At 34.6% G+C, this 288,358-nt stretch overlaps 3 protein-coding genes across 15 annotated transcripts; 2 read left to right on the top strand and 1 right to left on the bottom strand.

Annotated features, from left to right (window-relative positions):
• The first annotated feature begins 33,011 nt into the window (after window positions 1-33,011).
• RCBTB2 (RCC1 and BTB domain containing protein 2) lies at window positions 33,012-82,550 on the top strand. 13 transcript variants are annotated; one of them, XR_004233281.1, is made up of 16 exons: window positions 33,521-34,063; window positions 46,872-46,980; window positions 49,069-49,111; window positions 49,652-49,716; window positions 56,348-56,506; window positions 56,975-57,125; window positions 60,031-60,197; window positions 60,963-61,121; window positions 61,769-61,876; window positions 65,254-65,396; window positions 68,352-68,542; window positions 69,590-69,716; window positions 70,752-70,891; window positions 71,332-71,462; window positions 76,220-76,352; window positions 81,113-81,199. XR_004233281.1 is itself a non-coding variant. In XM_031961935.1 (16 exons), exons 3-15 carry the CDS (start codon window positions 49,084-49,086, stop codon window positions 74,618-74,620), a joined length of 1,584 nt encoding a protein of 527 aa, XP_031817795.1. In that variant the 5' UTR covers window positions 33,522-34,063; window positions 46,872-46,980; window positions 49,069-49,083; the 3' UTR covers window positions 74,621-74,650; window positions 81,113-81,197. The 13 variants fall into 13 exon arrangements, 12 of the variants coding, with proteins under 12 accessions (XP_012400738.1, XP_031817793.1, XP_031817791.1 ...); XM_031961935.1 differs by lacking the exon at window positions 76,220-76,352 and adding an exon at window positions 74,606-74,650 and having other exon boundaries at window positions 33,522-34,063; window positions 81,113-81,197; XM_031961936.1 differs by lacking the exon at window positions 81,113-81,199 and adding an exon at window positions 74,606-74,650 and having other exon boundaries at window positions 33,522-34,063; window positions 76,220-76,300.
• Window positions 82,551-90,493: 7,943 nt separating this feature from the next.
• On the bottom strand, window positions 90,494-266,366 carry RB1 (RB transcriptional corepressor 1). The gene is made up of 27 exons (XM_031961928.1): window positions 266,005-266,366; window positions 262,578-262,704; window positions 227,955-228,070; window positions 227,475-227,594; window positions 224,973-225,011; window positions 221,462-221,529; window positions 217,754-217,864; window positions 213,808-213,956; window positions 209,439-209,516; window positions 205,325-205,434; window positions 204,031-204,108; window positions 203,027-203,114; window positions 201,534-201,650; window positions 200,501-200,557; window positions 197,437-197,468; window positions 197,256-197,332; window positions 194,534-194,730; window positions 130,941-131,062; window positions 120,718-120,863; window positions 118,708-118,853; window positions 117,251-117,355; window positions 111,398-111,511; window positions 111,151-111,314; window positions 108,268-108,298; window positions 97,630-97,772; window positions 96,761-96,810; window positions 90,494-93,829 (listed from the first exon to the last, which is right to left on the bottom strand). Exons 1-27 carry the CDS (start codon window positions 266,139-266,141, stop codon window positions 93,756-93,758), a joined length of 2,796 nt encoding a protein of 931 aa, XP_031817788.1. The 5' UTR covers window positions 266,142-266,366; the 3' UTR covers window positions 90,494-93,755.
• On the top strand, window positions 165,979-168,867 carry LPAR6 (lysophosphatidic acid receptor 6). Its single transcript, XM_012545283.3, has 2 exons — window positions 165,979-166,567; window positions 166,655-168,867. Exon 2 carries the CDS (start codon window positions 167,028-167,030, stop codon window positions 168,063-168,065), a length of 1,038 nt encoding a protein of 345 aa, XP_012400737.1. The 5' UTR covers window positions 165,979-166,567; window positions 166,655-167,027; the 3' UTR covers window positions 168,066-168,867.
• Window positions 266,367-288,358: the final 21,992 nt, after the last annotated feature.

Raw genomic sequence — 288,358 nt, 5'->3', positions numbered from 1 at the left:
GTAAGGTCTAATGTGCTAAAGCAACAGCATCCTGCTTTAATACCTGGCTGGGCCCTGTGGTGGGATTGCCCAGTAGGCTCCCACCCTGGCTCCACAGAACTTTTCTGCTAACCTTGCAAGGTCTCTTTGGTGTCTCTGGGCTGAGAGGTCTGGAAGCCACTGGTTCTGCAGCTGATTCAGAGATCTGGGCCAGGCCGCAGCTACACAGGCTCAACCTGCCCTGGGACTGCATGATGGACTCTTAGCCGGATGTCATAGACCTTTTCTGCTGACTTTCTAAGTTGCTTTCAGCTGGAAAAAGTTCAACTTCATCTTTTCTGGTGTTCGGACGCTCTAAAATTTGCTTAGAATCATTATTTTAAAAAATTTGAAGCAGTTTAGGGGAAAGGTTGGCAAGTTCCTATCTTTACTCCACCATCTCGGCTCTGCCCCATTTCCCCTAGTTTTATGCCAGTTCTTTAGTCCTTAGAGAGAGAGAGTTCACATTTAAAGTACCTACCATTTTATTAGTGTTTAGAGAAATTCTAAAAACTGTGTTATTTTTAAGTAATTCTATCCCCTCCCCAATTTTCCATCACCCCAATAACATCACTGTTGGAACCAAAGGGCAACACATGGGATTGAGGACTGTCTTTCATTTTCTTGGAGTCATGGGTTTCCATAACTATGGGACTGATAAATTAGAGGCCAACCATCCATGATTAGCCTTTCCTATTTTAGCTAGGTTGGTCCTCAGAAAGGAATTATAGCCTGTTCCTTGGATCATTATCAAAGCAGTTCCAGCACAGTGAGACCTACCCAGAATTAGTGATCTTCTGGTATCATCTTTAAGAACCCAGGTTCTTGGGGCAACTGGGTGGTGCAGTGGATAGAGCACCAGTACTAAAGTCAGGAAGACCTGAGTTCAAATCTGATCCCAGATACTTTAACACTTCCTAGCTGTGTGATCCTGGGCAAGTCATCCCAATTGCCCAAATCCCCCCAAAAAAAACAGGGTTCCCTTTATTACATGATCATCTTCTTTACTCCATACCTATCAGATTAGCTAAGATGACAGAAAAAGACAGTGATAAATGTTAGAAGGAATGTTGGGGAAATGGGAATTGTTGATGGAATTGTGAATTGATCCAACCATTCTGGAGAGCAATTTGGAACTCTGCTCAAAGGGTTATAAAACTTTGCATACTCTCTGATCCAGCAATCTCATTACTGAGTCTGTAACCCAAAGAGATCATAAAAGAAGGGAAAAGAACCCCATATGTTTAAAAATGTTTGTAGCAGCTTTTTTTTTTTTTTTTTTTTTTTTTTTTTTTTTTTTTTTTTTGGTGGTAGCAAGGAATTGGAAAATGCCCATCGGTAGTGGAATGGTTGAATAAGTTATGGTATGTGAATGTAATGGAATATTATTGGTCTTTTCTTCTTTTTTATTAAAGCTTTTTATTTACAAAACATATGCATGGGTAATTTTTCAACAATGATCCTTGCGAAGCCTTCTGTTCCAAATTATCCCCTTCTTCTCCTCCTACCCCCTCCCCTAAATGGCAGGTAGTTCAATGTTAAATATGTTAAAATATATGTTAAATGCAATATATATATATATATATATTGGATTGTATACATATTTATACAGTTATCTTGCTGCACAAGAAAAATAGGAACAAGAAAGATAAAAAAAACTGAGAAAGAAAACAAAATGCAAGCAAACAGAAAGAGTGAGAATGTTATGTTGTGGTCCACACTCCATTCCCACAGTCCTCTCTCTGGGTGTAGATAACTCTCTTCATCACTAAACGATTGAAACTGGTTTGAATCAACTCAGTGTTGAAGAGAGCCACGTCCATCAGAATTGATCGTCATATAGTCTTGTTGTTGCCGTGTATAATGATCTCCTGATTCTGCTCATTTCACTCAGCATCAGTTCCTTTAAGTCTCTCCAGGCCTTTCTGAAATCATCCTGCTGGTCATTTCTTACAGTACAATAAATATTGTTTTTTGAGAAATGATGAGCAGGCTGATTTCAGAAAAACCTGGAAAGACTTATATGAACTGATGCTTAGTGAAGGGGAGCAGAACCAGGAGAACATTGTACACAGCAACAGCAAGATTGTGTGATGAACAAATATGACAGATTTAACTTTTCTTGATGATGCAGTGATCCTAGACAATTTCAATAGACTTGGGATGGAAAATGCCATCTGCATCCAGAGGCATATATTTTCACTTTTTTTGTTTGTTTTTTCTTTCTCTTTCTTTTTTTTCCTTTTGTTCTGATTTTTCTTTTACAATATGACTAATATGGAAATATATTTAAAATGATTATACATATCTAACATATCAGATTGCTTGCTCTCTTGGGGAGGGGGAATATAAGAGAGGGAAGGAGAAAAAATTTTGGAATTCAAAATCTTACAAAAATAAATGTTGATAGTCACTCAACAGGACACAGGGAACAAAAAGACAACCTAAGGAATTTATCCAAAAGGAATCATCATTTCATATTTTTGCTTTGAATCATCTAAGAAGTCACCTTTAATCTCTATTTCATTTCAAAACACTGATATTGTTAGAATCTACATTTTTTTTTCTTAATGTTACAGAGATTTTGAGTAAATAGAACTAGAGTGGTTGAAAGAGATACTCACTTGACAATCTGTCTCAATAATTTGATCCAGACAATTGTCTTCTAAAATATTATAGAAACAAATGTTTGCATATACATTCAGAAACAGTCATGAGTCTTGGGTCTTTTGTCATTTGAAAACGAATTGTTTGCTGCTGCCACAAAGATGGTAACTGTGTCTACTTCACAATACTAATGTTTTGAGGATTTCTTTGTCATAATAAAAGCAATGTAATCCTGTTTAATCTGTATAAACAAAGCATGTAGAAAACTTTTTTAAAATGTTGAAGACTATCTTTACATGTAATTGGAAAAATAAAATGCTATTAAATTTTTAAAAAATAAAATAAAATTATCTTGTTCACTTCCCATAAAGCATGTCAGCAATAAAAGAGGAAGGAAAAAAAGAATACCCAGGAAGAATCACCTTTAACACTGTATAAACTCATTTCCCCCTTACATTTATCTTCTCCCTTACTTTTTAATTCCCAGATTTTGAACCCTTTTCTATGTAACATCCTTGCCAAATGCCCCTAGACTCCCTCCCTTCCCCTTTTGGATGGCATTTGTTTATTGTTCTTTCCATTTTTCTTTTTTTTTTTCCTTCAAATATGAAAAACAAATATATCCTATTCTGGCTGGTTTTTTTCCTACTTAGCTGTTTTTTAAATCTCTGTTGTGTAAGAGAAAGCAACTGTCTTTTATCTATTCCTTTGGGCTTTCTTCCTCATATAAACAACTTAACACATCAACATTATCCTCTTGATTTGTCTTCTTGGTGAGTCACACACCATATCAGAAGTAGAATGAGGCCAGTCATATCAGCTCAGATGATTTTGATAACAATTGCTAATTAAACCAAAACAGGAAATGCTTAAATTAAAGAAAAGCTAGTATGTCTACCACCTTGGCCCACATCTTTCCTCTCTGCTTGTTAAATCCCTCACTACTCAAATGTATATTTGGGTTTGAAATATATCCCAGCCATTGAAGGCATCTCTGGCTTAATGATGAAAGCTGGGAAATAGCTAAAACCATTCAAAGTACTTAAATGTTTTTTTTTTTAATTTCATGAAACATTTAGATGAAAATATTAAGATTTTTCAGCAGAGGGTATTAATAGTATTCTCTAGGAGCTGTAAACTTTTTAATGGAAGGACTTTAGAGATCATAGGAGAAAGAAGATTAGGATGTTGGAAAGAAGACTGGATTTGGAAACTGGACTCAAATTCTGGCTATCCTTTTTACTGCTTAGGAGAATCTGGGGAAAAGGCACTTAAATCTCTCAAGGCCTCAAGTTTCTCATCTATAAAGAGATCAGGTTAGACTAGATTATTTTTAAGATCATTTCCAACTCAAAATTTATTTTCTCATTTTCCACATGGAGAAACAGGATCAGAGAAATAAAATTGCTGTTGATTAGAGATTTAAGTGTCTGATGTTAGACCACAGAGTTAATTGCAGTGGTCCTCAAACTATGGCTAGCGGGCCTGATGCAGCAGCTGAGGACATTTATCCCCCTCACCCAGGGTTATAAAGTTTCTTTATTTAAAGGCCCACAAAACAAAGTTTTTGTTTTTACTATAGCCAGGCCCTCCAACAGTCTGAGGGACAGTGAACTGTCCCCCTATTTAAAAAGTTTGAGGACCTCTGGAATAGGATGTTCAGTCTAAATGAGTATTCAGGGCTCCTGTCTTCTAATCCAGTGTAGTTTCCATAATTTTATTATGTTTCTGCATGTGCTGTCAAAATTATCTTTTATATTGTTAAATTATATTATTAATAGAATGTTGAGAATTGCGAGTATTTTACAGGAACAAAAAATTACATAGTGGAGACTCCCTGACAAAGGAAAACCTTTGTTCTAGTTCTTGAAATTGGGCTTCTGTGGATAAATTGCTGTTGTGGGTGTTTATGTTGAATGAACATCACAAAGAGAGAGAATCAAATTCCACTTTTCCTAAGGTCACCGATTTCTGGTGTAGCTTTGAAAATAAGGAGAAAAATCATGGATTGTATTAGAAACTATATTAACAGACTAAAAAGACAGAAGATTAAGGACTTAAGGTATGTGAACATTTTGCTCTAGGAAGGAGGAAAAGAAAGAAAGAAGGAAGGAAAGAAAGGAGGGAGGAAGAAGAAATGAAGGAGGCAGAGAGGAAGGAGGAAAAGAATGAGGGTGGAAAGAAGGAAAGAAAAAAGGAAGAAAAGAGGAAGAAAGGGGGAGAGGGAAGTAAAGGCATTTTTAAACACTTAATATATAAATACAAAAATAAATATGGTTCCTGGACTCAAGGAGCTTACATTCCAATAAGGAAGAAAACATAGGGAAGGATTGTTGTTTGTCTTTCATCCTGGAAGAGGACCATTTCATCAGGGAGGTGAAGACATGACATGCAAATGAGTTAGATTTAAGTGAAGAAGAGCTGTGTAAAGTCACCAGCTTTACTTACTCCTCCAGAACCATCTGGGTCCAGTGACTAGTGCAGGTCAAAATGACTAATGATAGCCCTGGATGCATAAGGAAGAGTATTTTGATAAGCAAGGAAAGTTACAATAACTAGAAATATTACTAGAAATACAGTAGAGAGAAACATGACTTTTCCAGAAATAATCAGAGTTGAAGTGAAGGGTTGGGGGAAAGAAACAAAGTTTTTGCACCTGAAAGCATGGAAATTGGGGCAATATTGGCCCCAATAAGGTGAAATAAGGAGAAGCTAGGTCTAGATGTAGTGGACAACTGAGACAGGACTCCAGGAACTTAGGCTGTCTGCTGAGTCTTTTCTTTGACAATGTTAGGTAGAAATTATTAACCAAATACAGATCTGTGAGAGATGTATTATGAGGCTGTGTGTTGTTGTGGATAGTATAACCAGGTCTACAGTTAAGGCACTTCATTTTGAATCTTGGCTGTGCTACATCTTACATGGTACAAATAATTTTGCCTCTCTGGAACTCAGTTTTCCTATCTATGAAACAGGAGTGGGGAGAGCTGGGCCAGATGATCTCTTTTCTGTTTTTATTTTTGAAAGTAGATCTCCTTATCTTTCTTAGGCTGGAAGTGCAGCAGCTACTTAAGGATCAATCCCACAATTATCAGCATAAGTTTTGACCTGCTCCCTTTCCAACTTGAGCTGATTTGCCTCTCTGTAGGCAATCTAGGAACACTATATTAGTGTTAGACTTAATTGTGCATACTCAATTGGCTTAGATTACTAAAGTCCTGAGTTCAAGCAATCCACCAGTCTCAGCTGCCAGAGCAACAAGGTCTGTGGGAGGTAATCTAGGTGTTCTTTAAGGCCTTTCCTACCTCTAAACCCTATAATCCATTCTTAAAGGAAAGGCTGACTGCATCAACCTATTCCCTACTGCTGCTCCTAATTATCCCTCATCCTGCCATGTTAGGACCCACAAATTTGGGGGTGGCACTCCATCTGTTCAGCAAGGTCCTATCAGGATCAAGGAGATAAGGATATAAAGACTAAACTTTATGATCATACTAGGTGCTAAGGATATAAAGATTAAACAGGAAACAGTTCCTATACTGAAGCAACTTAAATTTTACTAGTCTCCCACTGTGTCTTACTCTAACAATGAATCTTGGGCCTGAGATGTCTTAGGGAAACTTCTAGTTTGAGAATGTTTTTCAAATATAATTTTCAGTCTGCTCAAGAAAATGCAGCTAGCATTCATAGAGAACTTTTATGTTTGCAAAACATTTTACAAACATTATCTCTTTTGATCCCTATAACAGTGTTGGCAAGTAAATGATATTATTATCCCCATTTTACAGATGAAGAAACTGAGGTTGAATGATCAAGTGACTTGCCCTAGTAAATGTCTGATGTCACATTTGAACTCAGGGTGTTCTTGAATGTAGATCCAGTGCTCAATCCATGGCAATACCTGACTGTCTCTCATTTATTTCATTTCAGTCATCTAATATGGGCAACCTTACCCTGGATCTTCCTCAGAAGCTTATGTTTTTAAAGGTGATATGCTCCTTTTCCCGATTATTTATTCCTTTTCTCTGACTCTTATCTTATTCAGATTGAAAAGGAGCTAGTCAAATTTCTTCCAGTCCTACTTTTCAGGCTGGCTGACCCCTTCTTATGCTTAGGTACTGCTTTTCAAGACTGTTGAACATTAATAATGTGCCATTGGAGTGACAGTACACTAGAAGCACTTAGAATGGTCCTGGATGGGACAAGTCTGGTAGAGAATTTCAAGGAAATACAAGGATAGTAATCTCCATTCAGAGAAATCAGTGTCCTCCTCACAACACATCTCCCCTGGATTTTTATGCCCTGGGACAAAATACCACTTTCCCCTATGTCTCATCCATCCCCCAATCCCCCATCCCCCAAGTCAGAGTCTCACATAGACCTAAGAAATCATGCCATAGCTGATTTCAGAAAGACCTGGAGAGACTTACATGAATAATGCTCACTGAAGAGAGCAGAACCAGGGGATAACTGTACACAGTAACAAGATTATATGATGATCAATTGTGATGCACTTACAATGAGGTGATTCAGAGCAATTCCAATAGATTTAGGATGGAAAGAGCCTTCTGCATCCAGAGAGAGAATTATGGAGATTGAATATGGAACAAAGCATAGTATTTTCACTTTGTTGTTGTTTGCTTGTTTTTTTTCCCCTTTCTTGTGTTTTTTTCTTTTGATTTTTTTTTTACACAGCATAATGAATATGAAAATATGTTTATAAGAATTGCACGTGTTTAAACTATAGGATTGTTTGCTGTGCTGGGGAAAGGGAGGAGAGGGAGAAAGAGGTTTTGCAAAGATAAATGTTGAAAACTATCTTTGCATGTTAACTATTAAAATATTTTTTAAAAACTGTTTCTAAGCTTAAAAAAAGGAAAGAAAAGAAAGAAAAAAATCATGCTATGGGAAGTTTAAAACTTTAATAAGATTTGAAATTTTAGTCCATAGGATTAGTTCTAGACTTTTATTCAAACTGCCATGAGATGCAATGTTGCTATGACACTTTAGAAACCTGTTCTTTCAGCTTCTGGAAGGACAAAGGGTCTCAGCACTGTGACAAAAGACATGATCCGATCAACAGAACTTGATTTCTAGACATTTAAGCAATTAGAATAATGTCTAGTGCATTCATCTCAGAGGTGGGGACTGTTTTCAGCCAGTGGAAGGAACAATCAGTCAAGTAATGGCATTTTCTGCTCATACATTTTAGTTATTGCTACATCTTTATGGAACTAACATCTTCTGATCAGGCTTCCACCATTTTAAAATGCATATACTCACACAAACGTGGGTTCATCCTTTAAATCACCACCAGCTGACATCTTAATTATCAGTTAACAGCTTTGTGGGGTTTCTCATCCTATTCCATCCCCCCTTCTTTTACAAATGAGTAGTTTCTATCTAGAGAAATTAAATGGTTTACCTAAGATCACACAATAAGAAGTCAAGTCAGGATCATTTGAATTTCTTTCCATGCTAGGTTAAATGCATACACGTGTGCATGTGTACACACACACACACACTTTTGCTCATTAATCTTCATAAATAGCCAGTTGCTAAACAGGTACAAGCATTGGAATATGCACTCCTCAAAGAGCCCTGGCAAAGCTGAGGCTCAAGAAACTGAAGGGGCTTAAAAAATAATTTTGGAAGTCATAGGGACCCCTATAAATGGAAAGTCTGGCTAACTCCACAATGGACTAGTGAAGAGATTATAAAGGTGATGCCAGGAACTGCAATTAATATGTAACACCTACTTCCATTGCTAGGTTCTCTGAAATGATAGATCTTACTTACGATCAAGATAGTAATCTTACTGAGGATCATTTACATCTGGTTTTCTCAGAAAAGTATGAAAGCCAGTGGAGAGGGGTGGAGCCAGGATGGATAAGTAAAAGCAGGGACTTACCCACGTTCTCATCCAGTATTTAACATCTACTGGTCATCCTGCCATCTAGGGGAGGGGGTGTGGGGGGGGGGGGGGGAAATTTGGAAAAAAAGGGTAGAAAAGGGTTAACACTTGAAAATTACCCAAGAATAAAACCTAAAAAAAAAAGGCTATTAAAAAAAAAAAAAAATACTTTGAAAAAAAAAACAAAAAACAAAAACAAAAAAAAAACTACTATGGTGACAAGGAAGATCAAAACACACACTCGGAACAAGAAAACAAAGTCATCCAAAACCTCTAAGAAAAATAAGAACGGGTCTCAGGCTATGAAAGGGTTTTGAAGATCAAGTAAGAGAGGTAGAGGAAAAATTGGGAAGAGAAATGAGTGATGCAAAAGAAAGTACAAAAAGTCAATGAGGAGAAGAATGCCTTAAAAAAGCAAAATTGGCCAAATGGAAAAGGAGATAGAGACACTCACTGAGGAAAATAATTCCTTAAAAATTAGAATTGAGCAAATGGAAGCTAATGACTTTATGAGAAATCAAAAAAGTCAATAGAAACCTATCAGAGCTCATTTAGGGTTTTTAAGCTTTTGTTGTGTCATGGGCCCTTTTGGAGTGAAAGAAATGTTAAATGTAAGTTAGAGTTAGTGAAAATAAATTTGCAATTTTCCCTTCATCCAAGTTCATGGACTCACTGAAATCTATCCACATTTCTTTTCTGGATCATAGACTATAATAAGAACTCCTGAATTAAAACAAGAGAGGCCCCAGCCCTCTTTAGCTTTTCTTTTTCAAAATTTTTGATCATACTCCGGATAAATCTAGTACATGCAGATACACCTGGTAAAATGTTGGCAGGAGCAAAGAACCATGCTCATTATAACTCTGCCCTTTGGCTGCTCTTTTGCTCCCTTAGTCAGCTTTTGTGTACCACAAACCTCAATTCACTCTGAGAATATATTTTCTATTTTTTGTGTGTTTCTCACAACACTTAGCACTGGATTTTCTTAGCCTTCAGTTGGACCTTAATAAATACCTTTGGTCTTAAAATTTGTTAGGCTTTTTTTTTTGTTTTGTTTTGTTTTTTGCTTTATTTTGTTAAGGTTTGAGTAAACTATTACCCCACTGTTTGAATCTGTCAATATGGGCTGGCAAACAAGGTAGAAACTCAGCTCTGGTTCTTCCTAACCTTCCATCATCTATCTATCCATGTGTGTCTTGTACTGACATATTAATTTACATGTTGTCTCTTCCTTTGGAATATAAGTTCTTCTAGGGCAGGCACTGATTTTTGCCTCAGTATCCCAAGTGTTTGACACAGAGAGCCTAGCACATAGTGGATAATAAGATCAGAATACCAATTTCTAATTCGAAAACAAACAAGTTGCAAATTTACAATGGCCATTCTCTTTGGCAAAAAGCAGATTTATTTAGAGGAACAGGTAACAAAGAAAAATAAGAGGTAAAACACTCACCAGGAGTGATAAGTATGAAATATAGTTGAGAGAGCATATAGTTAAACTACCTAGAATTCACCAGAGTCAGGAGAAAGGTGCCGGTAAAGGCAAAGCACAATGAAGAAGAGAAAGAGAGCACCTCATAGTGGGCTTAGTCCTGAAAAGAACTTAGCAAAGATCTTCATCATGAATCAGATCTTTTAAGGGGGAAATACAATCTTGGCGGGGGGGGGGGGGGGGGGGGTGGGGGGGGGGGGGCAAAGGGGGGGGGGATTCTCAAGGAGACCAGAGAAATAAAGGTGGAAACTCAGAAGGAGGAGTAAAGAAGCCAGGTGGAATATACCTGGCAGACCAGGTAACAGACCTGCCTAAATATATGCTAATTAGTATCTCAAAAGGTTGTTTAAAGATATCCAGAGGTTAGGAGATGAATAAGGGGGTTTAAAATCAGGATAGTTTGGGAATTATCTGATAATAGCTTCTTCCTAACAAGGGAAGAGAGAAAGTCACATCAATAAGGGCTTAATAAATGCTTCTTAATGATAATGACAATGAGAAAAAAGAGGAAAAAGATAGTTGTGACCATTCCTCTTCCTAGACAATCAAAGATTTTTTTCTCACTTTGCTAAGATTGGTTGTACCCAAAGAGATGATGCATTTACTCTCTAAGCTCTGCCACAACATGCAGTAAAGTTGAAACTTAATGCCTTAAATTAAAATTCCTTTGTTGATAGCTTTACAGCCTATAGCATGATTTTTGTCTGTTCTTGAACAGTGAAGCTTTGTGAATTGTTTGAAAGATCTGTCAACAGATTTCAGGAGATCCATGTATTTGGATGGGAAAAGAAAAATTACATCTTTATTTTAACTAACTTCATCCTGAAAATGATCATTTCCTTCACTTATTCAAAAACATTCTTCTGAGAGTCACAAATTGCTGAAGGAGTCCATGACACAAAGGTGAGGAATCCCTAATCTGACCCAACTTCCTCATTTTACCAGAAACTTAAGGCCAAAAAGGTTTAGTCATTTGATTAAAGTAACACAAGCAATACATTAAACAGCCAGAATTTGAATCCAGCTCCACTGATATAAAAATCCAGTGCCTGTACCCATTGCCTCAAATATTGTTCAGTTCTTAAATTTTTTTTTCCAAGTTTAGTATATCTGGTAGAGAACGAAGTTTTAAAGATGACTGACAATCATGGATAATATTTTTTAAATCTTAAAGGAATTAATGAGTTTGACTCATTGGTAATAATATTTCACAAATCAAGGTAACTGGAAAAGAGCCAGATTAATTGGATCCTGAGGCAAAAGAATCAAGCTAATCCTGATTTCTAAAACCACTGTCCTGACTTGTTGAGAAGCAAGCAACCTGTCTCCCTCTGTAGATGGAACACAAAGAGGCTTAGCGTTTGCCAAGTATCAACAATGCTTCAGGCACTGACTACAAAACTGAGCTAAATGGAGCCTCACCCAAGTGAGTTTCCAATTACCGGGAAGTATTGTTTAAGCTGTTTTTTTTTTTTTTTTTTTGGGGGGGGGGGGAGAGAAATAGCTAGAAGTAAGGTAGGAAAATTGAGCAAGGGTAAAGTATAGGATGAGCTCAGGAAAAATAATTCCTATCAAATCATCATCACTAGGTCATTAAACTATGTTATAATTTTTTATGGTTATTAGTATTAATCATGGTAATCATTGTCATTATCAAGAATACCATGCAGAGAACAATTCTGCAATGCAAAAAGATAGAATTGATAGACTTGAATGTGTCCTTGATTCCAAATGCAATTAAAAGACTTACTTTTAAGCCTATAAAGCCTTGTTTGATAGCTAATAATTCTCCTTTCACAAAGATATTTCTACTGATAATGTAATATCCTTGCCAAACATCTGCAAAACCTTACTCCTTTATTCAAAGAGAACTGTTCTGAAAAAACCCGATTCAAGCCAAAATAAGCAGCCAAAAGCTTGTTTTTTAATTGCAAGCTTATCTTCTTCATATGAGTGCAGTCAACTGTTCGCCTTACTATTTCCTCTCTGGGAAGAAAAGCACAAAATTAATCTGTTTCCTGTTGCCTTTAGGAAGGCAAGCAAAGAAAATAGATAGTAAACTCCCTAAAGGTAGGGACCTTCTCTTCTTCCCTATTCTTGCATTGTTGTCTTGCATGGCCTTAGTATGTTCTTGTGGAGAAGAAAAACCTAATTTGACTTACCTTGGAAAACCTCAGATTTAACTTTGAACCTGGAAATCCATTTAGAACAAAAGTTGGTTGTTATTTACATAATTTACTGGCTCCCATTTTCCCTTCTTAGAAATAGACCTCAAAAAGCCTAAAATAAAGATAGCCTGAGTCTTCTGAGAAGCAGTGTAGTAGGAAGAGCAGATTCAGAGACAGGGAAACATGAGTTATAATCCTACATAGTTATTTTATTTCCATGAGTCATGGATTTTCTCATTTGCAATATGAGGGGAATGGATGTAGATCCATTATGGTAAGGATGGAGAGAATAATATGTGTATGTCAAAGTGCTTTTTAAGCTGTAAAATTCTATACAAATGTAAAACATTGTTTTGGGGAGGAGTATAGAGGGATACTGTATATTTTGATGTTTAAGATACATGTGTGTGGGCTGTGTAATTAAAAGACTGCTATGTGTGTAGTATGGATAGATATCTGATCTGGAATATGGCCCATCCTTCTAGAGAGACTGGAATTTCTGCCTTTGTGGGGAGAAGGGGAGGCTGGCTATTTGTTCCTTCCCTCTCCTGTCTCCAAATAGGAATTGGTCTAGAATTTTATCTATCCATCACACTCCAATATCTCTAGTCTAGAGATACTAGATTCAAAATAAAAAACATTGTTATCTGAGCACTTTCAAAAGGAGGGTAATCGCTTAATAATACAAGATTAGCTTCCTCCCACCAATCCTCTGAATAGATAAATACCCGTACTGAATATCAAGAAAATTTAGCCAAGCAAAACAGTATAAAGAAGCCAAGAAAGTCATATGGTTTAGAAGAGACCAAAAAATACACAACAGTAAAGGAGTCATAAGTTGTTTTTTGTCCTTCATTTTCAAAGCAGACTGATGAAATCACAAGATAATGTCTCCACTCCTGTGTGGATTGGGTTTAAGTGAGTCAAATTTGCACAGAATCATCAGCTTCACTTTCTCTTCTAGAGTCAAATGAAGGCCAGAGACAAGACAAAAGCCTAGGCAACAGGTGATGAACTGGGATGATCTTTAATATCTGACCAAGCTTTAAGTGTTCCATAGCTCCTTCTTCAGTATCCTTTATGGCCATTGAAACAAATTATTCTCCTCCATCCATTTGGAAAGGGGAAATCTTCACTGCTTATAGTAAACATCCCCTTAAAATTCATTGATGGATTTGAGAGACCTGTTGGCTATCTGGTTTAGCCCGTATGTTGAAAAGATTTCACTAGGGTTTGTCTCCTACACATTATACATCTTTGGGGAGCCACAGGTAAGAGTGATTAAATATGTGTAGAAGAATTGCACATGTTTAGTATATATTGGATTACTTACCATTTAAGGGAGGGGTTGGGGAAAAGGGAGAGAGAAAAAAAAATTAGAACTCAAGGTTTTGCAAGGGTGTGTGTTGAAAACTTTCTATGCACATGTTTTGAAAATAAAAAACTTTTTTTTAAAAAGCGTGATTTAAAATACCTAAGGCTCAACCAAGATAGGAAAGGAACTCTTGTCACCCTTTTGTAGTCTGATCTCAGTATTTCTACAATAGCAAGCACTACCAGTCAAAGGATATATTGAAAATACAGCTTTCTCTATACATTAGCAGCTCTGAGGGTCCGAGTACTCATTCAAAAGTTCATATTTGCCTTCTCAAAGTCCTTCTTCATCTCTAATAACCTCCTTTTTGAAAAGTACGCAGTATCATGCTCAGCATTTTCTCAGATAATCAGGAGTCATACAGACTATAGGGCTGCTCCTCAGAAAAACTGACCAAACTGCCTGGGCAAGAGTGAATGTTAAAAGATGAATGAACTGAGCTGTTCAGTCAACACATTTATCGAGTCCAAGTTCTCCTCACTTGTTTTTTTTTTTTTTTTTTTTTTCCATTTTAAAAAAGAAGTCCACATCATTTGCCACTTTTCTCTCCTTTTGTGAATTCCAGAGCTAAGCTTTTAAAACTATTGATTCAATAGAAGCTCCTACATATTAATCTAAGCTCTACGAGTTACTAAATTAACTATTTGAGGACCTAAGGAAGGTCTTGCAGACTACTAGTAAATTAATGCTTGTTTAATAATTGTGTAAAGGAAAGTAGGTAAAAGAAACAGAAAGTGGGTTCCTTTGTGTCCCTAGGAGAGATAGAATGGCATTGTGGAAAGAGCTGATTTTGGAGCTGCGCATGCTGACTATTTCATCATGGATAAGTCATTGAATTATTCAGTAATATTAGTGGCTCTAATAGACTAGAAGCTTTCAGGAGGCATTGACCTTTTTTAGCAGAGGGAGTTTCCCCACTGGGAGTTCCCTATGCCAATAAAATTACAGGTCCATTCTATTTTCCTCGTATTCGCTAGTGCTCTAATTTATTAAATACTAACTTAAATGCCCAGAAGAATTCATATGCCGTCCCATTTACCAAGAGCTAGTCACTTAATCACCTGGTAATCCTGGAGCCAATACGCCATTCAAAATGACATGCTGTGGTCATTTCAAATAATTAACTGCTATCAAACAATGTCATAAAGAAAAGGATTTGTGAAGATGGAAAAACTGCCTCCTTAAGGGAAAATTTTCAGCTGTCTCCAAGCTCAGAAATACTTCAGTATATCCTTATCAAGTCTGATCTTGCTTAAAAGGAAGATTAAAAATGACAACTTTACTTCTTGTTTTTATCCCTTCATCTGCTAATGGAATTTTCACTAATGAAGCTTAGATTATTACTCACACAGAAAACTCTGCACATAGATCTTTCTCCCCCTACCAAAAAATGTACTTTAACCCGTATAGTATATAGTATAATGCAACATTTAGTAGAATGCTGCATAAATAATCAGAGCTTAGAGTCGGAAGACTATCAATAACACTGATAACTAATCAAGGTAAAACTGATTCAAGTACCATCTATGGGTTTCTGCCATGTTTTACTGTCACAGGTATTAGCTGAAGATCCTCAGATGATCATAGATCTAGAGTTAGAAGAAATATTAGAGACCATATAGTCCATCCCCTTCATTTTACAAACAAGGAAACTGAGGTCCACAAAGGTTAAACATATTGCTTAATAAGGCAATACTATGTTGGAAGCAGGATTTGAATCCCAGTCTTTTGACTCCAGAGTTAGGGATCTTTGCACTGAGATAGCTAGCTATGCAGCAGATAAGAGTTTTAGACTTGGACTTAGGAACACCCAAATTAAAATAGATATTTAATGGCTGTGTGACTTTCTATACCTTCTTTTCCTCATCTGTAAAATGAGGAGAATAATAGCACCTACTTCCCAGGATTGTTGTGAGAAGAAAATGAGATAATGCAAATGAGATAATTTGCAAATCTTACAGCATTGTATGAATGCTATTATTATTATCATACTAGATTAGCTCCTACTCAAACCAAAATCCCAGTCCAGAACATTCCTGACAAGAGGTCATTCAGCCTTTGTTTGAAATCCCCTCCCTCCTAGGCAGGTCCATTTCATGGCAATTCTATCTACTATTAATCAAGATGAATGAATTAGTTTTGTTTGTTTGTTTGTTTTTACTTCTAGTTGTATCAAGAATTATTATCTTTTCAAATGAAGAAATTAAAACCACTTATAGTTATATGAAAAAAATGCTCTAAATCATTATTGATCAGAGAAATTCAAATTGTTGGGCCAGAGCTCTGTACTTGAAACAAGGATTCTTACAAAGTGTTAACCCAGTGGAATTGATAATACAATGGTTATCTAGTTTAGCACAGTGATTAATAATTCTCTAGTTTAGTATGATTGAATTAATGTTACAATAAATAATTGTTTCCTAATGATATAATGATTTGCTTACACTCAGTATGATGAATGGATTTAATTGTAATAAGAGGTCAGAATCAGACCTAGAGGGAGGACTTAAACAGACTGGGGGAAAACAGAGGACTGGAGGCTGGAGCACAAGCTTTCAGACTGAGACAAACTTCAAGACAGAGACCGTCGTGGTGGTCCTCCTGCTTCCTCCACAGAAACCAAGACACATTCCTGAGGACCTCTAGAAAGCTAGTCCAGGGCCCCAGGCAAGGAGACAAACTGTGAAGGAGACAATAAAGACTTTTGGACTTTATCACCTGGCTCTTCTCATGGTGATTACTCAGCTGAAACAGCTGAGTCCAAAGGCTGGTCCAAAGACCTTCAGAAAGCTAACCAGAGCATTACATCAAATTAAGACAACTCTAAGATACCACTACACACCTCTCAGATTGGCTAAGACTACAGGAAAAGATAAATGATGAATGTTGGAGGGGATGTGGAAAAAAACTGGGATACTAATATTTTGTTGGTGGAGTTGTGAACTGATCCAATCATTCTGGAGAGCAATTTGGAACTATGCCCAAAAGGTTATTATGTGCATATCCTTTGACCCAGCAGTGTTTCCACTGGGTTTATATCCCAAAGAGATCATAAAGAAGGGAAAGGGACCCACATGTGCAAAAATGTTTATGGCAACCCTTTTTGTAGTAGCAAGAAACTGGAAACTAAGGAACTGTCTGTCAGTTGGAGATCGGCTGATTAAGTTATGGTAAATTAATATTATGGAATATTATTGTTCTATGAGAAACAAGCAATAGGATGAAAAGCCTGGAGAGACTTACAGAAACTGATGCTAAGTGAGTAGAACCAGAAGACAGAACCAGTACACAGAAACAACAAGCTTATATGATGATCAGTTTTGATAGACGGACTCTTTTCAACATCGAGGTGATTCAGGCCAGTTCCAATGCTCTTGTGAGAGAGAGAGTCATTTGTACCCAGAGAGAGAAATATGGGAACTGAGTGTGGATCATAACATAGTATTTTCACCTTTTTTTATTGTTTATTTGCATTTTGTTTTCTTTTTCATTTTTTTGATCTGATTTTTCTTGTGCACCATGACAATTATAGAAATATGTATAGAAGAATTGCACATGTTTAATATATTGGATTACTTACTGTCTAGGGGAAGGAGTGAGGAGAAGGGAAGAAAAAAAATTTGGAACACAAGGTTTTGCAAAGGTGAATGTTGAAAATTATCTATGCATATGTTTTGAAAATAACTTCAGTCACAAAAAATAATTTTATTGTGTTTTAAAGTTTTTTTCTTTTTCTTTTTTTACTTTGGTAGGCTTGAATATATTTTGCTATTTATACCCTATATTTAGAGTCTGTTAAAATTCAAGCCTTTTCCATTTCTTTATTTTTATTATGTTATAATATTTAAATTGCTGCAAAAAGAAGGATAGGAGCAAGTTTGTATTTTGTTCTTGTTTTTTTTTTTTATTTTTGTATATATTCTGCATTTCCCTGTTTGACTTTTTTATGTGCTACAAATAAATTTAAAATTTTTTTCAGTTTTTAAATTGAGTCACTGATAAGGTAGAAAAGAGCAGTAAAAGCATTGGCTTAATAGAAGAAAATATGGAAAACTAAACTTATTATGGTCAAGGCTTGACTTGAGTTAGTACTCTAGCCATTTTACCATCTTGTGATGAACTTAAGTTGAGGAATGAAATATACATTTTTTTCAGACATGGACAAAATGGGAATTTGTTTTCCTTGACTATGTATATTTGATATAAGGATTTTGTGTTTCTTACATCTTTTATGATTGTGGGGTATGGAGAAAACAATGCTGGTCTTCTTATTCTTAGGTAAGGGAAAGGAAAGGACAAAGTAGTATTTTTCTAGTATGTGACAGCTCTAGGCCCTGGAGATAATCAACAAATTTTCTACTTTTTTGTTAGAAAAGCCTTTAATAAATCCAAAAGACTGGGGAAAATGCAGTTGTCAAGACCATCCCTATCCAAGAAAGGTCTCCCAGTCCTCTCTCTCATGGTTGGGAGAGGGTTGATAGGTTCCTTCCATCTTTTCTTTATCCCACTGTTTGGGCTATTTGCCCTCCAAAAGGTCAGCAAATCCCAATAAGTCCTTATGAGATTTGGGATAAATAGAAGCATTCCTTCTTATTAATTCCTTCAACTCTTGTCAGGCATCCCTAAGGCCATGGAAATTGCCTAGAGGACTCAGAGAGTTTCCAGGAGGCAATTAGTAAATCAAGGTGGGTAGGAGGGAGAGGAAGTTTGAAGCTGATGATCTTTATCTTACATTCCTAACATAAAGACAAAAAGCTCCAGTTTTATATACACACACACACACACACACACACACACACACACACATATACGTATATATACACATATTTGTGTATATATATATATATATATATATATATATATATATATAATTAACTAATTAATTAACATAATACAACAAAATGCAATACAATAAAATGACACAGATCTAACTATGTTACTCCCTACCCAGTGGCTCTCTATCACCTCTAGGATCAAATAGATTATTCTGTTTGGCATTCAAAACCCTTTATCTCTTAATCCTCCCAATTTTTCCAGTTTCCTTATACCATATTCCCCTCTCCACACTTCACTCTAGTGAAAGTAAATCAGACATACCTCAAGTCTAGGCTCCAGGCATTTTGGGGGCTCTCCAAGGCCTGGAATGCTCTCCATCTTCATCTATCTATTGTATTCCCTGGCTTCCTTTAAGTCCCAAATAAAATTTCATCTTCTATAAGAAGTCTTTCTCAACCCCTTTCAATTCTATCTTTTATCTCTTAATTATTTCCTATTTATTCTCTCTAAAGCTTGTTGGTATTGTGCAGTCCGCCTCTGGGATAGAATTTATCATTCTTCACAATACCATGAGTAACTGGAACCTGGCCAAGCTGAGCCCTCATCCGTGTGCCCAGAAGCTTGACTGATTGGATTCCCATTGGAACAATCTTGGGGAGCTACTTCAGGAAAGGCAAGATGATGTGTAACAGAAAGGGCCTGATCCCAGATGCAGGACATGGATAGGAACTGTGATTCTTATGGAAAGGGCCTTTCACTTGACTCCCAAGATGGGAATTTAGAATACATTCAAAAAGCTTTAATTGGCCACGGCATTTTTTCTCTTTCCTTTTTGGCTATGCTCAAATGAAAACAGCAATGAATATTGTAGGTGGAGCAATGTTTCAATCTTTTATCTCCCAACCCAGGCCATAAACATGTGGCTGGTGTTGCTCCTGTTCTTTCAGATGGAGTATTGGAGATGACTTTAGAAATAATTATCTGAACCCCAAAGAGGGGGATCAATGAATGAACAGACTCAGGATAAGTAAAGAAGTTTATACTTTTTAATACACTCCTGCAGGAGCCCATAGTTTACCCCACACCCTTATGGGTCACAATTATACCCTGTAATCACACCCTAATCCCACTCTAACCCTGATTCCTCCTCCTTCCCAGAGTTTCCATGGAAGAGATCTTTCAGAAGTCTTACATGTCATTCCAGTCCTGCCACATATACTCCTTAATATACATCCCATGTTCTATTAATTAATGAGTCACTAATTTTATGTGGGGTAATGTCAGATACTACATATGAGGTTTTCTAAGCAATGCACTTGCAAAAACTTTGTGTTCTGTCATTGTCTCCCATTGGTTTCAGTCAGTTTTAGGCCAAAGCCCCCTTATCAGAAACTATGTTCCTTTTAGTGTAGAAAATTATCTTTGCATATATTTGGAAAAACAAAAAGCTATTATCAAAAATAAATGTATCACCTGAGAAAGTGGGGGAAAAAAGATTGTAAGCCCCTTGATGGCAGGGACTGTCTTTTGTCCTTTTATATGCCCAGATATAAAATGTATAGCACAGTGCTTGGCACATAGTAGTAGGCACTTAATAAATGTTTATTCATCAAGTGGCTAGTTAGACCATCAAGTGAGATAGTATAGAGCAAAAAAAAAAAAAAAAAAGTATAGAGAAAAAGAGGGTCTTGGTGACCTAGTTACTGGGTATGACTTGGATAGAGGAGTAGCAAAGGGGAAGGAGAAGAAATTATCAGAGCACAGAAGGACTAGAGAAGAGAAATATGAAAATCCAGATAAAAGAGAAGATCCAAGAGGAACAGGGTGACCACAGTGTCAAATGCTACCAAAAAATAGAAAATTTATAAAGCACTTTCTCTGTAGTAGGTAGGGATACAAAAACAAACACAATAGTCTGTGCCCTAAAAGAGCTTACATTCGAATGGGGGTACACTACCCATAAAGGAAATCTGAAAAGGGGGAGGTAGGAGGTGCAGAGTATGAAGATGACTGCCTAGTGATATGGAGGCTGAATTTTGGCAAGATAGGGTGAAAGCTCACCTAGCAAAGCCTAGGGTCCCAGAAAAGGTTAGAAGAATGAAGACTGAGAAAAGGCCATTAGATATGCTATCTTTGGAGAAAGTAATTTGGAGAAAACCAGTTCAATGATGAGATTAGAAATCTCATCTGTAGAGAACTGAACAGAGAACGAGAGGAATGGGAGAGGAGACAGTAGAAATGGATTTCTCAAGGAATTAAGCTGTGAAGAGGAAGAAAGATATGGGAAGACAATTAAGGGATGGTAGAATAAAGTAAGGGCTTTTTTATTTTGTTTAGATGATGGTGACAAGATGAGGATATGTCTGAAGGCAGCAAGGAAAGATTCAGCAAACAGGGAGAGATTAAACCTAAGAGAAAGTAAGGGTGAAAATGAGGACAATCTGTGGGAGAAGATAGGAAGGAATGAGATCAAAGGTGCATAGAAACTGATTGGCTTTGTCAAGAAAAAGGGTCACTTCTGAAACAAAAGTGAAAGATAAGAAATAGAGGAAGATATCTGAAGAATGTGAGGAGGAGAGGAGAAGAGAGGTGAACAGGCTCAATTTCAGGGGATAAAGTATGAAATCCAAGGTCTTCAGATAGGACAAGAGGATCCCATTGGAGAATTAAAGAGAAATAAGAAGTTTTGGAACCACTGAAATGGAGAATGGGATAATCAATTGATCAGGGAAATGTTTAATAATAAGTCTTGTCTTGAACTTTTTTGTGGGGGGATGAATTCTGAACATCCTTGGACTTAGAATTTAAGCCAAAAGATGCTCATAGCTCAACAATGTTTCTCTGCAATATGTGGAGGTAGCTAATTTCCTCATAGTGTTTTTAAAGTGTAGCAGAGTAAGGAAGTAAAATATATAAATATAGCAGAAATAGTCAAATTATAGCACACCAGATAGTGTGAATGGCTCTCTGCATTTCATTTATACAACTTACCTAGATAATATTAGCTATTATTTGGTGATCTGAATGAATTGCTAATACTTTGGAACTAAATAGTTCAGACACACTGTACTTATCAAGCCTTACAAGTTATCCCTTTTATGATATTTTTTATTTCCATTTCTATTGTCCCAATTGTAACTAAGGTTTTTCTCATCTCATGAAATAGCCTCCTAACAGGTTTCCTGCTTCTAGATTCTTCTCCCTTCAATTCATTTGCATACTATAAGATTAATCATCTTAAAATACCCATTTCATTATGTCCCGCAAAAATCTATCCAGAAATCTTCAGGGATTTCCCATGATCCTTATATTACCCAAGATTGTCCATAATCTAGCTACAATCTAACTTTCTAGTCATACTTATTTTGAACTCTTATCCACCGAAAATGGTTGATAGACTGTTTCTTAAAACATACCATGTTTGTTGTCTCCCAGTAATCTGGAATAATTTATCTCTTCCTCTCTATCTACTCAAATCTTCATTACTCTCTTAAGCCTCAGCTCAAAATCACCTTCTCTATAAAGTTTCTGAGAACAATTTGAAGCTTGAAATGATCTCTCTTATCTCTAAATTAACTATAATCTGTGTAGTTACTTTAGCAACTAACTACACATTCCATTATCATATCTCTCCTATTGTCTTTAATTGCTCTTTAAAAAAATATTATTTTGTTCAATATATGCCATTGTGTCTAATGATAATCAATGTTCCAGAAGTATTTATTGAATTGACTCAAACTTTTCCTATGTTTATTTCCTGTTTCCCCTCTCAAAAGAAACTGTCCTTTTGGACCCAAATATCATTACATTTATTCTTTTGAATTTTGTTTTATATTGTAAATTTATTTACAGATGACTTTGTATATAGCATCAAACCTTAAAACACATGGAGAACCTCCTAAATTAGATTCAATCACTAACTACTTCCAGGAAACCCAAATGAATAAAAACTGTCTACTATTTAACTATGATATAATAGCTAAATGACTTGGATAGACACTCTAAATTTCTTTATTTTGAACATAAATACTGCCATGTGCACAGCAGAATGTAAGAAAGGATTAAAAATATAAAACAATAAATTTCCATTTCAAGAACATAATAAATACTATACATGGTGTTTGAAACTGTTCATATTTTCTTTCCTTCCTTGCAGGTTTTTTGTTTGTTTGTTTTCTGCTGTGTAATTTTGACTTGTTTTCCCCTTCCTTGCCTCCCACCAAGGCTACAATTAGGTTTAGATACATACAGGTATACATACATAGGTATGTACCTATACATGTGTCTATAATAACATACATATATAGATATACATGTATACATAAGACTGAATTATGCTTGTTTCTACTTGTCTGTTTCTATTAAGGCCTATAGCACCTTCCTTCATTAAGTCTAAACTTTTCCATATTTTTCTAAATCTACCAGCTCATCATTTCCTTCACTACATCAATATTTCAACCTTATACTACATAGTTAGTCTAAAATAATTATCCCCCTCACCCAGAGCTATGAAGTTTCTTTATTTAAAGGCCCACAAAACAAAGTTTTTGTTTTTACTATAGTCCAACCCTCCAACAGTCTGAGGGACAGTGAACTGGCCCCCTATTTAAAAAGTTTGAGGACCCCTGCTAGAGGTATAATCTTTGTCCTGGGATTTTTCTTTGCATTTTCTCCTATTGTCCCAGAAAGATTACTGTTCTCCAACTTTTGTTTATTTTTGTCACTCTAAGTTCATTCTGTAGCACTACTTTGTCTTGTTTGTGGAGTAAATCTGAAGAGTTTAGAATTTTCTGTCTTACTTCACATCTTCCCAGAATCCTCTGACCTTTCTAAACTTTTTGAAGGTAGGGAACATGTCTTATACTTCTCATTTCTCCTGGCACAACACCTTACCCATAATAGTTTCTCAGTAAATATTTGCTGATTTGAGTACAATTGTCTGGCTGACATTTAAGGTGTTTGTTGATAGAATCATACAATTTCAGAGTTGGAAGGAACCTTAGCAGCTATCTAGTCCAATTTATACATTAAAGAAATCCTCACTGTAATATATCCAATAAATAATCAATCTTTTTTTGAAGACTTCAAAGGAGGGAAGCTGCCACCTCTTGATGCAGCCCATCTAACTTCTAGACAGCCTGAATTGTTTGTTTTTACTGGCATCCAGCTTAAATATATTTCATTGCAACATTATTCCTGGTTTTGCCCTTTGATGCCAAAGAGAATATATCTAATTTCTATTCCACATGAAATCTCTCCAGATACTTAGAGATAGCTGTCATGCCCATTCTGAACCTTTTCTTCTCTAAGCTAAATATGTCCAGTATTTTTAACTGATCCTCATCTAACATGGACTTAAGGCTCTTTAATATCCTGATTGCTCTCTTTTAGAAACTCCTCTTTACCAATACCCTTTTAATATAGAGGAACTCAAATCTAAACAATTGTGCTCTAGATATGACCTGACAAAAACAGAGTTTTGCCTCCTTATTCCTGTCTAAATGCGAGAGCTTTTTTGACTGCCATATCACACTCACTGAGGGTAATATCAGTCACTTGAATTTATAATTCATTAAAAATCCAAGATCTTTCTCAGGTAGGCTATTGTCTAAACATTTATCTCCATACCATACTTGTGAAACTGTCTTTTTGGACCCAAATATCATTACATTTATACTTTTAAATTTTATTTTGTATTGTAAATTTATTTGCAGATTATTTTGTATATAGTATTAAACCTTACTTTAGAAAGCCTCTAAATTAGACAATCATTAATTACTTCCAGGAAACCCAAATGGATAAAAACTGCCTACTATTTAAACTATGATATAATAGCTAAATGTCTAGCCCATGGAACTAATCTAACAATACAGATATTCCTTGGATAGATACTGCAGGTGCACAATCAATCAAACCCAGAATTGAATAAGAGAAAGTGATCAGGTTGTATTGGATTTAGGAAACTATGCAGAGGTTTTAGTAATCTCCAATTTTTCCCTGAAATAAAGGAACACTATTTAAGATCAGTACTCTTTTGGCAATACTATATGATTGCAATAATGTAATATCACAATTCACAAGAAATCAAAATTGTAGGTTGCCTACAGAACAATGGAAAAATACATGGTGGATATAAAGACATAGCAGCATGTTAACAAAGAAGAATTAAAAATCTTTGCAAAAGATATCAATTATTTTTATAAAAATATTCACAAAAGATCTCTAAGAGAGGTATGATCAGAAAATGAAGTGGGGCAGTAATTTATGGATAACAAGGAATAACTGATGTTTAGCCTTTATGTTCATTTCTAGCTGTACAATGTCAAAGATTCTAGAGAAAAGTTTTCAGCATAAAGGATGGACCTGTCCTGGAGGAATTATGGAAGGCCATGAATAAGAGAAGCAGCAGAAGACATGGATAGCTTGTTACATGTACTTCTGGAGAGAGAACCTACATCACTGTGCTGAGATATATCAAAATATTCATGTGAGATCCTTGAAGGCAGAGACTATTTTATTCTTCACCTTGTAACCCAAGGATTGCATAAAGATTTGCACACCCTATGCCTGGACTCTTAATTTGAACAATATGCTAATTTAATTCAACTAAGTGAAACTATTTCTTTCATAAGGAATATGTTTTATGGGCACTTCTTTCCTGTCAGGAAGGACATTTAGTTGTGTTATATCCTAATATTAACTGTAGAAATAATGTCATACAAAGAAAATCATTATAAAATAACACATTTTAACAAGAGGAAACAGTCATCAGTTTCAAAATAAGTGTTTATCGGAAATTTTTTTTCTCAATTAAAAACATTTCCTGGCAGTTTTGTTGTACAAAAAAAAAACAGGTGATACTAATAATTGAGGCAGCACATAGAAAGTTCTGTATTGTTATTACCATACACTCTACTTACAGTTAAGACTTAAATCATATGGAATTGGGGGACGGGGGAGGGAGAAAAGATGTTATTGATGTTCTTATATTTGATCTTATCATTTATGACTGCAGTGTGGTATTGGGCTGATAGATAAAGAACCTGGGTTCAAATTCTACTCCTACACTTAAAGCCTGTAAGACATTGGGCAAGTCGCTCATTGTTTCTAGGCCTCAGTTGCTCTTGTGTAACATAAAGGGGTTGGATTAAATGCTCTTTAGATCTCTTTTACTTATAAATCTACAATCCTGTGAAATTTTCAAGCATGACTAATTACTTGTTGGTAGCACTATTAAAAATTTGGGGAGAAAAATAGTTCTAGAGTCTCTCATTTATCCATGAAATTCTTTAACATTATGAAAACAGATAAAAGATAGTTTTGTGTAATATGTTGTATAGACTAATTCACATTTTTATAGCCTTTTATAGTTTACAAAATGGTTTCCTCACTGAAGCTGGTAATACAAACATTATGCCTGTTTTACAAGTGAGAAAAGTTAAATGGTTTGACTATCATCATATTGTAAGTAAATGCTAGATCTGGGAGTCAAATTCAGATCTGTTGACTCCAGCACTTGTGTTCTTTCCATTATACCACACTGTTAATCACTATTTTTCTGAGTTAACTACTGAAATAAAAGAGTGGCTAGTTTGGGGATTGGACTAAATGATCTTTAAGGTCTCTTCCAGTTCTAAATCTATAAATTGGAGTTCAACAATTCTTTTTGGAAGGTTATTTCTCCATCTATGTTTTCACAATGTAAAATGGAGTAAATGAACACTATGGTTTAAAAAAATAATTTGTATTAGAAACATTTAGGAATATATGGAAAGTATTCTTTCAAGTGAAAATCATCATCAAAATATATGCTAATGCAAAAATTTTAAATGATGTGAGTACAGATAACAAAAAACAATGCTAATTATTAAAAAAGGGAAAACTGATAGAATTAAAGATAAATATGTGATTTCCCACTAATACCATATTTACATGTGGAAATTGCTTTGAAAATATTTTAAAACTATGAAACATGAGTTACCATTTATTAAACATTTTGAGAAGAAAATATCAAGAAAGTTCCCCATAAGAATTTATATATCAATTTTTTTCCTACTTCTAAATAGTAAGTTTGTTGCTAGTAGATGCTCCTCTATAAACATTTTAATTAATCTTTGTCAGGGAAAAAAAAAAAGTTAATTTAAGGAGTAACTAAGTCAAATAGTCAAGACAACTGCTTGCAGCTGGCATGGATATGGGCAGAACTACTCTTCAATGTGTATTCTGTTACTAACACCCAGCTGCTTTTCTCTTTATCTCTTTCTTTGTCTAAACTTGCCTAGATTACTGATGCAAGGTGATTGAATTCTCTAACAGACTTCTAAGCCAAATTAGGAGATGCCAACCCTGGGGGAGCTGGGGCTGAGTAACTGTTTAATCTTCATTCTCTTAGAATGAAAGAAGTTTACAGCCCAAATAAAAAACCTGATAAAAAATTAAATTCTAAGTTTGACCATTTTTAGATAATCTCAAAAATTATCTGTGGTGTAATGGATTGGGAGACAGAAAGCCTAGGTTTGAATCCCAGCTCTGCTATTTCACTTTTCTGGGACTTAACTTTCTCTTCTTTAAATAAAGGGATCTGGTTAGATTATCTTTAAGGTATCTGCTCTTAATTCCACTGCCTTCCCTCTGTTAATTATTTCCTATTTACTGTCTATATATTTTTGTTTACATTTTGTTTCCCGTTAGAGTGGAAGCTCTTTGAGGCCAGAGATTTTCTTTGGATTCTTTCTATATCTCCAGCGCTGATCATGTGCCTGGCATTCAATAGATCCTTAATCAATGTTGACTGGTTGACTTATTTTCCTTCAGAAATACAAAGAAAGCAGGCAAATCTGAAGAAAGATATTGTAGGAATTTAGATTCCAATTAACTCTGTCATGGACCAGTCACTTTTCTTTGGCAAAGAGTGGCAAGAATTTAATGGATTAATAAGGGTCGCTAATATTCACAAAAGGGTATGGTAAGGAAGAGAAGACAAACACACCAACTCATGATTCCTTCACTCTGTGAGTAAAAATATCAAAGGGGAAAAGGGAGTAAATCATGTAACTAAACAAAGTAATTACATGAAGTAGTTACAATTATTATAAATCATTAAATGGAATCTAAGAGATTGTCTTTAAAAATGTAATTTTTATCTGAGATAGAATTTATTACCTCTTCCTAGAATAATCCTCTCAAATGCTCCAGAAGACCTCTCACAAACTTTCTATTATTTTGTGCTCTCTCTCACATTGTAAAAATAGTAATAATAAACAATGATCATAGCTACAGGTACTGTACTAAGCACATTATAATTGTTATCTCTTTTGATCCTCACACCAATGCTGGAAGGTAAATGGCACTATAATCCCACTTAACAAGCTGAGGAAACTGAGACAAACAGGTCAACACAGCTAGTATCTGAAGTTGGATTTGAATGCAGATCTTCCTAAACTCCAATCATAACGCCCTATCTACTGAACCAACTGGCTGCTTCCTCCCAGTTCCTTTTGAACTTATTAAGTAATCTTCTTTAGTTATGTTTAAAAAGAGGCAGCTATAGTATAACTGAGAGCTGGCCTTGGATGGCTTCCAGTTCTACCTGACACATTTGTTATATGTGATTTAGGGCAAGTCATTTGTAACCCCTCAGGGCCCTGGGCATCTCTCTAAGACCACGATTTTTCCCCGACACTGTCATTTCCCCTTTTGGTCATTACCGCCAATCTGATGGTTTTAAAGTAGAGCCTTAAGAGTTATTTTAATTTGCATTTCTATTATTTTAGTGATTTAGAACTCTTTCATATGATTATTGATAACTAACATTTCTTCTTTTAAGAAATGCTTCTTTATATCTTTTGACCATTTACTTATTGGTAAATGGGTCTTATTTTTACATGTTTGAATTGGTTTCTTATATAGTTTAGAGAAATCTTACTGGGCTACCAGGAGCCACCTGCCAGTGGCTGCTGGAGATCCAACCCAGACCTGCAGAATGGATCTCCTCGCATGAGAAGATGATACAAGGAGACTGAGAGGTAGTTGCTGTTCTCTGACTTCTCTGAGTGAGAGGCCGTTGCATTGATTGACCTTTCTCCTCTTCCCTCTGCTTCCAATTTATCTCATTCCCAGGCCACAACACCTGTGTCAGCAAAGGTTGCCTTGCAACTCCTTCAGATGTTATGATTCATAGCTGTGGAGGCTCTAGGAGAATTGACCTGTCCCTTAACAAAATCTGTTACAATTATCTTCTCCTCACCCACCAGTTTGTACTTTTCCTCCTAATTCTGCATTTTGTTTGTACAAAAACTTCAATTCTGTGGAATCAAAAGGATTATTTTTAGCTAGAGTCTGAGGCTGGGTTTAAACTCAGGTTTTCCTGACTTCAACACAAATCTAACACTCTATCCACTGTACCAACTAACTACTTATAATTAAATCATATATCTGTTTGCAGATTCTCACTGTATACGGTGCAAGATGTTGGTCTAAGTCTGAAGCTTCCAAGACTGCTTTCCAACTTTGCTATTTCTAACCAACTATATCAAAATTGTTTTGACAACTTATTTGTCTACCTGATTAACTGGGAAGATGGTGGTGCTCTTAATAACAATAGAGAAGTTTAAAAGAGAAACAAAATTTTGGGTGCCTGAGTTCCATTACAGATTTGATTTTGAGATACTATTGGATATCCAGTTTAAGATATGCAAGAGGCAGTTGATACAAGAATAGCTCAAAAAACCAAGGCTAAATCTAAAGATAGAGCCTATCCCTGATGTTTTTGATTTGGAGGGTGTTAAACATCCTTGGATTAGGAATTCTGCCAGTGGTCCTTTGGAACTGGTGAACTTCCAAGTTTCTTATTCACTCAAGTCTTGATTCTTTCAAATGAGATAGAACATTCAGTGACAGAAAATTCATTCCATTTAAAGTAGCCCACTCCATTTATGGGTTATACTAATTGAAAGAAGACTCTTCTTTAGACTGAACCAACATCTTCCTCTCTGTTGTCCATGGTCCTAATTCCACTGTATATAGTTACACTGAATGATTCTACTCTTAAATCAGTTACTACAAAGAGGGAACCTCAAAAAAAAAAAAAAAAAAAAAAAAAAAAGTCTAGAAATATCCTTAGGCAACAAAGACCGGAAAAGTTATGTTTTTCCATACCAGAAAGTTATGTCAGCCAACATTAATTTAGATCATAGAAAATCATGAGCAGTATGACTTTATAAGATGGTAAGAATCAGTATCAGGAAAACAATTGCATAGAAAGTTTAGAAAGACAATTTAAGTTTGCCACTAGAAAAACAAAAGGCAAAAACACAACAGAAAAGAGCTATAAAGATTTACATAGTAAAATTTCCTCCTTTAAAAATAGTAGGGCCAATATATTTGATTCTAATATTACTATGCTCAAAGGAGATGAGGAAACTAAAACAAAATGAAACAAACAAGTAAACTAGGTAAAAATTTGTTTCAAAACTTGTGCTGGAAGTGACAATTTTAAGAGCATTCCTTAAGCTAATTGAAGGAAGGAGGATACCAAATACTGAGGAAAAGGCTAATATTATTACCTCACCTCCCCAAGATAAAAACAAAACCATAACCAGACCACTAAAAATATAAAGATCAATTCCTGAGTCCACTTCTCCATTTTAAAATGTAAGTTTAACCTACACACAGAATAAAAGGCACTATTGATAAACACAGAATTAGCTAAAAGTTGTAATAAATAGAATATATCATTATTCTTATTGTTGGTTGAGTATTAAAAACTGATTTGCTAGACATAAGCTTTTTTCAAAGTGTTTTCCATGAATATGTCAATTCATACAATCTTCCTTGAAATAGCAAGTGATCACTTTAATGACTTTTTGATTAACAAGCAAGGACTAAAATGGTGTGTGTGTTTATTCAGCAACTATCAAGTGTGTTCTGGATACAAATCACTCTTAGGCATTTCTGAATATACACATTAGATAATCAACAGAAATGTATTAAATTTGTTCAAGGATCTATGTTATGCACTGAGAATACAAGGAGAAAAATGAAAGTTTCTGCCCTTTAGGAGCTTAGTCTATTGACAGAAGATATGTGAGTATACATATACATACATACCTACACAAATACAAGATACATTTTTGGGAAGGAATGTCTTAGATAGCTCTGGGAGTGAAGAAGTCTCAGACAGAAGAGGGTACTTGAGCAGAGTTCTGAAGGAAACAAGAAATTCTAAGAGGGATAAGTGAGGAAGGAATGCATTTTAGGTAAAGGACATGACCAGTGTAAAGGCTCAGGGCTGCAGATGACAAGATTAAGGTCTTAGGTGATAGACATATCAGAAGTATTCAAGGAAGAGTTTATATTTGAGCTGGAATTTTAAGGGTCTCTAGGAATTCAATATATGAAAAAGGAAGAGGGCAAGATATTTACTTACAGGACTCTAGTATTTAGAACCAGAAAGAATCTCATCTAGTCCATCATTTTATAAAGAAATTTAAGAACCAGAAAGGGGAAAGAAAGCTTACTTGCCAATACCCTACTCAGCTAGAATGAAAACGTAGGTTTTGACCCCAAACCCAGTGCTCCAACGTGCCATACTTCCTTTCCAGGTATAGGAAGCAATACAAAAGTATGGAGATAGGAGGCAGCAAATATTTTCCAGGAACCAAGTAGTCTAGTAATTCACAGAGCTTGTAAATAAGGGATATTTTGAGATAAGGACTGAAAGGGTAAAGAAGTCAAAATTTAAAGGGTCTTAAATATCAGGCAAATAAGTTTGGACTAAATTCTTAAAGATGAAGTGTAAACCTCTTTAAACAAAAGATCATCCAAATCAGGCAAGAAGCCATGCATTTTAACCCTAACTACATCCTCAATGAGGCCTACAATGGTTATTATGTTTAAAAAAGAAAAAAAAAAAAAGAAAGAAATATTTAATGATAAAACATTTAGGGACATCAATACTCTTTCATAGATGGTCAGGAAGAAAAGCCGGATGAGACTTTATGTTGATCTCTATGGGAGTGAAAAGTTGATTGAAACTAGTTTGAGGGATTTACTTATGAGAGGTATAAATGCAAAAAAAAAAAGGGAAGTGGGCTTGGAATTAAAGTACCTGGGTTTGATTTCCAACCAGTTATTTACTTCTGAGAAATTTTGGGGAAGTCAGAGTTCTCTGGGATGGCCTAGATGACTTCTAAAGTCCTTAGCAATTATAGATTTTATATCTAAACCTAATTTATCCAGATAATTAAATCTTGGGTCAAGTAGTTTATAATCCAAATTCACAGGAGCTAATTTGTTCTACAGAGCCAATTAATTAACCATGATAACTCCTGTGTGGGGTAATGGGTTGGACTGGGCCCTAATGAAGCTTTTTTATCTCTTGGAGCCTCAGGAAACTCTAAAACAATTTGTACAAGTGCTCTACAAATATATGTGTATATAGCTACTATGAGGGACAGGGAAAGGCGAATGCATTTATATACTAGGACACAACAAATTTTTTTTTTAAGATGAGACTCACTCTTTTAATGTAGTTTTGAAAGTTGTTACAGGCCTGTTGAGTGTACAGTAAGCAGAGGTACATCTAAAGTACTAGAAACAATTGGAGGACTCCAGAAGAACAAGAAAAGTTTGAAAGCCCAGAAACTTTGACACTTTATCTTCATATTCTGCTCTGGTAGAAGGAATTCCTAATTTATGCTCCAGGAGGAAAGTGAGTTATGGCAAATTTCAGTGGAGGGACCTAGCAATTGAAATCAAGGATACAAAATACCAAGTACAAATGAACTAAATCTCCAGTTACTCCTCAGAGTAACTTCAAAAGTAAATTTGCCCAAACTTGACTACCATTGTCTGCAATATTAACTAGCCACTGTTGGGGATACAGTATCAAAAATTTTTGAGCTTTCCTTCTTCAACGTTTTTTAGTTTCTTCCAATTCTCTAGCTGCTTCAAGTATTTTGGATGTGCCTCTTTTATTACACACCTAACAGTAATGCCCAAACAACTTCCAAAATACACTCAAAGTTTAAGTGAGGACCTCTATTTTTTTGGGAGTGGAAACACATAAAATGCATTCCTCCTTTACCCCTATGATAATAATACAAGTATTCATAAAAACCCAAGTAGGCAATTTGGAGGGTTACAAAAACTATCTTCAATTATAGAGCCAACACCACCAAGCTTATCCGTCTACTGGTTTTTCAGTTCCGTCTGACTCTGAGACCCCATTTGGCATTTTCTTGGAGTTAATGGAGGGGTTTGCTATTTCCTTCTCCAAATGATTTTCCACAGATCAAACTGAGGCAGATAGGGTCCCATAGAAGAGTCTCCCTGGCTCCAGACCTAGAGGACTGCAGTCTCAATTCTCGTTTGTCTTCTGACCTTGGGCTATAGTCCTTTAAGAAACCTAAAAGCACCAGCAGCAATGAACAAATGTTCATTTTCATTAAGTCCGGGGACTGAGAGCGCTGGGGCAGTGGAAGAAGGGTGACCTTACTCGAGTTAAAAGCACAGCCCGCAGCAGCCGCCGTCCCCACGCCGCTGGGGCCACGGAGCGCCCCGAGGCGGGCGCCCTCCCGCGTGCTTTTCCCTAGGCCCAGGGCGGACGCGGGCCGGCCGGCCGCTCCAGCACCCGAGCGATGGACTACAAGCAGGAGCAGAGTCCGGCGGGAATGACCTCGGCTCCCGGAGAAAGGGGGCGCCACCGATCCCGGAGCGGGAAGGTGCGTGTGCTTTCGGGAGGAGAGGGGGGAGAAGAGGCGGGAAGGAGTCTGGAGAAAAGTCCTCCACTTCCACTCCGCCTTCGCCCTCCTTTCCTGCACGGGACAGCCGATGCTGGGTTCAGCTCTTCGAGGACCAGCAGCGGGAGCCCACGGCCCCAGTTTTCTAAAGGTGGGGGGGAGACTCGGGGTACCCGGGACGAGAGCGCGACCCCCGCCCAACAGGCGCCTTTCTTTCCGGGCTGAGAAGTAACCGAGGGGGAAGGGGAAGGGGAGGAGGGGGCGGGGAGGCTCCTGTGCCATCATAGCGGGCGGCCCGTTTCCCCTCCCCTCCTTGGGAATCTGAGGCGCCCTCCCGCCGAGAGCCGGGGAAGAACAAGGGGAGGCGCCAACTCCAGGACGCGTCCCGGGAAGGTAAGAGGCGCGGGGCCGGGCCGGGCCGGGCCGGGGGTGGGGCGGCCGGCGTGGACGCTGCTCAGGGTTCCCTTATTGGGGCGGGAGAAGAGGGTGCCGGCCCTGCCCTCCCCCCTTTTTTCAGGGGCGCGAGCCCAGCTCCCGCCGAGCTGAGGGGCGGCGGCGACGTAGAAGACAAGACAAGAGCCACTCCGCCGCGCTGGCCCGCGCTACCCGACCGCTCCCCACTAAAGGCCAGCAGGCAGGGAAACGTCGCCGCCGGCGTGCGCGAGCCCGCTCCGCGGGAGGGGACGCGCGCGCACGCGCGCCACTGCGGTGCCAATCGCCATAAAACTCCGGGGACCGGGATGGGGGCGGGGCGGGACGCGGGTGCGGACGCCGGGAATCTCCTTGATCTCCCACTGCTTCCCAGAGGGGCGGAGTCTGGGCTGATCTGGGACGGGATTGGCTATGGGGCTTTTTTAACGTCTAAGAATAGGGAGATTGACGTGGGGTTCCGCCCCTCCCCCGCCTACTTCCTACCCCCCGGCATGTCCCTATGTTTTCCTTTCGCCAACCTCGCTCTCTGTTCAAGTTCAGGTCAGTGCCTCCGTCCCCTCCACGTTCTTTTCTCTCTGCCCCCCCCCCCCGCTCCCGCCTTCCCTCCTTGTTTACACGTCTTCTCTTAAGAACTGTCCCCGCGTGCCGTCTTTGCTCTTTGCTGTGCTTTTTAAGTACTTCTTCCATTGGCTCTGGCATCCAGTGACATTAGGGGAATAGTGAGAACAAGCTACGAAAGACTGATTGGAAACTGTGCAGAGATCAAACCTAATTTCTATTTCTTCCAGAAAAAGGATGTCAGATGTTTTCTGAGATCCCCCTCGGCCCTGGAAGTGCAGAACTTCAAATCTGCAAACTTTCCAGCGGCCTGTACCTTGCTTGCCTAGCCAGTTTTGGGGATGGGTTCAGTACATGAACGGTGGCTTTCGTTGTTTGCAAAATTTTCTTAACTTTGAGTTAGAATGATATTCCAATTGGAGTGCAATTTTGTAATCTTGAACTGCTACATTGTAATGCAAATCTTATTCACTTTAGTAATACAGAAGGCTTTTCTTTTTCTTAACACTTCAATGTTATTATTTTACAATTTCATAACGTGTAATTTTATTGTGTGTCTTTGTAACTGAGCTATCCTTTGAGCTGAATAATTTATGTAAATCTTAATTTAATTTGTTGTAAAAAGTACCTCTTGTGTTAGGGCAGCAATACCCTGGAGCACTGTTTGTAATCTAGAGCTACTTCTTTACTTTATTCTCAGTAGGGAAGGTATAGAATGGTGTGTAGTGGAATAGTATAGTTTAATTCTACTCTATATAGTACAATGTAATATATCCTACTCAGAAATCATATTTCTTGATAAAGAATAAAAGTTAAACATCTCTGATTCTAAAGTCTTGAGTTTCAGCTATGTGATGTCAGTTCTCATGCTTTTGAAGGTGGCAAAGCAAGCCCCCTCCAAACATTTGTGAAAAAATTTGAAGTAAAAATGTTTTGTGAAACATTTGAAGTGAAAATATTTGAAAGAATAGTTTAGGCTCAATACCCTAAGGAAAAAAAAGAAAAGATTTTGCACATTAGAAAGAAGATACCTGAGCATCATGGGAAGTGGTTTTTTAAAACTAAATGCCCTGCTCTGTAATTCATGGAAAATGTTCTCATGCTTCAGTAATTTTTTCCTGGAGGAGGATAGAAGCTAGAGAAGGGCTTAACAGGCCTACTATAGCAACTGTCACTGCTGTCCATAGCATGGATTTTTAGATACTAGAGCTTCAGTCATTCAGGGTTTAATAATTCAGCTTTGGTTCATACAATGAAGTGGAAAGGGCCAGGTAACTAGCTGACTAATAGGTAACTACAGAGAACAGGGATAGCATATTTGAAATGAAAAACCATACTAGATCTGGAGTCGAATGGACTTGGAATCAGCTCTCAGACTTTTACTGCTTAAGCCCATCTGACTTTGAAAGTCACTTAACTTCCCATAAACTCAGTTTCCTCATTTAAAAAAAATGAATGGGTCAGACTAGATTATCTCCAAAGTCTCTTGTAGTTCTACACCTGCAGTCCTCTATAAATTCTCAGGATAAACTATTGGAAACAAAATGCTGCACTTTAAATTCTAATTTGAATAATGATAGAGATTATTTCCTTCTCTTTCGGATTACTTTTAAATGTATATTTTGGACATTACAAATATTTGGGTGACTAGTGAAGTTTATATATAGAAGAAGAAAAAACTTCACTAGATTTGAAATTCAATAGGGGAAGAACTGATCATTACTTGTCTTGATATTGGTGTTTTATTGATATTTGTAAATTTCATTTAACAAGTTCTTTTACAAGTGTCACCCATAGATAGAACGAGAGGAGCTATGTACCAAGCCATAATTCAATTCATAATTAAGGATTGCTTAGATTGAAACATACTAACAGAACGAAAAATTTTGGCAGTGAATTGTATTTGTCACATCAGTTGGGTTTCTCAGATATAAAAAAACTATTGGTCTGCAGCAATCAGATTAGAGGACATATAGACTCTTTTGTTCACATCCCTCAGAAGAATATGATCTGTTTTTTATTTCATCACCTCTCTAAAATTAAAATGGCCCCAGATATATTGATATATATATATTTAAACTCACTAAGTTTTAGTGGAGTTTCATGACTACAAATCATAAAAGGATCCAGGAAAGGGGAGATTTGATATCAGGAAGGGAGTTAGCAAAGTTGCTGACAACAAGGGTTAGTTTTAGAGGCTGAAAATAGACTGCCACATGAGACTGCCTTCAGAAGAGTAGTTATCTTGCCATTTCTGCAAGGGAGAGTCAATTTCCTTCGCTGTAAGACCGCTATGATCCTGTTAGCATTCATTAGTCAGAGCAGGTGTCTAGTTCACCTGGCTAAACCTATTCCATTAATGTGAAAATCTGTGTCCAGGAATTTGAAAGTATAATAATATTTTTCCATGTTAATTCAGTATTGGAACGTATCTTTAACATGTCTTTAATCTTAGATAAAGGGTCATCTAATAAGTACATGTTGTCCAGGATTTTTAGTGGGGAAAAAGTACTAGTACTTAGTGTTTGAAAAAGAAGGCTAGGTTATGATTATATCACTGCACACATATAAAGGCAACTGCCTCTCAGTCTCCTTGTATCATCATCATCCTCACATGAAGAGATCCATTCTATAGGTCTGAGTTAGACCTCCAGCAGCTACTGGCAGGTGGCTCCCATATCACAACATATATACATATATGTATATCATATTGAAATAGATATATATTTCACTAATCTAGTAAATACAACCAAAGGCTACCTAACAAATAGGAGATAGTCAATATTTAGAAAAGGAACGAATATGCAAATTATTCAGTAAAGATCTTGTTGCATTTGGGCACCTTACTAATGTTGTAAATTTTAATTCTGTTCTGGCTGAAGTTAGGTAGTAAACTTCTTCCAGTGGTCAATATTCCCTAAAATACAAAGGAGATTTGAAAAAGGGAAGCCCTCCAAGCCTGGAGCACCTGATCACATTAAGAGAATCTCAGTCTGAGGAAGGTCAGATAAGTTGTTTGGTGAACTAAAAAAAATCCCAGCACCCTGGAGAGGTACTGAAATTCCATGAAGCCCTTGTTCTACTATGACTGACAGGCTGGAAGCCAATTATGCCAGCCTTCCTCAGGGAATATAACAGTGTGTTGCTGCCATTTGGCAAGTTTGGTGCCTGAGTTATCCCATCAAAGCCCCAACTATCCCAGAAAGACAGGAGAACCCCTTCCAACCTTAGTTTCTCTGTTATTTCTCGACCTAAAGTTATATATACCCAGGTACTGCTGTGAGTTAGAGGTGAGCTGGTGACTTTGTTCTGGCTGTTTATTGTCTGGGGCTTAATGAGATGCATTCCCTGGAGAGAGAATCAGCCCTACCCATCTAGCTTTCAGTAACTGGAGATTCCAAACCCCATTAAATGTTTTGGCTGTGCCCTGTCATTCAAGTGAAGAGGAACTCTTACTGTTGTGGTTAAAATCTTAACCCTTCCCCCTTTGCTTGGGAAAAGAAGGAGTTGGAGGCTTGCTCAAGGCTACTAATGGCTTTCCTCCTACCTTATCACAATTTTGAGCTCTTCTGGTTATCTTCCATTTATAGCTTATCTTTCAAGGCTAACTTTGACTTTCTCATTTCATTGAAGGCTGCCACAAAGTTTATTCTGTCTGTTTCTCTCACAGTATTCAAATTTTCTCTCAAATAAAGTACCCTGTTATAGATTGCCCCTCTTTTTTTTGTAGGGGGTCTCTTCTGATATTAGGTCATTGTTGCATATTTTCCTTGAATCCCACAGTATCTCTGTTTTCCTTATATTTAGAGCTTCTCTCCATGTTCTATACTTTCTGTGAAGACCGAGTTATCACCCTGAATACCCCAGAATCAACCAGAGTCAGGATAAACAAAAGTCCTTGGTCTTTTTTCTTGATCTTTAGGGGTAGAAGTGAATCGGATGGATGCAGGATCTCCACGACCTTCCTTCTCTTCATCTATTGCCAAAGTAACTCTGGCTTGTCTTACTCCACCTCCAAATCCTTCCCACAATTCTTTGTATACACCAAAAGATTGAACTAGCACAGAATAGTGGGAAGGGCTATTTTCCAAGCATATGATAATAGAGTATTGTCCAATCGATAATTAGCCTTAAGTGCTTGGTTGTCCGACCTCAATGCATCAACTCAGAGTTTCAGCTCTTTACACTTTCCAAAAAGAATTGGGAGATTTTTTTAAATGGAACCCACATTCTAGGTTCTTTTAGGCTGGTTGAAAGTTTGGTTGCATATCATCTTATTTTCTTGCAAGGATAGGAATAGATCTGTGATTTCATTGCTGTAGGGAACTTAAAAGTGAAGAAATCCCTTCAATCAGTGAGTGGACACTTTCTGTGCAACTTTATAGTCTTATAGAATTGCCACAAACAATGAGAAGTCATTAATTTGCCCAGAGTCACATAGTCAGAAGCAGAACTTTATGGCTTCAAGTATTGCTCTCTCCACTACAACATGCTTGCTCTATTTTCTTTTACCTTTATAATTTGAGGATGGTATTGCTGATGGTTTTATGTCAGTGTCAGAAAAGACTATGTAATTAATTAGTTATCTTGTTCATACTACGTACCAGTGTGATGTAATACATTGGGGTCAAACTTAAGTAGAAATAGGAGCCATTAAACCATAAATAAGGATCTCTGCAGGCTGCATATTGAATTAGTTTTGAAACGTAAATGTTTATTGCATTTTTATCTATTTTAGTAAATATTTCCCAATAACATTTTAATCTAGCTTATCCCTCATTTAGGAACATTGTGGGCAGCCTATTATTGGCTGTGTGTTTCCCCCTTTTGGTATTAATAGAGTGCTACATTTGTAGTGGGAAAAAATCTGCATTCAAAACCTGGCTCAATCCACTCACTGATTACTAAGTCACTTACTTCTCTGAGTCTTAGCTTCTTTATCTGCAAAGTGGGCATAATAATAGCATCTCCTCCTACATTTGAGTTCTTGCCTCTGTGAAGTTGATCTAAAGCCAGGTAGACCTTGCTTCCACCATTAGGCAAGTCATTTAACCTTGCTGATCACTATGCTAAGTACCAGGGATACAAAAGAAAGCAAAAATGTGGTTTCAGGAACCTTGAATTGTAATCGAGAGACTTTATGCCATCTTGTGTACAGAAGATATATATGGAAGATAATCTTAGAGGGAAAGGGCTAACAGTGGAAGAGAATGAGAATCCTGCACATGATGGGACTTAAGTTGAATCTTGAAGGAAGCCAGGAAGCTGGAAATTAGCTAAGGAGGGAGGCACAAGGGCAAATGAATTGTCCGGAAATGGAATATTAAAGAGCAGCTGGATCCACTTGCTCTGCTTCTCCCTCCTCTCAAATGATAACCTGGTCTCCACCCCTCTTTGGTTCCCTCTGCTCTGATAGAGCAGCTCTTGTCTTATCCTTTAGGGACCCAGACCTCCCTTCCATTGCCCTGCCTGCTCCTTAGTTAGGCTACTTCACAACTCTCCTCACTTTTCTGCTTTTGGGTGGCCTTCCCTCCAGGACCTTACTGGAATTTAGAATTCTTGAGGGCCAACGAGTGTATCTTTCCCTAACCCTTTCTGCTGAGCCTAGTTTATGGCAAGCATTTAATAAATGATCTATCAGCCTCTCTGTCTACCTGCCTACTAACCTATCAATCACAGAATATTTGAAGGGGAATAAAACCACAAAATCAGAAAGGAACCAGATTGTAAAAGGCTTGAATTGCCAAACAATTTTTAATATTTCACTTGGAGGTAATAGAGCACCTCTGCTATTAATTTTGTTTGGGAGACAGGGGAAGATGGTGGAGTTAGACCTCTGTTTTAGGAAATCTTTGATACTTGAATCAATAGTAGATTAATGTGTGGAGAGGCTTGAGGCAATGAGAGCAATTCTTTTAGGTGAGAGGTGATGAGAGCCTATATGTACTAGGGTGATGACTCTGAGAAAAGGGACTAGGATCTATACAAGAGGTGTTGTGGAGGTAAAACTGACAAGAACTGACAACAGATTGAATATACGGGGTGAGTGCAAGTGGGGATTACACTGAGGTTATGATCCTGAGTGGCTTCAAGGATGATAGTGCCATCAAGTAATAATTGGAAAATTGGGAAGGACAGTTTTAGGGGAAAGAGAATGACTTCTGTTTGGATTTGTTTGGAGTTTGAAATGCCTGAGGGACCTCCAGTTTGAAATCTCCTAGAGGATTTTAGTGACCCTGGGAGGAAAACTCAGTAGGGAGATTAATTCTGGATATATAGATCTGGGAATCATTTGCATAAAAATGTTAGTTGAAGTCCGAAGAGCCAGTGAGATCACCAAGAGAGATAATCCTGAAGTGAATGAGAAAGCCTAGTATTGAGGCTTGAGGAATACCCATTCTTAGTGCTTATGAATTGAAATAATAACTTGCAAAGAAGATTGAGAAAGGAGTTGTTTGACAGGTGAGAGGAGAACCAAGAAAGAATAAGATCATGAAAGCCTGAAAAGAGAGAGTATCTGGGAGAGAAGATGATTGACAGTGAGATAGTCTGCTGAGAAGTCAATAAGGATGAAGTTCAAGAAAGGACATTAAATTTGGCAATTATGAGATCACTGATTACTTGGGAAAGAGAAGTTTCAGTGGAATGATGAGGTGGAAGACATCACAAAGGATTTAGAGGTAGATATAGAATAATAAGTGGGAGCACCTGTTGTAGAAGATTTTTCTCAAGAGGTTTTAGACTTGAAGAAAAGAGATAGAGAATGACAGTGTGATTGACTAATCAAGTGAGGTTTTTTGTTTTAAGGGTTTTTTAGGATAAAGGAGAATGGGGATATTGGTAGGCAGATGGGAAGGATCCAATTGGTAGAGAAAGATTAAAGGTATATAAGACGTGGGGAGGGAGAGGGAAGGGAGAAAGAGGGAAGAAATGGAGCAAGGGGGAGGGAGAAAGAAGGAGGGAAAGAGATAGGGACAGGAAATAAGAAGAAAAAAGGGAAGGAGCAATAAAAGGAGAGAGATGGGAAGGGGGGAAGGAGAGAGAAGTGGGAGAGAGAGGGAGGCAGGGAGGGAGGGAGAAAGAGAGAGACAGACAGACAGATAGACACACACACACACAGATGATAGGGTATCGAGAGTGCACGTGATGATTTTTACCTTGGAAAAGGGAATGGTTGTCCTTTTATGCAAGACAAGGGATCTGAGGTCTTATTATCACCTAGTTCCAATCTATATTTGTCATTACAATCTCTCACTATGCATACTGTACTTTCTAGATTCCAGCTGAACTGGACTCTGCTCTCCTCAATTTTTGTTTTGCTTTCTTTCTCCCTATTTCTTTGCAGTATAGCATAGAAGTATAAGCCTAGGGTTTAGAGTTATAAAGATCAGGGTTTTTACCTTGTGACCAGCCACAATTCCCTTAACCTTTCAGAGCCTTACTTCCTTTCTTTAAAACAAGGCTTATAATACCCCTGTTCTTTCCAGACAGGGTTGTTGGGGTTGGGGGAGATTGATTAGAAGGTCTCTTAAGTTTCCTTCTAGTTCTAGTAGATTGTCACTTTATGTTTCTTTTTAAGTTCCTTTTGCTCTTCAGAACATATTATTCCATTGCTTTTGTAGTTTTTGGAGGGTATAGAATAGTTTTGTGTTATTTGCACTTCCTTTATATTGAAGAATTTTCTACTGATTGCTGATAAAATTTGTCATTTGTCATTGAAATTGTTCAGTTTAATCCCTTTGTGTCTTAATTTGCAGCATATGTTTTTATTTTGTTTTTGAGAGGTGATCTTTGAATTCTTTTGATTAAGTTTCATTTCTGAATTCAAAAGACCTGATCAATTTTCTCTTGTATCATGGATTTTTGACTTCTTACATTCTTCTGGGAAACCTTTGATCCTTAAGTTGTTTCTGCCCATTCTGTCTTTGAGATCAATGTTTTGCTTGTTAAGAGGTAATAATATTTTTATTTTTTGCTTTTTTTCTTGCATCATCCTTCACTTAAGCATATTTGAGTTGTTCTCTCTCTCTTTCTCTCTCTCTCTCTCTCTTTTTTTTTTTTTTAAAGATTCATCACCTTGGATTAAAAATTTTCTGTACTGGTAATTATTTCTGCCAAGCAGGCCACAAATTATGTCTTCATGATTCTTATTTTTCTCTTGAACTATTCAGGAAAATCTTGGTGCTGTTCCATGCTCTCTTGGAAATGCACAAAATTTTCTCCCTCCTCCTATTTGATTCATTTTTCTTTAATTGAAATATTTATTCAGAAATATTTGGACTTGTTTAGGTGCCCTGGATTTTGTCTTCCTTTATATTATTAATTTCTTACCTGTTGATCTATCTGCTTGTGCTCAGAGTATTTGATTGAGTTTTCTTCTTCCTGAAAGCTGTAATAATTTCAGTCTTTTTTTCCCTTTAATTCCCCTATTACTTATGTTCTGACTCATTTCCTTTTGATGGTAGATCTACTAGGGGCTGAACTTTAAAGCTGTCTGTTTCTTCCCTTGCAAGGGAATTCTGTTTTGTTTTGTTTTTACCAGTCTCTGTCCCTATTCCCCAGGGAACTTTTGGGGGGACAAAACTGGCCTTTAATAGATGCCAGTCCCCCTTCTTTCAGGCATATTGTCCTTATTCCCTTCTCCCTTCTGATGCCATAGCCCAAATTTCTCTCAGTTCTCAGGCTGAGCGCTGCTGCTCTAGGCAAAAGCAAGCTTCCACTTTCCATCTCCTATTACTGGGAGGGGAAAGAAGATAAGAGGAAGTTTGAACATCAGAATTAAATTCTGTTTTTGTTATCACAGAATGGTGGAGTGAGGGATTAGGCAGAGACTAGGAATTGTATCAAGGGAATTGCTGAATGGGAAGCTAGGTGATGCTGGGGATAGAGTGCCCTCCTAGAGTCAGGAAGACTCATCTTCCTGAGTTTAAATCCAGCTTCATTTACTAGCAGCATGACCCTGGGCAAGTCACTTAATGCTGTTTGCCTCAGTTTGTCATTTGTAAAATAAGCTGGAGAAGGAACTGACAAACTACTCTAGTATTTTTGCCAAGAAAACTCAAAGTGGGTCACTAAGAATTGGACAGAACCCAAATGACTAAACAGCAACAGTTGCTGAGTGAAACCCACACCACAAGCCTACAGTCCATCTTGTGCAGACCTACCATAATATAAGGACTAAGAAGAGAGAAGGTGCTGGAGTATGTTAGGGCTATGGAATAACCTTCATTGCTGCTGATTCATTAAGGTTATCTTGTTAAGAGTTCTTGGTGTTTTGAGTTATGGAGTCAACTTTAATTTCTTTACCTCTTATGCATAATTAATATTTTGGAGAGTTTTAAGAGGTTGTAAGGATCAGAGAAAAAATTTAGTTTTGTCTTGTTGATCCCATGGCGTAGAAGGTCCTGTCTCATAATTCTAATAGACGTGGGTGATCTCCTTTTTCCCACATTGAGACACAGCCTTAGCTACTCACAGCCAGTTTGATCCAGGTCAGAAGGATTATCAAAGAATTTAACCTGCTGTTTATTCAGTGTATTATTTACTTTAAAAAGGAAAGATTAGCTAGAGTGCTAGACTCAGATTCAGGAAGATCTGGCTTTAAGATCCTCCTCCTCTTCCTGTATATACAGGCTCTGTGACCCTAGGCATGTCCCCGTATCCTAGGCAACTCCTTTCAGACTAAAATTGCAGAGCAGGAGCCAGTCTTTATTGTTTTGTTTTGTTTTTAAACCAATGAAACCCTCGCTCTGGCCAAAAAGAAAAAGGAGAGATTATTTGGCAGCTTCCCTGTTGTGAGCTCCAGTGGCCTGGCTCTGTTGATTGCAGGACTTAAAGAGCAGCCTGTTTTATTTAGGGCTGTGATTCTCCTTGCCCACCCTCTCACACACCAGTGGGACAGGAGTGTATCTGAGAAAAGTATGTTAAGAAAAAGAAATATATGAGATTGGGGAGGGGGTTCTGTACCTCAAAGCAAAGGTAAATTGGATATTACACTATTGGAGCACAGCACTGCTGGGTTCAGGAATACAACAAAGTAGTAATTATCATTTAAAAGATTGTTCTAATTGGATGTTTGTATAATCCTAAATCCTTTTTGGTGGAAATCCAAGTAGTCTTTGAATCTTTTAAGTGGGACTTTTAGAACCAGGGATCAGATGCCTCTTCTCATACACAACAACCAGAGGCCCTGTTCAAAGAATAGATAGGCTCTGGCCAACATTTCTCATGGTTGGCTTTTGTGTTGCAATGCCCATATCAGGCCCACTTTCATCATTAATAATTTGTTATTATATAGATTTGGATCAGATGAGAAAGCAGATATGAAAATGCTTCATGAAGCATAATCACTCTACTGCTCTACCAGCTATGGGTCAAATCATGTCTCCCAGAACAAAATCACTTTTTGCAGTAAGCTCCTGATGTAATGTTTAGATGTTAAACTATAACTTGGATATATATAGAATGGCATGGCATTCTGTTTAGCAGATAACTGATTTAACAATTATAGATTACATTTAGGCTATCATGTTAGAGAGCTACTTCTATGGCATTAGCATATAGGGCATTTGTTAAGTATCCCTGGGAGTTAGAGGAATTTGTACTAGATTTGGTAGGATAAAGTGGTGGCACTTCCAATCTTGTTAATTAAAATGTCATTCTTCCCTTCCCGCCCTGTGTAAAAAAGTTTCTTTTGCTCTATTTGAAAACAGTAGTTATGCAAGCTCTCTATGAAACTGCAGTACTTCTGAATTATTTTTTCTTAAAATGAATCAGAGAAAGGGGTAATTTTGTGCTATTCTAATATGTCAAATTAATTGTTGCTTATTTCATATCATCTATCAAATTAGAATCATACATTCAGAACTAGATCAAACTTTAGAGGTCATCTAGCAACTAGGTGGTAAACTGGATCTAGAGTCAAAAAGACCTGAGCTTAAAAATGGCCTCTCTTTTTTACTCTCTCTGTCTTTGTCTTTGTCTCTGTCTCTGTCTCTGTCTCTCTCTCTCTCTCTCACACACACACACACACACACACACAAGCACTTAGCTTCTACCACCAAGTTAGTATAAATTACCAGTTAATACAATTCTTGGTATGTAAAATTAGTGTCCAGTTTTGAAATATTTAACTAGGAAATATTTAGAATAACCAAATTCTTTTTTTTCCTTTTCTCTGGCAGAAATGCTCTATGTATAGAATCATAGTGTCATTGAATTTTGGGAAGGGAAGGAATTAAAGAAGACTTTGTAAATATGTTTTGTAATTGTGATTGTTATTATTGTTATGAGAAGCACTATGTAAATTGAAAAAAGAAAAGTAACACCCTAACCCAATTTAACAAATGTTTATTATTATTCAACAAAAGCATTTATATCATGTTTTAATCATGTAATTTAAAAAAATATGATGAAATAGGAAGCATTTTTACTATAAAAATAAAATTATATATTATAAAATATAAATTATATTCAATAGATTATACAATAATAAACTATATTATAAATAAAATATTATAAAAATAAAAAACCCTCATGAGGTATACTACCCATGATTTTATGATTATTATTTCATTAGTGTAGGGCATGCTTGGTGAGAAACTTTCTCTATGGAAGTTCAGCAGCTTCTCTGCATCTCATAAGTCTCAGAAAGTTTCCTGGGACACGGTTAAAAGGGCCTTGCCAGGGTCATACAACTAGGATGTGCTGAGACAGTGCTTAGTCTCACAGCTTCCTGATTCCAAGACTATTCTCTATCTACTATGTCTGGTTGCCTCTTCCTGCACAATTAAAACAACCACTACCACAACAAAACAATTACTTATCTGACACCTTTTGGTTTTACATTGTTCACATTTCCCAATGTACCCCTTCCTCCCCCCTTCCCAAGAAGCAATCTTTTATAACAAAGAAAAAAGTAAACAACAATTTGGCAAAACTAAGTAACATTTCAAAAATCTGACTTGATATATAACAACATTCTGTATCATAATTCATGCCATTTTCTTTGTTAAAAAAAAAAAAACAACAACTTGAAAATGACTTGGAGCATAGCTTTTTATTTGCAGATATAGGAATCTTAAAAGCAGTATCAAATGAGATAATAAATAATTCAGAAACCCTGGTTTTATTAAACACTTTGAAAATCCAAGGATAGTTTAATAGCTAAATTTACATACTTTAAGAGTCTATGATTTCATCATTGGGGATGCAACCTTCATTGAGGTAAATGATAACCTTTCTATGTTTTATTCAGGAATTATAGCTGAGGTAATTTCTTCACCCTGTGACCAGAATAATAACTCCAAAGTTAACTACACTGAACTCCAGACAACAGAAGGAGGTTGGCATTTGCCTTTCCAGCCTAGTGGGACCTGCCAGATCTTGGCAAAGTTTTTGCGAACTGACACCCATGGAGGGGTCAGAATTGGATTTTAGCAGCAGCTAAAATGTAAATTCAAAATACATTGAATAAAACTTTTAAGCAAAACTTAGAATTTTTTTTGGTATTAAAATACTTAACTTCCTTCAAAATGTAATGTAATTTATACATATTTTTGACACTCATTTATTTTGAGACCTTCCCTGGAACTTTTGTTAAAGTGATGTAACTGTTTTGAGTTTTTTGTCTTTTGTGGAATTTTTAATTTTTTTGCTTGTGTAGGTTGGTAGTCCTGGCTAATGCTCTAATTTTAGTAAGTGCAGCTGCAATATGACCTTGTAACTATAGCTTTCCCCAATTAATGATGCTTTGTTGAAATTGTGAAACTGTTCTTTTCTACTCTAACAGTATTTTCAACCACATTAACCTTGATCAGGAAGACAACTTCCCAAGGGCAGAGAAGGAACAAGACTACAAATGGATAAAGAGTAGGCTCTAAGGTTTTAAAAGTATTCAGGTATGTACTTGGTTGTCAGTATTTACTATTAAATAATTTATTTGGAATCTATCTTTAAAACTTACTAGAATGTTGAAAGATGAGAAATTGATAGAATAACAAGCTGTCACCAATTCCTAAGGAAATTACCAACTTCCTAAGGAAATTTAAGGATTCTTGGGACAGCTAGGTGACCCAGGGGATAAAGTGTGAGGTCTGGAATCAGGAATTCAGCCTTAAACACTTACTAGCTAGATGATTCTGGGCAGTTCACTTATCCTGTTTGCCTCAGTTTCCTCATCTGTAAAGTAGAGATAATAATAGCCCCGCCTCTCAGAGTCGCTGTCAGGATCAAATAAAATAATAAATTGTAAAGCGCTGAGTGCAGTGCCTGGCATGTAGCTATTATTATTCATTTAAATCAGTGCCAAAACCAGGAGACCCAAAAGTGCTAAGAAATTGCCTTTGCCAATATATGTTGGATTTCTTTGCCAAAGAAGACATATGGCAACCTATGTAAATATCAGTTTAAAATTTAAACATGTTTGTAAAAATCTTACCAAGAAAGATGTTCAAGGATGACGAATGCTATCGTCTCATAAAAGAGTAAGAAGCAGGGAGGAAAAAACAAAATTTCAAAAATCTTGGAGAGAAAACCAGTTAAGCCAGAAAAATGGAAAATATCTGCCACTATTTATATTAACAAAGTATTTTCTCCAATGATAAGATTGGAGCTGCTATGTCTGTTGTGCCAAATGAAGGAATAGGAGTGGATCTTAAAAGTACAAAAACAGGAAGAACAGCTGGACAAGACCAAGTATTTGCAGAGGAGGTATAGACCAAAGTAATAGGAATAGTTAAAAACCAGGATACTTAAACTTGAATATCAATACATTTGAAGTAGATTAGTGGATTCACATTAGGTGAATTAAACCTAGACAAATTTACTTGTTAGCAGGGGTATGTTTTAAGTATCAGTAGCATAAGTTTTATGTTTCCACTGAAGCCTCCTCCAGTGTAGTGGTGTAGAGGTGACCCTGTATTCTCAAAGTCTGTGTCGGGGAGCAGAAATTCTGACCCACCAACATGAAAAGCCTTGTGTGGACCTAGTGATAGATCATTTATCTATTACTTGAAAATCCATCCCACTAGGTACAGAATTCATTCCCAGAAGAGTGACTAAGGGTTTGAATTTAATTCTATTCTTAAGACTTAAGATGACAGATATTTATTACTTTCTCACTCTGTGTGAGTCTAAGTTCTTTATCCTTGTAACTTCACCATTTACCTACATTCTGGAGAAACTTGCCTAAAGGTCAAGCTTTTGTTTTGTAATTGTTACTGTTCAGTCACATTTGACTCTTCCTGACCCATGGACCATACCACGCCAATACTTTTCCATTTAGCTCAGTAATAGCAATCATGAGACTTCACCTGCAATTGCATCTTAATTTCTAAGTTTATACCTTTTTAGCTGAAAAAAGCAAATACTGTCAAGTAGGGTTCCATAGGTTACATACATAATTAGCTGAAATAATGCCATAATATGTATTTCTTTAGATTAATGGGTTTTTTCTGTGTATTATATTGCAAATAGAGGACTAATTATTATGAGATCTATCATATTGAATTTTCTGGCTTTGGTATTCAAAATTTGGACTATAACAACTTAGCATATTAGGAAACCAACATAATTGGCTTTACTTTGCCTTTTGAGAAATGAATAGTATTTCATGTAATTAATCTATAAATGTGGGAACTTACCTGTATAATCTCAAAATTCCAATAAAACTTTTTTGGTTTGCAATTATATTTGTTCTTTAATATGTAAATAGCAAGTATTTTTCTAAAGAACCCATTCTGATATTGCCCACAAAGTAGGGAAAAGGAATTTTGGAGATAGGACAAGGTGCTGTTTCAGATTACACTGCCTATTACAGTCATTGCTACTCATTCATTCTCTTCATTCATTCATTCCATCTTTATTTTCTGACTTGCAAAATTTGTCTCTTAAATGAGAACACATTTAGATTTTCCAGTTGCAAGGAACATAACAATAATGACAATAGTAGTTCATCAAATTGTAAAATTTATTTTCCTTGTCCATAGAAAGAAAATTCTGAAATGAAAAAATCTTTGTTCCAGTTTTTTGGTAAGACTGAAAAACTTCCTTTATCCCAAATGCTGTTTTTTTAAAAATTCTTTTAAAATATTTTGATAAACTTTTTCTTTAAAAAAAAAAATCACTCACTTTATAATGACTCCAACCCACCCATCCCACCAAATCCTCTTTTGTAACAAATAAATGCAGTCAAACATAGCAAATCAACACATTTCCTGGGTTTGAAAATAGGCCTGTTTGCACCTGTAGTTCAAGTCTCCTCTCAGAGACAAGAGGCACATTCCCTAAAGTTAAGATTGGAAGTGCTTTCTTTAGAGTATATAATGAGGATTTATTGGAGGGATAAAGAGTGGTTTCAGAATAGTTATAGTCCATATGTTTCAGACTTGAAGTACTATGTATTCCTTTGCTCAAATCTGAGATTTTTTTCTCCTAGCACTTTCCTCTTTTCTCCACTTTTGAGCTGAATTTGATCACTCTGCTGTTTTAGTTAAGAATGGCATGGTTTTACTCTGACTGGTTCCATGAAACATGAAGAGTGCTGATGTTTACTATGCATTTTTCCTTCAGGGATTGCACAGAAACAAAGCCACATGGAAGCCAAGCGTTCTCTTTCTTCTGGAGCACGTTCCCAGGTTAGATCAGAATATTCTGCTCCCTTGAGACATGTTTGCTATGTTGCTTGATTTCTTTTAATAAAGTTCAGTGTCCTTACTCTTTTTCATATGATAGTTATGAAATAACATAAATGGATTCATACATTGTTCTTTTAATACAATACAATAACATATCTCCTGAAACATAACAAATAAAAATGGTAAAAGTCTGATTGAACATGACTAGCCATCCCTCTTGATTTTTTATAAATCCTGTCTACATTAGTTATGTTTGAAAAGGCATACTCCTGCATAATTTCCTTTATCACGACATTTTGTTGAACTGTTATTAGGAACTCATTTAGTACTAAATTCTACAGTCTTCCATTGATTATCATTATTTACCTCTCACATATTTGTTATATTGTTCTTTGGCTTGTTGGGTTTTTTTACTTTCACTAGGATTTTATTTTTCTAATTACATGTAAAGATAGTTTTCAACATTCATTTTTATAAGATTTTGAGTTCCAAATTTTTTTTTACCTCCCTACCTTATGTTCCCTCTTCCCAAGACAGCAAGCAATATGATCTAGGTTATACACATATAGTCATTTTTAACATATTTACATGTGAGTCACGTGGGAAAAGAGAAATCAGAATAAAAGGGAAAAACCATGAGAAAAAAAAAAGCAAACAACAACAATAAAAGTTGAAAATAGTATCCTTTGATCTGCATTCAGTCTTCATAATTCTCCTTCTTGATGTAGATGGTATTTTCTGTCCCAAATCTATTGAAATTGTCTTAGATCACTGCATTACTAAGAAGAGCTAAGTCTATCATAATTGATTATCACACAGTCTTGCTGTTATTGTGTACAATGTTCTCCTGGTTCTGTTTCCTTCATTCAGCATCAGTTCATGTAAGTCTTTCCAGGCTTTTCTGAAATCAGCTTGATGATCATTTCTTATAGAACAATAGTATTTTATTTCATTTATGTACCATAACTTATTCAGCCATTCCCCAATTGATGGACATCTTCTCATTTTCCAGTTCTTTGCCACCACAAAAAGAGCTGCTGCAAACATTTTTGCACATGTGGGTCCTTTCTCCCCTTTTATGATCTCTTGGGATAAGGCCCAGTAGAGACACTGCTGGATCAAAGGGTACTTAGCCCCCAAGGTAGGGGATAGGAATTTTGGAGATAGGACAAGATGTTGTTTCAGATTACACTGGCCATTACAGCTGTTGCTATCCATTCATTCTCTTCATTAATTGCATCTTTATTTTCTGACTTGCAAAATTTATGTCTCTAAATGAAAACTCATTTGGACTTTCTTGTTCTAAGGAACATAACAATAATGTCAATAATAGCCCTTTGGGCATTGCTTCAAATTGCTCTCCAGAATGACTAGATCTGTTTACAACTCCACCAACAATGCATTAGTGTCTTTAGCTTATTTTTGTAAAAAAAAAAAAAAATCCACAAAACTTATATGATCTCATTTCCATATTACTCAAATACTCATTTGGTTCTATGATGCTAGTGACATGCATATTACCTCCAATGATGTATATTCCATTGCATCGTCCATTCAGTCATGCATTCCCATTCAGCACATCTTTGTGACTGCATTATCAGATCAAGTCAACAAGCATTTAATAAGGCCTTACTTTGTGCCAGTCGTTGTGCTAGGTCTTAGGGATGCTGACAAAACTGAAACAGTCCTTGTCCTTAAGAAGCTTAATTTCTATCAGGAGTATAGGAAACAAAATGAGCAAAGAGAAGTAAATACAAAATCTTGAGTTTTTTTTCTTGTGATTTCGTTGGCATCAGTACCTGGTCTGTAACATCAGAGTCTTGCAGAATTGCCTGAGGCACCAAGAGGCTGGTGAACTTGCCCTGGAAGGGTCACTGACACTGAGGCATCTCAGGAGGTCTTTTTGAATATGAGGCTGGTTCTCTGAGCACTCTATAAATACAAAATGCAGATACAGATTATGTACCCAGCAATTTCTGGTGGTGTGGAGAAGAGGATTCTAACAAGGGGGGAATTTGGAATAGATCTCCCCTCCAGGTCCCACTTCAGCCAGAAGATAAAATGAGGCAGCCTGTGCAAGGCACAGCAGATGGAATGACATAGACAGAGAATGGGAAGGAAGCCAATTTGGTTGGGCAGGTTGTAGAGTTCATGTAGGTGAGTAATATTTAATAAACTTGGAAAAGAAGGATAGAGTGAAGAGATTTAACTGCCAAACAAAGGAACTTGTATTTTGTCCTATAGGCATTTGGGAGCCACATCAGTTTCCCTCCCTTTCCTTCCCTTCCCTCCTTTTCTTCCTTCCCTTCCCTCCTTTCCTTCCTTTCCTTCTTCCTTTCCTTCCTTTCCTTCCTTTCCTTCTTTTCCTTCCTTTCCTTCCTTCTCTTCCTTCCCTTCCTTTCCTTCTTTTCTTCCTTTCCTTCCTTCCCTTCCTTTCCTTCCTTCCCTTCCTTTCCTTCTTTTCTTCCTTCCTTCCTTCCATCCATCCTTCCTTCCTGTCCAGGGTCACCCCACTAGTAATTTAAGTATCTAAGTCTGCATTTGAATTCAGATCCTCCTTATTCCACAGCCAGTGCTCTATCTACTGCCATATCTAACTGTCCTACCACTTCACTTTCTTGAGCAAGGAAAATGATAAAAGAGGAGAGAAGCGAGATAGAGATCATTTAAGGCTAAGTTCAGTCTCAGTATAATCAATCAATTGCCTACTATTTGCCAAGCACTCTGCTAAACACTTGAGATACAACAGGAGGCAAAAAACAGTTCCTGCTAATGGATTTTTTTGTTTTGTTTTGTTTTTTTTCCTTTTTTTTTATTTTTATTTTTATTTAATAGCCTTTAATTTACAGGATATATACATGGGTAACTTTACAGCATTAACAATTGCCAAACCTCTTGTTCCAATTTTTCACCTCTTACCCCCCCCCCCTCCCCTAAATGGCAGGATGACCAGTAGATGTTAAATATATTAAAATATAACTTAGATACACAATAAGTATACATGACCAAAACATTATTTTGCTGTACAAAAAGAATCAGACTCTGAATTATTGTACAATTAGCTTGTGAAGGAAATCAAAGATGCAGGTGTGCATAAATATAGGGACTGGGAATTCAATGTAATGGTTTTTAGTCGTCTCCCAGAGTTCTTTTTCTGGGTATAGCTAGTTCAGTTCATTACTGCTCCATTAGAAATGATTTGGTTGATTTCGTTGCTGAGGATGGCCTGATCCATCAGGACTGGTCATCATCTAGTATTGTTGTTGAAGTATATAATGATCTCCTGGTCCTGCTCATTTCACTTCCTGCTAATGGATTGTTATTTGCTCAGTTCTTATTGAAATTGTTGTCATTTGCATTTACTGAGCACGTGCCAGCTGAAGATAGTGGAGGTAACCTAGATGTGTTGGGAGTGCCAACTTAAAGCCAGCCTTAACAGTGGGGCCACGTGGCAATTGGCCATGGAAACCCACACACTGAAAACTGAGAGCTACCTCTGCTTATAGCTACACTGAACTGTTTTGACATAGATATGGCAATATTTAGTACTATGCTTAAAAGATATTAAACTGGAAGCTATCTGAGGTGGACCATGTTCCTTGGAGCTTTTTAGGAGAATGCTCTCTTGTGCCTTGTTCTTTTTTGGTCACACAGGCCCCTGTGGGCCTGGACAGATTGGTCTGTTTGGGCCATAATCTCTTTCCTCCAGAATGGCTGCATTCCATTCAAGAAGCTCAGCAGCAATTAGTGGACAAATATATATGTAATCACATGTTGGATCTTGACCACTAGTATGAATGTGTTTTCTTCTGTGCAGATGAAATTCCTTGAGACCAACTGACGGCAGCCAGAAGATCACATATACTTTGTTTAGCAGGAACTTATTCCAGAGAATTCTCAGCTTAAATGATTTCTGAATTTAGTGACATTCCCAGGAAGCAATGGGTATTCCACAGGCTTAGGATATTTGAAGGTTCAGTGCCTCTATATTGCCCCTGACTGTGCAGTCAGTTAGGGGGCTTAATTTTTTCTGCTAGGGCCTCTAATGACTAAATCTGAGCAGTCAACTAATGTCTAACAAATATCCACATGTTGCCAGACTCAAGAAATATTCCTTTGATTTACAATTGTCCCCTCATCTGGTACACTAGCTTTTCATTAGCAACCCATTATGTTGAGAGCAGAGTGGTTTATAGAGGTGTCAGAGCAGATAACTAATTACAGGGCTTGCCAAATATATTTTTGAACAGGGAATCTTTAGGAGAAAGATTATTGGGGGGGGCATGCTGTGAATTGATTTTCTAGACAATTGAACAACCCTTTAAACACTCCTTTTTTTGGGGTGGGGTTAGAAAAAATTGTCAACTTGAAAATAGAAAGCCTAAATGTGCCATTTCTTCACTATAACTTTTGGGAAATCAGTGGACTTCTCAGAACTTTGTTTTTTTATTTCTAAAATGGAATTATAATCCATGCATGTGCCCACGCATATGTGTGTGTGTCTAAACACACGTGCATGCGCACATACATGAGTTCCAAAAGTCTTATTTGCAGTTTTAAACTACTAAAGCTTAAAATAAATTTATATGTGTGTTATCTTTGTAGCTGTAAAACATTGTTGTAAATTTAGTTAATAAAAATAATAATGTGTTATGGATCTCCCTGTCTTCATAAGCAAAGTGTACAAAATATAATTTAACTTTTTCTCTAGATGACTTATTGTGAATGTGTATTATTTTTCTGTGCTATAATATAATAATACTTTTAAAAACCATTTATATGTTTATGTATGTTAACTCTTATCCTAAATGTCTTAAGAATGCTGAGGATTTTCCTTCCCACTTTTTATACTCCTTTATCTCCTCCCTTTTCTGCAAATTGTTGCTTCTAATCCACTCCCTATTTTTATAAACTGTTTGGCTGTTAGCCAGAGGATAATTTGCTTTCACATATTGTTCATGGTCTTTGTGATGGCCACTTAACTCTCAAAGGCATTTTTGTCTATTTTTTTTTTTTCTTTCCATCTCTTCTGAGTTCAATGTTATATACTCCAGTGTAGAGTTTGTCAAAAGTCTTATGTGGCAGATGAGTGGGATGTTACTATAGCTGTAGTCTCAATAATGAACAATTTTGTGAGCATACAATGTCATGTATATAGCAGGATTGAATAAATACATGTTATTGAATTGGGTCATTTTCAACGTAATCCTCCTCCGACATGCATACTCCAGAAACAAATTGATAATATTCATATTCCAATTCTGTATATTTTTACTACTTGTATCTAATGCCTAGAATTTTCTCCTTCCTAATTTCCCATTTCCTGGCTTTCTTGACTCAAGTTTCAGCTAAAATCCCACCTTCTGTAAGAAGCCTTTTTACATCCTTCTTAATACTTGTGTCTTCCATTAAAGCACCTTTTCCCTTTTCTTCAATCTTTGGTTCTATTACTTAATAAATAGAATTAATGGAAGACAAAATAAGGACAAATAAATACAAGATAATTTTAGAAGAAAAGGGATGGGCAGTCATTCTTGGGCATTTGTCCTTATTTTGTAACTATTTAAAGTGTGTCCATATTACTTCCCCCAATAAAATGTAAGCTTCTTTGGTCCAAGGCCTGGGATTAGGAAGTCCTGAATTCAAATCTAACCTCTTACATTTACCAGCTGTGTGACTCTAGCCAAGTCATTTAACTTCAGCTTGCTTCAGTTTCTTCAACTGTAAAATGGGAATTATGATAGTGTCTGTGTCCTAGGCTTGTTGTGAGGATCAAATGAGATGATATTGGTAAAGCATTTAGCATATAGTACCTGGTATCTTATCTTATACATTTTCTTTTTTCTTATTCCTTCCATTAAATTGTGAACTTCTTGAAGTGAGGGACTGTGTTCTCCTTTCTTTGTCTTAGCACAGTGTTTGGTACCTGAGAGATGCTGACTCAGAAGGCATCCCTTGGCTTCTAATGCTTGTTACCTGATTACATGCAATCTTGGTGTCCTTTCAGTTCTTCCTTTAACCAGAAGAAAACAAAAACTCTGACCTTTCAAATAGAAGATCACACACAACTTACTTCAGAGGTTAGAACTTTGGGTGCCTGTTCTAGAATTGTCTTTGGGCCTGCACTCTAATTTTGGTTGTGACCTTCCTTCTTGTCATTGGTTTTATTATATGCACCAGTTCACAGCAGACAGTACCTGGGACAGTGCACTTTTTGCTATGCCTTTTTTCACAGCCAACCTGAAGAGCAGAGCTATGTTTAAAACCTTTTCAACATTTAAACTCATAGCCCAATAATTTATTTAATATTACCCAGTCTTGAATGATCTACCTATGTCCTTAAAAAAAAAAAAAGGAGACTTATTGGTCTGATTCTATCCCAAGGCCCTGATATTTTGTAGTTTCACTGGGCAATTAAGGTAGTTTTGTTCGCAGTGATCATTTCTTCTGTGTGAGAAATTAAAATCATTATGGTTCATTAAAATCATTAAAAAGTTCATTCTTCTTTAAAACAATATTAACTTTGGTGCTTTAGAAGCTACTGTAAAGCCAGTGTTATACAACTAAAAGGGCAAAGAAAAACCAGCTTTCCCACAAATATCCTTAATACTTTTTTGCTTTTTCCTCTCAGGTAACAGAGGATGGGTTTTTGTCTGCACTGAAGATGCTAGATGTGGGAAAGTGGCCAATTTTTGCCCTTTGCTCACCAGATGAACTGAAATTAATTCGTCAGGCCTGTGTCTTTGGCAGTGCTGGCAATGAAGTTTTGTATTCTACAGAAAATGATGAGGTAATTTGCAGAACAAACCAACATTATCTGTTTTCAGTCATTAATCTTAACCCTGTTTGCCTCAATTTCCTTATCTGTAAAATGAACTGGAGAAGCAAAGGGCCAACCACTCCAGGATCTTTGCCATGAAAATCTCAAATGGGGTCAGGGAGAGTTGGACATGACTGGAAAAAAATGACTAACAACTAATGTAACACTGTCTTTATTTTTGGGAGGTATTGCTCATCCTTTAACATGGGGTCATTCTATGGCATCTTAGATGTAGAAGTGGATCAGGATTTAGAAGTCCCCTTGTCCAACCCCATTTTATGGATGAGGAAACCAAGGCCGGGAGACTTGCCCAGGGTTACATGAGACATTGCTCTGGAGCCCTTGCTCTGATTCTCGCTCCATTTGGCTTCTCTGTGTTTCTTAGTTTGTGCTTCTCTCGCAGGGACTTGATGATGCTGAGAGCTTGCTTTCTCACAGGTTTTTGTGCTCGGCACCAACTGTAGTGGCTGCTTGGGAACAGGGGATATCTTGCATTCCATTGAACCGCGTCGTGTTGATCATTTATGTGGGAAAAAAATAGCCTGCCTGAGCTATGGAAGTGGTCCTCACGTCGTCATTGCAACGGACGGTAATGTAGGGGTACAGATCCCCCTTTTGTGCATAGCATGAGCCTAGACTCTGCCCCGTGGTGAGTGAGCCCCGTGTCATGGTTGAGACTCCATGACGAGCCCACTGTAATTCTGAATATGTAGTAAGTGTGGAACAGAAACTTCACATTCATAGGACGGGGTTGGCTCTGCCTCCAATGAGCTGTAGAGACAGGCACATGTGAATGTAATGGAGCTTTGAGGGTGCACCAAGGCAGTTTAGTTTGCTTTGGTGGGAAGAGGCCTTTTAAAATACAGTTAATTCCTTCATATGGTATTAATTAACTCTGATTTTATTGGAGAGGCTCTAGAACTGTTTATACATCCTGCACAAATGGTCCTAGCCTCAGTCTGAGAAGAATAGAAGTAGCATTTGATGAAATCTTTGTTTCATTTTCCAAAATGTGGGAAAGAACAGTCAAACTACACAAGTCAGTTCTTTAAGAGGATTGCATGATATATGGTAAGAATGACAAAATTACTTAGATCAGATGTAGAGTTTTAACTAATTCTTTTTTCAAAATGTAGTTGCCGTTAAAAATGCAATTACAATAACAAATATTATTACTGGTAACATAGCACATTGTTTTTTAAAATAAGTTTTATTGATTTTTTTTTTTTGTTTTTAACATCAGTCATTTCTAGATATCTCTTAATCCATCTGTAATGAGGCCTTTCTTGTAATAAAGAAAAAAGTTTTAGCAAAACCAACTAACAAAATATGTCTAAGAGTTTTATGCAGTAGTCTACACCCATAATCCCTCACCTCTCTCCTGAAAGGAGGAAAGTATTTCTTTATTTCTTCTCTGGGTATAGGATGAGTCATTACAAAAATTTAGAGGGGATTAAAAAAAAAGCAAAACATGATTAGAAATGAGAAAATCAGATGGGAGAGAGATGAAGGAATATAGATTGTGAGCTCCTTGAGGGCAGGGATAATTTCATTTTTGTCTTTGTATTTCCAGCACCTAGCATGTTGCCTTGTATGTTTTAAATGCCTAATAAATGTTTGCTGAATTGAATTGAATTGAGTTGAGTGCAAGACTTATTTAAGCTAGACAAATTGGGGAGAGTGGAAGAGCAACAGATATTAAATTTTGGATAGGATTCTAAAGATTAGTTATGTTTTCTGTTTCCACTAAATATAAATCAAGAAAGAGCAGACTTAATTTGCAGTGAGATTAGGGGGTGGGGAAGGAAAAGGAATTGAAATTAACGTTAGGCAGAGCTTCATGAATTTAAGGGTTGTTTAAACAAAGTATTATCAAATTAGGTTCCAGTGTTTCATATTTTGAATATTATTAAGAATAAGGTTGACAGTTATTTCATAAAACTGAAAAGGACCCTATCATTTTACAGCCAAGTTAATTGAATTCCAGAGAGTGGGAATTACTGAGCCAGGTTTAGAATTTACTAGGATCAGAGCCACTACCTCTATGCTTTCTCTCCTTTGATTAAGACCCTTTTTTCACATCCTCTCCTCCACTCCCCCTCCCCCCCAAAAAAAAGAAGTGAGAAGGGGACACAAAACAGTGTCAATGTAAAGATTGGTCTTTAGAGTTAACGGGACTTCTCTTTAAATCCCAGAATTTCTTTTATAGTAGGAGGTAATCCTCTGTTTCCTTCCCTGAGTAATCTTTTTAAGTGAATCATGTGGTCTGGTAACCAATTTGGTTTTTAAAAAAGAAAAGAAAAGAACTTTAAAATGCATCTATAAACCATTTAAGTTTCACACTAAAGTCCAAACTGAACAATGTCAGAATTAGCCACATAATCTTGAAATTATCCTCGTAAGATCTGTTTTAGGAAACAAAATCAGCATTCTAAGAATTGAGACACCACCATTAAAAACAGTAATCATTAGGCCTCCATGAATGTGAATAAATCTTTCTCTGCTCATCTTCTTTACATTCTTCACTAGATAGATTTCTGTAAAGGAATCATAGAATACTGAAAATAGCACCAGACAGACTCACCACAGCTAGGTTTTAGTTTCACTTCCTGTTTGACACTAAACAGTTCATTTAATCTGTCTGGCTTTTAGTTTCCTGATCATAAAATGTGTGAACTACATTAATTGCTTTCTGAGGTCCATCCAGCTCCAAAAGGCTATGAACAGAATAATTTTAGGAAAATTGGTTTAATAGATAACCATCTATTGCTTAGTATCAGATGTTAGGGATTACTTCAATATTGAATAAATATGCAAAGAAACAGATCCTCAATTTTCTCATATGTAAGATGGAAGTAATAATACTTGTATTATCTTCTTCATATTCCTTTTATGAGAAAAACACTATAAAATGTTATAGTTAAATTTGAATGTTATTGTGATTTCTTCTGGTAATTCTTGCCTAATGTTGGCATGAATATTGTTTGGAGTTCAGCATAACATATTGCTACTTACTTAGAGTCAGTATGTCACAGTGGGTAGAGGATTGGCCTTTGAGTCAAGAGGATCTGGATTCAGGTATTGTTTCTGACAAAAGAGCTATGAGATCATGGGTGGACTTTGTTCAACTTTTCAGTGCCCTAGGCAACTTTCTAAGATTATATAAAATATAGAAGTGTTACCTTGACAATTCCCCAATATAATGAAGTAGATCTGAACCTATTCCCTCTTTACACAAACAAAATAAGATCATTATTTATTAGAAATCAGTCTTCCAATTTTTAGGGCTTCCCATTGGCTTTCTGCTAAGAAGAGTCATCTTATTACCCAGGAGTGCAAAGTTTAGACTTTTCAGAAACTTTACAGTATGGGTTTGCTGGGTGAAGCTGGGGGAAATGACATTCTAACTCAGTTTCATTTATTGAATCATTATGGCACATAATTACTTAATAATTCCCATGCAAATTCTTTATATTGCTCTTTTTTATTTTCAGAAGGAGAAGTGTACACCTGGGGCCATAATGCTTATAACCAGTTGGGCAATGGGACAACTAATCATGGTTTAGTACCTACCCATATCTCTACCAATTTAGGAAACAGGAAAGTCATTGAAGTGGCCTGTGGGTCTCACCATTCCTTGGTGCTGACATCTGATGGTGAGGTAAGAGTACTCAACATAATATATGTCCTGTTCTCTCTCTGTAGGAAGAATATTAGAGAGATTCTTATGACCATTCTTCCCAAAATGGTCAAATGGCTGGAGTAACGATTTGGGAATTTAAAAGTTGGCACTTAAGTCTCTTAAACTTTTCTCCTTCCCCCTTCTCACCTTTATCATGACTTGATCTTATTCTCTTCTTCATTTATTAATGAGCTTGAATCCTACCTTTGTCAAAAAGGTAGATAATTTACCTGTAACATTTTGAGATTTCTCTGACATTGTTTTTATATTGTGACAGTGAAGTGCAAAAAACCACTAGGGATGAATGTCTTCTATTGAAATATAAGAGGGGTCTATGGAAAAAAAGTTTGGTCAAATGTGACATTGTCTGTTATTTTACAAAAAAAAATTTCTTAAGTGGAAAGTACTTATCAATGTTTTTTAAATTAATACACACACATACACAAAGACTCACACATATGTGAAAAGGCAGCAATTTGACCTAGTATGTATGTTAATTTAAAAAACACTATCAGATATCAGTGACAAAAAATGATGACTTCAGCAGCTCTCTTATTTGTGACCCTGGTCAGTCACTTGCTCCCTGCTAAGTTTTTCACATTTGTAAAAAATCTAGGCGCCATGATCCTAACAGGACTATAAACCTGTGATTTATTTACTGTAATTAGCAAGTGTTTCATTGTTCTTTTGAGATAATTCTAGAATTAAATGTGGATAAGAGATTCTTGCTTTCTCCTTTAATAGGTATTTGCCTGGGGTTATAATAACTCTGGACAGGTTGGATCTGGCTCCACAGCCAACCAACCTATCCCTCGAAAAGTCACTGGCTGCTTACAGAACAAAATTGCTACAACCATAGCTTGTGGCCAGATGTGCTCGATGGCTGTGGTGGAGAGTGGTGAGGTAAGTGGGAGCATTCTGCTAGGAATGATGGACATTTGGTAGTTTGAGATTTATTTTGAAAAGCAAATTCTCATGTCCTGCATCAGTGCTTTCAACAAACAGTGTGGTCTTTGTCATCTGGGTTTGTGGTTTTTGCTGCTTACAGAAATTTACATCCTGCATCCAAATCCTGCACCTGGTCCCCTCCTGCTGTTCTGGTCCTTTTACTCTTTACTCTCCCATGCCCCATGTATTCCATGCCTTAGTAATATTGGCCTCTGTGCTGTTCTTCACATAAATGACTCCCATCTCTTGACTCTGGACATTTTCTCTGGCTGTCCCCCATGCCTGGAATTTTCTCCCTTCCCATCTCTGCCTCCTGGGTTCCTTTCAGTTCCTTTGAGTCTCAGATAAAATCCCACCTTCTATAGACAAAGCCCCTTTAATGTGCCACTCTTCATTTCTTTCTGAGAGTATCTCTAATTGATTGTGTATATATATTGTGTGTCTACAAAATTGTTTGTCTATTGTCTTTTCCTTTACATTGTTAGTTTCTTAAATGCAGGGACTGTTTTTGCTTATATTTATATCTCTAGCACTTGGTATAGTACCTTAGTACATAGTGGGCACTTAATAAATGCTTATTGATTTTTTTGGTCTCTTTCAAGGTTTATGTGTGGGGGTACAATGGAAATGGGCAGCTTGGACTGGGCAGCAGTGGCAATCAGCCAACGCCCTGCAGAATAGCAGCTTTACAAGGCATTCGGGTACACAAGGTATGTTCATCAGGTCATATTTTTCAGTGATCTGTACAACAAAGAAACAATATATAGCCAATGTCGTTTTAATAGCATGAGTGTGACTTGAGCATCACAGATTATTTCAGCAGAAAATATGTCTCTTCCCCATTCCATCCCTCTCCTTTCTCCCCAGACACTGTCCTGTCCATCAAGTTTAGCTATCTTTCAGTAGATTTATACTTTTGTATTCAAGGCGTTCAGCTCTTTGGTCTCCATATTTCTGTTCATCTCAACCCCTGCCCTCATATTCAGGGATTTCAGTATGGAGGCTGACTTGCCAGATTAGCAGCCACCTCTGCTCCAACTACCTGTATCTTCCCAGAAATTATCAGAATAACTTTTCTGTCAGTATCACCTGTAACTAGGCTGCCTCCATGATTTTAAGTTCTGAATTTCTCTTTAACCATGATGTCCTCTCCATCCATTTCTTCCTCTGCCTCTTTTCTCCAGTCCTATCCTTTGTCCTTGAGGCCTTCTAGTACACCCTGTTCTCCCAGTTCATCTCTGCTGATATTTCTTGTCTTTACAGTTTTACAGTAAGCAATTCAGCTATCCACTATGCTCCACCTTTAAATCTCTTTTCTCTTTTGTTCTACTGCCATTCACATTTTCCCATTCTCCAGCTTCAAATTTTCATCTACTCCTACTTTGCAGATAAAAATCGTCCACCTCTGGGGTATAGGACAAATTTGTTTTCTGTGCTTAATTAGGTCCTCACTGCTGCACAACAATCCTTTTGTTCTTCCTTGATTGACTATGATATTCCCTACAGCAACTAGTGCACCCCTTTACTTCCCCCTTTCTCCTCATCAGGAGTATTGAACTGTAGGAGTTGGAACAGAAGTTTAATTCATGCAGCCTGGAGCCCTTGTCTGGAGCCTTCTGGCTAAATGACTGCTTCTGCTTTCTCTTTCTTTGTGCAACTCTAACAAAGCTATTTGTTTGAGCCCCTGCTAAGTCTTCCTCGCTTGCCAGATTCTTCAGTCTCTCAGCTATATCTAATGAGGACATTACCATCCTGCTAGTCACTGAAGTGTAAACTTCAGAGTAATCCTTACTACAATATTTGTATCCTTGAGATAGCCTGTGTAAAGTTCCATAGTCTTTCCCTCCTCTCCTCTCCCCCCCCCCCCCCCCCCAATAGTCTAAATAAAGAAATTCTTAGTACAGTGCTGGGAACATAGTAGGCACTTTCTAAATGCATATTCTTTTTCCTCCCCCTATCATCTCATTCTCCTTTTTTTCATATACCTATCTAATCAGCTGTCCACTCTAAATAATTCTACCACAATTACCACATCCTCTTTCCACTCATATGACCGTTACTCTAGTCTTTATCTTTCATAACAGGATCAGCACAATAGCTTTCTAATTGGTCTTTCTGTTTCCTGTTTCTTGTCTCCCTCATATAGTTGTCTAGTAAATATTCACAGTTTGGACCATGCTCAAAAACTTCAATGGCTCCCTTTTATCTTTGTCCAAAATACAAACTTCTCAGCCTAGCATTTAAAAACCTTACTTAAATTGTCTTCCTTCTACTTTTTTAGACTTACTTTACATTTATTGTTTATGCAGTAATTTATACAGTGTTCTAGCCAAATTGGAATATTAATTCTCCTTGTCACTCAGTCTTGATCTCTCCACCTGTATACCTTTGCACATGCTGTTCCCTATACCTGGACTGTATTTCCTCTATATTTCTGCTTTTGAGGATCCCTAACTTCCTTTAATAGTCAGTTAAGGTACTACTTTTTCTATGAAATCTTTCCTTAATCTCTGCCCTATACCCCTTTCCCTTCTTTCCCCCATTTGGTAATATTTTCTACTCTGTCAAATTATCTTTGGTATGGGAATCCAAGCAAAATGTAAGCTCTTTGAGGTCAGGTACAATCTTGATTTTGTTTTTATATCCTTGGCAACTAGCATAGTGACTTGCATATTTTTTAGTTCAGACATGTGATTGCATCAGTATGGTGAGCTAATTGATGTGGAAACTCCCTCCATCAGTGCAGATGGACAACTCATTTGTAACTTAGAGCCTTTAGAGAATCATTGGGATCATTGAGAGTTTAAATAGTTTGTCCCTGATTATACATCTAGCTATTTAAAAGAAGCAGAACTTGAACCCAAATTTTACTAACTCTAGGACTAACCTGCTATTTAATGTGTTTTCCATTGATTCTAGGAGTTTATTGCTTTATAATCTCTCTTGACTAGAGTTTCATCTGTAACAGTTAGGTATAAAATTGGGGCAACATTCTTTTCTTTTTTTGCTTTCTTAAAATTTCTTTTATATTTATTTTTTATTTTTCTCAGTTACATTCAAACAAACATTTTTTAACATTTAAAAAAATTATGAGTTTCATATTCTTTCCTTTCCTTTTCTCACTTCCCTCTCCTTGAAAAAGGAAGCAATTTGATTTAGATTATACACAGTCACGTAAAATAATTCCATATCAGCCATTTTGCAAAAGAATATGCAGACCAAAGAACACAATAGTAAAGTGAAAAAGTGTACTTCAATATACTTTTTAGCTATTTCTAAAGAGTTTCAGATTCAATCATATCTTTCTCTGGAAGGGGATAGAATTTTCCATTATAAGTCCTTCAAAATTGTCTTGGATCACCGTATTGTTAAGAATAGCTAAGTCATTTACAGTTGATCATCATACAATATCATAGTTACTTTGTACAATGTTTTCCTGGTTCTGCTCAATTCATTTTGCATCAGTTCAGATAAGTCCACATTTTTCTGAAACCATTCTGTTCATCATTTTTCATGACACAATAGTATTCTATCACAATCATATATTACACCTTTTCCAATCCCGCAGCTTTCAAAAGCAATGAAAGAAATCTTTCTAGAAAGAATACTGCTCATTGGACTAGATTAGGAAATCTGTTATTCTTTGGGGATGTCAGGGAGTCTGGTCTATTGTGCAAAATAGCTTAGTCCACTGTGCTAAACGGTCCTTGCAAGTGGACTGAAACAACGAATGTTTTTTTTTACTGCTATATAGAAGGAGAGGTTATTGCTAGCCCCTTAGCTTTTCTGAGGGGGCTGAGATCCTGTCAAGGGCAGATTCATGCTTTGTCAATAAATTGATAGTGCTTAGAACTTTGTATCTCAGTTTACCTTGATTTCAGTCTTAAGATGCAAATTAAATAGCTAAAGAATTTAAATGACCTTATTGCTTTTTCCTTTAGATTTGGAATTGACACTAGAGGGCTGCGCCCTAGAGAGTTGTGCTTAGTGGCTTGGGTGTGTTGCTACTTTTATTGATCCATCCCAAGGAGATATACTTATTTCTGTCAATTTGCAAGCATGAATGGATTTGTTTCTCTCTTTGCAGATTGTCTGCGGCTATGCACATACATTAGTGTTAACAGATGAAGGTCACCTCTATGCTTGGGGAGCCAACTCTTATGGCCAGTTGGGTACTGGCAATAAAAGTAACCAGTCTTACCCTACTCCAGTCTCTGTGGAAAAGGACAGGTAATACTTGCATTTTCAAGATGAACAAGGAGTAATGTGGCAGAGAAGTACAAAGTATTTACCTTTTTTAGTGCCGGGAGAGGTTGAGTGAGTAATGAACTCTGGATTTGTGACTATCAGCATAGGGAACTTCCAGCATGAAAACTGCCTTGACCAATGTAGATGTATATAGCTCATTGGTAACTTACAGACTTAGAGCATTGAGAGACCAGTTGCCTATGGACATGGGACAGCCAATACAAAAACATGGAGAGAGGAGATGAAGTGTCATGGGTGAGGAACATCAAGACCAATATTATATTGGGTGATAGAGTATGTGGAATTATGCAGAGGTAGAATGAAAGTGGTTTTATTCTTAAGATAATAGGGAGTCACTGGAATTTGTTGAGGCGGAGGGTGTGTGTGTGTGTGTGTGTATGTGTGTGTGTGTGTATTGGGGAGTTGACATGTTTAGATTTGCACTTTAGGAGAATCACTTTGGCAACTGTGTGGAGCATAAATTAAAGTAGGGAGAGAGCTGGGGGAAGCAATCCTGTTAGAAGACCATTGTTTAGTCAAGAAATAATAAAAGCCTGGATTAGTGTAGTTTGTGAATAGAAAACAGGAATTTTTATAAAAGATATATTGTGGAAGTAGAAATAGAAAGATTTGGTAACTGACTGGATAGATGAGGTGAGTAAGAGTGAGGAGCTGAGATTAAAGCCCAGGAACTTGGGTTCCTGGAGTTATGGTGATAGCCTCAAAGGAAATTGAAAAGCTCAGGAAAAGGATAGGTTTCAGAGAAAAGATAATAAATTCATTTTGGTATAAACATTTAGCAGTTTCCTATTATCACAGTTTCCTATGGGTAGCAATTAATATTGACAATGAAAACAGACTATTTGTTTTGAAGAATAGTAATAATCATTAGCCAACATCTTATAGGATAGCAATTTAATTTCACCATCCTAGGCACCAGAAAAGATTCAGAATTTAGCTAGAACAAAATCTTAGATCTCATGCAGCTTATGTTCTTTAATAGAGGTCATATATGTTAATATGGTCATATGTCTACATGAAAGACCAACTTCCATTCTAAATTTATGATCCCAGTATTATTCTATTTGCAGAATATTTTGGCCTACTTGATCACTTGATAAGTGTTCATGAAAAAATTTAAAAGTCCTTATTCATATAACATAGAATTTTAGATTTGGCAAGGATCTTTATGGCAATCTATTCCAACCCATTTCTGAAAAAGACTCATAATTAGGCTAGGTATCATTTAACCTAAGTATTGATATATGCCTTTTAGCTTTCTATATCCCAACCCTCTATATCCTAACCCCCTTACCTCTCATCCCTCATTCCCCCAGTGTTATCTCTTTAAAGGCAGAGACCATTTCATTTTCTTTGGATCCCCAGGACCTAGTACTGTGTTTTCAATGTTGTAGGCCATTAATAAATGGTTGTTGAATCAAATTATGAAAGCAGGGGTTTGAGAAGATTAACATGGCAGTGCGGGAGGATGAATTAGAAGGGTGACAGATTGGAGATCTTGAAAGCAATCGGAAAACTGTCATAGTTCAGCTATAAAGCGATAAAGAATTGAGCTAAGGGTACTGTAATCAAGAAGATTACAAAGGAGGTTTTGATAGAATTTGATAACTAGATTATGGAATGAGAGAAAATAACTAGAAATAATAAACTTTGGATTGCTAAAAGAATGGAGGCCAGTAGCTGAAAGTAAGAAGCCAGGAGGGTTGTTATAAGTGCTAGGGATACAAAGAAAGATAAAAACATGGAGGCTTGAATGGGAAGATGAAGAATTTCCTTTTCTGCTTTGGTGATGAACTATGAAAGATAGGTCACTGTAACTAAACGACCAAAGCACCATGTTATCCACAGGATTCTTCTGGAAATCACCTAAAGGCCAATCTCAGAGTCACCTAGATCTTTTGCATAATGACCTCAGAAGGCCTCATTCCTCTACATAAGAAACCAACAGGATCCTAGAAGGGAGAGTTAGGGGTTTTCAATATATTTTTGGGTCCACATACAAAACTCTTCATTTTTCCCTAGAAATGAAACAATAAAAAGACTTTTTTTTTTTACAGAATATTTTAAAGTAAGAGTTTGTGCAGCATCTTTTTCAGTTATTTAATTTTTGATTTAAAAAAATTTTCAATTAATGTGCAGTTATTTTCTTTCTCCTCCGGAATCTCTCCCCTCTGTTGGAAGAGGGGGGGAAATAAAAATAAAACCCTCATAACAAATGTGCACAGTGAAGCAAAACCGATTCTCACATTACTGCCTTTGCCCATGCCTTTCTCACCCCCACCCCATGTCTGGAACCCTCTGGGAATCTCTGGCTTTCTTCAGAGTACCACTTATGATCCCCCTCCCACACAAGGCCTCCCTTGACTCCCCCCAGTTGCTAGCGCCTTCTGTTCTTTGAAATTACATTGTATTACTTTATATTTTCTATTTTCTTTCCTGTGAACGTGGTGAAACTCTCCTAATAAAATAGCATATAAACTCCTTGAGGCCTGGGACAGCTTCATTTTTTGTACCTAGCACAGTGTCCTAGATGTAATAGACATTTGATATGCATTGAATTGGATTGAACAAGTGAAGTTTAAAAAAAAAAATTTAAATACTTCATTTTATTTCTTGGGTTTCTTGAGTTGTTGCAGTTTAACTGGAAAATGGAATTCATGGTAAGATGTTGTGCATGGGCACACCTGCCGGGAGGCCTGACTAAGAGCCATCAGCAGGATATTGTAGAAATCCTGTAGAATCTTGAGGAGACGAAGTAGGCGTCTCATTGTTGCAGAAGCTACAGGGTGTGGGGGCCCATCCCAGGACATTGTAAGTCAGGACTTAGTCCGGACAGGCTGGAAGTGAAAGATAGGCTAGGAGAAGGTTGCCCCTCTTGGCTGACCGCGGCGCCTTTGGGTTTGCTCCTGAACTTAGAGTGATCGAGATCGCAGCCTGCCACTCGGCGCACACCTCTGCGGCCAAGACCCAGAGTGGCCACATCTACATGTGGGGCCAGTGTCGGGGCCAGTCGGTGACCCTTCCTCACCTCACCCACTTCTCCTGCACGGACGATGTGTTTGCCTGCTTTGCCACCCCCGCGGTGTCCTGGCGCCTCCTCTCTGTTGGTGAGTCTGATTTGGGACGGCGCGTGAGCAGGCATGGGGGACGATGAGAGTGCGGTGGGAGTGGAAGGCATCCCATTTTCCTGGGATCATTCACATCAGGAAAAATGTCTTTTGTGCCTGAGGGGGAGAATGGGACTGGCTAGACTAGGAGCTATGCATCTGTGAATCAAAAACCTGCTTCTTCTAGGCTGTAGATTCTTAAAGGGTCCATCAACCTGTTTAAAAAATTTTTGCAACTCTATTTCAGTATAATAGAATTTCTTTGTAAGCCTGTGTATTTTATATTATACATTTGAAAACCTTCTGAAAAGAGGTCCTAAGACTTCAGCAAGACTCACATATACCATCTGTGATGCAAAAAAAGATTTAGACCTTCCCTGGAGCTAGGGGAGGTAGATGGTTCATTGACTTAAGGGATTATTATTAAAACTTTCATTTATATATTACCATGCAACTTGGTAGCTCAGAGAATAGAGCCCTGGGCCTGGGAAATGGAAGGCCTATACGTGACTCAGAGGATAGAGCCCTGGGCCTGCGGACTAGAAGACCTCAGAAACTTAATATCTGTGTGATCCCAAGCAAGTCACTTAACCTCTGTTTGCCTCTGATTCCTCTTCTGTTAAATAGGATCCACTTTAAATGCTAGCTAATATGATTACTTTAAGATTTATAAAGTACTTTCTTTGAAACACTCCTGTGGAATAGGTAGTATAAAAACTATCCCTCTGAGGAGCCTGAGACAAAGCTCATGACGTACAGCTTTCAGGCTTGGGTCTTGTAGGGAAGCTCTAGCCTTCTGACTCTAAGCCTGGGACTCTTGTCTCTTCATTTATATGAAGACCTTTTGTTCTGCAGACAGACATTTGAAGCTTCAGCACAAAAAGCTCCTTGGAATTGTGTTTAGGATCTTGGGAACTTGGGGAATAGATGAGGAAGATCTTGTCTACAGTACATAAATACTGAGGGGAATCAGTGTATCATTAATTGGGAACAGCACATTCTGATTATGTGTATTGCTAAAATCTGAAGCGTCTCTTGTTGCCCTAGAGCCGGATGACCACCTCACAGTAGCTCAGTCACTAAAGAAAGAGTTTGATAACCCTGAAACTGCGGACTTAAAATTTCTGGTGGATGGAAAATATATTTACGTGCATAAGGTCCTTCTCAAAATTAGGTAAGGAATAAATTTCTTCTTCTTGAATGGACACCACCAATTTGAGCAAGGCACAGTACTAGGTGCTATGGGAAATTCCAAGAAATACAGGGTGTCCCAAAAGTCTTAGTGTAGTTGTGAGTTGTGGGCATACTTTGTATAAGATACAGTCTCTATTATAGTGGAGAACTTGTAATGTGAGGGGGACGTCAAGATGTATATAATGTAGAACATGGAAAGAATAATGCAAAGCACTATAGGTTTAAGTGATCCAAATGAAAGCTTATATCTAGTAGGAACGGTTTTATTTCTTGTTGCTACTTGAAGGCCTGGTACATAATAGGTTAATAAGTCAGTACTTGTTGATTGATAATCATGGAGGAAAGAAAGTCAGTGGAAGTTGTAAATGTTTTCTGAACTATAGGTTGTACTGTGTTATCTTTTTTACATTGTTGTGAAAACTAAATTAGATATATTTAAGGTAAACTTCAAAAGCTATATATGTGTTGGTTATTATTATTGTATATATTATCCTCTTGGTATTGCTTATTTTATTCTATATCAGTTCAGGCTAATCTCATTTCTCTGAATTCTTCATATTCATAAATATTTGCTCCACAAGAATATTACATTGATCTAAGTTCAAGTCAGACACAAAATATCTGGGCAACTCATTAACCTTTATTTGCCTTAACTTTTTCATCTATAAAACAGAGATAATAGTAGCACATAACCTTTCATAATTATTGTATCAAGTGATATATTTGTTATAATATTTAGATGTTTTTAATATTTTAGGTACAAACCTTAAAATGCTACCTAAATAGTGGCTGTTACTAATACTATAATTATCATTATATCCCAAAAAATTTTCAGCCATTCCCCAATTGATGCTCACCCACTTAGTTTCCATTTCTCCCCTAGTAGAAAATAAGACAGCAGGTGCTGTCTCTTTTTTGTCTTTAATTCCCCAGTATCTACAACAGTTGCTAGAACTTAGCAGATATTTAATAAACATTTATTTGTCAGACTGCTGCTATGGGCTTCCTTTTTCAGGTGTGAACATTTTCGTTCAGTGTTGAATGGCAATGAGGATGACATAGTAGAAATGGATGAATTTTCATATCCTGTTTATCGAGCCTTTCTGGAATACTTGTACACAGACTGTATTAATCTCTCTCCAGAGGATGCAATAGGTAATTATCACAAGAGTCATATTATACCAATACTATAGTAAAATATTCTTTTTTATGGTAAAGAGCGTGGGGATATTCAGTGACTTGGGCCTTATTCCTCTTACCTTTCCTTTTCTTCTATTTTATTTCACCAAGGCAGCAGAAATAATTTGAAGTCCCAGATCATTATTACTGGTATTATTAATGTTTTTCTTGACCATTGCAGACATCCCTTACCATAACAGATAGCTGCCTTGGCGCTGCCCGTAAGATATTTGCATTCTAAAAGGGACAAGATTAATAGGAAATACCTTGGAAATTGACACAATTACACACACACACACACACACACACACACTTTTTTAAAAAAAGAACAAAGATAAATATCCTAGTAGTAGGTAGTTAAAGTGGGTTGATATTTGAAATTAGTTCTTCCTAATAAATACTCTTACTTTCACTAGGATTGCTAGATCTGGCAACATTTTACAGAGATAACAGATTGAAAAAGCTCTGTCAGCAAACCATTAAGCAAGGGATCTGTGAGGACAATGCCATTGCTCTGCTTTCAGCTGCTGTGAAATATGAAGCCCAGGTAAGAAGAAAGATTTGGAGGGAGGGTATTTGAGGGGGTAGTCACAGCTTTCTGGAATCACCACCTGACCTTGTACTTCATGGGACTGCTATGCACTGGTCACTTGAGACAGTGTATGTGAAGTGCTTTGTAACCATAGAGGTTTATATGAATATGAGCTATTTTTATTGCTGTATTTGGAACAATGACAAGTTAATCAATTGATAAGCACTTATTAAATGTTTATTCAATATAAAACACTGTGCTGGGCACTGTAGGTTCAAAAACTTTAATGAAATGGCCCCTGCACTTAACAATTTTATGTTATATAGGGGAAACAATAAATACAAAAATATATATATAGAAAACATATTTGTGTATATCTCTACAAAATGTATGTTTCATATATATATACACACACACACACACATACACACAGAGATATATTATACATGTATGTAGGTATAAACACACATATAAAGTAAATACAAGGGACTTTCCAAAGGAGATTTTCCCCAAAAATCTAGCTACATGAGGAATATGAAAAGTTGCTTTAAAGTTATGCAGAGTGTCAGCTGCAAAAAAACAGAATTTACCCATATTTCTTCATTGTGGACATCCTAGGCTTAAAAGTGAAGGAACAATGAATATAATATTTGTGGTCTTCTTTATAATTCCTGTTTTCTGCTCTAAGCAGTTTTTCATTTAAATTTTTTTTTTTTTTTGCAGCTATTATTATCAGAACTGCCCAAAAGTGCAGGCTGACATATTTGAATTTTTAAAAATTGCTTAAATTTAACTCTTGCTTAGAAAACTGATCAGTGTTTTCTATTATAATAATGGCACTAGGTTTTACTAGTTTAGTAACCTGTTTCCTTTCATAGTAATATTGCTAAATAATCTTAACTTTAACTGCTTTATTTTCTGATGGTGGGGCTCCAGTGTGTATAGTTGTATTGTTTTGTCTTTGACCATTGACCATCACCTGTATTACTTTGGTACAGTGTGAGTCTTGGACTTCACTATTTTACAGAATCTTACTGCAACTGATTTGATTCTGTTGTTTGTTGTTTGAACTCATCCTAGCAAATTTTGGACCAGATAATCCCACGTAATGATCCTTAAGCTATTCAAAAATGGCAGAACCTTCCTTTTTAAACAAAAATTTGACAGAATCCTTACATTAAAATCTCTTACAAGTTTTTTTTTTAAATCTTTTGCTATTGACATAAGCAAGTTACATGAGATTGATTTTCAAAGAGAAAAAAAGCATATTTTTAGATCAGTAGGTCAATTTTCTTACTGAGAGTTGGGTGTGTATGTATGTGAGATTCCTTGTTATCAGTGGGTTTTTTTTTTAAAATTTGGGAATGCTGTTGAAAGCAATATCTTAATTTATTTTATGATATTTATTTCCCCCTTAGCTTACGTAAACATGTTCATTTAGTTCATTTGAATTTGGCAAACACTTAGAGCAAGTGTAATCTGCTAGGTGCTAGGATAAAATGATTCTTAGTGCTCAAAGAGTTTACATTCATAGGATCATAGATTTAAAACTGAAATTTCAGGACCTTAAAGTTCATGAGGTTTAATCCCCTCTTTTTACAGCTGATGAACATGTGACCAAAAGAGAATGCCATTTTCCCAATGTCACAGATACAACATAAAAGTAACTCTGATACTAAATAGAATATAAGGGCAAAAGAGAATTCCAAAGCACTACAAAGAAAATCTGAGGAAAGAGGAAAGATCATAAAAATGTAGTGGATGACCCATAAATATTTTATGGAGAAGGTGGCCTAAGCTGTCTTAGGAAAGAAAAGAATTTCAACCAACAGAAATGCAGATGGGTGAATTCCAGGAAGGCAGCTTTTTTAGGTGCAGAGATGGATGATAACTGGAACATAACAAGTAATAATGAGTGAAGGAATACGAAATTATTAAGTGCTTACGTGTACCAGGCGTTGTGTTTAGTACTGAGAATAACAAAGTTAAGCAAAAAGAAAAGCATACTTTTACAATATTTACAGGGATAGTAGCCGTGAAAAGGATTTCAGATAGAAAAGGCAGAGGAAATGGTGATTAAGATCATAGAGAAATTAATTGAATGTGTCCTTTCCAGGAATGGTAGTGATAATTTGATGACTTTTCAGAACTGAAAACTGAAAAGTAATTGGGGGGAGGGGGATCTAAAATGATCCTGGAAAAATAGATTGGAAAGAGATTATAAAAGTCCTTAAGTACTAAGCTAAGGACTTTGTATTTTACTTTATAGGCAGTGAAAGTTTGAGCAGAGAAGTGATATTATTAGATAGATTATTTTGGGAATTGTATGAGGATAGATTTGTCAGGGGAGAAATTGGAGACAGAAAATATAAAAAAGTTGTTATAGAATAGTCCTGTTATAGAATAGACATGCTGAGGCAGGGCCTGAATTAGAGGGAGGTAACAGGTGATAGAGAAGAGAAAAGAAGCATGTGGTTTCTTAGAGATAGAATTGGCAAGACAGGATCCCTTAATAGAAAGATGTTTTTTCAGCGCTGACCTCCTCTTTAATTATGTGATCAGGTACAACAAAATATGCCATACCATTTCCTTCAGAAAATTCTGTTCTCCTTAGAGCAGTCCATAATAAATCTTAGCCACCTTTTCTACATTTTCAGGTCAAGATAAAACATATTTTAATGTAGAACTGGTTGGCTGTAGGAGCTCAGTTTGGGAAATGGTGAGTTTGTGGTGCTGGCAGGACATCCAGGTGAATTAAGTGGATCAGAGAATCTAATTGCAAAAGAATAATTAGGTAGAAAAAGTGGAGGTGTACAGTATCATGATATCAAGGGAAGAGGGATATAATGAGCAAAGATTGTCAAATGCTGTAGAAAATTCAGGGATGTTGAAGACTGAGAAAAAATTATTCAACTTGACAATTAAGAGGTCACTGTTGGTCTGGAGAGGAAAATTTGAGTTGTGGAGACAGATTACGAGAAGTTGGGGATTGAATGGGAGGTGAGGATGTAGAAACAGATGGGTAGAGAGATCTACATACATACATATATACATACATACATATATATAAACTTTTTTCTTTAACTTTAAGAGTAATAAGAAAAATATGAGACAATAGCTTTAGGGGTGGGAATAAAAAAGATAATTTTTTTTTTCAGGTTGGAGAGAGCTGAGCATGTTTCTGTATGGAGGGGAAAGAACTTGTAAGAAAGAAAGATGTTTTGTTTGTTTGTTTGTTTGTTTTTTCAATTAACAAGCATTTATTTTTTTTCCCTCTTACCTTTCCCCTTCCTGAGGGAAAAAAGCACACAAAACAAATATATATATATAATCAAATTTAAACAGATTTCCACATTGGCCATGTACAAACATATACATCCTATTCTTCTCGGGGAAAAAATTGAATATGAGAGAGATGGAGCAATCAGTGCAAAGGTACCAAAGGAGGTAACAGTAGCTGGGTTTGGGGCAAAACTGTAACATTAACATAGTACAGACAATTCCTCACTTTAAAAATTTTTTGAGAATTTTATTTTTATATTTGCTTTGTTTAGTCTTTATCTTAAAATTTACTAAATTAGAAAACAAAAGGTATTTTCAGCCAAAGAAGGATGGCTCCTAAGTTCTCCTTGAACAGGAAGGCTTTAATGGACTTCATTTTATCATGAGTCCAGAAGTAACAAAAAACATCATTTCATGGGACATTTGATCATTTCCTATTTCAGTGCTCATCATAAATACATAATACAAAAAACTGCTAGAAAAAACTTTCACTTTTGTGCACTAGTAGAAAATGATAGGGAAAGGGAAATTCTGTAAAAAAAACTTTTGAAAACTGTCCTTATTAATCCAGATACTCAGTAATTATGATGCAAAAGTGAGTATGGAGAAGAAAATATGGCTAAGAAATAAGAAACAAGAAAGTCCAAAATTTTGTTATCGCCCAATGAAATTCACTTATGTATATCATGAACTCTTTTTTGGAGAAAAGAGTTAAGAGATTCTGGATGTGGCAAAAACCAAATCTCATTACAAAAATTAAAACTGATTATTTAATCAGAAGTTATTATTCCTAATATTGGATTCATTTTGGAGTCAGCTGTGTACAATCAGACCACCCATTTGTTAGAGAAAACAGTATTAATGAAAAACCAGAAAATTAAAAATGAGAAAATAAATCTAGCATCCATTTAAAACAATTCTAACTGAACCAATTTAAAAAGCTTTCTGACACTCAGAAAAAGGGTATGAATACTAATTATATGCAGATATAAATTATAGTTATTTCCTAAATAAGCTTTCTCAATCAGTCAGTTTCCATAACGAGGAGAACAAAAGAGTCTAGAAACTGCTTCAGCAAAGCCTTTATTTTCTTGTGTAATGAAAAAAGAAAGTACAATAGCCAAAGGCAATAATTAAATTAGATATAAATTCATTTTTAAAATCATATGGAGGATGGTAGAAGATAAACATTATTACTTAATAAAATAGTGAGAATCAATGGAGAAAAACAAATTTAAAGAAAGTTTGGCAAAAGAACCATTTAAACAGAGTCAAACATATTTAAATTGAAACAGGAAGGAGGTGATAAAACATAATGCAACAAAAACAGTAACTAATGCAGACTATACAAACAAAATATGCATATTTTAGTGGAGATTTTTAATGACATCCATCAGTATTGAGTAAATCAGAGAAACTGGAAGGACAAAAATAGATAAAAGTAGAAAAACTCTATAAAGATTTATCTAATAAAATCTTTTCACCATCAGGGACAGTGGAGACACCACATTTGGACTCCGAACACTCCAGACCCAAAGGGACAATATGAAGATGTGGCAGTGACACTGTAGAAAATAAAGATGAGAAGAACTGCTTATCTAGATCCAGTAATCAATTTTGGAGGTGACATAATTTTGAGGGATAGAATTTCAAATTTTCCAAAAGGGAGGAGGATACAGAAGCATAGGAAAAAATCTTGGATCTCCGTATTATAAAAAGAACTTGAGAATATCTGTAATTACCAACTCATATGCTGACTTTTTCATCTCCAAAATTTTTTTGTGAGAGTAACATATACAAACTTTGAGGTCATCTTTGATGAAGGTATGCAAAGGGAACAGGAAATTTTTCATAATTTATATTCTATAACAGACCATTATTTTTACACTTATGTAGTTGACTGTAAGGCATAGAGAATCCCAGTTTCTTTAGAACTTATTTGTTAATTATGAAAAAAAAATTGATTTGGTAAAACAAAAAGCTGCCATAAAGGCTCTCCTCCAATTAGATGGTCATGTCAAAATCATGTAAGACTTCTTAAAATATATAAGAACATAGGTTCTATTAGATTATCCTCTGATTGTTGAGTAGCAAGCAAGGCATAAAATGGGGTTGTAGGCTTGCCCAAGGTATTTCCTGCTACGATGGAAGGTGATTAGTTCAGGGACTAAATTGAAAAAGGGAATCTCTATTGCGGTTGAGATCTTCCAAGTGCTCCTATTTGTAGATGACATTGTTCTAGTTGCATCCAGCCCCAAAACATTGTTGGGCCTCCTCAATGAAAAGAGATGACAGTAAGGAAATGTCCCTCCATTAAGCTTAATTATGTGTCAGGCACTGTGCTGAGTGCTTTTACAAATTAATCTCGCTGATCCTCACAACAACCCTGTGAAGCAGGCACTATTACTGCCCCCATTTTACAATGTGGAAACTGAGGCAAATAGGTTAAATGACTAGCTCAGGGTCACACAACCTCTGTGGCCAGATCCAGTTCTTCCTGGATCCAGAGCAAGCCCTCCGGGCCAGCCGGCTGCTCTCACAAGATGTACAAGCACTTAAGAGTTCAGCCTAATCAGCCACTGGGGAAAAAGCAAGGGAATAAAGCCTGGTGGTCAGTCCATGGAAGTGGCCCATCAGTACTTATACCTTAGACAGCCTCGGGATCCTGCAGCAGGAGAAGATCAAGAATTACTTTGGGAAATTTCACAGTTCTTTGAATGAACAAGCTTATTGCAGAAACATGTCTTTTTTCTTAATATCTGAATTCTTCTGATGATTTTGCATCACCATGATTTCTGGGATAGCATAGTCTTGAAAGAATCGAGGTTGAGAGTCCTCCATTGAATGGATGCTGTCAGAGAAACATTTGACTGAAAAAAGGGGACCAGTCACAAAGCAGAAATAAGAGAGAGAGAACCACTGGTATCCATGTAGGGGCCCTTCGTGTATTGGGTGGACCTTTGTAGCAGCTTAGGGGAGGACAGCAACGAGTTACCTAAGATGGGTAGGCCTGGTGTGTTCAGATTCCCAGAGTTTCCACATTGATGAGATCACAGGGGACCATAGAGTTTTGTTTCTAAATGGTCTCGTGATTTTGCCAGACTCTTAGAACTCATATTTTAAATTTATTAACAGCATAGTGTGTTTCAGGAACAATAGAAGTAAGCATTAAATGGAGTTGTCAGTTTATTCTATTTGAGATTTGGCACTTAGGCTTGGAAAATATTTGTGTTTTTTTTTTTTAATTAATTTGGGTCTGTAACACACTTGATTTCCCATCTCTTTAAACATCTAGATTTTGCTTAATTATCCGTAAAGGGAAAATGGTAGGATAGAAAAAAATAGTAAAAACAAACCCAAAACACTAAGAATAAGTATAGTTGCCAGTTGTTTATTTTTTTGAAGATACCAACACATATTTAATATTACTTAATAAGTTTATGATAAGAAAATTGCAAAATAAACCTTGTGAAATCTTCAATAATCAATGTAGTCTTCTTGGAGGTTTCACCAGACTGATTTGCTGCTCAAATATTTAGAAATGGCCAGAGTTGAAAGGAACCTTAGAGGTTATTTAGTCCAGAAGCGTCAAACTCTGAGTCAATATGCAAACCCACTGGAATACATTTCTCTTAAGAGTTTGTCACCATTAATCAGAGCTATCCTTCTAGCTTGATCTCTTGACTCAGATTTGATGTTGGTATTCCCAGAGACAGTGGACTTTCTGAATGTTTGAGTGAGTGAGCCATGCCATTTTTCCCGCTTCATTTCTCCCTGCCCCATTTTCATTATTAAAAGTTCAGCCTCTGATTCTGGTTATTTTATTTGCACTTTTCTGACATAGAATAATTGTGTCATATACATGACAGGACAAGTTCATCCATTGATTCTAGGCCAATTAGAAACGACCTTTTACTCATGTTATCAATTTTGACTGATCTGCAACAGTTTTTTGATTTTGTGATTTTCCATTTTTGTTGACTATATATCCTATATACAACCTGAGAGCAAAGTGGACAGGTTTGTGAGAATGGTTGTTCAGCATTTTTCTTCCTGGCACCCATTCAATTATTTGGTACCAAGGGGTTAAGTGCCAATCTAATAAAAGAATTAATGCACTTTTTGCTCTTTATAAAAACATTAAAATGTGGGTGGCATTTATAAGGAAAGAGAACTGGAAATGCAATGATTTCTAAGAGCATTTTCTAACAGCAATGACAATAATAATTGATATTTATATTGCATTTTCAGGTTTGCAAAACACTTCACCTACCTTATCTCATTTGATCCAATCTAAGTTGATGACTGTATGAAGCAGAATGTCCTCTGATCTAATCCTTTCCAAAGGTTACATTTGTTTTCTTTGTCCTCTGAAGGAAGAAAATTCAGTTGCTGTAAGCTGCTAAGAAGAAATCTAAATGACACAGTCATGTCTCAGTTTCTTCGTTTTTCTCTCTGCTACTTTCAGAAGCTGTTTACAGCCAAAAATGCTGAAAGCACTAAAGGAAATGGAACAGAGGGGATATCCCAATTGTAGCAAAACATGCTTCCTGCTTTCACAGGCTCCAAATATTGGGAAGGACCACAGAGGTCTAGATACTCAAGCATAACTTCTTTATAATGTTCTCTCTTCCACTTCCTCTTTTGGACAGATCTGATTGCTAGGGAGTTTTTCCTTAGTTCTGTTAAAATCTGTCTCTTGTAGTTTTTACTGATTGCTCCTGACTCTTCTTCTGTTTATAAAGAATAAGGCCATCTCTCCTTCACTGCACAGACCTTTCCATTCTTCAGAGTCCCCCATGATGGTTCTCTTCCAGGCTAATTATCCTTAGTTCTTTCAACAACTCCTTGAATCATAGGATTTCCAGTCCCCACATTGTCCAGATTGCCTTCCTTTGAGTGGATTTCAAGTATCCTTCCTAAAATGTGTCATCCAGAACTGAACAGATTCCAGTTTAATGATCATTAGCATTTAGCACTTAGTAAACATTTATTTATTCATTCAGTTCTCTAATGAAAATAGCAATTGCTATTCTTTGTGATAAGCTTTTTTTTCCCCTTGAGGCAATTGGGGTTAAGTGACTTGCCCAGGGTCACACAGCTAGGAAGTGTTAAGTGTCTGAGGCCATATTGAACTCAGGTCCTCCTGACTTCAGGGCTGATGCTCCAGCTGCACCACCTAGCTACCTCTGTGATAAGTTCTTTCATAGAAATCCAACTTTTAACCACTTCTTTCCTCTGCTATAAATATATGGGGACTTTCTTATCAATGGCCTCCTGCGGTCACAAGCCCTGGAATTTTATTGCAGCTTTTAAAAATGGAATGTTCACTTCCTCTGAAGGTGTCTGTCTTTTAAATTTTAATGACTGGGTCTTCCATGTTACTCCATTCTAGAATAGTAGTTACTTTCATTATGTCCTTCATCTTTTGAAGACTGCAATGATCATTAAAGTAAGTCAGGAATTTATTAATTGCTCTGCTTTTACTTGAGGACCCACTCCTGTGTACCTTAAGATAAGTTTTGGTCTTTGCATTCCCAGACAAGGCAGCGGGGTTTAGCAAGAACTTACTATAAATGAGGCACTATGCTAAAATCCTGGGGATATAAAGACAAACAAAAAGAGATAGTTTCTCAAGTAGCTTTTGTTGTTATGGGGGGGAAGACAACAACAAAAGAACTGAAAAGTGGAAGAGAAGGGGGAGAAAAATGTGCCGCCAGCATTATGGTGTTGAGGTTCAGAAAGTCAGGTGCACGCAAGGGAGGGGAATGAAGGCTGGCCACTATAGAAGGGAACTAGCTTGGCAGGTGAATGTTTGAGGGAGGGGGGCCTCAGGTGCTGAGGGAGGGTAGAACTGTAGCAGGGACAGGTGTTGAAGTCTACAGTGTCTAAAGCACATCCAGGAGGGGCATGAATGTTGGCTCACCTAGATCTCTCTGCAAAAGGGAAGCTCCAAGAGCCACTCCTCAGTGAGAAAAAGGCAGCACAGTGCCATGTACATTGTTGATCGGTTGTGCCCAACTTTTCAGGAATCCCATGAATCTCTGTCCATGGGGATTTCTTGGCAAAAATATTCCTCCTCTAGTGGCAGAGAAGCTGAAGGACTTGGTTGAAGTCACAAGCTAGGAAGTTTCTGACTCTGGATTTGAACTCAGGTCTTTCTGACTCCAAGCCCAGCATTCTATCCTTTATACCACCTAGATGCCATTGTACATCAGAGCAGTTAATAAATGATAGTTGAATTGAATGGAATATGTGAATGCCATGTCATGCTTCTGCTGCCAAATCTTATTGGTTCTACTTGTCCTTCTTTTTAGGAACAATAATATTGAATTTCCTTATGTTGCAAATGACTGATATGAAATCCTATTTTTCTCCCCTAGGACTTAGAGGAATTCTGCTTTCGATTTTGCATCAATCATTTGACTGTAGTCACACAAACTTCAGGCTTTGCAGAAATGGACCATGACCTTCTGAAGAGCTTCATCAGCAAGGCAAGCCGAGTTGGAGCCTTTAAAAATTGATCAACAGCTACAGCCAAGAAAGGGACTCTAGTCCTTTCTAATTCCCATACAAAAGCTTGAGAAGAACAGCTTTCACTTAATTAATGGCTTGATCAGTTACCCCTAGCAGAGTACACATCTTCTGAAGAAAGACATTCATTCAGTGGGAGTTGACTCTTCTCTATCAATGATCTGCCTGAGTCCAAAGTTTACATAGAAAGTTGAAAATGAGTAAATGCTGTCATTTCCTCCCCAGATTCAAGCACTTCATACACTACAAACCCTTTACAGCTTCTCAACTTTCCTTTTGAAATCACATCAGACAACACCTTTATATTGATTTTTGGCAACAACAGCCTCAGGTCATAGGATTTTGTGCAAGATGTTTCTCTTATTCTTCAAGTGGACATCATTCTGTTTGGCATAACAGGGACAGAGTGGCTATCTTTCTGTTCACTTTAGGCCCAAAGTTTGGGTCCTGAAGACAGTTACTTCTGGGTCACTCATGAGGAAGGAAAAAACAGTTCATAACAATTAGAAAACATGGTCTGTATTTGAACAATTATGGTCAAGAGTCAAGATCCTCTGATACAGTATTTTAGAGATAATGACTAATTCTCGAACATTCATTAGCCTTCATCAAGGCTTTGCCAATGAAAGAATCAAAGGCCCAAGGGCTAACTTTACTATGTTGTTTGTTTTTAATTTTTATTTTTTTTTTGGTAAACTGGGTCATGAATTCCTCATATGGGGAAGTTAAATATGAAGCCTTGATTCTGAATGAATGTTACTCTGAGCTCATCTGCCTTACATGCAAAAAAAAGTATCTTTGTTTCTTTTTGGGTTAACCAGGATGTTCTTCCCTGCACAGTGATGATTATTCTCATATATATTCCTTAAGGCTTTTGTGTTACTCTGAAATAAGTCAGTCATACTGGAACCAAAAATCGGACTGTAATTTTAATGGCTAAACAGGACCCAGTACTCTCTCTCTCTCTTTTTTTTTTTTTTTTAATAGAAATGACTGACAATATAGATTTTCAGATTCCAATTCAAATTAAGTTACCTAATTGTAGAAGTGAAATGTGAATGGAAACTAACAAGGAAATATAAAAAGTACAGATCCCAATACCATATTACGTAAAGGGGAACATTTTAGCGTTAGAAATCGCATCCTCTACTGATCTAATATTGGATAAGAAAGTGCTTCTCTACAGATAATAGTAGAATAAGTGTTTTTTGCCCAAGAAGGAAAAAAAAAAAGAAATACTAGCAGTTCCTTGCCTCTTATATGCAAATAAATTCATCTGGTATATGATTTTGGTGTTTTCTTTTTTAAAAGCATTCTAATAGGAGGGAGTTTCAGAGAAGCTGCACACAACAATATGCACATACAGGGTTTAACAAAAGAATTGTAAGCACCATTCATTTTAATGCTGATGATCTCTCACCTACTATGGGCAATTTTGACCTCTTAATTTCTTCTTGATCAATTTTTTCTATTCTGATAGTGAGCAAGATTGAGGATAATTCTTTAGTAAAGCAAGCCAGGCTTTTAAGCACAATATATGTATACATACATACCAAGTACATGTGTGCTGTGTCCTGTTTTCTAGAGCCCCAAGTTGGGGTGATTAAAATATTGCGTCCTGTTTTCTAGAGCCCCCAAGCCAGGGTGACAAAACATACCGTTGCTTTCTAGAGCCCCCATACCAGGGAGATTAAAATATACCTTCCGTGGAGAAGTGATGAGGTGGGACTCCTGAGGATGATGGGAAAATGGAGTCTGTTTATTTCAAGGGCTTTCCCCTTTTTGTAATGTAACAAAAATAACTGAGCACCTGGGACCACATAAACAACTTGCTATATGTAGTTTGCCACCTGCTATCTGCTTCAATCTCAACACAGGTTATCACCACCCCCTGACTTCTCAGGAAAGCCGAAAGCCCTTAGGGGAGATGGGAGCTGAACCAGACATTTTAGCAGGGTCCCTCTGGGCTGAAGAGTCTTATACCTCACCCAGTTTCCCCACTGACTGTGACCTTCTACACATGTGTATGAAACGTAACATGTACAAATTTAGACTTTCCACTCCAAATGTTCATATACATATCACACACACATATGAATATGGATTAGTATAGATTTAAGGTATTAAAGACTTGAGACTTTTGAGATGGCCTATATACATATACCCACATACACATGCCCATATGTGTAGATCTCATTCTTTCATTTTTTTGTCTTCAGATCTTTGGAAATTACCTTTTATTTCTACCTTTTATATAGCGGGTAGATAGGTCTCATAACTACTATAGCTCCCATTTGATGTCTCACTTTTCTTTGTTTTTTAAATCCAAAGAAGGTGAAGCCAATTAGAAGGTCCCCCAGATCTCTTCAAACCTTTGTTTAATCTGGATTATCAGTACCACCTTTTTAGAAGATTTGTTGTTATTCAGTTGTTTCAGTCATGTCTGAATCTTCATGACCCCATTTGGGATTTTCTTGGCAAAGATTCTGGAGTTGTTTGCTATTTCCTTCTCCAGCTCATTTTACAGATTAGGAAACTGAGGCAAATGGGCTGAAGTGACTTGCCCCTTGTCTGAGACCAGATTTGAATTCAGGTCTTCCTGACTGGCCCAGACCTCTACCTGCTGCAGTGCTGCCTAGCTGATCTATTAGAAGATAATGAATGCTTTCTTGTAACCTTTTATTGACAATTTATTTTAAGTCAAAACAGGGGCATTCAAAGGAGAACAAAGATGTTAACTTTGATTTGCTCTTTGTTGATGTTCCTCTTAAAAAAGGATATTATAGGGATGAGGGGATGAGAAGACTGGGCTAATCTACTCACTCTGTAGAAAATGCCACATGTCTACATTTGGAGCCACATGCTTTTGCTGGGACACTGAAATTACTGCTTATGGTATAGTTCGTGGTGCTAGCTTGCAACTATAAATTACACTGTTAACTCAGTGTGAAAGAGAATAGGTGCTTAATAAGTGCTTATTGGTTGATGGATAGAAAGGACTGGAAAGTAATATTTTCCTAGCAGTTTTTTGATAAAGATCCTGTTGATTTTGAAAACTAGCTGGCGTTAAAAGTCTCTTCCAGACTAATACTGCTTGATTTTAAGAAACTACATACATTTTTACAACTATGGAAAAGGAAAGATTCAAATTCATGAATTGAGGTGCCTAGAAAAAAAATCAGTGGATCTTTTTAACCCTCTTTTCCCTTGAATTTTCTACCTCTAAGTGTCTCTTTCCCCACAAAAAGGTCAGTGTTCAGTTGGACTAATCAGTTGGCCTGGGAAAGGGGAAAAAGTAGATTGTAGGCAAAAGATTTCTTGATTTTGCATGTTATCCTTTTTATCTATTCTACCTTGTATATAGAAATATTCTGTGTGTGAGAGGAATTGATTAAACTTGACATTTAAAACATTAAAAAGAAGAAAAAGTAGATCAAAAAAGGAGGATGGGCAGGGAAGTCATTTTGTTTCCTTGGTCCTCCGGGGAGTGATGCATTTATACCTTCATCTTTTCTATTTTCTTTCTTTTTTTGTCACAACTGCTTCATGGTTAAATTCAATTTTTTTTCCCAGTGGGGCAAGATACTGTAGAAGAAAGGAAAGGAAAGAAACATTAAATACCCATTATGTGCCAAGTATTGGTGCTGGCTTACCCAGGGGCACACAGCTAGTAAGTGTCTTGAGGTCACATTTGAACTCAGGTTTTTCTGATCTCAGGTCTAGCACTCTGTTCACTGTATCAGTAACAGCCCTTGGTGATAGTAAAGCTAAATTTTATTTCCCACTGACAAAAACATTAAGCTATATAAGGAAACCCTTTTTTTGAATCCATTGACCCTGTGGTTTGATTCTTTTTTGAACAACTGCATGCCAAAAATTGTTCCAACTCCTATTAGCTGCACTGGAAAGGTTGGGTTGCCGAGATAAGGAAAATAAAACTTAATTATCCTTTTATCTTAGGCAATTAGAGAAAGAGATAAATGAGATTTTAATCGTTATTAATCTTTAAACAATGTTCCTTGATCACAGAGGATCTTTATAATAGTTTTTTTTGACTAGGGTTAAATGCTAATGGATACAAGCACTAATAGTCTGCAGGTGGAAAGCATCTTGTTTTGGATAATGCCTTGAGCTCTGTAGAAATTAAGGCTTGAAATCATAAATAGGAATCGGAACAAATGGTTAAAAAATTCCTCAAGCCTACATTACTCTCCCCATTCTCCATACTACTTTCTGGGGAGAGGAATGACTTTCAGTAATGGGAAGTCAGAGAGCAGTAGGGCTTTTAAATCTTAACAAGCTTAGAGAGTTGCAAAAGATGCAAACAGCAAGCTAATGAATTCCTACAATAAGACCTCATGAGGATATGGTCTGACAGGAGTAACAGAATGAGTTGCGGAATTCCATCTCCTGGGAGAGGTTACAGATGATTTTGTTTTGCAAAATCAGCTGAATTTAAGACTTCTGGTAGGAATTTCCTTTGCCACTTTTCAGGTAAATAAAATGGGGAGTCCTGTATTCTCAAACCCCTAAAAAAGTGCCTACTATGTGTCAAGCACTGTGAAAGTGCTCATTACTACTCATCTGGTTGTAAAGAACCCTCTAAATTTTTGTGTTTAGATTGAGGGACCTCTAGGGTAAAAGCCAAGGTTTCCCTGAGGTTCAGGCTGTTTTTCATTAGAGCCATGGAGATAAGTCAAATTTAATGGGTCAGGGAGATAAGAGAATAAGAAGCCATTTGCCTAAGCCATAGTAGCTTGGAAAAGGGAGAAGGATAGGGTCGATGAAACATTCAAAGATACTCGATATTGGCATCAGTAACAGCCAGTGAAGTTACTATAATACAAAAGACCCTCAATAGCTTCATAGGGACATCCTAAATTGGGACAAACCGCTAAGGGAAGGAACATTTGTTGGCTCAGGAGGACCTCTTAGAGACCCCCTTGTGGTGACTGACTAGGAGGAATCTATTATAGTCGTAAAAGTCCTGGGGAGTTAGTACCTGCACAGACACTTGTAGGAGCTTCTTTACCTGGGTAGGGAGGGCTAAATGGAAGTTCCTGGAGATGCTAGAGCCTTCCTGTGTAATGCTAAATCCCAGAGTGGGATGAAAGATGTTTCCTACTTAGTAGGGGAGATTAATAAAGAGGCTGCAGTACTTTGTTTATATAGCCATCCCCAACCTTGTTAGCTTGATAGGCCAGAAAGCCAAAGTGCTACGTCTGTGGTGCAGGGTTATTGAGCTCCCTAATATCATTCATGTAGCTGACACTACTCAGAAACATTTTGCTTTTACTTGAGGAGTTCAGTATACTTTCACTATTTCAGTATTTCACCATACTATCACTATATTAAAATTGTGTGAATTCTCTCTCATATTGCTATAGTTTGATAGAGACCAGAAAGAGACCCCATTTACTAAGGATATTTATGGTTACCATGTATAGGACAGATGGAGCTATTGTGCCAGAAGACCTAAATTGGAGAGTGGCTCATATGAATGAAAGGGGAAGGATGAGAAATTAACTCTCAGAAAATTTAGGGTTCAACTGGCCTAGTTAAATTTTTATAAACCCATTGGGTAGTGAGAACCCAGAAGATAACAGATGTAGTCCATAAAAAAGTATTGATGCTTGCTCTCCCATAAACCAAAACCAAATCCAGAGATTTACTGATTTTTTAGGGATTATTCCTGATCTGGATGTTTTGATGGCCCCTATTTACTGAGTTAATTGTTAGGTTCATTTTTTCCAAATACATAAATAAGTACGATTCTCTCTCTTTTCTTTCCCCTGAGGTAATTGGGGTTAAATGACTTGCTCAAGGTCACATAGCAAGGAAGTGTTAAGTGTCTGAGGTCAGATTTGAACTCGGGTCCGTCTGACTTCAGGACTGGTGTTCTATCTACTACATCAACTAGCTGCCTCTAATATGTACAGTTCTAAGTTCATATTTTTTTTGGAGTGGGGACTAGAACAGGTTAACTAACTGTTAGAACTGAGGTGGGTTGTTTAGTAGTGTTTTCCCTTGGGCTCTTTCATAATCCTAGGGAGTTTATAACCCCATGGTCCTGAAGGTCTCTGTTCAAAAAGAAAGATCAGGCTAAAGATCAGGCTAAAAACCTTTGGCATAAAACAAGGGGTTCTGGGACTAAATGACCATTAGGTTTTGGGTGCTATAAGCTCCCTAAAGTGGTCTCAGTTGTTATACTATGTTTGAGAAACAGTGATTTGTATGTTATTGGGTCCTGGTTGTTGCTGGTTGATGTAGGATCATGGTAAATTGAGTAATACAAAATGGTACCTCTAACAAAATGGGCAGGGAATAGGCTTTACTGTTAAATATAAATAGTACCTCCCAGATAGTGCTCACCTGGGCGCTAGGGTGTAAGTGCCTTTATTAGGGGGTGAGAGAGACCTCCCATCCCAGACCAAATACTTTACCTCTCCTTCTAGCCAATGTCCTACCGCTTATGAGGATCCATCTGTTGGAGAGTGTTCTTTTGCTTGTTTCACTGCAAACCATGAGGAAGGTCTATGTAATTGCACTCCTAGCAGCTATTAATCCCGTAATCAGGACACCTTAATGAACAGGATCCTGACAAGGCCTCCCAGTGGGCCAAGGTGCATGCACTAAGAAAAGGACAGATAACATTTATACTAATCCCTGGGTAATGGCTATAGACTGGCCCGGATGGTCTGGGGCCTGGAGGGAACAGAATTCAGTAATTAGAGGTCAGGACTGATGATAGAATTTTTCCACTGCCTCCTACCATATGAGACTGTAGGGCTTCTGACTGTGTCCTCACAGCCATAATAATGGGAAAGTGCTTACTCTATTTCCAGTGAGTCTATGGTATATCAGTGTCTCTTAGACTCCTGTTCCTCCTTCCAGATCAATCCCTGCAGGCATTATCTGAAGAAGCAATGCTTGTGGAGAAGGAGCCATTTACCTCCACCTGACACCCATACAGTAGACAGCAAGACACCCCAAGGGAGAGATAGCAGGGAGTATGTACCAGGCAATTCATATTTAACTATATTTAGCTTGGCCATCATAATTCCTCAGATACTGGTAGAGAATAGCCAAGAGCCTGATCTCAAAGGCTTTGGGAATACCATTTCTCCTTTCTTCCTCCCTCCCCAAATTATCCCCCTCAGACTTCAGGTTCTATTTCTAGCTTGAGCAGCCATCATTATTATTGTTCCTCAATAGCATTTTATTTTTTCCAAATACACGTAAAGATAGTCAACAACATTCTGTGTTCCAATTTTCCCCCTCCTTCTTTTGCTTCTCCTGTCTTGGGAAGCCATTATTAAAGGAATCATGATAAGAGGTTCACCTTCGCCAGCTGCCACCAGTGCGCAGGGATGTCCAAGAACCCCAATAGTGGCGACATTCCTTCCCTTGTTCTCCCATAGACTGTTTGCCTCTACCCCAGGCTTTGCAGCTATCATGGAAAACAATTCCTCTGTAGATGGGGCCTGGCAATTGCTTCTATAGGTGGAGCCCAGTGGCTTCCTTGGCCGTCATGGCTATCAGTGGCCCAGAGAACAAGATCTTGCCTCCAAAGCCCTAAGCACCATCAAAATGCGTAATATCACAAATAGATATGATTTTGTCAGTGAAAGCAGCTTTGTCTGCCTTGCTGTAGCACTGTCAGATTTGTGAGACTTTACATTGGACCTATGCTAAGTACGCCCAACTCTTAGCACAATGCTGTGCACAGAGCAAGTACTTGGTACTTTTTCTTTATTCCTTCACTCATATTAAGGTCTATACAGGGCATGAGATAGCATTTGTGTGTGGGTCATGGACTCCTTTGGCAATCTAATAAGACCTCTCTCCCTCTCAGAATAATCTCTGTCTACATTCATAATTTTAAGTAAAAGCTCAATTTTGGTGAGAGGATAATGAAAATTAAGATGTAATTCTTTCCACAGGTAATTTCCCAGAGCCTCTAGAATCTATCCAATGATATTTGGAGGGGATAGTGGTCTGTGGACCTCAAATTAGGAAACCTGTTCCACATGCTCATCTCAAGCCACCTTTTTAGTAGGATCAAAGACTCATAGCTTCAGAATGGACCTCGGAGATGGTCAAGCCTAACCCCATCATTTGACATATGAGAAAATTGAGGCTTTGGAATATGAAGTCACTTGCTCAAAGTCACACTGATAGTGAATGGCAGTGGTGGGATCTGCTCCTGGATTCCTGAGTCCAAATCTGTCAGTATGCTGTGATTCATGTAATTCTTGATTTACCTCTTCCACCAACCTTTGTTCCTCATCATAGGGCAAGAGACTTTTCCTTTCTGCAAATGATCTCTATTCACAGTATAGAATGCCAGTTAGGTCTGCTACTGAAAAGAAAATGACACCCCCCCCCACTCCCCCAAAATCAAACTACTCTCAAGACTCTTACAGAACATAGCCTTCTTTGTTAGGCTCCCCTTGTACAATCACCAATAATCAGGGTATTCATTTTACTCTGAGGAACAGCTAGAATTGAGTTTGTTGATTTTCCTTGTATCATCCTTCTACAATTAATATCATACACCACTGAAACAGACTTTGAAAACAATACCTTTATGTTTACACTCCTTAGTATCCGGACTGCAGTTCCTATTCCCCAGAATCCTATATCTAATAAATCAGCACACTTACTCCCCACAGTATTTTGGATCCAAAAATTATTGGGAGGACTCTCTTGATCCAAAAAGATCTCTAATGGATATAATTCTGGTTGCCCCTTGCCAGTCTTTCTTCACTTTTATTTTCTGTGCAGGCATACCTGGGCCTTAAGGTTCCCACCCTTTCAAAGGGTTTTGTATAGCCATGGGAAACAGTATCTTTCCTTCTCGAATGGTTCAAACATTTTTTTTCCAGACGATATTTAGGAGACCAAAGGATGGAATTATTATGAGGGGTTTTACTTTTAAAATTATATTGAGAAGTTGAATTTTTTTTTTTACAACAATAATGAAAGGGAGTTTATTTGATAAAAGAGGTTCCTTAAGAGGTACCTTGATGAAGACATTCATGAATGAATGGAAAAAAGCAATGTACTAAGAAATAAGATAGTCCCTATTACTTGGCCACAATCTTGACACTTGGATAAAAAAAAAAGGAAGTCTTTATTTAACACTATCCCCTCCCCATCTCCAAAATAAGGCAGTCTTTCAGAACACCTTTAAGAGGGCCAACATTTGGTATTTTTTTTTTTTTTTTTTGATGGGAGTAGGAGGGTTTGGCTTATGTGCCAGAGAACACCAAATGGTGGCCACACAAAGTGGATCTGGATAACAGTTTAGGTCCTGGGATGAGCTGCATTCAAGAAGTTACTACTTTAATTCAGATATTCCAAACTTATGACAGGGGCCAGTGATAACAGATCTGCCATTTCATTCAGTGAACCTGATGGTTTTGCTCCTGCCCCCCCCCTTTTTTTATTTAAAACCCAGAACACTTTTATTAACTGCCTTCGACTTCCTTTTCAATTGTTTTAAGAAGACTTTTGTGCATTGTTCTTAAGTTTGTGTTAAAATTCTCCTCTTAGGTTTTATTTAGCAATATTTTAGTGGTAAAAGCCCTCTTAAAATTTTTTGGGACTTTAACAGCAAGGAGAAGGCTATAGGAGAATGAACTCTTATTTTCTGCAGGTGGGAGTAAGACTTTTAAGAGTTTAAGGAGACCATTTTATTTTCTTGTAGCATAAAAGATAAGTCCAGGGGAACTTAGAGTTAAAAATCTTTACCAAACCACTTGTCTACTGTCTTTTAACAATGCTAAAGCATTCTGTTAAAATTAATGTTTCAGTGTAGAAATGGAAAATAGTATGATAATGTTAAGATTGATCTTTACCACAATTAAAAGCTGTTCCATCAAAAATAACTACATAATGATATTGATGATGATGATAATAGCTGTACATAGTATTTTAGAATTTACAAAATACTTTAAAATATTATCTCATTTTATCTTCCCAGCAACTCTGGGAAGCAGAGTTTTAGAGCTGGGGAAACTAAAACAAGACAGAGGTTGAGTGACTTGCCCAAGATCACATAATTTTTGCTGGGTCTGAGATTTGAACTTAGATTTTCCTGATTGGGGAAACTAAAACAAGACAGTGGTTGAGTGACTTGCCCAAGATCATATAATTTTTCCTGTGTCTGAGATAGGATTTGAACTCAGATTTTCCTGATTCTAAGTTCAAGGCTCTATCAAGTATGCTACCTACCTGCATCTACCACACCTAGATCAGACTTCAAGCTTCTACAAATTTCTCTTCTTCACCCTTTTATCTCTTAATTCCAGAGACAAATGATTTTTTTTAAAAAGGAAAGATAATACCACTTATATTATCCAAGTGTACATCTCTACTTATATAAGTTCATGACAATACAAACTTAGAAATGGCCAAGGACGAAAAATCTTCAATTCAAATTATATGACTAAAGGAGCTATAAAAACAAGATACCTTCACATTCTTAAATGATGGCAAAAATTGGGTTAATAGTTTCAGAAAAACATTTAAAAATTAAAAATTCTAATTCTGAGAATTAATCATTCTCACTCATCTCATATAATAAAAAATGCTTCACTTTATCTGCATATTATAGATACACACACATACACTTATGGGACACTGAAGAAAATATTTTGAAGTCTCAATAGCTATTTTATTCTTAAAGTAGCTAGTAATTATAGAAAATAGCAACATACACTTTAAATGTACACTTTAAATCATATGAACAAAGTATCAAGCCATCAGTAAGAGAGATCTGCTGGCACATTTAGGAACTGTACAATGTATATCTCTTAAGTTCCTAAATCTTTAGCGTTTATCCTAATGTAAATATAGCAAAAGTATATGCAAGTCTTTGACTTACAGGCTAAAATGGTCTTCATGAAAGCCATGTAAAAATGAGGAAATCATTTATATTCTAATGCTTTTGTAAGTATATGTGCAACACGGTCAGATACAACATGAAAGTTTAAAATTTAACTGACCATGAAATAAAATTTCATTTCCTAACAAACAGTTCAAATCAGGGTAAGTGAATTTTTAAAAAGGCTCAGGGTATATATACTGATTAAAAGTGATTTCTTCCAAAACCTAGATGAAGCTAATCTTAAATATCATCTATTTTTAATTCTCCACTTTCTAAATAAGTTACCCACACAACATTTTAAATATACCTTTGGGTACCCCAAAAAAGCATTTTTCCACAAAATGTAGATGCTTTGAATTGGAGCAGCTGCATAAAAGTTCACCTCCATAAATGAATGTCTAAATTTTAAGAAGGCTATCCCCAAAAATATCTGTTGAGCTGTAATTTTAGGATGAAATAATGTTTTGTAAAATGCAAAAAAGTGTTAGGTTACCTGGTTTCAATAGTTGAATTAAGAGGAAAATCTAAAGCATAGATGACGTTTAATAGTCATTCTAGAGAATACTTAAGCTTTCCTTATTGGAATTCAATGGAAGAACAATTATCATATGATCCTTTTTTCAGTCAGAAGCATAAAGGTACAGCTTCCCGTGGCTAATAGTGTCGTTAGCATCTATTGTACAATTCATTTCTGTTTTAATTCTTTATGATCCAGAATAAGATTAAAAGTGCACATGGACTATATTTTATGAGGGGCACAGTGTTTACACACATGGCCCTTTTCAAGTACTCAGACCAGTACTTTATTCAGTAATTTAGTTGGTATATGTTGTCAAATGCCCAGCTTTCAAACATAAGTATGATGGAGGACAGAAACAACAAGAATGTTTCCTAGTGCTGAGGTGTGGAACCTGTTATCAGTAGTACGGCAGAATTAGGAATTTATACTTTGCTTTCTGCTTGTACTTATGTTACAAGATTTGCAAAATAAACAGTGTATCAGATTCTAAGAATAAAATAAAGTGTTAATGTATAAAAAAAAATCAGTATTTTTTTTTCAAGTAATTTCTCTAATTTTCAATATCTATTTTGGCTGAAGAGGCAAGATAATAAAAATGAATGAGCAATCAACCAATTTGCATTTGGAAGATGGGAAAATCTTCCCGAGTGTGCCCACATTAAATTAAAAAGAAATACATAAATTAATAAAAGTGGCAGATATCATACACATGCTATATCATAAGGCATAGTATTCAGAAGGATAATGATGGGTGTGTCTGCATTGGTTTTATACCCAATCTGCAAAACACAACATTTTCTTTAGAAATTGAAAAAAATCTCCTACAACTTTAAAGTGGCAATAGTTGCATAAGACACTACATCTTATACAAAACCACTGTTCATACTATGACAACACTGTAAGTAATTCAAGGATCTCACACAAAATGTCCCTAAAAGATTCTCCCCTCAAACTGAAACCTGTATTTATACTATATATGATAGTAAACAAACCAGATTGTATGCTGTTTGGTAAAGGAAAGTCAAATGAACAAAGACGAGAGGCATACACAGTGCTGAGCAAGATCCTGAGAAGATTTTCACTTTTCTTCCTTGCTTGAGGTATCCATGCTATTGTTCATTTTCTGTTTTTGCATTCTTGTACGAGTAGATGCTAAAGAAAAACACAACAAAATCCATTAAGAATGTTAACAGTCTATTTGCTACAGAATACAGATTTATATTGGACCAAACCCAATAAAATACAAAAGCTTAAAGATTTAGATAAACTTCTGGTTTCACACTCCCTAGCCCATCTAATAATTTTTAGATGAATCCAAGAAAGTTGCTTGAGACCCATATAAATTAGATGACCTATCCAAGGACATGGAGCTTTTAGGAGTTAGAAGTGAATTTTGAATCCAAGTTCTTCCTGACTTTGAGCCTTACTTTTAAATAGTGAGCTCTAAGAACTATACCACAGCTGTTTCTAAAAAATAAATACAAGAATAAATAGACTTAAAAAATAACCACCATGTGTTTGTCCCACAGTGAGGCAATGCTAGAACTGAGAATGCGCTACTGTCTCAAACTGTTACCACTCTATTTATAAAGTATGAAGTATAACGAAGTAATTGAGAATGCTAAAAATAAGAACAAGTTACTTTTTATACGTGTGTGTGTGTGTATGTAAGACAGAGAGAGAGAGAAAGAGAGAGAAGGAGAGAGAGAAAGAGGGAGGGAGGAAGGGAGGAAAGGAAAGAAGGAAGGAGGAAGGGAGGAACAGAAGTAGAGAGAAACAGACAGATAGAATCTCCTCTGCTAGAGAACCATATGCAAACTGGCCACTTGAGCCCCATGTCATAAACCAAAGATTTTGGCTTCCTTGGAACTACTGGGCTTGACCTGAAATCACCCCTGAGCAGTGTGCTCTCCTCAAGTTGGTCCTATCTCTGCCCTCCTAAAACCTAAGTTAATCTTACAAAGTTATGACTAGCTACTCCTTGGAGATAAAACTACCTGCCCAAGGATAGCAAAAATTGCTGTCACTTCACAAAGAGTTATTTAAATCCAATAATTGAAACAGTTAAAGAAAAAAACTGAAAATATCAACTGTTAAGAATTGTGCTTGGGGATGAGTTAGTTTTGGCTTTTCTGGAAAAGTACATAAAATGGACTGACTACAATTAGGTGGAGATTTTTTTTTTCCCCCAGAGACCTCAGCATCGTGTGATAACCTTTTTCAGAGTTCATAAGGTTTGAGAAGTATGAAGAATCACAGGAGTTTCTGAGCCACAGGAGTTAAGCCTACTTCTTGGGTAGAATTATTCAGCTGCTTAGTTAGGCTCAGAATACAAAGCCTTTTGACACTGTCCTAAAAAGAGAAGCTTGTTACTCATCTCTAAATGGGTCACCAGGAAATGAATTAACTATAGCAACTTAGTTGTACTTGCAGATCACAATACAGATTTTCACAGAGTATTTTTTGTTTTTAACTGTAACTATGTAACCTCCAAAATTCATTACATGTTAATAAATAGTATATTTATTAAATGGCTTCAAATCTTGCTGAGTTCAAATCTGGACTCAGATACTTAGTAGCTGTGTGAACTTGGCAAGTCACTTAATCTAATTTACCTCAGTTTTCTTATGTGTAAAATAAGCTGGAGAAGGAAATGACAAACCATTCCAGTATTTTTGCCAAGAAAACTTCAAATAACATCAACCAAAAGTCAGATACAATTGAAAAATAACTGAACAACAACATTTGAGAGTTAAAATTCTTAAGAGTACAAGTCAATGCAAAGTACCAAAAGAGATAAAAGTAGACGATTTGAAAAATTTCATTCTATAAAATAATGGAAAGAATAGTTTTGAAAATGATACATTTCAATTCAATGTGTAAAAAAGTTAATATTTTTGTCATTAAATTTTAGTTGATAAAGTTTAAAATTAATTTATTTGATATATGAATTTTAAAACTTAAAAGAATTATTCTAATATATGTTCTTCCAAGAGCTTTACACACTGCATTTCACATGATGATAGATTACTGCAGAATGAATGCTAGAATACCAGCTTACAGAATACCACTATTCTAAAAATGCTGAAAGGCAGCAAAAAAAGTAAATGTCTTCTATATAATAATGATAGCCACATGTTAGTTTTATGTACCTACAATACCATATAGCTAACCAATACTATACCGTATTAATATTCCTGCATAAAAAACTTTTAGAATAAATATAAAAGGGGACAGTTTCAGAAAAATAAAGGATGACTTCTGGTAAATAATACAGTGTAAAGTGACCAAAACCAGAACTAGATTTTATACAAAAACAATATTATAAAGACAAACCATTCTGATAAATTTAGGTACTTTGGTCAATGCAATGACCAACAAAATTTCTTAGGTTTTATGATGAAACATGCTACCCACATCCTGATAGAAAGGGGATGGATTCAGAGAGCATCTTGAGACATATATTTTTGGGTGTAGCCAAATAAAGCAATTTATTTTGTTTGTGTATGTTTCTAACTAGTTTTGGTTTTTTCAACTCAAATGAGAGTGGAGAGACTGTAAGGCAGAGAGAAAGGGGAGGAGTTTCATTGATTGGGGGGAAAAATTAAATAAAAAACATACAGAATAATGATCTTTTTTCTTCTACAAGTAGCATACCTCCCTTTTTACAATAGATATAATTCTAAAAAGTTATGTAAAAATTTATTTTAAAAAATTAGATATGATTTTAAGTATTATAGGGGAATTCCTTTGTATGAGGAATTTCTTAGTAAACATTTTCATAAAGAAAAAGGTCCTCCTTTTACAACTTAAGATTTCTTGGAACTCTCCTTTGCTATTATGACATGTACATGTCAAATATCCCTTGATCACTGAAGACCTATAGGCTCTTTGAGGACAAGTGAAATCTATCTTCCTTGAACCTAGCACAGTAAGTGCTTACTAGATGTTTGCTGAAACACTCTTTAGTTGTCATTCTTATACATATGAATTTTTGTAAGCCAAGTTTTCTAATCTCAATTTCTAAAATTACCATATAGTTGTTTCTCTTTGAGCATCTACAAAGAAATTACATATACTTACTCATTTCTGCAAGTTTTTGTTGAAATTTAGATTCCCCAGGGAGATGTTTGCTGTGAGAAAAAAAAAAAGCAGTATTATCCTATATATATGTATGTATGTACATTTGTAATAGATCATGTTTATATAGTATTTTCTAATTATAGAAAGTATTTTTAAAATATCAATTCATTTGATCCTTACAGTAACTCCATGGTATTTGTATTGTTATTTTATAGTTGAGGAAACTGAAGATTTGAAGATACAGTAATGTACCTAAGATCACAGAGAAAGTCAAAGGTAGATGGGATTCAAATTTCTAGATTTTTATTCTGACCCCAGGACTATCATAGTCCATTGTGTATAGTTTTAACTATACATTTATTGGGTGCTATTATTTTATTTAGTGCATGGATTAATTTTACAAGCTTATGAAAGTAAATCAAATATAAATCTTCCCCAAATCTTGGAGCTACATAATTTTTTTCTAGCAATTTTCATTAAAATATTAATTCAGCTTTTTTTTTTTAAGATTGAATGACTTTATTTTTTAGTGTTAATGAATTGTAAAACTGTAGTAGCATCACAATAGTTATTATTAAATATTCTATTTCTCAAATAAACCATAGTAAAAGGTGATGACACCATTTGTAATATTTCAATTTTTCAAATCTTCATCTATAATCCCATTTAATCTCAAAACAATCCTATGAAATAAGATTAGGGTTTTTTTTCCCCAATAGACAGATAAAGAAATTGAGGCACAGAAAAGGTAACTGTCTTTAAAATAAAACTAGTCAATAGCATATCTCAGAACAAAGGCTCCTCTGATTCTGAGTCCGGTAGCAGAAATTTAGAATGTAGCAGTGTAATTCTAATAGAAAAGTACATACCTTCCATCTGCTTCATCTGCTCCTTCAATATCAAAGCGTAGTTTTTTAAGTGGCTTAGGAGGATTGCTTCCTTCAGCACTTCTCTTGAGCAAACGGTCACTGCTACATACCATCTGGTTTATTTTCTGAAACTTCTCAGAAGTCTATAAATTACAAAATTACTAACAATTTAGTCATTTAAAACCAAAGTTATTCTGATTCTTTTAGCACTTCTCAAGGCAGCAAAGTGATATCTGTAGCAAAGCATGAAACTAGTTTAACTGTTCAGCTTGAAAAAATATGGAAGTATTTAATTATTTTGCCACCTGATCAACATGAAGAGCCTGTCAAAGTTAGGGCATATATTACATGTAACTGTAACTCATCGCCCTCACTTTTATTTCTTATCTCCTTACCCTCATGCCCCATGAAGCTCTTGCTTTTCTTTAGTTTAATGAGTTTTAAACACTTCCCAGAGATTCTCTGGCTCCACACATTTTTGGAATCTTTCCTCATAGTTGTCCTAAAAAACAAGGTGTGCTCCTAACCAAATGGTGTGTGGTATGGACTTAAAACTTAATAAGTTGGAATCATCTGTCTAGTTGTAAATGAAGGTCATAAAGTATATTTTGTCATTCATATCACACTTATCTAATCAATCAATCAATTTCTTATTAAGTTCCTACTTTGTGCCAGGGACTTTGTAAAGGAGCTGGGGATATAATAATATAAATTGCTAGATCTAATAACCTCTTTGCAATTCTTATCTTTTATGACCTCTCTGAGACATAAGACAGTAGTGACTAAATAATCTTATGGAGACAGAATTAATGGACTAGTTTCGAGAACTAAGGGAATGTGAATAGTCAAAGCTGATTTCAACTAGGAATCCTAGTAACTTGAGGATGATTGATGCTTTCAACAGAAATATTTAAGTTAGGAAAAGGGAGAGCTGGGGGTTATAAAAGGTGGGGGGAATAAGCTGTTGTTTTAGACAAATATAAGAAAGAAAAAAAAACAACTGGATAAAGATATGGAATTTTTCTACTCATACATAGCATTTATGTCTGTATCAACATCCCTTAAACACCTATTACGTATAACATTAGATGCAGCAATTAATGAATATCCCCTCATTTTCCAATTCCTTGCTACCACAAAAAAATGTAAATTTTTTTTGTACAAATAAATCCTTTTCTTTTTTCTTTCATCTTTTTGGGATTCAGACCTAGTTAGTGGTGTTGCTGTGTGAAAGATAATGTACACTTTTATGGCCCTGTGGACAGCTAGCTCCAAAATGTTCTCCAGCAACAATGTATTAGTATTTCTGCTTTTCCACCTCTCCTCCAGCATTTGACCATTAACCAACTGGAGAATGGCTCTTATATTTATAAATTTGACTCCATTTCCTACATAGTTGAAAAATGAGAACTTTATTAGAGAAACTTGCTATAATTCCCCCCCACCCAGTTTCCTGCTTTCCTTCTAATTTTAGCTGCATTGATTTTGTTTGTGCAAAATTATTTAATGTAACCAAAACTATTCATTTTACTTCCCATCAGCCTTTTTATATTGTTTGGTCTCCCCTCTTCTGTTATCCATAATTCTGACAGGTAAAATTTTCGATGCTCCTCTAATTTGCTTAGGATATTACCCTTTATATATCTTAATCATGTACCCATTTTGACCTTTTCTTGGGATAGAAAATGGGATAGGGATTTATTCCTAGTTTCTGCCAAACTGCTTTCCAACTATGGTTATTTACTACTATGTATCATGTACTTAATATATTCCATTGATGCAGTCCTCTATTTTTTGGCCAGTATCAGATTGCTTTGATACTTACCACTTAACAGTTTGAAATCTGGTACTGCCAGGCCACCTTTTTTTATCTTTTTTTTCCCCCATGGATTCCCTTTATATTCTTGATCTTTTTTTTCCCCTAGCTCCATAAAAATATTTCTTAGGTGGTATGATTGGCAAGGTACTGAATAAGTAAATTAATTTACAGAGTTTTGTCATTTTTATTATGTTGGTGTAGGATACTCACAAACAATGAATATTTTTCTAATTGTTTAGCTCTATCTTTATTTGTGTGAAAAGTATTTTATAATTGTGTTCAAATAGTTCTTGGGTTTGTCTTGGTAGGAAAAGTACTAAAATGTTACATTTTCTGCATTTATTTTAAGTGAAATTTTTATGTCCCTTAAGACTCATTTTCCTGACTTCAAATCTGACCTCATATGTACACTAACTGTATGACCCTGGGTAAGTCACTTCTGTTTGCCTTAGTTCCTCATCTGAAAAATGAGCTGGAGAAGGAATTGGCAAACCACTCCAGTTTTTGCTAAGAAAACTTCCAAAGGGGTACAAAGAGTCTGATAAGACTGAAAGAACTGAAAAACAACAAAGATAGGCCTGCTATCTCCCTATCACTTTAGTGATAGCAGTTATAGGCTATCTTCCTTTTATCTCTTTCCCCTGAATTGCTTTATCTATTTCAACTATTCAGAATTAAATGCAGACTATTTGATAAATTCTTAACTTGTCTCAATATTTAATTCTTCAAAAAGTAAAGAAAGCTGCAATAGAAAATTTTATTCTGAATCTGATTCTGATCAACAATGGAGAAATACTTGGTGAACTAAGAGCTCTGTTAAGAAAGGATCAGTATTCTTCAAGTTTATAGCAAATAAGAATATTATGTGCCAGGAATAGTCTGACTAGTATCTAGTATCCTGTATCTTAGAAGTACAGACTTCAAAGAGTTCAGAAAATCCTGAGACTCTAAAAAGGAGATCAACTTAAGAGATCTCTCTTCGAACAAAATTGTGGGGACAATTCTTCCCACAGTCTATATTTTAGACATTGACTTCATTGCATTCCCTCCTCCTGATAGGAATTCAGGACACATCTCTAGCCAGTTAAAACTTTCTTCTCATTTAAAGACCAACTCAGATACTGGCTCCTTTACAACAATTTCTCTTCCTCAAATTTTCATAGTCTTCTGTCTCCATTTTTCTTTTACATTTATATTCTATCTTATATCATATTTAAGCATAGCTTCTTTTCTCTATGAAATTACAAACTCTTTGGGGTCAGAGATTGCTTATATTGTTTGACACCAAAACACATTTTACATAATATAGTCTTAATAAACATTTGTTGAAGGAGAAAGAAATAGGAAAGATAAGACTAAAGAGCCTGATATGATTAAATCAGGAGCTCCTTGATGAATTTAAATTTTCAAAGAATTGAGAGAGATGTGCAAATGAAGGGGAAACTGAGGAACCAAAGAAAGTTGATTAATGAATCCATGTCATCCTGGAATATGTTCTGCAGTAGAGTGTGGCAGAAATCTAGCCTCAGCTCTGTTCTGTTCAACATTTTAAATAATATATAATATAAGTAATAACATAGGCTATAGTGAATATAAGAGTGGAAAATCCTCTAATAATTGTGTCAGAAGACTTAAAGTCCAATGTGAGCATTATGATGAATGCTAAGGACAACAAAATGGTCCTTTAAGCTATGCTGACATATATTTCTTTATGGAAAGGAAAGAATTCCTGCTTAGCGTGGATGGAAAGATAACTGGGAGAAGGTAGAACTAGTCATTTTCTTTTTTGCTTCTGTTTACTATGGAAAATTATATTCATGAAAGTAAAAATAAGGGAAAAAGTGATTAACAGAATTGAAAAGCTATGATCAATGGGAAGATGGTAAAATGTATTAGTAACCTTCAAGAAATTCAATAGGTCTCATATAAACTATATTCTAGCATATTATAAGTAGATGTGAGTGGAATCACTCTGATATTTTTGAAGAAATGTGGTGAAAGACAGAAACATAGTTTTACAATATTTGAAGTAGGTGAACACTATTCTCATTTTTAAAAAATAAAGCCAGTACTTTAGAATATTGAGTTTTAAGTTTGATTTCAATTCTGGTAAAAATATATTCTAGAATGAATTATATTAAAGGATCAATTTGTGAGTATGTAGAAAGATATATCTATGCTGGCTCCTAGTGATAAGCGATCACTAGGAGCCAGCATAGATATATTAAGAATAATCATGCTTCAGTAACCTACTTTGCTTTTTTGACAGAATTATGACTATTTTATTATTGACTATTATATTAAGGGAATGTGATGGACATAGTATATCTGCCCTGTAGGAAGGTATTAATAAAGTCTCTCCAATATCATTGTTTGCAATGATAGTTTGAACCAGTTGATCAATTAGAACCAAAGAATGTTGATTAATGAATACATGTCACCCTGGAAGGAATTCTGTAGTAGTGTTGCAGGGATTTATCCTTGGTCTTTTTCTTTTCAACATTTTTAATGATGACTTGAGTAGAATCATACATAGAATGCTTAATAAATTTACGAATTCAACAATTCAAGTGCTATTTCTGAAGCACAAGCTTCACCATATCATTTCTCTGCTCAACAAACTCAGTGACCTTCTAGAATCAAATATAAAATTGTGTCTGGAATCCAAGTGTTGTTGTTCAGTTGTATCTGATTTTTTGTGACCTACATTTGGCTGGATTTTTTGTTTGTTTGATTGTTTTGTGGCAAAGCTACTGGAGTGGTTAGCCATTTCCTTCTTCAGCTAATTTTACATATGAAGAAACTGAGGCAAAAAGAGTTAAGTATTGTGCACAGGGTCACCCAGCTGAGTGAGTGTCTGAGGCCACTTAAACTCAACAAGATGAGTTTCCCTGATTCCAAGCTGGTTGGCCCTTGACAGTGGTTCTAACCTACTTTTCTCAAGGTTATTATATGTGACTTCCTTTCCAGTCAAACTACCCCTCCCTACTGTTCTACCCAGGAAATTGCATCTTCTGCTCCCATACATACCTTTGCATAGGTTATCTCCTCTCCTTAATTTTCATTCTCTCTTTATCTTTGCTTCTTAAAATCTCTAGTTTCCTCCAAAGCCCAGCTCAAACACCATCTTCTCTTCTGGTTTCCCCAGTAGACCACATTTCCTTATTAAAATGACTTTTTTACTTATTTTGCATGTCTTTTGTATATAATTACACAAAAAATTTTTTTTCTCTATTAGAATGTAAATTCTGTGAGGGCAAGAACTGTTTAATTTTTGTTTTTGTGCCACAGGGAAACTGCTTACTGACAGATTGTTGGCTTAGATGAGAGCAAAACTTCTTATACGGTGGACTGTGAGAACTGAATGTGGAGAGTCACAAAAAATTTGGTACCAATAAAAGACTTCTGAACACGACCAAAAATTAATTCAAAATCAAACACATAATGAATCCAAGGTGTTTTTGGCAGTGCTTGCCTGTATTGCATTCTGCAACTTGATTGCAGCCTTGGCTCTAAACAGATATATGTACTTTGCACTACATATGCACGAACACTACCAGAAATATCCTGACTCAGATTTAAGACAGGGTCACTTAAAATTTTGTCATGAATGGGAAAAGTGTAAGAAGTCTTGGATTGCACAATAGAGAGATTGATTTGAAGTCATTTCATATGAGAAAGGTCTACAATTCTAATAATTGTGAATTTAAATATGTCCACAAGTGTGATATAGTGGATTAAAAAAAGGCAATATGAACTTAGGTCATATCAGCATAAATATTATGTCCAGAATCAAGGAAGTGATAATCTTATTGTATTATGGCCAGTCAAACCACTGGAGTACTGTGTCCAGTTGTGTCCAGTTCTGTAAAATGTATTTCCAAAAGGATAGTGACAAATTTGAGGCTAAGAAGAATTGGCTCAAGTTTTATGTCAAAGTTGCCTTTTAATGGGGTGACCAGCTCCTCCAATTGTCCTATTTCGTAATTCTGCCTTAGGTTATGACCATCTCCTCTTAATGGTTGAGATAAAGGTTTTATAGACATTCCTTAATGTCATTAGAATATCAGTAACCTCCTTCTATTAGGTTATCCCCACCTAGGTCCCTCCATTGTTGTTATTCCATAAAAGGCACCCTGCCCAGAGACTTGGGGCTAGACTCTTTGAGATGATAGTCTCCTCTAGCCCTGGGATCAACATGGATCCCAGTATTTCTCTCCATTTAATAAACTATTGAATTGGTCTCTAATCTCTGTCTTGCTCAGTTTCTTTTGACATTACATTTGGAGGCCCCAGCGAGATGATTAGAAAATAAGCAGGATTAGACATGAGACTTTCGGGTCTCTGTCTTGGGCGGGGTGGCTGTGAATCTGAATTCTTGGCCTGGAGAGGTTGGGCCCTCCTGGATTTCTTTACAGAGCCTCCGGGAAAGAGAGCAGTTTCCAGCAGCAAAAGCCTGATGGTAGACAACCCCATTTCGGTCACAAGAGAGTAAGTTTGTCTGGGTACCTTTTAGGGTACCATCTGGTTATGTTTTAAGACTTGTTTTGTTTGTTTGGTTTGGTTGATTAGTGAATAACCGGATTAACCGGACACGGTTGCACGGTTGTACGGTTGTCACTTGGGGTGCCCTTTTTGGGGGAGCCATTTGCTTGGTTGATGAGTGGCCTACTGGACGTGGGGGTCGCTACTGGAGTGTGATCTAGACACTCTGCCACCTCAAAACTCTTTTCCTGGAGCAGATGCTTTGCTTGAGGAAACTCTTTCTGTCCAACTCTCTTCCAGAGACAAAGGCCCATCCTTTGCATCTCAATGCATTTCTAAGAGAGGTCCTCCCACTTCTTCCATCGAGTAGGAAGTATATAAATTTGAAAATGGGACTCATTTTCCTTGCTTGGGTCATCCTGTGTTAGAGTAATGCCGGCCCCTTCCGTTTTTGCATGCTCAGAGGGCTATCTACAAAGACTGGGGGTTTTAAAAAACGCCATTTGGTTTGGCTTTAATGTTAGTGTCCTACTGAATGTCGTAATTGTGCAGTCTAAGTGTGACCAGTGTTCTGTATGTCTTGTATGTTATTAGACAGTCTAGTTGTGCTCTGTGTTCTATGTGATTTTTGTGAAATTGTTTGTAATTTGTTTGTCTGTTTCGGTAACTTAAGAGCTCAGTTAAATTTAAGAACAATGATCAAATTTGGGAATTGGTTATTTCAATACTGAACTCCAGCTGGTGAAAACATTTGATTAGGAATTTAAAGATGATTCTAAATTTGGGAAATGAATTGGTTATCCTTAAGTATAAGATCTTAAAGGAACAATAGCTTGTTAAAGAAGTTCTGTTAACCTGCCTGAAAGAGATCATGTGCCCCTAATTTTACCTAAAGTATGTAACAAGGACTTTTCTGAAAGCTTCATCCCTGGCCAAGCTGGGCTTAGGAGAAGTCCATTGGCAATAATGGCCACATGGGGCCAGAAGGAGAGAAAAAAACTATGTTGTTTTATTATTTGAAATGAGATAGAAATAGATTATATGCTTTAAATCCAGCTCTGCTGGACATGTAGGTTTTATGGGATTCCCCCACCCACCCAGTGATTTCTGCTACTTTAAATGTTGGGTGGGAGTAGGGATCTTTTGTAAAGATTTAAACTCTTCCCCCCACTGCTGCTACTTCAGCTATAGGAGCCATTTAGTTACCCTGGAGTGAAATTTAGTGCGACTTTGCTCCCCCCCCCCCCTTCCAATCTGGTTATGTGTAATCACTATATCCTAAATACTTGAGCAAATAAGTATTTAGTCTGGTCATCTATTGGTTACTAGATATTGTGTCTGGATATTCAAGTTTTTTTAAGGTTTTTAACTAATGAGAGGCCACATCTTGTAGCAGTCCTTGTGGACCGGTTTTTCTATCTCAGACTGTTCTAACTTTTCTTTGTTAGACTTGTTTTTATTTCTAGATTTGGTCAATTGCAGATATACTGACTTGCTTCTGGGACCCAGATCAAACCTTTGTTTGTCAGCTCCCCACACTACAGACCCATCCCCCTCGCAGACTGAACATGGTCCCTGTTCAGCTTGAAGAAGCAATTGACAGCATCGCCCACTTTTCCTGATGTAATTCGGACTGATGGGGGGAGTGGGAAAGTGGTCGACTTGTTAGAATTTTCACTGTATTACTGTGCTGTGTTTAAGACTTTGGATAGAAATTGTTAAACTTGTGTAACTATTGCTGTTATGTTTGAGGGACTTTTAGTCTGTTATGTATATGCTTATGTGTATGATTTATATGTGGGATGGTCATTTGATAATTCCTTTCCAAAAGAAAAAAAAGAGAGGAGAAGAAATAGGAAATTGGGAAAATTGGTACCTTGCTAGTTCAGATTTAATTGGAAGTTGGGAAAACTGGTATCTTGCTAGTTCAGATTTAATTGGAAGTCCTTTACTCCTTGCTTAAATTTACTAGACTACGATACTACGATTTGCTGGTTGTACTTTTTTAACTTGGAAATCCCTTATTCTGTTGGAATTGCCCTGGCAGACTCAGTTTTGGGGATTATTTTTTAGAAACAACCAGAAATTGGATACCTTCTTGGAACTGGCAGTCTCTCTAAGCTGTTTCTCCACTCCTTTTACCCCGGGTCTTTAATTAGTAGTTCAGCGTACTTAAAAGGACCTTGTTGATATCGAGGCCTCTAAAAGTTTGGGGTTTGCCTGCCTTGGTCTAACTGTGCATAATCTGCTCAGAAATCTGTTTTCTAGTGGCAGCCCTGTTTGTTCCTCTGGGCAGGACAGGTGGACCTGCTCCAAGCCTCACCTCCTCCCCTGGAGCCGGCCCTCTGAATGGGCAACACAACTGCCTTGAGCCTGCTGCTCTCTGTAAGCAGAGGCCAAGTCATGCACAAATGACCACAGCTGTCCATATGCTCCCCAACTGCAGAGGATCTGACAATTGATTGTCAGAAATAATTGAAATAAGGAACTTTGTGTATTGCTGATTAATTCTGGGGTTATCAGGGAGAGACTTGATCTTGCCATAAGTCCTTGCATTGGTCTAGCTTTATTTTGATTTTTATTTACTTCACATAGGGTTGTTCAAATTATAGTGCTAAGGCCTTCTAGAGGAAGGTAATTCAAAGATTTGAACAGTTCCAAGAGAAAAAGGAGGGAATGTAATGATAAATGTCACTTTTAATGGGGTGACCAGCTCCTCCAATTGTCCTATTTCGTAATTCTGCCTTAGGTTATGACCATCCCCTCTTAATGGTTGAGATAAAGGTTTTATAGACATTCCTTAATGTCATTAGAATATCAGTAACCTCCTTCTATTAGGTTATCCCCACCTAGGTCCCTCCATTGTTGTTATTCCATAAAAGGCTCCCTGCCCAGAGACCTGGGGCTAGACTCTTTGAGATGATAGTCTCTCCTCTAGCCCTGGGATCAACATAGACCCCATATTTCTCTCCATTTAATAAATTATTGAATTGGTCTCTAATCTCTGTCTTGCTCAGTTTCTTTGGCATTACACAAGAAACTATTGATATTTTACCTAGAAAAAAACTTAGAGCAGATAAAATAAATATTTTGAGCTACTGAAGGGATGTCATGTAGAAAAATAACTAAACTTATTTTACTAAGTTCCAGAAATCAAGACAAGGACCACTGGGTGGCAGTTAAGAGGAAAAGAGGAGGAAAACTTATTACCAATTAGAAATTATCTAAAAACAAAAGGTTTAGCAATTGTCAATGCTGAAAAATTACCCATTTACCTTGTAAATAAAAAGGTATAATTAAAAAAAAAAAAAAAGAAATTATCCAAAAATGGAATACGCTTTCATAAGGACTATAGGGATTTCTCTCACTAGAAGTCTAGACCATTAGTCTGGGGTGATCTAGACTAGAGTCATCCTTTTGGATAAAGATTGGAACTAGTTTAATTTTAAGACCCCTTCTAAATTTACAGTTTTCTTATTTTCTTAGCAAATCAATGTTCTAGAAGGGACAGGAAAAGCTGGAGAGTAACAAGCTCAGAAACTAAGATTTGGGAAATTGGTAAGAACTAGAATGAATTAGATGACACTGAAAAGACTTTTCAGAAGCTTAAATAGCATGGGAGAAAAATGTAAAGATAACTAAAAGCATACTATCAATTAGAGAATGGATGAACCAATAAATGGTCTATAAATATAATGGAATACCACTGCAATATAAGAAATGATGGAGGAGATAGTTTCCAAGAAACCTAGGAAGACTTATAAACTGATACATAGTGAAGTGAGTAGAAATAGGAGAGTAATTTATATATCAACAACATTGTTAAAGAGAGACAAAAACTTTGAAATAGTCAAGAATTCTGATTAGTATGATTTCAAAGGACCCCAGCTCAACCTTGTTACCCATCTCTTGAGAAAGATATGATGGCCCTATGGTACAGTTGTAAATAAGTTTTATGGATATGGCCAGTGTGAGAATTTGTTTTGTTTGATTATATATATTTGTGGGTTTTTTTTAAAGGAAAAAAAAATGAAGGAGGAATTTCATTTCTATTTATTGGAGAGAAAACAGAACATTAATTAAAAGAAAAGTGGTGCTATGTGGATTCGATATTTTGTTATATTAGTGTAAAATTTGAGAAATCAAAGTCTCTGGCAATTTGGACCACAAGTATAAGATAAATTACTTTTAGATTCAAAAAGATATAGCAAACTTTTCTGAATTTTTAATCTTGGGTTACAGAGAACTTTCAAATTTTATGTAATACATATGACAGGAATTTGAATTTATCATTTTCAAAGAAAACTATAATTTTATGCAAATAAAATACTTACACTAAATGATTCACCAATTGAAACCAAAATTCTGTTAAGATAAAATGAAACAGATTAATTAGCTTGAGACTATAAACACAATGACAATTTGATACAAACATATTGTTCTAAATATTAAGTTTATTAAAACCAAGATTTCTCTGAATCCTATATACTGAAAAGCTATTCTCATTATGAATAATAGCAATAAAGGTGCCTAATTTTCTCCCATATTATGAAAATGTGTTAGATTTTTCATGGTAGAGTGTTACTCTGAGCCATTAGTTTACAGGAACACTAATAATAATAGCGAACACATAGTGCTTTGAGTTTCCATAGCACTTTATATATATATATGATTTCATTTGATTCTCATAATTGATTTATGTGATTTTATAGATGATAAACAGACTCAGAAACTGAAAGACTTGCCTATAGTCACATGGCTAGTAAGATTCTGAGGCAAACTTTATACTTAGATATTTTCCTGACTCCAAGGCCTACACTCTATCTACTACACTAACTACTAACTGACTCTTGGAATCCTAAGATATTATTACAAAGAATATCTCATGATGAAAGAAAAGAATACTAAATTTTATATGAGCAAAGAGTCAAATGAACAAATAGAATTTCTTCTAATAAATCACCTATATTTCTATCATATAAAAAAACCAAGTCAAGTCTAACTGTAGCTTTTTGTCTTAAGAGATATATTCTGATTTTTCTAGCAGGTATTGCAACTATAATAAAAAGTGATGCATGGTAAAAGGCATCTGATACTTTACTATGTCTTTAGCAAATATTACTTTCCATTTTCACTTGTAAAAATGGTTCATGATCAGAATGACAAACTTAAGATAATACATTATTATGTAAATTGTTAAAGAAGGCCTGTATTATTTTCCATATAGGTTTTGAATTCAATGTATTTATTGGAATTTAATTCTTTGAAAACTGGTAACTCAGCAGAATATTGCATATGGTGCTGGGTAGGGTCAATGCATTTGATTTTAATAGGAAAATTAAAAAAAAAATCTTTGTTACCACAGAAGGCTTACTAAGGGAATGTTAGAGGAGAGGGAAGGAGTATCTCCCCTTCTCTCCACCAAAAAATCCTTTGAACAGACACTTGAGTTTACCAAGGAAAACAAAACATACCATTATTAGTGTAGAATGACTCATTACTATCATTTAAAAATCACTGACTTAGAACTAATTTGCATTAAGACTTTACAAGTTTATTAATGAGACATAGTTCCTGCCCTTTAGGAAGGCAGTATGATGGAGTAAAAAGGGCACTGGACTAGATTTCAGGAGGACAAGGCCAAAGCCTTGGTTCTAGGTTTTATGTTAATTAGTTTAGTGACCTTGGACAAGACATTTCTCCAGCTTCAATGGTTGGACCAAGTGATCTTGAAAATACTTTCTAGCTCTAATAGCCTATGATTTTATGAACTTACAATATAAGGGAGAAAATATCAATGCTACTACTTGTAGGGCAGCTGGCCAAATGAAAACTAAATAAATGATACATTGGACATAAAAATATTAGTTTAGAAAGAAGAAAAGAGTAATTCTATCACATTAATAATACCTTAAGTGTTAAACATACAATAAAATATTGATGATTGTATACTCTCCCTGCCTCTTGGAAATATACTTATATATTAAATATGACCTTTCAAAGATCAAATAATTAAATTAAATGACTTGCTTATGGTTACACAATATATAAGATTATCTTTGAAAACTGAGATTAGAAGGGACCTATGGTCCAACTCTCTCACTCTAGACTTAGGGAAACTGAGAACCAAGAAGAAAAATTACTTGCTCAAGTCACAAAATCAGTAGAAATCAGAACTGTGATTCAAAACCAGGTCTTCTTACTCTTCAACTGGAGAACTGCCCTGATACCTGTTGCTAAATATTTAAAGATCTGCCTGTATTTCTAGGTAATCAAAGATTATATATTTGCATGGCAAAAATTACTTTTTCTATATATAATAAGGTTACTGGCTAATGAGGGTTCCTTAAAACATACACAATACCTTGTGCTTGGTATCAAAAAATAAAAAAACAAAACAAGATATTAACAGATTTCTTCCTCCTTGGTTGTTTTCTTATACATTAAGTACAATTTGATTGGCCAATTACTTTTATCATGGTAATATATTATAACTCTCCTGGGTTAATCTTCCCACTTTGCACACAAGCACAACAAGTTTCAAATAGCCCATGATACCATGTAATAAGGCAAATGGAGCACATCAAAGCTAGGAAGCATATGTGGTTGATGTGGATGATAGCATAATAATTCAATGCTGTACCATACCTTTCATCTGAGCATCTAAAAGAGCTTCAAAAACACCAGCTCACTAATGCACAACAACCTTTTGAAGTAGAGACTTGCCCAAGGGAATATAAGAAGACCATGGGAAAACCAGAAATAACAGTTTCAAGTCTCAATTTGCAGTCATCTGTTCTAACAAGTTTGTACTCTCATCCTTAATGAGATATTGCTTTTCTACTATGCAAGAGTGGTCAAGGCCCACAAAAAAAGGGTTCATAAGACATTGCATGAAATACAGAATGGCTAATAAATGAAATTTAAAAATATGCTTCATTCAACAAATAAGTTCCAATAAAAATAAAAGTATTTCAAAGGCTTACAACTAAAGGGAGAGAAGTAACTGTGTATAATAGAAAGCAGGAATGAATAGAGAATTATTTGTAGGTTTATACTTTAACATATGATCTTTTTTATTTATCAGCCTAAAGATACCACATAAGTGAATAGTAAAGTTTAGACAAGAGGTTTTGGCTTTTTAAAAAAGACTTTTTAATCCTGGATCAAAATTTATTGTTCTTTAACAACAATTCAAAGAGAAAATGAGCACTAACCTTGATCTTGGAGTCATTTTTGTGGGAGTTGGAAGACCTTCTGAAAATTTGTATGGACTTTTCAAGGGTGATATATAAATATTCCCTCCAGGAACACGTAAAGGAGAACTAGAAAACTTATAAGGACTCCGAGGAATGTGAGGTATCGGTGATAAGGTTGGGGGCTATAACAACAAAAGTAAATAAAGGTTTTAACATTTTTAAATTGGAAATTCTGATGCAAACACACAACACATTCTCAACATACCCTGGTGGATGCATATTGTAGAATATTTGTTTTCAGTTTCTGCATGAAGACCAAATTGTAGAAGACTATGATGGAATCATATTGCCCTTCTCTGATCAAAACACGTTTGAAAGTCTGTGGAGAAAAAATTATGCTAAATGAATTTATTAATTCCTCTCAATATTTTTTTTCTTAATTCATACTTTTATTTAAATAGTTACATTGTAATGTGCTCTCTTCAACAGATTAAAAATAAAATACAAGCGATATTTAAGCAGGCCTTACTATGATTCAAAGAATTCCTTGTGGAGATGCAAAGATAAAAATGACCCAATCCCTATTATCAAGAGTTTTAAAATTTCATGGATTTGGGAGTGGAGATTGAAATAATAAAACATACACAAATAAATATGATACAAGGCAAAATGTGGTAAAGGCAAATGAAAAGTCCAGACAAAAATCCATTAAATTTTGAGGTGAGATCATGAACAACTGTGTGCATTAGGAGAGGTTTAGAAGGAGTTAGTGTCTCTGTGAGATTGTCTAAAACACAGAGACTATGAAAGACAATGATGTGAAATAAGGTTGGAAAGGTGGACTAGAAGTATAATGTGGGAAGTTTTAAAGGAACTTGCATTTGATCCTATAGGTAAAAATTTTTTGAGCATGGGAGTGACATGGTTAAATCTGTACCTAAGAAGACTATAGTAGTAGATATGTTAAGGATAGATTAGAGAAAAGAGAGGTTACATACAAGGAGACCAGTAAAGAAACTTTTAAAAATAGTTTGGTACTAAGATGTAGTAAGGCCATAAAATGGGAATGGTAATAAAAACAGTGGACAGAAGATCATAGTATAAAAGCTTTATGGAAGTAAACTTAGCAGGTCACAGGATTGCATATAGAGGCCCTGAGGAGACTTCAGAGGCCATCTAGTCCAACCCACTTGTTTTACAGATAAGGAAATTGAAGGCCAGGAAGATTAAGTGATTTACTCACACAGGTAGTAAATGGAAGCAGATTTAAGCTATCTAATGCTCTTATATAGTATGTGAAGTTGGAGAAGAGTCAAAATAATTCCAGAGTTTCAACCTAGGTAGTCAGAAAGATGATGGTACCATAAAAAGAAATAAAGAACACAGAAGAAGAGAGGATTGAAATGATTTAAGTTTAGGACATGCTAAATTTTAGATGTCAACAGAACATGCAGTTGGAGATATCCAGAAATCAAATAGAACTATGGTTTTAGGACTTGGCGAAAAAGTTAGATATACAAATTTGAGCACTGTTTACATAGAAGTTAAAATAGAGTCATGGGAGAAGATTAAGTAGATCAGGCAGTGTGGCTTTGCAGACAGAATACTGGACCAGAAACCCTGAGACAGATAAAAGTGGTGGTAATATGCCAGGTGAGTGAAACCACCATCACTACCACTCTGATAATTACTTCCCCTCAGATCCTAATGGAGAAGGATCAGGCCTGGGAACTCCAGAGCCCTGGAAAAGTATGGTCACTAAAAATAGCAGCCTGCTTCTAGTCTAAGCCCTACAGTTAACCATCAAGAAGAGTCACCCTGCGCAAAACAGACTCAACATTGTTGTCTATATCACCACCAATTATTTACTAACTGCCATTGATGGGCAAGTAAGCCCAAGAATACTAGGAATAGCAGCACACCTTCAGACTTCTAGCTCTGCTTTCAGTCCAGGCTCCCAAATGTCATCCAGAAAGCAGTCCCTTTTGGAAAGGGGAGAGACATTCCCATCAACTACCAAAAGTTGCTAAAGAAGCAACCACTACCCAACTGACCCTATTTATAACCCAGTCCCTGTTTATCTTCCAATGAATCAACTCTTGTGGAGATGTAATCTGGCAACTGTTTCTGAAGCTGCCAATTTAGCAGTCAGTAATTGAAGACCCAAAAAATAAATTTTCTTGTTACCAAAGTCTTTGGCACAATGAAATGATTCAACATCAGAAATTAATATTGCTTTATTAAGGGAAATAACATTAAAGAAGAAACTTTACCACCTTTACTGCAGTACCCTGGTGTCTTTCCAGATCAGCTGAATGTCTTGAAGGAAACCAGGGAAAGCAATAGGGACCAATTAGGAGGGAAAGCATTCCAGACATGGAAAACAGCCCATTCAAAGGTACAGAGAAAAGGACTGGAATGATACAGGAGGAACAAGATAATTCAGTGGCTATAAGGAAAGGATTAAACTATAAGGAGGTGCAAAGGTATGAAAGAACTAGCTTTTGAATAGCTTTAAGTGCTAACTAGCTGATTTCATAATTGATCCTGGGAGAAAAAAACCCAATACTCACAGCAAACAAACATTTTTAAATGATCTCTTTTGAGATAATTGGCTTGCTAGTTGAAATTTATTCAATAAAACTCAAAAAAAATCTTTTGGAATTCTGGTTTAAGAATGTTCATCCACTTTTCAATATTTTGAGACACTGGTATTGCTTTTGTCTTTCCTTTTGTTACTAGAGATAATTTTGGAGTTTGCATTGTGAATACCTTCAATGATCAAGATTTTTGACTTTTTCTTTTTCAGATTTTAGTAGCTCCCAGATGACATATCTGATTTTATCTAATCTATGCTTAAAGCAAAGGGTTTTTTTTCTTTTTTTTTAATTCCTTGCACTGATAGGCAAACACATTTTTGTGACTTGGAACTGAGGGTACCACTGACAAAAAATAGTACAAAGTCCTCAAATAGAATTGGTTACCAATTTTGTTATGATATAGTATTGGCATATTAAAAAGTCTATGTTTTTAGCCTATTCAGTTAACATTTGTGGTTTGCCTGCATTAGTGGTAAACAGCTCTCTGATTTCTTCATATTTATCTTGCCTTTTTATAAGACCAGAACACAAAGAAGCACTATATACTCCACTATCTTCTTTATCAATCTGATCTCAGTGCAGGACCTGCTGGCAACCCTATGCCATCATCTATATATTTATTTCTTAGATTCACCGGAAATTTCATTACACTAGCCAAGACAAAACAATTCAGTGGTATCTCCAAAGCCCAATTGGCCAGCTTTTTAGTGTTCCTTCTAGACTTTCACAGATATCTAGCATATAGTCTTAGGATACTTAGAATCGTCATTGTGTATAATCCTGGACAGCATTACCCTGTTTTGTAGTTGTTCCCTCCTTACCTCCTCTCTACCACATTGATAATGAGTTTGGTTTTGAGGGCTCTATTGTAGTTATTATAACCATCAGAGGAAACTAATCAGTACAGTGGATTGCACACAGGATTTGGAGTCAAAAAAAGGTGAGTTCAAATCCTCTCTTACATACTTGCTAGCTATGTGGTCCTACCTAAGTTACTACCATTGTTAGTCTCAATTTCCTCATGTGTAAAGTGAAGAAAATAATAACATTTTACCTCACAATATTATAATATATAAAATGATCTAAGAACATATTAAGCGTTAATTTAATATTTTAAAGCACAATATTAAATGTTAATTATAATGATTACTCATTTTGTTCTTGTCTTTTTAATGATTTCAAATAGTAACAAAAAGTATGAAGACTATCTTTAATATTTATTGTTGCACAAGTGAATAAAATACTACTTTTTATAATTAATAAAAGTACTGGGATATGAAAGCATTTGTTGTAGGATCACAGAAAAGTATCTTTGTGACAACCTCCATAGAATTAAGGATGGTAGGCACAATATGTATGTATCTTACATTTCTTCTGCTACATCCATATATTTCAAAAGTATTCTATTCCATGGGGCTTCGGGATTATAGACATTTAGGAAGTTATAATAAATCTATTAAAAAGTCATTCTTAAATTTATTTTGATCAATGTTATATCTGAGCAATTGTGGGCAACAATTTTGTCTTTGATAATGCTCTAGTTCCGGTAGTCTATTTGTTGAATTCTCAAAGATATTTTGGGTCTATATTTGTAATACAAAGACTTGTCATTTATTACTTTATTAAAGAAGTGGATTTTCTAATGTAAAATTATAGTCACCAAGTAATGTCTTTCTAGGTATTCAGTAGGTGCTAAAATGTTACAACATGTAGTGAAGTGTCACATAGTTTCTTCCATTTCTGTTGTAATTGTTAGAAGTAAGGCTGGGGGTGGATAAATGTCTCTTGCAATAGAGTCAGGAAGAGCTTAGTTTAAACCCTTATTCTGTCATATACTAGCTATGTGGTCCTGATAAAATTGTTTTAACTTTTCATGCTTTTGATTTCCTCATTCTAAATTTGCAGTATCAACTACAATGTTCTTGTGAGAATTAGCACCTTTCTTGATGTTCAGGGCTTTTAAAGTGTTCCTCCTCCTCAATTGATCATATATTTACTTACCTATATAGATGGTATACAATGGAATGTAAACCCCTTAATTATATAGGCTATTTCCGTGGATTATTATCTTACAAAAGCTTAGTATAATATCTTGCACCTAGAAATCAATACTAATATTAATAACATTTGCTTAACTGAATGGAATCAAATCAGCTTCAGGAAGAAGATCCAAGACTAGATGTATAAATTTGTATGTCACCTGAATAGAAGGGATAATTAATTGAACCTATGGAAATGGATGAAATTGTCAAGGAAGAAAGCATAAACTGAGAAGATTAAGGATGGAGTGTTGTGGAATAGGAGAAGGAAAATATATTAGTAAAGGAGACCAAGAAGGGCCAGTCACCCTTGACATGAAAGTTGAAATATTATCAAGAAAGACCAAGAGATCAGTCAATAAATAGAGAAAGGTAAAGGAAGATAAGACCTAAGAAAATGTTAATACACCCCAATTGTCAAATTCTCCTGGGCATAAACTATTGCTGTAATAGTTAAAATGAAGTGCTATGATACACAGACTAGGCAACAAGTCAGAAAAGTCAGCCAAATTTGTGTGGCCTGGAGGAGAAAAAGTTCACAGGCCAGAAAGAAGAACATTAGTATGGATATAAAAAGATTAGAATTATGCAAAAATCCTTATTTCTATTTCATTCTCAAACTTTATCCGTCCAAGTCCAAATGTCCACAAAAATATTTATTAAGTGGACAAAGACAGGTGCTTTAATTAGGTAAGTATTTTACTGGAGAACATTAAAAAGGTTTCCATTTTAAAAAGTTTCATTACTTTCAAAATTAAAAACTTTAAGAAGAAATTTTAAGTGAATTCTATAAACCAATTTCATGAATTTATTTACATAGGATATTTCTGATATGTCTAAATTAAAAAAAAATCAAAACAAAATAAAATTATATATTTAATTTTAAAAAACAAATGCTACCAATACTGAAAACATTTTCATCTTTTAAGTATTCTACTCTAATGTAACTAGGAAAATCATACAATTATATCAATACCAATTTTATTTGATTAGCAGGGTGTCTTTAAAAAAGAGGAGTGGAATTTTTATAACAAGATAGGCTTCACACAATAAGTTTTTGATATTTAATGACAGGATTTTGTTCATATAGAATTTTTAAAAATTCATTTAGGAAGAAAAATAACTGAATCATACTTCTTACTTTGTAAAGCAAATTTTATTTTGTTAAATAAAATTCAATATTTGTCTCTTTAAGGTATTATAACCAATCTTTGTAATTCTTAAACTTTAATTAAGATTTTTAAATGTCACAATTTTTTTCCATTTCTTGCTTTAGTTAAGTTTAATTACCATTTTGTAGATTTGTAAAAATGATAAAAATGAATATTCCAGATCATCAAATTGAAAGAAATTTGGGAATGTTTGGTTAAGAATCAATTTATAGTCAGATCTGTATGTCTTGGTTTCATCTAGTAAAATTATCTAAGAAATAATTAAAATAATTTGGATAAAATACAAACACTGAAATCATTTACATACCTCCTGGATGGCATGGGTAAGGTCCTTGTATGCTGTCACAATGATTTTGAATTTAAGATCTATATTTTTCACTTTGCATATGCCATACATGGAGCACATCATAATCTATTAAAACAAAGTAACAGCAATCAGAATTGTACTTTCATACCTAGAAAGTACCCATCATCTTTTCCACCTTGCTCAAAAAGCTAGAAACTTACTTCCTTGCAGCATAATCTATTTCAATAAACCGAATATAAAGAGTTCAATATATTATTATAATCAGCTTCATCTCAAAGTCTATAAATTCTAGATTCTCAATAAAAACACAGATATAGTCAACTCAATTATTTAAGGATTAATTATCAGGTTTGTTAAATTCACATAGCATTTGGTTCTTCTTAGCATATTTATGAAAGAAGAGGTCACATTTATTTTAGCTAGTTTTCCGATTATTTGAAATCTCTGGTTTAAAAACAAAAAGGTCAGGTGGGAAAGTGGTTAGAACTATGTAAAATAAAGCTATAGCTTGTTATTTAAATTACCCATGCTTTCTTAATTATGGGCTTCAGGCTTCTATAGTAATTATGAATCTTTCTTCCACCTAAATGCCTATAGTTTTTGTAATAAACTTGCTTTTGTCTTTCACTCTAGCCAAGAAAATAAATTTAAAGGGACTTTGAAACTGTTTTAAACAATGACAGCATGACTGAAATAAACATACAACCTTTCAGTATTAATTGGACATTTTGGAATGTTTTGTTAAAAATCAAAGTGTTTTGGTTTCACTTATTTGTGTTATAATATATTTTCATTTATCTTTTATCTCTTTTTGTTCATAATAGTAAAAACCTACTTATTTTACTTTGTGGGAAGTGAATGCCACAAAGTCTTTATAAGTGACTTGTCCTCTCACCTACAGATATTCTACAGAATCAACAATTTTTATTTACCACAGCAACTAATTTTATGGCAAAGTATATACTGAAGAGCTAATTATGTTTTCAAAGATTAAATAAAGTAACTGAATCTCTCCAGTTTAAATGTTTATTTCATGTACATTCCATTTTGAGAATGGAATAATGGTTTTATAACTGAGTGGTAACTACCTAAACAAATAAAAAGAAAATAAAACTCCATCATAAACTTATACGCTACACCACAGTGTGAGTTATATTATTCTATGTATAGAGTTTAGCGCATATTCTAGTATAATATAAGCAACCCTCAACAGTAGCATTACAAAAGGGTTCTACTATCACTTACATTTTAAAATAGAAATACTATTTCAATAATTATAGGGTAATTTTTGAACTATATAGTTGATATTTATTAATTATGGCAAAATAAAAGTATTAAGTACATAACTGAAGTTTGATTTTACTCCATTAATATAATTTTTCCTTTGAATCTAAAGTCTATGATTAGTGCCTGACAAATTATTCCTAGAAAAAAAAGAAAGTGATTTTTTTTTTTACCTGATCCAAATGCCTATCCCTCATGAGTTCATACTCATTTTGCAATGTATGTTGGAAAAGGGTCCAAATGATGTGCTCCAGTTCTGGGTGATCTGACAGAAGTCGTGAACATAAAGTATTCAGCCGGAGATATGCCAACCGATACACTGATGGTTACAGGAATAGAAAGGGAATTAGTAACTTTAAACTATTTATTTTTAATTTTAAACTATTTGACTTATTACTAATTTTCTTCCTTATACTAAATTCTTAATACTATAATGCTATCCAACAGGTTTTAATAACACAGCACTTCCTCTATTGTTACCTTTCTTATAAAGAAATTTCCCATTCTTAACAAACAGAGCTCAGTAATACTTGCTGAATCAAGCATTAATTGGCTTAAATTTCAAAAACAAATACATGCCATTTATCATGGGAGGTGGGAACATGTCAATAACTATCTACAAACAAGATAAAGACAAAATAAACTGGAGATAATCAATAAAAGTAAGGAACTACAATCTAAAGGTGATCAAAAAAGGTTTTGTAAGGAACAGATTTTAGTTGGCATATGAAGGAAGCTAGAAAGTAGAGGTGAGGAGACAGCATTCTAGATATAGGAGACAATCAGTAAAAATGCCTGGAATTGAGAAAAGTTGTATCTTATGTGAAGAACAATAAGAAGTTCAGAGTCAAAAATGTGTCTTAAAAAACACAAATAGTGGATGAGGATGGAGAGGGGCGAGGGGTATTCTATTCATTTTGGGAGTTAGTTGAGATATCCAGGTTAAGTGACTTACCAAAGTCACAAAAATACTAAGTTCAGAGGCAGGGCTTTATGATTTCCTGTCCCTAAGTCCAGCATTATTCTAAGCTGCCTCTTTTATTAACATAACTATGATAATAAATTTATTTAGTATATTTCTAAGAGAGAAATATAAGGAGAAATGAAGGTCTGGGAGAAGGGAACTTTAATTGGAGCAAGAGAAAAAAAGTACATTTTAAAAAATGAGTTTTGATGATTAAAAGTAAAAGATATACATAGTAAATTATCTAGAATCCAAATTCTTTTGGAAAGAAGCACATAACATATTAAATTTTCTTATACTAAGATAAATACACAATGTTTGTGGTCTTATTTAAAGATTAAATTTTTGTTATACTTTTCTGAAGTTTGTTTTTGTTTTTTAAAGCAGAAAATTCATTTGGGGTTTCCATTTTTTTCCCCAAAGAATTTAAAGCATCATGTAAAAATAACCTCTTGTTAAGTTATTATATTGTTGGAAACTGAATGGATGTCCATCAGTTGGAGAATGGCTGAATAAATTGTGGTATATGAATATTATGGAATATTACTGTTCTGTAAGAAATGACCAACAGGATAATTTCAGAAAGGCCTGGAGAGACTTACATGAACTGATGCTGAGTGAAATGAGCAGGACCAGGAGATCATTATATACTTCAACAACAATACTATATGATGACCAGTTCTGATGGACCAGGCCATCCTCAGCAACGAGATCAACCAAATCATTTCCAATGGAGCAGTAATGAACTGAACCAGCTATGCCCAGAAAAAGAACTCTGGGAGATGACTAAAAACCATTACATTGAATTCCCAACGCCTATATTTATGCACACCTGCATTCTTGATTTCCTTCACAAGCTAATTGTACAATATTTCAGAGTCTGATTCTTTTTGTACAGCAAAATAACGTTTTGGTCATGTATACTTATTGTGTATCTAATTTATATTTTAATATATTTAACATCTACTGGTCATCCTGCCATCTAGGGGAGGGGGTGGAGGGGTAAGAGGTGAAAAATTGGAACAAGAGGCTTGGCAATTGTTAATGCTGTAAAGTTACCCATGCATATATCCTGTAAATAAAAGGCTATTAAATAAAAAAAAAAAAGTTATTATATTGTTATACATCACATATATATGTATATATGTGTGTATGTATGAATATATATACACACACACAATAAATTTGAAATTGTGATGATAATGAGATATCTATGAACCTTTTTTATAAAAGAGTGAAAGGGAGGTAGATTTCGGTGGCTTCTGAGTTTGAGAGGCTGATGTTGTCTGTGGCTCTGCATTTGAAGCAGAATTTATTCGAGCTGTTGATCCTTTTTTCTTGGGGGATCTTACAGGAGAAAGATACCTAGATGTATCAAAAGAGAAACTGTTAACTCAAAACATAGTAATTGGCAAAAACATTTTAGCAGTGGTACACATGTAAATACAGCCACCATTTGCTAGCAGTTCAAGTGAATAGTTCATTTAAATATAATATCACAAAGATAATAATAAAAGGAGTACTAATCTAATCATATTCAAATGCTACATTTTTTTATCACAACATATGGTGAATTTTGCATATAAAATGCTACATTTTTTTATCACAATATATGGTGAATTTTGGATATCAACTTCTTATGGAAAAAACGTTATACACATATTATATTCAAGTTCTATTAATAATCACTGAAGGAAAACCCAGGAAGAAGTATGAACTTAAAAGAAAAACCAATTATTGGTCTCAAAATACAGTGCTGTCTAATTTCTCTAATAATAAAGTGTCTTTAAAAAATGGTATAAAAGCAACAAATCCTTAAATATAATTATGCTACAATTAATAGAGAAGATAAAAAAGTTAAATGTATATATATATGGACACATAGTCAACTTAATGTATAGTAGGAGAATTCTTTGGAGTCAAAATAAGGGATGTCAATAATTAATATTAAGCAACAGAATATTAATAGTATAATTTATTATACTTATGAATATGTCATATTCATTATATTACTATTCTCTAGGGAATATTTTATAAATTAGAGCCAGTCATATTTAATAAATAGAGCAGTTACATATCAGAATATCAATACTCTCTCTTAATAAACTTTGGCTAGTCCAATGCACTCTGTTGGCATTTTATTTAAATTAGGTAATGATGAGCCATCCCCAATTCCTGATTCTGGTCATCAACTGCAAAAAAAGAATTCTAAAGTAGAAATATGTGCTAAACGTTTATGTAGACTTCTGTATCATATTTAGCAATTCAAAAGGAAGTAAATTAGCAAAAAGTAAAAAAAAGGAATCATTGCCACAGTGACAGAAGTCTTCTCTCCTGTCTCCTCAGCTTTATCTTGTTTATAATTACTAGGTTGCTCCAATCAACCTAGAGTTTCTTCTCTATTCATGAACTGCCAAATACCTTAGAGGGTTAACTTGGGTAGTAGTTATGCTACAGATACATATTATCATAAAGAAACCTGATGTACATAAACACAAATAAACATAATAGAAGTAGAATTGCATATAGAACCAGATCCTCTTAGCTCTAACTAACAATGCTCAAGCTAACTTTCCCAAGAAACGATTAATTTTCTCTCCCTATTATTCAGTCCATCCAAACAACAATTCATTACACATTCTGGGATTAACATTTCAAGCAATTTTCCTTGCTCTATGTTACAGAAGACTTATGTGCCTAGTTTATTTTATTATCAATACCTGGATACAGTAATATAAATAATGTAAACAAGTAGATACTGAGGTTTCCTAGAGATTATTTCTAATTTCCACAAAACAGTTCTAAACCTATATTTAGTTGAATATTCCTTTTGCGGTTAAGAGGAAATGCTAATGGGGCTCAAATTACAAGTTCATAGAAGCTAATTACTTTCACTGTTAACTGGCTTGTTTTTTCAATTTCAATCCCTACCCTATACCACTGCATTGAACCTTTTTTCTTGAAGACACAAATATATAAGACAATGAACTAAAACATTTATGAATAAAGCCTCACAGAAAAACTCAGAATGGACACAAACCCAAAAAGAATTCCCAGAAGAGCTATAGAAGGGATAAAGGTTTTTTTGTTTTGTTTTGTTTTGTTTTAAGGGCAAAAACTCCTCCCCCCACATGCAAATAAGAGTAGAAAGGAAAAAATTGAAAAAGAAATGAAAAGAAATGAGAGCTATGCAGCAGAGTTATAAAGAGAATTTATATCTTGATAAAAGAGGTACAAAAAGTTACTGAAGAAAATAACTCCTAAACAATTAAAATTGGCCAAATGGAAGCTAATAACTCCAGGAAACCTCAAGAAATAATAAAAACAAGCCAAAACATTAAAAAAAAAAAAAAAGACAGAAGAAAATGTGAGATTTCTTATAGGAAAGACAATTGACCCAGAACACATATCGGGGAAAGATAACTTAATAATTATTAGACTAACTGAAAGCCATGGGAGGAAAAGACTAGATGTATTCAAGAAAACATAAAGAAAAATTATAACCAAATCTGGAGGGCTAATGAACGAGATGAGGTGAGATCTTTCAAGACAGTTGTGAAAATCGAGTAAGGCTTCATCTATTTCAAAGTTTGAGTAGGCCTGAAGGACTTTAAGCATCAAGTCAAGGGCATCCTTAAGTTCCCTCCCTGCTATCCCCTAAAAGCATACTTAAATCCCCTTGTTATCCTCCTATGACATCAGTGTCTTTCTGTTAGGTCAAATATGGGCAACTATGTACTTATTGGTCAAGTTCAATTTCTTGGTTAGTTCCCGCGTTTAGAATGTAAGATCCTCAGCCAATAAAGATGAGGGTCAGTGGTGGGAGAGGTATTTGCGTTAGGGATAAAAAGTGTTGACCCTGCCCCCTAAGGTGCTTCCTCCCTTCGATTGTCTGCTCCACAGGTGGGATGTCCGATTCTCACGAGATCGTATAATAAACTTTGCTTTGCTTCTAGATATCTCTCCAGCTTTTTTATTAAATGTTGTACCACACACTAAGTAGAAATAGAAAGAATCTACTGACCATTTCCTTAAAGAAACAGCAAAATGAAAACTCCCAGGAATATTATAACCAAAGTTCAGAGCTCCGAGGTCAAAGAGAAAAATAGGAGCAGTCAAAAAAAAATAATAATTCAAGAACTATGAAGTAATTACAATCAAGAATAACTTAGTAAAACTGAGTATTATTTATATATATATATATATATATATATATGTATATGAGAAAAATGTTTATTTAATGAAACTTTCCAATATATCTGATGAAAAGATCAGAGCTGAATAGAAAATGTGACTTTCAAAAACAAAATGCAAAAGTTACATGAAAATGTAAAGATAAGTGAGAAAATATAAAGTATTAAAAAGAAAAACTATTTACATTCTTATTTGGGGAGATGATACATATAACCCCTGAAAACTTATATTGACCAGTGGTTTTAGAAGGAGTTTAATTAGACAGAGACCCAAGTTTTGATTCTATTATGTTTATAATAATAATAAAACAAAGAAGAGGACAGAAGAGAAGAATGGAGAAAATTGATCTCACATAAATGGGGCATGTAAGGAAGAATATAAACAATAGAGGAGGCAGCAGGGGGAAGTGAAGCAACACTTGATTCTTACTGTCATCTGAACTAATTCAAGAAAGAAAGAAAGAATATACATACACATACACAGAAATTAATCTTACACAAAAGGGAAACAGAAGGGAAAGGGCTAAGGAGTGCCCTTATGTGGGAAAGATAAGAGAAATGGCAAATTAAGGAAGGCAATAGGCTAGATGCAAAATAGATTCTTAAAGATGGGTAGAGACAAATATAAGAGATTACTATGGAGGGAAATACATAACTACCAAGATAATGTAAATGTGAATCAAATAAACTCATCATAAAAGAGAAGTGGTTAGCAGACTAGATTAAAAATGAGAATACAACAACATGATGTTTACAAAAAATACATTTCAAATAGAAAGATAAAGAATTTTAAAAAGGAGGGAGAAAAGATAGATCAGAATCTATGCTGCTTCAGCAGTAATAAAAAAGGCAAGGATAGTTGTGATCTCAAACAAAGCAAAAGCAAAAAAAAAAAAAAAAAAAAGCTCTAATTGAAAGAGATAAATTTTACTAAAAGGCAACAATGAATAATAATACTGAATACATTTGCACCAAGTGGGATAGCATCTAAATTCTTAAAGGAAAAGTAAAATGAAATATAGGAGGAAATAGTAAAATTCTAATTATTAGGGTCCTCAATTTACCCTTCTCAACCTAGACAAATATAATCATAAAATAAACAAGAAAGAAATTAAGAGAAATGAATAGAATTTTAGAAAAATTAGGTGTGATAAATATCAGGAAAATACCAAATGACAAGAAAAAGGATGACATCTATTTCTGAGCTGTGAATTGCACTTTCACAGAAACTGACCATGAATCAGGGAATAAAAACCTCGCAAACAAATTCAGAAAAATTAAATTCTCCTTTTTCTGATTATAATACAATAATTGTGTTCAAAAGGATCTTTGAAGCATAGATTAAAATTAAATTATTCCTAAAGGAGTGGATCAAAGAACAAATAAATTAAAAAAACAATAATTTCATTACATACCATGAAAATAACAAGAAAACTTAGCAACCCTTGTGAGATGTACCCAAAACAGTACTTAGGAGAAAATGTATATGTCTAAATGCTTATATCAACAAGAGAAAGAATAAACTGATCATGCAAGTGTAAAAAAATGGAAAATCCACAAATTAAAAATTATCATTTAAATACCAAAATAAATTTTGAAAATCAAAGAGATTTTTAAAAGAAAAATAAAACCACTTAACTAATATAATAAGCTACTACTTTGATTTAGCCCCCCCAAATTACCAGTATCAAAAATAAAAACTGATTTAACAATCAATGAAGAAGAAATAAAAGGAATTATTAGGAGCTATTTTACTTAACTATATGCTAATAAAACTGATCTTTTAAATGAAATGGATGCATATTTACAAAAAATATAAATTTTCTAGGTTAACAGAACAGTAAACATTACTTAAATAATCCGATCTCAGAAAAAGAATTTGAACAGTCATAAAAGAACTCCCTAAGGTAGGGAAAAGCATTTAAAGAATAATTCTAATATTATGTAAATAATGTGAAAAAGTAGACAAAGAAGGAGTCCTACCAAATTCTTTTTATGACACAAATGTGGTCTTGATATCAAAAGCAGGGAGGATTCAAGATAGAGGAAGAAACTTATAGATCAATTTTCCTAATGAGTATTGATTCAAGAAAGCAAATAAAATACTCCCAAGGAAATTACAGCAATACATCAAAAAGATTATACAATATGATTAGGCTGGATTAATGTAAAAAATATAGGACTATTTCAACATTAGGGAAATTAAACATAATTGACCATAATAATAACAAAACAACAAAAATACAGAAAAAGCTTTTGACAAAATATAACACTTATTCCTCTTTTAAAAATACTTTAAAAGTACAGGAAATAAGTAATATCTAACTAATATCAAGTGCAGGCATTATCTATAATGAAGACAAAGTAGAAAGCTTCCCAGTAAGATGAGGGAGTGAAGCAAGGATTTTCATTAAAATCATTATTCAAGACTGCACTAAAAATGTTAACTATCGCAATTAAGACAAGAAAAAGAAATTGAAGGAATAAGAATAGGCAATGAGGAAACAATACTGGCCCTTTTTTCAGATGATAAGATTCTTAAAGAATCCTAAGAGTCAACTAAAAACTAATGGAAAAAATAAACTTCAGCAAAGTTTTAGGAGATAAACCTATCCAAATCATTACCATTTCTGCATAAAACCCAGCAGAAAGAGATAGGAAATAATTACAGAATTCATAAAATATTTGGGAGTCTACTTGCTAACACACATTATGAGAAAAGAAGACAGCAGTCTGGGAGAAATTAGGCATAGACTAACATCTCATACCAATAATATAAGCACATAATTTAGACATAAAAGATTATCTCTTAAGCATATAATAGTAAAGCATAAAAGAAATTACCTATCATATCAGATTATGCTATCAGGATGGGGAGGTGTTTCAGACTAAATAGTTGGAGCAGTTCAAAGAAATTAAAATGGAAAATTGTAATTATGTCAAATTTAAAAATTTTTATCTTAATATAAAACCAATACAATTAAATTAGAAGTCAAGATGTCAAGATCCTATTGCATATTAATACTGACACACCTGCTATAACTAGCCAGACAGGAAAGTTTCAGTTAAATGGAAGGATGGTTTGATCATTTAAAATAAGGATCATAATTTCATGAGACATTTGAAACGTTCACCTTGTGCTCCCAATGATGAAATAAACAAAAAGGCCACTCAAGATGATTGCAGTTTATGTGTTAGCATAATTGCAGAGTATAAGAAAGTAGAGAAATTCTATTAAAATTCTTCTAAACGTAAACACACATTTAGTAGCTTCAATGTGAAGGAGGGAATATGCTAGAAAATAAAATATGCAAGAACATAATGCTCAAAAATAAAATCAAAAGGAAATTAAGTGAGTAAAGTGGTCAAAGGCTAAGATATTAATCAAAATCTCACATTTATTTCATCAATCCAGTATTCAAGAAAAGAGTTAAATGGCATAGGAAAATGAAGGGATTGACCTATATCACAAAAAATAGTTAAGAAATTACTTATAATGAACCCAGGTCTGATCATGACATCATGTCATTGATGTCCTCTACTCCATAAAATCCAGTGGTTTCCTATTGACTCCAAGAGCAATACAAAATGATATTGGTTGGCATTTAAATCCCCTTTCTATCTTTCCAGTTTTATACTTTATTCTACAACAAAATAATCTTGAATCCAGTAACATTAGCCTCATGGTTATTCAACAAACAAGGCACTCTATCTCTTGGCATTTTCTCTGGCTGTCTTCCATACCTGGAAGACTATCATTCCTCAATTCTGACTATGGAGTTCCCTGGTTTTCTTCAAGTTCCAAATTACAGTTATCACTTCCATATCATGAGAATTAGAGGTGAGGAACTTCAGAGATCTGGAAAGTCTGAGTAAAATTTTTTGGTTTTCCCTTCATATCAGAGAAGAATTCTGAATTTTTTCTTTTTCTTTTATGGACTATCTATAATACATTATTATAAAATTTGGGATGCCATTATACAATGCTATAAATATCTTTTATGCATGTCTAAGTTCCAAAATTTTTTCTGTGTTATCTGATAGCCTTTGTATGTTGCTTATGGCTTCTGCAAAACTAAAAAATTTGCATTTAATTTCTTATGCCAACCTATAATATATCAAAACTACAATGAGGTGAAGTCAGGAGGACCTGAGTTCAAATTTGACCTCAGACACTTAACACCTTCTGGCTGTGTGACCCTGGTCAAGTCACTTATCCCCAAATGCCTCAGCAAAAAAACAAAAACTACAATGGTGAAAGTTGAGTTGTGGAAGGGATAATTGTCAAATGCCACCTTCTACAGGAAGCCTTCTCCAACACTTTTTAATTTCAATAACTTCCCTCTATTAATTTCCTATTTATCTTGTATATAGCTCACTTTATATAGATTTTGTTTGAATGTTGTCTCCTCCTTTAGAGAGTATACTCCTTGAAGGCAAGGGTTGTCATTTGTCTCTTTTTGTATTCCCAGCACTTAGCACAATGTCTGGCACACAGTAGGATCTTAATACATGTTTATTGATTGATTGATGTGAAATTTGTTTCTCAATCGTTTGTCCATGTGCAGTCAGATCTCTGGCAGAGGTCAAAACTGACACTAAATTAGAAGAGAGGAGAAAAAGAATGAAAAACAACATGGTATGCAATTATAATAACTCCAGTCTGACCTATTCAAACAAACTATTAATGATAGAAATGAATAAAGGAAAAGATATCATTTCTAATTATCTCCTTTCCCACAGAATTTAACTGATATAAAATAACCACCACAATGAAAGGATCAAAATAGGCTAGAAATTTTTTTAGCCAGAAAATATGATCTCTTTATCAGGAGGGCAAAAATGATTTAGAAAGTAAATCTGCATCTGCAGATTATCTGCAAAATGTTAAAAAGAAGAATGATGAAAAATTATGAGTAGCTTTTCTTCATTAAAGAGGGAAGAGAAAGCAGTAGAACAGAAAAAAAAAATGCTCAAGAAAACTCAGAGACTACAAAAAGACTGATCATTCCCCAAAGAGTTATAGATAAAATTGAGAGAATAGCAAATGAAAAAAAAATGAACAATTCTGAGAGCATTCTAAGAGATAATGATCAATTGAGATTACGTTATGTGTATGGAATTGCAAACTTTAAAGTGATATATATATATATATATATATATATATATATTATATCTGCCAGATATTATTGTTATTTTCATAACAAAAAAGTGATGAATGCTCCTATACAACCATCATTATGCAATATGTAGAAATGTCACTTAAGAAAAAGAGATCAGGAAGAATAGACCAGGATCACAGAGAAGACATCTGTTCTAGAGGCAAAGGAATTTTAGAAGAATTGGTTTTCAAAATATCTTAATATACATTTGATGTATATCTGATGAAAAGATAAGGTGAATTTAAAAAAATTATTTCCTATAATAAAACAAATATTTAGTCACACAATTGACTAAAAAGCATAAATGTGAAATCTACTGTTGGTTGACTGTAAATAAGCAATTGAATTGGCATAGTAAAATTCTTCTTTTTAAAAAATCTAACTTTTTAGTGATGCCTTATGTTTCTTATGTTTCTTACATCTCTGTGGTTATACCAAATACTTGGCATTCCCTCCCCCTCCTTGTCCCTCAGAGCCATCCCATATAATAAAATAGCATTTTTAAAGAGAAAAGAAAAATCAGCACAATTGTGTGACATATTAAGAAAGTCCAAAAACATGTAATATGCAATACTTGTAGATATCCCACCTCTACAAATGGGCACAGAGAGATAAGTAGAGAAAAATTCAACCTTAAAAACTCTCCTCTAACAAGATATCTCTTGTGCTTATGTTACTATTATCCAAGGATTCATTTATATATGTAAGCACAGAAATAAATTTGCCTATTGACTCTCTATCAATATTAAGTGAGATTTAAAATCTTACTTGCCAAAGGTATTCACTTCTGTCATATAATATGCCTTTCAGAGTCCAAATGCAAGGGGTTTTCATTAAATGTCAAAAGCATTTTGTGTGTGTGTGTTAAGGACCCCTTTGATAATCTTGTGAAGCCTATAAATCCTTTTTTCAGAATAAATTTTTTAAAAATTCATAATTGAAAGAAATGCTAAATTTCAGATAGAGATTAATGAAAATAAATATGTAATTTTTTATGTATACAAATTCATGGATTTCCTGAAAATTACTCATGGCAATTGTCCTTTGTGCTTAAAGAAGATCAAAATAACATCACTAAATCTTGGTCAAAGTGTAGTATATCTAACTGTGGTTGATCATTACTCCCTTGAGGAAAATCCCAAGTCAAGAAGGAAGTAAAAACACAATTATTAAGTACCTATTGCGTGCCACGCACTATACTGAGGATTTTACAAATATTATCTCATTTGATCTTTACGATATCCCTGGGAGGTAAGGAATATTAGAACATAGTTACCACTGGGAATAGATTCTATCCTCATTTTACAGTTAAGGAAATTGATCTAGACAGAGATAAATGTTTTCCCAGGGTCACACCCTAGGAGTCAAAAGTGAATGAAGATCTTGACTTAAGGACCATTGAGCTATCCATGGAGCCACCTGGACTACTCTGTTGTTCAAGATATAGAAAGTGAGTTTTTTTGGATTGAGAGCACTTGATGTGCCTAGTAACCAAGCTTAAGCTACTAAAGAACCTCCTCAACAAAAGCCAGAACCATTCCAAAGCTATCAACCTAGCAATACAACCAAATGAACAATAAATGCCTATTGTTTATACCATAGCATATAGTTGGAATGTCAAAGCTGTACATTAATCTATTATGAAATTCATATATATATATATAAAATGAGCCAGACCCAGTTTTTACAGCAGGAAGCTAACAGGCTAGACTGCATTTGAGAAATTATACTTTTAATAATCCTAAACTCATATGTGAGTTTCAAAAGATCATCACTTTTGAAAACTAATATTCTCCTAATAAGATCAATAGTTGTGGTAATGCTAATTAGCATGGAAGACTATACTATCAAAAGAATCAAACATGTAGGTGAGTGAAGAAGCAAATAGAATTATAAATCTACAGCTAGAAGGGATCTTAGATGCCATTTAGTCAAATCCCTAATTTTATATTATGGTTATGAGTAGGCTTCAGTATATTCCCAATAATGACAGCATGTAAGTAAGTGCATAAAAGACATGACCCCAAAAAAATATGATTAGAAAAGAAGGTGGGGCCCAACACAGAGTAAACTAATGATATACTTACAGATCTGCAGCAGTGTGATTATGTTGGAGAGGCAGATTAAGAGTAGAAGTTGGTTCAAGGAGGTGATCAACTGGTCCTTCTCGTTCCTTTGATTGTTTAATGAGATCAAATAAAGGTGAATCCTATATGAAAGAAAATGATATTATACAAACATATATTATTAATAGAAGTTTTTCCCTTCTTGAGCATCAAAACTATGCTTTGTTTACAGATTGAGAATTAGTAATTCTAGGAAGCAAGAACTGCTTACATCAACTTACATTACCAAATAGACTGAACACCAAGCCTCTTTAGTCTCCAGACAATACATAAATCATCATCTGTATAACAATTACCAAAGGTAGCAGCTGCAAATTTAGTCTTAATTCTAAATTCTGTAATCTCATTCTCTATAAGCAGCTAGACTCTTTATAACATTTACCCAACACTGTACCCATTTAATGGATACTATACATGTTACACATCAGAGACTGTGTTTAGGAGCTATTTTCCTGCGTTTGTACTAAAAAGGGTAAAGTTCAGATTAACAAAGGGACAGTGCTAATCACTGAGGAAAGGACAAAATGTAGTCATGAATACCTTGAGTTCAGCGGAACTTTTGTACCAATGAATGTGAATGACTGTTATTACTGCTTAATACCCTACTTCTTCATGTCTATTCCCAGTATACTAGTTTCTTGCTTGTTAATTCTCTGCGAAATACACATCAGCAAAACAAAGGAACACAGATTGCTTCTGACAGCACAGTCTTCATTCCATACCTGTAGTTTTCTCCCTCTTTCTCCTTTCTCTCCCCCACACCGTGGCACTTAAGTCTCTGTATGTCATCTAGACTGTAAGTACAACATTCTCAATACTGACTGGCACGGAAGCTTTTAACATTCTTTGTTTTTCTGACCTCCATAGGCAGCTTGGTGACCCTCCACTCTGCTCCAAGGGGCTAACTATACTGGTGTTCTGCCCTGGCTAATATTCCATAGATTGAACTGGATTCTGGAATTTTGATCCTGCTTTGCTCTTTGGGCCTGAGTCAAAGTGCTAACTGCTTGCTTCTGAACTTCCTCTTTTCTCTGTATCCCACCAAGGGCCTCTACCTAGGAATATTACCTGTCATCATTTTTTTTTTTTTCAATTAAAAGCTTATTTTTTTCCCTCTTATTTTCCCTGACAATGAGAAGAAAGAAAAACAAATTCTTTGTGAACAGGATGAGATGAGATCTCTCAGGACAGTTGTGAAAATTGAATAAGGCTTCATCTACTTCAGAGTTTGAGTAGGCCCGAAGGACTTTGAAGATTGAGTCAAGGGCATACTTAAGTCCCCTTCCTGCTATACTCCCATGACATCATGTTCTCCCCATTTCAATCAAATATGGGGTACTACGTACTTATTGGTCAAGTTCAACTTCTTGGGTAGTTCCCGTGTTAGAATGTAAGATCCTCAGCCAATGAGGATGAGGGTCAGTGGTGAGAGGGGGTATTTGCATTAGGGATTAAAAGTGTTAACCCTGCCCTCAGAAGATGCTTCCTCCCTTTTAATAAACTTTGCTTTGCTTCTAGAGATCTCTCCAGCTTTTTTTTTTAATTAAAGGTGACCCCTCACCATTTCTGAACCACACATTTGTAACAAATATGCACAGTTGAGCAAAACAAATTACAACATTGGACATGTTTAAAAATGAATGCCTCATTCTGCATGTAGTTTATCACCTCTATGATAAGGAAGTTGTTAGTATTCTTCATCTTTAGTTCTCTGGAATTGGGGCTGGTCACTGCATTGATCAAAATTCTAAGTCTTTCAAAGTTAATTCTTTCTTTTGTTACTATTGTGTAAATTGTTCTCCTGGTTCTATTCACTTCATTATACATCAGTTCATTCATGTCTTCTGAGACTATTATTATATTTCTTATGGAATAGCAGAATTCCAAAACATTTCTGTACAATAATATATTTATCCATTTCCCCAAATGATGAATACTTTCTTAGTTTCTAGGTCTCTGTCACTGCAAAAAGAGATGTATAAATATTTTTTGTACATGTAGGATCTTTTCCTGTTTCTTCAACCTCTTTAGGATATAGTTTGAATGGAGCTATTACTGGGTCAAAGGCTTTGTAACTTTAGTAGCTTTTTGGTTACAACTACAAATTACTTTTTGGAATGGCTGTACCAACTCACAACTCTAACAAAAGTGTATCAATGTGCCTTCTTTCTTGCTACCCCTCCAACATTTATCATTTCCTTTTTGTCAAACATACAAATCTGATAGGCATGAGGAAGAATCTCAGAGTTGTTTTAATTTCCATCTCTCTAATTATTAGCATTTTGGAGCATTTTTCCCCCCCTCAACTTAATAGTATTTTATTTGTTGCAATTATATGTAAAAGTTTTCAACATTAATTTTTGTAAGATTTTAAATTCCAAATTTTTTTCTCCTTCCCTCCTTTACCTCCTCCCTCTCAAAGACAGAAAGCAATCTGATCTAGGATATACAATCATTTAAAATATAATTCCATATTAGTCATTATAAAAGAAAAATCAGAAGAGGGAAAAACTTTAAAAAAGAAAAAAAAAATTTAAAAAGGTGAAAATAGTATATTTTAATCTGTATTCAATCTCCACAGTTCTTTCTCTGGGCGTGGATGGTATTTTACATTCCAAGTTTACTGAAATTATCTTGGATCACTGTACATAACCTACAAGAGTTAAGTCTATCAAAGTTAATCATCACAAAATTTTGCTATTACTCTGTACAATGTTCTCCTGGTTCTGTTCATTTCAATCAACATTAGTTCATGTAAATCTTTCCAGGCTTTTTCTGAAATCAACCTGCTCATCATTTCTTATAGAATAATAATATTTCAGAATTATTCTTTTGTCTCCTACTAGAAAACAGGTAAATCATACTTATTTGAGAGATTTAGTTTTAAATGGTTGGGTCAAAATACTAACTCCTTGAACTTGATAGTGCTGTAGGCTGTAGCTGTTGGCACTGTACAACAAAAAATAAGCAGAATTGTCCTCTTGAAGCTTATAACCCGAAATACTACATAAAAAGAATATTTCCTTTTTATATTTTACAAGGGACCTTTCTCCATGCTACTGGTAACCTTTAGAGCCCAAAGAGGAATATAAATCAGAATGATGGAAACTACAACAAAGGATACTTTTATTCCTTCAGATGGAAAATAAGGGCCTTGATTAATAAAAAAAATATATATATATACATTGTGGGAAGCCAAGACCTAAACAAATACTAGCTAATAATGTGTCAACCTTTTCCCAATTTAATTCTGTTCATTCAGCTAAATACTTTCATTTTGCTGGGGATAAAGGCATGGAGGGCTTTCCTTACATTCCTCACAACCTCATTCTTTTCATTATGTGGAAATTATTTTTTTCTAATTTCTATATTCATGCAGCTGTATTGATCCACAAACTATGCTGCTCACAAACTATTTAAAAAGTACCATATGAAATAGTATAAGGAATTACAAATGAAACATAATATGATTTTAAACTTCCTGGGTAGATGAAACAATATGCATAGAAACAGACATGAGATTGTACAGATAAAATATCAGTACAGACTAATAATGTAAAAAGGAACTAAATGCTACAAGAGGAACCAATACCATGAGAAACAAATATTGTATGAGGAAATGACTGGATGAAAGTATTTATAGGGAAGTTAGAGAGACTTCTTCCACACATGGAAGGGGGTGGTGGTAGATTTTTGCTAGTTTAAATTGAATTCAACAAACATTTATTAATTGTTATGTGATATGTACATGCATACATATATGTGTTGAAGAAAGAGAAATGGAGAAAGCACAGCTAGACATTGTTTTTCTTAAAAAGGTCTCAGTTTAGTGATCTGTAAGATAAATATGAATCAAACAAGTGATATGCCAACCCCTGAAGGTAATGTGATCCTGGATTGCCTTAAGAGACTTCCAAGAATAAGGAAGTGATAGTTCCACTATCTTCTGTCCTAGTCAAATATTTTAGGAAGGACTTTCAGAAGATGAAGAGCATCCAGAAATGGGCAATTAAAATGGTGAAGAGCTTTGAATCTGTGCCATATTAAAATTTGCTGAAGAAAGTGAGGATGGTTAGCTTGGAGAAAAGGAGACTAGGAGGAAATCATAATAGTCTTCAAGAATTTAAAGGGTTATGTGATATATAGATATAGATCTATATTGATAGATAGATAGATAGATAGATAGATAAACATGGGAGATAGGGTGGGACTAAAGGGCAGAATCCAGAGCAGTGGAGGGAAATTGCAAAGACAAAAATGTAGGTTTGAAGTCAGGAAAAACTTCCTAACAATTAGAGATATTCCAAGTGTGATGCCCTATTTGACAATTCTTAGATCTGGTATACTAAAAATAAGTTTAGATAGAAATGGAGATAAAGATTTGAACATATACAAGTACCAAAGGGGCTTCCATATATATATGAGTTCAAGGTTGCCTTCCTTTGAGACTTATCTTCAAGCAGAAAACATATAATCACTTATCAGGTTTGTTGTAATGGGGATTCCTATTTTGCAATGAGTTGATACAGTTGATGGCTTCTAAGCTCCCTTACATTTCTAAAATTCTGTCATTCAATGACTTAACCTGATAGAGAGAAATGGGAAAGTGAGATTAGCATTTGGAGGTCATAAGTTAGAAAGTGTATGTAGGGATCAGAAAGAACATTTATTTGATAAAGCAATAAATAAGTTGTGTGGATATCTGAGAAAACTACATTCCTTTCTTAAATGAGCAAAGCATAATTATTATTCCCCCAAATAATTTCCTTAAATTTTAACTTGTTATAATAAGGGGATTTTGTACCTAAGAATTATATTTCACCTCCTGATGTTTGTCTTGTGAAAGCTGAATCTAGTAACTTCTATAAAAGAAAATTTGTTTCATTATTTTAAGTAATGTTGTTACTATTAAATATTCTTAGTATCAAATGTTCTTAGTTATAAATCATAGTTTTCCATATTAGCAAACTGTCCAAAATAAATGAAATAAAATGGAAATCTCACCCAGAATTATTGCAGAACAACCATGGTTTTGTTGAACTGTGAATTGGTTTTGGATTAGTTTGGTGCTATCAAACTTGGATTGACCTACATTTGAGTGTGCAAAATGTCTTCTTAACCAGTTTTAATCCCAGAGGTCAGATTGGACAATGTTTAAATACTTAAGTGAATTGAAATACTAATGTAGAACATATTCTGCTTCTTGCTATAATTTTGCTAACCTTTATTTGACAATTCTTAGATCTGATATATTAAAAATAAGTTTGGATAGAAATGGATATAAAGATTTGAACATATGAAAGTACATCACTTTGGATTAAATTAATTATTCAATTTCAATCAGCAAATGTGCATTTAATCATGAAAAGAGACTCATTAAAAAAAATTTTTAAGCCAGAATTTATGTATCCAGATAAAGATTTTATGAACCCTAAAAAATGAACCTTAGGAAGATATTCATCTATTTTAGTGCTGCTGCCACAACTCAAAACACTTGGGAAATTCTCTTCTGGCAATGCCTTCTGGGCATAGTTCCCTTATCCAGTACTATAAGGGACCTTGGAGACTGGATTAGAAGGGAACTCAGAAGCTCCTGATCCAGGCCCTCATTTTACAGAGGAAGAAAAGGGCTCACAAAAGTTAAGTGATGATAGTAATAAGAGTGAGCTCTAAATCCAGATCTTGTCTCCAGGGCCAATGTTCTACCTATATAATTATTTTTGTTTCTTTCATTTCTTTTGTGGGGCTATTAGGGTTAAGTGACTTGCCAAGGATCACACAGCTAGGAAATGTTAAGTGTCTGAGGCCACATCTGAACTCCTGACTGCAGGGCCAGTGCTTTATCCACTGTGCCATTTAGGTACCCCACAAATCTTTATTTTTGGAAAGTGGATTTGACTGATTAAAAGTCATTTGGAACTAAAGTATGATCATTAAGGGAAGAAATCAATATTGTTTATTAAATGAGGTGTGGTTTAAGAAATAAGTATTTTTCTCTGGTTCAGTCTGTTTGTGATGAAAAGTCTAAAAATGTTTTAAGCCATGGCAGCATTATTAGAAATAATATTTAGCTTTCCAAATTAACTGCTATGAAAAGCAATACTAATGTTACATATGAGTTTCTTGAGACCAGGATTGTTTTGATTGTTGTCTTCCTATAGACCCTTAGTGTTTAGAATAGTAATTTGCAAATAGAAGGAAATAAGTACTGTTTTTAACTGTTTTCAACTTCTTCCTCCGACAAAAGTGCTTGATTAATTAAAAAAAACAACAACTGTGATTTAATAACAATAATAATAGCTAACATTTTTATTCCAAACATTGAACTAAGTGCTTTTACAAATATTATCTCAAATATTATCTCAATTGATCCTCACAGGGGTCAAATGATTTGTTCATGGTCACAATGCCAGTAAGCTTCTGATGCTGTATTTGAAGTCAAGTCTTCCTGACTCAAGAGCCCAGCTATCCATTGTACTACCTAGCTGTTCCAGGGACTATTTCATAAACTCAACACAAATCTAGCTCATTATAATCCCATTATGAAAATCTCATATGGAAATTTTTAGAAAAAGTTTCTAAATCTTGCGCATCATTTCTCATTGAGATAATTATATTTGTGCTTTATTTTCTTTCCTAATGTTCAGTTTTTCTCCAATAGCCACTGGTACAGAAACATATAGATTTTTAAAAATAGTAACAAAATTATAAATACACACAGTTTATGTTATACATACTCTTCTCTAATTAATTATCTGACTATACATTACACATCATTCAGTACTTTCAATAATCTAGTCTACAGTGAAACCTAGAAAGAGACTGGTCTCTCCAACATTACCAATGAACTTTAAGTAGGCCAATGTGAAGACTCTCAATTCTTATTCTTGTAGACCTCCCTAGAGAGGTCTTTCCTTGGTTTTTAGGATACTGCTCTTTCTTAGTCTCCTGACAGTTTCCTCTCTGTCTCTATCAATCATATTTCAATACTTAACTGGGCATGAACCTAAAAAGCATCCTGAGCTCTTTTCTTTTTTTTTTTCCTACACACTATTTCAGTGACTTCACTAGTTTTGTTTATATGTTTATGAATCACATCTCAACATATTCTCTTCCTGATGCAGGGATCTCTAACTGCCTAGTGGTCTCTTCCATTTAGACATCTTATAGCCATATCAAATGTAATATAGTTAAAAACAAAATCATCTTTCCTTCCAAACCTCTTTCATGAAATTCCTATTTCTGTTAAGCACACCAAATCCTTTCAGTTACCCAGACTCATAACTTTGGAATCAATCTCAACTCCTTACTTTCCTCATTTCACATTCCCAATCAGTTGGCAAATCTTATTTATTTCACCTTTACAACATCTTTTGTTTTCATTCCTTTGTGAAGAGTTTCCTTTATGCTTCCATGCTCTGTTACCTTACCTCTGCCTCAAGATTTCCTAGATTAGCTTCTCAAGGACAACTTTCTAAGCCTTTCCTAATTCCTCCCAGCTACTAGTGCCTTTCCATCAAAATCCTTGTGTTTCTTTTGTATATACTCTTTTACATACATATTATCTCCTCTGATGGATTGTAAGCCCCTTAAGTCCAGGAGGGGTCATGTTTGGGAGAGAGTATGAGAGGAATATTTTGTGATTTTATGACCTTAATAAAAGACAAGTCAACCTTTTGCAACACTATTTTCTTTTCTTTTTCTTCATTTCCTAACACAAGGCTTGAATTGTTCATTTTTATTGAAAGGCTTTGGAAGCAATCTTTTACCTAAATTTTGTGACAATTTATGCCATCTGAATGGGAGAAATGATTAGTTTTATGCATCTTATTTCTATTGTACTTACATAAAGGATAGCTGATTGGTTTGGGAGAAAAGGCCATTAACAACCATAGCTAATAATTCTTATGATGAAGTTGGAGAACTAGAAATTGGAATCTGATGCTGGATCACCAACTTATGATATCTAAACAAATTTTCTGGGAATTAAATTTCTTTATATTTAAGTTAATTTTCAAAGTTTTCATAAATCTTGCAAAAGAATACTAGAATAAACTAGAAAGTTTATGACCCTGTAATGCTGTCCAAATGAGCAACTACATTGGAAATTTACTTGTCCATGTACAATTAAAGGTAAATAGAGTTCTAAGAAAAACTGTTAAATTAGTAAAATACCCTAAGCAAAACTATTAAGTTACTAAAGTTTATTTTTATTGTTTCCAGCATCTATTTTCTATTCCGGTCATACCTCAAGTATTTAATGCCATCTGTTTAAATAGAACTCTCTTCCTAAAAATTAGAAAGGAAGTGTACATGAATAAACAAATATTTGTCCCATATAACTGCTAATTTGAAATAAATAGCCTAAAAAGTAAATCTGAGTCTTTTTTAACAGTGACTCTCACAGTCCCAGAGACAATATTACTGCAGAATAAACAAAGTTTATTTATTTTCAAGTTTTAATGTCTAGTACCTTTCATCACTCATCTTTTTAATCTTAAAAAGTCATAGTTTCTAAAATACCACTATAACTAAGACAGTTTTGTGGCTGGGCAGATTAAAGAATTAAAATAATATTAGTATTTTTTTTTTTATTAGAAAGATCAGGAAATATGCTGATCCTGAGCAATCTGATCTTTAAGGGAAGTCTTCCAGCAAGCACATCATAGCAGTTATCAAGAGAAGAATATAAAGATTAAAACATTAATTTAATTAAATCTAGGATTTAACTTTACATCAGAAACACTAAGTAAAAACTTGAGTACTACATTGTGTTGAAATGGAAGTGAGGACAAATTTTAAATAGTATTCATCATTTTTTTCCAATTGTTTTCAGACACATCTGACTTTTTGTCAGGGGTTTTCTTGGCAAAATACTGGAGGTGGCTGGCCATTTTGTTTATTAGCTCATTTGACAGATGAGGAACTGACAAATGGAAACAGTGATCTGCCCAGGGTCATGTAGCTAGTAAATTTCTAAGGTTGTATTTGAACTCAGGTTCTTCTAATTCCAGGATCAGCACTCTACCCAAAATACAAAGGTTGCATTTGATGAAAAGGTTAATTTGACAATGACTAACAATGAATCAAATTGCTGATTGAGTTTCAAACTTGATTTTTATTTCTCTTACTATTATGCCCAACCAAAATTTTGTAGTCCATCAATTTAGTTTCTTCTTCAGAAATCCCTTCCTTGAGTAACAAAGATTAGTGCTAATTTTTTCCTAATTAACATATACATTTACTCACTCCTGTCCTTAATTTTCTTTTTTTTTTTCCCTCTTTTTTTTAAAATAGCTTTTAATTTACAAGTTATATGCATGGATAATTTTACAGCATTGACAATTGCCAAACCTTTTGTTCCAATTTTTCCCTTCCTTCCCCCCATCCGCTCCCCTAGATGGCAGGATAACCAGTAGATGTTAAATATATTAAAATATCAATTAGATACACAATAAGTATACATGACCAAACCATTATTTTCTGTACAAAAAGAATCAGACTCTGAAATATTGTACAATTAACCTGTGTAGGAAATCCAAAATGCAGGTGGGCAAAAATATAGCGATTGGGAATTCAATGTAATGGTTCTTAGTCATCTCCCAGAGTTCTTTCCCTGGGCGTAGCTGGTTCAATTCATCACTGCTCCATTGGAACTGATTTGGTTGATCTCATTGCTGAGGATGGCCAGGTCTATCAGAATTGATCATCATATAGTATTGTTGTTGAAGTATATAATGATCTCCTGGTCCTGCTCATTTCACTCAGCATCAGTTCATGGAAGTCTCTCCATGCCTTTCTGAAATCATCCTGCTGGTCATTTCTTACAAAACAATAATATTCCATAACATTCATATACCACAATTTATTCAGCCATTCTCCAATTGATGGACATCCATTCATTTTCCAGTTTCTAGCCACTACAAACAGGGCTGCCACAAACATTCGTGCACATACAGGTCCCTTTCCCTTCCTTAGTATCACTTTGGGATACAAGCCCAGTAGTAGCACTGCTGGATCAAAGGGTATGCACAGTTTGATAACTTTTTGAGCATAGTTCCAAATTGCTCTCCAGAATGGCTGGATGTATTCACAATTCCACCAACAATGTATCAGTGTCCCTGTTTTCCCACATCCCCTCCAACATTCTGCATTGTCTTTCCTTGTCATTCTAGCCAGTCTGACAGGTGTGTAGTGGTATCAGAGTTGTCTTAATTTGATTTCTCTGATTAATAATGACTTGGAGCATCTTTTCATATGTCTAGAAATAGTTTCAATTTCTTCATCTGAGAATTGTCTGTTCATATCCTTTGACCATTTATCAATTGGAGAATGGCTTGATTTCTTATAAATTAGAGTCAATTCTCTATATGTTTTTGAAATGGGGCCTTTATCAGAACCTTTGACTGTAAAAATATTTTCCCAGTTTATTGTTTCCCTTCTAATCTTGTCTGCATTAGTTTTGTTTGTACAAAAACTTTTCAGTTTGATATAATCAAAGTTTGATATTTTGTGATCAGTAACGATCTCTAGTTCTTCTTTGATCATAAATTCCTTTCTCTTCCACAGGTCTGAGAGGTAAACTATCCTGTGTTCCTCTAATTTATTTATAATCTCATTCTTTATGTTTAGGTCATGAACCCATTTTGACCTTATCTTGGTGTACAGTGTTAAGTGTGGGTCGAGGCCTAGTTTCTGCCATACTAGTTTCCAATTTTCCTAGCAATTTTTGTCAAACAGTAAGTTCTTATCCTAAAAGCTGGGGTCTTTGGGTTTGTCAAACACTAGATTGCTATAGTTATTGACTATTTTGTCCTTTAAACCTAACCTATTCCACTGATCAACTAATCTATTCCTTAGCCAATACCTTATACATCTAGAATCCAGTGTAGCCTGACTCATACCATACAGCCAAGCCAAGGATTAAAAATAAAAAGGACAACAACAAGAAAAATCATTTCAAAAATGACTTTTTTTTAAGACCTTATTATAGTACATAAAATCCTAAAATAATGTTGCAAGAATCTTAAAAGACTTGTGATAGGCTCTTGTGCTCTCTTTAATACGTTGTTGGTGGAGTTGTGAACTGATCCAACCATTCTGGAGAGCAATTTGGAACTATGCCCAAAGGGCTATTAAAATGTGCATACTCTTTGACCAAGCAGTATTTCTCTGGGCCTGTATCCCAAAGAGATCATAAAGGAGGGAAAGGGACTCACATGTGCAAAAATGTTTGTAGCAGCCCTTTTTGTAGTGGCAAGAAACTGGAAACTGAATGAATGCCCATCAATTGGAGAATGGCTGAAAAAGTTATGATATATGAATGTTTTTTACATACTACAATGTACAAGAAATGATTAGCAGGATGATTTCAGAGAATCCTGGAGAGACTTACATGAATTGATGCTAAGTGAAGTAAGCAGAACCTGGACATCATTGTACATGGCAAGAACAAGATTATACAATGATCAATTCTGATGGATGTGGCTCTTTTCAACAATGAGATGATTCAGACTAGTTCCAATGATCTTGTGATGAAGAGAGCCATCTACAATCAGCAAGAGGTCTATGGGAACTGAGTGTGGATCACAATATAGCATTTTCACCCTTTTTGTTGTTATTTGCTTGCATTTTGTTTTCTTTCTCATTTTTTCTCTTTTTGATCTTTTTTTTGTGTGTGTAGCTAGATAATTATATAAATATATACATATATTGGATTTAACATATACTTTTAACATATTTAACATATTGGATTACTTGCCATATATGTGGGGGTGGGAGGAAAGGAGGAAGGTAAATTTGGAACACAAGGATTTTCAAGGGTCAATGTTGAAAAATTATCCATGAATATGCTTTGAAAATAAAAAAGCTTTAATAAAAAAAATACTGAGATATCAGTTGAAATGATTAAGCTGTGAAAGATGCTAAAAGATAGAAAAATTCATTGTTGTACAGAGATTATGAGGAAAAAGGTATGTTAATTCATTTCTAAAGGCAATGTAAATTGTTTCAACTAAGCTAGAACACAATTTAGAATTACCTAACAAGAGTACACTATATCACACTCTAATCTATTCTCCATTTAGTTACCAAAATGATTTTCCTAAAGCATAGACTGATCATTCCACACCTGCACTAACTAAACTTTAGAGGCTCCTTTTCACTTCTAGAATCAAATACAAAATCTTCTGGCATTCAAAGCCTTCCTAACCCCTCCTGCTTTACCAGTGTTCTTACATCTTATTCTCTGAGGCACAATCTTCTATCCAATGACACTGTTTTCCAAGCTGTTCCATGAACAAGATACACTCTCTCAACTCTTGGCAGTTTTTCTGGCTGTTCTTCATGCTTGGAATGCTCTCCATTTTCATTTCCAAAAAAAATTTACATCACATTATCTTCATATTCACTTTAACCTAGGAACATGCAATGATATTAAAATATGAGCTCATCCCAACCTACAAGTGGTCTACTTCCATGAACAAAAACCATGAATTCCGATTCTAACCTCTTATTCATTCTCTCCCCCTTCACTTCACTTCTAGTCTTAAACTACTCTACATCCTCTCTGTGATGACCAATCTTTTTATCCCTCAGTTCAATATGAAGTTTTCACCTCTTACTCTGACTTACCTTTCCTTTTTTCCCAATCCAATCTTATAATTAAGTAGCTTAAATAGAGAATTTCCTCTACTCTTAAATATTTTCCCTCCTTGATCTACCTTGTATCTTATGCTTGGCTTATATTTATATGTTGACAAAGGTTAACCTGATTTACACCTATACTATTCACATCCTCTGTTCCTACTTTCATGGTTCAACAGGACAAACTGGGCCACACTGTAGGAAAGCAATCTTTTTACTCTTTCCTAAGTATCACACCCTGCATAGCAAACCTCATCTTCTCTCTTTAAATCTTCTATATGTTACCCCTAATTTCACTGAATACATTAATCTTCAATAAACTCCTATGGCTCCCAATTTTCTCTAAGATCAAATATTAACCTCATCATTATTAATTTCTATTTTTATGTATTTTAAAATGTACACAATTATTAGCATCACAATAGCTAAAACTTTTGATATTTACTCAAACAACCTGCCAATTTTAACATAAATGAATACTTTCTCTTCCTGGATCCTCTCACTTTATCTGGATTTTTTATGACATTACTTTCTCCTGCTTCTCCCTCTATTTGTCTGATGACCCTAACAACATGTTGCTCTTTCTTAAACTTTGCTGGTTTATTATTCATATCTCTCTATCTAGCTGTATTTCTTTCTTTCCTCCAGCCCCAAGTTCAGTTTTAGGCCTTCTTTTCTTCTTTATCTATACTCTCACTATTGGCAATCTTGTTGACTCTCATGGCTTTATGCATGCAAATGGCCCATGAATATCTATCTCCAACCTTATCAATTGCTTACAGAATATTTCAAACTAGATGTCTCAAAGATATCTCAAACTCATTATGTCCCAGACTAAACTCATTATCTGTTTTGTAAATACTGCCCCCCTTTTAACTTCCCTTATTTCTGTTAAAAGCATCACCATCTGTTAGTCTCCTGGTTTTGTAAATTCAGCATTATATTCAACTCTACTTTTCCTTCTTTCACATATCCAATTAGTTACTAAATCTTGTCATTTCTACTTTAACAAATTTCTTTCCTTAGAACCATTCTTTCCACATCTTAGGGAGTGGAGCATCTTAGCATCTTAGTTTAGGATCTCATCAGCTAAATTATTATAATAGCCTCCTAACAAGTCTCCCTGCCTTGAGTCTTTCTCCACTTCAGTGTTTCTTCACCTAACTTGACAAAGTGATTTTCCTTAAGAGCAGTTCTGACCACATGACTCTTTTATTCAATAAACTGTAATAACTTCTCAATTCCCCTAAGATAAAATATGAACTATTTTTTAAGTTTTTAAAGCCCACTACAACCTGGACTCAGCCATTATTCATTAAACAGTATGTCTTCTCTAGCGTGCTCCAATTCTCCAAACTTGAATTTTTGCTGGCCCTCACACAACACTCCTGTTCCTGTTTTTTGTATCTCATATGCTTGTACATAGATCACACTCCCTTCACCTCACAGAATGCCTCTCTTTCCTTCATGTACAGATCAAGCATCACACTGTGCAAGCCTTCTTTGATTCCTTTAAGATCTCCCCATCTCAAAGTATATTTTATTTAACTATGCTATATTTATTTGGAGTAGTTCTCTTTAGATTTACTTTGTACATATTATTATAGACACTTATTTTATTCTCCATTAGAATGTAAGACTGAAAAAAAAATGTGAGAGTACATATGAGAGTAGACTTTTCTTCTTTGTGTTTGTATTCCCAACACTTAGCCCAGTATCATGTACATAGTAGGTATATAATAATCATTTTGTACATAATTATGTTATATATAGTACATTAAAATTATTATTGACTGATTAACTAACTTAGGACCTCAATTTTTACTTCACTGAGAAAACAGGCCAGTCACCAAAATTTCAATATGTTACCAACAATAAATCATGAGCATTTCTATAATTACCAATAAAGCACAGCAACAAGAGATAAAAAAAGAAATATTCCATTTAAAATAACTGTTGTAGACAATATAAAATACTTAGGAGTTGACTTCCCAAGACAAACTAAGGAATTATATAAATGAAATTACAAAATAATTTTCACATAAATAAAGACAGATCTAAACAACTGGGAAAATATCAATTACTCATGGCTAGGCTGAACTAATATAATAAAAATGAGATTTATTTATTGTCATATCAATCAAGCTACCAAAATTTTTATAGAGATAGAAAAATAATTACAAAATTCAATTGGAAGAACAAAAGGCCTAGAATATTGAGGAAATCAATGAAGAAAAATAGGAAGGAAGGCAGCCTAGCTGTACCAGACCTTAAGCTAAAAAAAAAAAAAATCTTTTAACCTACTAAAACTAATAAAGCAGCAATCATCACAACTATTTAGTACTGCATAAGAAACAGAATGGTGGATCAGTGGAATAGGTTAGGTACACAAGACACATAAATAATATGACAGAAACTAGACAGAGATCAACATCTTACAACCTATACCAAGATAAGGTCAAAATGATATAAATAATACACAATTTAGATAGAAGGGGTGATACCATAAGTAAATTAAGAAATCAAGGAATAGTTCACCTATTGGTTCTATGAAGAACGGCAGAATTTATAACTACACAAAAAGATAGAGAACATTATAAAATATAATGTGAATAATTTTGATTACATTAATTTTTTTAAAAGTTTTGCACAAATAAAGTCAATGCAAAATAAGATTAGAAAAGAAGCAGAAAGCTGGGAAACAATATAGCCAGTGTTTCTGATAAAAGTCCCATTTCTATCTTTTGAGCATTTATCATTTGGGGCATGTCTCATATATATATATATATATATATATATATATATATATATATATATAAATTTGATTCAGTTCCCTCTAAGTTTGAGAAATGAGGCATTATCAGAGAAACTTGCTTCAAAATTCTTTTTACAATTACTACTACTAATTGAATTTCTTCCCACTTATTCTCTCTTTCCTTTCCTCAAAATGTGCTACTGATCACTTCCTCAATATGCCCTCTCTGTTATCACCCTCCCTTTTTCTCATATCCCATTCCCCTCCTATATACCTGCAGGGTAAGTTAGATTTCTATAGCCATACTGAGTATATTATTTCCTCTTTGAATTAATTTTGATGACAGTAAGTTTCTCTCATTCTCTCCTTCTACTCTAAAAGCTCTCATATCTAAAATATATAGAGAATTGAGTCAAATTTATAAGAAATCATTCTACAGTTGACAAATGATCAAGAAACAAATAGATTTCAGATGAAGAAATTAAAGTATCTATAGTCATATAAAAAAATGTTCTAAATCACTACTCATTAGAGAAATGCAAATTAAACAACTCTGAAATATCACCTTCTACCTACCAGATTGACTAATATTACAGAAAAGGAAAATGATAAATATTGGAGATGTGGGAAAATTAGAACATTAATGCATTGTTGGTAGAGTAGTGAACTAATCTTACTATTCTGGAGAACAATTTGGAATTATGCTCCAAAAGGCAATAAAACTATGCCTACCCTCTGACCCAGCAATACCACTACTTTTGGTTGTTTATCAATTGGAGCATGGCTTTTAATTTTTTTATAAATTTGACTCAGTTCCCTGTATGTTTGAGAAGTGAGACCTTATCAGAAAAACTTGCTTCAAAACTCTTTCCACATTTATTATTTCCCCATTTATTCTGTTCTCTCCCTCTCCTTTCACCTTGTCTGTTCTCAAAAATTGTTTTGCTACTGATCACTTCCTCTCCTAATATGGCCTCTCTTTTATCACCCTCCCCCTTTCCCATATCCCATTCTCTTATTACTTTCCTGTAGAGTAAGATAGATTTCCATACCCATATTGTGTATGTCATTTCCAATCTGAGCCAATTCTGGTGAGAGTAAGATTCAGTCATCCACTCCCCTACCTCTTCCTGTCCACTATAAAAGCTTTTTCTTGATTCTTTTTACAGCATTTACTTTTATAAAATTTTGAAATGCATTTTTCCCTCTCTCCATTTCCCCCAAGATATTCAAATAATTTGATATGGTATATATGTACAATCATGTATTAAGCATATTTGCACATTAGTCATGTTGTGAAAGAAGAATAAGAACAAAAGGGAAAAACCTTAAGAAAAAAAAAACAAAAAAATTGAAAATAATATGCCTCAATCTGCACTCAGACTCTATAGTTCTTTCTCTAAATGTGGATAGCATTTTCCATTGCGAGTCTTTTGGAATTGTCTTGTGTTGTTGAAAAAAACTAAGTCTATCATAGTTGGTCATCAGTGTTCCTTGTTACTGTGTACAATATTCTTTTGATTTTGCTCACATAATTCAGCATCAGTTCATGTAAGTCTTTCCAGGTTTTCCTGAAAATTTCAAAATCATCATTTCTTAAAGCACAATAGTATTCTTTTACTTTCATGTACTACAACCTGTTCAGTCATTCCCTATTCATGGATATCCCCTCAATTTCCAATTTTTTGTCATTACAAAAAGAGCTGTTAAAATATTTTTGTACATGTGGGTCCTTTTCCCTTTTTTTATGATATCTTTGGGATACAGACGTACTAATGGTATTTTTTGGTTGCTTTTTACAAATACACTGAGAAGGAAAAAAACTGAACTAGCACATATTTCCTTGCATAAAGCATTAGATATGAAAGAATTTATATATTAAATAGTATAATGGAAGAAATGATAAAGAAACAATGTGACTAAGTATATTCTAAAGCAAAATTTGGGTCTTTTTTTTGATAGTTTTTTTTTTTAAACATCGCTTTTCTGGCAACGTTCTATGTCTTAGTTAGACAAGCTGTTTCTTGTCAGTACTTATCTATTCCAATTAACTGTCAGTATAATCTCTCAGTAAAACAATTCACTCTTACTATTTAATCATATGAAAGAAACCAGAGTTTTTACCTTCAGCAAGATCACTATTAATTCTATTAAGTGAAAATTTCTGTAAAAAAGCTAAAAAGTTGGCCTTGATGTAAATTCTTATCACTGATAACATATAAAACATATATATGGAGATTTTATATATCTATGTGTGTGCATCTCCCTAGCACTTAACTCAGTACATTGAATCTAGTAAGCAAAGAATGTTTGTTGTTGATTATCTCAATACAAAATAGATCTCTAGTTCTATTGAAAGTTAATAATAGAAAGGAGAGCAAATTAACTTTTGGATTAGGACAAAGACAGGAATTGCCATTGTTTTCTTGGTCTTTGGTCACAGGAAGTCTCTAAAATACTAAAATTGTACCAAGCAGCAATATCATTGTAAGGACATACTTGCTGTAAAAAAAAGAATCTCTAGGAAATGTAAACATCTTTTTTCCCCCTCCATTGCACTGTCTATGTCATCAATACTCAAAACACATTCACATGTTTCTATTGTCATATATATTAAAGTTGTGGTCTACTAAATGCCTGGGAAAGCTCCCCTCCTTTAATAGTTTTCAACATAATAGAAACAGAGCTATTCTTTTCTTTTTCAACTTTCCATTATTATCTTAAAAAGTTGCATTTGCCCAAAGTGTTCTCTGAACCAAAGATTTATCCAAATACATAATAGACCTCTTTTCAACAGAAGAAAAGGTAAGGCACAAAGTATGTGTGGGGGGTGGGGTTGGGATTGTTTTATCATGAACAGCCAAAGAGAAGCTGTCACAATGATCTTCTTTATATGATTAGCGAAGGAACTTGGAAAAAAAAAAAAAAAGAAAGAAAGAAAAACTGCATTAAAGGAGGACAAGAACAGATCAGGGACAGAAAAAGAAGGGATAATTTTTACATCAACAAATCTCACAGCTATCAGAAATGGAAAAGGCAAATATCACATAGGTTACTATATTTTACTACATTTACAAATTTGGCACCTATTTTTTTCCTCTTGATTCTTGGGTGTCACTTAATTAAATTTTCAAATATTTAATGATAAAACAAAAGGTACAGAACTACACTTTTTTTCCCCTCAACGTCAGTTGAAGGGAACATTTAGTCCCTGTAGGATGGTGTGATGAAACCACTAGAGGTATCTTCACTGAGAATGTTCCCTATCATTGGTTTATATTCCAAGGATACATTTTTCTTGAATACTTCAACCTTGACACTAGTCTTTCCTTTCATGCTTTCTCTTGTATATCTCCATAGTAGTTTGCATACTAAGTCAGCCATTAAGAATCATTTTATTACAATGTGAAGAATCCTTGGGGTACAAATCTTGGAGTACACAATCAATTTAGAGGAATTATAAAAAAATAACCTGTTTCTCAGGTCCAACAGGTTTTATTCTCAGGCCACTTTGGTTACTATTTGTAGTCTTCAGGAGAGGGAAGGAGGTCCTTTCTAACTAGTTACTGAAACTGTCACTGGAGCTGGAGCTGGTTGTCTTATTCTATGTTCTGTCACCTACAGTCTCTTGAAGTGATCTCTTTCTTTAGGCTCTTAAATCTGAGCTAAATATGAGATAATCTTTTTTTGGTGTCTTATTATTAGATAAGTCCATTTTCTTTATTTTCCCTTCCCCCACACTTCTAGTCACTTAGTATGGTTTATACTTCTTGTCTTCTAGTCCCAACATGCTTTCCTTCCTACTGTTCTTTTTTCCTGCCAGTTACTATCTGGCTTATTATAAATTAACCTTTTAAAGTATTTACTTATTGATGTCATAAGTTAGTTTTTGCCTTTCAAAAGAGCTACAATTATATTTGCAAATGGAAGATTAGTTACTCATATAATTGTAGAGAATCACATAATGTTTATATTAAAAAAATGATGATTTTGACATTGTATATTTACTACACCAACAAGTTATAACATATTTTGAGAAGGTTTTTTCAGGCAACGGGATGGTTCCCATTGGAAGAACTTTGAACAATACAATACACAATAAAACAAAATAATAAATGCCTATTGTGACATATATAACATTTACACGAAACAAGTTCCCTATTCCCAAGATACTTATTTTGTAATCTTAATTTGTAAAACTTACTTTTTCAGTTTTCCATTAGAAAGCTCCTTGAATGAATGTGGAACGAAGCATAGTACTTTCATCTTTCTTTTGTTTACTTTTTTTTTCCTGTATTTTTTCCCTTTTAGTCTGATTTTTCTTATACAACATGAAAATTATGGAAATCTGTTTAGAAGGACTGTACATGTTTAACTTATATTGGAGGAGGAAGTGGGAGAGAGAGAAAAAAATTGGAACACAAATTCTTACAGAAATAAATATTGAAAATTATCTTTACATATATTTGGAAAAAGTACTATTCAGGAAAAAAAAAAAAAAAAAAAGAATGTAAGCTCCTTGAAGGGAGGGATTATCTTTAGACTTGTATCTGAATTTCCAGTGCTTGAGGCATAGTGAGTTTTTTAAAAATTCTAAATGACTGCCTGGCTATCTAGTAGGACAGAAAGACATGAATACAAATAGCTGACCTGTACAATTACATAAAAATATTAAAGAGTAATAAAATAAAGTGGAATGTGTTATATTAAAGAAAAGGTCATTACCATTGGGGAAAGAAGTGGGATCAAGGAAGACTTCCTGGTGTAGTTGGCATGTAAACTGTCCTTTAAGAGATAGGTAAAAATTCAATATACAATTATGGAGGAGAACAGAATTACAGGAACAGGGAACACTGTTAGCAAAGATACACAGGCACAAGAACCCAATGTAAATTCAGTAGGCAAAGAATAATTTAGTTTGGCTAGAGATCAATTTTAAGCAAAAGAGTTGCATGAAATAAGGCTATAAAGACTGGCTGACACTGCACTGAAAATTTTTTAATGCTAAGTAGAGAACAATCTGTTTAAAAAGTAGCAAGGAATCTGAAGATTTTTGAGAGGAATATGACTACATGTCTTAATATGGACTAGTGTGGTAAAAATATGGGGAATAGAATTTAGAATACTTATAAAAAGACTAATTGCTATAGTTTAAATAGGTGGTAAGAAGAGTCTATAGTGGGATGGTAGCAATGTATAATAATAATACTATACAGATTACATAAATGTGGCAGAATTAGAATCAATAAATTCTAATAAAGGACTCATTATGAAACATAAAGAAAAATATTTATCAAATATAATACCTAGATTTTGAGGAAAAGTGAACTGAACTGTGGTATCAGAGAAGGAAATAGTAAAGTTAGAAGGAAGAAAAGATTTACTAGGAATAGGGAAAGGCAGAGGAGAGAAGAGTATGATTGGTTTTGGACCTTTTACATTTGAGGTGCTAGAACATCTAAATGGCAATGTTCCATAGATAATATGGAACATCTGTCCCTGTTCCCAAACATGGAAGAGCTCCCTAGTTCTCCAGTTTAGAATTTTCAGCTCTTTCAAGATATTTTCTTCATAAATAGAGCTTCTTAAGTCTTAGTTGGATGGATATCACTGAGAATTCTAGAATCAAATGGAGGCCTCCCACAGTTACACCATAGTTTTTTGGACTATGACTATCATTTTTCCCTTGTTGTACATATACAGTGACAACCAAGAATCAGCTCTCTGGGGGAAAAAAATTTCCCATTGCTCTCAAAAGCAATACAAAGTACAGGGTCAGAAGGGCTATTGCACACTAAGGGGAAAGGTGTGGTCTCCCTGACTATTGCCATTTATCATTTGTCAGACCTTATGTTAACAGAATACAGACATATCATAGGAACAAATTATTTGCAAATACTTTTTACTTTTAATATGAAATGGGGGTAGAGGTCCAATGATCTATTATTGTAGACATATAAGTGATGCATAAAATAGGCCAAAGTCATATCTTAAAAAACAGGTACCCATTACATGGGGTATGGTTGAACAAATTATGGCATATGAATGTAGTGGAATATTGCTTTTTCATAAATAATCAGGAAAATAAGTAATTCCAAAAAAACAAAGGAAGACAATTAAAATAATGCAAAGAAAAAATCAAACAAAAAATAGGAAAATATTACACACAAAGACTAAGCCAAATGCTACATAAGGTAAGGACCAATTTTGTACCTGGAAAAAAGATGGAAAAATGAACTTCCCTTCAACCCTTGGAAAGATGAAGGATCACAGGAATATACTGTTTTTCTCTATTTCAAAGGAAGGCTCCTAGGGATAAGGAAGAGAGGCTGCTGGTAGGGATGCTATAGGCATGAATTATTATGATGAATAAATAGAAAAATCAATAAAACATTAAAATAAAGCAAAATCAAATGTACAAATTGGAGTTCGAATTAATATGTAAATTTTCAACTTGAATTAGAAAATGTAATCCTTCTGGCCTTAGGATCACAGATGAGATGAGGAAGAAAAGTCAAGTGACTTGTCCAAGATAACATTAGTAGTACTTTAATCCAAGTCTTCTAACTTCAAATCTAGTCTACTTTCCCACAGAATTGTGCTATCTGTATCTCTTTAAAACAAACAAAACAAACAATACAGCACTAAAAGAACAAATTAAATTTATGGGGAAGAGGGGCAATCAAACATGTGACTCCACTAATCAATTATTTGACTCAAGTGACTATGTTTATTCAAAAAGACTGGTCTATTATTTTCACAGGATGACAGCTTATTTTGTTTCTTGGCTAACCAACTTTCACCTTTGAAACTAAAGGGCAAAATTCATTCTGAGCTCGGTGGATGGGGAGAGAGGAGGGTGGTAGTGGTGGGTGCAGGAGACAGAAGAAGTTGGAATCCATTCAACCTTCTGCAAAAACAACAGTAGCAACTAACTTTAACTGGTATTTCAGTTAGCACAAACCATTTTCTGGGTGAGATGACTACAAGATATAGTGGTAAGTCAGAGGATTCAATTTGGAATTGTAGTTTTGTTATTACTTGTGTAGTAATTTAGCTTCTCTGGGCTTCAGTTTCACTATAGATAAGATGAGAGGTTTGGACTAGATGACTTCTAACATACCTTCCAGTTCTAAATCTACAACCAGTCATTAAAGCAAATCAATATGATTTTTTTCATGTTTGTAATATGTTGGTATTGAATAACTTTGCTTAAAAGACACCAAAAAAGTTTCCTTTCAATGAGACAGGTGTTAGCAGTTTTAGAATATAGCCATTCATTAACTTAGTAAGCATCCTCCATTTAAGACATTATCATAACTATATTCAAAGGAATTTAAATGCAGTAGACAAAATGCATGCTCTTCACACCCACTTGTATAATTACAAGATAATAAATTGTGTCACTTGTCAGCACCTAGAGTAAGATGACTAGTCATTTCCAGACTTAGATGACAAAGCAATTGTGAAATGACCAGTTTATGATGAAGATTCCCTTATTCATTAGGATCACAGATTTTCAGAGTCCAAAAGTATCTGAGTGATAATGTGGTTCAACTTCTCATCTTAAAGATAAGGAAAATGAAGCCCAGAAAATTGAAGTGACTTGCCCAAGGTCATGAAGCTAATTAATGGCAGGGCCAGAACTAGATTTTCTGATTTTTAGTTGTTTTTTTCCACTGATGCTTCTCTTACATATCTGATTAAGCATCTGAGAATCAGAGAAATGAGACACATCTTAAACTTAACATGTCCAACTTTAGGGATTCCATGAAAAAAAATTTTGTCTTTAATGTGTAGCTGGGAGTAAATCCACTTTGAAAATTCATCTGTTAACCTATAACAATTTAGAATTGTATATTGAAGAACTGAAGACTTTAAAATGACTCTTCAATTACAGATAATTTCCAAAAGGGCAACTCAAGACATTAAAAGAATTTTGTTTTCAGTTTTGTTGAACTCAAAATAGAAGAATATAAATCTATAAATACACACATAGATGTTTACATATATGGTATGCATGTATATGCATTTCCATACATGTGTATATGACTGATATATGTTTGCCCATCTACTTTCTCCTCAGATGATTCACACTTCCCCTGACATTCACATCTTTTAACAAAATGGCAAAAATGGGAGAAGAAAAGCAATGGCTTCTATTTTGTCCATTGCTCGGGTTTATTTCTGTTGTCAAGACTGTCCAAAACAATATGATGTTTCATAGTTTCATGCTTTAAATATTAAATTTATTATATCCAAGTATTTGTATTTCTATTTCTGACATTGCCAAGGTGCCATGGGAAATTAAAGTAACAGAAAATTAAAAGAAGAAAAAACAAAGCTCATTTTAAAACTTTTCAAAACTGAATGCAATACTCATGGAGTAGAGATTCCACTGCTCAATGACAATGTGGAGGCCATAGGCTGAGATAAAGGTTCTATAGCACCCAGGGACAGCTACTCTGCATTTGCAATTAATATGGGGTTTCAAGTGCTTTTTAAAAAATTCCTCTATGGGGTGAAACAAGGATGCTCATCATCACCATTATTCCATATTTTACTAGAAATCTTGACTTTAACAATAAGAAAAGAAAAAGGAATTAAAGGAATTAAAAAGGCGAAGATGAGATAAAACTACCAGTCTTTATAGATGATATGATAATATGCTTAGAAAATCACAGAAAACCATTCAAAATCTACTTGAAACAATTAATGACTTTAGCAAAGTTGCAGGATATAAAATAAATCTACAGCATTTCATCAGCATTTCTATGTATTACTAACAATGTCCAGCAGCAAAAGATAAAAAAGAGAAATTCCATTTAAAATAACTGTAAACAAAATAAAATATTTCAGTGTCTACTTGCTAAGACAAATACAGGAACTATACAAACACAATTACAAAACAATTCTCATACAAATAAAATCAGATCTAAACAAGTGGAAAAATATCAGTTGCTCATGGATAGGCTGAGCTAACATAATGAAAATGTCAATTCTACCTAAATTGGTCTGTTCAGTACTATACCAATCAAATTGCCAAAAAATTATTTTATAGAACTAGAAAAAATATTAACAAAATTCACCTGGGAGAACAAAAGATAAAGAATATCAAGGGAATTAATGAAAAAAATTACAGAGATGGTGACCTAGCAGTACCAGACCTAAAACTCTATTATAAAGCAGCAATTATGTAAAACCATTTGGTACTAGCTAAGAAATAAGAGTGGTGGATGAGTAGAATAAGTTAGATATACATGACAGAATAATCAATGACTACAGTAGTCTAGTATTTGATAAACTTCCAAACACCAGCTTCTGGGATAAGAACTCACTATTTCACAAAAATTGCTGGAAAAACTGGAAAATAATGTTAGAAACTCGGCCTAGACCCACATCTCACATGCCACGCCAAAATAAGATCAAAATGGGTACATGATTTGGGTACTTCAGACTCCTTCAAAAACCTGCCTTTCCTCTCAATTTACCAATTTGAGTACTATAATTCCAGTAACTCATGCTCAAAATCTTCCTTCTCTCCTCTCTTAATCATTTGTCAATTCCTGTCTATTTTGCTTCCACTTCAACTTTCTGATTTATCCAATTGCTGCCACTCTTCTTCTGACCCTCATCACTGTTGACCTGAACTGTTATAAAAGCTTCCACAGGTCTCCCTATTCCTCTACCTCTTCAATCTGTTCTTTGAAATACTGCCAAACTCAGTGTTCCACCTTAAAAAGTCTTTAATAGTTTCCTCCTACCTAAGAGATAAAACAAAAAGACCTTAGGCTAGTACTTAAGGCTTTTTGCAATCTTTACCTTTCTAGTCTTATTTCTCAGTACACTCTTTGTGAACTCTATGCTCCAATTAAATTGCATTGCGTAATGATCTTAGAACTTATTCTAAATATTGTCTCTATGCCTTAGTAAATGCCATTTTCCAAGTTTATAGCAGCCTATTACTGACCCATATTTTACATATCTTTGCTTATTGATATCCTCCTCCTTCAAGTCCCAACTGAGGTGTCATATCTTCCAAAATGCCTTTTCTAACCTTCCCAGATGGAAGTTAAACTCAGAATTACAAAATATTGTAGCTGGATGGGCCTCAGAAACCATCTAGTTCTATCTCTCAATCTAAAGATGAGGAAACAGAGACCTAAAGGAGTGAAATGCCTTGACCAATGTCAAGTGCCTAATATCTGATAGGACCAGAACTTGAATTCAGATGTTCTGACTTTGAAGACCAGTGACAATTTCATCTTTGTGCTACTTCCAAAAGAAGTAGATGGTAGACACCCTACATAATAATACATTTCACATTTAAAGCTTTTTCCATCTCAAATTTGTTTTTTCTTTTCATGATGAAGACATCAGGCTTCTCCAATACAAAGATTTTAAAAATTAGGATATGGTCTAAGAGCCTGAATTTCTTTTGATTGAATGATTGATACGAATAACCTTTCTCTGCCCATGTCTAACTCACCTGTCTTAGAAGAAATATCTTTGAGGGAATAAGTTTAATTTTCTCTTGTAAGAGTGCATCCTCAAATTGTTTTATATATATTTAAATGTATACACCACTTTTCCCATCCATAATCTAAGAATATAAATTTCTTAAGGGTTAGGTATTTATTTGGTCTTCTATTTCTGGTATATAGCATAGTACCTGGAAAATATGGTCAATATGTTCATTTAGTTGATGTATAGCATTTGTGTTTGATAATTATGATGTCAGAAGTAGCACTTACATTAGAAATAAAAATGAGAGATCAAGATAAGGCTTACCAAACAACAGTGATTTTAAAAGCAGAATCAAATTGTGATCATTTAAAGATAGATACCAATTTCAAGATGCCATCTACTAGGTCAAAAGGTTTGTTTGTTAAATATTTATTTAATTAAATTGACTGTAGTATTTCTGTACTAGCTTTGACCCAAAGCTGATAAAAATGCAATGAATATATAATATATAAAGCAAAGTAGTAGTAGAATTATAATACACACACAGAACAAATTACTAAGAAATTCATTTTCAAAAAGGTGAAGTAAATTCTGTGTGATTATACCATAACTCTAGAGCCTCTATATTGTGTCTTATTTCTCTAGTGAAGCTAGCTTCAGAGATAAGCTCACAGAATGTGAATGTAGCTCATCCTGGACACTAGAGGGGCCAGAACTGTTCAGTTTCAAAATTGATAAGCTGGATATCAGCTTTTGACCAAAGGAGAAAAAAATTAATACAAATCTTCATAAAGGGATGTGTCCATGTAAATACAAGGTTTGCCTAGTGACTAAAAATTATTAACATAATATAAAAAATGTGTTAAATCTCTGCAAAACACTGAAAGATTCTTAAACTATCTGTAAACATGCTTGTGACCTTAAGATAAGTAAAGGACTAAAGAAAACTGAAAAAGTTTAGACAAAAAATATCAATAGAAAAAACCAATTTTTAAAAAAGTAATAAAAAATTGAATTTTTAGCTTGATTCATAAGATGAAAATGAAGATAGTTACATGAAAAATTAAATCTTAAAGTACAAAAGAAAATATAAATGAAAGTAGGGGTAAGAGTAGGATGATAAAACCGCTTAAAAGATAAAGGAAAAAATTCTGGAAAGTAAGGAAAATGGAGTTCTAGTCCAATTCTTTACTTAACAGACTATGACTTTTAACAAGTAACTTAAATTTTCTGGACTTCAGTTTTCTAAAACTATAAAACAAGGAGGTTAAATTAGATATCTACAGTATCTTTCAGTTCTGGCAATAAATTATTGTATAATTTTGTTTTGTACTATGCCACAGAAATCAAATCCATGTTTATTTAGGTTAAGTAAAATAGTTATTAGATGGAACCAAGCTGCTCTTCTATGGTTTTGGTTTCCTGTTCTAGTTCAATTTCCTACTTCATCAGCTGTTACTTCTTGGTATTTCACTCTTCATAAATCATTGCTCTACCATTTTAATGCTTAGAATCTGTTAAGACCTCGCAAAAATTAAGGACTGATAAATAATCCTATTTTACACAAAATTCTTAGTAAAAAGTGTCTAGGTAAAAGCATTTCTCTGTAATACTAACACAGTAAAATATTATAACTTAAAGGGGCTCAGAGATTATCTGCTCCAATCTATATCCAAAGCAAAAATATCTTTCTATAATATTTCTCAAAAAACCTTTAGTAACAGAGACCTTAGCATACTTTTCAATTCATCTTTTGTAAACCTCTCATTTGGGTAATTTTTCCCTTCAGTTGAGCTAACTGTAGTTTTTATTTTTTTTTTAATTTTGTTGTTGAGGGACAAGCAGAAGAAATCTAATCACACTTCTAAATTACTATTCTTCCAACATTTGAAGATGGCTAACAGGTCCCCATTAAATTTTCTCTTCTTTCCCCACAGTATTGAATAAAGTGAACTGTGAAAGCTGTGGCACAAGTTGGAGACAGTGTTGTAAAAATTGAGTGAAATTTGGCTGGGCCCCAGGGCTAGGTTTCTTTCTCCAGAGATCACCTGTAAACACAAGGAGCCACTTGGACCTTTTCTTTGTAAGACAAAGTTGGGGTCACCTGGACATTGAAACTCCCTGATAAGGTAATTTAGTCATCCTAAAGATGTGGTTGGGTTGAAAGTTTTTCCTCATTTATGACTTAGAATATGAGATCATTTGTCCTGGCTAATCAGAGCAAAGATCCAGCCTACAGGGAGTGTTAGCCCAGGCTCCTATATAATTCTTGTCTGTTAACTGGACCTCGCCCATCCTTACCTAATTGCTTGTTGGAAGGGAGACGCCCTTTCTTTAGAGATTGTAATAAAATTCCTTTCTGCTTTTATCTTGAGAATTCTCCTTAATCAATTTGATTTATTTGAGCCAGTGGTCTTTGTCCCACACATTACCCTTTTATTTCTTCTCCCAAGTGGAAGCTATTGGCAAATACATTTTGACATAAGAGTATGGAACTAGAAGCTATTTTATTAAAAGAAGTAGGGGTTAAACATGATGAATCAACAGCAATGACAAGAAAGGAATTAATTTTAGGGAAATGTGAAATGACAGATTCAAGTAGACTATATTTTGTGAACATGAGATAAAAGATATTTTGAATATAGAGATTTGGAGATAATATACAAGTTGCAAGCAATAGTTCAATAACAGTATATAAAGTTGGATAGCAAACAATATAGATAGCTTTAAATGCCAAGATTAAGAGTATGAATTTTACTTAAATTACACAAATAAAGTACAAATGTTATTTGAGGTAGCAAATCTTTTACCTCCATTAAAACCTCTATCCACATCTTTTTTTGCTTTTATCCACTTTGCTTGACCTTTCTTTACAACCTCTCCCACCCAATTCATTTTGCTATAGTTAGCACTAATTCTCCAAGTCACGTGTCCTCAACTCTTTGCTCAAATGAAAGTAAATACAATATAATTTATGCCTTTTTTGAATGGTAAATGACTCATGTTCTGTGAAGCCTAGTAAAGAGCTGTCATCCTTGAAGGGAGCCCAATCACTTTCAGGTGATACCAAGAAATAGTGTATGCTAAGCAAATAGAACAGACCAAGAAAGTTTAAGAAACAATAAGTCTTTTTCCTTCTTATGATAAATTTTTTTAATGAAATAAGCTGATTTAATTTATATCACTTAAGAAGTTAGCTTCTTAGGCTCTAAAGATTTTATTGTTGCTATTTCTTTTAAACAGAGATGAAATGTATTAACTAATTCAAAGAAATAATATTTGAGGGAAAATAAGCCTGCAACCCTTCTTTTCTACTAAAGTAAATCTATTATAAATTATAAATTGAAATAATTCATGAGGATTACATCATAGGATAAGGAGACTTTTTAAAAATCTTAAATGTTTCTAAATCTACAGATTAACTTAATGGTTAGTTTAATATAATGAGGGCCATTTGGAATAAGCCCAGAAATACCCTTGTTTATAGTCAAACCCATGGGAGTCATAGGGCCTATTTCTAGTCATGTTTGACTCAAGGTTCAAGGGTTTACACTTTGAGATGACTGCTGTTCAGTCATGTTCAACTCTTTGTGATCCCATTTAGGGTTTTTAGCAAAGATCAGAGTAGCTTGCCATTTTCTTCTCCAGCTAATTTTACAGAAGGGGAAATGAGGCAAACAGGGTTAAGTGACTTATACAGGGTTACACAATTGGTGAGTATCTGGGGCCACATTTGAACTCACAGAAAATTAATTTTCGTTCTTCAGCCTGGGAACTCTATCCGTTGTACTACCTACTTGCTTCCTTTGAGTGACCCACTTATTGGCCCAAAGTGATAACTTCTGGATATTTAAAATGGACCAATCCCATCCTCAATTTTCTTCCTTTCTGACCATGAGTCATGTCAAAATAGTCGTGAGGTAGAGAAAGAAAAGGGAGAACTTGTCTCATTATGTCATCCCAACTTCCATGAGGTTATTAGCATGTAGAATCTAAAGCACACATCCTGAATTGGCAAGCTTGCACATGGATTCTTGACTGTTTTTTGGTTTTGTTTCGTTTTATTTTGTATTATTTCTCCCCCTAATACCGGGTGCATGAATATCTATGCCAAGATCAATTTGTAGGTGACTGTAAGAGTTTGAGAGTTCCTGAATTCCCAGATCCAATAAGGAATTGGTTGGCAGTATGGGAAACTTCTGTATTAGAGAGGCTGGCCACCAACAAAAGGACAGGTCCAAGTCCTAATGTTTTACCAGCAGACATACGCTAGGATAGTTTAGATAATGCAGAGTTGTGAATTATAAAATAACTAATTAGAAATTGTTTTATGTTCTGATGAAGTTTTAAAAGTCAACCTATCAGCAGTACACTTTTGCATGTTCTCTGCTTAGTATTCTTGTCAAACATAGGAGATAAATTTATCTTTACCATATCTATTTCATATTACACGTTCACATTGTCCTAATTCTTGGGGAACCCCTAAATATAAACTATAATCTAAGAAACAAGTATGTTTTTATATATGATTCCAGGATTTGGGTGCAGGGTTAGTGACCTGAACAATGTGAGAAAAGTGAGCTTAAGTTCCACTCTCAGGCAAGTCCAGGTTTTCTGCTCTCCCCTCTGCTCCCTCCAGATGTTTTCCCCCATTCCTTCCTAGCACAGGTTCAGAACTAAAATCTGTCACATTGTATGGCTAGGTACAGAGCAGAGGGGCCCCTTAATAGAGAACTGTAAAGGGAAAGTATTCTAATCTTTGTGCGAATAGCAATGATTCCTCAAACTTAGATTTAAATTATATTAGTGTTACAGAAGAACCATGGTGACATCAAAGTTACTACTTTCATTCATGTAGATTACTACTTCTCTCAATTATGATTTTAATGAGTTACTATGGCAAAAAAAAAAATTTAAACATATGGTGGTGGTCAATCTTCTGGTGACCAATTTTGCTAACATAGATGGATAGATGTCTTAATTGTCTGTCATGAGACAGACCTTGGTAGAAATTTCCAAAACTAGTATTAAGCTACTATATTAAACTACTACGTTGCTATATCTGAATGAAGGATTGAAATGAAATAATACTGGAGAATTATAATGTATAGTATTGAATAGTTCATTTTGTGAAACTATTTTAAAAGTAGGTTTGACTGACTGAAATAAAGACAAGCATAATAATTAAACAATCTTGTTTCAGTCCCCTTCTACTAGATGATAATTCCACCAAAACATAATAATGTGATCTAATATTAGCTGCTTCTAATTTCTCTCTTCTTAACCCCTCACAATCTGGCTTCTGACTTCATCATTTCACTGAAACTGCTCTCTCCAAAATTATTAGTATTCCTTTTCTTGTTTGGGGTGAGGCCAGATTTGAATTCAGTTCCTCCTGACTCCAGAGCTTGTGCTCTGGCTCTATCCACTGTACATTTTACTTGCCCCTACTAATCCTTTTCTTAATCTTCATTCTCCTTGATCTCTGTGTACCCCATGACACTTAGTCACCCTCTCTTGCTAGGTACTCGCTTCTCTTCAGGCTTTTGACATACCCCTCTCTCTTGGTTCTCTTCCCATCTATCTCATTCTTTCTCCATTTCTTTGGCTTGATCTTCCTCCAGATCTTGCCCTCAAACCATGTGTCCCTCATGGTTCTGTTCTTCCCTTCTCTCTCTATTTCACTTGTTGACCTTGCTGATATTTCTTTGCTAAGGATTCTTCCCTCTTTCCCTCCACTCTTAATAGTATTTTTTCCCCAATCACATGTAAAGATAGTTTTCAACATTCATTTTTCTAAGATTTTAAATTTCAATTTTTTCTTCCTCCCTTCTTCACAGATTGCTTCACATCAGCAATCTGATAAAATTTATACACGTACAATCATGTTAAACATATTTCTACATTAGTCATGCTGTGAAAGAAGAATCAGAACAAAAGGGAAAAAACCACACACAAAAGAACAAACAAACAAGAAAATGAAAATGGTATGCTTTGATCTTCATTCAGACTCCATAGTTCTTCCTCTGAATGTGGATAGTATTTTCTATCAGGAATCTTTTGCACTTGTCTTGGATCATTGTACTGTTGAGAAATGCTAAGTCTACTATTGTTGATCAGCACACTGTGTTGCTATTAATGTGTATAATATTCTCCTGGTTCAACTCACTCCACTCTTCACTGATGATTCTAAAATGTCCCTAACCTGCTCCAAACTTTTTGCTGACCTCTAATATCCTATCTCAAACTGCCTTTCAGACATCTAGAACTGGATGTCAGGAAGATACCTTAAGCTCAATAAGTCCAAAACTAAATTCATTATCTTTCCCCAAAACTCTCCTGAAATTATCTTCCCTATTACTATAGACAGCAGTACCATCATCCTAGTTCCTCAGGTTTACAAACGATGAGTTATCCATGACTCCTCACTATCTCTTACTTCCTATATCCAATTAGTTGCCAAGATCTGTCAATTTCACCTTTATAACATTTCTCAAATACATCTTTCTCTCCTTATTCACCTCTACCATTAGAGAAGGCCTTCACACCTGGATTACTGAAGTAACCTGCTAGGGAGGCTGCCTCCCTCAAGTCTCTCCATACTTTAATATATCTTCTATTCAGCTACCAAAGTAGTTTTCAGAAAGTGCAGGTCCAATCATGTCACTTCTGAATCAACACATTCCAGTGGCTTCCTATTGTCTCCAGGAACTAATTTAAAATGCTCTATTTGTCATTCAAAGCCTTTCATAATCTAATCCCATATTATCATTCTATATGTTCTTCCCTACTATTCATTTTACTCTAGCTGTCTCATGAACAAGATAGTCTCTCTTGGTCTTGGAGTCCCCCATGCCTAGAATGCTCATCCTCTAGCATTCTCCCAAATACTGACCTCCCTGGTTTCCTTTAGAGTCCCAACCAAAATCCTACCTTCTAAATACAGGAAACCTTCCCCAAACCTTATTTTCAGTTAATTCCCTTTTTAAAATTATCTTCTCTTTATCCTGAATACAGCTTAATTTGTATATATTTGTTTATATATTGTTTCCTCCATTAAATTGTAAGCTCCTTAAGGGCAGGGACGATCTTTTGCCTCTTTTTCTATTTCCAGAGTTTAGCACAGTACTTGGCACACTTGTTGCTGTATAATCATTTTTTCAGTCCCATCCAACCCTTCATGACCCTATTTGGGGTTTTCTTGGTAGTAAAGATACTGGAGTGGTTTCCATTTCCTTCTCCAGCTTATTTTAGATATGAGGAAACTGAAGCAAACAGGATTAAGCAATTTGCCCAGGCTCACACAGTCCTGTCTAAAGCCAAATTTGAACTCAAGAAGAAAGGTCTTCTGACTCTAGACCTGGCTAGACACTATGCTACCTAGCTGCCCTTAAGCTGGCATACAGTATGAACTTGATAAATGTTCAATTGACCAACTGTTTTTGTTATGATACTCAAAAAAACTCAACTTATTATTTCAAAAATTATCATTTAATCTCCACTGAATAAGGAGGTTTTTAGGATGGTATAAAAAGTTTACAACTGGCACATTATATTTAATCAAAGTCACTATACAATCATGAACTTAGGTTTAAAAATTAACTGTAAAAAGATCCTAGAGATACATAGCCAGATAACATTTCATGCACATTTGAAATGACTTCTAGTTTTATATTATATTATATATATTATATTAAAGTAATTCACAATCTGTATTCTATCTATATCTCCAGGTTTATCCCACACAGCTTGCTCTCCCTACATGCACTTTCCATTCCAGCTAAACTGACCTACCTAAAATTCCTCCTAGAGTTCATCTCACATCTCCATGTCACTGCATAAGTCATTCAAATCCCATGCCTGGAATTCACTCCCTCCTCACTTTAGATTTGCATTTCTACTTTTCCTCAAGTCTAGGCTCAAGAATTACCTCCCAAAAAAGGACCAAGTCCAGACCCTCTCCACCTTCCCCCCCAGTTGCTTTGGTATTTACTTATCAGTGTTCACAGTTAACACTCTTTCCTATTTCCATAGTAAACTCCCCAAGGACTGGTTTTTTTTTTTTCTCTCTCTCTCTCTTGGTAATCCCAGTTTCTAGCACTCTGTGAGTACAAGGTAAATGATTGCTGCAAGAATAGGATATTTTAGTGATCAATTGCCAAAAGAGACCATTTTAAATAATATTTTGACCACATGGCAAAGAGGAACTATTAATATTTCAAAAATAAATGGTGCTCCTGAAAACAACCTTAATTGACTAATCTGAATAAAAAGAATTAGATCTTGATTATTCTAAATTTCCTTAAGTTGAAAAATGGGGAGTGGGAAGGAAATTTGTTGTTGTTCTAAAAGTGTTTTTTCTTTCTTTTTTTTAATTAAAGCTTTTTATTTACAAAACATATGCATGGGTAATTTTTCAACATTGACCCTTGCAAAACCTTCTGTTCCAAATTTTCCCCTCCTTCCCCCCACCTGATCCCCTAGATGGCAGGTAGTCTAATACATGTTAAATATGTTAAAATATATGTTAAATCCGATATATGTATGCATACTAATACAATTATTTGCTGCACAAGAAAAATAGGATCAAGAATGAAAAAAAAAAAAAAAAAAAACCTGAGAAAGAAAACAAAATGCAAGCCAACAACCATAGAAAAAGTGAAAATGCTATGTTGTGGTCCACACTCAGGAGTGGGAAGAAAATTATAAACGTGATGATTTAATAAACACCTTCCATTACCAACAAGCATTCAGTTCTATTTTGATGAAAGTATGTTAACCTCAAAATACTATAAAACTAAACATTAACTTTATTTAAAATGAGATAAAAAGTTACATTAGAATATTCTTTCCCAGCATTAAAATGATAAATTACATGAAATTACATCTATCTCAACAACAGCTACAGTGGGTTAATTTCATCTACAGTAAGAAAAACAGAGAAATCAAAGAAGGCATTAACTACAAATCACTTCTAACTCAAATTTTATTTATTCCTGAAACCTAAATTTTTAGTTATTAATGTTTCCACTCGTGGAACAAATCAAAAATCCTATGCCTTGCCATGAATTGATAAAATATATTTGAAGAAAAATGAAGTGGTTCACTGATCATTTTAATTCAAAAAACAGAAAACTACACAGTTAATGAAAACTAATAGAGAATTTAAAGGTAACTTATCAAATTTATGCTGGGATTGCAGCAACTACTTCAGAATTTAAAATGTTAACTCAAAGGAAGAAAACCTCGATAAAAAACATACAAAGGATAGATACATTGCCAACACCCCAGAAGGCGTTTCCAAGTAAAAATTTAAAAGAACTGTTTCTTAAAGGGAGACCAGACTGTTTACAAGCCTCCAAGGTATATTCCTATCAGACTCGTTATCTGGTTAAAGAAAAAGCAATCACAAGAGGTTGAAACCATTCTTTGTGCAAACCCAGCCTCTTCTTCCTGTGATGTCATACTACAAACCTAGCAAGCCTTCCTTTTCTTTTCTGAGAAAGCAAACCCTGCACACACAATGCTGCAGGCGACTGAAGAAAACTTCTCAATTCATCTGGAGCAAGGAACTTTAGGGAATTGTTTCTGAGCTCACTTTACTTTTCGCTTTAGGAGATCTGCTCGCCATAAAGGTAGCAAAGGAAAAACTTACTTTAAAGGAGTAAGAAGCTAAAGACCAAGTGGGAATATTTAAAGCCTTTCACGTTCTAAATCTTCTGTAAGTAACCTTTAAAGTTTAACTTTTCTTTTGCTAAATCAACTTTGAAATTTTGTTTCATTGAATTGTTTCATTCATGAAATACAGGATTTCAAACAGAGGCAAACCACGGCGGTTTACTTTACATTCATGCTCCTAAAGAATGATTTCACTCGCTATCTAAAACAAGGATTCTTTCAACCAACCAGTCCTGGAATCCCGGTTTTTGTAGGCACTCCTGGAAGAAAAGAATGCTTTTCTCTTGAGGAACCAGACTGCAACTTTACAGCCAAATTTCATGTTTCTTTTGGAGATTTCCAAGGGAAAGGAAATACTTATGAAGCCATCCAAAGATCCCAAACATTTGCAAATAAATAAGAGATCATAAAGTGATCACCATCTGAATACTGAAACCGAGGAAAAGGAGGCTGCCCCAGCTAGGATTTCTACATTGTAAATCACCTTATAAAGCACCTTTATAATGGTAAGCACTAACAATTCCAACTGTTCCTATGACGACTCCTTTAAGTATACTTTGTATGGGTGCATGTTCAGCATGGTGTTTGTACTGGGGTTAATCTCTAACTGTGTGGCCATGTACATTTTCTTATGCACACTCAAAGTGCGAAATGAGACGACTACATATATGATTAATTTGGCCCTATCAGATTTACTTTTCGTATTTACCTTGCCCTTCCGGATTTTTTACTTTGCCACACGAAACTGGCCTTTTGGAGATGTACTTTGCAAAATTTCGGTCATGCTGTTTTATACAAATATGTATGGAAGCATTCTTTTCCTAACTTGTATCAGTGTAGATCGTTTTTTGGCTATTCTCTATCCATTTCGATCTAAGACTCTCCGAACTAAGAAAAATGCAAAAATCGTTTGTTTTTCCGTGTGGCTGACTGTGATAGGTGGCAGTGCTCCAGCAGTCTTTTTTCCGTCTACTCACTCCCAGGGCAAAAACTCAACCGAAGAAGCGTGCTTTGAAAATTTCCCGGAAGCCACGTGGAAAACCTATCTTTCAAGGATTGTAATTTTCATTGAAACGGTGGGATTTTTTATTCCATTGATATTAAATGTGACCTGTTCCAGTATGGTGTTAAAGACTTTACATAAGCCAGTGACTCTAAGTAGAAGCAAACTAAACAAAACTAAAGTCCTGAAGATGATCTTTGTTCACTTGGTCATATTTTGCTTTTGTTTTGTACCATATAACATCACCTTGATACTATATTCTCTTATGAGAACACAAGCATTTGTTAACTGCTCAGTGGTGGCTGCAGTCAGGACTATGTATCCAATCACTCTCTGCATTGCTGTTTCAAACTGTTGTTTTGACCCTATCATTTACTACTTTACATCGGACACTATTCAAAATTCAATAAAAATGAAGAACTGGTCTGCCAGGAAGAGTGATTTCAGATTTTCTGAAATTCAAGGAACAGAGAATTTTATCCAGCACAATCTGCAGACATTGAAAAATAAAATATTTGATAATGAGTCTACAATATAAAATACAGGAACTATAGATTATTGGGACTTAACTGCCCAACACCACCACAACTGTGAAAAGTGTTTTTTTGTATGAACTATTTCTTCAATTCATAAAGACATTTAAAATATGAACAGTGCTTCAAATATCTAAAGTTCTTAGGATTAAAAATGGGAAAATAATCTATTAAGTATTAAAAGTATATTCTGTTCTTGGTAGCTACTGCATTTGATGATCTGTTTTTCTAATCTATCTTGGTTTCAGTACTTCCCTTTACAATTAAAATATTCTTAAAGAAGCTGTTATAGTTCATACAACAGAACAAAGTCCAAAGGAGTTTTGATTTAACAAATCCTAAATAATGGTCATCTGACTTAATTATCTTATCCAGTATCATATAACCTCCCATCATAATACGAGAACTAAAGACATAAAGACATGAGACTGAGGTCTGAAAAATAATGGCAAAAAAGCAGTATTAATAGTAATTACATTTCAGTTTGGAATTTGACCTGATTATACAGTTCCTTTAGGTATTAGTTTTTTTCACTGATTCAAAAGAATTGATTCTTTCATAAAATGGTTTTAAAAGGTTTTATATTTTTGACTAAAAAAATTTAACATTTTTTTTTTTAGTAGCATGAAGATAAAGCACCTTGCTTAAGTCTAATCTTGTTTAGGGCTGTAGAAACTAAAAACTGAAGTCAAGCAATATGGTTTTGTCTTCATTTCACAAACAAAAAAAAGTTCTATGTGGTCTTAAAAGATTCCCAGTCAAATGACACATTTTGTAATTTGTTAATAAATAGAAGCTTCAAACTTTTTCATGGGGGAAAAATACATCTATCTAACTACATAAAAAGAATAAGTAGTACCAAAAATGAGGGTGGAAGGAAGCAAAAAAAGAAAAATGTTTCTTTTTAAACTTAAAATCTTTATAAAATGCTTTTGTTAGTATCACAATTTATATTTTAAGTATTTTATAAAAAGGCATTATGACTCATGAAGATTGTTTATGATCCTCTTATAAAGAACATTTTGAAAATATTAAGAAACATTTTTTAAAATTTGAAATCTTATTGCTTTGAAGGTATATTAAGTATCTAATTCAAGGGCCAATATCACAATGAGACAAACGAAGTTTGTGCAACTATAAGTGCAACTATTTAAAATAAATCAAACAAAATAAAGTACTACTAAACAGATGTATACATTTTCATTTCCCTGAAAAGAAGAAACAAAGTATAGGATTTAGTTTTGTTTTAACTTGAAAATAAACCCAATCATAGTAGCAAAAACTTTGTTACTTCCCAGTTTTGTTCTGCCAGTGTTAAAAGTAGACAATTTGCTTGCAGTTCTGTTTTAGGTAACCGATAAAAATGTGAGTTTCTGTCAAAGATACATGCAATATAATGCCCTAACATTTTGTAAGATTTACCTTTCAAAGTGTTTTATTTTTTATTTAATAGTGGATCTAAATTCATCATATAGCAAATATAATTTTGTTTGAGCTTGCTGCTTATTAGTATGGGTTCCCTGGGTGTTTTTGATAACACAAGAAAACATCTGCCAGAAGAGCAGTATAGTGAGAAGGCTGGAGATTATATATTTTCCTATATTCATATGGTTATTGTATATCGGATAACATGGTAATCATTTCCTTAGTGCACAAATCCTAATTCCTATTTCATAAAAGGGAAAATATGATAAAGAATTGAAAACTTAAACCAGGTGAACAAAACAATTAAACCAAATTAATATATTTTCCCCAAACACAAGGTCACACTATGGAAAGAGCCCTAGATTTGGAGACAGAGGATCTCAGTTCAAAACTCTATATTATACTAAGATTCGCATGTCATTGCATAAAATATTTAGCTTTTGTAAGACCCAATTATAACTGAGCCTTAACTGTCAAATAAGGGAACTGAATTAAATAACTCTAATTTATATTTAAAAGATTCTTTTCAGCTCTAAATCTATGATTCTATGTTTATGCAAAGTTATACTTTTGTGTGTGTGTGTGTGTGCGTGCGCGCGTGTGCCTGTGTGCACGCGCAGGTAAATCTAGTAACACAGGTAAAGACCTATGTTACTGCACTTATAAAATGTGTTTCTATCCCTTTCAAAGTAGAATGAACTACATTATAGTTGATTTCCCCTTTCTATGAAGTCTTCGATTTCCCCTTTCTATGAAGTCTTCAAGTAAAGGCTAGAAACATTTGTCAGTAGTGTAGTAGTGAGGATTCTTCTTTCAAGGATTTCTTTTTCTGAGAGGTCAATTCTCAAATGAACTTTTAGAATATTGTGACAAAAACTAAATTTGAAACACTTACTTTTGCCTTTAAAAGGAACTTATAAACACCTGTGAAACTATAACAGTATATTTGTTTTAAAAGAACTTTCTTCTTTTAATTAACCAAAATATTTTGTCTAAGATTTACAAGTGCTTTCTATATTTTTTAAAGTTTTTATGGAAACTGACTTTGTTCTCTAGCAAAATAAAATTTAAAAAATTAATTATATGGCTTGCATATCTTAAACTGAATTGAGAAAATGTTATTTAATTTTTGTCTCTAAAGAAATAATTGGTTCAAAAGTCTTACATAGTTATTACCAAATAACAGATGAAATAGATTTCAAATCTGTAGCCTTTAAACACTGGGTAAATTTAATTTTCATAATATATTAGATATCAAGATGACATAAAAAAATAAAAAGTCAGTTTGACTTTTGGTAATTTTATATTATAAGTTACATATCCCAAATATTTTAATCCCTTTCACCTTTGGAGCTATATTAATTTCAGAACACTAGAAAAACTACATCCTGTATGTGTCAGAGATGAGACTTGAATCCAGTGTTTCCTTCACCAAGAGCCAATGAGGGAGAAGAACAGAGGGAGTGAGAAAGCTATAACCTCAGAAGCAATTACTTACAAGCCTTTACCTACCATCTTGAAAGGGAGGAAAGGATCTCTGGAATTGGCGTAGACACTGATTTGCCCCTCATTTGCTCAGAGGTTTAATTTTTCTCTTGGCCTCCCTATGTCCACAGAAAGAGATATGGGGGAAGATCTAGGAGCAGGTACAGAGGAAGCTGGGACTTTCCTGGCAAATATTCCTTTGCTAGATTATAAATTATCAGAACTTGAAAGGGAAAAGTATTCATTTGAGTCAGTGCATAGGGGTAAATTACGCCTAAAAATATTTCTAGCTCTTTTTCAGTTGGCCAAGAATAGGAATTAAAGAGGGTACCCATAAATTGGAGAATGGCTGAACAAGGTACAATATATAAATATGGAATGCTATTATGCCTTAAGAAATAATGAAAAGGTTAGTTTCAGAGAAATTTGGTAAGACTTGTGTGAACTAACGCAGAGTGAAATGAACAGAATCAGGACAATTTATTCAATTTCAACAATATGGTAAAGATAAACAACTTTGAAAGAAGAGGTTGATTCTGATGCTGAGTGAAATGAGCAGGACCAGGAGATCATTATATACTTCAACAACAATACTAGATGATGACCAGTTCTGATGGATCAGGCCATCCTCAGCAACAAGATCAACCAAATCATTTCTAATGGAGCAGTAATGAACTGAACCAGCTATACCCAGAAAAAGAACTCTGGGGGATGACTAAAAACCATTACATTGAATTCCCAATCCCTATATTTATGCCCACCTGCATTTTTGATTTCCTTCACAAGCTAATTGTACAATAATTCAGAGTCTGATTCTTTTTGTACAGCAAAATAATGTTTTGGTCATGTATAACTTATTGTGTATCTAAGTTATATTTTAATATATTTAACATCTACTGGTCATCCTGCCATTTAGGGGAGGGGGTGGGGGGGGTAAGAGGTGAAAAATTGGAACAAGAGGTTTGGCAATTGTTAATGCTGTAAAGTTACCCATGTATATATCCTGTAAATAAAAGGCTATTAAATTAAAAAAAAAAAAAAAAAAAAAAAAAAGAAAGAAGAGGTTGATTAGTGTAATGACCAATCATGATTCTACAGCAGAACTTCTTAAACCTTTTCCTTTAATACCCCTTTTCTGTCTGAAAAAATTTTATATGACCCCAGGTATGTAGGTATATAAATCAAACAATTACTGATAATAAATCATAATTTTGTGACTTCCACATTCAGTTATGAGATCCCATATGAGATCACGAACAAAGCTAGGTTCTTCATTAAACACAGTAACGAGATTATGTAATGATCAACTGTAATGGACTTGGTTTTTCTTAACAATGTAGTTTTTAAAGGCAATTTCAATAGACTTGGGATGGAAATGCCATCCGCATTCAGAGAGAAAACTATGAAGACTGAATATGGCTCAAAGCATAGTATTTTCACTTTATTTCTTTTCTTCCTTATTTTTTTTTCTCTTTTGGTTTGATTTTTCTTGCACAACATGACAGATATAAAAATATATTTAAAAGGATTGCACATGTTTAGCTTATATCAAATTACTTGCTTTGGGGGAAAGGGGGACATAAGGGAGAAAAAAATTTGGAACACAAAGTCTCACAAAAATGAATGTTGAAAACTATCTTTACATGCATTTGGAAAAATAAAATACCACTGAGAAAAAAAGGAAGAAGGTGGGTTCTAAAGAAGTAATGATGAATTCGATGGCATCTGAGTACAGAGAAAAAATTGGACACTTTTTTCCCTCTAGATGGCCAATATGGAAATATATCATTCACTAAAAATATTTGCTACAGGAGTTTTGTTTTTCTTTTATTCTCAGCTGGGGAGCAGGAGTAGAGTAGGAGGGAGAAAAGGCAGATTTCTGCTGTAGAAATATTTTTTTAAATGAATGTTTCTTAAGCTGCTTTTTCTGCATTATACACTGCCTACCCTGCTCTGTCTGCAGCAAACTGACTTCTCTCTTCTTTCTTTTAGTATAGGGTCTCCTGAGAACTCAAAAGATTCAGGAATTGTAGTTCAAACCTGGGTGGAACAGGTAAAGGGATGTTTATCAGTAAAGGAGCTATGCATACTGATGAAATCACATCTTCTTGAAATATACAAATAGTTCTTAGGTTTTTTCTTTCAAATGTTTCATTCCAAGACAATATAAAGGAAAACAGATGATTATGGAATATTAATCTTTAACTTAAATTCTAATTTATTTTAAATGTATAGGATTCACTTATCTGAAAGTCTAAATAAGTTTTATTCATCAAGAATATCACAATGCAAGAGTTCTAATTAGAACTCAAGGAGTTTGATAGCTTAATCCTTGCAAAGAAGATTACTCTCTAGTTATATATAATCTAGCAGGGGAGAATGGATGTAGGTAGGTTCAGAGAAAAAAGGATTAGTTGCTATGTATTATTTGTACATGAAAGCTAGAAAAGTATTTGTTGGATTCAACACTGAACACTCCAAGAAATTAAATGTTATAATGATATCAAATATCATTTAATAAACTAGCAAAATGAACCCTAAATTTTTTGAGCTATCAAAGCAAGGACTATTTTGTTGAAATGATATTAATGATACATTCCCTCCAATGCTACAAGTACCATCCCATCTCATCCCATTCCATCTTCTCATCCTGTTCATTTTATTGCATAAATCTTCCTCAGTGGGTCTGGAGGCTTTTCCCTAGGTTCTCTTGATGTTATATAGTATAGAAGTTGTCCACCTATTCGTCCTCTAGTTCACTGTATAGCTAGCTGGTCCTCCCTTCCTTTTGAGTCCTGAATCTAGATATTATGGATTTAGAGACCTTTAAAGTTACCTTGTTGAATTTACTCTGGTATTTTTTATGTTCCTTCCTGTGCAAAGTTCTTCATAATATTCTGCAGCTGACTTAGGGCCACTATGCATCTTTCCAATAACCTTTCAGAGATTCACAATTCTGATTTTCTGGAGATTATATTATGATTTGTTTGTGTTCAAATAACCAGACAACTACTAGTGTTAAAAAGATTTTTTTAAAAATCAGTAAGAATTTGGGGTCAGTTAAAAAACTATGCAGCTACTGAAATGCAATTCAGCCTGCTCTCCTTTTATTCAATTCTGAACCTCAACTATACATTTGCATTTCTTGTCCAAGATGTGTATCTCTTTGAGCTTTCCTTTTAACACCTTACCATATCCTGGATAAGAAGCATAGTTTTTCTTGTATGGTTAGTTGGGCTGAATTCTTCTGAGTGATTATGAATTATAAGACTCTCCAATGTTTCTGAACAAAAAGGTGATCATTCATAAACTGGAAGATCTGAGTACATATAGTACATATAGTCTCATCTGGACTCCACTAGACTGGACAGCCTCCAAAACTGAAGCAAATTTCTTTTGGCCAGCATTTATCTCCCTGTTTATGCTTCATTTGATATTGATCACAAGGTAGCTAAACAGTCTCTGTTATATCTTTCAAGGAATCTTGTATGATTCTGAAATATGCGTAGGAGATATTTTGTTGGAGGAAAACTGTTAAGGTGGTATTTTGTACTAACAAATTATATGCTTTTCTATAGACAATAAATGTAAGCAAAATGACTTAAGTATTGTATTTTTCCTATCTTAAAGTTAGTTGTGCAATGTAAAACTTTTATTTGCAAAACTCTTCATATTCACTTTTTTATATTTTCAAATATTTCTTTGACACATGTATATAGATTATTCTTATGAAGACTTCTTTTTTAACACACATTAAATTTGGTGCATAAACCTTTACTTATCTCAATTATCTTGTTTCAGTAATTATAATATATGTGGTCTTCTCTCCTTTTCTAAAGACTTGAGGAAGAATTCTTCAATTTCTTTAAAATTGTTTTGTCTCTAACACAGCCCTCCCCATATGGTTTTTGTTTGCTCAACCTACCTCTGTCCAGTCTTTATTTTCTTTAATGTAATTTTTACTTCTAGACAGTAACAATTTTTTATTTCATTGTATTAATCATGACTGAAGAGATTTTTTTAGGATGTTTAATAAAAAGGTGAACATTAGAACTAACTGTTAAAGCAATTTCTTAGTTTTTTGGTGGTTGTTGTTGCTGTTATTGAAAGAACATTAAGGTTTCATACTCAATTAAAATTTAGATTTAAGGAAAGACTGAAAAGTCAATTCACAAAAAGCTTTAAAGAAAAATCCCACATAGAATATCTGCAAATAAAGAAGTATTTTTAACTTGTTAATAGTCAAATTGTGTATTGTTAGAATTATGTAAAAAATGATATCACATTGACTCATGAAATCCAATAATTAATAACAGAAGTGATTGTTTACCAAATTATTAGATCAAAAAAGAAAGAAACCCTTTTATTTTTATTGAGTGGCCACGTAAGACTTCTGTGGGCAAACAAAAGCAACAAATGAATATTGTTCAACAGAGCCTTAACCTGAAAAGGAAAAAATATATATGTAGGTATGCTCACATAAATAATAATGCATTTGTGTAGTTTCTTAACTATCAGAAAAAAATAAGATTGATCTCTTATAAATAATTACTTATTGCTGGGATATTACATTTACACCTTTCTCATATTCTCTGTTATTCACATTTATCTATGATTGCCTCTATAATTATTTAATTCTGAACTGAACTTTATAAAATTTTACTCTGGGTTGGACCAGGCCTGGTTCAAAGTATGTAGGCCCTGATTCTGAACTGTGGTATCCAAATATGTTAAATATTTTTATTAGGAAGAAAAGTCACAAAATGTAATAAGATAACTTAAAGGCTACCTATTCTCAAGTAAATCAAATGGACAGACTATAGGATTAGATGCAGACATATATTCATTTCTATTCATTTCAATCAACCACTGATTAACCAAATAATAATGGATAAATTTTTTCATTTCTCTGCTTTTCCAATTTTTTAATCTAAGTAAACTGAGAAAATTAAATTTCCCTTTTCCTCAAGGATAGCTATGAAAATGATTTTAAATGGCAAACAGAAAAATACAGGTCTAGAAAACAAAAGTTATTAAAATGATAGAAAGTTAAACCTATGTATAAAGAAAGAAATATTATTTAATCAAAAGATAAACACTTTAGACAACTTTTCTTGATGTTTAGGAAGAATTATAAAAATGACAGGATTCTCTCTTTTCTCAAAGAAAATGAACTTAAAATGAAGTAAGATATGTTTGGGTTAGATTTAGAAAGGTAAAAATCACAGGAAAATAGTTCAAAAATGGTTCACCATTAGGGATTTTGATTAATCCATTTTTAAGGGAGTCAGAAATCCTGGAAAGGTAGCAGGATTAATACAGCCTGACCTCTTTTAGAAGGGCCAAGAAAAACACAGATACAGCTGTTTCCTATTTTACAATTCCTTATCTTGTACTAAAATCAGCACTGACAGGAAAGCCCTGAAATTGCCCTTTGGCATTTGGCCAGATATGAGAAATGTGAAAAATGGTAAAAAACAAATTAGTATATGAATAAATGTATACATTTAACTTGAACATACCTGTAGTTTTTGTAAGAAATAGAACTAGAGAAGTTGAGATTCAAAAAAGATTCAGCTTTATTCATTCCACTAAAAGTGTTTTGAAAAGAGATATACACACAAAACCTATTGCATTTTACCTAAAGGATAAATTGACTTAAACAGTTATGCCTCCAAAAGGTATTAAAATTGTTTGTCAGGTTTGTTAATATTCTCTTGTTCTACTAGATCAACAAGAAACCACACTAATTGGTGCAGTTGGATATTTCTTAGCTTTAATTTGCAACTGATATCTTTCTTGTCTGCACTTGAATGACAAATTAACACTCCTTTCTACTAGGTTGTGTTGAGACTTGTTGAAGACTGCAATATAAAATTCTATAAATGAAAAGTGAGCACCGACATTTTACAAACACCAACAGTTAAGAAAGGCTATCTTTTTTCCCTATGAAATTTTCTCATCTTTTAAGAAGCAAAGAATGAAAGTAAAACAATTAAAGTTCTATGAAAATGAATTGGTGGGGCAGCTAGGTGGCGCAGTAAAACCAGCCCTGAAGTCAGGAGGCCCTGAGTTCAAATCCGATCTCATACACTTAATACTGCCTTAGCTGCATGATCCTGCACAAGTCACTTAACCCCAGTTGCCTCAGGGAAAAAAAGAAAGAAACAAAAAGAAAATGAACTGGAATAGAAAGTTAAAATAAAAATTGAATAGGTTGAGTAATTGGGAAAAATACTGAAGCGTAAAATGATGTCTAGAATTTCTGTCTTCAAGAGGGTTACAAAGTAGTGAGAGAAACAGAAACATGAAAATAAAGAGATTGATTAGGACAATGCATACTAATACTTTTATAAGGCACCTATATACTAGCAATGATTAATAAATAGAACCATTTATTTAAGTGTCACATGAATGAAAAGGGCTTGTGATTTAAGTTTTTTATCCAGACCATTCTCAAACATAGCCCCTATAATGTCTGGTATAATGAATATCTTAATTTCCCTTCTGATAATTTGACTAAAAAGGCAGATACATAGGACAGAGTAGAGTTGTGTGTGGTAAGAGAATGGCAGGGTATATCTAATGTGAGTAGTAATATGTAATATAAATGAGCAGATGGCTGTTTAGCTCCACCAGTGTAATGTATTCTAACTTTACAAAGGTATATCACAAAGATGTGTCAAAAAATATTCTTAAGTATGGAAGATTGCAATTTGGGGAAAGAGGATTGATTTTGAAGGAGAAAGCATTAAAAATAGAGGTTCAAACATTAGAAATAGTTTGAGTAAAGGACTTGACATGTAAAAGAGAGAGGTATGTATGTTTTAAAGCAAATTCAAATATCTTGCATGGCCAGGCAAAAGTACTTTGGTTGAGATAAAATACATACACCAATTTTCACTAAAATCATTGTACAGTTCAATAAACTGAGGTAATATCACATCACAAAACACCCACAAGAAGCAGCACAACATAGTGGATATAAAAGCAACTTCTGAGACATGAAACTCTGGGTCCAAATTCTGTCTCTGATATCTGCTAATTGTATGACTCTAGTCAAGTCACATAACCTGTTGGTGTTTTAAAGTTGGTGATGTCAAAGGAACTTTGATTATGCACTCTGAAAAAATTTTGAGCTGTTTATAAATTTTATGTATGTATTATAATTATTATTACCACATTATAAAATTTATTAAAATACAAATTTAAAAAGAATGGAAAGAAAATGAAATAACCTTTGTTTCTAAAGACAGTGAGCCGTCACAAGGGTACACTGAGTAAGGTAACATGATCTGTTCTTTATGAAAATGACTGGCAGCTAGCTAGGTGGGGGCTGGATTAGAGAAAAGAAAAACTTAAGGCTGCTGAAAACACCTTTTGGTTGATCTGTCTGCTTCAAGTCTTTACCCACTAAAATTCATCTTCACTGCAGTAATCTTCCTAAAAAGTCTGATTGTGTCACCTCCCCTTTCCCATTCAATAAACTCCAGCGTTCCCTATTACCTCAAGGATCAAACATAAAATCCTCTGGTAATGAAAACCCTTCATAACCTGGCTCCCTCCTACTTTTCCAATTCCACAAGCATATTCTGCAAACCAAAACAACTCTTTCCCAATTCTGTGCATTTTTGCTGTTCTCTAGGCCTTGAATTCTCTTTTTCCTCATCTGTTTCCTGGCTTCTTCTAAAATAAGCCTTTCTTGATCTTTCTTAATGCTAGTCTTCCCTCTAAAATCATCTCCAATTTATCGTGTGTGTGTGTGTGTGTGTGTGTGTCTTGTCTGTACATAGTTTGCATATTGTCTCCTCCACTATATTGTGAGCTCTTGAAGGCAATAACCATTGCCTTTCCTTGTTTCCCTAGCACTTAGAACAGTGCTTTGCACATAGCAGGCATGTAACAAATGCTTGGTGTGAGGCAAGGAAATTAATTAGGAGGCTACTGCAATAATCCAGGCTAAAGATGCTAAGTGGATGAACTTGGAAGTTTGAGTAGAGAGAAGAGGAGAGATATATATGGTGCAAAGGAAGAAGTGACAAGATTTGGCAAATGATTGGATGTATAGTTATAGAATGTGGAAAGATAATAAGTCAAAGATGACAATGAGACTGAGAACCTTAATGATTAGGAGGATATTAACATCTTTAAAATTAATTAATTAATAAAATTTGGAAGTCAGGACGGATTTTGGCAGGAAAGCTAATGTAATATGAAGTTATAAATTATCCATTATTGTTTCTCTATTCACTCTCTTCCATTCAAAATGAAAAGGGAGGAGGTGGGTTCTTGTTACCTTCAGTCAGAGTCTACTATGAAGCATCTCATAAACCAATCAGGACCTGAAGAGCAGGGGGCAGTGGTGATATTTTCCCACTGGTAGCTACCCAGTTACTGCAGGTGCTTGTTGGTTTAGATTGTGACTTTCTTAAGACTAGCACAAATTTCAGAAGTGGGGAAGTTGGGAGGAGCACAGCAGAAGGAAAGGGACTCCGACAATCTTGGCTAGTATTTTACACCACTTTTCCCCTTCAAAGCTGAACTCCTTGAAAAAGCTGTCTATATTAGGTGCCTCCGACTCCTTTCCTCTCATCCTCTTCTTCTGCAATCTGTCATTCGGATGAAACTGTCCTCTTCAGTCACCAAACTGCCAAATGTAATGTCCTTTTCTCAAATCTCATCCATCTTTCTCTTCTTCAGAACTTTACACTGCTCATCATCTCTTCTTAAATATGCTCTGTTGATTTTTGTAACATCGTTCTTCCCTGTTTAATCACTCCTCAGTCTCTTTTACTGGATCTTCATTCATGCTATGCCCACTAATCAGTGTCTGTCCTCTGTCCAATGTCCTCTTTTCTTCTCCGTCTATTCTTGGGTTTTCAGTTTTAAATTTTTTTTTGATAATTCATGCCTCATATTAATATCATCGCTATGCAGATAGTTCCCAGATCTATTTATACAATCCAAGTTTCTCTGTCAAACTACCATTATGCATCACGAACTGCTTCTTAGACATTTCAGAGTGGAAGTTCCATGGGCATCTCAAACTCAGTATGTCTAAAATAGAACTCATTTGAACCCCACTCCTACCCATGAGATCCTCTACTCCTTCCCCACCTCCTGATCTCCTTTTCTTCTAAATTTCCCTATTACTGTTTAGGGCACCACCATCCTCCTAGCCATGAAGCCAAATAACTGCTGACTGTTTGCCTACCTGCCTGCCTGGCCATAATAGGGAGGGTAGGATTTTGACTGTCTTCCCTACTTTTTGAAAATCTGATGACACACACCTTTTTGGGGTGGGCTATACACCCCTAGAGTAACACTGACTTCAGTGTCATCTTTAATTGTGGGAAATAAGTGTTTATACAACTTCTACTATATGCCACTGTGCCAAGTGTTTTACAAATCTATCATATGATCTTCATAATAACCCTAACAGAGCATTATTATTTTTATCCCCATTCTACAACTGAGGAAACTGAGGCAGACAGAGGTTAACCAACTTGCTCAGGCTCACATAGATACTAAATGTTTGAGGCCACATTTGAATTCAGGTCTTCCTGACTCCAGGCCCAGGATTCTATCCACTGTACCACCAGTTGCCTAAATTACTCAATGTCACTTACCGTACATATTCAGTCTGTTAACAAATCATGTCATTTTTGCCTTCACAACATTTCTCTCATGTGTATATGTATGTGTGTGTGTGTGTGTGTGTATCTTCTCCATAATACAACTATCACCCTAACTCAGGCTTTCATTGCTTATCACCTGAACTATTTCAATACTTCTTAGTGTACTCGTGTAACTTTAATCCATCTTCCACTCAGCTATCAAAAATTTTTAAAGCATAGATGTGAATAGGTCACTTCTGCTCAGTGAACTCTCAGTGACTTCCTGTTACCTTCAGAATCAAACATAAACTCCTCTATTTGGTATTTGAAGCTATTTATAACATGTGTTTCTTATCTTTCTAGTTTTCTTATACATTACTCCCCTGCATAACACTGGTGTTTGTGTGTGTTTGTGAAACATTGGGCCTTCTTGCCTTTCTTTATACACAACATTCCACTTTCCATTTCCATGCCTTTGTAGTGCCTGCTTCCCATGCCTAGAGGGCTCTGACTCCTTACCTACATCTTTCAGTTTTCCTGGTTCTCTTCAAATTTCAGTTCAAAATCCATGTTCTACAAGAGCTCTTTCCAAGGCCCTTAGCTATATTACAATATATATTTACCTCCCAGATTTTATACTATAGATTAATCTTGTATGTAACTAGTTATTTAGATGTTTTTCTCCCCTTAAAATGCCCTTGGGGGCAGCTAGGTGGCGCAGTAGATAGAACACCAGCCCTTTAGTCAGGAGGACCTGAGTTCAAATTTGGTCTCAGACACTTAACACTTTCTAGCTTGTGACCTTGGGCAAGTCACTTAACCCCCAATTGCCTCAGCCAAAAAAAAAAAAAAAAAAAAAAAAGAAAAGAAAAGAAAAGAAAAAACCGATCTGGGAGATAAGATTAACAAAAGTGAAAATAAGGAATAATATTATTAAGTATTCAATAATATAATTAAGTATTCAATTAACATGAAAATCATACTACACATAATTTAAAGGTGATGACTCAGAAGTCATTTCAGAAGCTCCACATAAGCAGTGATTAATAGAATTTCAGGTAACAGAAATCTTCATAAAAGGATATCTATTTTTTGCCAATCCACATTTTTGGATAAATCACTTAACTTTTTCAAGCCTCAGTTTCCACATCTGCAAGATAAGGATGATTCAATTCAGTTCAAACTTCCCTGTTTAGAACTGGAATGAAAACTACCCTAGACCCTAGCCCTCAAGGCAATTACTTTCTCTTGGGGCAGAATATGTGGAATGTAATTTGAAGCAGATAAGGAAACTTTGCATATAGGAAGTTGCCACTGACCTAGAAATTAAAAGAAATACAAGAATCCATTTTTGCAGGCCTAACATCTTGTACACTCCCTGGCACAGAATAAGTACTCAAGAAATGCTTATAGAATTAAACTGAAGAGGTAGAAGTGAAGAAGGAAAGCATTACAAATATGGGATATAGCTTGTGTGAAGATATAGAGACAGGTTGGAGAAGGTCAGTTTCAGGGAACTTCTAAGTCAGTAAGGTAAATAACATGAAAGAAGCCTACAAAGACTGGTTGTAAGATTGTAGTATTCTTTAATTTCTAGGCTGACTAGTTTGTATTTTATTCCTGAGATAACAAAAAGTCACTGAAATTTTTTCAGCAGGAAAGTCATAATCATACATTAGGAAAATCATTTTGGAGACTGTATAGTATGGATTGGAGAAGAAAGAGTCTGGGAGAAAGAAGAACAATTAGGACATTTTTGATGAAGTTCATGTATTTTTGATATTATGCTTAAATTTCAAAGATATTCAAACACAATTCAAGTTATTATTCTTTCACCCTTTTGGGAGGGAGTATATTCATATTTCTCAAGTTTGTGCTATATCAATCCATTCAATACTAGAAATCTATGGACGTTACTGCAAACTTCTCTTTTCTTAATCGCCCTCTCATAGCTCTTTTTTTCCCCCACTAAACTTCTTTGGGTTCTAGGTACTCAAAGCCATGGCAGGTCTTGGCTCCTAAACTCTGTATCAACTGAAGAGGCCAAGAAATCCACACAGAGATGCATGGACATGGTTATATTTATAGGACTTGAATGGCAGACAAATATATACATACCACACATGCCAAATACATGATATATATAAAGGATTGTCATATAGAGGGTGGGTATTTGTTTGAATGGGCCCCAAAAGGAAATTGAGAATGATTAGTGGAATTTATAGAAAAGCATATTTAGGCTCTAGATAAGGAAAAACTTTCATACTCAGAGCTGTCCAGTAGTGGAATGAGCTCCCTTTAAAATAATGGCTTCCCCATCACTGGAAATCTAAAAGGGGTGGATTTGTTAGAATATGGAAAGGGAAAGATTCTTCTGGATGAACTACTTGTCCTCGTATTCTTGACATTTTCCTTCTTCATTCCTCACTCTCTAGTCTTTTCTATTCACATGGGAACCCAAACACCTAATCCTGTGCTGTTAGAGGAAATAAGCAATGTTGATTTTTGAAGACATTTTCACTTTATTAAATTCTTGCTCACACAAACTAAATGTGTAAAGAATGCAGCCACAGAATTACTGTCATTTAAGTTCTCTAGTGCTTACTTCCTTGTCTGAGAGAATGAAAATAAGAAGCCAGATTTCTAACATGCTTTCCAGATCTAAATTTTATAAAATCTTTGCAGGCTGTGGGTTACTACCAAACAAACAAAAAGATCAAAGGAAAGTCAACACTAATCAAAGACTAAGTAAAATGAAACTCGGCACAGGTGATTGAAAAGAGGAAAGACTGATCAATTAGGCTGTTTTCGGCACTAAGTTCTAGATTAGTTCTAGGATTTTACTTTTCTACTTTCTAGGGTTATTACACTCTTTTTCTTTATAGGTTGGGTAAATATTATTTTTTTTCCTAATTACATGTAAAGATAGTTTTCAACATTTATTTTTTATAACATTTTAAGTTTCAAATTTTTTCCTTCTCTCTCATCTTCCCTCCCCAAGACAACAAGAAATTTGATATAGGTTTTATATATACAATCATATAAATATTGTAAAATATTTTAAAACCACATTGTTTTATTATGAAAGAAGAAAAAGAACAAAAGGAAAATCACAAAAGTGAAAATAAGGAAAAAATACAAACAAAAAATTAAAATACCTATTTTCATAAATTTTTAAAAGTGATGTGCATCACTGCATTACCATTTATCTAATATAATATTATCTTAAAATATTTAAGAATAGAAGCAATGACACTAAAGTTAGATGCTTACTAATTAAAGAAAATGTGAATCTTCAAATTATATTATTAAAATAGAAGGAAAGGCTATGGTGAGTAAAAAGAGGGGAACTTTAAAATTTAATATAATCATTAAGAAATTTTTCATCCAGTTTTTCTCGTAAAGCGATCTGAAATTCTCAAAGTAATACCTCAATAAATAACTAATTACCACAAAGAATGAGCTTTAGGGTGTAGCTGTGATAGTAATTTAAAGAACAGGTAATTTTATGATATCATAGTTCTAGCCTCATATTAAAACATATATTTTCTATCTTATTCTATTATTTAGGAAATCAAAAAAAGTGTCCTTTTAAAAGAAAGTGGGGAGGGGAAAGCATTATTTATTGAACTTTTGTTAGTTACATACTATTAAAAAATACAAAGACTATATTCACTTCCTTTAAAGAAATGTCCTAAACCTGTATGTGCACGAATGTTTGTGGCAGCCCTTTTTGTAGTGGCTAAAAACTGGAAACTGAATGGATGTCCATCAGTTGGAGAATGGTTGAATAAATTGTGGTATATGAAAATTATGGAATATTTACTGTTCTGTAAGAAATGACCAACAGGATGATTTCAGAAAGGCCTGGAGAGACTTACATGAACTGATGCTGAGTGAAATGAGCAGGACCAGGAGATCATTATATACTTCAACAACAATACTATATGATGACCAGTTCTGATGGATCAGGCCATCCTCAGCAACGAGATCAACCAAATCATTTCTAATGGAGCAGTAATGAACTGAACTAGCTATGCCCAGAAAAAGAACTCTGGGAGATGACTAAAAACCATTACATTGAATTCCCAATCCCTATATTTATGCACACCTGCATTTTTGATTTCCTTCACAAGCTAATTGTACAATATTTCAGAGTCTGATTCTTTTTCTACAGCAAAATAACGTTTTGGTCAGGTATACTTATTGTGTATCTAATTTATATTTTAATATATTTAACATCTAATGGTCATCCTGCCATCTAGGGGAGGGGGTGGGGGGAGGTAAGAGGTGAAAAATTGGAACAAGAAGTTTGGCAATTGTTAATGCTGTAAAGTTACCCATGTATATATCCTATAAATAAAAGGCTATTAAATTTAAAAAATAAATAAATAAAGAAATGTCCTAAGTAAAAATGATTTAATATGTTCAAAACATATTTCATATATGAATGTGTACACATAGGCATATATACACATATGTGTATAATCTGTGAGATTAAATACATAGTCACTAGGATGGAACTAATTTACATCTAAGAATTATCATAAATATTAATTTAATTTACTAAACTGTTTTCTGTGCCAATTCTTACCTAACATTGTAGGATATGCAAAAAAGTCTAGGAGAAGGACCTCCCTCCCTCCCCTGCCCCCTACCTTTATCCCCAAAAAGATCACAATACTGTTAGGAGACAAGACTTACATATGCAACAATTAGAAAATGAACAAACAAGCATTTATGAAGTGCCTGTGCTAGATAATAAAATGCTAAATTTCATGGTGTCAATACATATACCTGACTATGCTATAAAAGGAAAGAATAATATTAGTTCAAATGATAAAGAAAAATTTCCCAATGACATCCATATCCACAGAGAACTATGCGACTGAATGTGGATTGAAACATTATTTTCACCTTTTTTTTTTTGTTTGCTTTTTCTTTCTTGTAGATTTTCCCCTTTTGGTCTGGTTTTTCTTGAACAACATGACAAATATAGAAATATATTTTAAAAGATTGTACATGGATAATCTATATCATATTACTCACTAACTTGAGGAGGAAGATGATAAAGGGCAAAAGGAGAAAAAAAATTGGAACACAAAATCTTACAAAAATAAATGTTGAAAACTTTAATTTTAGAAAAATAAAATATTATTCAGAAAAAAATTGAAAGGTTTTTAGTAGAAGGACTTTGAAGAAACAGTATATGATTCTATATATAGTAGAAATTTAGCATTTGTTCATTTTATAAAAGTTCATGTATCCATAAAAATTAGTTATAGTAAGATTTCATAACCTCACAGGATAAAGATAAAATACATTATCTTTTACAAAAGCATTATAAGAATTATAAAATGTTTTTCTTCAGATTCAAAGAAAGATACCATAGAGATATCTTGCCATGGTCATATTGCTAATTAATGGCAAAACTGACACCAGAACCTAGGTAGGTCTCATGACTTTGAAATATGTAGACAATCTCAACTTGCCATCATTTTATGTAATTCTTTATGTGGTTTAAAAAACTCAATATAATATTTCCTCTGTAAGACTGGTAATTATTTTAAAATAACATGGGGTGTTTTTATCATAAGAGTGCTTATGCATGTAAAAGACACTAATAACTATGGCTAAGTCATTGTCTTTCAAGTCATTTATTCTCTTGAGACCTTGACTGTTTTTGACATCTTTTTAAAGTTAAAAACTAACACTTTCGTGTAAAGTATGTAAGGTTAATGAAACATCAGGGCATGAACACACACCAGACATCCTTTTTGGAGCCAGAGGCTTTTCTCCCCTTTGTGTTCATTTCCTGTAAGTCTGATATTTCAAAAGAACACTAAAGAAGTTCAGATTTTTGTTTACAAGTTAGACATCAAGAAACCTAAAGAATTTTAAGTTGACTACTATAATTGGAAAATTGTTCCATGAATCTCATAAGTCAAAATATGAACTACTTTTAGCCTATTCTTTTCTCACACAAGTATACAGAAAAACTGAAGTCAAAGAATACAAGATCCAGGCAAGTATGCTGGGGGACACATGAGAGAAAGGCAAATATAAGATATAATTTTATTTCCTGGACTAGAGTCCATAGAATGCATAACATGTATTTATATGTCTATTTATCAGATAAATCCAATCTAAATCCAACAGATATATAAACCAAAAATAAATTATACAGCTGAGTTAACTGCTGGCAAGCTGATTTATGGTAACTTCTGGTTAAGAATATTAATGTTTATTTTTATGGACATAATTAGTCTAGTCCAATATCCTTTTTCATTCATAAAATATTATTGTATCATCTCCTTCCTTGTGTAGCATTTTGGACAGTGGAGTTCAAATGTGGTAGCCATGCTTTTGATGGAGAGAAGAATTTATTACACGAACTATGAGTTTTCTACTTTCCATCTTATTATTTTCTTCTTCAATTTTTCCTTAAAAATTTGGGAAAATCTGGTTTAACTGTCTCTTGCCCAACTTTCTCACCATTGCTAGTACCTTCCCTGAGAGATTACCTTCCAGATACTCTGTATGTACCTTGTATATACAGTTATATGTATGTTCTTTCCCATTAGTGTAAGCTCCTGCAAGGATTGCATGTCTTTGTTGTATCCTTAGCACTTATTATGTAGTGCTTAATACTTGTTAATTGACAAACTTATAACCTTTTCTCAATCCTAAACTTAAAACTCCTTTGTAGCATTTGATAGTATTAATCATTCTCTCGTCCTCACACATGTTCTCTTCTCTTTGAGTTTTCCTTTACTGCTTTCTCTTAGTACTCCTCCTATCTGTCTAATCACACTCTTGCATTATTTATAGCCTGTCATCTCAGTGTGGGTTAGATGGCATTATTGAAAATTACTTCCTTTTGAGTTATTTAATATGTTTATATATTTTTTCTAGTATTTTGCCTTGCTGATATCTCATGCGATCATAAGATCATCTGGCCAGTTCCAATTTTTAAGGAGTTATTGTTGAGGTTTAGATTTGGGGTACCTAAAAAACCTAAAAATTAGGGTTTAGTTGAGGTCTTGTGGCAGGTTTGGGGTACAGGGAGTCAAACAGAGCTCCCCTGCAACCCCCTTGGATTCGGTACAAGGATACGGCGGTAAATGAGGTCTAGTAGCGGCGCGAGTCCCCAATAAAAGCATTTATTGGACCAAGAGCTAGATTGATAAAAGAGGTTTATTATTGGTTTTGGAAGTAAGGAGATAGGGAAAGGTAGAGATAAGGAGGGCACTGGACAGAGGGTCCTCACATGGCTAGCATGTTTGGAATCTCTGCGAAGAGGGGTTCCCAGAGTGACCCTTTTACAATCGGAGACTTAGCTTGAGGGGTTTTTGGGTGTAGCCCCAAAGATGGCTCAGATCCGGATGGGGCTGGGGCAGGTCCTGATCTTCTATTGGAATTCAAAGGGACCAGGATTTGAGAGTCAAAGGGTAATTACATTAACTAGAGGGGTTTGGGAATCAAAGATAGGAATCTTTCCCACATCAGTTATTTTCTTCATAGGGTTCTGTACCTTTTTTTTTTTTTTTTTTAGCAAACTGTTAATTTTCTTTTCATAACTTGTTCAATTATCATCTTTATGCAAATGAATCATAGCTTTATAAATCTAGCCCTGGTCTTTTAAGACTACCTCTTGCTCTATGAATTGCCTATTTCCAATTGTACATCTCATAAAAATGTCAAACTTAACATATCCAAAGTAGAACTCATCTTTCCCTTAAAATTCATTCCTCTTCTGAAATTCTCTTTGTTGAAAATGTTGCCAACTTTTCAGTCATTTTATTTCAAAACTTGAAGTTATCCTTGATTTCTTAATCTCCTCAGGGCATATAACCAATCAGTTACTAAGCTTTGTCACTTGTACCTCCATGACATCTCTCATAACCATTTTTTTCTCTCTACTCATAGCCACCACTTTAGTTCAAACTTTCATTACCTTTTATCTATACTATTCTAATAGTCTCTCCCCTTAAGATTCTTCCCTCTCCAATCTCAACTGTGGCTTCATGATTCTTTTATTCTTTCTGAATACTTTAAATATTTTCAACTTGATTTGTGAGCTCTTGACTTTGGTTATAGTATTCATGGGAATTTTCATTTTGGAGTTTATCTTTTAGGAGGTGACCAGTGGATTCTTTTGATTTCTACTCTGTCCTTCAGTACTACAATATCTGAGCAATTATCCTTTATAACTGATGATAAGCCTAATCATACGAGCCTCTAAGAATTTATTAATTAGTTCTATTTTTTTTTTTGTTCATTAGTTCTATTCTAAAAGACTTTACAACATGACAGAATCTTCTAAGAGTTTACTATCCATCTTCACATTTTTGAGAATGCTAGTTCACCTCTATGTTAATGAGAAGGCTCAACACTGAGGCTGAGAACTAAGGACAAACCAAATTCTAGAAACTAAACTATATGACTCTGAGCATAAGAATGGAGCAGTGATTCAGTTCTAACTTTTAGCCCAGCATATAGACCTGTAATGAAAATATAGGGTAGTAGTCCAAGACCAAAGAAAGCCAATAGGTCAATTCACTAACATAAAATCTAAAGTCAAGGAGTAGGCTGGAGGAATTAGCAAACAAAAAAAGAAATCAATCACAGAGAGCTTCTATAGTGAGAGGAAAGCAAGACACAAACAGAAGACAATGATTTCAAAACATATAAAAGCAAAGCCTCAGGAAAAACAAATGCAGACTAAACACAAGCTCAATATGAATTCCCAGGAGAGCTAAAGAAAACATTTTAAAAAATTATTTAAAAAATAAAACTAAAAGAGGGAAAAATGGGAAAGGAAATGACAGCTATGTAACAAAGTTATGAAGAAAATTGATAGCTTGGTAAAAAGGGGTATAAACCTTACTGAAGAAAATAACTTCTTAAAAATTAGAATTGGTCAGATGAAAACTAATGACTCCATGAGATACTAAGGAATAATAAAAGCAGGTCAAAAGACTAGAAGTGAAAGAGAAGATATGAAATATCTCATTGAGGAGAAGTAATTTAAAAATCATTGTAATATCTGAAAGCCATGAACAAAAAACAGAGCCTAGAAATCATATTTCAAGAAATTATAAAGGAAAACTGTCCAGATAACTTAGAACTGAAAGGCAAAGTTGAAATTAAAAGAATCCACTGTTCACTTACTAAAAAAAACTCCAAAATGAAAACTCCTTTAAATACCATAGCCAAGCCCTGTTTGTAGTGGTCAGAAGCTGGAAAATGAATGGATGCCCATCAATTGGAGAATGGTTGAGTAAATTGTGGTATATGAATGTTATGGAATATTATTGTTCTGTAAGAAATGACCAGCAGGACGAATACAGAGAGGATTGGCGAGACTTACATGAACTGATGCTGAGCGAAATGAGCAGAACCAGGAGATCATTATATACCTCAACAACGATACTGTATGAGGATGTATTCTGAAGGAAGTGGATTTCTTCAACAAAGAGAAGATCTAACTTAGTTTCAATTCATCAAGGATGGACAGAAGCAGCTATACCCAAAGAAAGAACACTAGGAAATGAATGTAAACTGCTTGCATTTTTGTTCTTCTTCCCAGGTTATTTATACATTCTAAATCCAATTCTCCCTGAGCAACAAGAGAACTGTTCGGTTCTGCACACATATATTGTATCTAAGATCTACTGTAACCTATTTAACATGTATAGGACTGCTTGCCATCTGGGGGAGAGGGTGGAGGGAGAGAGGGGAAAAATCAGAACAGAAGTGAGTGCAAGGGATAATGTTGTAAAAAATTACCGTGGCATGGGTTCTGTCAATAAAAAGTTATCTAAATAAATAAATAAACAAATAAGTAAATAAATAAATACCATAGCCAAAATCAAGAGTTCACAGATCAAGGAAAACATACTGAAAGCAGCAAGCAAGAAAGAAAGAATTCAAGAACTATGGAGCCATAGGTAGGAATACATAGGATTTGGGGAAGATTATTTCACAAAAATGGGATATACAAGGAAGAGTTTATATTTTTGAGGGAGTAATACATTGGGGCATGGAGGAAAGGAAGAATAGGCAACACTTGAACCTCTCTCATCTGAACTAGTTCAAGGAGAAAAGACAACATGCATACACACGCACACATGTTCAGAAATTAATTTAACCTAACAGGAAAATAGGAGGGAAAAGGATTAAGGGAAAGATGAGGGTAAGAGGATGAGAATAACAAGGAGGGTAAATTAAAGGAAGCAGTGGTCAGAGACAAAACACACTCTTTATAAAGGGAACAGGATTAAAAAGAAGAGAAAAAGTAAGAGAGAGAATAGTCAGAAGTCAAACTGACTTCTCAAAGAGAAGACGGGGTTAAAAAGAAATAGATAAATATAAGAGAGTAGGATCAAGGGAAAATATACAGCTAATAATCATGGCTAGGCATGTGAATGGGATGAACTCACCCATAAAAAAGGAGAGGATAGCAGAATGGATTGGAAACCAGAATCCAGCAACATGCTATTTTCAAAAAACATACTTGAAAAAAATATATTTATAAAATAACAATAGGGACTGGTGCAGAATCAATTATGCTTTAACTAAAATAAAAAGGGCAGGGGATAGCAATGATGATCTCAGGCAAAGCAAAAGCAAAAACAGATCTAATTTAAAAAGGTAAACAAGGAAATTATATTTTGCTAAAAGATATCATAGACAATTAACTAATATCAATAGTAGATTATATATGTACCAAATAGCATGGCATCCAAACTACTAAAGGAAAGTTGAACAAGTTATACTAGGAATAATAAAACTACAATTGTGAGGGATGTCAATCTACTTCCCTCAGTTCTACATAAATCTAACTATAAAATGAACAAGAAAAAAGTTAAGGAAATGAACAGAGCTTTAGAAAAGTTATATGGTAAATGTCTAGGGAATAATGAATGGGAATAGAGAGAAGTATGCCTATTTTCAGCTATGGATGACACTTTTACAAAATCTGACCATATATTAAGGCATAAAAGTCTCACTTAAATGCAAAAAAAAAAAAAAAGTAGAAATATTAAAATTTTCTTTTCCTGACTAAAATGCAGTAGAAATTATGTTTAATAAAAGGCCTTTGAATAAAAATTAACTGTAAACTAAATAACAATCCAAAGGAACAGGTGAATCAAAGGAAAGAAATCATAGAAACAATCATTTTAATAATGATAAAACAACAATGGGACAACATACCAAAACTTATAAGATGCTGTCAAAACAGTATTTAGGGGAAAATTTCTATTTCTAAATATTTACATCAGTAAAAAAGAGAAAGAGCAGATCAATGATTGGATTATTCAACTACAAAAATAAGAAAACAAGCAATTATTAAAACCTCTTTAAATACCAATGTAGAAATCCTTAACATCAAAGGAGAGATTAACAAACTGAAAGTTTAAAAAATCATTACTAAATTAATATATAAACTAGGAGCTGTTTTTTAGAAATCAATAAAGTAGACAAATCATTAATTAACTTGATATTTTAAAAAAAGAAAAAAACCAAATTACCAGTATCAAAAATTATATAAAAAAGTGGACTTTACAACCAATGAGGATGAAACAGAAGCAATTATTAGGACCTATTTTACACAACAATATACCAATAAAACTAACAATTCTAATGGAATGGATGAATATTTACAAAAATATAAACTGGCCAAATTACCAGAAAAGAAAACAAAGTATTGAAATAACTATGTTAGAAAAGGAAACTGAAGAAGCTATAAATGAATTCTTTAAGAAAAACTCAGGACCACATGGATTTAAAGTGAATTCTACCAAATATTTAAAAAACAATTAATTCCAATATTACACAAACAAAAAGTAGTTAAGGGAAGCGTTCTACTTTATTCCTTTAAAAGCACAATAACTTTAATAACACAATAACATCTAAATCAGAGTGAGCCAAAAGAAAAGTATAAAATAATTTTTCTAATGAATATTGATGTAAAAATTTAAGTAAAATATAATAAGAAAATGCCTCTGTATGCCTCTGGAGCAAGTAATTTAATTCTGTTTGCCTCAGTTTCCTAATCTGTAAAATGAGATGGAAAATGAAATGGCAAACCACTCTAGTATCTTTGCCAAGAAAATCCCAAATGGGTTCTATTAAAATGACTAATTAACAACAGTAACAAATCTGCTCTTCTCTGGTTATTAGTGATTTGGAGCAGTCTTTCATTTATAATCTACAACTCTTTTTTTGTTTGTATTTCTTTTAACAGTGGATCCAGTAAGAAATGATGGTCTTATATCTTGGTGTTAATATTTTCCTATATATTTTTAAGGTATCAGTCTTTTATCAGAGATATATAAAGGAAAAGTTTTTCCCTTCAATTGCTTATTTCTCTTTTTTGTCCTAGTTAATTGATTTTATTTGTGTAAAAGTGCTTCAATTTCACATACTCGACACAATCCATTTAATACTTTCGCCTCTATTTCTAGTTTGGCTAAGAATTTTCCTCTCTAAACCATAGAGTTTTTTTTAATTGGCAAACATGAGATGTCATTATAATTTTATTCAGAAGAAAATAACGATGGACATAGGTCAAAAAGGAACATAGGTATCTAGTACACAAACATGGGACAAAGAAAAAGATGATTTCTCTTTAGGGTAGTAGAAGCTGAAAGGAGAAAACAGTATTGAGTAATTATGGAATCTAAACTTATCTTGGTGAGGCAATGCAATGATATTCAAAAGACAGAAACATTTAATGTAGCTAAGACAGAGAACCTTAGTTTTAGGAAGAGATACACTATCAGATTAAAGGAATCCTGAATTGGATCTAGTTGGACTTGGGGCCTGAACAGGGACATTGAGACAAAGGAAATTCAGTAAAATGTAGACTCTAAGTTGAATAGCCCCCAACTAGGTAACTGCAACTGTCCACCTTTAAAGCTTAAGAAGTAGTATATGATAATATTTAGAGTTGGCCTTAGAACCAAGAATATCTAAATTCAGCACTGTTCTGACATATACTGACTGTGTTAGCTGGGGACAACTCACAATCTCTCAGAGCTCAAGGTATCTTTCTAAGACTGTAAATTTCAGAGAAGATGCTGACTGGCAACTGGTACAAAGTTTCCTCACCCACAAATTTCTTTTATCACTGAAATTACAGTTTATTTCCTATTTTGTTAAATGTATACATAAATTCTCAACACTTGTGATTTGTTTTTCTATTTAATAAGACTAACTTTAGAGTATATATCAGGATAAGTAAGTAGGAGGAAGACAGAGGTAATAAAAAGAGTACCACTATTTCTACCAAGGTAATATCCACAGGAAAAGAATTATAAATAAACAAACTTACTTTTAAACTATCTTCAGTATTTAAGAAACCTGAAAACTACCAAATTCCAAAGTAATTTATACTATAATAATAATAATAATATAATAATTCCCAATTTGTAAGAAGTCATATATAAAAAGGTTGCCAGTGTCTATTCTAACTTTCCAAGTACTAGACAAAGCTCTTTTATAAATAGGTGGAATCTGAATCTGAAAATTTATGCCATTTTGCTGAAAATTTAAGAATAATTGTTTAAAATTTCAAAATAAACCATAATTTATTACAAATCAAATATATTGTCTTGTTATATAATCAAACATACTTGAACACTTTAAAATTTTCTTTTTCAATTCAGTGTAACACATTATATGACCTGGCTAAATACTAAAATACATAAAAAAATTTTTTTGAACCAAGGTGCCCTGAGAAACTCCAGTATGAAGCGATTCACTGTTTTCCTCTAAGATCTATTATAATACCAGATTATATGCTGAATTCATACTAATCAAGCAACTGTAGATTTATTCCTATGATAAAATGTATTAAAGTGTCCCAATTGTTTTCAGTTTCATTCATAAGTATTCATGCATTTAAACATTTTTAACTATTTAAACTGAGTACTTACTGATTGCCATGCTAATGATTCCATGATCCGATGTTCACAACGCTCTAAATGTTTTATCATTTCCCTTGTCAAACTAGCTTCTGCCTTGATAAAGCTTTCAATCACTTTATAAAAATCAAATGCTTTTAAATCAAGTACATTCAGAATCCATGGAAAAGACAAATCTGTTCCGGAATCATGATTCTGGTATGTATTCCCTAAAAGTAAAAAAAAAGAAACCAGATTTATTTGTGCATTGTTAAAGTATTAAACCTTAGGCTCAAGGTCTCATCTATATTAGATTACAGGAGATCAAATAGTAAATTTATATTAAAATAAAAATGTGAAATTTAGAAGTCCAGAGTTAGATTTAAAACAAAAAAGTTTTGGAGAATCACAAAATAGGTCCTTAAGTTATTTCTGGCAATATTACCAAAATACCCCAATCCATTCAAATAGTTCATTCAAAGAATCTTTATAAATATCTGCTATATTTAATATGTTATTCTAGCAATTAAGGTAAATTAGACACGTATGTAATTACAGATCACATTTGAACTAGACAGGATTTAAATGAGCAGAGGTGAAAGAAGGTCATTCCAGATACAGAGAGGTGTGAACAAAGACACAAATGCAGGAAATTATGGCCCAAGTATGAAAAAGTAACTCAATAGGCTGAAACTATATGTGGAAAAGTAAAATGAAATAAGGCTAGCTGAATAAATGAAACTAAAAACTGTCAAACCGATTCAATAACAATTTGTTGGATACCTACTATGTGTCATGCATTGTGTTATGTGGTGGTTAACAAAAAGACAGTCTCTGCCTTCAGGGCGCTTACAAGGGAGTAATAATATGCACAGAGCTAAGTATATAGAAAATTTATATAGTATAAATACAAAGTTATAGGATGATAGATTTAGAGTTAGAAGGGATTTTAGAAGTAATTTAGAACTCTAATTTGGAATGAGGAAATGAGGAAAATGAATCAATTCTCTAAAAATAAGTTACAAAACTGTTACTAAACTGTATCAACACAAGTACATTAATAATAATAATTATAGCTAGCATTTACTGAGCCCTTTACACATGTTATCTCAGTATTCACAAAAAATCTAAGGGGTAAATACTATTATTATCTCTATTTTACAAACGAGGAAACTGAGGTAAAGTGAAGTATGCTCAGGATCATAATATCTAAAGATATTTAGATTTGAACTCAAATATTCCTGACTCCAAGACCAGCTCTCTCTATACTGTGCTATCTGAATATCATTCTCTGAAAGCTTCTGAATCAAATAAAGGATTTAGACACCATCCTCCCAAAAGCAAAGTAATTTGGGGGTGAGAGGAAGAAGCAAGTGATCATGTGCACATAGAGGGAAGAGGATGGATACAGAGGAATGAATAAAGAGAGAATTGTAATAGCTCAAGAAAGAAGTGAAGACAGTCTAAATTGGATTGGTAGAGGGAAAGAAATTAATAGATTCAAGAAATTCTGTGAAAGAATAGTTAATAATAATACTTGGCAACTTATTAGAAAAGTATGGAAGGAGGGAAAGTTAAATGGTAAAAACAGAACCAAGGATGACTTTTGAGGTTATAAAATGATGAATGGAAGAATTTTGGTGTTTTCATCAAAAAAGAGTAGGATTTGGAGGGGTGGAGATGCAGGGTAGTGGGAGAGAGAATGGAGGAAGAAGGGTATAGAAAAGTTATGTTTTAAATAAACTGGATTCGAGATGACCAGGACATTTCGATAGAAAGGTCTAACAGGAGAGAAATAAAGGCAGAATATACAGATTTGGGAATCAGATGTATAAAGATAACTGAACTCTCAAGAGTTGATACAATCAAAAATGAAAGCATAAAAAGAGAATAGGGTTCAAGAGAAGAGTACCAAGGTACACCCTCAAAAAGAAAGATGCAAGGATATGAATTATGAAACTGCAAAGAAGACTGAGAAAAAGCAATCAAGCTAGTAAAAAGAGAACTGAGAGAAAACAGTGCTATAAAAACCCAGGAAAAATAATGTTTAGCATAGGGGTTCTTACCTTGGGTTCTGTGAACTTATTTTTTTTTTAATATTTTGATAACCATATTTCAATGTAATCAGTTTCCTCTATAATCCCATGTATTTTATTTAATGCATTTAAAAACATCATTTTGAGAAGAGAGTATGCTTCACTATACTATCAAAAGATTCTGTGACACACAGAAAAAAGATTAAGAATCCCTGATCTAAAAGGAAGAAGTTATCAACAGTATGAAGAACTGCAAAGAGATCAAGAAAGACAAAGAATGAGAAGCAGTCTTGGAAATGGCATGAATGAAATAGCAATTTGGTTAAACAATTATAATTTTTTTGATGACAGTGAAGAATTTTAACTCTTACAAAGTTGGGTTATTCCTTCATATAGAAATTATACAGCACTTCCAAAGTAAACAGACTGGCCTGACTTTAGTTTTCTTTAAGTCTTTATATTGTCAGAGTTCTTTCAAAGAGTTCAACAGCTATTATCTCATAAATTCAATATGCCTTGCCTTAGAGCCCTAGGTGTATTTAAGTAATTCAGACTACTAATCTCTTAAATAAATTTTATGTTTAGATGTTATTCACAAGAACAGATCCAACTTAAAATCTTAACTTGTTAATAAGAAATAACAATAAACAATAAATCACAGTCTCTTAAAAATAATTCTGAATCTGATAAATACAGTTTTAATTTCCAATTAGACTTACTCCCATATGTGGCCATAACAACCTCGACAGCACAAGCCAAAAGAGATGTATGGAAGATGTTATCATTCAGAAGTTTGCTGGAAAAAAAATGATGAAAATATTACTTTTTGTTTAACAACAACAACAACAAAAAAAAAAAAAAAAAAAAGGGAAAATTTCTACTAAAGTTAAGAACATTCACCTGAAGTTTTGAATAGATAAACGCTCTTCTTCCTAAAATAAAAAACAAAGCAATATAAATTGAAACTTTTTCCCTTATAGTATTAGATATCATTCAATTTAATAAATGTTTATTAATCACTTATTCCTAAGGCATTATGCTAGAGACAGGGAGATATAAAAATGAAATAAGATACAACATGTGGCTTGAGTTTAAAAAATTCAAATAACTAAGCAAGAAAGATTGTGATAGAGCAGAAAAGGAGTCCACATAAAGTACTATATGAATTTTAAAGATGAAACAACCACTTCTAGCTGAGTGAACAGAAGGAGGTAATATTTGAGTTGAGTCTCAACAGAAGGGGTACCATAATGCAAAGAAGGAGCAGAGGCAGGAAAAGAGAGTAAGGGGAACGAGGACATTTCAGAACTGAGGTATGCTATGAATAAAGACATAGGATTGGAAAGAATGGGACAAGAATGAGGGATTAATAAATATTACAATATGGCTGCAATGTATGACAGGGAATAGAGTTCAATAAAGCTAAAATTCCACATAAGTCTATGTGGAAGAAGAGGAAGAAGAAAGAAGAAAAATGAGTAGAAGATAACGACAACAAAGTAATAGTAGTAGTAGTAGTAGTAGCAGCAGCAGTAGTTAGTAATAGAGGTAGTAGTAGTTGTAGTAGAAATAGTAGCAGCAGCAGTAGTAGTAATAGTAGTAGTAGTAGAAGCAGTAGCAATAGAAGTAGTAGCAGTAGTAGTAGTAGTAGCAGCAGTAGTAGTACAAGTAATAGCAGTAGCAGTTAGTAGAAGAAATAGAGGTAGTAGTAGTAGCAGTAGTAGTAGTAGTAATAGTAGTAGTAGTAGTAGAAATAGAAGTGGTAGCGGTAGTAGTAGAAGTAATAGTAGTTAGTAGTAAAGGTAATAATAGTAGTAATAGTAATAGTAGTAGTTATAGTCAGGAGGCTTTTACAGAGAAGCTGAATGCCTGAACTAGGTTGTATGAAAGGAAGAGTAAAAAGAGATGAATTAGAGAATTATCTCAATAGGATAAAAGAATGGTTATGTGGGATAAAGGAAAAAGAACAATTAAAGTTAACTTCAAGTTAGAACTTGGTGGACAGTCCAAAAGTGATATTATTAAGAGAAGCCGAGAAGCCAAGGATAAAGCATCTTTTGGGCAGGGGAGGGAATGAGTTTACTTTTAGAAATACGTTTTACATATATTTTAACATATTTAACATGTATTGGTCTACCTGCCATCTAGGGGAGGGGATGGGGGGAAGGAGGGGAAAAATTGGAACAAAAGGTTTTGCAATTGTCAATGCTGAAAAATTACCCATGCATATGTCTTGTAAATAAAAAGCTATAATAATAATAATAAAAAAAGAAATATGTTTTAAGTTTCGGATAGATTTATAGACATATATATATATATATATATATATATATATATATATATGTATTTTTTTTCCCTTGGGAGGCAACTGGAGTTAGGCAACTTGCCTATGGTTACACAAACTAGTACGTATTAAGCATCTGAGGTTGGATTTGAACTGAAATCCTCTTATTCCAGGGCCAATGCATTATCCACAGTGCCAGTTAGCTACCCTCAAGGCAGATATATTTGGCAGCCACTGACATTTACCAAATATGAGTCAAGAAAACCAGAAATTTCAGTTTTTGTTTCATCCCCTTGGAAGAATTGGCTCAGGGAGCAGGATTAAAATATTTGCCTGCTTAGTGATTGATCCATATACAGAGGCAACCATGAGCAAGAAGAGCACCAAGAATACGAGAGTTACAGTAACTACTTTCCATGGTATCTAACTTCATTAAACACAGGCAGTTTTTCCCTCTCCTCCTTTTTTTCAGTTTAAAGCCCTGACACATAGCAGGCACTTAATAAATACTTAGTGATTGATTATATGCCTAGGAAAGCACTAGGAAGATATCTCAATTATTACGTTAACAGAGTTGCCTTGGTATCTCCTCAGCAAAAGTCATCAACTTTTCTATTCGTCTGATGGTCTCTTCACCTGCTAGTACATTATCTTTCTTTGAAAGACAAGTACCATCACCTTGTTCCTCAGAGGGTGCAGCTTCTACCTCTCAGGAAATGCTTCATATCTTTAACTCAATCCAAGGGGGTAACTCTTCTCTTGTTCTTGGAATACATTCTTCTACTTTACAACATAAAAGAGGTCATGTTCCTGTTCTGAGTCTTTAGATTTCTTTTTTACACTGAAGCTTTTTGTTTTGGGGACTTTTGTTGTTGTTGCTGTTGTTTTTTACCTACTAAGGAACACTTTATTCTCCCTATAAGCTGGAAAGTGTAGAGGTATTCTTTAAGCCCCATTAACTGTCTCTTAGAGAAGAGAGGTAAAGTCTTTGCTTTTATTATTGCTAAGTTATTAGACTGCTTCATAAATATCATTCTAATGCATTATAATCACTGCAAAATGTTTTTCTCTTTTCCACACTTTTCAAGAGTAAGATCTTCACAACTTTGTTATTCTTGTTGAATTTAACTGAATTTTTGCTAACAACTGTTAGAAATAACTTTCCTATAAAAATAAATTGTTTAACCTAATTTCTTACCACATTTCACTTTAAGAATCAGTGATGGTAGAACAGTGGTAGTAAGCTAGGGGGAAAGATTAAAGAGTAAAATATCACAGTAATGATGAAAAATGGATTTGGAAAAAGTCAGTGATATGGAGAGGCAAATGTACAAAGAGAAGAACTTCAGAATTCATAATCCTGAAAGAGGAACAGAATTAAATGTTGAGGTAAAAGTTGTGACTATCTTTCCAGTCTCTGAAGAAGAAGAGAGATGAAAGTTATGAAAGTTAAATAAATAGTTCAGAGAATTATGTGGACAGGGTCTTAACAGAGATATTATCAAAAATAACAAAATCTCTAAAAATGATGGTAGAAATAAAGAGAAAAAGCAGGTATAAAAGTTTTTGAGAAAGGTTGAAGAGTAGAATATTAGCTAATAGATTATGGACATTGATTAGGAAAGAATGATATGAGCAAAGAACATGGATTTCAATTTTAATGTGTTAGTTGTCACTTACTGATTTAAGCATAGATTCCATAACTCTGTAGTATAATCGCACTCCAAGTTTGTATCGCTTTAAAAAAAAAACACACACACAGAAACACAAAAAAGTTTAAGATACCATTGCTTTAAAAAAAACACAGAAAGGATTAGAGATCTTGAGATACACTGATGACCATTCAAAGAAATAAGGCTGACAATAATAATGGGTCATGAAAGTTAAAAGTAGAAAAACTAAGGAATAACACAGTGTTCTTTATATACAATAATGTTTCTAACCCACAATTGATAGGGCCTATCTTATGGTGCTGTCACTAGCAATAGTAAATTCATACTGACACTTCTGTTTTCTTACCTAATCCACCAGGTTGTCATTTGTAAAAAAGATGACTTTCATAAGGGGTACAGGCTTTGGTCATGAAATAGATCAGCATTTACCTGCATATATAAGGGTTTTTTTCCTTACTACTAATACTATGATTCAATTGGATGAACTGGTTAAGAGCAAGTTCATTTTGGGACAGAAATAGAAATAATATATATTATACATTTCCACCTCAGAGGATTTGCAGATATTATTTTGTAAAAGCAGTGATGTAAGAAAAATCAAACCTCCACCTTAGACGTCATGGCCTCTTATTGTCACCCTCATAAAAGAAGAAAATGAATCTCAGTGCAGTTAAATGCCCAGGACAACAAAATTAATTAATGTTAAAGCCATGCCTAGAACACAAATTTCCAAATTCCTAGCCTACCTATTATATTATACAGAACCAAAACAGACAAAAGAGTTAAGTGGATTCCAAATGTCTGATTTTCTGATTCATGCCCCAAAGTACGGTTTTTAGTCAACTGAGGTCATGAGAGAGGATAACCTGGAGTAGCTCTAAATTGCACCCTCTTTTGATAAAAGAATAATGACTTAATAAGCTTTACATGGTAGGGTTAATTAATCAATAAGCATTAAATACTTTCTGTAAGCCAGGTACTGTTAGATGATAAGGACAAAAAAAAAAAAAAAAAAAAAAAAAAAAAAACTGGCATGTTACCTGTGACCCAATTTCTGCACATCCCTGGCCAACAGCCTCTGCAAATTTCTCTTTAAAGATGCGTCCAATATTCTCTACTCTTTTCAGGATACTTTCCTTAGGATTGACTGTGCAATTCTTTAAAGGACAAAACAATATCTTCAGTTTTTTTCCAAGTTCAATGAAGATAAAGTTCTTTTAAAAAAAAATGTAATATTTCCAAGTATGTGCACAGAGTAAATTTAAACAATACTAATGACTAGGAAAACTACCTATTGAAAGAAAGCAGCATCAGATGAATCTATCATCACTTCAAAAAGATTTGGGACACTTTTAAAATACTTTTAATTATACTTTAAACTTTATACTACAAAACAGACATGAAAGTCGAATTAATTATCTTAGTAGCTTTTCCCAGTTTAAAATTTTGTCAGCTCAATGGGGAATGTCAGTTGGTGAAAAAATATTTATTAAGTTCCTCCTATGTGCCAGGCACTATATAAGTGCAGGTATACAAAGAAAGACAACATATAGTTCTTACCCATGGAGAAACAATATGCAAAAAAACTATGTATTTAAAAAAAACTCGCCATACAGGACAAATAGGAAATAATCAACAAAAGCAAGGTAACAGAATTAGGAGGGACTGGGAAAGGCTTCCTGGGTAAGTAAGGTGAAATTTTAAAAAGGACTTGAAAGAAGCTAGAGAAGTCAGGAGATAGATATGAGACAGGGCATTCTACGTATAAGGGATAGCCAATGAAAATTTCCTGTGGCCAGAGATGAAGCGTGTTCTAGTTCGAAAAGAAGTAAGAAGACTAGATCACTAAATTGGGGTTGTGTAAGAAGACTTCAATGAAAGGGAATTATAAATTATGAGAGAGACAGGTTACAAAGGGAAAGGACTCTTATCTTTTCTAAATGGTATATAAAGTAGGTACTTAATATTGGTTGAATGTATGAATCACTTAACCATTTAATCATTTGTCAAAACACAAAATGAGAGAGGGGGTTCACAACATTTATACTGCATTTTTATATAAATTATCTCAAAGGTCAAAATAGGGAAAAAAAAAAAAAAAAAAAAAAAAAGGAAAAGGCCAAAAGGCTCTTTTTTACTCTTTTGCAGAACAAAATGAATCATCTACATTTCACTTATTTTATTAAGAAAATAATTTTCAATACGCTTTTGAGGCACTTTAAGGAAAAATGTGAACCAAATGTCAAATGCTTTTTATAGTCAAGCAAATGAAAGAATAATTAGTATTTAAGGAATGTTCCTTACTAGTTAAGAAATTATTAGCTATGATTTGATTAATGCTACACAGTCATTTAAAGGCAGTCACAAATAAATCCTGAAAATCCTAGATACAGAATATTCTAACTTTCAGATTCAGATTTCTTCATAAAATATCTTAAATAATACTGATTCAAACATTGCCATAAAAATAGAATGAATGCATTTTCCATCATTTATTACATTTTGGCCCAAGGTAGAATGCATGCAATCTTACATTGAAATAAGAAATAAGATTTTCTGATGGCTGATCACTTGCTGAATTTAGTATCATCACCAACTGTTGGATAGTATTCATGACAGCCCTAAAAGAAAAAAAAAATACAAAGAAAAAATGCTATATCCTGAAGAAATAGTAAAAAGAAAAAGAAAAGTTACTTATCTGACAAATTTAAACCTGATCTTCAAACTCATTATCTCCATTTATCTTTCATCACCTTTCTAAAATATACTCCACAATTAACTGTATGAATAGTCACTGTTTAAGAGATAATTAATTTGGACAACTATCTCAATACATTAATCAGTATATTTATAAATATATAATTAGTTTATTAATAAAATTATATCAGTAAGAAATTTGACTTAAAATTTTAAAAACAGTGATATTTTGTCTTAGATGGAAGATATAAAGTAGAACATTTAGACACGAACAGTTTTCAATAAGGATTAGAAGTTATTCTATTAAAGTAGTATTGTGGTAGAGTCCCCCTTTTTAAGATACCTTCAAAAGGGATACATAAAGAAATATGCAAACATTAGTTCTAGATAATTTCAGTTTTCATCACTTGATATTGATCCCCTTAAATACTTCATGGCTTTGGTATTACTTCAAATAGTTTCATTTTTCAGATAATGTATATGGCAAGCACTTTAAGAATTCTAAAGTATTCTATAGATGTTTACACTACTTTGAAAATTGTGGATAGGAAAGCAGTTGAGTAAATGTATGTCTAATTATAAAGAACAAAGAAATGTTCAATCAGAAGATACATTAGAAAGTGTCAGTCAGTTTTTACAAAAGAAGAAACAGTACAGTAACAGTTAAGTGACCTATCCAGAGTTAGACAGCTAAGTATAATGAAAAGGCCCAATCTTGAAACCTGTTCTCTGGATTCTCAGGTAATTTTCTACCATGTCCCAAGTATTAAGTACCAACAAAATATTAAACACTATATAAAAAATAATAGTAAAAAGTTTTTAAAGATAGAAGGCCTATACCTCACAGGAGTCTGTGGAGGAATTAAAGGCATCTCTTCATCAGGATGATTTTTTCTTGGTGTTCTTTCCATTTCAAAACTACAAAAGGACAGAAATGATGCTATTTCACACAAAATCTTTGATCTTGAAAAGAAATGAAATGCCTAAACTTACAAGTTCTTCCATACAGATCAAAAGAACAAAATATATTCTCTTCAATCACCTCATTTATTGTTTACTTGAACTGTGCAAAGAAAACTTCGATGTTAAGAGATAGCATATAGTCCCATGAATAATCCCCCTGAATGCAACATCAGATATGTCTCCTTTTGATTAACTATTTCTTTTTGTTAGAAAAATTCTATTATGTGTGAGTGGAAGTTGAGGAAGAAACTATATTGAGAAATAATGTTTTTTAAATTAATAAAACAAAAAAATTGTCTGAAAAAGGATTATTATCTTTGATTTTAGCAGGATTATTTACATATGTATTTCAAGAAAATATTTTATTAGATAGCTAAAACATAGATATAATAATAATCTTCTAAGAACTTATGTGTCAGATTTATTTTCTCTCTAATAGTTCAGAAGATATAAAAACTCATTTTCTATTATGGTATCATTCTTACTTCAATTACAGGAGAAACCACATTTTGAAAAAAAATTGTTTTTACTTAAGTAATATTCTGAATTTAATTGCACTAAGACTTGTGGAGTACTTCATTTAAAACAATTTCATGCCAGGGGCTTGTTACAAATAGAATTTTACATGAAAATATAAGGTGCTAAACTGTAATATGATCACAAAGTTAAAATATTCTACAGTATTTTCAAGAATTTCAACCTTAGGATTCATTTATTTTTAAAAACTTGATTATATTTATGTAAGAATTTGAGATAAGGCTTTTCATTTTTAAAGTAAGGAAATAGGTGAAAGAATATTTTTTATAATATCTTTAAAAAAATCTTTAGATATTTGAAAAACATACAAGAGGAAAGTTGTAGATTTGTTTGGTTTATATAAACACAAGCAATTTCTCCCTATCACCATATAATCCTAGTTGTTAACACCAAATATAGCAATAACCTATTTTGGGAACATTTGTGAATGACCAAGGTTTTTGCAGTTTTGTTTTGTTTTTTTAAGTTACTCCAAATAACATCTCTGTCTAAATTGCCTTCTAAAATACATGCCAGTAAAACTAGTATATTGTCATCCTTTGAGAGCTGCTAGTTTCATCTTAAGATATCTAAAGAATATTAACAAATTAAAATAAAAATGTGCCTTTCACAAACAGAATTACAAATATACTACCTATCAACAGAATCATCTTGAAGAGTTTTATCATGGTCCAGAAAAAGTCTTGCATCTATATCTTTGTTTTTAAGGTAAATTTCTTCATATTGTTTAGAGAGATTTTCAACCTCAAAAAAAAAGGGGGGGGGGGAGAAAATTAATAATATTAAGTGAATTATATCAATCAACACATTGAAACACATTTTGATTCAAGAATTTTAACAACAATAAAATCTACACTTAATTTTTTATAAAACACCAGAAATCTATGAAGTACAAATATGGTTGATGACTTGCAAAAAATTATATTTAAAATATATAACTGAGGGTTTTTTAGGCTAATATATGTTGACACAGTGGCTAATTAACTTGGAGAGCAACCAATAATGGACATCACAATACATTTTGCTTTTTGTTTTTTTATTCAAAAAGATGCCAATATTGAGCAAACAAGACTCCCAAAATCAAGTAATCTAATTCCTGTAAGACACACTTTCTGTCTTTTTAATATGTAGTTGTTTTTCAAATCCTTAACAAGTCTGCATATCCCAATAGTATTCCCATAATCATTTGGCTTCAATTAACTTCCTTCAGTTAAACATTCCAAATATATATTCAGACACTACAAGTATCCTCAAAAGAATACGACTCACTCTACAAAATCTCAAATGTTGATACCATACTATTCAATAGCTTCAATCATAGTATTAATTACATTAACTCTGGTCATTATTTTTCTTCTTCTAAAATATACAATTGTTTTAATTATCCTTAAATCCAATGTTTGCTGATGAAGAGGCCTTAGAATCACTTCCATTGTTATTTATCAGACTAGTAGTAGAATAGGTGCTGTGAATAGGGAAAAATACAGAAATGTTCTAAAAGAGGTATTACAGAAAAAAATATTTAATCATTTAAATATATCTTATTTTAAATTGCATAGAGGAATAAACATCTAAGTCAGGACTTTTAAACTTTTTTTTCCATCATGGACTCCTTTGGTCTAGTGAAATCTATAGACACTTTCTCATATAATGGTTTTTAAACCATTGGTATGAAATTGGTATTTTAAACCAATGGTATGAAATAAATTACATAAAAAATAAAGAAATTACATTTAAAAATAAAAAAATGAAGGAAACAACTTAAAATGAATAAATTTAGAGTACCTAGATCATAATGATAATATCATTTGCCTCTCTTTAAAGGTAGTTCAGAAGTATAATGTAAAGAAACTATTTCTTTGAAAGGGAGGCTAAAGAATATGGGATTATGCCAAAGAATTTAAAAGCCTAAGAATTACCTGGGGTTATTAAGACCTCCAGTACCAAAAAAGCTCTGGGGAAAAATTTAATATTTGTTCTCAACAGCTTATACTTAGCTCCTGAAAACAATGAAATCATTATTAGGTTAAGAGAAGGATAGCAAGCCTGTAATTTAAAAGAGCTGGGAAGTTTACTACTGAAAGATTCTATATAGATTATGTGTGTCAATTTACTAAGAAAAAATATTTTCCTGAACTCTTATTATCAAATACAAACACTTTCTCTGCTCTGGTTTATGTACAGAAGTATTTGTGTTTATTTAGTCAGTAATTCAGTAATCATTTATTAAGCACTTACAACGTGTCAAGCATTTTACTAAGCACTAGAATACAAAGAAAAGCAAAAAATAGTCTTTTCCTCAAGAAGCTTACATTTTAATGATAGAAAGAACATAGAAATAACTAGGTACATCCCTAACATACAGCAAATAGATGGGAGATAGTCTTAAAGTAAAATATGAGGAACTAGAGAAGCCAGGAAATGCCTTCTATAGAAGATGAGATTTGAACTGAATCTTGAGGGAAGCTAGGGAAACTAGGAGTCAGAGGTAAGGGGGCAGAGCATTTCAGGATTGAGCACAGCCAGTGCAAAAATATAGAGACAGGTGACTGAGTGCTGTGTTCAAAGAACTACAAAGAGGCTAGCTCACAGAGTGTATAAAGAGGAATCAAATATAAGAAAACTGGAAAGGCAGGAAGAGATCAGGTTATAAAGAACTTTAAATACTAGAAGATCATATCTGATCCTAGAGATAATAAGAGGGTGGAAGGGAGTGTTAAAGTAATATGGTTAAACTTAGACTTTAAAAAATCACCTTGAACAGGGTTATGAGAGATCATGTAATTTCTCCCACTATGATCACACAGCTAGGAAGTATTGATCAAAGGTGATATTTGAACCCAAGTGTCCTCTCTCCATATTATCTTCCAGGATATAATTTGATACTTTTAAGAAATTTAAGAAATTCAGTCCATTTAATAAATGGTATTCCTTACTAGGTAGTTTTACTTGATTATCACACTAATCCTTCATTAAAAATAAGACAAACCTCAAATCTCTAGAGTACTTTTCAAAACTGGTTTGCTCACAACAGGCCTGTGTAAGGCAGGCAGTGCAGCTGTTATTTTCTCCCTATATACACATGAAGAAATTAGAGAGTTAAAATATCTCCCAGAGGTCACAAGGGTAGTAAAAGGTCAAAAGTCCAGGTCTTCTAACTCCAAATTCAGATCTTTCTCCACCAAACCACCATACACATTGCTCATTATAAATATTGTAAAACTTTTTAAAATGCAATATACAAATGTGTTTAAAGAATATATTTGATATACAGACATCAAATGATCTAGAATTTAGAATATCTTCCAAATGCCTAATTTGCTTTACATGTTATAAAATACCATGCCATTATAAAGTCAAATTATAATAGTCAAAAATTATAAAGTCAAAAAACATCACTCCACAACATTGGAATGATTTTAGCTATTGTTCTCAACATAGGTATGAATTACAAGTATCTTAATAAAGAAAATATTTAAATTTTAACATATAAAATTATTTACTAGAACCTTCCTTCTATCCATTCCCCATGCAATTCATGCAAAGTTATTCTAAAGTAAGCAGTAACAATATTACCACAAAAGACTCACTGTACCCCACAGCCTGACCCAAACCCTACCATCCTCCATTTTATCCTACCCCCTATTAGTCACAATAAGTGTTGGGCTTAATATTTCATCAATCAATACTTCTCTCTAAAACTTTTCTAGGTTATCCATTTGCCTCCTTCACATCCTAAAGCTACTTCCCAGGATTAATGTCACTACATCTCCTACTTATGCTACAAAATTCTGCTTGATATTTACCTCTATCCCAAAGTCCTGCCAAACCACCCATCCCAAAGGATGTTCCTGCTTCTGCTCAATAATCTCCCCATTCCGAGAGTATAAAGATAGATCCTTCAATCTTACTATCTCAGAAGAGCAATCAACAAGATTCAAATTGAAGTATGGGATCAGGAGGCAAGAAAATGACAGAAACCTCTTAAAGTTAGAATAAAAAGTTAGACTGCAAAAATGCCCAAAGTAGTGTTTGAGCTCAGGGGTTCATTTGGCAAATGCCTCTTCTATGTAAATTTACTAATGGGAAAAAAATAGAAATTACAAAGTAGAAGTTCTGGGCTGAGTTCCAGGGTCCTATTAGGACTAGAGTCAACATGATTCTTTCCTTCTCTGTATTTGCCTTTGTACTTCATATATGAAATATAATTTCAAATAAAATTTAAAACATCACTTTTTAAATCATATGTAGAAATTTTGGCAAAAAAAAATTAAAACATTATTTAAACATTTTAAAATGGAAACTAGAAATTTAGAAGCCTTAATTTGGTGCTTTAAAGAAAACCTTTGGGAGACTAATATATCCAAGCAATAAAGACAATACTTAGGAAATTTGGCCTAACTATGTTATAAATATGACATAATTCTTATTTATGCCAACTATATCTATCTATCTATCTATATATATATATAGATATATATAGATATGTGTGTGTGTATATATATGTGTGTGTGTATATATATATATATATATATATATATACACACATTATATATATATATATATATATATATATATATATATATATATATATATGTATTTGCACAACATATAGCATTCTTCCAGATAAAATTTCTTTACTTGGCTATAAGATATGACATGCTGCAAAGTATATTAAAGAATGTTAGAAAACTATAATAAATCATAGGGTACATTAATTTTTGGGGGGAAACAATCTTTTAGCTTACCTCTGGTAGTCCATTAGAAGATGCAATACCAAGAGACTTCAGGAATGGTAGAAAGTTTTTGAAATATACATTTTTTACCTGAAGGAAATCAAGTTAGAACATTACCACTAAGATTGTTTTTAAAATGTAATTATTCATTTCCTCTTTGCTTTAATTCAATCATCCAAATTAACTTTAAAAACAATAGAAATCAAAGGATGATTATTTACATATATGGTTACCAATTATACATTATAGCTAATACTTGATAGCAGAAATGTAGCCTGGCAAGTACTCCTGAAGATACTATAGCCACAGCTATTAAGGACTCAGAAAAGGAAGTTATTTTCACAAAAGTCCTTGGCACTAAAAGTGGTTCAGCATCAGAGAGTGAAATGATTTTATCAGTAAAATGACATTATGAGCTGTTTTACTGCCTTACTCTAAGGACCATTTGATTTTCCATTTGATTTGCAGCTAAAACCTTCCACATGTGTTGTCTCTCCCAGTAGAACATGAGTAGAACATTTCTTGAGAATAAGGACTATTTGACTTTTCTATTTGTAACCCCAGTGTTTAGCACAGCACTTTGAACACAGTAAGCACTTAATAAATGCTTTATTCATTCATTCAGGTAGACACTAAAGGTGGAAAGCAGCCATAAAAAGAGCTCAGGGAACTTGACTCCAGCGGTATTCGTCTTCCCTGAACACATCCTTCAGGAAACTTCCATTTCAATTGTTTTAGGAAGATTCTGAAGATCATATGGCAGGATAAGATACTAGACATTGAGATCCTTTCTTAAACTAAAATGTCAAGCATTCAAACTCCATTGCAGAGAGTGCAATTATGTTGGACTGGCCATGCTGTTTGAATGCCAAATGTATGCCTACCAAAAAAGACTACTTTATGAAGAATTTACATAGAGGAAGTACCCATGGCAGTGAGAAAAAATAATAAAAGGACATTCTCAAGGTCTCTTTTAAGAGCTCTTTTGAATAACATGGGAGACACTGTCATAGGATCCCTCTCCCCCACCATGGTGTGTCTTCATCAGAGAAGGTGTTATGTTCTGAAAGCAAAACAGAATTGAAGTAGCTCAGAAGAAATGCAAAATATGTAAAATTAAAGAATCCAACCCAAATGTTCATATGGATATTTATGCCTGACTGTGGCAGAGCATTCCAAGCTCATATTGGTCTGATCAACTATAGTCAGACACACTGTAATTTGACTCTAATATAGAGATGTCATTTTGGTCCTCTTCAAGAATGAAGGACATCAACCAAGAAACTTTTCATTATTCATTCGATGATACTCACTTTTTATGGATTCTCAACAATCAAATGTATGGATTTTATTTGGCAAATTTTGATTTTTAGACTAGTTTTCTCTCAGCAACCTCAATAACTTCTAGGCCACTTTCCTCACTGTTCATTTAATGTCTGTTCAATGAATAGATACATTAATGGTCTAAGTAAACAATATTTAAGGTACTCTAAAACAACTTATTGATTTTAAAACTAAGGATGTTCATTTTTAGGAAATCCTCTACTTCTTGCAAGATCAGTGAGTCTTGGTATTCACATCTCATCTCTGCCTCTCAGATTGATGAGTAAAGCCAGCAATTTTAAAACTTTCTTTTAAGAATGGAATCAGGGATAAGAACTCACTATTTAAAAAAACTTCTGGGAAAACTGGAAAACAATTTGGCAGAAACTAGGTATAGACTAACATCTTATACTATATACCAAGATAAGCTCAAAATTAAAAGGTAATACCATAAGCAAATTGGAAAAACAAAAATTTGCTTTACAGCAAATGTCTCTGATAAAGACCTTATTTCTCAAACATATGGAGAACTAAGAGTCAAATTTGTAAGAATACAATCGATTCCTCAATTGATAAATGGTCAAAGGATATGAACAGTTTTCAGATCAAGAAATCAAAGTCACATGAAAAAGTGTTCTAAATCACTTATAATTAGAGAAATAGTACCTCATAGCTATCAGAGTGCTAATATGACAAAAAAGAAAAATAATAAATGTTGGAGGTAATGTAGGAAAATTGGGACACATGCACTACTGGTGGAGTTGTGAACTAATCCAACCATTCTGGAGTGCAATTTGGAACTATGTCCAAAGAACAACAAACTGCATATCCTATGCTCTAGAAATACCACTAGGTCTGGAACCCAAAAAGAATATTAAAAAGGGGAAAAGACCTACATGTACAAAAATATTTATAGGAGCTCTTTTTATAATGGCGAAAAATCAGAGACTGAGAGGATGCTCATCATTGGGGAAGAGCTAAACAAGCTGTGGTATTTGAATATAATGGAATACTATTGTGCAATAAGAAATGATGAGCAGGCAGATTTCAGAAAAAACCTGGAAAAACATATGAACTGATGCAAGGTGAAATGAACAGAACCAAGAAAACATTGTACACAATAACAATAACACTGTGTGATGATCAACTATGAATGATTTAGCTCTTCTTAGCAACACAGTGATCCAAGACAATTAGAAAGGACTCATGATGGAAAATCTATACAAAGAACTTATGATGGATTCTGCAGATCAAAGCATTATTTTCATTTTTAAAATTTTTATGTGTTTTTTTTTCCTTTTGGTCTATTCATTCTTTCACAAATGTTGCTAAAACAGAAACGGTTTTTATATGATAGCACATAATGTATATCAAACTTCTTACCATTTTAGGAAGGGAGAAAAATTTGGAACCAAATTTTGTAAAAATGAATGCTAAAAAATTGTCTTCACACATAATTGAAAAAAAAAATACTATTTAAAAAAAAGGAAGGAACTCAAGCCATCCACTTCATTTCCCAGGGCTTTGCATTCATTTTGGACTTCTTTGGATTTCATTATGCCCCTTTTCTTCCTCCAGCCCCCCCAATTTTCAGTTTCCTTTTGTATACTGTCTTTCCCCAGTAGATTGTAAGCTCCTTGAGAGACAGGAACTGTCTCTTTTTTTTTTTTGTATTTTACACATATTAAATATTAATCAATATTTATAGACAAACTGACTGATCTTTTCTTCTCCTCAAAGCCTTTACCATCAATGACAACTGTTTATTGCAACTGGATCAATAATGAGAAGAGATATGCAATATTTGCTGTAGGATAATAATACCTATGAACTTCCCAGGAACAAGTCTGTGAGTCAATATGTGTGTCTCTGAGGGAGGATGGAGGTTAGCAGGGGAGAACTACCTAGAGATTCCCTGACTAGGTTGGCTAGTTGGCTGTTGCCCTTCGTTCCTGAAGAGAACCAAAATGACATCACTATGTTAGAGTCAAGTCACAGTGTATCCAACTAACTGATTAAACCAAAACCAACTCAGAATGCTCTATCACAGATGGAGCACAAATAATCATATAAACATTTGGCATGGATTCTGTAACTGCGCATGTTTCTTTTAAACTACTTCAATTCTGTTTTGTTCATAAAGCACAGTGCCTTCTCTGATGAGGGCACACATCTAAGGAGGCCCATATCAAAAAAAAAGGCTCTACACAGGACAAAATATTTATCAGAAAAGAACTAGAAACAAAATATATATAAATTGACAGTCCAAAAGAAAAACTATACATACAACAAAACAATCAAGACTGAATATTACAAAATTATAATGACTAAGTTTGGCCCCAAGAAGAAGAGAAGATAACACAACACCCTCTTCTCCTCCAGAGTTAGAAATCCACAGGTGTGGAACATTACATTTAACACTAAGGTTTTCTTTTGTTTTTTATGTTTGATGTGATTTTCCTGAAGTTTTCTTTTCCTTATATATTTTCCTTTCCTTCCTTTATAGAGAACAAAAACTGCACTCTCAATTCACTTCACTTTTCATTCTGCTGCTCTACATGGTTTCAACTCCAAGGAACAAATTCCCCATCCTCCATCCTCTAAGACATGCTCATCCTCATGCTGTATCTTCAAGCCTCAATTGTATCTTCAAGCCTCAATTGACACCACCTCCCCCAGCAACTTCTCCCCTCTGACTGGAGAACTAGAGGGCAGAAGACTGAACTCCTCCCAGAAACTGGACGCTACTCTGCTGGGTCTCATCTCTATAAAATAAAATGCAATAGCATGGTATTCCATTTTGTCTCTTCCCTACAACTCCTCTACCCCAGCTTTCCCATCTCCTTTTTCTATGTAGTCTCCTCCTATAAAATTTAAGTTCCTTTAGCAAAGAGACTTACTTTCTTTTTATTAATTGTATTTCCAATGTTTAGCACAGACTGAATTTAAAAATCAAAGATCATTAAAAAGTTTCATATGATTATTTGCATCTAATATTTAGAACAAAAAAACCTATGGTAAGGCAAAATTTGCATCTCAATACAATTGTAAAAATTACCTCATCTATATTACATTCATGCTCTTTACAAAGAATTTCAATGACCCTTGTGTCAGTTTCTGGTTGTCTAGTGATCCGTGCACTTCTGCTTTGACCTCGCCTTGGTGTTCTGGGTGAACCATTAATAGATAATGTACTCATTGCAGTTTCTGTAATAACAAAATAGACCATAAATGTTAATACATTCCTTGTTCTATGTAATGAAATATCTGACATAATAATAGAAGTTATCAAAAAGACAATAATCTACCTCCAACCCATTCTTGCTCATAAAATAAGATTTGCTATTTCACATTTTAAGTATACAAGCTAACACCCAGTGAAAGAACTCTGGGAGATGACTAAGAACCATTACATCGAATTCCCAATCCCTATATTTTTGCCGGCCTGCATTTTTGATTTCCTTCATAGGCTAACTGTACAATATTTTGGAGTCCAATTCTTTTTGTATAGCAAAATAATGGTTTGGACATGTATACTTATTTTGTATTTAATTTATCCTCTAATATATTTAACATGTATTGGTCATCCTGCCATCTAGGGGAGGGGATGGGGGGAAGGAGGGGAAAAATTGGAACAAAAGGTTTGGCAATTATCAATGCTATAAAATTACCCATGCATATAACTTATAAATAAAAAGCTATTAAAATAAAAAAAAATCAAGTATACAAGCTAAATGCTTACAATAGTTTTTATCAATATCCAGTCCTTACAATGACAGAGTTATGCAAATACAGTGCGCCACATTCAAGTCAGAGATTTAACAAAGGAGAAAAAGGAGAGATTTGGTATATAAACTTGATGCAGGTGATAAGTTTGTAGTGTGGCAGGGTACATATAAAAGATATTTTTCTATCTTGAACTGTGGGGAGCCTGCACTAATCTACTGGTGATAAGGCCACATTCCAAAAGACTGCCCTAACCTTAAATAGGAATATCCTAATCATATCATGGAGTTTCCTACATGACCAAAGACCACCTTAACCTTGAATAGGCAGATATCTAGGCATCTCCTAATCACATCCTGGAGCTTCCTAAGTGACCAAAGGCACCTGATCAGCTCATCCTTGGGCGGGAAACCAATCCTTTGTCTAGGACCCCCACCCTGTATTAAGTTCGCGCAACCCTGGTGCTATATATATCTGTACTATTTCACTAATTAAACGAGGCTTGATCAGATGGTTTTGTCTTGCCTCCATTCTTCTGCGTGTCCCCTCTCTCTTGCCCTTATATCTCTTTTCTTCTAGGGTCCACACACTCTGCCTCACGGGCCGAGGCATTGAACATTTTTTTAAATGATCTATACGAATCTGTCAAGAGTTCAAAACACAAGATCACCGGATCTTTAATTTGGAGCTCAAAAAACCCCGTTAAGCCATCAAGGCCAACATTTTACTGATAAGGAAACAAGTTGAGATAGGTACAGTGACTTGCCCAGAATCACTAAGTATTTAAGTGTCAGAGGCCACATTTGAACTGAAGTCTTCCTGACTAAATTCAAGGTTCAATCCATTACTAACATATAGCCTTCTAGTAACTGTTTAATAAAAACAAATACTTTCTTGCTCCAAAATGGACCACACTTCCTTACTATCCCCACCAAATACAGATTGTAAGATTGTAATGAGAACTTTAATTTATAAGTAAGTTCATTTCTTTGAAATATCTTTGAAAACTATTTCATTTTAGTGGTACAGCTTAAATTCAGGATAACATTTAGATAAATTACACTTGGTAGTCTTCAAAAACGTAACTGATTTCACCAGTGTGAGCACTCTCTCTAGAAACAACACAAGGCCTCCATATCTTAATAGAGTTGAATTAAATAGTCCCTCTCCCAAAATCACCACACTGTTTGCTAACCTCATGGTGAGAAATCAAGATATTCTTATAACACAGGCTTAAATATAATTTATGGAAGCTGAGACATTTTAATTGGCTACAGTCTGGCTTAATTGAGGCTTGGGCAAAACTAGCTCAGATCTAAGGACACAAAAGTTTGAAAAGTCACAGGTGGCTTTAGGGATGCTAAGAGGACTTCTATTTCTTTCCCAAATATTACTTTTCTGAAATTGTAGCTACAGAAGGACTAAAGAACAGCTATCTCAGAAATGGAATTAACTAAAGGAGAAAAGAGGTTAGTGATAGTAATAAGGAATTATTATATCCACTGTCAAGTGATAGAGATGGGACCTCAAGGAGTACCTAGAATAACCTAACACCCACATTAATGACTGTATAGTGAAAAACAATGGTAGGACAACCAAGATTGAGGATGAAGTGACATTTGGCTAGAAAGAAGAAAAAAGTGATGTTTTTGAGCACCATGAAGATCGAAGGAGAATGAAATGGAGCTTAATAAATATAATGTATATTCATATGCTAAAATAGAAACAAGCTCTGTTAATAGCCATCTATTAGAATAAGGAGGAATCCATTTATAATACTAAATTATAATAAATATATTAAGCATTATATTTTAATGTATACTTGTCCTAGGTTATTCTGCAACTCTGGCTCTCTATAGGATGGGACAAAGACAGTGAACTTATGAAAAAAAAAAAAGTACCAGAACTAACAATACTAATATAAAAAACTATGGCAAACAAAAGAGAATCCATTCAAGAAATAAAATCCTGGTGAAACTAAAAATAATTAAACTTTTGAAGTTAATATAATAATGCAAATTTATCTCATATGCATTTTTAGTATAAATTATATTACTTTGGAGTAGGAGAAATATCTTATCTAGTACCTTATGGGGTTAAATGTAATAATCTTCCAGCTTGGTCTTAGTAAGCAAGGCCTTCCATCTATTAATTAAGCAATTTATTAAGCATTTATTAAGTATCTATTATGTTCCAAGCACTGTACATCTAAATACAAAGAGTGAAGCAATTCTGTCTTTCAGAAGTTTATATCTTGATAGGGGAAACATTAAGTATGAAAGAATATGCTGGTAAGTATGGGCCAAACCTAAGCCCAAGTCCAGTTCATCAACACCCTCTGCCAGGGGAATAGGGAAAGTAACATTTGACTACTTACCACTCTTTCCCTACTATTCCCTCCCCTTTCCACCAGTCACTCTATACAGGGGTCCTCAAACTACGGCCAGCAGGCCAGATGCAGCAGCTGAGGATGGTTATCCCCCTCACCCAGGGCTATGAAGTTTCTTTATTTAAAGGCCCACAAAACAAAGTTTTTGTTTTTACTATAGTCCAGCCCTCCAACAGTCTGAGGGACAGTGAACTGGCCTCCTATTTAAGAAGTTTGAGGACCACTATGACATCTATAACATGAACAGAAGCAAGAGCAAACTGGCCAATCTCAGACCCAGTCCTAGCCAACAGAATCTCTATAGCTAACAGACCAGTACTGTGTAGCACTAAGGAGAAAAACTGGTCATGGAAGTTGAAGGGAAAGCTAATCTCTAGGGGTTAAAGGTATCCTAGATTATTCCCACCAGCCACTTCTATTCCTACTCATAAACTGCTAAACACAGATGGACCAAGTCTCATAATTTTGTTTATTATATACAAATTCATGTCCTCCAGTCTCAACCCCAATCCAATTTTTGGTTAAAATTTCTTTAATGTTTAAGAATAAGTATTATTTTTATTTAAATATTTTTTCATTACTGTAGTAACTGAAGCACAATTAGAGCTCATGCCCAGGAAAGTCAGTCACATACAATAAAATGCAATAAGAAAAAGCATATAAGATGTTATTCACATAATATATATATACTTGTATACCCCATGCCATCCCACTAATTTTAATATATGTATACATATATATTTATTAACATAAAATATGAAATTAAATTAAAATAGCTTTTTTATTTAATGTTAGAATCTCAGATTTCACAAAATAATATGAGCATAATCATTAAATAAATTACCTATTCAGTATTTAGAAATATTGAATAAGACCATGGGATACTTACTATATGGCTCTCTGAGCACTGCAGGAGGTGAGAGTTTGATACAATAATCAAGAACACACAACATTAACTGAAATGAAATCACCAGATCATCTTCCATCTGTAATATTTTACCTAGAAATAAAAAAGTTGGCTTTTTTAAACTGTCTAGTGATTAAGATCAATAAGTTGTAAAAAGTTTAGGAAACTAACCCTACTTGAGGAATGTTTACTATTTTGCAAAATGAAAAAATATATTTCAAGTTATCTCGATAAGATCAAAAATCTGGAGCTGGAAGAGACCTCGGAGGCTACCTAGTCCAATCTCCTCATTTAAAAGATGAGGAAACTAAAGCTCACAGAGATTTGTGCAAAGTCACATATGTAGAGAGCAGGTATTGAAATTAGGATTTGAACAAGACCTCTGATTCTGATTCCTTTGTACTATGTTGCACCCAGTAGCATATGTATGTATATATTTATATGATATATAAAAAACTACACAGAAAAGTATAAGCACTATAAAATATAAAACTTCTGTCCCCCAAAGCTTGTATTTTAAGGTAACAATAACAAATATTATAAGTATGTGCATTTATTATATATATTTCTATGGGAGGCATATGTATATATAAAGAGTTATTCACATACATATATCTGTATATGTAGATGTGTTTGGTATATTATTCCAAAAACCTTAATGCTGTTTTAACCTATTAAAGCTTAAAACTGCATATACTTTATATACAAATACACACTCATACATACTCTTCCTCTGGAAATAAAAGTTCAAATTTTTCATTCAGTCTAGATTAAGATCACCAAGTTATAATGCATTATACTGACCATTACCAGGAGGGCAAATTAGGTGGTGCAGTGGATAGACCTTTGCTGGGCTTGGGTCAGAAAGTCCTGAGTCTAATCCATCTTCATACACTAATTAACTGTATGATCCTAGGCAAGTCATTAATATATGTTTGCCTTTGTTTCTCAAACTATAAAATGGGGATAACAACACCTCTCATAGGCTTATTGTCAGAATCAAATGATATAATATTTGTAAAACGCTTAGCATAACTCTTGGCATAAAGTAGGAGCTGTATGGTGCTCATTCTCTTCCCTCTCCTAGAAGAATGTTTACTGTTTTCCAAAGAGGTAAAATATATTTCAAATACTAGCACAGGGCTATGCATATATACATACATGTATTACATTTACAGCACATACACATATACATTACCTTGAATGCATATCAGAAATTCATTTCAAGTGAGCCTTCATGAGAAGAGTGTGGAACCTTCAATACAATGCTAATGCACTCCAAATTTGGATATTAAAATGTACTATAGTTGGCTTTCAAGCATTATTGGTTAATATATGACATCTGGAAACTTACAATTAAATAATCCTTTAAGGTTTACAAAGAATTTTGTATACAATATTTCTATGAAACAGGGAATACAATATTATTTTTTTCTACTGAAGGGATTAGGAAATTAAGGCTCAAAGAAGTTAAATAAATTGTCCAAAGTTATGCTTCTAATTAGTCTTTATGATTAGCACTACACACAATAGGGTGTGCCTGATATTTATACCCTAGATAAGCCTCATAAATTGGTCAAAGGAAAATGAAACACTGTTAGAAAAGCAGTTTCCATGTGTGAACATACTACTCATTGAGACAGTACTGGGCTGTGGTTAGGGTAATGATAATACTGATAATGTAATAGGCAAGACTTAACTGAAACTTTGTTTCTATTGTTTCTTCCAAGTAAAATGAAATTAAAAATAAGGAGGAAAAGAGTAAGAAAATGCATACCTATCCTCACAAATTCACATCATTTGACCCCGATGAACTGCACCACAAGGTACTGAAAGAGTTAGCAGATAAGACTGTACAGCCATTGTCAGGCAACTTTTTAAAGATCAGGTAAAATGAGAAAGACACTGCAAATCTGGAGAATTATAAGTGTTGGCCCAATTAAAAAATAACAAAGAAAAAAGAAGGGAGTCTTTACAATACAGAGTATCAGTTTGATTAGCCTTTGATAGCAAGAAATAGCATTCCTGCAATATTAAAGAACATTATCAACAAAGTAGTTTGTGGATATTAGAAATTGAAGCAGAATTCACTGTTATTGAATCATAAAAATCAACTAACCCAACTCCTTCATTTTACAGAAAAAAAAAAAAAAAAAGCAGAGGTTTGAAGAGGGGAAATGAAAAATAGCCAGGTCCTACTTAGGAGACATGAATAATAAACTCAGGGAAGTAGTTGCATTATTCACTTTTCCACTACATATCTCTCTTCAACTAGAATCAACCACCATAGTTTATAAATAATTAAAACTTTGAATGGTATTATGTTTTAAATATGTTACCATTTCACAGGATTCACCATTTGCACTAATCAAGGCTTAGCTGTACCCAGTCATGAAGGTAATGAGTGGCAGAGCCAAAATGAAAACTCAAGAGGTCCTGACTTCAAATGCAGTGCTTTTTCTATTCTAATATATTGCCTCACCAAGGCAACATAAAGAAAGGGTCATGCTTCATCAATCTCATTTCCTTTTTCAAAGGACACTAGATTACTAGATTAGGGGAATCCACAGACAGTGTCTAGATTTCAGCAAACCATCTAACACAGTCTCAGATGTTATGATGGTGGACAAAGTGGAGAGAGGTCAAATAATAATCAAACTGTTAGCTATGTTACTGGCTGAATGTGATCCCAATAATCAGCTTTTAGAAGGTTTCAAGGTTAGTACTCAAAGCATCTATTAATCCTGGGCTATTCAAAAATTTCCTAAATGATTTCAAGGAATGCAGAGAAAGCATGCTTATCAAGTTTGCAGATGACACAAAGCTGTATTAGTCAAGATTAGTCAACTTTGACTAATTGGATGCCAGAGTTAGGTCCAAAAGATAAATGGCAACAGTGTTGAGATATATGGTTTAATATAATTAAGTTTAAAATTATGATTAAATTAAAAAGAGATAAACTTGAATCCCACACTTGCTTTCAAAAAATTTTAATTCTACAAGAATAATATGGGAGAAGTGTAGCTAGTCAATAGTTAATCTAATAGAGTTCTAGGGGTTCTAATGGATTTTAAGGTTAATATGAGTCAAAAATATGACAGTCCAAAGTTAATGCAACCTAAGGATACATTAAGAGAAGAAAAGAGTCCAAGAAAGAGGGAAGTGTTAGATTTGTACTCTAGTCTGATGAGATCACATTTAGAACTCTGGTTTAGTCCTGAGCACCACATTTTAGGAAGAACATTGACAAACTGAAGAATATCCACATAAAAGGCAATAAGTTGAAAGAATTGGGAATGTTTAATACAAAGAAGAGAATTAGACTTGAAACTATCTTTAAGTACTTAAATGACATAACTCAGAAGAAATTGGCAGAGAAAGAGGATGGTTTTTCAGAGACACGTATTTAAGTTTGCTATTAAAAAACCCCCAATAGCATTTCTTAGTGATTGAAGCCATTCACAAACGGAATAGAGGAGAATAATGAGTTCCTTTGAGGTCTTAAGAAAAAGCTGAATCCCTTTGTTGGGGATGTTTTAGAAGGAATTCTTGTTTGGCAGTAGGGTTAGATAACCTCAGAGATTTATAAGCAATAGAATCATTTGATAAACAATAATAGCTTACATTTATGTAATGGTTTAGGTGTTGCAAACTTTAAACAGATTAATTTGATAAATATAATAAATTTACCTTTAGCCAACAAAAATAAGTTCCAAGATACTTTTAGCTCCAACATAGAATTTATTTCAGAAGATATCCTAGTAAATAGATCACAAGGGGAAAAAATGAAAAATTTATAATGATAAAAGGTATCAATGATACTATAAAGCCAAATCTAGGGGTAGGAAGCATGCAATAGGGCATATTACTTTAAAAACCATTTCTTTTTAATTCCAGAAAATTCTGCCCTCCTTGGCAAACAGTACTTATTCTCTGATAAATCAAGTCACATTTATTATGGTGAAGGTTCAAAATCTTAGCAGACTATTACCAAGGTAGGGGAGGGGATCCAATGTTCAAATTTTGCCTTTGTTTTATGTATTTTAAAAAAATTAAATTTTATTGAAGCCTTCTGTCATCAATCATTTCTGAGGAGGAAATCCTCTTTCTACCACAGATCAAACTGAAAAGAAAATCCAAACACAAACATCTAATATAGTGATATGTAACAACATCTACAATAATATGAACCAGTAACCTTCTGTGGGAGATATATTTCATTATCTCTTTTCTAGAACCATATGTTTTTTCAATTACTCAAAACTCAGCTTTCTTAACCCTAACCCTGTTCATCATCACTGTAACCTCCAATCCCATTACCACTCAGGGTTTTTGTTATTTCTTCTTTATTTTGTTTCCTCCTCCCCCTGCTCCAACCCCTTCGGGACTATCCCCTATATCCTAAGTACACTTTCCTCCCTTTGCTATCTGGAACCCTTGGTGAACCATTTCAACTCTACACTATCTTCTACACTTGAGTGCCTAGCTCCTTATTCTACTGTCAGTTTTGACTATCCAAGCCCCAACTTTGTGTTTGACTATTCAAGTCCCACTGTGTGTTGCTTAACTCCTAGTCACAAGCTGCCAGAGAAAATTACAAAATCATGCTAACTAGTTCACTACAAAATTATGTTATATAATCTCAAATGAATCCTGATTGCAGCAAAGCAATTCTTTATGCATCCATAAAAGATTTACTGTTCCAATTAAAACAGAGTTCACGCTCTAATCATGGGACTACTACAATAACCTTCTGGTTGGCCTCCCTGTTTCTGCAAACTATGATTCAGCTGCCAGTTTGATCTTCCTTTAAAAAGTCTAGGTCTGACCACAATACTCCCATTTTTATAAATAGTGGCTCCCTATTACCTCCAGGATCAAACAGAAGACCCTTCGTTTGGCTTTTAAAGACTCACAACTTAGTCCTTTCCCAATTTTTAGTCTTATACTTTTTTCTCCTGCCAGTACTCTGTTACAGTTATATTGGCCTCCTTCCTATTCCTCACAAATGACATTTCATTTCCTGATTACATACCTTATGTTTTCATGCCTGGAATCTGCTCCCTCCTCACCCCTGACTCCTCAAATCTCTGACTTCCTAAAGGCTCAACTTAAATATCACTTTCTGAAAGAGGATTTTCCCAACTCCTTTCCTCCTACTGCTAGTTACATTACATTACCTCTAACATTTCCTCCTATTTATATTGTATAACTCTTGTATGTGAATGTTTGCAAATCTTATTGCCCATAAAAATTCTCAAAGACATGTACTACTATGTTTTGGTCTTTTTTTTTTTTTGTATCCAGCAATAAACAAAGTACCTAGTACATAGTAAGTGTTTAATTCTTTCTGATGATAATGGTTAACATGTTCTTTTCTATTCTAAATTCATTCTTCACACATTCATAAAAATATTTCCATATTTTTCTAAATACTTATTAATTCTTATTGAGCAATAAAATCTATTGGACTCTTCCAGTTTTTGTAACCATTCCTCAATCGATGATTAGTCACTTTGTTTCTCAATCTTTGCTATCACAAAGAAGAGTATTATAATGAACATTTTAGTACATTTTGAAAGTCTTTAACATCTTTGGGATACATACTCAATAGTGAGATCAGTGTGTTAAAGTCTACAGCCAATTTAGTTACTTTTATTGACTATTTCTAAACTGATATTTAAGATAGCTGGACCAATTCAAATATAGTTCATAAATGTTTATTAATTATCTACTATGTGCTAAGTACTATGGGTACAAATAAGAAAAAGAAAGACATTCCCTGCCCTCAAGAAGCTTACAATATAATGGAGAAAGACAATAAACAAAGAAATCTGAAGGAGGCAGGCTGCCATCAAGGGGTACCCAATGCAGGGACATGCTGCTCCATGGAGGGCAAATCAAGCAGAAGTGCTGATGGAAAAGGAAGAAAATGATGAAAATACAAAGCCCAGCCAAGAAGATATTAATAGACTTGACTCCTCAAAACCTATTCCCATTTTTTGTCATCTTTGCCCATTTGCAGCATGAGATGGCAAAAGGAAATGACTATGACATTAAAAACCAAAAGGCATCAATAAAACTTAAAAAAAAAAAAAAAAAACAAAACCCAGAAACAAAGACAAAACAAATCTCTCTCCAAAGATGATGACCCTGATGAAGCTTGAGTTTTTAAATTTCAGATTATAAAATAAGGTAATAAATTATGAAGATAAATATTTATTTGTTTTGGGATTCTTAAAAATTTTCTCTCTCCCACCATCTCCCCAATTTAACAATTTTTAAAAACCCTTATTACAAATACACGTAGTCCAACAAAACAAAATTCTCACTTTGGGTGTGTCCAAAAATGCATGTTATAGTTGGCAGTTAAGCCAATCAACTCTTTATCAGGAGGTAGTCATCAATCCCCTGAACTGGAGATTTACCATTGCATTAATCAAAATTCTAAGATATTTCAAAGTATTTTTTTTTTACAATGTTGATATTATGTATGGGAATACTTTTTACTTCAGCTCACTCTACTCTTCATGAGATCAGAGTCTCCTTAGTTTAGTCCCAAATTGTCCATTTAATCATTTCTTAAGACACAATAATATTTATATTCATATACCACAATGTGTTAGTCCAGTAATCCAGTCTTCTATTATAACACTGGTTCCAAGAGAAAATTAGGCTTTACATATTATTTTGATGTATAGCATCTTCTCAGGAACATCATCTATTATATATAGGAAAACTAACTTTGTGTGAGCTACTCTTCCATCTTCAATTTCTCACGCAAAAAACTACAGATGCCCATTAGGTGGCATGAAATGAACAACTTATTTAACTATCATTAGTTTGTTCTTGATAAGTGTGTGTTATCATTTGTGAAGTAGCTGTTGCTATCAATTGAACTTATGAAAGCACTTGATAAATATCTGTTAATTGAATTGAATTGTTTTTAAATAAGAATAGTAAGCAGCACTGTTGTCTGCTACATTCTGCTTAACACATCCAAGAAAAGATGGAAGCTTGATTATCAGAGTCCATAGCCATGGAATCTTTGTGATATAGTAATGACCTTTATCAGATCTGAATTTATGACCTTAGCTCCATCCTCTAAATCAATGAGATTATGATTATTATATACGTGTGTATGTGTGTGTGTTTAGTACAAGAAAAAAGAAAAATCAAAACAACATTCTGAATCACTTACAGACTACTAGGTTGAGCCATATATATAAGTCCACATGTCCTGAAAGGAAAAAAATATATCATTTAGGTTAAGTATTTTTTTATTTTTTGAGGGATAGTCTTTGATATTTCTTTAAAAGAAATTATGCATTTTTAGAAAGACAGAAGTTATAAAAGATTTTTTCAATTCAGAAAATTTTATATTGATATAAAAATTTTGATTCAGAGAATTTTTCCCATATCAGGAATTCTCTATGCTAATGAAATCACATATCTAGGCCAAAATAATAAATGATGATGATGATGATGATGATGATAATAATGTATAATAAAGATACTTTAAAAGTTTATAGAAAGGTCCTTAAAACTCAATGTACATTATTTTCCATAATTTTTAATACACAATAATGTTATTGTATTATACTCATTTACAAGCTACCATCATACACCACTTTGAAATAAAGAGGACTTTACATCATGGTTATTACTCCCAGTTTTTTTTAAGAAAATGTTAAATTAAAGGAAGCAGAATAATTCAATCTTGCAGAAAAGTAAACACTTTTTTCTAACCCAAAGTTTCCCAAGCAGTAATTCTTAATTGCTCTCAATCATATGGATATGTATTATTCACTAAAGATGCAGAATCCCAATGCCATTAAGCATATTTCTGGCCTACTTCTTTAAGTAATCATTTGAAATACCCTAAAATAATTCTATAGTTTTTAATGAAATATATTTTGGGGCACATATGAATATATACAAATACAGATAGATGACAGCTAGATAGCTAGATAACTAGACAGATAGATGGCTGCACAGAAGTCAAGCTACTAAGGATGGGGAAGCCAATATAATATATGCCAAATCTAAATGTATATTACTCTTGGATTAATTGAATAACTTCTCTCCATAATCAAAATTAGCTATGCATATACATAATCAACCAACATTTATTGCTCTTCCTATATTAACATCTTGTTCTTTCTGTTCTCTTAGTTATTCTTTTATCTTTATTTTTGAGAGGCAATTGAGGTTAAATATTTAAGTGACTTACGAGGGTCACAAAGCTAGTAAGTGGTAATTGGATCCTCCTAACTTTAGAGCTAGTGCTTTACCCACTGTGCCATCTAGCTGCTCCTGGGAGTTATTCTCTACAAGTTGCCTTTTTCTCCCCTCTAATTAAATGTGTTTCTTTTCTTTCCTAGAATTCTGAATTCCTTTTGGGACAACGCTAATTTTTATTGGGTAAAATGGTGGCAAATTTGGTTTATTTTTTTCTTTCCTTAAAAAATGAGGTATTAAAGACTTAAATTATAGACACGGTAAAACATTTGTCCTAGTACACAAAGTGTTTTTTAAAAAATAACTTTCTTATATGAATATTCCTTAATGCTCCCCAAGAGTATATTATAAAGGCCTCTTATGAAAGATAATAAGGGAAAGGAAATGAGGAAGAATAAAATAAGATATGTAAGTTGAAACAAGAAATTAGTAAGGTTCATAACACTTGGACAAAATGAACATAAGGGCAATATTAATTGCCCAATTAAACCCCAGTTCTTCCTCAAAATAAAAAATTTTGAAAATGGAAAACTTTTTATTTCTAGGAATAACATAATAATTGAGGATATTTAACTTTAATGCTGGCAGTACAGTATTTTTTGCTGTCATATTTTTCTACTCAGTTTCCCATGTGATGAACAACTTGAAAAATATTTTCATTTGGTGATCAAAATGATTAAGTGAAATCAAATATGTAACACTTAAGAAAAACTTCATTATTTGTTTTCCCAATAATTTAAGTAAAAACTTTCCTTCCTTGATGTTGTCATATATGAAGAAATGTTTTAAGGAGAATAGAAGGTAAAAGGAAGGGAAAAAACGGAAAATAAGAGTTAACCTCTGTTGGTAGAAATTGGGATAAAGTTTTTTAATGTCATAACTATCAAATCTATTCTCTCTAGGACATTTTAGGACCTTTCTTTTTCCTGGGTGCCCTCCCCATCCCATCAGAAAGGTGTCTATACATCTAGAATATAATATTCTGCTTTTGAGAGATAACTGGGGAATGACCCAATTATGGAAAAAGTTATCTTGCTTTCCTCATTTGTCTCTAATGTGAGAAGTAACGCAATATTACCTCCTCAATTTTATGTCAGAGGAAGGAACAAGGAGAGCAAAGAAAAGATAAAAACCTTTCTCCCTCAACCCTTCTCACTTCTGCTTTTGTTCTGATTGTTCACAGCACTAACAACACAACTAAAATGCTGTTTTACTTCTGTGATACCCCTCAATTTAGAAAAAAAAAAAGTTTGTTGGACAAAGGGAAGAAACTAGGATACTTGTTCACAACATATGAAAAGCAACAATGAACCATACATCAAAAGATCTTGTTGTACTAAAAAGAAAACAATATTCTATATAGTACATATTTAATATATGCTAAATAAACCAAATTGGAATTATTAAGATATCAAGAATAAAAGCAAAGATATATCTTTTAAAAATAAAAATTTCATTTTACCTTTCCAGTTTGTGGTAGAGGGCAAATAAAACTTCATATTTCTTCATTAGCCTGGATACAGTACAGTCAACTTTAGTACTGGTATCAATTTCTCTTATCAAATGATAAAATTTGCACACACTACATGGGGAAGAATTAAGAAAAAAAATTATTCTGGCAAGTATTTTCCTTGAATGCAGTTTATTTTTAAGTAAAAGCATCTCAATTTGAAATGAGTGCAATAATTTTACTAAATGACTCCACTATATTCCTCTGTAGAAGTTATCATTTAGACCTAAAGAGAAAAATTATAAAATGATTTTCTTTACATATTTAATAGGAAGAGGGAATAGTGAGAATGAGTTATCAATAAGATTTGAAAGAAATAAATGGTTTAAGTCCTAATTACAATATTTCCAGTATTTGCTGGATATCATAGAGATGTGGGCTAAACCACTCAAAACTTGATTGACAAAATAAATCAAATCTACTTGGATATACCTTATATCTATCCTTTTCTGAAGCTCAGTAAAGGTGAACGGCATCTCATCCAGGTCTATGGCTGCAGTGAATATACAGATTCCCCACAATTCCTTTTTCTTTTGAATATAACATTCCTATGGAATAAAAAAAAAATTTACTTATTAAATATAATCGCATGTACCATGATAGAAATTACAAATACAAGTGGTTATTTTTTTCAGTATATGTAAACAAAGTCTTAAGCATGCATTCTCATGATGCCTCAAAATGATTCACATACATGTGATGACTTGTTTTTTTGTTTTGCTACAGTAGTTAATTTTTTAAAAACAAGATTAGAAAGATACAAATGATGACAATTTGAAAAATTACATAAATCATACATCTGATGCAAATGTCTCATTTAAATGTTCTAATGTCATTCACAGTCAATCTCAGAATGTGAACATTCACAATTCATAGACTCTGCCTGAAACCAAGCCAATTTTCTCATCTGATTTTTGTATACTTTGGAATCTGAAAGAAAAAATAATGTTTAATCTTTAACATATTAAAAAATATAAAAGCAAACATTAACACATCATTTTAAATAGAAAGCTACATATTAATTTTGCAAAGAAAAATAAGAAAATGTATGCATTTTAAACATTTCACAATAATTAGATTTTAACTTTCAATTCTAATATAGAAAAGCATAAATTATCAAATTTAAGTATCATACACATAAACAATCAAATATGAAAAATACCTACAGTCTAGATAGGAAAAAAATTTTTTATAACTATTTATTATTGTTTTAAGGCCACAAAACAGCATGGTGTATTGGAAATCAGAAGACAACTTTAAATTTAAGCTAAAGCTTATTATACTTGGGCAAATCACTAATCTTAGTTTCCTTCTCAGTAAAATAATATTAATAATTGTTCTTCGTTGTTGCTCAGTCATTTCAATTATGTCTGACTCTTCATGATCCCATTTGGCAAAGGTACTGGAGTGGTTTGCTATTTCCGACTCTAGTTCATTTTACAGATGAGAAACTAAGGCAGAGTTAAGAGACTTGCATAAGGTTACATAGCTAATAATTGTCTGAGGCTGAATTTGAACTTACTATATTCTTGACTTCAAGTTTAAGGATCTAATCTACTGATCTAATCTAATCTAGGTAACACCTAGATGCTCCAATACTAATACTACTTAAGAAAAAACCAAGTAAAGTATGTAAAAAGCTTTGTAAAGTTGAAGTATTATATGTGTTAACAATTATTCAAACATCTCACTTGATATAATAATACTGTTAGGTAAACAGTACAAACATTATTATTATTCTTATTAAAACATAAGGAATTTAAGGCTCAGAAAAGTTGATGACTATATAAATGATCCCACAGTTTGTAAACTTGACTCAAATTCAAGTTTTCTAAGTCCAAATCCAGTTTTTTAGCACTAAATTACATTATCTCTTCCTCCAAACATGACAGCAAATGCTTCATCACTAGTTAAATGACTATCATTTGGTAAATATTAAAGGAAAATGACAACTCAGAGACAATGGATTTATTTTTTAAAAGACATAGTCATTGTTAGTCCTACTTAAAAAATTATTATATTCAGGTAAATATTATATTCAGGTAATATAGGTAAACAGTTGTTTTATCAGTTTTTTTTTTTTTTATCACCCTTTGGCAAGAATAACCATCCTTTTCCTTCCACCCATTCTCATTGCCCTAGTATCTAGTGATCATATGGTGCTTTCATTACCTAAAGATGTTTACAGCAGATTCATCTAAGACTGCCTTTCTTGAACAGTGTCCCATCCTCTGAACTTATTCCTTCACCAGAATCAGAACTTGTTTCACAGATGAAAATGAAGATGGTATAAAACAAGATAACTTTTTTTTTAAAGGAACTTATTTATTCTCTGCTTCATTACCTTAAAAAGACTATCAATTAGCAATGCTGTAGAAAGCAATGCAAAAAACTAATTTCCATGATGTGTTCTGGACTAATGAATGATTTAAAATATTTGGGACTTTTTCCTTCTGAATATAATTCTCCCTTCCTTAGGAAGAAAAAAGTCTGTAACAGAGCACAGGGATGGTTACAATACCTATAAACTTATACTATTTTAACTCATATTTATAAAACTGCCTCTCCCTATAAATACAGGCCTTGTGAGCAATACAAAAGTATATGAATAGAATTAAGAAGTTGTTTTTCATTAGCATACTCAATTTGATAATAAATTATCAAATGATTTAAAATATAATAATAGGTACAATTAATCTCACAAAATTCTGTTCCCAACCTGAAAAATCTGTCAATAGTCATGATTAAACTTCTCTTTTCCAATGCATTAAGAACACAAATAATAATAGGAGACAACATTGTGTGTGTGTGTGTGTGTGTGTGTGTGTGTTTGTACGTGTATATAATCTCATATAATCCTCATAACAATCTTGTAAGGTAGACAGGTCAGGAATTATCCTCTACTTCCTGGAGAGACTTACACGAACTGATGCTGAGTGAAATGAGCAGGACCATAAGATCATTATATACTTCAACAACAATACTATATGATGACCAGTTCTGATGGACCAGGTCATCCTCAGCAACGAGATCAACCAAATCATTTCCAATGGAGCAGTAATGAATTGAACCAACTACGCCCAGAGAAAGAACTTTGGGAGATGACATGCCCACCTGCATTTTTGATTTCCTTCACAAGCTAATTGTACAATATTTCAGAGTCTGATTCTTTTTATACAGCAAAATAATGTTTTGGTCATGTATACTTATTATGTATCTAATTTATATTTTAATGTATTTAACATCTACAGGTCATCCTGCCATCTAGGGGAGGGGGTGGGGGGGTAAGAGGTGAAAAATTGGAACAAGAGGTTTGGCAATTGTTAATGCTGTAAAGTTATTCATGCATATAACCTGTAAATAAAAGGCTATTAAATTAAAAAAAAAAAAAAAAAAGGAATTATCCTCTACTTCTACTAGGCTGAGAAATCAGGACCCTTGAAGATAAAGCAGACATCAGTTCTCAAGGAAAAATAGTGTGGCTTTTGTCATCCCCTGAGGGGCCGGGGTATAATGTTTGGGCTAACTTTCTGAAGGATCTCAGGAGCAGCCTTGATCTTAGTGGAGGAGTGCAGGGGGCAGGAGAGCCACTAGGAAGGTGGTCAAAAATGGAATGTCTCATTTCCAGTCCTTCTCAGCCCTTAAATACTCTATTACAATTACATCATTACAGCATACTGAATATATGCGAACTAGACCATACTAAGTAACTAAGTATATATGTAAACTAGAGAACCATCATTTCATCAATTCCACTGAGTTAACACCTTGTTTCAAGTATACTTCTCCAGAGTTCAGGCTCTCTACAAGAGGAAGTGGGGGTGGGTGGTGAAAAGTCCTTTCCCCACCTTTTTTGCATCTTTCCCCTTCCCAAACCATGCCCCTTTATTTCCTCATCTTCCATTTGTTGTAGTCATAAATATGTAAACTTCTATATGGATTGTGAACTCTTTGGGTTCCATCTACATGTTCATTTCTCTTGTAATAAATCTAGGTTTAACTAAGTTTTGTGAAGTTGTAGTTGCTTGCTGATACTCATGTGAAGTTGTGGAGAAACAAAATATTTTTAACAAGTTAAGAAATGGAATTTAGACTATTTAATCCATTATTATTCTTATTCTTATGAAACAAAACAATGGCTCATTTATGAAATGTCAAGCTAAATAGAACATTAGACAGACATCAAAATCAGACCTTGTACTGCTGATTTTTAGCCAGCAATTTCCCCCATAAAATTAAATGGTTATTTTGAAAGAAAAAGATTGTAATTGTTTTATTATTCTAAAATCCTCTAAAGCAACATGGCTATTCAAAGTTAGCAAATAAAGCTAAAAATAATTTCTTCCTGGGAGATACACCATTTAAAAAAATGTAGTTTGTGTATCAAAGATAAGTTAACTACCTCAGATAAGGAAAAGGAGAAGAAAAGTAAATAAAATATAGTAAATTATATGAACAGCTTTTCTATAAAACTAATAACTAATGTTACAAAGTTTACATATTTGTGGAATTTTCTTTCACATATTTATTTGCATATAAAGTTTAAGAAATGTTTATGTTCTGTAAAATTCTAGCTTCTTGCTCATTTATGCCACTTTCTAAATAAGCATAATTTTATCCAGATAAAACTTGTTGTATTTTACCATGTGACATAATATATGATTTTTAAAAAAATTTCCTAAATGCCTACTATCTGAAGAGGTACTGCATAACTTACTGGTTATAGAAAAATAAAAAATGATAACCTTTTCCCACAAATTCCACAGATTCTATTGGGAGAAAAATTATGTGTGTATACGTATACACACATAGATAAGTATAAAGCAAGCTACAAGAGTGAAGACAAAGAAAAGTTTCATACAAAATACTGTAGGAAAATTTGAAGAAGGAAAAGTGTTGTGCCACAGTTCTTTTTTACTCACAAATTAGTACAAAGTCCAAAGCATCCAGCAGCAAATGTGAGTTCTCAATGACATATTTATACACAGTAACTAAACAAAGGCAGGGGAAAGGGTAGGAGGTGGAGGGTGGGAGGTGGAATCCAAACTCTGGTAAGCAAGAATCTCCAGTAAGAAACCATTAATCCGGTTCTGACAAGTTCGGGGGGTAGGACCATAAATTCTAACAAACTGGGAGTTAAAGAGGTGTCCAGTTTAGAGCCAGAAAGTCTGAAACTTAAGAGTTATAAACAATCCTAATTAGGTATCTGAAATAGGACATCTGGAGTCTTATCTTCTGGAATGTCAGATCTCCACAGCCCTAATTATCTCAGTTCTAATGGACAGAAAAGGAGAGCTGCAACCAGAGAAACTGAGGCAAAACAATTAGGGAAACTGAGGTAGGACAATAAAAGGGAATTGTGGCAACAAAAGGACAATTTCAATGGGAGAGTGGGAAAGGGCTCAAGGAAGAATCCTTGATATGGATATATCCTTAATATGAAGATATGCAGAGTTTTAAAGAAATTTTGACATTCACAGATAAGAAGGAAGTAGTATGTAGGACATAAGGGAATCCCTGTTTAAAGACATGGAAGTATGATAAAACATATCTGGTTCAAGTAGCCCATCTGGAATACAATACAATGTGAGTAAAGGAAAATAATAATAAAAATATAAAATTGGCAAAGTAGACAAAAGCTATCTTTTCTCAAATGTCTTGCTACCTAATACTATCAGTATGTCTTGACAAACCTTAACCCTAACTATATCGCTCCAATTCATACATCAGTGAACAGAGCTAGAGGGAAAAAGGAAAGAAAAGAAAAGCACAACTAAAACATGTTGAATGGATTGAATACAAATTTTTGTTATATAATTTCAGCTGGGCCTTCACTGAAGCAAGGTAATCCTTCCATGATTTTCTAATCAACTAGATATCCCATTCTCCACAACAGCTGTTCCAAATCTTCTCATTTCTAGAGAAATCTATCACAGCATGTGTTCTTTCCTAAGAACCTTGCCTTGATACTTTGTTGAAAAAACTGGTCACTTGTGAGGAGCTCTCTCTTCTCTTCTCTGCCTTATCTCAAATTACTCAGATATCTTTCCCCACTATTTCCATTCTAGTCTCTGATGAAGAGATAGACCATATCTGTATCAAAGCCAAACTATGGACGTGAACTTTTTATTCTCATTCCATTCCTTTTTGGGGAATGATTTTCTTCATTTGGCAGATTGTCCCCATTATCATACCCATTTTCTCTTTTATCTTCAATTTCTCCTTGGTCTACAAACACACTCAAGTCTTCTCAATCTTAAAAAAAACCTCTTAATTGAAGAGGATTCTGGGAAGATGGCAGTATAAGACAGAAAATACCAGGCTTTCCAAATTTCTCTCACAAACAAGACAAAATATCACTTCAAGGTTATTTTTACGTGGCAGAAATAATTAAAAAACAACTTTGAAGGACCTTAAGAAAGACTCAACACCCCCAGGGGCAGGTTTAGCCAACTGAAGTACAAACGGGTCCAAAATAGACGGCAATGAATTAATAAACCCTGGGCATGTGGATTGGGGAAGGCAAGCTTGATTCAGGAACGTTCATCTTAGGGACTGTTTGAATAGCCAAAAGTGGAGCAGGGGAAGACTGAAACACCCTCTGCCAGTGGAGGAAAATCAGGTCCATCTCATGCAGTTCCCCAAGCTGTGCTTGCCAGCTAGGAGGAACAAGCACACACCCATTATATGCAATAGCAGAGGGGCAGGGACCTTATTGCCAGTGAGCACTTCCAAGGGAGAGGAATCCCTGGTTTCAGTTCCAGAATAAAGGAATTAGCTAAAGTTTGCAGCTATGGAAGGAACTGCAGGGAGCAAAAGTTTTTGCATTGACAGTGGAGTAGAGGCCCTAGCTGTGGCTCCACTAAGAAGAATGAATCTGCCAGAAAGAGTCAAAAAATAGCACTAAGAAAAACCTAGGGGACAGTTAGGTGGCGCAGTGAATAGAACACCAGCCCTGAAATCAAGAGGACCTGAGTTCAAATGTGACCTCAAGACGCTTAACACTTCCTAGCTATGTGACCCTGGGTAAGTCACTTAACACCAACTGCCTCAAGGAAAAAAGAAAAACCTGATACACCAACCCCCATAGCTCAGGATTAGAACCTGGTTATAATAATAAATTGCTTAGTAGTAGTAGTAGTAGTAGTAGTAGTAGTAGTAGTAGTAGTAGTAGTAGTAGTAGTAAAGTAGGAAGTAAGTAAACTTAAAAGAACATCACAGCCAAGTTTTTTTTTTTTAATTACAGCTTTTTATTTACAACACAGCCAAGTTTTAAAGCAATCAGGTTAAGAAGAAAGCATTATAAGAAACAAGAAAAAAACAATTTAAATACTGTGGAGCTTCAATCAGATTACACAAAATCTAGTGCTTCCACATTAAAAGATTTAAGAGCTTAAAACATATTTCAAAGAGCAAAAGGGCTAGGTTTGCAACAAATAACTTACTCAGCAAAGATGGGTATAATCCTGAATTGAAAAACGGGGTTGGGGGGAGGAAGGACAGAGGCAGGCTTTAATGAATTGGAAAACTTTCAGATATTTGTGACCAAAAGACCGGAATTTAATGGAAATTTTGACCTATTAGACATAGGAGAAGCATAAGGTAAACATTAAAGACCAATTATTAGGGACTCAATAAAATCAAACTGTTTACTTCCCATATGGGAAAATGTTATCTATACTCTTAAGAAGTTTCCATTAATTGGGTGGTTTGAAAGAACATATATATAAAGTTTTGGAATTGAACTGAGTATGAGGATTATTCTAAAAAATGAAACTGGAGAGGGAGAGATAAAATGGAACAATTATCTCTTACAAATGAGAGATGAATGGAAGAATTGTGACAGGGGGAAGCAGGTGGGGTAGAGGGCTGGTAAATACTAAGACCTTATTCTCATCACAATTGGATGAAAGAAGAAATAACAGATACACTTAAAAGGGTATAAAAGTCTCATAAATTTAGAAAGAAATAGGCAGAAAAAAGAAAAAGAAAAGAACTTATATGTACAAAAATATTTAGAGCAGTTCTTTTCTCAAGAAAAGAATTGGAAATTAAGGGGATACCCATCAATTGGGGATTGGCTAAATAGATCGTGATGGAATACCATTGTTCTATAAGAAATTATGAGTAGGATTCTCTCAGAAAAATCTGGAAAGTCCTTCATGAGCTCATGCAAAGAAAAGTATACTGTGTACAAAATAATAGCAATGTTGTGGGACAATCAGCTGTATGAATTACTTTGCTATTTATTCTCAGCAATACAAGGATCTAAGACTACCCTGAAAAATGCTATCCATACTCAGAGAAAGAACTAATTGTGTCTGAATACAGACTGAAGCATATTTTTTTAAACTATATTTTTCTTGAGAATGTTGGGTTTTGGGGGAAAAGAGGGAATATCTTTGGGTTTTTTTGTTTTTGTTTTTGTTTTTTTTGCAATATGACTTATATAAGAATGTTTTGCAAACTTTCACATGTGCTTTCTCAACGTGGGTGAGGGGGAAGGTAGCAAGGAAGGAAGGGAAAGAATCTAGAACTGAAAGTTTTAAAAACAAATGCAAAAAAAATTGCTTTACATGTAACTGGGAAAAGTAAAATATTAAAATAAAATAAAATTTTAAAAAACAACCATCAGCAACACCAAAGAAAGAAACAGGAGGATTAGGAGACAGGATAAAGCAGGGACTTTTAAAGTATGTGTAGATCAAGGTAAGGGTAGGTAGGAGAAGAAGATAAATGAGAGATGTTTAGAGGGATAGAAAGAGTAAAGAATAAAAGATTAAGGGGAGTGGATAAAGGAGGGTTCCTAAAAAGAGTGCAGTTTAGGAAGAAGTAATTTGACAAAAATCAGACATGTGAAGGATAAGATAAGAAAAAAGGGTGAGAAAGGTAACAATGAGAAAAAATAGGATGGAGAGAAACATACAACTAGTAAATGTAACTTTGAATGTTAATGTGAAGAATGCATTCATAAAACAAACATGGATAACAGAATGGATTAACAACAGTATGTTGTTTGTAAAAAAAAAAACAACACACATTTTTAAATGAGAGCTACATTGAGTTGAAATAAAAGCTTAAGCAGAATTTATTATGCTTTAGTAGAGGTTAAAAAAAGCAGGAGTAGTTAAATAACTTTTAGGTAGAAATAGATAGTAATATTATAATTGTGGGAGACTTTAAACTTCACCTCTCAGAATCAGATAAATCTAAAAAGAAGAAGAAAAAGAAGAAGAAAGTAGTTAAGGAGGTGAATAGACTTTGAGATAAGCTAGATATAAAAGATATCTGTAGAGAACTGGATGGGAATGAAACAGAATACTCTATTCTTTAGGTGGCATATGGTACCTTTACAAAAAATGACCACATATTAGGGCTTACTTAAGCCCTAATGATACTTAAATGCAGAAAAGCCAAAATATTAAATGCAGTCTTTTCATATTTCACTGCAATAAAAAATATATTCAATAAGGAAGTATGAAACACAATTAAAAACTAACAGGAGACTAAACAACTTAAGCTTAAAGAATGAGTGGGTTAAAGAACATATCATAGAATCAATAATTTGATTCAAGAGAATGACAATAATAAGATAATATATCAAAACCTATGGAATGCAGTAAAAGCAGTGATCAGAGGAAAATTTATATCTCTAAATGCTTATATCAATACAATATAGAAAGGGCAAACAATTTTTAAAAACTAGGAAAGGAACAAATTAAAAACCAATAATTAAATACCAAATTGAAAATCTTAAAAATTAAGGTTGAGATTAATAAAAATTGAGTGTAAGAAAACCATTGAATTAAAAAATAAAAGTAGGAGATGGATAAATGGGGAGAAATCCCAATAAAATAAACTATTGAAACAACCAGAATAGGCAATCTGATTTTTTAAAAAGAAGAAAACCAAATCAATACTATTAAAAATGAAAAGTGTAAATATACCACTAATGAAGATAAATCAAAATTATAAAGTTATTTTGCCCAGTTATATGTCAGTAAACTTAAAAATTTAAGTGAAATGGAAGAATATTTACAAAAACATAAACTTCCTAGATTAAGAGAAGAGGAAATAGATATTTAAATAAGTCTATTTTAGAAAAAGAAATTGAACAAGCCATAAATGAGCTGCCTAAGAAAAAAGCATCAGGACCAGATATATTTACAATTCTATCAAATTCTATGAATTCTATCAAAATTTAAAGATCAACTAATTCCAATATTAAACAAATTACTAGGAATGATAGGAAAAGAAGAACTCCTACCAAATTCCTTTTATGTTATTGACACCTAAATCTGGAAGAGCAAAAACAGAGAAAGAAAATTATAGATCAATTTCATTAATGGATATGTATGCAAAAAATCCTTATCCTAGCTAGGAAATTATAACAATATATTATAAAGATTATACATTTACATATACATATATATATAGACACAAACACAATTTACATACATTGTGACCAAGATAGATTTATACCAGGAATGCAAAGATTGTTTAACATAAGGAAAACTATTAACATAATCAATTATATCAATATAAAAAATCATATGATAATCTCAATAGATGAAGAAAAAGCTTTTGATAAAATACAACATTCATTCCTATTAAAAAAACTTGAAAATATAGGTATAAATGGATTTTTTTTTTAATTTTGAGAAGCCTCTATCTAAAACCATCAACAATCATTCCTTGTAATGATAAGCTAGAAGACTTCCCAAAAAGATCAGGAGTGAAATAAGGATTCCCATTATCACCACTACTATTCAAAATTGCATTAGAAATATTAGCAACAGCATAAGAGAAGAAAAAGAAATTGAAGTAATCAAAACAGGCAAAAAGGTAATAAAACTATCTTTTTGTAGATGACATAGTTGGAAAATCCTAAAGACAATTAAAAAGTCAGTAGGAACAATAATTTTAGTGAAGTAGCCAAGATTAGAAGGAAAACAGAAAATTGGGGGAACATTTTTACAGTTCCTCAGGTAAAGGTTTCATATCTCAAATACACAAAGAACTTTATCAAATTTGTAAAAATATGAGTCATTCCCCAATTGATAAAGGTCAAAATGAATAAACAGTTTTTTTTGTAAAGAAATCAAAACTATATATGATCAGGTAAAAAAATGCTCTAAATCACTAATGAAGAGAGAAATGCAAATTTAAGCAACTTTGAGATATAATTTTATATCTATTAGATTGGTTATAATTACAGAAGAGGAAAGAGAATGTTTGAGGGAGATGCTAATTCACCAGTGATAGAACTGCAAACTGATCCAACCAATCTGGAATTTTGCCCAAATTGTTATTAATTGCTGCCCAAATTGTTATTAAAATGTGTATACCCTTTGACCCAACAATATTATCACCAAGTCTGTTTTCCAAGCTGATTGGGGAAAAGAAAAAGAACGTATATACCCTCTTTGTAATGGCAAAGAACTGTAAATTGAGGGAATGTCTATCAATTAGGGAATGGCTAAACAAGTTGTGATATATAATAGAATACCATTGTATGATAAGAAACAACAACCTAATTGATTTTAGAAAAACAGAAAGACTTGCATGAAATAATGTAGGCAGAATAAAATGAGCAAAACCAAGAGAACATCAAATACAGTAAAGACTGTTCTAAGAACATGAACAACTAAACCACTTTGAGTATTCTCAATATTCAAAACTACAAAGAACCTATGAAAGAAGATGCTTGTAATATTGTGCACTACTGTACAAAGAGATACCAACTGGCAGCCCTAGATTAAGGACAGAGTGAAGAGGAGACTTATACCCAGAAGAGGCATTCTGTGGAGAAGAACAGTTGTAGGCCTTAGCCTGTGCACACAGCAAGGGGGAAACTAAGATACAAGTATCAGTGATGTGGCTCAGATCTCAGGAGTGGAACAGGATCTCTGCTCCAACTTGTAGCCTAAACTGAAGTCTGCAGAGGAATAGCTAGAACAAGAATATCAGACTAAAAGGAAGTCTGCAGTGCTGTTAACCTGAACCCCTTTTCCTAGTCGTGGCATTCATATAGCACAGTGATTCTTAAGCTTTTTTCCTCCATCAATTTTTCATATAAATTGCTTTTCTTATTTTTTCTATTTGTTAAGCCTTTTGACTTTGTTTTGATATTTTCTCATATGTCATTAACTTTTATTTGGTCCATCCTAATTTTCAGGGAGTTTGTTGCTTGGGCAAAGTTTTGTACCTCTTGTACCAAGCTATCTTTCTTCATACCTCTCACTTCTTTTTCAGTTTTTTTCCTCTTATGAACCCATTTCATTTATAAACATTTAAAATTTTTTAAAAACTCTTGCTTTATGCCTTCTAGGAAATCTAGTTGAATTTGTGCTTAAGCTATGATTTTCTTTGAGGTTTAGTCCATTGGTATTTTGGAGTTATTTTCTTCTGAGTTTGTCTTCTGAATGTCCCTGTCACTATAATAGCTTTTTATGGTGGGATTCTTTTTTCATTTCCTCATTCTTCCTGAGTGCTTTCTGACTTTGGACTTTAGGTTAGGCCTGAGCTCTTAACATCTCTGAAGAGAATATCTACTGATTTTTAATTTGCAGCATTATAATTGTGGAAATATGTACAGAAGAATTGTATATGTTTAACATATATGCTGTTTAGGAGAGGAGGGAGGGAGAAAAGTCTGGAACACAAGTATTTGCAAGAGTGAATGTTGAACAAGAGGTTTGGCAATTGTTAATGCTGTAAAGTTACCCATGTATAAATCCTGTAAATAAAAGGCTATTAAATTAAAAAAAAAATAATCTGTAAGAAAACTAGAAAGTTAGAAAAAAGGAGTTTGGGTCATAAAAGCTGTGATGAGAATTGCAATATAATATAGCCTATAATATGGCTAGAAAGGCAAATTCTTAAGTAGCGGCATTTCTATTTGATCCTTTGATTCTAGAAGCAATGTCGAAACACTGCTGAGAAAGACTTTAGGAAAAAATCATTTTGGGAGCCATGTCAAGGGGAGAGAGAGCAAGCAATCATGACCCAGTTGAATAATCCTTTCCAAAAATGTCAATCAATTTCTATATCATAAAAAAATTGGTCATCAATTTGATCTTATTCAATCATTAAAGCTAATAAAAACAAACTTATCCCAAATAAATTTTGTTCTGGAGATTATGACATTTATATACTACCAGCAGAGTTGTTTTCACTACTTCAAGCAAAAAGCTCAAATAATGTATATTAGGGTACCTATCTGGAAGGCTTAGTAACATTTCCTCAGACCCTACACCATGAGGGTTAAATGTGTCTTAAAAAGCTATTAGAACAATCTTCAAGAGCTCCTAGGTTTAGAGGAGTAAGATTCTTATTTTTAAACTGGATTTCTGGTCCGATAACTAGATTGTTAAAATTCAAGAAGTCACTGGCCCTTCCCCTAGCATTGTGACCAAAATTCTAGGAAGGCTAGTTCACAGGTAGGGAAGTTTTGCCTCCCTTAATGGATGCTGTAACATTGCCAAATATCCTTAAGATATGAACAATAAGAAAAGTTTTGTTCCTGTTTAAATACTACATATTATTTTGTTCCATTTCCAAATCTGAACCATTAAACTAGCTTGGAGATATATCAGAATAAAGTGATTATTATCAAAAAAAAAAAAAAAAAAAAAGAGTGAATGTTGAAAACTATCTTTGCATGTATTTTGAAAATAAAAGGCTATTATACACACACACACACACACACACACACACACACACACATATATGAGATCTAGGTTAATCTTGGACCCTCTTTCTTGAGCTAATGAGTGTTGTGTTAACCAACTTCACAGAAATGGCTCAGGTTGGGGACTCACAAGCTTTCAGTGCTCTCAAAGAGGTCTGATCCAGGGCAAAATTTGATCATTTTCCCTGTAGCATGAGTTCTGTAAGCTCCTAAATTGAATTTAAGTCTGAGCAATAAATTGGTTAGTTTTGCTAGACTGTTCTCTTTTTATTTTTATTGTTTGTTTTTTTTTGTTACAAATAAGGGATTGTTATCTGGAAAGGCAAAAGGGAAGAATATATATATATATATATACATATATGTGATATAAAAACAAAATCTATCAATAATTATGTTTAAAATGTTGGTTAAACTGACTACAAACATAATATTTTCTCAAATTACTGACAACTTACTACTTCTATTATACACTAATTTGTTATAGAGCACCACCAAGTGGTGAAATATCAGATTTACTTAAATTATCATCAGTTAAAAAAACATTCTTCACTAGAGAATAAGAAAACTATCAAAATATACTATAAGTATTTGTCATTTTTATAATATAGAAAAAGAAATTGGAATCCATTTCATGAAAAGGGAGAAATATTTTTTCAATCTAGTTTCATTCACAATATTTAAAAATTAATCATCAGTTGCCATTTCAATAGCATAAATGAATGAGTAGAAAAAATTCACTGAATACATTTAATACTACTATTGTCACTAGATTCACTAGAAAAATAACAGGTAATCATGTCAGAGTATACAATCAAAGTTATACCATCTCATAAGATGCATTAAAATTGTCGTGAGAAGCACCATGGCAATATTAGATAAAAGGTAAGTAGTGGAGGAAAACATCCTTTTAAGTCTTGTCTCTTACACACACTAGTGGGTTCCAAGTTTATGTCACTTTAACTTCTCAAAATATCCCAAGCAACTCCAATAGTATAAATTACAGTTTGAGTTGCTGATGTGCGTTGGTGTACAGAGTTTCTATGAAGGAAAGTCCCTATACAGATCAAATCACAAGACTGAATAAAAAAGAAAGATGAAGACTGAATTGTAAGCACTCCTTTATAGCCCAAGTTTTTTAGAGGATCTAATTCCTTCTTAACAGAAGATATATTTTTCACAGGTATAGAGGGATAAGAATGTCCTTTGGATCCCCAGATCTTCCTTTTCTAAGGAAAAAGGAGGATTTCTTATACATTCCCAGTATACATAAGTATACATACTTATTTCTATTTGCATGCTAACAAAAAACCAAAATATAGCATTTTTTTCTTCTCAGTTTTCTAGTTGCCAGAGGCAAACTAGGTAGTAGAAAAAAAGCACACTCCAAAAATGCAAAGGTTAATATCCTTTAACACTTTTTCTACCACACAAAACCTTTTTGTGTGTGTGTGTGTGTGTGTGCAATATGACGTAAATAGAATCAAAACATAAGGGGAGGGGGCAAATAAAGAAGATGAAGAATACAGTTTAGTTAGCATTTTAAAGCATGTGACAATTAATACTTTATAGAAATACTAGACCATAGATCATAGAACTAGAGCTTGAAAGGACTTCAGAGAAATCTAGTCTGACTTCCTAATTTTAGAGATGAAGATATTACCAAAGTCAGCATCCAGTGAACTGTGCTGTCTTAGACCAAGAATTCAGGTTTTTAATGTTCTGATTTTACTGACAAGCATTTCTAATTTCTCCCTTTAGTTTTTCATTAATTCAGAAATTCCATGTAAACATGCCACACTATTAAAGTATTCTCTCAAATTCAATGAAAATTGATTACATTGAAATTTGTGGCTATTGAAACATTTCAAATCTTATTTTCTAAGTGCTTGCAATATAGGTCATTAAAAATGTACTTAGCATGAGAATATCAGCAAGCAAAAACAAATGATAAAAGCTTCATTTTAGAACAAGAACTTTGAGCTGCTAAGATAAAAAGGTAGAGAAAGAGAAAGGGTTCTTTTATTAGATTATAAAACCTGAGTGAAAATAGAAATTCCTTTATTCTTTTGTGTTTCTATACCCAGAACCTAGGATAATGTCTAATACAGGGTAGGCACTTAACTGTTGATTGATACATAACTTGTCTTGCCATTCACAAGTATTCCATGTGGAAAAACAGCTGGCTTCATACAGGACTTAGATCCAGAGACTCAAGCGCTATGGAATAGCAATTATCTGGGTCACCTTGGCCAAGTCACTTAACTCCTCTAGGTCTAAGTTTCCTTTTCTCTAAGATGAAAGGATTAGACTTGAAAGGACTCGGATGGGACCCACAAGTGAATCCCTATGGTTTAAAGTCACATTGATGAAGATGGTTTCCTTCTAATATCAAAGGCAAGGATACGTTAGAAAAAAAGCAAGCAAGCAAAATAAGTAACTCCAAAAAAGTTAATGCAACAAAACAAAGATTTGATTCTGGTATATATTATATCTGCAATAGCTGATTGTAATCACATTCTCAAACTGATAATAGACTCTTCTATCAAGAATTTTTAATGGGTGATCAAACATAAGGCTATCATGGGGGTTACTATTAATATTCAGTGTCTAAAATATTAGATAAGTTTTTCTAGTGGCGTTGACTTTGAGTCTTAGTTAATAATCAATATGTACCTACAGGACTAACCGAAACTATACTGGATCTTTGCTTAAAATGCTAGAACTAGAAGGGAATTTAGGAGATCCATACCCTCATTCTACATATGAAGAACTTTCATTATTTAATTGTTGATGGCTTTCATATCTCATCAATCTAAAGTCCTATTGATGTTTCCTTTGAAAAATCTATTGTGTGCCTATCCTCTTTCCATTCTAATCACAACTGCCCTAGTTCAGACTATTACTATTATCTAACAACTTGCTTTTTCAGCTTTGTTTCCCATTACTACCTTGAGATTATGTTTTTCAATCTCTCTGCATATATCATGCATTTTCCCTGCCTGGAATGCCACCCTCCACATTTCTTCATCAAGGTTTGGTTTAAGTGCATTTTTTCTGTAAGCCTTCTCTGATCTCGCCTACACAAACTGATCTCTCCCTCATCTGATTTCATAGCATGGTTAACACACACAACCTTCAAGTAGATGTGATATTATTATTAAGATGTTTGAGTATTTATCTTTTATCTTCCCTAGTTATTATGGCACCTTATGCTTCTTTAAATTAATTTTAGAACCTAGTAAATAGGGAACAAAAGTTTATGTTCAGTTAATATATGTTCATTTTGTTTGATTTGTAATTTTTAACATACAAAGTTGGGTTTCAATGAGAACAAAGCATTGGTTCTGCAACCTATACTCATAACCTCTCAACTTTGGTCATTTTGGAACAACTAATTGGGAATTCAGCTGTCATTTTAGCATATACACCTGGGGTCCTTAAATAGGGGGCCCGTTCACTGTCCTTCAGACTGTTGGTGGGCCGGACTATAGTAAAAATAAAAACTTTGTTTTGTGGGCCTTTAAATAAAGAAACTTCCTAGCCCTGGGTGAGGGGAACAAATGTCCTCAGTTGCTGCATATGGCCCGTGGGCCATAGTTTAAGGACCCCTGATATATACCAAACACTGGGTTTTTGCTGTAGTAAATGAGCCAGTAAGAAGGTATGAATTCTGTTCTTGGTTTGATATTAATTATTACTAAAATGAAAATTATATTGATGAGAGGCTAGTGATGATGTTCTTCTCTAAACACTCTTTTTAATTTCTCATTTCACTTAATAGCATTAAGCCCTTATGGAGACAAGGGTTCATTTGTTCTTGAAGTTGGTTCCCAGAAAATAAAAAGTGATATTTTCCTTGAATGGAAAGAGTATACATTGAACAGTGTGGAAAAAGCTCTTATGTTCAAATCTCATCTCTCTCACTTATTATCTGGATGACTTTGGGCAATTCATTTAATCTCTGTGGGTTTCTGTCATCTGTAAAACAAAGGAGTTAGGACTTCCAAGGTTGGAGCCAAGATGGCAGAAAGGACACACCTTTCTTTCTGACCTTCTCTTAACAATTCTCAGACTAAATAGCAAATCCAGCCTCTTAATTAGCTCTGGACCAGCAGAATCCATGAATATTGGGAGTGCAATAAATTACTAGTAAAAGATAATTTCAAAGATCACCAGAAAAGGTCTGTTTCAATTGGAAACAGGAGGGAAGCAGCCAGCACAAGCAGTTGAGTACAAATGACAGTGCAGACAGAGCGGAGTCTTAGGGCAGTAGGGACTCCTCAGGGTAGTGCAGACTCCATGTGGTGGAGAATCTACAGGGAGGAATCTACAGAAATCTACAATAGTGTTGGCCATTCTCTGGTTGCAAGCCAGTAGATTAGCAGAGAAGTTAGAAAACATTCAACACAAACACAAAAAATCAATAGTGAACCCCGAAAAGTCTAGAATCTCATGTGGCCACACCCACTCAAGACCAGGAGTGAATCAGCACTGACCCAGCACAGCCATTGCTCCTTATAGAGGAAGCTTGGAAAACCTCCCCTGCCCTAAAAGCAGACCTTAGGCTTTTTTTTTTTTTTTTTTTTTAATGAGTAAAAAAATAAAGAACTCTGACCATAGACAGCTTTTATAGTGAAAGAGAAGAACAACTTCAAACCTTGAGGAAACTAAAAGCAGATCATCTCCAGATGAAGCCCCAAAAGGTGATATAACCTAGTCCCCATCACAGAAGGCTCTCCTAGAAGAAATTAAAAAGGATCTTAAAAAAGAGTTAAAGGAATATCATGGCTAGATTTCAGAACTATCAAACCAAGGAAAAAATATTACAAGCAACCAGAAAGAAACAATTCAAATACTGAGGAGCCACAACAAGGATTACTCAGGACCTAGCAGCTTCCACTCTAAAGGACTAAAGGGCCTGGAATCTGATATTCTGAAAGGTGAAAGAACTTGGAATGCAGCCAAGAATAAATTACCCTACCAAACTGAGCATTTTCTTTCAGGGAAGAAGATGGATCTTCAATGAAACTGGGGAGCTCCATTTATTTTTGATGAAAAGACCAGAGCTAAACAAAAAATCTGACCTCTAAATATAGAACTCAAGAGAATCATAAAAAGGAAAAAATTAAAGAAAAAAACTTTTGAGAACTGTATTTCTGTTATGGGTATACATAGAGAGTACATGTATAATCTGATTTTACTGTTATAAAAAAAAACTAGAGGTGGAAATGGGATTGTAACACAAAAAAAGGAGAAAGTGGAGGTAAAATGAGGGAAATTACATCTCAGGAAGAGGCAAAGAAAACCTATTATAATTGAGGGAAAAAAGGGAGGGTGATGAATATTGTGTGAATCTTACTCTCATCAGATTTGGCTCAAAGAAAGAATATTAGATATACTTGGTTTCAACAAGAAACTTCTTTCACCTTATGGAAAAGTGAGAGGGGAAAGGGAAAGGGTAGGCTAAATAGAAAGGAAAATAGAAATAGTAGGGGAAAGTTATAAGAATGCAGGAGGGTTTCTAAAGGGGGAGGACTGCTTGAGGCAAGTAGTGCTCATAAGTAAAATAGTAAGGAGGAGAGAAAGAGGAAAAGGAAAGAGAAAAGTATAATTTGGGGTTAATAAGATAGCAAGAAATACAGAATTAGTAGTTTTAACTGTAAATATGAATGAGGTAAAGTCTCCCATAAACGGGAGGCAGATAGCAGACTGGATCCAGAATCCTACAATATGTTGTTTACAAGAAACACATTTAAAGCAGAGCAATACATACAGAGTAAAGGTAAAAGGCTGGAGCAGAATATATTATGCTTCAGGGGAAGAACAAAAGCAGGGGTAGCCATCCTGATCTCAGATCAAGCAAAAACAAAAAACTGATCTAATTAAAAGAGATAAGGAAGGAAACGATATCTTGCTAAAGAGTACCATAGATAGGGAAGCAATAGCAATATTAAACATATATATGCACCAACTGGTATAGCATCTAAATTCCTAAAGGAGAAGTTAAGAGAGTTGCAAGAAGAAACAGACAGAAAAACTATAATAGTGGGAGATCTCCACCTTGCTCTCTCAGAATTAAATAAATCAAACTACAAAATAAATAAGAAAGAAGTTAAAGGCGTAACTAGAATACTAGAAAAGCAAGATATAGATCTTTGGAGAAAATTGAATGGAGACAGAAAGGAGTACACTTTCTTCTCAGCCGTTCATGGAATCTATACAAAAACTGACCATATATTAAGGCAGAAATAGTAAATGCACTTTTTTTTTCAGATCATGATACAATAAAAATTACATTCAATAAAAGGCCAGGGGAAAATAGACCAAAAAGTAATTGGAAACTAAATAATACCATGCTAAAGAATGAATGGGTGAAACAGCAAATCATAGACACAATAAATAATTTCATCCAAGAAAATGACAACAACGAAACAACATACCAAAATTTGTGGGATGCAGCCAAAGTAGTAAAAAGGGGAAATTTTATATCTCTAGATGCTTGCTTACTTGCATAAAACAGAGAAAGAGAAGATCAATGAATTAGGCTTGCAACTAAAAAAGCTAGAAGAAGAAGAAATTAAAAACCCCCAATCAAATACCAAACTTGTAATTCTAAAAATAAAAGGAGAGATCAATAAAAGTGAAAGTAAAAAAACTACTGGATTAATAAATAAAACTAAGAGTTTTATGAAAAACCCAACAAAAGAGATAAACTTTTAGTTAATTTGATTAGAAAGAGGAAAGAGGAAAATCAAAATGTTAGTCTCAAAAATGAAAAGGGAGAACTATGCACTAATGAAGAGGAAATTCGAGCAATAATTAGGAGTTACTTTGCCCAACTTTATGCCAATAAATTTGGCAACCTAAATGAAATGGAGGAATACCTAAAAAAAATATAGATTGCCCAGATTAACAGAAGAGGGAATAAATTACTTAAATAGTCCCATTTTAGAAAAAGAAATATAACAAGCTATTAATCAACTTCCTAAGAAAAAATCCCCAGGACCAGGTGGATTTATATGTGAATTCTACCAAACACTTAAAGAGCAATTAATTCTAAACATTTAAAGAGCAATTAATTAAAATACTATATAAACTATTTGAAAAAATAGGGAATGAAGGACTCCTACCAAATTCCTTTTATGACACAGACGTGGTACTGGTACCTAACCTAGGTAGGATGACAACAGAGAAGGAAATTTTAGATTCATCTCCCTAATGAATACTGATGCAAAAATCTTAAATAAAATATTAGCAAAGAGATTACAGAAAATCATCCCCAGAATAATATACCACAACCAAGTAGGATTTATACCAGGAATTCAGGGATAGTTCAATATTAGGAAAACTATTAGTATAATTGACTATACCAATAACCAAATTAACAAATACCATATGATTATTTCAATAGATGCAGAAAAAGCATTTGATAAAATCCAACACCCATTCCTATTAAAAAACACTAGAGAGTATAGGAATAAATGGACTTTTCCTTAAAACAGTCAGTAGCATCTATTTAAAACCATCAGCAAGCATTGTATGTAATGGGGATAAACTGGAACCATTCCCTATAAGATCAGGGGTGAAACAAGGTTGCCCACTATCACCGTTACTATTTAATATTGTTATTAGAAACACTAAAGTTGGCAATAAGAGAAGAAAAAGAGATCAAAGGAATTAGAGTAGGTAATGAGAAAACTAAATTATCACTCTTTGCAGATCATATGATGGTATAATTAGAGAACCCTAGAGAATCAACTAAAAAACTATTAGAAGTAATCCACAACTTTAGCAAAATGACAAGATAAAAAATAAATCCACATAAATGATCAGCATTCTTATACATCACTACAAAATCCAACAGCAAGAGATAAAGAGAAATTCCATTTAAAATAATTGCCTATAGTATAAAATATTTGGGAATCTATCTATCAAGGAAAAGTCAGGAGCTTTTTGAGCAAAATTACAAAATACTTCCCATACAAATAAAGTCAGATCTAAACAATTGGAAAAATATCAAGTGCTCTTGGATAGGTCGAGCAAATATAATAAAGATGACCTAAACTAATCTATTTATTTAATGTTCTACCAATCAAACTCCCAAGAAACTATTTTACGGACCTAGAAAAAAATAACAAAATTCATCTGGAAGAACAAAAGGTCAAGAATTTCAAGGGAATTAATGAAAAAAAAAAAAAAAAACCAAATGAAGATGGCCTAGCTGTATCAGATCTAAAATTATATTATAAAGCAGCGGTCATCAAAACCATTTGGTACTGGCTAAGAAATAGAGAAGCTGATCAGTGGAATAGGTTAAGTTCATAGAACAAAATAGTCAATGACTATAGCAATCTAGTATTTGACAAACCCAAAGACCCCAGCTTTTGAGATAAAAATTCACTATTTGACAAAAACTGCTAGGAAAATTGGAAACTTGTATGGCATAAAGTATGCATAGACCCACACCTAACACCATATACCAAGATAAGGTCAAAATAGGTTCATGATCTAGACATAAAGAATGATATTATAAACAAATTAGAAGAACATAGGATAGTTTACCTCTCAGATTTGTGGAAGAAGAAGGAATTTGTGACCAAAGAAGAACTAGAGATCATTACTGATCACAAAATAGATAATTTTGATTATATTAAGTTAAAAAGGTTTTGTACAAACAAATCTAATGCAGACAAGATTAGAAGGGAATAAATAAACTGGGAAAACATCTTTATATCCAAAGATTCTAATAAACGCCTCATTTCTAAACTATATAGAGACTTGACTCAAATTTATAATAGTTCAAGCCATTCTCCAATTGATAAATGGTCAAAGGATATGAACAAACAATTTTCAGATGAAGAAATTGAAATTATTTGTAGTCATATGAAAAGGTGCTCCAAATCACTATTGATCAGAGAAATGCAAATGAAGACAACTCTGAGATACCACTACACACCTGTCAAATTGACTAAGATGATAGGAAAAGATAATGACGAATGTTGGAGGGGATGTGGGAAAACTGGGACACTGATACATTGTTGGTGGAATTTTGAATAATCCAGCCATTCTGGAGAGCAATTTAGAACTATGCTCAAAAAGTTATCAAATTGTGCATACTCCTTGACCCTGCAGTGTTACTACTTGATTTATATCCCAAAGAGATATTAAAGGAGGGAAAGGGACCCACATGTACAAAAATGTTGTAGCAGCCCTCTTTGTAGTGGCAAGAAACTGGAAACTGAGTGGATGCTCATCAATTGGAGAATGGCTGAATAAGTTACGGTACATGAATGTTATAGAATATTATTGTTCTGTAAGAAATGACCAGCAGGATGATTTCAAAGAAGCTTGGAGAGAACTACATGAATTGATATTAAGTGAAATGAGCAGAACCAGGAGATCATTATACATGGCAACAACAAGATTATACGACAATCAATTCTGATGGACATGGCTCTCTTCAACAATGAGATGATTCAAACCAGTTCCACTTGTTCAGTGGTGAAGAGAGCCATCTATATCCAGGGAAAGGACAATGGGAACAGAGTGTGGACCACAACATAGATTTCTCATTTTCTCTATTGTTATTTGCTGGCATTTTGTTTTCTTTCTCAGTTTTTCTTTTTCTTCCTTCTTGATTTGATTTTTCTTGTGCAGCAATATAACTGTATAAATATGTATACGTATATTAAATTTAATATGTATTTTAACACATTTAACTATTGGACTGGATTAAGTATTGGACTACCTGCCAGCTAGGGGAGAGGGTGGTGTAAAGGAGGGGAAAATTTGGAACAAAAGGTTTTGCAAGGATCAATGTTGAAAAAATTACCCATGCATATGTTTTGAAAATAAAAAGCTTTAATAAACAAATAAATAATTGGGGATGGGAGGAGAAGTTAGAAGAAATGATCTCTAAGGTCTCTTCCAGCCTAAATTTGTGATCCTTAGATAGTATGTCCATGCTTGGATGTTTTTAGATAATATCTAATTATAGTGTTTTCTAATTATACTGGAATTAGTATATTCTACCTACAAAATGTAAAAATTTACTGTATAAAATCCTCTTAATTATCAGTGTTTTCTTTTTTCAAAACAAAGCTTATTTAATTTTGCTATTATTGGTTGTCTGCTTGGTAATTCCATAGCCAAAAGGAAATTCAATTGTTAAGAAGATATCTCCGTTAAAACAGTTATTTTCCCACAGAGATGAATATTTCCCAAGAATAGCTTGCTATAATAATGAGAAGGAAATGTAAACAGACAAACCTTATTAAATCCCATATGATATCACTTTCCTGATTACCTCCTTATACTTCCCCTGAGTGCTGTATATGAAAATCAAATTTTCTATTTAGCTCTGGTCTTTTCATCACAAATGCTTGAAAATTCTCTATCGCATTAAATTTCCACCTTTTTCTGTCTGAAGGATTATACTCAGTTTTGCTGGGGAGGTGATTCTTGGTTGTAATTCTAACTCTATTCCTCTTTGGTATATACTACTCCAATTCTTTCGTGTAGAAGCTGCTAAACCTTGTGTTTTCCTGACTGTGGCTCCACTATACTTGAATTGTTTCTTTCTGGTTGCTTGCAATATTTTCTTCTTGACCTGGTAGTTCCAGAATTTGGCTATAATATTCCTGGGAGTTTTGCTTTTAGGATCTCTTTCATGTGGTGATTGGTGGATTCTTTTAATTTCTATTTTACCTTCTTGTTCTAGAATATCTGGACACTTTTCCTTGATAACCATTTCTTAAAAAACGATGTCCTGGCTCTTTTTTTGACCATGACTTTCAGGTAGACCAATAGTTTTTAAATTCTCTCCTGGATCTATTTTTCTTTTCTTTTCTTTTCTTTTTTTTTTTTTTATTATAATAACTTTTTATTGACAGAACCCATGCCAGGGTAATTTTTTACAACATTATCCCTTGCACTCACTTCTGTTCCGATTTTTCTCTCTCCACCCCCTCCCCTAGATGGCAAGTAGTCCTATATATGTTAAATATGTCGCGTATATCCTAGATACAATATATGTGTGCAGAACCAAACAGATCTCTTGTTGCACAGGGAGAATTGGATTCAGAAGATAGAAATAACCCAGTAAGAAAAACAAAAATGCAAGCAGTTTACATTCATTTCTCAGTGTTCTTTCTTTAGGTGTAGCTACTTCTGTGTCCATCATTGATCAACTGAAACTTGAGTTAGATGTCTTTGTCAAAAAATCCACTTCCATCAGAATATATTCTCATACAGTATCGTTGCTGAAGTATATAATGATCTCCTGGTTCTGCTCATTTCACTTAGCATCAGTTCATGTAAGTCTCTCCAAGCTTCTCTGTATTCATCCTGCTGGTCATTTCTTTCAGAACAATAATATTCCATAACATTCATATACCACAATTTACCCAACCATTCTCCAATTGATGGGCACTGGATCTATTTTTCAATCAGTTGTTTTTTTCAATGAAATATTTCACATTTCCCCTACTTTTTCATTGGTTTTACTTTATTATATCTTGATTTCTCATAAAGTCATTAACTTCCGTTTTCTCAATTCTAATTTTTAAGGAATTATTTTCTTCAGTGAGCTTTTGTACCTCCTTTCCCATTTGGCCAATTTTGCTTTTTAAGGCATTTTCTCTTCATTAGCTTTTTGTATTTCCTTTTGGATCACTCTCAGTTCTTTTCCCAATTTTCCCTTAATTGATTTTCAAAATCCCTTTTGAGCTCTTCCATGGCCTGAGCCCAACTCTTATTTTTCTTGGAGGCTTTAGATGTAGGAGCTTTGACTTGATTCTCATCCTCTGAGTGTGTGCTTTAATATTCTGTTATCAAAGTCATGGTCAGAAATTTTTTCTGCTGTCTGCTCATTTTCCTAGTCTATTACTTGGCTTTTAATTCTTTGTTAAAGTTGAGCTGTTTCCAGAGAGGAGGATGCACTGTTCCATGATTCAAAAGTTTTATACAGCTGCTTTCAGAGATTCTTCTAGGGACCTGACCACAAGCCCCCTTTTCTGCCCTGGAACTGTTAGGAATATCCCTGCCCTACTGTAGCTTTAAGATCTAGTGTGCTAAAGCAACAGTGTCCTTTCTCAGAGTCAACAAAGAGAACTCATGTGAACTGAGGGCTCCAAAGGTGCCACTGCCACCACTGCCCATGCTCACTCCTAGCATTATGGTTTCCGAGGGCCTTCTCCCTCACTGACAAATTTTTCCCTCAACCTTCCAAGTCATTGTTGTTATCACTAGGCTGACAGGTCTGGAAACCACTAGTATTGCTACTGATTCACAGATCCCATTATGGCTTATGGCCAGGGCTGAGGCTGGGGTCGAGGTCAAGGCCATGGTGCCACAAACTCTTCTGCTGACCTTCTAAGCTGGCTTTGGTTAGTATATGTTCTATTCTACCTTTTGGGTTGTTCTGATGCTCTAAAATTTGTTTAGTCACTATTTAATGGAATTTGGAGTGGTCTGGGGGAGGGGTTGGCAGATTCCTACCTTTACTCTGCCATCTTGGCTCCAATTGCCCCTGGAAAGATTTGAACCTATTTTCTAAACATTTCAGATCAATTCAGTGAGCATTTATTGAGAGACTACTATGTTTCAGAACTACTATGTTTTAGAGACTCTTCTAGGAATACAAAGACCAATAACAACAACAACAACAACAATAATAATAAATTTCTGCTAAAAATCTTATATTCTCCTGCATGTATTATAAAATATCCACATATTAGTTCACAAAGAGATGGAAAGACAAACATATAGAATATTTATTAAGTACTTAGTACTTACTATATACCAGGCAGTGTGTTGTTTTATATTAATACAAAATATATGAAAATAAATGCAAAGTAATTTGAAGAAAGGGACCAAAGAAAGGTCTCTTGAAAGAGATTTCACTTGAACTGAGACTCAAAAGGGACTGATAATTCCAAGAACCATGGATAAGGAAGGATAAGAGATATGGAGTATAGTCTGTGCAAGGTCACAATGACCACTGTGATGTGAATGCAATATATAAAGAATAAGGTAGACCAGTTTCCATAGATAAGGGCATAAATAAATTGAAATTTTCCAACAGTAACAATTGTTTCAATTACCAAAAGGTTTTAACTAAATATTTTCTCTGTCTAGAGGAGGATGCTGCATAACACATTCAGTCTTAGTGAGTAATTTTAAAAGTCTTCATCTTCTAATTGCTTTTCTTCATTAATCTCTCCCCACCCCCCCGAAAAAATTACAAAGTACAAGAAAATCCATTAAGTGTTGAAAGGATGCACTTTTAAAAAGAAAAACTGTAACTTTAAGACTAAGTAGGGAAAGGGCAAGAAGAACATCTCCAATGGTCCTTTGTATGCCCTGCTAGGTACAAAGACAAGAAAAACTAAGTTTAAATCCTACCTTTGACATTTAAGAATTGTGTGAATCTAGGCAAGTTAAACCTCTAAGTCACAGGTAACAATCTGTTTTAGTGGAAGAAGTTCTATATATGCCATACATACATACATACATACATGTAATTTCTTTCATTCTCAAGAGCTAAAAATGGCAATTACTAAAAATTATTTAATCAAAACTGTAGTCCATAGTTAGTTCTACTGTGAAAACACCTTTGCTATTTGCTTCTTCTCCAGTAATGCAGCTATCAATGTAGTTAAAGCCATTTCATCCTAGCTCAAATTAAGGGGACGCCCATCAAGTGGGGAATGGCCAGATAAATTGTGGTGTGTGATAATGATGAAATACTATTGTGCTATAAGAAATGATGAGCAGGATAGTCTCAGAAAAAAATTTGTAAAGTCCTCTATGAGCACATGCAAAATGAAATGTAATGTATACAAAATAACAGCATTATTGTAAGGTGATCAGCGGTGAACGACTTTGCTATTCTTAGCAATGCAGTGATCCAACACAACTCTGAAAATCTTAGGATGAAAAATGCTATCCATGCCCAGAGAAATAACTGATTGTGTCTGAATACAGAAGGATCTTTAAAAAAAAAACAAAAACAAAAACAAAAAACAACTTTATTTTTCTTGAGGTTTTTTTGGGGGGAGGAAAGATGTTTTCCTCATATCATGACTTTTATGGAAATGTTTAACATAATTTCATATGTGCTTTCTTGATGGGGGGTAATGTGGGGAGGGAGGAAGGGAGAGAATCTAGAGCTCAAAATTTTAGAAACTAATGTTTAAAATTCTTTTACATGTAACTGGGGAAAAAAATAAAATGTTAAATAAACATAAAAGAAAATAAATTACTCTTTGTATTTATTTTCTGGGGTACATGTTGTTTCACTAGATTAAATGTAAACTCCTTGAGGGAAAGGATTGTTTTGTTTTTCTCTCTGTAGTGCTAAGGTTTAGCAAAGTGCCTGGTACATAGCAAGTGCTTAACAACTTTGATGATTGACTGGCATAAAATCATTTACAGTGTATTCTTAAAGTTTCTCCTCAATAGTATTTGCAAAGCAAATTTTTCAGGGACATTTCTAAATCCAATACTTGTCTACTAAAATGATTTAAAAACACAGGTGATCTCTCAATAAATAGTATTCATTTTTATACTAATAAAAGAAATAGACTATCCTGTGACTCTCTCTCTTAGTTATTGCTGGCAAGATTCTTGCAAAAGTTCTCCTTAATAGACCGATACTTTATCTGGATCATTATCATCTATCGGAAGCCAGTGTGGCTTCTGAAAGGATATTTGCTACCCAACAACTACAGAAGCGACAGGAGCAGAACAAAGTCATGAGGATTTAGGGAAAATTAAGTCAAAATTTGGTTGTCCAAATTGGTATTATTGCACATCAATTTCATGATAGCATGTTTGCCTGGATTCTGGATAATGGAAAATGCTCTTGTGCTTTCCCAGTCACTGTTGGAGTGAAACAAGACTGTGTGTTTGTTTCCCCACTTTTTAGCATATTTTCAGCAATATTGTCAGACACCTTCAATGAGGACAAATAATGACATCAATCAACTACTGCACTGATGGTAAATTATTTAACTTGAAAAGGCTACAAGCCAAGACTAAAGTGGAGAGAAAATTGGTGCATGATTTTTTGGTTTACAGATGACTGTGCGCTCAATGAAGCTTCTGAAGCTGAGATGCAACAAAGAATTGATTGATTCTCTGCTGCCTCTGCTAATTTTGTCCTATTAACACTAAGAAAACATAGGTTTTCCACCAGGCAGTACAACACCACACATAGATGAAATCACAGATTATAGCAAAAGGAAAGTTATGAATACTTTGGATAAATTCACTTACCTTGGCAGTATACGTTCCAGAGATGTACATATTAATAATGAGCTTGCTGCACACATTGCCAGAGCTAGCTCAGTTTTAGTAAGCTCAGAAGGAAAATGTGGGAGAGAAGAGGTTAGCCTATCAAACTGAAGGTTTACAGAGCTGCTGTGCTGACATTGCTGTGTATTTGTGAAACAGTATAGTGTAACAGTAGGATAGTATAACAGTACAATGCCAGGAAACTGAATTAATTCCACTTAAATCATCCTAGGAAAATTCTGAAGATCACCTGACAAGATAAGGTATTGGAGACTGAGGTCCTCTCTCAAGTTGAACTACCAAGCATTCAAAATCTACTGCGGAAAGCGCAACTCTGTTGGGCTGGCTACATCATTTGAATGCCAAACATACACTTGCTACAGAAATTCCCACAAATCAAGCATTCATATTCAGAAGAAGCAATACAAGGTCATTCTCAAGTTCTCTCTGAAGAACTTAGGAATTGATTGTATGACACAAAAGACAATAGCATAGAACCACCTAGAATGGCATTCCTTCATCAAAGAAGGTGCTTGTGCTCTATAAGCAAAGCAAAACTTGGTAGCTCAAAAGAAACACTGAGATCCTCAGATTTAGAGAATTTACCCCAAATATTCTCATGGCCTATTTGTGCCCAACCTTGGTAGAGTATTCCAAGCTCAGAATGGTTTCATCAGCTACAGTGCAACACAATGTAACTTGATTCTAACATAATGATGTCAGTTTGGTCTTCTTTGAGAGCAAAGAAAAACAACCAACTAGCCAACCAAGTATTATTATGTGCCTACTATGTGTTAAGGCATTGCACTGGGAATACAAAAAAAAAAAAGGCAAAAGGCATCTCCTGCCTTCAGGGGACTCACAATCTAATGGAAAAGACAACAAGCCAAAAATATGTATAAACAAGCTATATATAAGATAAACAGGAAATAATTAACAGAGGGAAAGCATTGGATTTAAGAGGAGTTGATAAAGGCGCGAATTTATATAATAGCTAGGATTTTAGTTGGAACTTGAAGGAAGGGAAGGAGTTGAGGAGGGAGAATAAACCAGGAATGAAGGATAGCCAGAGAAAATGCCCAGAGCTGAGAGATGAAGTGTCTTATTCATGAAATAGACTGAATCAAAGGATCAAAGAGTAGATGGCAAGGAATAAGGTAAAAGAAGATGGAAAGGTAAGGAGGAACCATGTTATGAAGGGCTTTGAATGCAAACAAAGGATTTTGTATTTGATCCTGGAGGTGAAAGGGAAACTATGGAAGGTGACGATGATCAGACCTGCTCATTAGGAAAATCACTTGCTGAATGTAGGATGGATAGGAATGGAGAGAGATTTGTGCAGGCAGACCCACCAGCACTTTTGCAATAGTCTAGGCATTAATTAATCAGGACCCATACCAAAGTGATAGAAAGTAGCAATGTCATGTTCCAAACATGAGGTATTCCTCAATTTATTCATACTATACTCTCAAACATACAATCCTACCAAAAACAAACTGAAATTCTATAGGTTATTATTGTCTTCTACTATAAAACATGTAAGACAAAAAGGGAACACAAGCCAAACAGTGATGTTTAAAATATTACTACATTCTGCTCTCACAAAGGAATATGTTTTACCATAAAATGTTATAAGTTAGTTGATTAGTTCCTCAGGCTATCCCATAAATACCAATTTAACTCACAATTTTAGTTTAGTACTTGGCATAACACAGAGGCCTTTAATAAATATTAATTGACTGAATGACGGTGAATCTATTCTATAGTACTATAGAACAAAACCACAATTTATAACATTGTTTCTATAGAAAATGCAGTACCAGTTGGAATTATAGACACCAAGAGTATATCTTTCTGGTCAGAGATCTAGTCAGAGGGTACTTTTACCTCTCAGCACATTATACACATCCTATAAAAGAACAGGAGCTCTCTTTCTCCCAATTACCAGAATAAGGTAAAAAATTTCCTTCATCAGAGCTCCTGGGAAGAAGGGTCTACAGGCAGTGACAATGACTTTAAAGGAAGCAGACGTGCCCAAGGCAAGAGTTCCCCCTATATCTCAGCACATCACAGTTCCTGCTAAATCCACCAGATGGCACGATTAGTAGTAAAAGTAGAAGAGCTATATATAGGAAAGGTTCTTTCAAAAATGAGGTGTGTTCATTCATAGGTAAGAAACTGCCATTATTGTTCAACTAACTTCAAGTTTAGCCAATTTAAACCTTAACTGACCTACATAACCTATATAAATCAAATTACCTCAAGGAAATCAAATGAACATAGAAACAGCATCAGCCAACAAATATATGAGCAAAAAGTAAAATATAACAAAAAAGTGGGAATGACAGAAACTGGTCTGAAAAGTCTTAAGCATCAGAGGATAATAGATTTTGAGTTGGAAAGGGCCTCATGGGTCATATTATCAAACAATTTCATTTTACAGATGATGAAACTGAGACATCAGAGAAATAAAATGATCAAAGATAGTAAGAGATTATGAATGACATCTTATAAAACAGTGAGAAGTTGCACATAGGAAAACAAAATTATAGAAGTCAGATGAGATGCCCGATTATATTAGGACACCTCAAGAGTATTAAAGGATGAAATCTAAAAAAGTAAACAGACAAAAAAATGGAAAAGATCTATCAGAATTTTTATAACAAACTATTTTCTCCTGTCAGTAATAGTTAAGTTATGATAAGCTAAAGTGGTGCTCATCTTTCTGAGTTCAAATCTGGCTCGGATACTGCCTAGCTGTGTGACCCCCGGCAATTCACTTCACCCTGTTGGCCTCAGCTCCTCACTATAAAATGAGTTGGAGAAGGAAACAGCAAACCTTTCCAGTATCTTTGTCAAGAAAATTCCAAATAAGGTCATAAAGAGTCAGACACAAGTGAAATAACTGGATAACAACAAATAGTGAAATTACAACATTTGGAGTCTAATATCATAATTCATGATATAATGTCTATAAAGAAAACAAAATAGAAAGAGCAGCTTGATTAGATCTAGCAAAACCAGAAGAAGTTAAAGAAAAAACAATTTTGATATATGAAATACAGGATGATACCAAACACATGGACAAAATTTAAAATATTATTGAATTGGAGGAAAAGAAATGATCAAGAAAATCTCTATCAATCACCCTCTTCTCTTGACACTCTCCTCTAGGTTTTAAGATACTATTCTCTCCTGGTTCTCCTCCTACTTCTCTGACTGTTCAATCTTCTTTGATGAATCTCTGTCTAGCTCAGGGGTCCTCAAACTATGGCCGCGGGCCAGATGCGGCAGCTGAGGACATTTATCCCCCTCATCCAGGGCTATGAAGTTTCTTTATTTAAAGGCCCACAAAATTAAGTTTTTGTTTTTACTATAATCTGGCCCTCTAACAGTCTGAGGGACAGTGAACTGGCCCCCTATTTAAAATGTTTGAGGACCCCTGGCCTAAGTCATGCCCAATAATGGTTGGTGTCCCTAAGATTCTAGGGCCTCTTCTCCCTTTACACACTATTTGTGATTTCATTTGGTGATTTTATCTGCTCCTATGAATATAATTATCACCAATACGGTAGCGATTCTCAGTTCAATTTATCCAATCCTAACCTCTCTACTGACTTCAAGTTTCCTATCTCCAATTGTTTTTTGGAAATCTAGAAGTAGATGTCCCACAGACATCTTATAATATCCATGTTCAAAACAGAACTCATCATTCCCTCTCACCCCTTCTCCATTCCAAATTTATTGTCTAAGGCAGAACCATCTTCCTAATCTCACAGCTTCAGTATCATACTTGACATTTTATTTATTATCTCTCACTCCCCATATCTAATCTGTTGTCAAGGTCCACTTAATTTTATCCCTGTAATCTCTGGCATATACCTCCTCTCTTCTGATACTGTCACCATTCTAGTGCAGACAGACTTTCATCATTTCATTCCTAGACAACTGCAATAGCCTACTAGAAGGTCTACTTGCTTCAAGTCTCTCTCTCTCTCTGGTCCATCCCCCACTCTGTTATCAAAGCCTAAAGCACAGGTTTGACCATGTTACTCCCCTACTCAGTCAACTCCAGTGGCCCCCTATCATCTACATGATCAAATATAAAATCCTTTGTAGAATTCATAACATCCCCCCTCTTGGCTGTTTCTTGAAAAAGACACTATTTCTCAATTTCAGGCATTTTCACTAGTAGTGTTCCTAATGCCTGGACAACTCTGACTTCTCATATCTACTTCTGGGTTTCCTTCAAGTCACTACTAAAATCCCACCTTCTACAGGAAGCCTTTCCTGAGCTTATTTAATTCTAGTGCTTTTTCTCTGTGGATTATTTGCAATTTATCCAGTAGCTTATATGTACATAAGTTATTTGCATGCTATCACTTCCAAAAGCAGGAACTGTCTTTTGAATACATTTGGATCCTTATGCTTTTTATTTTCAGAATAGTACCTAGCACATAGTAAGCACTTAATAAATATTTATTGATTGACCCTTGACAGAAACAGGGAAGGATTTTGGAAAAAAGGATATTGAGATCACAGTTTGGGATGTGTTGAATTGAAATTTCCTGCAAACAGATGGAAATATGGAACTGGAACTTAGCAGAGAGAGGAGAGGTTAATATGTAGATTTGGAAGTATATATATATATATATATATATATATATATACATACATACATACATACATACTGGAGTATATGGTATTATTCCTGGAGTATTGATGAGATCACAGTGATTTTTTTTTTGTCTGTTTGATTTGTTTTTTTTTTCATAGTGAGTATTAAGAAAGAAGTGAAGAGGACCCAGGACAGAGACCAAGGGGTAGACCCAGAGAGGGAAAAGATAGAGATGATGCTACTATAAGTGAGACTGAGAAGGAATAGTCAGAGTTAGTAGAAAATCGATAACAAAACAATTATACATCTAATAGTTCAAAAGAATATAAGATTCTATTATGCTTATTTTTTGTTGATAATTTTTTAAAAAGTTCGACCACAATATATTTTAAATGGGCTTTTGAAAAATATTCTGGAAATATAAACTAGGACACCCCGAGGGTTTACTATTTCCAAAGGCCTAGTGAACAAACAAGTATTTTTTTAAGGTAGGACTACTTATAACTTCTGAGTTACAAGTCCCTTTCTTCAGATATCCCAACATTAGATACCTACAATTTTCAGAAAAGAAAAATTGTAATTCCCTGCAGTTGCACATTCTAACTTGGTATATCTAATTTTAAACCAAGAAAAGGTTCAAAAATGTATATATACTCATTTTAAAGAAATTTTTATTCATGAATGTAAACTGCTTGCATTTTCGTTTTTCTTCCTGGGTTATTTATATCTTCTGAATCCAATTCTCCCTGAGCAACAAGAGAACTGTTCGGTTCTGCACACATATATTGTATCTAAGATATACTGTAACCCACTTAACATGTATAGGACTGCTTGCCATCTGGGGGAGGGAGTGGAGGGAGGAAAGGAGGGGGAAAATTAGAACAGAAGTGAGTGGAAGGGATAATGTTGTAAAAAATTACCCTGGCATGGGTTCTGTCAATAAAAAGTTATTTGAAAAAAAAAAAGAAAAAAAGAAATTTTTATTCATAATACTAAAATTACACTTCTTCAACTTCCTTTTATTCCTTACTTTGCACAAATATGCATGATATTCCAAAAGTCTAGACTTTGGGGGCATCTTGTATTCTACCACTTTTCTTTAAGCAATCAGTTTTCATACATGTTCAGTTCTTTGGAATGCTAGAGATTCATTTCTTTCTTTTTATAAAGGAATTGGAGAGATATGCAAACAAGTAACAAATTGTTTTAATTACTTTAAAAATAATATTTTCAAAAGCACCTAACACACAAACACTTCTTTGTGGTCTTACAGTCATATCAAAAGAATGGAAAATAGTGTCACATTATTATACATATTTTATGGACTTTCTCCACTATAAATCAGAATACAAGCTAGTAATATCTAATATCACTTTAACAAACACTGTATTTAAGAAATGTGAACAGAGATAACAAAAATTTTTAAAATTAAGAGAAATATGCTTACCAAAATTCCATCCATAGATGAAACTTTTTCCCAATTCTCCCAAGCCTTTTTCCTGACATGATTTGGTATCTTTAGTTTCTGACATAATGCAATAAAGTCAGGGTCTTCTGCTTCTTCAAATTCAAACCTACAGATAGGAAAAAGTTTATAAAAGGCATATAGAATTAAATCATAATGACACCTTAAACTACTATTGATAACCTGAAAAATGCCAAATATTAATTTCATTCTGACTGTCTAAAATATTGTGCCTTGTATAATAATAACAACATAGCACTTATATAATGCTTTACAGTTTGCAAAGACATTTTATTTGTATGTGTACGTGTATGTATCTATCTACAGATATATCTATATAGATAACTATACATATCTATAGATAAATAGATAGATCAATCAATCGATCGATCATCACCACAGTGGTGAAAAGCTACTGATATGGTTCATCTATATATATTCCAGGGTAACCAAATAGTTTTGTGAGAGAAAAAAATGAGCTAACTATTTTGAGAAACAGATATTATAATGAGAAAGAACTACAAATAATTTTACTATAATTAAGTATTGAGTTTTGTCAACACAGAATGAATTGCATTTTTAAATTTTCTTATAAGTATGTGTGCTTGAACATGAGCTATCTTCTGTTAAACCACTTTTCAGCTTTTACTTGCCCAATTAAAATGTTATTATAAAGCTAGGTTTGTCAATCTTTCCACCCCCCCCCCTCAATCTTTTGTATTACATTTATTTACTTTTGGAAGAAAAGGTGTTGTATATCATTGCAGGAGACTGTTCTCCCTCAAAAACTTGTCTTCTATTTCTTAATTGTTTTTCCCCCCAAAAAAAACTATTATAATTGCCACTTAAGTGTCTAGTGAGTAAGAGCAAAACTTAAGAGTTCAAGTCCTGCCTCAAATAATTATTAGCTATATAACTCAAGATAGCTTAACATTTCTCATCCTCCTTTCTTCATCTGCTGTTTTAATGACCAAATTAGATAAAATATGAAGTGTATCTTGAAAGCTTTAAAGTGTTAATACAAATCTTATCAACAGCTATTATTCATGTTGTTGTTGACTGATTCAAATACATTAAAACTCTGTTCCTTGACTATATAACAAGGAAGGGTAGTTTCTCTTCCACCTAACTTAGCTGAATCAAAATCCTAGTAGCAATGACCAAACCACACTGCTGGAAAAGAATAAGACAGTGACACCTAGTATAGCTGAGTCAAGACACAAAACTAGACCCCAAAGCAAATTTTCTTTCCATTTTCTTCCCTCTGCTGGGTAGATTCTTTACAGTAGGAATTTTGAACCTTTTTCTTTTGGTATGTCATAGAATCCCCTTTGACAGTCTAGTAAAATCTAACTGCTTTCTGGTTTTCTCAGGAGTTTTCTGTAGTGCCTTTGTATTGTATGTTGACTATCATGACAAATAAGAATTGCTAGTATCAGGACATTCAAGAGAATAACTTTACTAGCTGAATAAAGACAGTTTCAACTATATCACCATCCGAAATCTGACCTTTTTGTATTCTTTCTATCTACATATTTTAATTGTACATTTAAAATACTCAAAATGTTTTCAATGAGCCTATTAACAACAAACCAAATATTATATTATCTATTGTCATTTGGTTATATCCAAGTCTTTGTGACTCCATTTGGGGTGTTCTTGGCAAAGATCATGGAGCAGTTTTCCAGCTCATTTCACAGATGAGGAAACTGAGGCAAACAAAGTTAAGTGCCCAGGCTAATTTAGCTAGTAAATGTCGAAGGTCAGATTTGAACTCAGGAAGATGAGTACTGACTATCCACTGCTCCACCTAACTGCCCACTAGCATCCATTGACCTTCAAAAGAGCTGCAACTTCAAAATGGAAACAAATCCTGGCTTCCTTTAAGTCCCAACTAAAATCTCACTTCCTACGAAAAATCTTTTTTTTCCAAAGCTCATTATTGTTAATGCTTTTCCTTTGTTCAATATAGATCTTATTGTACCTAGTTATTTGCATGCTGTCTCCCCAGTTAGATGATGAGGATTGTCTTTTGCTTGAGTTCCCCAGTGCATAAGGACAATGCCTGGCAATTAAATGTTTATTGACTGGCTGGCTGGTTGAAGAATAAATATACTAAGTATATGCTTTTCAATCTCAAACATAAAGAATAACTACAAAGAAGAAAAACAACCAAGAAGTTGTAACATATCAACCTGTAGTATTCTACTGTATCCACTAGGATTGCTCACATAAAGATTTCACTAAGTAAACAATTCCATGTGATTTAGACACAGCTAAACATTCTAAAAACAATAATACAGACATCAGACATCAATGTCCCTATCCACCAGGAATTTAAAAATCAAAGTCAACTTTGACATGTTGATGCAGATCTACATCCAAGAATGAGTTTCATCTAAATTTGGGAAAGAAAAAAATAAAGATCAAATCAAAAGAGCAATCCTTGCCAGCTTTATTTTTTAAGTACTTATACCACAAATCACATTTTTCGGAAAGCATTGCACTAAAGGTTTTTAAACAATGAGCTATTTTACCAATCACTTCAAACAACTTTACATTTCTCATCGAAACATCTTAAAGCATTACAATACACAAAAGTCAGGGCTCAAATCTCACTAAATCTCTCAATAGTCTAGTAATTCTACGAAAGTTTCATTCTCGGCAGTCAATTAGATGATGGTGCTCTCATTTCCACCACCATTCTGACAGCAAAACCAATACTTTATTAGCTTTATTATACAGGAAATGGCAGCGAGCTATGCACAAGGAGGCATTCAGTATACGATTTATGGGGGTGGAGGGTTGTGTATTTTGTCGTTTTGCCTTTTTAACGAATCACACAGTGGCTTGCAATGCCTCGGATCTAAACAATCACCGAACTCCGACACAGAGAAAGAGAACGGGATCCTGAGCATCTACAGGGAGCAAACAATGCTGTAAAGTGCACTGGACTTTAACCCAGAAGAAACTTAGAAATCAAGCTCTGCTAACGACTCTCTCCCTTTCTCTCCCAGTGCCCCCTCTCTCCCCTCTAACAAGAAGACTTACTCGGGATCTCCAAGCACAGTCACCACCCCCACCCTCCCCGGCTGTCTTCCTCAACAACCCCAGAGGAAAGACACCACCTGTCACTTCTTCTCCCAAGGACCCAGGCCCGCCCCACCCACCTGTCAACCTGGGGCCAAGCCGGCCGCCGGGAAGCCCAGTCCGGGGAGCACGGCGGCCCGTCCCAGCTGTCAGCCCGGCCGGGGGCGGGCGAGGACGGCCGCCGTCTCCGGGGGTCCGTCCCCAGCTCGCGGCTCGGGGCCGGAGCGCCTCCCAGCCGCGGCAAGCGGCCCCTCCCTGCACGCCCCGGCGCCCGGCGGGCGCCCCGCTCCCCGAAGGGCTCCGGCCCCGGCTCTCTCACCTGACCGGCGGCAGGTCGTCCGCGCCGCTGTCCGGCTCCGGTTCCTGCTCCCGAGGGGGAGGGGAAGGCGGCGGCGGCGGCGGCGGCGGCGGCTCCGGAGCGGCACCAGCCGGTTTCCGAGGGGCTTTAGGCGGCATGACCGACGGACCGGCAGCAGTGATGAGGGGGTGGAAGGCGCGGAGGGAAAGGGGAGCACGCGTGCACGCGCTCTCTCCTCGGGAATGCGCCGCACCAGTCCCCCCTGGTCCCGTGTCGGCTCCCTTTAGAAAACTTTGTGTTCCCCCGAAAACAACCAAACAACCGGGAGAGCCCTGTCTCCACCCACCTCTCTACCCCTAGCCCGGCACCAAAAGCTCCGCGCTCAACCGCGGGAAAACGTCACTTCCGCTCCTGCGCGTTGAGTCCCGCCGAGTTATCGGGCCCGCCAGCTGAGCCCGGGAGGCCGGAGGCTGGAGGTCCCGGGGAGAAACCAGGGCGGGGCCGCATCTGCGGGCTGCTGCAAGTCGGGGCCCACAAGGATATTGCTTGTGCTGCGGCTGGTTTACGCGGGGGGGAGGGGGGATTAGGAGGCGCCCTAGCAGCTAATCCCGGGCTCATCCCCAGCGTGCCGGGGTGGTCCTTCCCAAGGTTACCTGAAATACCTTTGTGCTTCCCGGGATGCGGGGCCCCTCTTCCCTTCTCGCCACCATCATCAATCCCCGACACTTTTGCGGCCCGGGGCAAGCCATTGCATCTCTTTGCCTCAGTCTCCTCAGCTGTAAAATGGGGGTAAAACCGGACCTACCTTATAAAGTGGTTGTGAGAATCAAGTGAGACAATAATTGTCAAGCTAATAGCCCGTAGTAAGTGCTATGTAAGTATTATGATCGTCCTTCATTATAAATCCTTACCTCAGCGTGTGGCATATTTTTGCTTATTGTTCAGTCCTGTACAATTATTCGTGATCTCATTGGGGGTTTTCTTGGGAAAAATATTGGAAGGGTTTGCCCTTTCTTCTTCTGGGGCCCTTTGCAGATGAGGAAACTGAGGCAACCATTAAATGGCTTGCCCAGGGTCACACAAGTAGCAATTATGTGAGGCCGAATTGAAGTCAATTGTTGATGACTCTGTTTGCTTTTTCCATTGAGCCACCTAGCTGCTTCCTGTCTGCCACAGAGTAAACATTGTATACATGCATGAAATATACATATGTTTCGCTATTATTGTAAATCTTATTCATTGTAAAGCTCTTAGCACAGAAATCATTATTACTAAATTTTTGTTTGATATGATTGGGATTTATTAGAATGATGCAGTGGAAAGATGAGACTTTGGACTCAGCAGTCTTGGGTTCAAATCCCATGTATGATTCTTGCTTCCTCTGAGGCCTTAGACAAATAAATTAGTCTCTCTAAGTCAGTTTCTTTACCTGCATAATGAGATATTTGGAGCTAGATGGCCTTTTCATGTCCCACCCAGCCCTAAGTCTGTAAATCTATGATGCCATGATCTTTCAGCATTCACTTTTATTCCAACTGAACATGCACAGTTTGCACAGAAACCCAAAGGGGATCTAAGAGATAGAACTTTTAGACATGGAGTTTTCACAGGATTGGTAGTTTGAACAAATCCTGCCTTAGTTATACATTTCTAGAGACTAAAGCTTACTTTTTTTCTTTTTTTCCTTCTTCTCTTTCTCCCTTCCCTCCTTCCCTTCTTTCCTCCATTCTTTCTATCCTTCTTTTCCTCTTTCCTCTATTCCTCCTTTCCTTCTTCCCTTCCTTTCTTGCTTTCGTCCCTTCTCCCTATCTTTACTTTCCTTTCTTTCCTCTCTTCTTTCCTTCCCTCCCTCCTTCTTTTCCTTCCTTTCTCTCCCTCCTTCCTTCCTTCTTCTCTTTCTCCTTTCCCTCCTTCCCTTCTTTCCTCCATTCTTTCTATCCTTCTTTTCCTCTTTCCTCTATTCCTCCTTTCCTTCTTCCCTTCCTTTCTTGCTTTCGTCCCTTCTCCCTATCTTTACTTTCCTTTCTTTCCTCTCTTCTTTCCTTCCCTCCCTCCTTCTTTTCCTTCCTCTTTCTCTCCCTTCTTCCTTCCTCTCTCCCTCTTTCTTTTTTTGTAAAATGAGAGAATTGGATCACTTGATGTCTGTCCATTCCTGCTCAAAATGAATTAAGACAAATAAAAACTGTTGTAAGAGGTCCAAGAAGATGAGTTTCCTTTTGAAAGAATTGGATATTAGATGGTCCTAAAAGATAGGATTTGGTTAATTGGAAGAAAGAGAAAGAGGAATCCTTTATGGAGAGCTTTGGAATTCCTTGGGCAAAGGCTTGAAGTGGGAGTGTCTTGGTGAATTACAGGAATAGTGCATGGCTTGACAGAAATAGTCCATAAATGCTAGTTTAAGAACTTTGGACTTTCCTGGAATAAGCAGGGAACCCTTGAACAATTTAGAAGAGGCAGTATAGTATAGTGAAAAGAACTCTTCAGAGTGAAACCAATTTTCTGTGTGACCTTTGACAAGTCATTTAACCATTATTTACTGAATAGGTAGGGCCAGATGAATTTTGAGGGTTATGTAGTTGTGCCATTGCCTTGGCATCTCAATTTTTTACTCTCCAGAAACTAATAGCATGAGTTGTCAGACTGTTTATAATCTGCTTCCTCTTGTCTTTCCCTTCTACCTCTCCTACCCATTGCTCCCTTTGATATATCCCATTTGACCATTAAATAAAGGAAAAAATTCTACTTAATCTTATTGGAATTGTCACCAATAAATAGCTCTTGGTATTATAAGGTGGAAAAAGAGGGAAAGGAGAAGAGTAGAACCCTGAGCCTCGATATTAATCTTGATTTTATGGGCTCTCCCTATATCTTCTTTCCAGGAGGAGAGTCTCCTGAATTCCAGAGGGCATCCCAGCATCATTTCTGAATCAACTGATGGCAGTTTCTGCATCCAGGGCCAAAGACAGATTGGATGTGGTTTCATGACCCTTCAGAAGGCCAGCAGAAAAGATACCTGATATTTAGGGATATCATCATATCTCTAGTGGAAGGATTCCCAGGAGGAGTGAGTTACTCCACTTCAAGTCTTATCTTCTAAGCTTGAGCCTACTTTCTACTAGACTGTCTTTATACTCATAGAACAGTATATCATATTCTTTTTGTACAGCAAAATAACTATGGACATGTATACATATATTGTACTTAACATATATAACATGTATTGGTCAATCTGCCATCTGGGGAAGGACATGGGGGGAAGGACAGGAAAAATTGTAACAAAAGGTTCTGCAATTGGCAATGCTGAAAAATTACCCATGCATATATCTTGTAAATAAAAAGTTATAATAAAAATAGAAAGGTTTAATTAAAAAAAAGGAACAGTGTATCATAGACTTTTGGGGGTACTATATAAAATACTTCATTCTAAAAGCTAAGTTTGACTGATTAATTTATATCAATTGATAATAATGTCTGGGAAACACTCTGGTAGGGTAAGAAAGCAAACCTTTCCCTTCCCAGTCCCTTTCAAAGCGCTAAATATGGTCATATTCTGAGCACCCAACCTTGTTAATGTGAATGTGAATTGGGATATTTGCTCCAGAGTATAATCCTGTAGCTATAGCTTTAAGGTTTATGAACTTATCTTACACATCTAAATTGTGAGGTAGATATTGTATAAATAAGGAAACTACACATAACGGAACTGAGACTGTAACCTGGGACTTTCAAGAAAAATTCTCTTTTCATTTTACTCATGACTTGTCATTGGTAGCAACACTAAGCAAGTTTTGTTAAGATCTCAGTAAAATCCATAAGTACTTTCCCATAATTCTCTGAGCATTCTGACACCTTACATATTTCTGTTAACTAACGGCAATGGCAGTTCCCTACTAGTAGGGGCATGTGAGCTGTAGCTCTTGGGAAAACAACCCTTCAGTCCCTTAGGGCTGCCAGTGGAGTCCTGAGGAATGTAGTAGTCATGCTGTGAGCACCCAGCTGAGTCAGAAACACTGCTCCACATCTCTGGCTTGCTTCAAGCTAAAATCTCCCTTTCTCCAGGAGACCTTTCCTGATTTTATATATATATATATAATCAGTAGGTAAATGAATGAAAGACTTCATTAATGCTTATTGATCGACTGACCACCTCACAAGGTTATTATGAAGAACAACTTTAAAAAATTATCATACACCCACCCCCAAAGGACTTTTATTTTTATTAGTGTTCAGTTGTTTCAACATGTTCAACTCTTTGTGACCCCATTTAGGGTTTTCTGGGCAAAGATACTGGAGTGGTTTACCATTTCCTTTTCCAGTTCATATTACTGATGAGGAAACTGAAGCAAACAGGGTTTAGTGATTTGCCTTTATCCAAGATCACACAGCTAGGAAGTATCTAAGGCAGATTTAAACTCAAGATGAGTCTTCCTAACTTCAAGCTCAGCATTCTATTCACTGCATGCCCTATCTGCTGGCTTCTTTTGTTGTTTTGTTGTGTTTTTGGCCGAGTTAAGTGACTTGCCCAGGTCATACAGATGGTAAGAGTCTGAAGTTAAATTTGAACTCAGGTCTTCCTGACTCCAGGACCAGTGGTACTGCACTAGCTAGCTAACACTAACATATATACTAATACTAATGTACTTTGCAAACTTTTGCAAAAAATGCTAGTTATCAGCATTATTGTTGTATACCTTCAACATTCCTAGTACTGTGCTAAATAAATTGAAAGTTCAGAAGATTTCACCACAATGAATTTACAATCTAATTGAAATTTCACCTATAGAGTTAATGGAATCAAGTAACAGACATTGCCTTTTTAAGGTTTTACCCCTTTGGGACGCTACTTATATATTCCTAGCTTACAAAAACAATAGAAATATAAATATTTGCAGTTCTTTACTTCTTCAGAAAGTACAAAAAAGTTCTCTTCTTTAATACCATGGATTTAAGTCCACATTCGGTTAGTTATATTCAATATTAACTACCAGGCAATCAATAAACCTTTATTAATTGTGCATTGTGCACCAGGCATCTTGCTAAGTTCTGAGAATGCAAAAAAGAAGCTAATGCGTCCCTGCCTTCAAGGAGCTTACAATTTAATGGGGAAGAGAACATGAAAACAAATACATACAAAATAAGCCACATTCAGGATAAATAGGACATAATTAACAGAGGAAAGGCATTGAAATTAGAGGGTACCCCAGTCTCATTTAACCAATTAACACTAATTAATCCCCCACCTCCACCCGCCAATGTTTGGGGCACACATTCTTCTCTTCTGGTCAGCTACTGAGGAAAATGAGTTCAGACTTAAGGTTGTTTTTATATAGCATTCTTCCCCCCAAGCACACTTTCAAATGTATAATTAAATCTACATCTCTGATATAGGACTGGCAGAGGAGGTTGTTCTGAACTTCACGTTTAGATGTTTGTCTTCTGGTAAACCCTGACATGAACTCCAGCTTGTAGTGTCTTATTCTTTTGACCTTTCAAAGCACACAAAGTTGTAGCCATCTCTAATTGTAGTCATCTCTAATTATCTCCTGCTATAAGCAAAAAAAGTATGGACTTTATGTGTGTTTATGTACATATATTTAACACACATATAAATACATTTATGCACTGGAAATGGACTTCCAAATTAGAAAACTCTATACTGATTTGAACCTTCTTCACAACCTATAGTCTTACAAAGTTACTCAGAGGCCTGAGAATTTAAGTACCTTGCCCAGGCTCATATATCTGTCAGTTTATCTGTCAAAAGTGAACTCAGGACTTTCTAGCCCAAAGCTAACACTCTATTCATTATACCATGCTGCCTGTGTGTTTACATATATGTGCTATTATATATATATGCATATAATATATAACTATATATATGCATATATACATTTTTGGTACAGACTAGTGATTTCACGAATATGGGAAATTTGAGTCTGGAAAGTACCTCTACCAAAGTAGATAGGCAATTTTTTGGACACTAGTTTTAGAAAGTTATCTGGGTTCCAAAAGGGTGACTTGTCCATGATCACAAAACTAGTATTTGGCAAAGATAAGACTTGAATTCAGGTCTTCCTGACCCCAATGACAGCCTTCTATCTACTGTTCTACTGTACCGTGCTGTCTTTGTCATATACATACATCTATATATATATATATATGTGAGATATGTATATACATCTCTATATAATACGGCCATGTTTTAGTTTGGACCTATGATTTCACAGATAAAGATATCTGTTGTTGTGGAAATTTCCTTCACCCACACAGATTGTCTAAACATTTGTAACTTGGAGTCTTGTGTGCAAGTGTAAGGTACTGTCCCTTTCAGATTTGGCATTTGTATTTGTGGAAAGGGGAAGAAAGTTACACTAAATCCTTGAGAAAGCAACTACTCAGAGAAAAATATATGAGGGGAATTACAGTTATATAGAAGGAACTGGGAGAAAGGAGTTCTCAGATAAAAATTACTTACTGAAAGAAGTAAAAGGGTCTTATTTCCTAGCAGTGAATTTATGTATGTCTATTAGAACTTTGAGGTAGATATCTGGAAAATCCTGACAAATGGAACATTTTGGTGACTGGGACAACAATTTTTGGCCTGATAAAAATGTGAATTTTAATTTCTTATCCTAACGGAGACGGGAGTTGCTTCACCCAAAGAGCCCTTCTTTTAATGCAGAATAGAGAATGAAGAAATAGACCAAAGAGGCTAAGAAGAAAGTAGAAGCAGTGAAGTGGAGGTAGAAGGAGAATGGCGACTTGCCCCTGCTCCTTGAAAACTGCTGAGTTCAGCTGAGTCTGGCTAGGCAAATGGCTCATTAAAAAGAAAAGAAAAGAAAACAAAACAAAACAAAAACAAACAAAAAACGGAAAGCCACCGAAGTGAGAGCTAAGGGCTTAGAGCCTGCCTTGCCTCTGATGCGCTGATTGGAGGAAGCCAGGGTTTTCATTTTCTGGGAGTTGAGATGATTAGAGGAAAAGCTTTGCTTCTGAGAGCACTCTGGAGGAAGAAGAACCCTTGTTGCTAACAGAACTGGCAAGGGAAAAGGGAGGTTTGTTTTCCTTGCCCTTTATTGCCACCTACAGCTGGTCAGAGGGAACTCATGAAAGGTTGGCCATGAATTTACAATTCATTCTTTCAAAGTCTAAAGGTCACCCAAGGTGTAGTGAAGCTGTATATCTGCTATGCACAAGTGTAGATCCTACCATTTAAATCATCCAAGATGACCCAGTACTTGGCTAAAATTGAGGTATATCTGTGTTATTTCTGTGACCTTGTAACCCTGTCAAAAAAGAAAATTATATTTGATACAGAGCTATCTAGGTTTCTAAGACTGGAGTTATCTGATTCATCATTCTCCCTTATACCCCATCTTATCAAGTTCTATTCATTCTAACTCAATATTATTTCTTATATAATTTCTCTTTTCTAATCCCACTACACATATCCTAGTTTAGGCTCTATTTCTTCTAGCCTTGACAATTTTAATAACCCTAACTGATCTTTCTGGTAATCCCTTTTTAAATCTTTTTTTTGTTGCACTGACCAGTCTTAGTAAATTACCATCATCTGAATTCCGGCATCTCAACATTGTTTCCACTTCACTTTACTATGGATGTTGTATATATTGTTCTATCAGTTCAGCTTACTTCACATATCAATTCCTATCATTCTTTCCAAATTTTTCTGAATGTTTTATTTCTTGCAGTACTATTCCTTTATATATATATACACCAAAATTTGTCTAACCATTCTCCCAACAATAGTTATCTACTTTATTTCGAGCTTTTACTACCACAAAAAGTTCACCTGATCATATTTTTCTAAATATATAAATTTCCCCTTTGTCTTTGATCTTTTTGGGTTTATGTTCTCAGTGTTTTCACTGGGTTTTGTGGTAAAAGGAGTCATGGTTCACAAATTTGGGATATAGGCATGAGCAACTGTGTTGGGCCACAGTTTGTCAGTTAGTTGGTTGTTTTCCTTTCTAATCAAAGAACAGCAAAATGGCATCACTATGTCAGGGTCACTGCAGGGTGTTTTCAACTGTGACTGATCAGATCAGTATGAACTTGGAAGGCTGTACCACACATTGGGCACAATTAGGCCAGATGAGCAGTTGGGGTGGAGATATCTTTAAATGTTGATATCTCGTGTATTTTTTGAGCTACTGCAATTCTGCTTTGCTCATAGAGGACAGTGCCTTCCTTGGGGCATACCATGGGGAGCAGTTCTATGTTAGTGTCTTTCTTGTTTCACAGACAATTTAAGAATTCTTCAGAAAGACCTCACATGTTCTTATATTGCTTCTTCTGGCCTTTGTGAGAGCACTTCATTTGTATGAGTGCTTTGTAAAATAATCTTTTAGGCAAGTGTATGTTTGACATTCAAACCAAGTGGCCAGCCCATCAGAGTTGTGCTCTCAGCAGTACTTTGAATGCTTGGCAGTTCAGTTCAAGAAAGGACTTCATGGTCTGGAATCTTAACTTCTCAGATGATCTTCACAATTCAGATGGAAGTGGGTTAGTTTCTTGGCATGGTACTGGCTACTGTCCAGGTTTCATAAGCATACAACAACGTCAATACAACACATTTTTCTTTAAAATTTTATAATCTTTGCATAAATTATTCTCTGGGTTCTACGCATTTCATTCTACATAATTTAATATATATTCTCAAATTTCTCCAAATCTATTAATTTGATAATTTCTTCTTATGCAATAATATTCTATTATATTAAAATATCATAATTTGTTCAACCATTCTTTAATTGATGGACATCCCAGAAAAAACATTCTTGAGGGAGGAAAGGAGAGTGAGAGAGCAAGAGGGAGAGAGAGAACTATGGAGAGAGAAGGGGGGTAGAGAGAGAGAGAGAGAGAGAACATGATTTGATTATAATGAGACTGCTTTGTATACACGTTAGGTCAGCAAAACTTTGACTAACACAATGTATTTTATAATGTGTGAGTTATAGTTCTTATGCTATTTGTTATACTATTTATAAAGATATGTCTGTTATTTATGAAACTCTTGACACTGTTATCCTTTTGAAAAAAAAAAAAGATACTTTAACCAGAAAATGTATCAACAAAAGATAAAAACTTTTTGAGCAAAGCCTCTATTATCTTCTGCAACTGAGTATTTCTCTTGACAATGGAAAAAGCAAAAGAAAAGAAAGAAAATTCATAAGGATCTTTCAATCATTTATTTAACTGTTTCCCCATGCAATTTATTTTTCATCACATTTTATCTTATATCATTAACCAATTGGTAAGATCTCTGCCTATTTCCAAAATTACTATAATGTTCATCCCAATTCAAATGAAATAGTTTTGGGTTTTGAGGTTGTTGGGTTTTTTCAATTAGCACCCTAGTTCCTGGGACTATTAATAACAGATTCCTGTACCCAAAGAGAGTTCTGATTCTGTGCTAGCCTTCCCATCTAGCCAATAACTGACCTAGAAGATGTGGAATTGAAATATTATGAATATACTTCATAGATGGGTCATTTTTTGTTTTCAAAAGAGAAACTTGGCAAATTCTTTCTTTTCTTTTTCTTTGGTAGTAAGATCCTATTCAGAATATTGCCACCATTTCTTTGGTATTGGAACCCCCATTACCATTTGGGGAGCTGCCATCCTCCACTCTCAACAGCTGACCTGAAGTTGTAGACCACACTTGTTTGGGGCTCCTACCCCATGGTGACTTAAGGAGCTAATTATGCACCCTGTCCTGACTCTAGTTCTCCAGAGACCTCTACTGGCAGTAAAGAGTATATACTTCAATAATCCTCATTTTGAACACATTCTATTATTCTGTGCCATGATGGTCTCTTTCATTCCTGCTTGTCAATGGTCAGTCTGTTGTAAAATAATTCCTTTATATGGTACATGGAACTAAATGTAGGAAACAAGACGATTAAAAGAATCTTATCACTTCCTTTTTTTTTTTTATTTAATAGCCTTTTATTTACAGGATATATGCATGGGTAACTTTACAGCATTAACAATTGCCAAACCTCTTGTTCCAATTTTTCACCTCTTACCCCCCCACCCCCTCCCCTAGATGGCAGGATGACCAGTAGATGTTAAATATATTAAAATATAAATTAGATACACAATAAGTATACATGACCAAAACGTTATTTTGCTGTACAAAAAGAATCAGACTCTGAAATATTGTACAATTAGCTTGTATCACTTCCTTTTTTTAATTATTTGCAGCAAACTCCCAAGACCCCAGATCATTTGATAAAAGGAGCAAGGCACCAAGTAAATCTATATCCCACAAAATGACTTTTAAAGAAGTTTCTGAAAAAGAATTTTTAAAAGTTTTGAGCAATGCCAGTTTCTTTGGAGTAAGGATATTGCCACAGAAGCACTTTGTTGAAAGAATAAAAATATGAATGCATGCTTATCTGTACTAATGAATGAGCACATGAATAGTGTTTTATGATAATCTGTTTGAATGCTATAATTATTTAAACCATAAACTACAACAACCTTGTATAAAAATAGTCAGGTGTGTGTGTGTGTGTGTGTGTGTGTGTGTGTGTGTGTGGTGTGTGTGTGTGTGTGGTTGTGTGTGTTTTTGAGTATAAACACACATAATTTTGAAAGGGGTTAGAATCATGATTTCATTAGTTTACGCAACTCCTGATGAAGAATTTTCTCTGTCATATCAGATTAGTCTGTTCATTCAATTAATAAGCTTAGAGAGTTGCTTGGGGCTCAGAAAATTTAAGCGACCTGTACAGGCCACATAGATCTTCGGTCTCTCAAGGTCAGCTATTTAGGTAGTGATCTTGTTAGATGAACATTGTCAAGTTCATATTGATAACAACATATCACAGAGATGTGACTTTATTATCATAGGTATGTATTCAACTGACACAGATCACAGTCTTTCTTTTACTTAGTTATAAACTATAGATAATTAATCTATTACTGATTCTTAGAGAGTTTGTGACTTACTCAGCAGTAATTGTCAAAGACCAGATTTCAACCCAGATTTTCCTGATTCCACATTCACCCTCATTTCTTTAATACAAGTTAACTAACCTACTGAATTATAAATTGTTGGGAGTTTGTGGTGGTAAGCTGAAAGACCATTAGGAATAAAAAATTGTAATTTATAATTGGGAGAGTTGCTCAGGACACCCCTGATTTTCCTCCAGGCCAGCTGATAAGGTTGTAAAAAGGAAAGAGGCTGATGTTAAAGTCTTATAGTGGAAGCAAATATCAATATCTTTATGAGTTATGTAGAAACATTATCGTCAAGCTTGATGAATTTGGAAAAGCTGGGTACTGGAAGATTAAAGAGTAAGTCACATCTATGGTATTTCTTTAAAAAAACAAGATGCTCTCCAGGGAGTCAGTCAAGGTAGGAAACAGCTGTAAGAATTGCTTAGTCCAGGAAAAAAGCTTCCCACACCTCATGGGTTGAGCAGATGAGAGGAGCAGGCCCAGGTAGACCAGCTGAGGGTCTTCCCAGCAGATACTTCACCCACTAGATTAAGCATCAGGAAACCACATAGGAAAATGGACATCAGAGCCCTGTAGTTCTAGAAATATGAGTTGACTTGACTATATATGCTCTCTAAGTGTAGCATATTCCCATTGCCCACTGTTCCACTGATGTTATAGGCAATGCTGGGAGAATATACCCTAAATTTATAGGAGGAATTTTTTATTTTTATACCATTCTAGTTCAGTAAATGCAGCTACTTTGAGCTAAAGAGTATAGCAATTATGTCCTCAGGCTGGCTATTAAAGATAAGCACATTGGTGAGGGCTCCTGACATAGATAGTTTTATGAATGTAGACTCAGAGTACCTCTAACCTGGGGTGGTCATTCTCCAACAGATGCAATCTGGAGTGTGAATGGTGGGAGGAAAGGTGGATAAAAGGGGTCACCATATTTTTAAAATATAAAACTTTAGAAATAACATTATTTGACTTGTAAATAAAAATGAAATGGGAAAGGAAATAGAGGGTAACTAAGGATAGGTAAACAATCATACACAAAAAAGAATAGACACCAAGAAGATAGTAACTACATTTCCTATATTAAAATCCTACTGCTATAGGTGACCTACTGTGTAGGTGACTGTTAAGCTATGAAACAGTAAACCAACAGAACACAACAGAGCTTCAGTTAAGGAATTGGAGATAGACTATCATTTGAGAGCCAAATTTGCCACCATGTGATGAAATTTTGGACTATAACAACTCACTCAACCATCTACTAAGGTATAGAAAGACTGCAATCTGCAAAGGTAGAGGGAGTATCTATACCTGCAGTTTCCAAATTATTTTTGCTCATAACATAGGAGGAATTCTGACCCTTTCAGTGTGTAAGTTTGTAATAAAAGTTTCTGGACAATAGAGACTCAGATCCGTTATTCAAGCTTTGGGATTTCTCTGCTTTACTTTTCCTTTACCCATTCCCTCATTCTTATTTCTTTATAGCCTTTAGGACTTAACATCTATGTGTAATCATGGATGACAGCTTGCTATTATAGTCTTTTTAAAACCAAGCCAGGAAAAGCAGGCAACAAACTGAAGCTGAAGATTAGAATTAGGGAATATCGTATTCTTGAGGTGTGGGAAAGTTTTTAGGCACATCCTTTGAGAATCACTGATGTGGCCAGTTCCAGTGGTCTTGTGATGAAGAGAGTCATCTATAACCAGAGAGAAGACTGTGGGGACTGAGTGTGGATCGCAACATAGCATTTTCACCTTTTTAATTGTTGTTTGTTTACATTTTGTTTTCTTATGTTTTTCCTTTTTGATCTGATTTTTCTTGTGCAGCATGATAATTGTAGAAATATGTGTAGAATAATTGCACATGTTTAACACATATTGGATTATTTGCCATCTAGGGGAGAGAAATGTTTTGATGACATCCTTCTCATACTTACCATGTATCTTTCTACTGACTTTTGTGTGTTTCTCATCTTGAATTCTTTAGAGACTGAGATGCTCCAAGTCTTGTTGCCATACAGCAATATCAATAAAATTCTCGTATTACAAAAATGAGCCTTTTCTGTCACAGGGATATTGAGATTAGTATAAGATTTTTGCAGCTTCCTAAAAGCAATCAACTTTGGGCACAGGTCTGTGTCTTATTTGGTCAGTGGAAAGGTACATATATATGATTATACACACATATACACACCATACACAAATACACACTAGTGGACAAATTCTATAGAGTGTCTATTCAGATATATGTTAAAATCTGGGCAATATACATTCTTCAACCTTTTGGACTTTCCTATGTAGATGTATAGGCCAAACCCCTACATTAAGTAAAAACAAGATAAAAGGAGCAGGATGTAAGGAGAATGACATGGAAAGGCATTAACAGCCATGAGATCAATAAAGTTATGTAGGAGTTGGAACTTAACCTGGACTTTGAAAAACATCAGTGATTCTAAGAAACTGAGATAAGAGGGAATGCATTTCAGGCATAGAGATACCTGGAATAGAATACCTTTCTGTGCAAAGACAGAAAGAAACCTGGGAGAAGGAAATGTCATGTGTAAGGATTGATAACTAAGCCACTCTAGACCACAGAGTTAGTGATAGGGAGTAACATATAATAAGTCTGGAAAGATAGACAAAAGACAGATTGTGAACAGTTTTAAAAGTCAAACAAATTTGAATTTTATTCTAGAGGCCAGTGGAGCTTTTGGACCAGGAAAATGATATTAATTTGATGCTGCTTTAGGACTTGAACCACAGTAATGATTATATGAATGGAGAATAGAAGAAAGAAGATGAGGAAGAATCAACAAGAGTTGGCAAATGCATGGATTTGTAGGATGAGAAAGAATGAGGAAATAAATAGAGATGACTCTTAAGATTGCAAATGTAAATGATTAGTAAGATGCCAATATTCTTAACAGAAATAGAGATATTAAGAAGAGGGGTAGGTTTGGGGGGAAAGATAATGAATTCAGTTTGGGACAAGTTGAGTTTGAGATAGGAGACATTCTTTTTGAAATATCCAGAAGCAGTCAATGATGATTAGAGTTCAAGAGAGTGAATGAAGCTGAGTATCTAGATCTGGGAGTAATCTGGTTTGCAATGACATTTGAATTCAAATAAGGAGGTGAAATCACTGAAAGGTAACATATAGAGGCAGAAAAGAAAAAGACCCAGGACAGACTATCAGTTACACTGACAGTCAAGGGCTGAAGTAAAAAGATTTCTTGAAAGACAGACTCACAAAAATATCCAAAAGTTGGGTGTGGTGATTAACATGCATCTAAACCAATCATAGGAAAACAACAAAGGAAACAAAATGTAAAGCTAGAGAGAATAATTTGCGACTAAGTCTTGGAATGAAAATGAAGTGGCTGAAGGATATGACAATGACTGAACAGTTGACCATACATAAAAAGAGTTATTTCTTACCTTCCATCTTTTGGAGTCTAGTTTTCAAGTCTACCACCATATTGAAATTGTTCTCTCAAAAGGTGACTTAATTGGACCTGTCTAATCCACTGGTCTTTTCTTAATCAACTTCTTTGACCTTATTGTAATGTTTGACACTACTAAAATACCTCTTGTTATTCCCAATTCTCTTTTCTTTCTTTCTTTCTTTTTTTTTTTTTTTGACACTACACCCTCTTGGTTCTCCTTTGATTTCTCTAGCCTTTTTTTAATCTTCAGATTCATCATTCTTATCTCTTCCTTTTAATACAAGAATATCCTAGAGGGTCTGTGGGTAACCTCTTCTTTCTACTCTATTACTTGTACATGTGTATGCATGTACGTGTGTATGCATGTACGTGTGTAATACAGCTTACCTGTATTAGCAGCCTCAGCTCACAAGGTGGATGCTGCAAGAAACAGCTGCCCCTGTGGATTCTCATCCTCTAAAACCAGTTCCCCACCACTGTAGGTTAGCCAGAGGATACAACCAAAGCAAAGCAAAGATGTTTAATACAATTACATAATGAGAAAAGTAGCAACAAAATATTTTCCCTACAAATCTAGAGCACACACTCTCACAATTACATACAGCATCAGTAGTTGAAATGGATACACATTATGAATATCTGTGACCTTATAACCCACATGGAGGTGATGTCAGCATTCTGCTCCTGGGTGTGCTCACTTCTGGTCTCATAAACATTCTTGTATTGATCTCTAACTCTCCAATGGAAATTACTTAGCTAGATTGGGGCTTCTTAAACTTTTTCCGCTTGCAGAAGCTATTTGCTTGAGAAACTTTTATGCGATCCTGTCTTAAATCTGAGCAGAGGTCTTTCAGGTAACTTTTGTGCATGCCCAGGGCAAAGTGCATGTTGTATGTCAGAACCAAGGCTGCAATGAAGCTGTGTGATACAAAATGAGCAAGCACTGCCAGAAATACCTGGGATTCATTACACATTTGATTTTGAATTAATTTTTGGTCATTGTGTTCAGAAGCCTTTTACTGTTGCCAAATTTTTTGGGACACCCACATTGTTATGTTACTCTAAATAATATCGCAGCCTACAGTTTAAGAAGCTAGCTGCATAGCCTTTATGGGACATTGCTCTGGTGATACATCCAAGCTTCTAGGTCAGCTGAAATCTTTCAAGAGCAGAACAAGTGCTTCCAAAGTTCTGCAGGGGTCCTCAAACTACAGCCCGCAGGCCAGATGTGGCAACTGAGGACGTTTTTCCCCCTCACCCAGGGCTATGAAGTTTCTTTATTTAAAGGCCCACAAAACAAAGTTTTTGTTTTTACTATAGTCCGCCCCTACAACAGTCTGAGGGACAGTGAACTGGCCCCCTTTTTAAAAAGTTTGAGGACCCCTGCCTGGGCTTTCCTTGGCAATTCTATGAGAACCTTGTCCAGGAAAAAGCAAAAAGCCTTCCCTTGGGTTCTCCTATCTTGTTCTTAGAATCTTGGTTCTGAAACATCTCATCCCTCCAACGGAGATTCTCAGCCTTAATAACTATGCTTTTTAGAAAAAAAAATAAGGTCCTTCTGGTCAGTTAGTCTTTTCTTTAGACTCTGCTTGCTAGTCCAAAAACTTGGAACCCTCTTCTAGAGATTTCACAATAGTGATCAATCCATTTAGTTCCAATTTTAATCTCATTTTTTAAAACTAGATTTAAAAGATTACTAAACAATTCTGACATTTGAGGTTCCTCATTTTTTTCCAAACTATTTTCTGTTCCTCAATGTAGATGAATAAATGAAGAAAAGTCAAAGAAATTCCCCTTTACTTCTCCGTTTCCTCCCACCAGTGATTAACATAGTAACACTAGCATTTGGTTGGTTGATCAGTTGTCCTTCGTTCTTGAAAAGGACCATAGTGTACGACTGTGACTGATCATACCTATATGAGCTTGGAATGTTCTGCCACAGATCAGACACACAAATAGTCCCCATGAACATTTGGGTGGATTCTCTCACTTAGCACATCTCATATTCCTTCTCATCTGGCACATCGTAAACACTTAATAAATGCTTATTGACTAAGAAACAAGCCAAACTCAAGAGATAGGATCATTGTCATTTCTATCTGTCTAACTGAATTCTCAGCCTTTATATATATAGACATAGCCAGATCAAAGCTTCCAAGGGGTTTTGAGGCATATATGGATATAAATAGATGTCAATATATAAATATTGATATCAAAAGAGAGAGAGAGAGAGATTCGTTTAAAGCAGCTTTTCAGCTTGGTATGACCCATTCCTTATGCCCTGTCCCAACCCCCTTGGGATAAGCTCATCACCAATAAAGTTATCATTATGACTTTTGCTGAGTACAAAGGTCTCTGCTTCTCTGGAGAGTGGGAAAGAGGAAACAAAAAACTGCTTCCAAAACCTTCCTTATACAAACCTAATTTCTTTTTTTTTTTTTTTTAATTTAATAGCCTTTTATTTACAGGATTTATACATGGGTAACTTTACAGCATTAACAATTGCCAAACCTCTTGTTCCAATTTTTCACCTCTTACCCCCCCCCCACCCCCTCCCTAGATGGCAGGATGACCAGTAGATGTTAAATATATTAAAATATAACTTAGATACACAATAAGTATACATGACCAAAACATTATTTTGCTGTACAAAAAGAATCAGACTCTGAATTATTGTACAATTAGCTTGTGAAGGAAATCAAAAATGCAGGTGTTGCATAAATATAGGGATTAGAGATTCAATGTAATGGTTTTAGTCATCTCCCAGAGTTCTTTTTCTGGGCATAGCTGGTTCAGTTCATTACTGCTCCTTTGGAAATGATTTGGTTGATCTTGTTGCTGAGGATGGCCTGGTCCATCAAAACTGGTCATCATATAGTATTGTTGTTGAAGTATATAATGATCTCCTGGTCCTGCTCATTTCACTCAGCATCAGTTCGTGTAAGTCTCTCCAGGCCTTTCTGAAATCATCCTGTTGGTCATTTCTTACAGAACAGTAATATTCCATAATTTTCATATACCACAATTTATTCAGCCATTCTCCAACTGATGGACATCCATTCAGTTTCCAGTTTCTAGCCACTACAAAAGGGCTGCCACAAACATTCGTGCACATACAGGTCCTTTCCCTTCTTTATAATCTCTTTGGGATATAATCCAGTAGTAACACTGCTGGATCAAGGGTATGCACAGTTTGATAACTTTTTGAGCATAGTTCAAACTACTCTCCAAAATGGTTGGACCCGTTCACAACTCCACCAACAATGCATCAATGTCCCAGTTTTCCCGCATCCCCTCCAACAATCATCATTATTTTTTCCTGTCATCTTAGCCAATCTGACAGGTGTGTAGTAGTATCTTAGAGTTGTCTTAATTTGCATTTCTCTGATTAATAATGACTTGGAGCATCTTTTCATATGACTAGAAATAGTTTCAATTTCTTCATCTGAGAATTGTCTGTTCATATCACTTTGACCATTTTCAATTGGAGAATGAGCTTGATTTTTATAAATTAGAGTTAATTCTCTATATATTTTGGAAATGAGGCCTTTATCAGAACCTTTGACTGTAAAATATTTTCCCAGTTTATTGCTTCCCTTCTAATCTTGTCTGCATTAGTTTTGTTTGTACAAAAACTTTTCAGTTTGGTATAATCGAAATTTTCTATTTTGTGATCAGTAAAGATCTCTAGTTCTGCTTTGCTCATAAAGACCTTCCCCTTCCACAGGTCTGAGAGGTAAACTATCCTATGTTCCTCTAATTTATTAATAATTTCATTCTTTATGCCTAGGTCATGAACCCATTTTGACCTTATCTTGGTGTATGGCGTTAAGTATGGATCAATGCCTAGTTTCTTCCATATTAGTTTCCAATTTTCCCAGCAATTTTTATCAAACAGTAAGTTCTTATCCCAAAAGCTGGGATCTTTGGACAAACCTAATTTCTAGTCAATTCTTCATTTCATGCCAACTCTGTTGCTTGATTTCATCTCCACCATTATCATGCTCCTCACTACCATTGTGCCCATGTATTAATGCCCTCTGATATCCTCCCTTTTCAAATTCCTTTTGTGTAAGGATTGTCTCTCATTTTATTTTTTCACAATTAAATGTAAAAAAAAATGTGTCCCAAATTCTCTCCATCCTTCCTCTCATCTCTCCTTGAGAAGGCAAGTAATTTTACATAGATTGCCTGTAAAGTCATGCAAAATATATTTCATTAGATGTGTTGTGAAAGAGAACAGAAACCAAAAGAGAGAGAGAGAGAGAGAGAGAAAATAAAAAATCTTTTGCTTTGATCTCCATCCAGACTCAATCCTATCTTTCTGTGCAGGTGGATACCATTTTTTCATCATTAAGTCCTTCAGAAGTGTCTTGGATCTTTGTTCTGCTGAAAATAGCTAAGTTATTCACAATTGATCATCATACAATATTGCCATTACTGTGTACAATTTTCTCCTGGTTTTGCTCATTTTACTTTGCATCAATTCATATAAATCTTCCAAGGCTTTTCTGAATTCATTCTGCTCATCATTTCCTATAACAATAATATTCCATCACAATCATATGTTATAATTTGTTCAGCCAATACCCAGTTGATGACCATTCCCTCAATTTCCAATTTTTTGCCACCACAAAAAGAGCTGCTATGAGCATTTTTGTATATACAAATCCTTTTTCTTTTCAAAAAATCTTTTTGGATACAGACCTAATAGTGGAATTGATGGTTCAAGGATATGTACAATTTTGTAGCCCTTTGGAAATAGTTCCAAATCACTCTTTAGAATGGTTGGATCAATTCACAACTCTACCAACAGTACATTAGTGTCCCAATTTTTCCTCATTCCCTCCAACATTTGTCATTTTCCTTTTTTGTCATATTAGCCCATCTGATAGGTGTGAGGTGATACCTCAGAATTTTGCTAATTTACATTTCTCTAGTCAGAAAGTAATTTAAAGCATGTTTTCACAGGATTATAGATAGCTTTAATTTATTCTTCTGAAAACTGCCTATTCATATCCCTTAACCAATTATCAATTGGAGAATAATTTTATTTTGGTGAATTTGGCTCAATTCCCTATATATTTTAGAAATGAGGCTTTTAACAGAAAACTAAAGTGAAATTTCCCGCCAGTTTCCTGATTTCTTTATGAACTTGGTTATGTTGGGTTTTGTTTATACAAAAAAACTTTTAAATTTAATCTAATCAAAATTAACCATTTTTACATCCCATAATACTATCCTTGGTTGGTCATAATTTCTTCTCTTATTCGTAGATATAACAAGCAAATTTTTCTATGCTCCCCTAATTTGTTTATAATATCATTTATATCTAAATTATGTATTCATTTAGACATCTCTTGGTATGTGGTATGAGATATTGATCTGTTCCTAGTATCTACCAAATTGCTGTCCAATTTTCCCAGCAATTTTTGTCATATAGTGAGTTCTTGCCCCTAAAGCTTCAATCTTTGAGTTTAACAAACAGTTTGTGTCATTTGCTTTTATAATATTATGTGCCTAGTCTGTCCCACTGATCCATCATCCTATTTCTTAGATAATACCAGATTATTTTAATGATTGCTGTTGTCACTACTGTTATAATAGTTGTGTTGTGCTGTTGAATCGTTTCAATCATGTCTGACTCTTTGTGATCCAATTTTGAGTTTTTCTTGGCAAAGATACTGGAGTAGTTTACCATTTCCTTCTCCAGCTTGTTTTTACAGATGAGAAGCTAAGGCCGGCAAAGTTAGATGACTTTTCCAAGGTCATATAGCTAAGAAGTAAGGCTGGATTTGAACTCATGAAGATAGGTCTTCCAGATTCCAAGTCCAACGCTGTAGCCACTGCAGCATCCAGCCATCCTTTGATGATTACCATTTTGTAATATAGTTTGAGATCTAGTACTACTAAGTTACCTTCTTTCTTATTTTTTTTTCATTGATTTTCTTGATATTCTTGCCTTTTTGTTCTTTTGGATGAATTCTGTTTTTTTTTCTAGCTCTATAAAATAATTTTTTTAGTAGTTTGGTATAGTACTAAGTAAGTAAATTAACATAGTTAGAATTGTTGTTTTTATTATATTAGCTCAGTCTATTCCTGAACAATTAATCTATCTTCACTTGTTTAGATCTGACTTTATGGGTGTGTTCAAATTGTTTTGTAACCATGTTCTTATAGTTCCTAGATTTATCTTTGCTGATAAACTCCCAAATATTTTATGTTGTCCTACAGTTATTTTAAATGGAATTTCTTTTTCTATTTCTTGCTGCTGGACTGTTTTGTAATATATAGAAATGTTGATGACTCATGTGGATTTATTTTATAATCTGCAACTTTGCCAAAGTTATGTTCTATAGAATTTTCCAACTTTATTATTCTATCATCTGCAAAGAGTGATAATTTTGTTTCCCTGTTCTAATTTCTTCAATTTCTTTTTTTTCTCTTACTGATATAAGTAATATTTGTAGGACAGTATTTAATTATAGTGGTGATGATGGGCATCCTTATTTCTTACTGATTTTATTAGGAAGGCTTTTAGCTTATCCCCATTACAGCTAATGCTTTACTTTAATTTTATTTTTCTCCAATTCAACTACTCTTTTCACCTTACCATCCAATGCAGGTTTCACCTCCAGCCACAAGAAGGCAATAGAGACTTTTGTAGAGGAAGTATATTTATGGGTCCATACAAGTTGTATTTGTGCATATTTATATATTCATACACACGTTTATGTATACATATATTTGTAAATGCATTCAATGCATGTAAAAAAATAGTTTAGTTCAGTGGAAAGTGCTTTCATTTTATCTTGCATTTGATTGTGAGGTTCTTATGCCTCAATACATGGTCAGTTTTTGTGAAGGTGCCATGTACAGCAAAGAAAAGTGTGTACTCCCTTCTGTCCCTTTTCAGTTTTTTTCAGAGATCTATCATATCTAACTTTTCTAAAATTCTGTTCATTTCTTTAACTTCTTTGTTATTTATTTTACAATTAGAAACTGAAGTTCCCCACTAGTACAGTTTTATTGTCTATTTCCTCCTATAACTCATTTAACTTTTCCTTTAAGAATTTGAATGCTATACACTTTGGTCCATATATGTTTAGTATTGATATTTCTTCATTGCCTGTAATGTCTTTTAGCAAAATGTAATTTACCTGATTGTCTCTTTTAATTAGATCTATTCTTGCTTTTGCCTTGTCTAAGATCACAATTGCTTCCCCTGCTTTCTTTTTAAACCTCAGTTTGATGCATAATAAATTCTGCTCCTGGCCCTTATTTTTATTTTGTGTATGTCACTTTGTTTCAAGTTTGTTTCTTGTAAATAACATATTGTTGGGTTCTAGTTTTTAATCTTTTCTGCTATATGCTGCTTGTGTTTTATGGATGAGTTCATCCCATTCAACTTCACAGTTGTGATTACTTAGTATTTCTTTCCATTCTCATTTCCCCTATTTATTCTTCTTTCTCTTTCTTTTTACTGTCTTTCCTCAAAAGTCTGTTTTGTTTTTGACTAGTGCCTCCCTTAATCTGATCTCCCTTCTATCAGCCTCCCCCTTTTCTCATGACCTTCCATTTTTACCTCTCTGTAAAGTAAGATACATTTCTATACCTACATGAGTGTGTTATGTTATTCCTTCTTTGAACCAATTCCAATGAGAACTGACATTGCCTGTCTTCATTCTGCCCTCCACTCAGCTCCCTGCCCTGCCCCCAGTTTTCCCCTCTACTGTAAAGGCTTGTTCTTTTCTGCCTCTTTTATTTTTATTTTTTTTAATTTTTATTTTTTATTATTATTATTTGTTCTTTCCTGCTTCTTTTATGTGAGGATAAATTTCCCCATTCTACCTCTCCTTCCCCCTTCTTCCAGTGCATCCTTCTTTCTCACCCATTAATTTTATTTTTTTCAAATCATCCGTCATAATCAACTCACA

This window comes from Sarcophilus harrisii, chromosome 3 (genome assembly GCF_902635505.1).
Source record: "Sarcophilus harrisii chromosome 3, mSarHar1.11, whole genome shotgun sequence".
NCBI classification, from domain to species: domain Eukaryota; kingdom Metazoa; phylum Chordata; class Mammalia; order Dasyuromorphia; family Dasyuridae; genus Sarcophilus; species Sarcophilus harrisii.
Note: the sequence above shows the minus strand (reverse complement) of the source record. Positions and strands in the feature narration are given on the sequence as shown.

Bases quoted from the DNA above. Each gene is read 5' to 3' on its own strand.
- RB1 (XM_031961928.1), bottom strand. From the start codon at position 266,141: ATGCCGCCTAAAGCCCCTCGGAAACCGGCTGGTGCCGCTCCGGAGCCG. The intron at 203,115-204,030 runs GTATAGGCCTTC...TTTTTCTTTTAG, and splicing joins CCTCCACAGACTCCTGTGAG to GGCTGTCATGAATACTATCC. The intron at 108,299-111,150 runs GTTAGTGCTCAT...TTATCTTAACAG, and splicing joins AAAATGACTCCAAGATCAAG to AATTTTGGTTTCAATTGGTG.
- LPAR6 (XM_012545283.3), top strand. From the start codon at position 167,028: ATGGTAAGCACTAACAATTCCAACTGTTCCTATGACGACTCCTTTAAG.
- RCBTB2 (XM_012545284.3), top strand. From the start codon at position 49,084: ATGAAAAAATCTTTGTTCCAGTTTTTTG. The intron at 49,717-56,347 runs GTTAGATCAGAA...TTTTCCTCTCAG, and splicing joins CTTCTGGAGCACGTTCCCAG to GTAACAGAGGATGGGTTTTT. The intron at 70,892-71,331 runs GTAATTATCACA...TACTTTCACTAG, and splicing joins CTCTCCAGAGGATGCAATAG to GATTGCTAGATCTGGCAACA.